The 243,793-nt window shown below is 42.8% G+C and overlaps 10 protein-coding genes, 3 long non-coding RNA genes and 1 other non-coding gene across 23 annotated transcripts; 8 read left to right on the forward strand and 6 right to left on the reverse strand.

The window, feature by feature from the left end:
- Nucleotides 1-5,208: 5,208 nt before the first annotated feature.
- MRPL52 (mitochondrial ribosomal protein L52) lies at nt 5,209-9,474 on the forward strand. The gene is made up of 5 exons (XM_007479799.3): nt 5,209-5,437; nt 5,605-5,662; nt 5,850-5,917; nt 8,155-8,219; nt 9,311-9,474. The coding sequence occupies exons 1-5, from the start codon at nt 5,281-5,283 to the stop codon at nt 9,449-9,451; spliced, it is 489 nt and encodes a 162-aa protein (XP_007479861.3). The 5' UTR covers nt 5,209-5,280; the 3' UTR covers nt 9,452-9,474.
- Nucleotides 9,475-11,669: 2,195 nt separating this feature from the next.
- Nucleotides 11,670-31,276, forward strand: MMP14 (matrix metallopeptidase 14). The gene is made up of 10 exons (XM_056810026.1): nt 11,670-12,163; nt 21,432-21,580; nt 22,337-22,459; nt 22,850-23,157; nt 24,482-24,643; nt 26,418-26,578; nt 26,783-26,921; nt 27,073-27,223; nt 28,346-28,461; nt 28,808-31,276. The coding sequence occupies exons 1-10, from the start codon at nt 12,059-12,061 to the stop codon at nt 29,134-29,136; spliced, it is 1,743 nt and encodes a 580-aa protein (XP_056666004.1). The 5' UTR covers nt 11,670-12,058; the 3' UTR covers nt 29,137-31,276.
- Nucleotides 31,277-65,226: 33,950 nt separating this feature from the next.
- Nucleotides 65,227-77,445, forward strand: LRP10 (LDL receptor related protein 10). Its single transcript, XM_001379879.4, has 7 exons — nt 65,227-65,907; nt 66,341-66,394; nt 69,358-69,493; nt 73,986-74,176; nt 74,508-75,516; nt 75,801-75,930; nt 76,311-77,445. Exons 1-7 carry the CDS (start codon nt 65,871-65,873, stop codon nt 76,884-76,886), a joined length of 2,133 nt encoding a protein of 710 aa, XP_001379916.2. The 5' UTR covers nt 65,227-65,870; the 3' UTR covers nt 76,887-77,445.
- Nucleotides 77,446-89,078: 11,633 nt separating this feature from the next.
- On the forward strand, nt 89,079-95,200 carry REM2 (RRAD and GEM like GTPase 2). The gene is made up of 5 exons (XM_007479801.3): nt 89,079-89,354; nt 90,991-91,326; nt 91,619-91,692; nt 92,299-92,506; nt 94,072-95,200. Exons 1-5 carry the CDS (start codon nt 89,255-89,257, stop codon nt 94,398-94,400), a joined length of 1,047 nt encoding a protein of 348 aa, XP_007479863.1. The 5' UTR covers nt 89,079-89,254; the 3' UTR covers nt 94,401-95,200.
- A 1,028-nt stretch (nt 95,201-96,228) lies between these two features.
- Nucleotides 96,229-97,215, reverse strand: LOC130456259 (uncharacterized). Its single transcript, XR_008914843.1, has 2 exons — nt 96,705-97,215; nt 96,229-96,543 (listed from the first exon to the last, which is right to left on the reverse strand). It is a non-coding gene; the product is annotated as an uncharacterized LOC130456259 (long non-coding RNA).
- A 10,566-nt stretch (nt 97,216-107,781) lies between these two features.
- Nucleotides 107,782-119,675, reverse strand: RBM23 (RNA binding motif protein 23). Of its 5 annotated transcripts, none has more exons than XM_007479803.3 (14): nt 119,476-119,675; nt 114,837-114,913; nt 114,140-114,273; nt 113,555-113,602; nt 113,260-113,433; nt 112,944-112,997; nt 112,702-112,819; nt 112,252-112,404; nt 112,015-112,152; nt 111,706-111,771; nt 109,382-109,577; nt 109,191-109,295; nt 109,024-109,108; nt 107,782-108,937 (listed from the first exon to the last, which is right to left on the reverse strand). In XM_007479803.3, the coding sequence occupies exons 2-14, from the start codon at nt 114,900-114,902 to the stop codon at nt 108,934-108,936; spliced, it is 1,341 nt and encodes a 446-aa protein (XP_007479865.1). In that variant the 5' UTR covers nt 114,903-114,913; nt 119,476-119,675; the 3' UTR covers nt 107,782-108,933. The 5 variants fall into 5 exon arrangements, with proteins under 5 accessions (XP_007479865.1, XP_016283558.1, XP_056666008.1 ...); XM_016428072.2 differs by having other exon boundaries at nt 114,140-114,282; XM_056810030.1 differs by lacking the exon at nt 119,476-119,675 and adding an exon at nt 119,049-119,159 and having other exon boundaries at nt 114,140-114,282.
- A 46-nt stretch (nt 119,676-119,721) lies between these two features.
- On the forward strand, nt 119,722-121,326 carry LOC103101188 (uncharacterized). Its single transcript, XR_460740.3, has 2 exons — nt 119,722-120,574; nt 121,150-121,326. It is a non-coding gene; the product is annotated as an uncharacterized LOC103101188 (long non-coding RNA).
- A 768-nt stretch (nt 121,327-122,094) lies between these two features.
- Nucleotides 122,095-132,121, reverse strand: PRMT5 (protein arginine methyltransferase 5). Of its 2 annotated transcripts, none has more exons than XM_056810028.1 (20): nt 131,675-132,121; nt 131,382-131,440; nt 130,839-130,994; nt 130,451-130,591; nt 129,860-129,978; nt 129,447-129,532; nt 129,092-129,226; nt 128,504-128,616; nt 128,315-128,364; nt 127,902-128,065; nt 127,092-127,253; nt 126,841-126,918; nt 126,670-126,728; nt 126,151-126,273; nt 125,872-126,047; nt 123,668-123,777; nt 123,341-123,434; nt 123,085-123,201; nt 122,838-122,902; nt 122,095-122,646 (listed from the first exon to the last, which is right to left on the reverse strand). In XM_056810028.1, exons 4-20 carry the CDS (start codon nt 130,558-130,560, stop codon nt 122,494-122,496), a joined length of 1,914 nt encoding a protein of 637 aa, XP_056666006.1. In that variant the 5' UTR covers nt 130,561-130,591; nt 130,839-130,994; nt 131,382-131,440; nt 131,675-132,121; the 3' UTR covers nt 122,095-122,493. The 2 variants fall into 2 exon arrangements, with proteins under 2 accessions (XP_056666006.1, XP_056666005.1); XM_056810027.1 differs by having other exon boundaries at nt 131,893-132,071.
- TRNAR-ACG (transfer RNA arginine (anticodon ACG)) lies at nt 130,930-131,002 on the forward strand. The gene has a single exon. It is a non-coding gene; the product is annotated as a tRNA-Arg (tRNA).
- A 9,389-nt stretch (nt 132,122-141,510) lies between the features above and the next one.
- On the forward strand, nt 141,511-142,432 carry LOC100619257 (vasculin-like; the record flags this gene model as incomplete). The annotated part of the gene is given in 2 exon segments (XM_056826091.1): nt 141,511-142,293; nt 142,295-142,432. Coding segments are annotated over 2 exon segments (921 nt in total), but the record flags the coding sequence as incomplete, so codon positions are not given.
- A 10,956-nt stretch (nt 142,433-153,388) lies between these two features.
- On the reverse strand, nt 153,389-198,611 carry HAUS4 (HAUS augmin like complex subunit 4). Of its 4 annotated transcripts, none has more exons than XM_056810033.1 (10): nt 198,402-198,611; nt 157,602-157,676; nt 156,406-156,548; nt 156,169-156,300; nt 155,698-155,832; nt 155,482-155,578; nt 154,711-154,856; nt 154,438-154,568; nt 153,992-154,060; nt 153,389-153,862 (listed from the first exon to the last, which is right to left on the reverse strand). In XM_056810033.1, exons 2-10 carry the CDS (start codon nt 157,654-157,656, stop codon nt 153,679-153,681), a joined length of 1,092 nt encoding a protein of 363 aa, XP_056666011.1. In that variant the 5' UTR covers nt 157,657-157,676; nt 198,402-198,611; the 3' UTR covers nt 153,389-153,678. The 4 variants fall into 4 exon arrangements, with proteins under 4 accessions (XP_056666011.1, XP_007479867.1, XP_056666012.1 ...); XM_007479805.3 differs by lacking the exon at nt 198,402-198,611 and adding an exon at nt 159,940-160,097; XM_056810034.1 differs by lacking the exon at nt 198,402-198,611 and adding an exon at nt 159,666-159,898 and having other exon boundaries at nt 157,602-157,672.
- AJUBA (ajuba LIM protein) lies at nt 197,118-210,496 on the reverse strand. Of its 2 annotated transcripts, XM_003340046.4 has the most exons (8): nt 209,078-210,496; nt 205,897-205,998; nt 203,515-203,582; nt 203,288-203,350; nt 201,779-201,909; nt 201,618-201,669; nt 200,453-200,521; nt 197,118-198,764 (listed from the first exon to the last, which is right to left on the reverse strand). In XM_003340046.4, the coding sequence occupies exons 1-8, from the start codon at nt 210,111-210,113 to the stop codon at nt 198,639-198,641; spliced, it is 1,647 nt and encodes a 548-aa protein (XP_003340094.2). In that variant the 5' UTR covers nt 210,114-210,496; the 3' UTR covers nt 197,118-198,638. The 2 variants fall into 2 exon arrangements, with proteins under 2 accessions (XP_003340094.2, XP_056666010.1); XM_056810032.1 differs by lacking the exon at nt 205,897-205,998 and having other exon boundaries at nt 209,078-210,476.
- On the forward strand, nt 210,495-219,790 carry LOC103102795 (uncharacterized). The gene is made up of 3 exons (XR_460741.3): nt 210,495-211,050; nt 215,588-215,728; nt 217,413-219,790. It is a non-coding gene; the product is annotated as an uncharacterized LOC103102795 (long non-coding RNA).
- Nucleotides 213,992-241,847, reverse strand: C1H14orf93 (chromosome 1 C14orf93 homolog). Its single transcript, XM_007479807.3, has 7 exons — nt 241,758-241,847; nt 222,146-223,222; nt 219,699-220,016; nt 216,560-216,621; nt 216,160-216,263; nt 215,335-215,447; nt 213,992-214,817 (listed from the first exon to the last, which is right to left on the reverse strand). The coding sequence occupies exons 2-7, from the start codon at nt 222,743-222,745 to the stop codon at nt 214,401-214,403; spliced, it is 1,614 nt and encodes a 537-aa protein (XP_007479869.1). The 5' UTR covers nt 222,746-223,222; nt 241,758-241,847; the 3' UTR covers nt 213,992-214,400.
- Between the last annotated feature and the right edge of the window lie 1,946 nt (nt 241,848-243,793).

Here is a 243,793-nt window from a genome sequence, read left to right on the forward strand (position 1 = left end):
TTTCCACTACTATGGAAATAGCTGTCTTTTTTCTACAAGTATGGTTCCACCCTTCCCTTCTTTCCCTGACCTTCCCAGAATTTACAAAAAATAATGAATGACTCCCAATGAGGCCATTAATATGCACTTCCCCTTTCCTCCCTCCCCCCATCCGTTCCCATTCTTCCACTGGCCTCTGGGGAATGAGTGTCTGTGGCAGCTATAGCCCAGGACCAGGTGCTATGGGGAATACAAAAGAAAGCAGGCCTGCTCTCAGCTGCAAAGTGAGGGGCTTAAACCAAATAGATTCCCTGTTCTTGAGGAGGTCATATTGAAGGTGTTTACAAAGAAAAGTAATCCTGTAAAGAACAGTAAACTTCAAAACCCATCCACAAAGGCTTGGAAGTCACTATCATTCACCAGTATTCCCCTTCCAAGATGAAGAATTCCATATCACTTTCAAAAATATTTTCCTTAAGAACTGTGATGTGGAATCTAGAAGGCCCCAAACTTGTAGCCTAGAAAGATGTAATGACCCCCCAGTTTACTTAGCTTAAAGGTGAAAGCCTCAGGTTTGACCTTGTCACTTGAGAATTCCTCTCTGAGGGAAAGTCCTACTTCCCAGGTCTCAGACTAACCTTAGACTTTAAGGTAGTTTAGGTGGGAATAGCTAATCACATCAGATTTTATAAGTATCTCTTTGGTTCCAATGGTTTCTCCCCTTAGGCCTAAATCCTTTACCAAGTTGGTCCACCCCTTGACTGGGTCTTTCCCTTTTGCTTGCTTTGTAAAGCAATATACATATATATATGTATGTATGTATATATATATATATATAGTCAACATGGAATTTAGGAATCCCAAACTTGTTACCTAGTGAGATATGATGAACCACAATTTTCAGGACTAGCTGGTATATTGGAGACCCCAAAGCTTGTACTTGTTCCCTGTTCCCATGGGAATCTACCCTGAAGGGAATCCCAAATTAGCAGTTTCAGACTGAGTGGGAGACCCTCTGGGAAATGACAATCCTGGTTGGGTAAAATAAGCACATGCTAAGGACCCTTTTGTTTTAGGTACTCTCCCCAATTTATTAGAACCTTTACCAAGAAGGTCCACACCTGGGCAGGAACCATCCTTTAGTATCTATTGTAAGCAGCCCCTTCTCTTACACCCTAGCCACTAGCTATGATTCCTTTCTGAAGCTTGATTGTATCCTGTCAGTGTAGTTTGAACTCTCCCATTTTCTTTGAAGCTATAGTAATGTTAATCATCTTTCCCTGCCCCTGGATTTCCCAAATGGTATATAAGTTCCCCTGGGGTGTATGGGGTGCTCTGGGAGGAGTAGTATCTCTGGTATAGAGGGCTTGTCCTGCCCTCCTAGGGCAGCTCTCCAGCCTCTGACCCCCACCTGACACCCAGCTCTCACTTGTGGCTCCCAGTAGCTGCTAGCATGTGGCAGTGGCCACACCCCGGGCAACGGCTTCGACAGGCGAGCTAAACCTTGTGAGGGTAGCCATCGGGTCGTCCTTGACCCCTGGTGAACCAGGGCTTTGCTCACCCAGCATGTGAAGACTGCTTCCGCGGAACAGATGGAAGAAACCAATAAGAAGGTTCAATGGCTGAGAGGACAACGCAGCAAAGCACTGTGGAGTTGAAGGAGCCCCAAGCAGAGAGCTGCTTGGTCAGTACAGCACATATCACTATAGAACATCTGACCAACAGACCCCTGTCAGGGAACCTAAATGTGCCGACGCCCAAAATGTAGATTCCAGGAGAAACTTGTGGGCCACGTATGGTGGTTAGTGATATGCTGTCAGGCATTGGGTATAAAAGACTCTGCAGTCACAACTGCAGGCAGAACTCCTGTGCTGAGCTTCCCCTGGTGTATACCAGAATAAAGGACCCTCCTGCTTGATTGCATTGTCTGGGGGTCTTCCATGGTGGTGGGTGACGAACTGGACCCTAACAGAGTGCTTAGGGCGTGTTGGAACACAAAAGACAACATGGTCGTCCAATGCAGCTGAGGATGTCTCCAGGTATAACGACTTTTCATGCCACTGGACCCAGGCTTCCAACACCGAGAGAGTGGGACTATCTGTGCATCAACTTTTCCACTTAAATCTCCTTCACACACAAGTGTCTTTGTGCACACTCATCTATCCCCACCCTCTTCAAGCCATATGAGGGTACATCACAGATGAAAGCGCACAAAGACAATTGTCATTCTCGGTTACTGAGAGACTACTACTATATAAGTTCCCCAAATTCTTTTGTTCCTCGGAGTTGTCATCTAGGATTGTGGCTAGGGATAACATCCCCAGAGTCCAGGTTTTGTACCCTGAAAAGGTTGTGGCGCTGAACTCTGAGTAAAGGGCCAAGTTGGATTTATCCCTATCCTGATTAAAGACTTGGTTTTCTGACTATTTAATAGTTCTATGTTATTTCCAAGTCAACTATATATTCTGCTAGGCTCCCATACATCATTTCTCTCATACTGAGATCTAGTTAAACTGGCCCTTTGTTTCTCACCCAGAACTCCAATCCTTTATCTTGTCCCATATGCCTAGAATCAACCTCCTTCTCACCTCAAGACCTAATAGAATCTTCCTTTTTCCAATCATCAGCTCAGTAAACATTTATTAAATTCTCACTGTGCCAAGAGCAAAAGACAGTCTCTTCTGAGCTCATGGTCTAAAGGAGACTCCATGCAAACTATTGGGTACAAACAAGTTAAGTACAGAGTAAACTGGAAACAATAAACAGGGAAGGCTTCCTATAGAAGGTGGAATTTTAGCTAGGACCTGAAGGAATTCAGGGAAACTAGGAGGCAGAGAAGAGGAGGAAAAGCATTCCAAGCTTGAGATATAGCCAGAAAAATATAACTGGAGTCAAGAGGTATAGTATCTTTTTTCAGTAACATAAAGTTGGCCAGTGTAAAGGGATAGAAGAATACAAAGGGTGTATGATGAGAGTAAGAATGTGGTTTGGGATGGGGCATGCCTGTTAGGGGTCAGAGTTATAAAGGGCCTTGAACTCCAAATATATGATTTTATGTTTAATGTTGGGAGTAATAGGAAGCTTCCAAGTTTATTGGGGTGTGGGGGTGAAATTGATAGTTTAATGGTTACACATCCGCTTTAGGAAGACTTCTTTGACAACCTGGAGTCCATAAACACACACATACATTGTATGATATAACCTGCCAGTGGCGGTTATAAAAAGGGATTTTTCCTTTGTGGGTTGGGACTCGAGAAGGAGTGAGGAGTCTGAGAATATGAGTGAAGAATGAGAGACACAGACAAGGCAAAGTAATTGATAGGGCAGGCGTGATCCCTATGACATTTTCCCTGGAAAAAGAATTGAAGGAAAATGTGAGAAGTTTGCAGACACATGGAAGTAAGGATTCCGAGATAGAAAGCATGTGGCCCAGAGAGGCTTTAGTAAAGGGAGAGACAGTAGTGAGAACTTGAAGATTGCAGCAACAAGAAGAAGGAATCACGCCTTTACCCCAGGCTTTATTGGGGATTGCCAGGATCAATGACCAGGTAACAAAGCATAGATAATTCAGATTGGATGGGAAGGTAATGGTGACACCTTTTGGGCATGTTGACTTCAACCTGCATTTTTACAAAGGAATTTGACTGAGCACCAAATGTTAATGAGTTTGCCTTGAACAAGGGCTGCATGGCTAGGTCAAGAGTCCACCCACAGATATCATGGTTCAAACCTTGTGTCTGAAGATACAATATCTATACATCAATTATATTTCTTAGATGTGAATATGCTTGGGATGCTACATATGAGAAATTTTATGCCAAAATAAGTGGTTTGCTTTATAATCCTATGTACTTTATTTCCATTTTAAAGCATTATTCTGAGAAGGGGTCTATAGGTTTCACCAGACTGTCAAAAGGGGTCCATGATAAAAAAAAAAAAGTTAGAAACCCCTGTTCTATGGGAATTTGAATCCAAAACCTAAGGAACTGCTAATGTCTTCCTCTAACTACCTTATATTTAAATACTTTGTATTCATTTTTAATTTAGCCTGTATATACTTGCATATTATTTCTCCTGATTGCATATGATGTAAGTTCCTTGAGATAGTACCTGTTTTCCCCAGCAGTTAGCACAGTACCTGGTAAATAATAAATAATAAATACTTCGAAGCTGGGTTTATTTTATTTTACTTCTTGCCTTTCTCTGTATACCAGATCCTTAGCACAGAATTCAAATCTAATCTCAGATAATTACTAGCTGTGAGATCCTAAACAAGTCACTTAACTTCTATCTCAGATCCTTCATCTGTAAAACAAAAACTAGGTAGTGTAGTGGATAAGAGTGAAGAGTGAATTTGAAGTAAAGGAAGATCTGAGTTCAAATACAGCTTCAGCCATTACTAGCTGTGACCTTAGGCAAGTCACTTAACCCTATAAGCCTCAGTTTTCTCATCTTTCAAATGAGTAAGAGAAGGAAATGGCAAAACACTTCAGTATCTTTGCCAAGAAAACCCAAAAAAGAATCCTGAATTGCAAGACAGGACTGAACCACAACAAAATCCCTCAGAGTTTTTTTTAAGGAAATGAGATAATAGTGAAGCTCCTGGAAACTTAAGAATGCCTTATAAATGACCAGAGGAGTGAGGAAGAAAGAAGGGGGCAGCTGGGTAGCTCAGTGGATTGAGAATCAGGCCTATAGATGGGAGGTCCTGGGTTCAAATGTGACCTCAGATATTTCCTAGTTGTGTGACCCTGGGCAAGTCATTTAATCCCCATTACCTAGCCCTTATCACTCTTATCCCTTACCACCCATACACAGTATTGATTCTCAGAAGGAAGGTAAGAGTTTTTAAAAAAAAAGGAGAAAGGAGAGAAGAGGAGGAAAAGAAAAAAGAGAGGAAGAAAGGGGGAGGAAAGAGAAGGGAAAGGAAGAGAAGAGGGAGGAGGGGAAGGGGAGGGAAAGGAGGAGAAAGTGCTTGTTGGCTGATTGTTTGCAATACCAATAGAAATATACTTTGTTTATATTTTTTATTTACTTTTTAACTATACATGCTACATGTTACTCTCTCCACCTCCACTGGAAAACTCCTCAAGGAAGGAACTGTTTCAGTTTTGACTTTGTATCCTCATCTCCAGTGTCTAGCATGCAGTAGGTTGTTTAATAAATGGGCTTGAATTAAAGGCAGGCAACGAGAATGAAAGCGCAGGCGCAGAAGGACTTCTTCCTTCAGCAACCAAAAATGTCTGTGGTGGATTCCTCTGATCAAGATGGCAACGCTTTCAGTCCGTACAAAAGCCGAAGATGGCAGGGTCTAGTTTGCATACTCAAGATGGCGGCACCCAGAGGTGTCTAGAGGACTGTACTGTACTTCCGCTCTTCCCCCTTCCTGTAGACTCGCCCTCTTCCGGTTTCCTCAGCCCTCCCCTTGGCATGGCTGGGTTGACTGTTAGATTGTTGGGTATGTGGGAGTCCGGGACTCGGACTGGGTTACAGGCAGGGCCAGGGCGGTGGTGGGGGGGTATACCTAGAAGTGGGGGCGGCGGGGTACAGACTGACCGGAATCCCGCGGCGCTCTGGGCGCTAACGATGCTCTTCTCTCCCTCCTGCCCCCTTCCCACTCTCTAGGTGTGCGGCGGCTACATTTGAGTGTAGCGGGCTGGGCTGGCGGCGCGTGGCGGACCCAGTGAGGCGCCGGGGCTGGGGGGTCGGGGCCCGGGGGTCGGGTGGGGGCCGTAGACCGAGTACCGGGAGGGGTCTCCTTGTGGCGGAAATGGGGTTAGTAGAAGGGTGGCTGAAGGGCAAGGCTAGGAAGAGCCCAGGTTTGGGGGCGGGACCTTACTAACATCTCTGGCTTTCCCTCCCCTCCTCAGGCTGGGCCTGGCCGCCAGCCCCTCTGGCTATGGGCCTCTCACCGAGCTGCCCGACTGGTCCTATGCAGGTGAGCCCTTCGGGTCAACCTAGAGACATCAACCTGAGACTGGAAGGGAAGGAAAGGCCAGGCCATTATATATGTCCCTTTAAATTTTGTAAAGGCCATTACATGAAGTAACTCATTTGATCCTCCCAAACCTTGTGAGGTAAATGCTGTCATTTTACAGGTGAGGAAAGAGACCGAGGTTAAGTAATGTAATGGAGGCAATGGGGCAGGCCAGTAATTACTAGCCTTAAGGCTTGCAGAGTGATTTGCAAATATTCCCATTTAACCACCCTAGTTAAGGAAACAAGTTAAATGACATTCCCAGTTCATAGAGTTAGCAAGTGTCTGAAACAAGATTTGAATTCAGGTCTTCCTAACTGCAGGTTCTAGCACTATTCACTGTACCATCTATCTGTCTACAGTCATTTATTAAAGGTCACTTCTGTGCAGGGTGCTGTTATTAGATCTACAGACAGGAATAGAGACTAGACCTGTAATTTCATTGATAATGGGAAACTCCCTTAGCTAATGCAGGTCAGCATTTTTTTTAAGTTTAGAGTGATGCCTAACTCCTTGAGAGATCAAGTGACTTATCCAAAGGTCACAGCCAATATGTATCAGAGGTAGGATTAGAATCCAGAGCTTCCTGATTCAGAAACCAGTCCTATCCACTACATTCTACTATCTCTGAGATAATGAAAACACTAAATTTCCTCAACATGATAAGCCAGTAGGCAAGGCACCATCCATGTCCTTTTCTTCAACAAATGTTGGTTCAAATAAAGTGCGTTGCTATAGATACTGAGGATTTAGAGGTAATCATAGGATTTAAAACTGGAAAGAAATAATGAGACCATCTAGCCCGATGCTGTATTGTAGATTAAAAAAAAAAATCGAGACTCAAAGGACCTCTGTTCTTTCAACTACACCACAGCTTATTCCAGAAAAAACAAGACATGGGCTTTTACCCTTCATGAGTGCCAGCCACTGCTGCCATGAAACCTTCCCAGATACTGCCCAGCTGAAAAATAATACATTTTCATAGAAAGTTTTGTCTGGATCTCTTCTTTGCTCTTTTCACACTACTTTGTGGTATGTTTTCTTATATACAGGTCCCTCCCCCGGCAGATTTTAAGAGCAGAGACTGTTACAGGATTTATTCATCCAAAGAGCCTAGCCCCAGACCTTGGACATAATAAGCATTCAACAAATGTTTACTAAATTGAATGCTATGATGTTACCCTAAGAGATACAAAGAAACACTATGAAATAATGGAAATAGTTGTGCAACTTTAAACCAATCAGGGCCTGGGCTCAAATGTGACCTCAGAAACTTCCTAACTGTGTGACCCTTGACACTTAACCCTCATTCCTAACACTTACTGCTCTATCTTGGAACCAATGTACAGTATTGATTGCAAGGTAGAAAGTAAGGATTTAAAAAAATAAATAGATGTGTCGAATTGAGTAATACATGTGCTTTGAAAACTACAGGATAAAGTGGTGGTTTTACTACTAATGTAGTCCCATGCCTTTTAAGACAACAAAACATACACTACTAGAATGAAAGCTCCTTGAAGATAAAAATTTATTTATTCTCCATTGTATCCTCAGCACTTTCTACTTAGTAGCTGAGTAAAAAATTGTTTAAGAATTGTGGTTATATAATTCAAGAACTATCACAAGTTAATATGTGGTAACTGCCAAAATGAATGACAGAAGCTGTAGTAGCTAGAAGTCCACATGTAGTGGTCACTGGGCTAAAGCAGTCATAAGTTGTGGTGAAAGAAAAATTGAACTGGACATAAGTGCATGTGGAGAAATAGGACATCTGTGGGAGCATAGAGCATTGTAAAAAGAGATTTATTGCTAGGGATATTGGGTAGATGGATCCAATTGGAATAGAGCTTTTTTATGTATGTGGGAGATTGGAAAAATGATTTAGACCCAGGTTATGCAAGGGGAAAAGAAGACCAGGGACAGATTGGAGAGCCTAGAATTATTAGTCTAAGGAGTATGGATTTTATCCAGTATGTAGTTTGGAGACAGTAAATGTTTTTGAATAGGGTATTTAACATAAAAAAAAAAGAAAAACTGGTGTTGGTATGCAAAATAGATTAGAGGAGAGCCTAAAAGGCAAGTATATCTGGTTATATCAAACAGGTATGAGCAAAGCTCTTTGATATGGCATTTTGTTCTTAATGTTGGTGACTGCCTTTCATAGAACATCCCTTTTCCTTCTTAACCTCTGTTTATAGATGGTAGATCTGCTCCCCCAATGAAAGGCCAGCTCAGAAGAAGGGAACAGAGGGAAAAGTTTGCGGTGAGTGACTATTCAGGATCTCTGTGAGGAACCTGAATGCCTGAACTGGCATTATCTGTCTTAGGATTTTTAATCATCTCTATGTGAAGGGAAATCACTTCCTTGATATTCCTTACCATGATGCTGCTCTCTCCTGGTTCCCTGATCTCTTCTCTGCCCTCCAAAAAAAGTTGACATTCCACAAGGCTCTGTCCATAATCCTCTTCCATTTTTCATTGGTAACTTTAATACCTCTCTGAGGTCCAAAATCCTGATCTGTCCCCTGACTTTTAGTTTAATATTTCTAATTGCCTGCTGGATATCTTCATTTGGTTGACCCATCACCACCTTAATTCAAGATGTCAAAAGCTTGGACTCACTCCTGTCTTCTAGTCTTCTCCCTAAATTTTGTGTGTGCATAGTCATGTCTGGGTGGTATGCTAGTAAAATACTTAACAATCAGTTGACTCAAAAAAAAACCTTTCCTGACACACTTGAAAACTTAACCATACAATAACATTTCTTCCATCCTTTCTCAAGTCAACAATCAACAAATCAAACCCTGATTTGCAGAATTTGCCAACTTCTCAGATAGAAATGTTCACACTAAAAATTTAACAATCAGCTGGTATGAACAGACTCCCACATACATATATCCCTTCTATTTGCAGTTTCTGTTGATGGACTATAGTGCTTTTCCCACCTCATATAACTGGCTGCATTTTCTTTTTAAAAGCTTTTATTACTGCTCTTAAAAATATTACTCTCCCAGTTACTCCCTCCTTACAACTCCTCTCATAATAAATAGATAAGTTCAGCTAAAATAAAATAAATCAACAGTTAGCCATTCTGAAAATGTATGGCACAACCATTCTTTCAACCAGTGGGGTTTGATGACCCATACCTCCCATATTCTTCTTTTCCAGTCAGAAACATTTGACTTTGATCTTGCAGTAGGGTAGAGGGCAGGACTGCTGTCCCTAGGAGAGCATTGTATTTAACCTCCCTAAGTATAAGTTTCCACTTCTATAAAACAAAGAGTTTAGATGAAATAAACTTTAAGGTCTCTTCCATCTCCAAATCTTAACCTGTTCTCACTGATTATTTTTCAGAGACGAGTCGTGTTGCTCTCCCAAGAAATAGATTCAGGAATGAAGACATGGGAGCTGAAGCAGCAAGAGAAAAGGCTGGAGAAGGAAAGGAAAAAGCAAAACCAGCTCAAGCCCAAAGGGGCTGCAATGAAGGTCTCATAACTCAATAAAACAAACCCCCTCAAGCTCTCCTAGTCCCCTGCTTTCCTTCCTGCCATCTTTGATGTTCTCAGCACCAGCTTCAGTAAAAGAAGCTTTTCACAGCTTCAGATTCCCCCCACTATTCAGAGGAACAAGAACATAAACATAGTGGGTGGGGAACCATGGGATCACCTCTCTAGAAGGATAGTTAATGCCCTCATCCTTGGGAAGCTACACATTGCATTGGAGAGAGTGCTGGAGAACTTGGGAGTCCAGGGACCCAAGTTTAGTCCTCTGCTCTGCAGCTGCCCATGGGACCTTGAACAAGTTATTTAACCTCATGGGTCTCAGGTTCTTCATTTATAAAATGAAATAGTGGTCCTAAATGACCTTTTAGGTCCCTTCCAGCTCTAGATATATATTTTCCTATTATCCCTGGTCCCACTCCAATTCAGCTGGACAAAAGAGAAGCTAATATCCTCCCACCTCAGGATACAGTGCTGGCCTGTATCCTGTGTTTTCAAAGGAACCATGCCATGTGAACACAAAGCAGAAGCAAAGACTGCCCTGAGTTTGGCTAGGAACCTTTGCCTTATAGAGTCGACACCTAATACATGCCACCAATTAAGCATCTAGTAAAAAAATGCAATTAATAATAAACTTTATAGCTGATATATATTGCCCAAGAAGCCATGGATATAATCTGCCTAGGGTTCTAGTAACCTTGGAGAATATCCTGTGTGAGGCCAAAATGAAGAGAAAAGAACCAAGATAACTCCATACATCTGGCTATTAGGAAACATGTCAGAAGTTTACTGGATAAAACTTTGAGGGAAAAAAGGGATGACTACCTGTGGTTGGATACAAGGTAAGTCTATGGGATCTCACTACCTGGACAATGGTCTACACTGCCTGAAGAAGATGCTTGATAAATCTTAAAAGTGTAGAAACTTAAAATGTTCAAGTAAAAGCTTTTACATGGTTGTAATAGTGTTTGGATATTAGAAAGAAGTCTTTACCCATGTGATTTTGTTTTAGAATTCTGGTAGGGAAACCCAGCCCAGGAAGTTACCCAGAATGAGTAGGACCCACCATTAATCAAAGTTCTCTCATATTTCCAAAAGACTGAGTATCTCACCCCCCAACAGCTATTAACCACAGTAGGAGAACTGGTTTTGGTTCCTTTCTGAGGGCCAAAGTCTTCTTTCCCTCCCCTGGAATCCCCTACCTGGCTAGCTAGCTGCTAACCCTCCTTTCTTCCCTTGATCCCTCCCTCTGCTCCCCTCCCTTCCTCCTTCCTCTCCCGCTGACCAAATGCAATTCTTGGCTCTTAGATTTCGCTGATTGTCAATTTTATCTCCCACTCCTTTCCTGCTTGCTTTTGTGCAGCCTTTCTACATCAGCTTCTTATCTGGTTGCCCCTCCTTTCTGCCCATTCTTTATGTCAGCTGGACCCTCTCCCAAATCCATTCACTTTCTTTAAAAGCCCAATGCTTGAAGAGAACTAAGGTTTAATCATCTTTCAATATAAAGACATACTTTCTGTTCCTTCACCATTTTACCAAGTCCCTTTGCTTCATGTTGCTACTAGAGCCATTAGATTGAACCCTTGGCTCATTTCTACTCTAAAAGGGCAGAAAAGGAGCTTAATACCAGCCTTCTTTCCCACTCCCCACCAAAGAAACTTCCAGATAAAATCCTTATAATTTATAGATACTCCAACCCTATGTACTTGATTTCCTAGAAAATGGTTATTTTTAAAGGGATACTTTTAACAAGAATTGACAAAGGGAATATATTCTGTCAGATTATATTCAGGTCCTGAGTATAGTCACCTTTATCTACTCTACCTGTGTAGGAAGGTCAAGTGGCAAGAAAGACTATGAGGGGACAAAGAATTAGCAATTCAAGGCTGGCTGGATCCATAGAAACAGGCTGAATTATTGCTGTGTTCTGTTCTTTTCTCTACCCAAGATCCTGAACTTCTGGACACTTAGCCCTATCTAACCCCCACCCCCAACCTGAGGCTCTCCAGACTTCCTGCTCCCTAGGGAAAGAAGCTAAATACCAGAGGAACAAAGCCACCCCAAATATGCTTAGGATGAGAAAAACTCCCACATCCAGCGTCTAGCCCCCCCCCCCCCAACTCCTGACTCCTGACTGTGGGCTCAGCCCCTGCAGATGGCAGCCTATACCACAAAAAGGCAACATTTTTTTTCCCTGCTCTTTGCTGTAATTGGATTCATACTAAAGCAACCACGTCCCCATCAGAAAAGAAGGAGGGGGCAAGGAAAGAGGCTGGGAAAGAAGGGAGGGACAAGAGTAGTAAGTAAGTGAGAGAGAGAGAGAGAAGAGGGCTCCAGATCGCCAAGTAAGCAGAAAAAGAACAAAAAAAAAACAAACCCCAGGAATTCGAGAGAAGAACCAGACAACCACTTCCACAGAACAAACCCCCCAACTCCAGCCTGCTCCTGCTCCTGAAACCTAAGGGGGAAACGAGGCAGAACAAAGGAGCCCAGAGAGAGAAGAGACAGAGACCCTAGGGGTGTGGGGGGATTTAAGGGGGGCACAAGACTCAGAGTACCAACAGAGAGATTCCCAAAAGTTGCCCAGAATTGGGAGTGAACCATGTTCTGTGGCCCTAGCCCCGACGGGAGCCTGCTTCTCTCTCTCCTCACTCTCAGCACAGCCCTCATCTCCCTCTGCTCCGCAGACAGCAACTTTAGCCCTGAAGTAAGTGTGATTCTCCCTCCTTCCCCTCTTCTTATCTGTCATGGGGGGATGACCCTCTTCGTTCCTCGAAAGAAGAGGGATTCAAATATGCATGGGGGATTGCTTCTTGGGCGCCCCGGCCCCTCTGGCCCCGACTCTCCTCCCTGGCTTCCCTCTCCCCCTTTCATCTCCTGCCTCCAAGTTGGTAAAACTTTTGTCTGCCTCCCAACTCCATGCTTAACTTTCCCATTCCTTTCTTTAAAGATAGCTGTACATCTGGGGCAAAACTTTCCCTTTGAATCCCCCTGGACTCTGAGCTCAGCTCTGGATCGGGTTGGGACTTTGATAATATTTGGAGCCGGCTCAAACCCCCGCCGCTGTCCCCATTTTTTGTCATGTGCCGAGTTTGTTGTTTTTCCAACTTTCCACATCTCCAGTTCTCACTCACACACCGCTCACACTAGAGCCAATCTCTCTCCTTCCTTCCCTCCCTCCATCCCTCCCTCCTCTCCAGCCTCATCTGCTCTGCTCATCCCAGGGCCGGGGGCAGGATGGGGGGGATGGGGTGGTGGCCAAAGAGTTAATAGTTTGGAAGTCTGGCGCTGAAGGGAGAGGGAGCTCTGTGCCTCTCATCTTCCTCCTCTAGTCTTCCCTTCTCTCATCCCCTCCCCTTCCCTCTTCTCCACTGGGTCCCTCTCCAGCCCTTCTCCCTCAGAGAACTGTTTCTGTGCCCTGGCGTCCAGGTCCACAGGGCGGTCACCCTGGCCTGGCCCGGCCCCACAGCTGAGCTGGGGTTTCTGTCCACACAAAGCTCTCCTTGTGAGCCAGGGGCTCTGATGGAGCTGGGCTTAGGGACTGGGGCACTTCTCTCTCCTGGACCCCAGTCTCCTGGATATGGGGGGAGGGGAGGCTTTTCTTTCTTTTTAATGTAAAAAAACTTAAGCAAGTGAAGGGTTCTGAGAGAAAGTAGGCCTGGGTCCAGTCTGGCAAGAGAAGCCACCTTCACCAGGCTCTTCTCACCCTAACTCCCAGAGGGGAAGACCCTTACCCCATGTGTTTTTCACCTTGGGGTTAGTCTAACCTGGTTCTTCACTGTCTGTGGTCTCCCCTCCCAGCCCCCCAGCCCAGCTGTCCCAGGTTGTGGGTCTCCAGGTCTCTCTCAAAGGAAACTGTGTGGGAGTCGTCTGTGGAGTTTTTTCCTCTTTTTGCTTTTTATTTTGGGGTGAAGGTGGGAGACATATTTAACCAGCTTCTTATTTTGGGCCATCCCAACCCACTCAGCTCAGCCGTGGCAAAGGCCTGGGTGCGGCAGGGAGGGGCTGGGTAGGGCAGTGGGGGAAAGGGAGGGGGAGAATCCAGAGTCAGCCCCATCAGGTCCGGGGTAGCTGGACAGAGAGGTGAACCATTGTCCCAGGCACTAGGGAGGCTTCTGGGGACCCTAAATGAAAAAGTGTCCTCCTGATAATTAGGAAGGTAGAGGCTGGGCCCTGGAGAGCTCAGAGGCAACCGGGAAGCATCTCTGCCCTGAGGCTAGAGTTAGAGCTCAGGCTAAGAGGAGGCGGTTATCGCTTATCTTCCTAGTTTGGCAGTGGAGTTCTAGCTTCTCTATAGCATAAAAAAGAGAATCTAGGAAAAAAAGTAGCTTGGGCATCTGTGGGACCTGCCCACTGCCAACTCCTGCTCCTCTCCCACCCAGCCTCCTCTCCTCTGGGGCCCTGGCCCAGGCCCTCTGAGGGGAGGGGCTGGGCAGCCCTGGCACCATGCTAAAGTGGGTCATAACTAGTCCCAGTGCCAGAGCCACCATCTGCTTCTGGGCCTCTGCCTGGGCCACTGAGGGGTGGAGAGAGAGAGAGAGAGAGAGAGAGAGAGAGGAAGGGAGGAGTAGGGCCTAGGGGGTCTGGGCTCAGGGCCTGCTCCCGGGTGGGAGATCCTCAGGCAATGTTTCCAGGCCCCCACCCATTCCTCAGCAGTGGGAATCCAAACTGGGCAGGAAGATGGGAAGGGGCCTGTTGACCTTGGCTGCCACAGAGGCTTGGCTCCAAGGCTCACCCCCACCCAGCCTCCCCTACTCCACAAGAAACTCTTTTAAGAGTAAGAGAATCCTAGAGACAGCGTTCTTAACCCCAGAACCCCCTGACCCTCTCTCTCTAAAGAGTACCAGGAGAGTACTGAGGAGCTTCAGGGAAATGGAGCAAATTTGCCCCTCCAAAAGCCCCATCCCCACCCCTCACCGTGTCAACATGGAAATCTAGAGGTCCCCAGTTTATTTAGTTTGAAGGTAGAAACCCCAGGTTTTGACCTTGTCACAGGAGAGGTTTCCCCCTGAGGGAAGGTCCCACTTCACCAGACAAATAGACATCCACTTCAGGTGGGAGGTAGACCCAAAAAAGTAGTTCTTTTGTCTCCAGAAGCCTTTCCCAGCATATCACACACCCTCCTTCCAAGAATCAAACTCAGGACCTTCAGCTTGCGAGACTGACTGATGGGCTACCTACTGTGCCAAAGCTGAAGTGGATGTCTATTTGTCTGGTGAAGTGGGACCTTCCCTCAGGGGGAAACCCCTCCTGTGACAAGGTCAAAACCTGGGGTTTCTACCTTCAAACTAAATAAACTGGGGATCTCTAGATTTCCATGTTGACACCCCAAATCTTGAACTTGTGCCTTTTTAGTTCTAACTCCATGGCTGACCTCTCTTCCCCTCAGCCTGTCTGGTACTTATCCTTTCCCCCACACTTACCACAGACACAAGAGTCTTCTGTGGTCTGTATTTCATTCTGTGGTTCTTATCCCACGGTGCATCCTGTCCCTATGAGAGAAGGGAGAGAGCCTGAAAAGCCTGGGAAGAGGGATCATAGGATCATATAAAAAAGGTCCTTCCAGATCATCTAACCTCCAACTTTACAGATAAGGAAACTGAGACTCGGAGTGGCAGCTTTCTAGCCTTCTGACTTCAGGACTAGTGTGAGTGTGTTTTTCACTGTCTACCTAATGGATGGAGATGCAGTTGAATCTAATTCAATCCAATTCAATAATAATGGAATAAAGGCCTATTGTATACTTCCTAATTGAGCTAAATTGGAGAGATGGCAAGGTTTAATTAATCAAGAATCTTAGCTTTTATGGAATTTTGTTTGCTTTGTTTCTCTAGCTCTAAGGCTCTCATGAAGTTTGACTCTGGAGAAGTCACTGTCTTACTGTTGGCTTCAGTTTTCCTGTTCAGAAAATAATCTGGAGACAAGTTGGGTTAGGCTTACAGGATCTGAATATTTATTGCCAGCTTCCCTAACAGATATGCTCAGAGACTCCTCAGAGTGGGGAATTCATGTTATGTGAAATATTTAAAGGTTGCTGCTTTTCTCTCTTCTCATCCCCCCCAGGAGCTCTCAGAGCCCCAAAAGTCAGGACAATGGCTTCTGCTTCTCTATTGACCCAGTGCTGGAGACATACCTTAATTCTAAAACCTTCCTCCTCACCCCCAGTCCTTCCCTCAGTCTGACTCAAAGCCAGGGCAAGAACCTCAGTGGCACTGCCCAAGTACCAAACCTCCTTCCCAGCAAGCCCTATCTCCTTGTTAGGGGTTAGATGCCCATGTCTTCCCCACAAATAAAGCCCAAAGATGAGCTAGGGATGATGGGAGTTCCCTACATACTTGAATACAGGCCCCTACAGGTCTTATGCATATATTGGCAGTGGGCAAACCTTGCCAGCCCAGCACAGGTTAGAACAAGCTTCCAGAAATCCAACGTGTGTGAAATGGTTTACTCCAGAACTTAGAAAGCTAAGCTCTTTCCCTTCCTTCTTCTCTCATCTCTAAAGAAGGGACTGAACAAAAAAAGGGAGATTCCAAAGTAGTTGAGTTGTTTACAGCTTGGGTCCTACCTCCTATCAGCCCTTGTAGAAGGGCTTCCCAGAATCAGTGTTGCAATGTCAATCCCTTTGGGCTCAGGTCCCCTGTCAGCTGCTCCTGAGTCACCCCTATCCAGCCCCACAGCAGAAGTCCCAACTCTACCACATAGAACATCACCCTTCTGCAAAGCTTGGAGTTACCTAATTGCCACATGCACACTGACGTCCCATCTGCAGCTAATAAATCTTTGTTCCTTTTAAGTCCAGATCCAAGTTTCTGACCACTCAAGCCCTTCTCCCTGTCCCTTAAAACTACAAATTTACCCCTTTGTCCTGTCTCCCATTCATCCTTCTGTGTCTTTCAACCTCCATAAAGTAATTCAGATTTATAAATCCTTTATACTTTACCCTTCCAATTTTAATTTTCAATCTCTGGGTACTGCCTCTTTGTTCCTATGATAAAGGCTGACTTTGTCAGAAATTGGGCTTTTGCAATATGTGTGTTTTTCATTCAAACACACATGCACACAAAAAAAGCCTCATTTCAGTATGTGTGTGGTTTTTTTTTTTTTCAAGGAAAAAACCAACCTCCCCAGTCTTTATCATATGAACAATTCATAAAACATACTTGGAGTCAAATATTGTCCTCATTCAAATTGATTTTCTTTTCCTTACCTCATTAGGATGCTAAAAACAATTCATAGGACTTTAGGAGAAACCATCAACCCAGGGACCTGACAGTGCTTGGAAAAAGGCTATTTTGACCGTTGGATGGGCATGTGACCTCAATAAGGCAGGTTCTTCTTGGGCAAGTCACTTCCCCTTCCCAAACCTCAGTTTCCTTATCTGTAAAATGAGACCGCTGGACTAGATGATCTCTAAAGTCTCTTTCAGTTCCAAATCCATCTGTACCTTCCTTATCTTACTTTCCCCTAGGTATTTTTATAAATGCATCTGCAGGGGTCAGAGTGAGGGGGCAATCCTTGTGGACCACATGTGCTGCCTCTACCCTTCAGTCTTGCTACTTGAGTGGCCTCCTTTTCCACTCATACATCTATCTTTGAAGACCTCTTTCTGCCACTTCTTGTGATAATTCTTCATTGTCAATGGGCTATAACCCTCTGTGTGTGTGTATATTGCCCTTTGAGTGACCCCAAATTTTGATTCTCTAGAGACAGTAGAATTCCATGATTCACAACCATAGGACTATATACCAGACTTAAAAAGATAGGTTTTTGTTTCAGGAAATCTAGGGTCATTACAAACAATGGATAATTTCCCAAATGCTACCTAGCTTCTTCCCTTCCTCCTATTCAATTCTGGGCATCGAATGGAGATAAATTTCAATGGACAAGAGATAGATGATACCTCCTCTAAGGTATCGCCTTCTCCAAGGCCACTGAGACCAGCTGTCTCATTTTAAATGACTTGGCCAGGTCATGCAGGTAATATGAGTTTGAGGCATAATTTTTCTTAAACCCTTACCTTCCATCTTAGAATTAATACTAGGTTTCAGTTCCAGGGCAGAGCACCAGGAAGGGCTAGGCAATGGTGGTTAAGTGACTTGCCCAGGGTCACCCAGCTGAGGTCAAATTTGAACCCAGGACCTCTCTCATCTCTACATCTGGCTCTCTCTCTCCACTGAGCCACCCAGCCGACCCTAATTGCATTGTGGATCTTCCTAACCTCAAGTCCTATGCTTTCTCTACTATTCCATGCAACCTTTCTTTATAGCTAACAAAGTTATATAACTGTAAGTAGGCATGAGGTTAGTTCCATATTCCCACTCTAAGCACTTGGTCTGTGTTTATGGATACACCAGCCATACCCACACCATGACCCTATTCTAATGATCTTCCAACTTTCATGCACCCCCATAATCTCAGTCCCTCCTCTCACCAACATGCCCCCTGTCTTATTTCCAAACCCTAATGAGTACCCAGTATGAAAGGGGCCGCCCAGCCCCAAGGGGGGCTTCATGCTAAGCTTTAAAAAGTCTCTTCTTTAGAAGCATTTTCTGAGTAGTTGTAAGGGAGTTCAGAGCAATCTCCCTCATTTGGATGGACCCCTTCTTTTATAGATGAAATTGAATTCAGGAAGGCCTGAGTTCGAAATCTGCCTCAGCTCCTTGCTAGCTATGGGATCCTGGGGAATTGATCTAACCTCTCTGCTTAAGTTCCCTCACCTGTAAAAAGGAGGAGGTAGAATAGTCTCAATGACCTCTGAGATCCCTTCTAGCTCTGAATCCATGACCCTATGATTATTCAAGAGCTCTCCCCAAACATCTCTTTTTTTTTAAAAACCCTTACCTTTCATCTTAGAATCAATGCAGTGTATCAGTTCTAAAACACAAGAGTAAAAGCTAGACAGTGGGGGTTAAATCACTTGCCCAGGGTCATATACCTAGAAAGTATCTGAGTCCAGATTTGAACCTAGGACCTAACAGCCACTCCAGATATCTCGATTTGCTAAAGACACTGATTGATAGAATGATGCTGGTGGCTGGTCCCAAGGAAGGATTCTGCTGTTTTTTTCAAATCAGCTGATTTTGTATGCCCACCTGAACCATAATAGCCCAGGACTACCAGCTCCTGTCCTGTTCTGAGTCCCTGGCCAGGCCAAGTGGTTATGTTATGCCATAGAATAAAATAAAACTTCTGATTCGTGTTTAGATCAAGGGATTTTGAACTGGAGAGGACCTTAGTGATCATCCAAGCAAAATCACTGAATCTGAGTTGGGAGGACCCTCAGAGGCCATCTATACCAAATGGTAGCTGACCTAGAATACCTTCTATGAACTGGTCATCCATCCTCAGCTTGAAGACCCCTAACAAGGGGAAATCCTCTTCCTTCCAACACTGTTCACAACTTTTATTTTTTAAACCCTTACTTCTGACTTAGTAATAACTTAAGACAGAAGGGCACGGGCTAGGCAAATGAGGTTAAATTTGAGGCATAATTTCTTTTTAAACCATTACCTTTTGTCTTAAAATTGATGTTATGTATAAGTACCAAGGCAGAATAATGGTAAGGACTAGACAATTGGAAGCATCTGAAACCAGATTTGAACTCAGGTCCTCCCAATTCCAAGTTTGATGCTCTATCCACCATACCACCTAGCTGCCTCCACTCTACTTTTAGACAGCTTTCATCTGTTTGTTTATATCTAACCAAAGTTTATCTTTGTTATTATATCCCACGGCTTCTAATTCTGCCCTCTGAGGCCAGGAAGAACAGGTATTAAACTTGTTTAATGGCTTTAACAGATTAACTGTTTTCTGCTAGACAATCTTTCAACTGCTTAAAGATGGAGCCATGACCCTTCTAAATCTTGTCTTCTCCAGGCTAAACACGCCTCCTCCTTCATTTCATCCCTTTGATCTCTAGTCTCCTCCCTATCCTGGTCACCTTATTCTAGAAGCATCCTAAAATGTCAATATCCTCCCAAAAATAAAGTATAGTGCCTTCCTTCTTCACAATATACTTTTCAGAGTAGTGTAGGATAGAACTGTTAGCTGCCCTTCACACACCGTTGATTAATATTGACCTTGAGGTTGATTAAAAATCTCCAGATCTTTTTCCCAGGACTTATTATCTTGTAATCACTTCTCAATCAATTTTTTTTCTAAAAAGGCTTTCTTGATGCCTTTTGTTTTCATATCACAGTTATTTCCTGTTATAAACCCATTTACCTCCCTTGGTTTGCTTTGGTTAAGCAAAACGAATGGATGCAGTGAGAATGCCTGGCAACTCATTCAACATTCTATACCCAAAGCCCCTTCTTCTCTACTGAAAGGAGAAGCCAGTCTGTATTTGGGAATTTCACTTTTAAAACTGAATTTAAGACTTTGAATCCACCCCCATTTCACCTTATTAAAACTACCTATTGTTCTAATATATTAAAATCTTTTCAAAGCGTCACTTTGTCATCCAATTTGTAACCGGTCCCTTCCAGCTTCATATTACCTTTTTTCTTTGTTTTTAAACCCTTATTGCCTTAGAATCCATATTATGTATTGGTTCCAAGTGTAAGAATTTAAAATTAGGTTGTTAAAATTAGAGTGGTAAAGGCTAGGCAATTCGAGTTAAGTGACTTGCCAGGGTCACACAGCTAGGAAGTGTCTGAGGCCAGATTTAAATTTAGGACCTTCCCATCTATAGGCCTGGCTCCCAATCCACTGAGCCACCCAGTTACCCCTAGCTTCATATTATCTTTGTTTTTATGCCTTAGTACATGGTTGATCTTTGTATGTGTACCATGTACTGCTGAAAAGAAGGTATTTTCTTTTTTATCCCTGTTCAGTTTCCTTCAGATATCTATTAGTTCTAATTTTTCTAACATTTCATTCACTTCTCTTCTTTCTTATTTATTTTTTGGTTCAATTATCTAGTTCTGATGGGGGAAGGCTGAGGTCTCCCACTAGTATGGTTTTACTATCTATTTCCTCCTTAAGCTCCTTTACTTTCTCCTTTAGAAATGTGGATGCTATATCATTTGGTGCATAAACATTTAGTATTGATATTACTCCATTGTTTATATTACTTTTTAACAAGATGTAATTTCCTTCCTTATCTCCTTTAATCAGCTTCATATTACCTTGACAAGTATGCCTACTTAAAAAAAAAAAAACCCTACCTTCCATCTTAGAATTTGAATAGACTTCCATCTTAGAACAAGATAGTGTATTGCTTCCAAGACAGAAAAGCCAGAAGGGCTAGGCAATGGAAGTTAAGTGATTTGCCCAGGGTCATACAGTTAGGAAGAGTTTGAGGCCAGATTTGAACCCAGGTGCTTCCATTCCTAGGCCTGTCTCTCTATCCACTGAACTACCTGGAGTAATTGGTAAAAAGCATTGAATGGCAAAGGATCAGAACAATCTCTGGAGCTTGTCACTTGTGACTTCTCTCCAAGGTGATCTCAACTCAACTCATTAATTACCACTCTGGTTCCTGTCATTCAACCAATCCCTGCATTCACCTGTCACCTAGCCCATATCACTCCTTCTTGTCCCCAAGGATATTATAAGTGACTTTATTGAATGCATTGCTTCTGAAATCTCAGTATTCTATGTCCAACTCCCTCATTTTAATGATGAGGAAACAGAGATTTGCCCAAGGCCACAGTAAGTAAAATAGCCTTAATCAGAGCCCAGGTCTTCATACTATGCTGTAACAGTATCAATCTTAGCCTCTCAGGTCAAGATTTAGACACAATATCAGAGGATTCTGTGTCTCTCTTCCCAGGGGTAAGAAAGCCTCCAAGACAGGCTAGCTTGCGCCTGATCATTTCTCTGCTTTTCAAGATTCAACCAGAGGAGGAGCCTAGTCTACTCCATTAAGGTCCTCTATTGGGTCCTCAAGGACCTAGGGTGGAGGGATGTGGGCTTCTTTGTTCCTTTCATTCCCCTTAGATAGCCTCCTACTGCTCCCTTCTCCCCTCCAGGCTTGGCTCCAGCAATATGGCTACCTACCACCTGGAGATCTGCGTACCCACACCCAGCGCTCTCCCCAGTCCCTCTCCACTGCTATTGCTGCCATGCAGAGGTTCTACGGGCTGCGTGTGACAGGCACTGCTGATGGAGACACCATGAAGTGAGTGCCAAATGCCAGCTTGGACCTGACACTGCCCCCTGACCTTTCTACTTTCCTTCTCCATCCTACCCCAAGACTTCATCAATGAATAAGAACTAGCATTTATATAATGCCAATGTAGATTTACTATGTGCCAGGACTGGCCTAATCACTTTATAATTATTAGCTTATTTGATCCTCATGACTGACAACCCTGGGAGGTAACTGCTATTATTATTGATATTTTACAGATGAGGAAACTGAGGCAGACAGCGATTAAGTACCTTGCTCAGGGTCACACAGCTAGTAAGCTAGACTTGACCTCAAGTCTTTCTGACTCCAAGCCCTATGTTCTATCCACTGTACCACCTGGCTGTGTCAATTAATAAATTAATCAATCAACAAGCATTTATTATAATGATCCAAGATATGCTAGGCAATTGAGATATAAGAGTTGACACAGTCCTCAAGGAGTTTATGGTCTTCTGATTTCCATCACCCATTACCCTCATAATGGATATTCAGAAACATCAACTCTCCCTCTCCCTTGAACTGCTCCTGCCCTCACCCATACACTGACCTTGGCCATCTCTACACATGGACCCAGCCTTTCAGTTCATCTATAAAATATTCATTAAATACTGACTACATGGCAGGCACTGTGGCACGCACTGGAGACACAGACAAAAAACTAAACAGTCCCTGCCCTCTTCCTTTCCCCAACACTCTTTGACCCTCTCCTACACTGACCCTGACATTCCCCTGCCCCATCCTCAGGGCCATGAAGCGCCCCAGATGTGGTGTTCCAGACAAGTTTGGAGCAGAAATCAAGGCCAACGTGCGGAGGAAGCGCTATGCCATCCAGGGTCTAAAATGGCAACACAATGAAATCACATTCTGGTGAGTCCCAGAAAAAGTCCTGAGGGCAGCCTGTTGCTAGGTTCATACTCAGCCTGCTGCATTTGAGAGGCACAGACTTCCCCTTCCCCAATCACAGAGAAAAGGAGTATTACCTCCATCCCTAGCTCAGGACCACACAGGGGAGAAGGTGAACCAGGCACTCCTGGATCTGGGGTCTTTGGAACTATAACTGAATGGATACCAGACCCTAGGAAGAAAGGACCCCTTGATCCCAGGGAGCCAGGGCAGAAGGTGCCACCCTGATTTGAGGGGATTGGTAGCATGGAGAACACAGTTCTAGGAAAGGGGAAGAGGAAGGGCTCCCCATGCCCACCATACTAATGACTATACCTCATGTCTTCTCCCCCATCCCCTCACCCTGGACTCCAGCATCCAGAATTACACACCCAAAGTAGGTGAACATGCCACATTCGAAGCTATCCGAAAAGCCTTCAAAGTGTGGGAGGGGGCCACACCTCTACGCTTCCGAGAGGTACCCTATTCCTACATACGAGAGGGCCACGAGAAGCAAGCCGACATCATGATCTTCTTTGCCGAGGGCTTTCACGGTGACAGCACACCCTTTGATGGGGAAGGTGGCTTCTTAGCCCACGCATACTTTCCTGGCCCTAACATTGGTGGGGACACTCACTTTGATTCAGCTGAGCCCTGGACTGTCCAAAATGAGGATCTCAATGGTGAGTAGGGTGGTCAGGGTGAGAGACAGACAGACAGACAGATAGACAGACAGAGACAAGAGTATGGGGGCCAAAGAGATGAAACTTCAAGGAGATGTCCTTGACTTAGACTGGAATTACTATCATTCTGATATGAGGGAAAGAGTAGGACCTGGGGATAATATACCCCAACCACTCCTTGGTATGTGAGAGTGGGGATTCTTTTCATATATGGTTTGGATTAGATGGCCTCTGAGGTTCCTTCCAACTCTCAGATTCCATTATTCTTGTTCAAATCCTATCTCTGACACTTACCTATGTGAACTATGTAACAGTCACCTAATCTCTGAGTCTCACTCATTTTTCTCATATATAAAATGAATAAATTAGCCTAGATGAGTCTCTTCCAGCTCTCCATCTATGATTTTTTTTCTTGTCCTAAATTTGAAACTTCTTTTTAATCAAATTCTGTCCAGGCAATGTGCCATGGTATAGCTGATAGAGGACTGGTCTTAATCAGGAAGGCTTGGGTTCAAATTCTGCTTGGGACACATACTAGCTCTGTGATCATATGAAGTCAAGTTACTTAATCTTGAAGGGCCAGAGGCACTTCTAAAACTATAAAATACAGATTTTTCAATTTGCTTCTGTGGAGGGAGTATCTCATGCCAATGAAGTCATAAGCTCCCATTACCCTCCCCTCATAAATACTTCCAGTTTGGGGGGGAAACTGGCACAAGGGATCAAAAAAGAGAGAAAACTCAGCCTTGATTGAGGCTTCTCCTAAATGCCTCCTAAATTGCTAAGGTAGGTAAGGTATTAGACTTGGGATTCCTGTCCCAGGCAAAGCTATGCCTTTTGATCATTGCATCATAGGATTGAGACCTAGAAAGGACCTTAGAGATCATCTAGGATAATTCCCTGTTTTTAGAGAAAAGAAAACTGAGGGCCAGAGAGATTAAGTAAGTTATCTAAGGTCACTCAGAATTAGTAGTAGAAATAGCCTTTGCTCCCCAATTCCATCACAGTGTAAACCAAAAGACTTTGTGGAAAAATAATCTCCATAATGGAAAGTATCTTACTGATACCAGGCAAGTAGAGAGCCCTCAGGTTGCATTCATTCCATTTCTTGTGCCCCTTTCCTGGGCACGTAGGGCAGGAATTGCTTAAGTTTACTTGTTACCTGCTACCCAGGTAACAAAGCTGCAGCAGCATATAGAACCCAGAGCTGGCCAGGCAAGTGAGAGGATGGTTAAGCAAAATATAAGCTGATTTGGATAGGCCTGGGGTTACTACAGGAGCAATAGAGGGGGGCTACTAATGTGACAGGACTTGTCCCTTTCAGGGAATGACATTTTCCTGGTAGCTGTACATGAACTGGGACATGCACTGGGTCTGGAGCACTCCAATGACCCTTCTGCCATCATGGCCCCCTTCTACCAGTGGATGGACACAGAGAATTTTGTACTTCCTGAGGATGACCGTCGTGGCATCCAGCAACTCTATGGTGAGCACCCAGACTCTCAGAGTCCCTAACAATCTCCCCTTTCTCATATCTTGTTTTGTCTCAGCTCTTCACAATATCATTTCCTTTGACAGCTGATGTTCATATGAAGTGATAATATGAGTACTAAATATGTCAAGAGTAAGGAGTCTTTTTGTAATTTTATTGCCTACCACACAGTAGGCACTTGGTAAATGCTTATTGAACTTAATTAGTTTAATACTTTACAGTTTAGAAGTCTTTCTTGGCATCTCTCCATTCCCTTGCTCTCTATCTTCCTCACACCTTGTCTTTCCCTCTTTGTACCCACTCTCTTCCCATCTCTACCAGCACCATCTTTGTCCATTTTCTCACATCCAATCTTTGTCCATCTCCCTACATTGCATCTCTCCTTTCTTCAAGGTTTCCTCACATATAATGCCTCCCTCACCCTATGCCTTTCTCCATCTCCTCATACCCAGTCTCTCTTCATTTGTTTATTTCTACCTGTTTTCATCCCCTCATCCCATCTCTCCCATCCTCAGGCCAGGTCACTTTTCATTTCTTCATACTTCACTCACCCCTCTTCATTTCCAGTCTTACTATTCCTCCTTCACATCCCCATCATTTTACTTCTGGGATAGAACTCCTCTTTTTTCCATTTAAAGCTCTATATGGCTTACCCTTCCTATTTTCCCAGTCTTCTACATTAGTCTCTACCAAACATTCTGTGGTCTAGCCATGCCAGGCTAAGTACAGTTCCTCACACATGATGCTCCATTTCCCAACCCTATCTTTGCAATGGCTGTTCTTCCTGTCTGGAATGCTCTCCCCTCCTCATGTCTACCTCTTGGGTCCCTGGTTTTCTTCAAGACTCAGATCAGGGGACAGCTGGGTGGCTCAGTGAATTGAGAGCCAGGCCTAGAGATGGGAGGTCTGGGATTCAAATCTGGCCTCAGATACTTCCTAGTTGTGTGACCCTGGGCAAGTCACTTGACCCCATTGCCCAGCCCTTACTGTTTTGTTTTTTTATGTTGATTCTAAGATGGAAGGCAAAGGGTTTTTTGTTGGGTTTTTTAAAGACTCAATTCATGTGTCACCTTCTACAAGAGACTTTTCCTGGTCTCCCTCCCAGCTATATTTGTCTCTCCCTCTAAAGTTTCTTTGTTTCTATCTAAATTCTATCTTAAATAGATTATTATATATTCTATTTGTATACTTTGTCTAAGATGGAAGGCAAAGGGTTTTTTGTTGGGTTTTTTAAAGACTCAATTCATGTGTCACCTTCTACAAGAGACTTTTCCTGGTCTCCCTCCCAGCTATATTTGTCTCTCCCTCTAAAGTTTCTTTGTTTCTATCTAAATTCTATCTTAAATAGATTATTATATATTCTATTTGTATACTTTGTCTCCTCCATTAGAATATAAGTTCATTATGGTCAGAAAATGTCTGCTTTTTGTCTTTGTATCCCTAGCATGTAGTAGACTACCTGGGTACCATGGACCCTTAATAAAGTACATGTTGATGAACTGATCTTCCTTCATCTTTCTCCATCTCATCCTTACCTTACACCCAAGCTGTCTTCATCTTTTCATGCCCGTATCTCTTCCTGATGTTTCTCTATTTCTGCATGCTCAGTCTCTCTCCACCTCCCCATACCTCATCTTTCCATTTTCTCCTACCTCACATCTGCCCATCTAGAATGTACTCTGTCTTTTCCCCAAGGAGGTCCCTGCCCTTCTGTACTATCCTTTCTCAACTGAGTCCGTGTCTGATGTGCATATATTCTTGGTCCCAGGGAGTAAGTCTGCACCCCCCACCAAGAATCCTTCACAGCCCAGGACCACCTCCAGGCCTTCTGTCCCAGGCAAGCCCAAAAACCCCACCTATGGGCCTAACATCTGTGATGGCAACTTTGACACAGTGGCTGTGCTTCGGGGGGAGATGTTTGTCTTCAAGGTAAGGGGAAGCAAGAATAAAGGTGATGGGGATGGAGAACTAGAGTTTGGGGAACTAAGGGATTCTGACCTGGAATTGGGAAGAGGCCTAAAAGAGAAATTTTAGCAAAACTCAATGACTAAAACTTGGTAAAAGAGGGACAGTGATAAGGTGGCATTAGGAGCTTCAGGTGTTCATCTCCTCTTCCTGCCTTCCCCCTTCCAGGAACGGTGGTTCTGGCGAGTTCGGAATAACCAGGTGATGGATGGGTACCCAATGCCCATCGGTCAGTTCTGGAGGGGCCTGCCTGCTTCTGTCAACACAGCTTATGAAAGAAAGGATGGCAAATTTGTCTTCTTCAAAGGTAACCAGGCGTTTGGCTTATGGGTCCTAGGAGGTCTAGGGGTCATGCGGTGGGGGAGGCATCTCCTTTGCAAGAATAGACTCATCAGTAAATCTGTGGGTCTCCAAGGTCTGAACTGATTAAAATCTCCTTCCTGCTTCCCTCTCCAAAGGAGACAAGCACTGGGTATTTGATGAGGCCTCCCTGGAACCCGGCTACCCCAAGCACATTAAAGAGCTGGGACGGGGCCTGCCAACTGACAAGATCGATGCAGCACTTTTCTGGATGCCCAGTGGAAAGACTTACTTCTTCCGAGGAAACAAGTGAGGACCCCACTCCCCATCCCCCAAAATCTTCTATTTCAGGCCCCCAGACCCTCTCCTAGAGAAGGAACTCTCCCAGTCTTAAAAGAGATCTTTCCCATAAAAAGTGACTGGCCATCTGCTGTTGCCTAGCAACCATGGCCAAAATCAGGTGCTGAATCAAATCAGTGGGCTGTGACCTGGTCATCATCTCAGACCCGGTCATTTGGTGCTTTCTGCCCACGGCATCGCTTCCTCCCTTTCTCCCTCCCTCCCTCCAGGCTGTCTGACCTCCTCTGGTCAAACTCTATGATTAAAGGCTGCTGGTGGTTCATCTGAGGGCTAATCATGGGTCCTGTAGGAGGCCCAGGCCTTCCCCTTCCCCCGGTGCAGCAGGCCCTCATTACCAGGCAGGCAGGCAGTCTCTGTACCCAACAGCCACAGCTCTAACTAAGGATAAGATGATTGGGACCCTGCCCCAAGGGCACTGAATTTTAGAGAGTACTGACCATATTTGTATTCCTTCAGCAGCATAGAAATAATGGAACTTATCACCTAGTTAGGAAAAATGATTAAAGTAGGAAGTGACCAAAGGTCCAATGCCCTCACTACGCACTGCAGCCACATCCCAAGTGAGTTTTTGGCCAGCTCTGCCCTGTAATCTGACCCTCCCACCCCTCTGAGACAAGCATTCCAGCACCAGCCTTGCAATGATCTTAGGTCTCTTTCTCCCCACCATAGGACATTTTCCTGAGATTCCCCCCAACCCAAGAATGTCCTGGGGATTCCCCATCTCAACTGAAGCTGGCTTTAAAAAGTCATATTTTTTTGGTCTCACTTGCCCAAAACATCAAAATCATTAGGCTTCAAGGCAGCATGCCTGGTAGAGTGTTAGACTTGGAATCAGGAAAATCTGAATTCAGATCCTGCCTCAAATACTTTTACTAGCTGTATGACCCCAGCAAAATCACTTCGTCTGTCTCTCAGCCTCAATTAACGGATATGAAAAGGAGAGATAATAGCACCTATCTCAGGATTGTAAGAGTCAAGGAAGACGCTGCAAATCTTAAAAGCATTATAGAAATATTAGCAAATGCTATTTGTTACCCCTTCTAACAGATCTTTTTCCCTGCTTTCCTTCAGGTACTACCGATTCAATGAGGAGTTCCGTTCAGTGGACAGCGAGTATCCCAAAGATATCAAAGTCTGGGAAGGAATCCCTGAGTCACCCAGGGGATCATTCATGGGCAGTGATGAAGGTGAGAGATTAGAGGAAGCAACCAAGGCAGCCAATGTCTCTAGACCTGTTTCCTTATTTGTAAATCTAGGGTTATGGAATAGATAATCCCTCTCTGAGGTTACTTTCAGCTCTTAGTCTCAGGATCCTATAAGGCAGGAAGGATGGGAGTGGAAGAAAGGAAAATGAAAGAGCCAAGAAGGACAGGAAGGAAGGGTACAGCAGTGTGTGGTTCTCATACTAATAATCTTTCTTTTCATCTCTTCCTCTCTTTGGGCCCTTTCCTGTCTTCCTTGACTCTCCAACCCTTCTCTTCCTTCTGCCTTCCTCCCCATGATCCAACACACTTTCTTTCTCTCTTCCCCCAGCTTTTACCTATTTCTATAAGGGAAATAAATACTGGAAATTCAATAACCAGAAGCTGAAAGTGGAGCCAGGCTACCCCAAATCAGCTCTTCAGGATTGGATGGGCTGCCCCTCTGGGGGCCGACCAGAGGAGACGGATGAAGAGACTGAAGTGATCATCATCGAGGTGGATGAGGAGGGCAGTGGGTCAGTGAATGCAGCTGCTGTAGTGCTCCCCATTCTCCTGCTCCTCTGTGTCATTGCTGTTGGCCTAGCTGTCTTCTTCTTAAAACGCCATGGAACCCCCAAAAAGCTGCTCTACTGCCAGCGTTCCCTGCTGGACAAGGTCTGACCCCCCTCCAACAGGCTGGGGGGCTGGCACCCCTCCCCTGCCCACCCCCACCACACAGACTTTGCCTCTGGGGGCCAGGGGCTACAGGTATAGGGGGAGGGATGTTCCCATATTTCCCCATGGTTTCCTTGATGTCCCACAACCCTCCTTTTGTCCCCTCCATTCCCTAATCCCTTTGTTTGTGCCTTTCCCCTCCCTCTGCTCCCCTCACTTCATTACTACACAGGTCCCTAGGGTACTGAACATCAGTAGCATCATAGAGGCCCCCTGCCTCCCTTTGGGGAGCTTTCCTCCTTGGTGCCACCCTTCCCTGCTGGTCATCCTGGGGGCTCTTCACTTGAAGGCTAGGACTCTCTGACCTCCCTGGTGAAGGTCAAAGTCTGGGTCATCTGCTCCTTTTCCTTTCCTAGACATACCTTGCACCTCTGAACTTTAACCTCAGGAGGCTCCAGCCCCACAGACCCCAGGTCTGCCTAGTTGGCAGCCTCTCATCATCTTTTCTGGCTAAAATGAATCTCAGTAAGGAAAGAGGAGAAGGCCCTGAGGGAATCTGTAAGGGTAGAGATGATGAAGTCAGGTGAGAAGAGACATCTTATTCCCAGGGCTGTCCATCCCAAACCCCTGGGACTGGAACACAAAGGAAAGCAGGGTGGCCATTTGGCTTTCAGTATTGCTAGGTCAATCCATCTCCCTCCCTAAGGGAATCATCTGTTTCTTTCCCACTCATCTGTTCACTCCAAGGAATTTCTTTGCAAGGCAAAAAGCTTGAACTTTTAAGAGATAAACTTGGGAGGGGAGGAATTCTCAGCTGCCCCACTTACCGTCTCCCCAGCTCTGTCCTTGCTCAGCCCCCTTCCAAACCTTAACCTTGGGTTTGGGAAACCAAGGTTGGAAGAGCCATAGGGTAGCTACTGAGGATAGGGATGGGACAAAGGAGAGAGGGCAGAGTCATGGAAACTCAGGGGTGTAGCTATATATAGAAAGAAGAGACTGGGAAAAGGATCAATGGCCCAGTAATGGACATGGAGAGACTGTTAACAATGGAAGCAAGAGCCACATAGTGGAGCTGGGGCTGGGACCCAGGGACGGACGGGGTAGGAGGAAAGGGGAACAGTAGATTCAGAGAAGATAAAGTGAAGAAATCAAACAAAGACCAAACTGGGAAATGTAGCTGGTGCCAAGGCTGGGGGCTAGCATTGTCTGACTAGAGAGGAGTTCTCTGATCAGTGTGGGCATTGAGGAAGGCTTGAGAAAGGGGCTGGTTTAGGGAGAAGAGATTCTTTTTTTTTTTTAATTGGTCCCCACAACTTCACATGTGAGCAGGACCCAGGGAAAGGTCCTCTAGGAAAGCCAGGGTAAGGGGAATGAAGAATAATAGAGCAAGGACAATGAGAGAGCTCCTAGAAATGGTAATAATGGCCTGAGCTCAGATGGAACACATTAGATACTGCCCAGTGAAAACCTCTTAGAGGTTTGGTCTTGATGCTGAGGGCCCAGGCTCTGACCCAAAATGGGTAGGACAAATCTTGGCCATGCTGAGAAGATCTGAGCAGTCTCAGTCTCCTGAGCAGTCAGGAGGAAGGACTGGGATCTAGCTCTCAGTCCTGGGTGTTTCTGGGATGCCAATAGTGCACCTTCACACCCATGATTCCTCTCACCCCTTAACCTTAGTATTACCCCCTCCTTGTCTTGGACTTCCCCTACCCTTTCCCCACCCAATTTGTCCATTTCCAATCTCCTTCAGCCACCAGAGGGTGGATATGGTACTGGGGGACTTGGGAGAGGGAGGAACCCCGTGGGGAAGGGGAAAAGGGAGAGAGGGTGGGGGGGAGAGGGAAAGGGTGGGAGGGCATCATGGGGATGGGGTAAACGGTGCTGGCAGTTCGGCTAAATTTCTGTTTCTTGTTTGTTTTTTTTTTGTTTTTTAATGTATATTTTTATTATAATTATTATATGATTCAATTAAAATAGTTCCTTTTTGTTAACAAAGGGCTTGGGAAGTGGAGGGGGGTTGGGGGAGGGAAAGAGGGAATTTTGACCCAGGAACCTGCAGGGCGGGTCTGGGTCAGTCCCCTCTGAGGAGAACATTTTTTAAATCCTTCAATGTTTCCATAAAAAAAAATAAAAATGTTTCACATTCTCCAAGTGATTACTGCTCTCTCCAGGGATAGCTGGATTTTGAATGTGCATTGTGGTGAGGCAAAAGGTATGGGGAGGGCAGATTAAGGGGAAAGTCATGGGAAAATCCATGGCATAGTTGAAAGAGCACTTGAGGGACAGTTAGACAGCCCAGTGGGATAGAGCTCCAGGCCTGGAGTCAGGAGGACCTGAATTCAAATATGACCATAGACACTCCTAGATGTGTGACCCCAGTCAAGTCACTTAATGCCTAGCCCTTGCTACTCTTCTGTCTTTGAACGGATACTAAAACAGAAGGGAAAGAAGGAAGGAAGGAAGCACACTGAATTGGAAACAAGCTCTGCCTCTGAGGGGTTGTATGACTTGACAAATCACTTCACCGTTGGATGTCTCAGCTTCTAACATCCCTTCATGACTTAGAAACAGAAAGACTTGGATTTGAATCCTGACTAGGATCCCTACTAGTTTGTATGTCCACAAATAAGTCACTTAACTCTCTGAACCTGTTTACTCATATGCACAATGGGGATAGCATTATCTATACAGTATGTACTTCACTGGATTATTGTGAGGTTCAAATGAGATAGTGTTTATAAAATGTATTGCAGATCTTAAAAGGGTTTTATAAATCCCAGCTATTATTATTGCAGCTTTGAATCCTATGGTGCTGTGGGAAAAGAGAGTGAGGGTATATGTGGTGGAGAATTTTACCTTCTGTTTCTGTGGGGTGGGGTGTAGGTATTCTTCATAAATGGATATGACAACTCCTAGAATCCTACTCTGTGGGAGTCAGAAGACAGACTCCTGGAGGTGGTGACAAGGCTGCTCTTCATTCCCCTAATGGGAGGGTACAGGGCAGGGGGATGAGCCATAATAAATGAGAGGCTGAGACTTATTGGAAGGTCCCTTGGAGACAGGAGGAAGTGGTCAAGCTAGTTGCATTTGGGAAAAACATGCTAACTTCTTTACTTGCCCATATGATCTAACCATCAATTCTCATTTCCTCTTTACCTTGAGCAAACTGGGTATTTCCAAGCTTCTCCTGCCTTATGGAGCACAGTTCTAAGTTAGCTAAGTTAGCTAACCCACAGTTCTAAGCATTGGTCACTTCTCAGGCTCAAGTGCCTAGAAAATTAGAAAGGAGAGAAATAGCCACATAGCTACCTTGGAACAGAAGGTTGACCCTTGAGGGGTATTTGGCACCAAGTGGAATGAATTGAATATGATTCTCATCCCAACTCCAGGGGAGGGTCACTCAATCAGAAAGCATTTTTTGTTGTTCAGCCATTTTTCAGAGGTATCCAATTCTCTATGATGCCAGTTTGGGGATTTTCTTGGCAGGGAAACTAGAATGGTTTGCCATTTCCTTCCCTAGTTCATTCTACAGATGAGGAAACTGAGGCCAGTAGATTTAAGTGAGTTACCATAAGTCTCAGGAAGCGTCTGAGGCCAGATTTGAACTCAATAAGATAATCGTCCTGACTTCAAGCCTGGCACTATCTACTGTGCTACTTAGCTGCCTCTAAAAAGCACTCATTAAGCATTTGTCTGCCAGACATTGTGTTAAGTACAGAGGGTACAAAGGCACAAAGTTTCTGCCCTCAGGGATCTCACAATTTTTTATTTTTAAAATTATTTTTAATTTTAATAACAAATTTCCATATAAGTTTCCCAAAGTTATAGGATCCAAATTGTCTCTCTCCCTCCTTTCCTCCCTGCTCTGGGAGCTGGCAAGCATTTCAAGCTGGGTTATACATGTATTATCATGCAAAACATTTCCATATTGTTCATTTTTGTAAGTGAATAATCTTATAAAACCAAAACTCCAAAGCATATACCCAAATAAACAAGTGATAAATCATATTTTTTTTTTTATCTGCATTCCTACTCCAATGGTTCTTTCTCTGGAGGTGGAGAGCATTCTTTGTCATAAGTCCCTCAGAATTGTTAAGGATCATTATATTTCTGTTAGTGGCTAAATCTATCACAGTTGATCATTCTACAATATTTCAGTTACTGTGTACAATATTCTCCTGGTTCTGCTTATTTCACTCTGCATTAGTCCAAGAAGGTCTTTCCAGCTCTTTCTGAAATCATCCTGTTAATCATTCCTTTTAGGACAATAGTATTCCATCCCCATTATTTACCATATTTTATTTATCCATTCCCCATTGGATGGAGGGGCATCCCTTTAGTTTCCAATTCTTTGCCACCACAAAAAGAGCCTCTATAAATATATTTGTACAAATAGATCCTTTCACAAAAGATCTCACATTCTAATGAGGAAGACAACATGAAAATAATTAGGTACAGTTACAACATGTATGTGCATATATATGTGTATGAAACACATATATATTAAAACACATGGATGGTACCATCCATGTGGATGGTAATCTCAGAGGGAAAACAATAGCAGGGGGGAATGAGAGGGGATGGGATCCAGAAAAGGTGTAATTTGTGCTAAGGTTTGAAGGAGGCCAAGGAAACCAGGAGGTAAAGGTGAGAAAGGAAAATATTCCAAACATGGGCAACAGCCAAAACTAGAAGGTTCGGATGGTTAGAGAATTATGCAAAACCAAAGGTGCTTAATAAAAATCTTCTCAGCTGACCATTCATTGCAAGGAAGAGAATCCCACAGGCAGGGTCCCTGAATTACAGTGCCATCCCTCCTCCCTTTCCTCCCTACCACAGGAAGAGGTGCTTCACTGTTCTGTGGGTCCACCCCACCAGGAAGATGAACATAGTCAGCTCACAGTTCATTTGGACAGGAAATTTGGACTCAGTGTTGAGTCAGCCCAGTTAGGGAAGGATAGCCTCTTCCCTTGATTTAGTGCAGTCTAACCCCTGGCCTCTAGGAGGGAATAAGGAAGAGAAAGACCCATGCATGCTGCCATATTGGTACTCCTGGCCCAGATCCTTTAAGTCAGTTCTATCCAATCTATCCAGGGTGCCCTGGGTTCCTCTGCTCCCCATCATCCTGCCTCTCTGGCCTCCCAGGCTCCACCTCTAGTCTACTCTATCCCAGACAGTTTATCCAGCTGCTCTACAGAGCTGGGTTGGTCTGATTGCTTTGGCAGGAGGGGTCTCCCACCTTCCTGCCAGCCAGGAACCCTGACCCTATGCCTGGCCCCCTGCCTTTCCCCTGCCAACAGCTGTTTGGATTGCTGCCCCTGTCTGGGCAGGGCCAGAATCTCCTGTCAGAGAAATTCTGCCTTTCTTCATGTAGGGAAGTTGGGGGGGGGGGGAGGGGATCCTGAGTGACCTGGTCTGAGCCTGGATGGGGGGCCTCCAAAGGTAGCAGGGTAGTTCAAGTGGCATGGAGCTCAAAGATGAGCTCATGGACCCTTTGTGTTTGTGGGATGCACATCTGGAGGCAATTACAGATGTTCTCCAGTGGGAGTTCTGCAAAACACAGCTGGAGCCAGTGAAGGAGAATGGTGGAGCCTAGAGGGAGGGGGGCAGCCAAGGGAAAAGAGGGGGAGAGCCCAGGGCTCCTGCTGCTGGAGTGCGGTTTCCCCATCACGAGGAAAATTATTTGGAGCTGATTCTGCAATCACAAGATGCTCTCTGCAGCCAAGTGGGAGAGACGGAGCAGGCGGAAAAAAAGAGGGGGAATGAGGTGAGGGTGGCGACAATACCAGCATAGCCACATCAGAGGGGACCCATGGATTCATTCCCCCCAGCCCCAGGCCACCTGCGCTGTATCACAGTGGAGTTTGGAAAAGCCCAATCCCAATCCTGCCTCTCTGAAGGAGCAGCAATGTGGAGTGGTGTCCCCCACCCCTCCTGTCTGATGCCCCTGGGTGTATTCCTTGGGTTAGGCCAGGGCAGGAGAGGGGAAGGAAAAGGGTAATGGATGGAAGAAGAGAAAGAGGAAAGAAAAAGCTATGGGACAAGAGAACGGCCATATGGCCGGGCTTGAATCTTTTCCTGACCCAACTAGCCCAGCCCGGCCTGACCCACTTTTTCCTATTCCAAGTTCCTTTATTCGAAAGCAGCACCACGTGAGAAAGGCGCTGGGCTCAAAATGGGAGAGGGATGGGAAGTGAGAACTGTGGGGGTGGGAGATATCCACAAGAGGGTAGGGCTCCATCTACCCTTCCTCCCCCCACTCCATAGTGAGGAGGGGGAGCTAGGGACTCCCCTGTCATGTCTTCTCTCCTCCAGAGGCTCCTGCGGCCAGCTAGGCTCCCCGCCGCCAGGGCTGCCAGCCAGGCGCTGGGTCAGCGGGATGGGGAGGGAATAGCTGAACCAAGCCCAATCATCGAAGGGAGGGAACCCTAGAGCTGACTTCCCCTCCTCCCCTTCGCCCAGCCACCTCTATCCCTCCTCCTCCCTTCCTCTCCCAAGGTCTCCCCTCTTCCTGCTCACTTCCTTCTCCCCATTCCCAGGCAGAAACTTTTCTGATTCTGGGCGAGCCTCTTTCCCTACATGTGCTTCTAACAATGCAGATCCCCACCTTTTCTGCAATTTCTAGTCCCCGAGAATTGCTCAGAGAACTGAGATGTTAAGTCATTTGTCCATGCACAGCCAGGATGTGTCAGAGGTGTTCTTCCTGGCTCCCAGCACAGCTCTCTGACCATTCTGCCATTTGACTTCTGATGTGCGGGGTCTTCTACCATCTCTGTGTAGGGTGCTTGGTAAGTGTCCACATGTGTCAAGCTGCACCCCAACTTTATCTGTGTACATTGATTTGCCTTAGAGAGAGAGGATTCTCTTCCCTTTGGGGTTCATCCCATCTTTCCACTCAAAAAAGAACTCCGGATCAGGAAGGGTCCTAAAGGATCAGCCATTGGCAAGGGGATCCGGGGGATTTGGGAACCAGAAGAGGACAGTGTACATTGTCTGGGGGCCCTCAAGGAAGTCCTTGTCAAGGTTACTCCATTGTTTTGGTTACTGGTGTGGAACCCTTGCCAGGCTCTGACTTGAGAGCTATTAGCCTGCTTGCCATCCTGGGGAGATCTTGCTGGACTGCTGCCTTTCTGTCCCCCAACAATCTCAGGAGCCACAGGGAAGCCCCAGAGCCCAGAAGGGGGAAGGGAAGCAGGCCTGCCTCTTTCCAAATGAGCTCACTCACACATACTTTCCACCCTGGCCCACAGCCGATGGCTGAGCTCTTCCCAGGCCAGGCTTTCCCTAAGCCAAGACCCAACCCCCTCGGACCTCCATTGCCACCTTCTCCTGGGCCCCCTGGAGATATCATAGCCCAGGGCTTTCCTCATTTGACCCCAGAGGGAATGGGCTCCCCTGCCCACCATCTTGAAGATCAATGGGACAATACATCCCCCCCACTTCCTCAGTCCTCCCACTTCACCAAAGGGCCTGTGACCCTACGAGCTCTGGGAGGAAGAAGCGCTTATGACAAGAGCTCCTAATTGGGGTGGCGGGAGCAGAACAGGAAGGGGCAGTGACCCAGGGGCAGAGGGATGAATAGGCTTCCTCTGTAAGCCCAAAGTAGCTCATGACTCACTGGGCAGGAGCATAAAGAATGAAACACTCACGCAGCCTCAGAAGACCAGTCACATCCTGCTGTCTTCCTGGTTCGCATGGAAAGGGGATTCCCCTTGTGTGGAACAGACCACAGGCTGAGACTGTTAGGGTCCAGTGCATCACCCACCACCAAGGAAGACCCACAGACCATGCAATCAAGCAGGAGGGTCCTTTATTCTGGTACGCACCAGGGGAAGCTCAGCACAAGAGTTCCGCCTGCAGTTGTGAGTGCAGAGTCTTTTATACCCAACGTCTGTCAGCTACCACTAACCAACATACGTGGCCTGCAAGTTCCTCCTGGAGTCTATGCTTTGGGTGTTGACACATACACGTTCCCTGACAGGGGTCTGTTGGCCAGATGTTCTACAGTGATATGTGCTGTACTGACCGAGTAGCTCCCTGCTTGGGGCTCCTTCAAGACCAGGTGAAGAAAGGAGGCAAGGACAGATGGGAAAATTAGAACTATCAAAAGAGCCGCTTCTCCAAAGGCCTGACACCTTCCCCATGTGATGCCAAGGCCATCAAACACTGAGCAGCCTCTGTTTTATACTAAAAGTCTGCCTTTGGCCCCAGCCTGAGAGTGAGCTAGGGCAAGAGGCAGTAAGAGCTTTTATTAAACGCCTACTATGTGCTAGATGCTGGAGATACAAAGAAAGAACTTCAGCAAACATTTATCAAGCACCTACCGCCTGCAAAGTCCCCAGGTGCTGGGAATGCAGAGAACCTGCCCTCACGAAGCTTGCATTCTTTATTTAATGTAAAAATCTATGTGTTAGGCATTTTGTTTTCTAATGTGATCAGGGTGGAAAAGAAAGGAACCTCTATGTTCTAAAAAATTCATAGCAGCTCTCTCTGTGGTGGCAAAGACCTGGAAATTGAGGGGATGTCCATTAGTTGGAGAATGGCTGAACAATTTGCAGCATATGATTGTGATGGAATACCACTGCACAGTAAGAAATGATGAGCAGATCCACCTCCAGTGAAGGAACTGTTGGGAGTCCGGAGGATGCAGATCAAAGCTTTCACATCAGCGCATTTACGGTTTTATTTTGAGCATTTGGTTTTGTATGAGTGTGTTCTTACTACAATAGCCAATATGGGAGTGTATTTTGCATGATACTACATGCACGATCCAGATCAAATTGATTAACAATTCCAAATTGGGGGAAGAAAGGAGGGGAAGGGGATGGTTCAGATCTTATAATTTTGGAAAATGTATATTGAAAATTATTCTCTTTTGTAATTGGGAAAAGAAAATATCTTTAAATCATAAAAAAGAAATGATAAGGAGATTATTTTTTTAAATGGGTCACTTTAGAATTTATGAAATTATTTTCTTCCCAAAATCCTGTGAAGTATCATGTCTCTTTTTTAACATATAGAAAAATTGCTTAGAGTGGGTAAACAACTCTGGTTTTTTCATTTTCATTTTGAACTTAACAAATACCAAATAAAATGGATATTTTTATAAAGAGTGGATCAGAAAAAAGATTGTGTACAAAATGGCATATCTCTTAAATATAGCTTTTCATTTTAAGCATATGAGTTCAACCTGTAGTTTTCAAAGCTGTCCTGTTTACCTTTTACCTTCCTTTACTTCCATGAATTAAAAAAAAAAAACACAACAACCCTACTTTCTATATTAGTAGCAACTCTTAAGATAGAAGGACTAGGGCTAGATGACTTGATCAAGGACATATAGCTAAGAAATGTCTAAGATCAAATTTGAACCCTGGACCTCCAAACTCCAGGCCTGGCTCTCTAGCCACTGTGCCACCTACCACTCTTCTATGCATTTTTTAAAAAGAGGCTTTGAAAAACAGCTAGATGTCTCAGTGGCTTGAGAGCCAGACCCAGATAAGAAGTCCTGGGTTCAAATGTAGACTCAGATACATCCTAGCTATGTGACCCTGGTCAAGTCATTTAGCTCCAATTGCCTATAGTTTATCATTCTTCTGCCTTGGAACTGATACTTAGTATTGATTCTAAGACAGAAGATAAAAGGTTGTTTGTTTGTTTTTTAAAGCTGTTTCAAACTCTCTTTTTTTTGTCTGCTTCTTTCTTTTTATTTTTTCTTTTAATCCTATATCTACCACCCCTTAACTTCCCTGTACCCCCTACTGGGGGGAAAAATAGCATATTCTGCAGATGAAGAAGAGGACACAAAACATACCCATGTAAATATACTACAATGCAGAGAGTGATGGGTAAAAGAGAAATCTAGACAATGGCTCTAGGAATATCTAAAGATAAAGAAAACATTCTTAAGAGTCTCAGGGCAGGCAGCCGGGTAGTACAATGGTTAGAGAGCCTGGAGTTGGGAGGAACTGACTTCAAATCTGGCCTCAGACACTTCCCAGTTGTGTGACCCTGGGCAAGTCACTTAACCCCCATTGCCCAGTTTTCTGCTCTTCTGCTTTGGAATCAAAGCACAAAATTGGCTCTAATTGGTAAGAGTTTAAAAAAGAGAAGGGGATGGAGAGAGAATCAGGGAAGACTTCACTATAGAGGTGCTATAAAAACTGAGCCCTGAAGGAAAACAAAGCTTTTGAAGAAAGAAAGGAGTGGATTCTAGGCAAGAGAGATAACTAATAATGCACAAAGGCAGGCAACGGGATGCTACCTTTCAGGTAAAGAATGGGCCAACTTGACTGGAAGAGAATCTAAGAGGGAAAATGCAGACTAACACTGGAAAGGTAGAGTAGAGTCAGAATCTGAAGGGCCTTAAAAAACTAAGCCAAACCCAGTAATAGAAAGCTTCTGAAGAGCTTTGAGCCAGCAAGTGGCATGATGAGGCTTGTGCCTTATTAAGCTGGAAAATTATGCTGGTAGTTAAGTGGAGGAAAGATTGAAGAGGGAAAGAGCTAGAGGCAGAAAAATAAGTTATAGTGGTATAGGGAAGAGGTTAGGAGGGGCTGGAACAAGGGCAGCACCTTTCACCTGAGCTGTTGCAAAAGTTTCTGAATTCATTTTCTTGACTCATATGTCTCCCACTCCAATCACTCCTCCCCGGAGCTCCCAAAAGATTTTCTTAATGCATAGATCTGACCATGTCACTTTACTCAATAAACTTTTTGGTATTGATCAATCATTTCAGTCACATCTAACTCTTCATGACCCCATTTGGGTTTTCTTTCTTTAATCATTTTTTTTAATTTTTAAAACTTTTAAATTCTTTTATATATATATCAATTAAATGTAATAACAAATTTCCACACAAGTTTTCCCAAGTTATATAATCTAACTTATCTCCCTCCCAACATTCCCTTCCCAGTACTGGCAGGCAATTCATCTGGGTTATACATGTATTAATCTATAGAAAATATTTCCATATTGTTCATTTTTGTGAGTAATCTTACAAAACCAAAACATAAACCCAAATAAACAAGTGAAAAATCATGTTTTCATCTGCATTCTGACTCCAGAAGTTCTTTCTCTGGAGGTGGAGAACATTCTTTGTCATAAATCCATCAAAATTGTCATTTGGGGTTTTCTTGGCAAAGATACTGGAATTGGTTTGCCATTTCCTTCTCCAGTTTACTTGACAGAAGAGAAAACTGAGGCTAACAGGGTTAAGTGACTTGCCCAAGGTCACATAGCTAGTAAGTTTCTGAGGCTAGACTTGAATTTAGGAAGAAGAGTCTTCTAGATTCCAGACCCAGCACTTTATCCACCATGATACCCCCAACTTTCCCCCCAAAACTCTAGGGCTCCCTATTGCCTCTAGGTTTAAGACTTAATGCATTATTACTCCTGTCTTCATACACTCCAGCCAGACTGGTCTTACTGTTACTCAAATAGGAAACTCCACCTCTTACCTCCTAGCCTTCATAAGCCTATTTCTCTTTCCTGAAGCATACTCCCTTTTTCTTCAAGAATCAATTCCAGCATCATTGTCTGCATGAAGGCTTTCCTGGCTCCTACAACTCCTAGTCCTTTCCTCCTCAAAATGTATTCATTATGCCTATATTATACATTTTTTTCATCTCAGTCAGTCAATCAATGGACATTTATTAAGCACCTACTATGTGCTAGCTTCGGTGCTATGTGCTGAAGATACAAAGAAAGGCACAAGGTGATTCCCCACCCTCAAGGGGCTTATATTCTAAAGGAGACAGCTTGCAAACAACAATGCATAAATAAGCTACATAGAATATGGATATTTTCTCCCTGTCCCTCCCCCCCATACTCTTCCTACTCAAAAATCTGACCACTGACCTCCTTGGTTTCCTTTAAATCTCATCTCATACCCCACCTACAGGAAACCTTCCCCAGTCCCTCTTAATTTCAGCCAATTCCCTTTGTTAATTATTTCTATTTATCCTGTGTTTTCTTTTTTCTAAAACCTTTACCTTCTGTTTTAGTTAAATGCTTTGAATATCTTGTTTTTATGTTGTCTCCCAATTTAGATTGTAAGCTCCTTGGGGGCAGTTGGGCAGCTCAGTGGATTGAGAATTGGGCCCAGAGATACAGGGTTCAAATTTGACCTCAGATACTTCCTCCTGTATAATCCTGGGTTAATTTAACACTTAACCTCCATTGCCTAGCCCTTATCACTCTTCTGCCTTGGAGCCAATACACAATATTGATTCTAAGATAAAAGGAAAGGGTTATAAAAATAAATAGGTAAATAAGAGATCATAAGGTCCTTGAGAGCAAGCACTGTCTTTTGCCTTTTTTGCATCACTATCACTCACCTCAGGGCCCAGCACACTGTCGGTGCTTAATGAATATTTACTGATTGAGAAATATTCAACAGAGAAAAGGCATTAGAATTAAGAGAGATTGGAAAAAAGCAGAATTTTAGCTGGAACTTGAAGCCAGGAGACAAAGGTGAGGAGGAAGAGCATTCCAGGAATGAAGAACAGAAAGTAAAACTTCCTGGGAATGTAGAACAGCCAGGAGAGCAGTGTCAAACCACATGGCTAGGAAGGGTGGGAGTCTGCATTTGAACTCAGATCTTCCTGACTATAGGTCTAGTGCTCTTAACCATGGAGCCACAGCTGCTTCCACACTGTGGGATGTGCAGGGAGGAGAGGGGTAGCAATTAGGAGTGCAGAAATGAGTTTATGATCATCTAGAAGGTAGTTACTGTTGTGGGGTGTAGAGGTGTGCCCCTGGGGTTTGGGAAGGATACCTTTTGCAAGAATGCAAGACTCTGAAACTTAGCTTAAAAGAAAAGAGAGATTTATTAGTAATGTTGAAATTTTGGCCAGCAAGACAGCATGAGTGGAACAACTTGGAAGGTTGCTCCCAGAAGCCTCCATACTGGGGTTATTATATTCTTCTACAGCAGTGGGGACATGACTCTGGAGCTAGGGGTTGGGGGGGGAGGTTAGCCTGAGGGCATGGAGGTGGTTCTCATGATTTGGAAGATGAATGAATGAGGTGTGTCTCTTTGTCCATCTCAGTTCAATGGGGTAATCGGAGGAGGGTAATCTCCAAGGTCTGGTGCTTTGGGTGGGAGTCTGGAGGGCCTAAGGAGCAGAGGAATGACCCTGATAACTGTTTGCCAGAGTTTCTTGGGGTACAATGCCCATGACAGTAACTGCTTGTCTACTACTATATGGCCAACACAGGGACAGGTATTGTGGACAGGAACAATATTCCTGCCCTCAGGGAACTCCTGACCTTTTTGTGCCCATGAGTCTCCATTTCAACTACTGAAAAAGCCATTTGTAAATTCACACCCCCTCCTCCTTTTCCATAACATCTCCCAGCTCCATTAGGTTGGGCTGCCCCAGCCAGGAAAAACTGATTGGGCTCTGCCTGTGTATTTCCAATCTCTCTGTAGGACTGACAGCCTGAGGATGGGGGAGGTGAGGAATGAGGGCAGGCAGGAGACAGAGGCAGCCCTACTCCATCCCTATACCCTCCTGGAAAGAGGGACTGTTCTTAGAAGGATTTGAGTGGAATTGGAGCCTAGGATCCAAGACTTTCTCATTTGAGTCTCAGTTTCCCCATCTGTAAAATGAAGATGACACTTCTTCTACTTATATCTCCTAGGTGTGAAAAATAGCTCTTGGCAAACACTGATATTCTAATGAACCTGTAAACTTCCAAGTGTTATGGGACCATGAATTGGGAGTCTGCCACAGCCATGGGTCCCCAGATTCTTCCCAGGATCCATCGGCATGCCCCAACAGTAATTATAATCAGTCCCATTTATGGAGCGCCCTAAAGACCTTCCATAGACACTATATCACTTAATTCTCCCAATTCCTTCCCCTTCCCTCCCACCCCATCCCCAGATTGAGAAGAGGAGAAGCGAGACTCCATAGAGAGGTCTCTGGATGGAGGACAGGAGCCAAGCCTGGAGGCCAGCCCTAGTCTTTGGTAGACCAGTTTGCTCAAAGTCTGTGAGATAGCAGCACCCCCTGGTGATGGGTGTGGGGAAAGGGAGGCCTGCCCAGTGGAGGTGAAGTGGCTAGGAGAGCAGCTCCCTCCCCTGAGGTCCCCACACCTCATTCCCACCCCTCTTCCCTCTCTCCTTTTGCCATATTTCCACTCTAGACACCTGTACTTAAAGGGGAGGGACTAAGGGTCGAGACAGGCTTTTCTTAGCCTCTCAGTGGCAGGAAGGGAAAGAGTCTGTTTCCTGCCTGCCCTGGATCATTGTGGACAGCCCTCTGGAGGTAGACTGGGGAGGGGGTGGAAACAGTGAGGAAGGGCACTAAGAAAAGGAGGATCTGGCCTGATTCTTCACTGCCCCCCACACACACACACAAGGGGGCACCAAACCCAGCCTGGGGGAAGGGAAGGTTCATCAGGTTCTAGAGTCCCTCCGGGTCCTCCTCCTCCCCAAGAAACTGGGACATTTTCTTCCAGTAGCCTGAGAGAATCCAATTCAATTTGACAAACATGTTTACATACTTACATGGCACCATCCTTGACAGGAAGTACAGGACATGGGGGGGGGGGAGTCCTTGCCTTCAAGGTACAAATAAATTTAAAAAGCTGTCACTTGGGTAGAAAAAGAACACTGCTAGCTGGAGGTATTTGGGGAGACTTCTTGAAAAACATGGCATCTGATAAAGATCCTGAGGGAAAGAAATGAAGGATCGTTAAAACCACTTTGCCATTCTTTCTCTCCCTAAATCAGCTTTATCTGAGGTCCAAGAGATAATAGCATTTATAAAAGATAAGAGGGCAAAGTATGGGCACAGGCTATAGAAGATAATTTTTTTTTAAATGTCCCAAAAGTTTCAATGCAGTTTTACTTGGGGCAAATTATATTTACAAAAAAACTCAAAACAACAACAACAAAAATCCACCTGCCTCTGTGCTTTTGCTCAGACAGTTCCAAATGCCTGGAGTGCCATCCCTCTTCATTTCTTTCTCTCAGGATCTTTATCACACTTTGCCCTCTTATCTTTTTTTTTTTAAACCCTTACCTTCTGTCTTAGAATCAGTTCCAAGGCAGAAGAGCAATAAGGGCTAGGCAATAGAGGTTAAATGATAACTTGCCCAGGATCACACAGCTAGGAAGTATCTGGGGCCAGATTTGAATCTAGGACCTCCCATCTCTAAGCCTGGCTGCCCCCCACCCCGCCCCCATCCTCACCCTTACCCTCTTATCTTTTGTAAATGTTATTATCCCCTGGAACCCAGCTAATGATGATTTAAGGAGAGAGAGAATGGCAAAGTGGTTTTTAATGATCCTGGCAAACATACAAAACCCCTGCTCCAATGCCAGCTGATTCTCTTTGTTAATACATAAAAGATGTCTACCCTTTCCTGATCACTGTGGGAGAGCTCATAAGGGAAGGGAACATGGGATAAAGCAGGTCATGGGTCTAGGTTTGACCACCTCTTTTTTTCCTTTCGCTGAATTTGAGAGCTGGATTTCCTGATTACATTTGGATGACAACTAAAAGTGACCACAGATCTAGATCTTGCTTGGTCTTCTGATCCTCCATGGATAGACCAAAACTGCCAGTAGTATGACTTCCAGGAGATTAGTACTGAACAGAAAGTCTAGGTCGGTGATCTATGGCACAGGTGCCAAAGATGGCACATGGAGCATTCTCTGTGGGTATTCAGCCATCCTCCCTCCCCCCACCCAGAGTTTGTTACTAGAAAGTCAGAGGGGCTGGGTGGAGCTCCTACTCTCCCTCTCCCCACATGCCTGATGACATTTTTTCACATCCCCCTCCCTTCTGCCCAGCAGTTCAATGGGGGCATTCAGGGGGTAAGATGGGTATCTCACAGGAAGCAGAGCATTTGGGCCACTCCTCTCCCCCTCTCTAAACTTGATGAGGATATTCCTCACTTCACCCATTTCTCTGCCCAGCAGCCCAATGGGAGCACTTTCTTCCTTCCCTGGATGGGGTAAGGGCAGGGTGGGGTATACCTAGCATGTAGGGGAGGGGCATAGCACTAGGTCTCAGAGTGGGGCAGCACATCATTGCTATCTCTAAAAGGTTCACCATCACTGGCCTAGGTAGTAAAGTAGAAACAGAGTGCTGAGCTCTGGTCATGACTTTAATGAGGTTTATTGGCTGGACAGGGAAAGTAATTTCTCTCATGTTCTTTTCTCTGCTTCCATAGAGTCCATGATCCTGAACCAGGCACTATCCAGGCATCCTTTTTCCTTATTTCCATAAACCTCAGCTGGGGGAGGGGGGAATTCCGTAACTTCCAAAGATTTGGAAGGGTAAGCAGAAGGAGTCTTAGAATATGGCCCAGGCAAAGCCAAATAATCAGCCCCAGGAACATAATATGCATAATGATTACAAAAATGTAAATGGAAAGAACAACAAACAACCCAACAGCAAAGAAATTGATAATAATGGCCAAGTTTGGTCCAGAAGAATTGAAAAAAATACTGCTCCTCTTCTTTGCACACTATAGGCATGGAACCCTGTTCTATAGACATACTCAACTGATATGTTGGTTAGTTTTACTGGACTATCCCCTCCTTCCTCTAGATAAGGAAGTGGGAAGTGATATATTTGGAAATAAAGGTAAAGGGGCAGTTATGTAGATGGAGAGCCTTGGAAATGGGAAGTCCTGGGTTCAAATGTGGCCTCAGACGCTTTCTAACTGGATGACCCCAACCAAGTCACTTAATCCCAATTGTCTAGCTTTTACCAATCTTCTGCCTTGGAACAGTTACTTAATATAAATTCTAAGACAGAAAGTAATGGTTTGCTTGTTTATTTTTTAAAGAAATGAAAGTGAAGTCAAAACAAAATATTAAGAAAATGTAAACAAGCAAAGGAAATGACTGTGGGTATGTAGTATCTATTTATACTTTCACTTTATTTAATAAACTATGTGATGACAGTATTTGAAGTCTCTGAGTCCACAGATGCAGGGGAGAGAGGAGAGTTGACACATTGGGTAGGGCTCAGAATCTGTGAAGAAGGCACAATAGATCTCATATTTTGCTACTTTGAGCAACATGCCCTAGGTTAATTCTGGGCAGGGGCACCATCACTACAGAAAGAGTCTAATGCTTGTTCCACATAATAACATGAAGTGGCTCCCTTTGTTTTCTCACTATTCATTTTCTTTTTAACCTTTCTGTAATCTGACTTCTTTTCCCACTGGAATACTGAAACTGCTTTCTTTCAAGGATTCCCTTCTTGCCAAACCCATGGCCTTTTCCTTAGTTATTCTTCTTAATCTTATGTCTTCAGACACTTCACTTCTTGGAGGTGGGAGGATCTGTCTAAACCTCTGTAGCCTGAGTATTCTCTGGCAATCAGGGTTAGGAAGGCTATTCCACTCATGAGCCAGAGACATTGGCACAAGAACATCAAGCTGATGGATCAAGAAGAATGCTACTTGGTAAGCAAATCAGATATTGGACCATTCATCTTTCCCAAGTGAGCTCAGCACCCAAGATGTCTTCCCCCATTTTCTTTCTGGATACAGGCAAAATGATATCCTACCTTTTTGTATGCCAAAAGAAAAGAAGTACTTAAATCAAATGACTGACTCTAAGAATCCCCAAAGAAGGGGGACTAGTATTTGTAATGTATTGTGCTAGATACTGAGGAAATCACTGTCTTCTAAATCCAAATGTTCTATTATCCTCCCCCCCTTTTTTAAACCCTTCCCTTCTATCTTAGAATCAATATAAAGTATTGGTTCCAAGGCAGAAGGGCAGGAAGGGCAAAGCAATGGTTAAGTGACTTGTCCCGGGTCATACAGCTAGGAAATATCAGAGGCCAGATTTGAAACCAGAATCTGGTTCTCAATATACTGAGCCAACAAGCTCTCTGTCAGCTTCCCTTTTGATCCCAGCCTCTTTGTCTAAGAAAGTAGTGTCTCTGTGTCCTAGGGTCATTTAGTCACTCTTTCTCCAGTCTAGCTTCACAAATATTTCCAGACTTCTCCATGATCCTGCAGTACTAAGCACCAATCCTATCTCCTCTTTTCTCTGACTCCCATTTTAGGACATCTCAACTTCTCTTTTCACCGAGAAAATTATATGATTTCTTTTTCAATTTTTGGCATGTTGGTTAGACTCTCCTCTCTCCCAGCACCTATGGAACTCAGTCTTTGAATACTGTCATCAAATAGTTTCTTCAACAAAGTGAAATTGGAAGTAGCAATTTATGCCTCTAGCCAGCTTCTTTGATTGTTTACATTCTCTTATTCTTCCTGAGGAGTTTATGTTATTGGGTCATGTCAGATCTTTCTTGGCAAAGATACTGGAGTGATTAATCATTTTCTTCTCCAGCTCACTTTGCAGATGAGGAAACGGAAGCATAGTTAAGTGACTTCCCCTAGGTCACATACCTATTAAGTACCCACGGCCAGATTTGAACTCATGAAGATGAGTTTTCCTGGCTCCACGTCCAGCACTCTATCCACAACACAACCTAGCTACTGTAAATGTAGAAATTTTAGGTTTCTGGGAGAGGTTATAATATTGTAATGGCTAAAATTGTGGCTACAGGATTTTTTTAATATTGAACAATGGCCGCCAAGGAATTTACTTATGAAATTCCTAAAATGAAACACTCAAGTCAGAATGGAGTTTATGGAGGTTTAATCACACTGGAATTAGAGAAAGGAGAGGGAGAGAAGGAGAGAAGAGAAAAGGGAAAGGGGCTACTCAACCTCTGACCAAGGCAGAGGGAGTTTTAGGCCCAAAGGCCCAGGTGGAAAGAATCAGTCCTTAACTCACGTGACCGATCTGAAGGAAAGCTGTCTGCGGGCGTCCTCCCTCTCCAAGCTCCTAACACCAACTCCTCCCCTCTAGCTCTCTCCCCAGGAAGTGAGCGAATTCCAGAGGCTGTTCCCTACCTCACTTCCTGTGTCTCACAAATCCAAGCCCAGGTGGGCAGTTAGTTATTTCTGATTTGTCATTGACTAGCACATGCCCGTGTAGTGTGGGTGTGCACAATTTTTGGGTGCTAGACCAAGATGGAGACTTTTAAAATTCACAATCCCCACTGATGATGATTGGGAGACTAGTCTCCCCAATTGATCACTAAACATAAGCATACTACACCCCAAAAATTTCTAACTATAAGTGTATACAAAAATTTTTTACCCACTAAGAGGAAAATTATAATAGTTGTAAATATGGGGAAACAGAGGAGAGAGAAAGACAGCAAACCAATGTTTTGCTGGGCGCATTGACAAAAGCCAATTAGGGGGCAGTCCCCTTTGGCATAAGAGTGTACATTCAAAAAAATGTTCAATCAACCACACCCCAAGATTCATTCTGGATCTTCCTGTAGTGAAAAGGTTTAGATATATTTCTGCAAACAGTTCATTCTCTGGATTCAGTTAGTTAGCAAGCTTCTTCTCTGAAGATTTATCTCGAACAAAATTTAAATCTTGGATTTGATGAAATACAATCCCCCCTGAAGAAAGTGTTGAAAAAACACTGAGTCCAGCTGAGGATTCAAGTTTTAGTTGTGGGAGTGTGTGAGTTAATTCAAAAGAAAAACAAAACTATGAAAATAAAATCAAAAATCAAAATCAAAGGAAGAAAAGGGAAAAATTAAGGGAAAAAATATAAACCTTTTATATATGCATATTTATATTAAAGAAGAATTCAAAATCAGTATCAAAATCAAAAAATCTATGTATACAAAATTTGAAAAAGCAAGAATAAAAAAAAAATTTTTTTCCCCCCCACAGGCCCCTGTATTAGGGTCCAGTTAAGTAATTTCTAATCCCACAAGTCTGTAGGACAGAATGTAGCATATTTTACTTCCCCATTTGCAGCCAAGGCTACAGGAAGTTGCCATACTATAGGAGAGAAAAAAGAGGACCAGATTTTTATTTTATATCTAGGGAAGTGTTATTCCCTCGTCTGATTTTACCTTCATTCTCAGGAATGGATGGAGCCAGGATGGTAGCCAACCTTAGGTACTTGTCTGTAGGTATTTTCACGAAGAGTGTGGATACAGGGAAGGCCTACATCTTAACGTCTGTCAAGTGTCGCAACCCCGAGTCTCACACTAGGTTCAAGTCCTTAGTATTGGCTTAGAAATGCATTAATCCTTCCTGGATTGGTCTTTGATTTTTAGACCTGTGAGCTCTTTTGGCATTATCCAGGTTATCTCTGTGCTCCTTGTTTGATCTCATGTCTAGAATCAGACACAAACATTAATCATAGTCCCACAACAATTATCAATAAATGGCAGGTTCCCATAGTCTAAAGCTATTTGGGTGCGTATTAATAATAACAACAAGTATATATATTTAAACTAATATTGTAGAATAAAATTTTAATATTGATCATATGTACCTTAAGTACATAGAAATGAGAAAAAGGGAAAAAAATAAAATAATGTAAAAATAATAATAATAAAATAAGGAAAAAAGAAAAAAAGGAAAAAAGGAAAAAAAATTAAATTTAGGAATTCAATGTGTCAAAAGCAGAATAAAACAGTTCCACTTGTCAATGGGTAGTTATCTCCAATGCATGTATAGGATACAGTCAATCAGTCTCAACAGAAGATGCTCTCTTTACATGAGAACAGTGAATCCAAGAGTCCTTTTCTCCAACCTTTATAGATGTTGGAGTAGTTAACAATATTTGGAATGGTCCTTCCCATGAAGGTTCAGTTGCTCCAGTATGCTTGAAATTCTTAATATACACGTTGTCTCCTGGGTTCAAGTCGTGAAGTGAAAAGTCTAGTGGTCCAGCTTGTACTGCAGCTCCGGATTCATGTAGCTCACGCAGTTTGTGCTGTAATTCCTGTATATAGGAAGCAATAGTAGTATCTCCCCCTAATAGCGATGTATAAGCCGGGGAGAAAGGCTTAGCCTGTATAGGCGGATGTCCAAAAAGCATCTCAAATGGTGAAATATGTAAGTCTCCTCTAGGCCTGCTTCTAAGATAAAATAGGGCCAAAGGGAGAATTTCAGGCCATTTTAAATGGGTCTCAGTGCATAATTTTCCAATCATAGTTTTAAGTTCTTTGTTCATCCTCTCAACTTGGCCTGAACTCTGGGGATGATATGGAACATGGAATTTTGAAGTTATCCCCAAGCAAGAATATATTTGATTTAGAACAGAATCAGTAAAATGACTCCCCCTATCGGAATCAATATGTGCTGGTAGGCCAAAGCGAGGAATAATTTCTTTTAAAAGCACCTTAGCAACAAAAGCTGCTGTGGCTCGGGCTGTAGGAAATGCTTCCGGCCATCTGGTCAGTTGGTCTACTATGACCAAACAAAATTTATATTGTCCAGCCTTTGGCATCGTTATAAAATCTATCTGCAGGTGCTCAAAAGGTGTGTAAGCCAGAGGACGCCCACCAAAGGCTTTGCCACGAAAGGCATGTTGGTTATATGCCTGGCAGGTAGGGCAGGATGAACACACTTTAGAGGCTATGGTAGTTATACCAGGGGCTATCCATACTCTCTTAACAGAGTCCACGATGCGCTGGGTACCAAAGTGGCCATTATTATGAACAGATTGGCAAATTTGGTGATAGAAACTTCTAGGAAGCAGGGGTTTTCCTTCAGATGACACCCAGACTCCATTGATCTGTTTTGCTTTGAATTTCTGTTTCCATTTTTCCACTTCCTTCTCATCATAGGAAAGTGATAAATTTGAGTCATCAGTAGTTGTTAATGTTAGAAGTAATTCAGGCCCTTCTATGGCTGCTAGCTTTGCAGCAGCATCTGCTCGGTCATTTCCCCTAGAGACAGGGTCGGTGCCACCTGTATGGGCTGAGCAATGAACTACAGCTAGGGCTTCAGGCAGCTGAAGAGCAGAAAGGACTTCATTAATAATTTCAGCATTAGCTATGGATTTTCCAGCTGAGGTTAAAAATCCTCTCTGGAGCCATAGCATCCCGACTGAGTGACAAATGCCAAAAGCATATCTAGAATCCGTATAAATTGTTGCCTTTTTACCCTTGGCAATTATACAGGCATGTTTCAGAGCTATGAGTTCTGCTCCTTGAGCGCTAATGTTAGAAGGTAGTGAGGCTGACCACTCAGTGGCAAATTCTGAGACTACGGCAGCTCCACTATAGCGTATGCCATCCCTCATGAAAGAAGAACCATCAGTAAATAAGATCAGGTCTGAGTTCTTTAAGGGAGTGTCCAAGAGATCATCTCGAGGCTTTTCTGCCATGGACACTAGTGTTTCACAACTGTGTAATGGTTCTCCTGAAGTTGGTAAGTCTGGAAGCAAGGTGGCAGGATTAAGGGTTGAACAGCGTTTCAAAGTAATGTTTTCATTATTTAGCAAGGTTATTTCATACCTTGTACAACAGTTAGGGGTCCCACACGTACCATGCGAGGAGAAAGTTTTGGGACCTTTAATGGTTTTCCTGAAACACCTACTACATTTAAGGAGCCAATAGAATCACATTTAACTATGGAGTGTCTCTTTATAACGTGATTGTTCACAGCCCTCAAATCCTGAATGCCCTCCATTGCCTCCTTGGACTGAGGAATGCAAGGAGGTGGGCTGGATTTAGTTTTTATTTGATTTAAGTAAGCCTACATCAGTAGAAGATGTGGCCCAAAGAGACTCTGGTATAGTATCATTTTCTGTATTTTGAGCACCGTCATTTTGATTGGCATTGTGGTTCCTATAGTTATTATTCCTAACGGTGTTATTATTTCTTGTTTCCCGTAGCCTGCTCCTACAGACTATCATTGCATGGCCTCTCTTCCCACAGAAGAGGCATATTAAGGGGTTTGTTAATGATCTATCTGTGGATTCCTGCAAAGGGGCCATGGTCTCTCCCTTACTTTTCAATTGTTCCTTTAAAATTTCAATTTCTTTTTTTAAGTCTGCCACTGATGTATTGTGTGTCTCAGGTTTTTTTGTACGATTCTTATAGGCATATGTTGCTACTTTCCTCAGTTCGTCAAGGTCCATAGACTCCCAGTTGGGACAGTTGGTTTCAAAGTAGTCTTTTACTGCTGAACAACAATTCCTAACGAATTGTCTGCGTATATGTTTAATGTCTTTTTCTCTGGACAAATCAAGGTCCATATATGTACTTCCTACGTCAATAAGTCTGTCCATAAAGTGGGAGGGCGTTTCTTTGTCCTTTTGCTTAATTTTTTCCAGTTCCATCCACTTATCTGTACTGTCTGCACATTCCTTCATGGCCGTGAGGATGGCCTCTCTACAATGGTATAGTTGTAGATAATCACCAGGATTGTTATAGTCCCATTCGGGATCCTGAGATGGCCAATGTGCTGCATTACGCCCCCGGGTTTTGTTGACATGAGCAATTATTTTATTTTTTTCACGTTCACTTAAAAAAGCCTGTAGTAAGCTCTCAATGTCCTTGTAAGACGGATTATACTGAAAAAATATGTCTCCCATCTTTTTTGTTACTAGAAAAGGATCTTGTTCATATGTGGGGATATTTCGTGTAAATTCATTTATTTCTTGGGGAGTAAATGGTATCCTATGTCTTAAAGTCACCACATCCCCATTTTGTCCTATTTCAGGTACTTCTCTTAGAGGAAACAGGCCTCTAGTTGAATTTTGCACCTGTGGGTCAGTTTGATAAGGACAGGTTTTTCTAGGAGGACAAAATCTCTCTTGCATTGGAATTTGGTTTTCTGTAGGAGAAGGAACATGAGAATCTGGGATTGCCGGGGAAGGGTTTTGGGGGTTAAATTCAGACAAGATTTGCACTACACGAGAGAAGCAGTCTGTTAACTTGGCTATAGGGAAGGTGTTTTCCATCTCTATTTCAGGGAAGGAAATTTCCTCATTCAAAGGTTCAGAAACAGGTCTGTTTCTGGTAGAGTGGTTGTTTGCCAATTGATCCTGTAAGAAACTTTTTAGATCTTCTAATTGGGCTTGCATTTTATCCTCAATTTTTCCTATTTTATCTTCCATATTTCCCATTTTATCCCCAATATTTCCTATTTTATTCTCAATATTTCCTATTTTATCCTCAAGTTTTTCTATTTTATTCTCAATATTTCCTATTTTATCCTCAATTTTTTCTATTTTATCCTCAATATTTTCTATTTTATCCTCATTTTTTTCTATTTTATCCTCAACATTTTCTATTTTATCCTCATTTTGTTTTATTTTCTCCTCATTTTGTTTTATTTTATCCTCAATTTTTTTATTTTTTCATCTCTAAATATAGTATTGAGGAGTACAAAAATGACAGTACCTATTAATATAAAAATTTGGAGGTATCCTTCATTCCTCAATGCCCCTACTTCTTCAGCTGCCATGTAATTGTCAAAGAATGTAGTACTCATTTTTATATGTATATTTTGTAATTTCACAAAACACGTGGGGAGCAGGGCAAAGCAACAAACTTTCCACAGGTTTTTTTTTTTTTTTACAGTAGGTGGCTCCCTAGTCTACAACCCTATACAGGCTAAGGGCCTATTGTATTGTAAATTCTCCTTCTTTACAAAGTGTGTATGGGTGGGTCCCAGCAATCTTCTTTAGCCCTTTGGCTAAAACCGCTAGGACCATGTGCTATCTTCCTTGAGCAAAGCCCACTTAAATTTTTAAGACTAGAAAGGCCAGGAAACAGAAAAAAATGGGTTTTAAGTTAGCTCCCTAGCTGTATTCAGCTGTTTTTTTTTTTTTTGCGGGCTTCTCCTGAGGTTCCTCGTTGCTAATCAGTTGATTAGGTAAGCCTGGCCTGCCTCTCAATCTACTGAGCCACCTCCTTAAAGTAAAAGGAGACGGAAAGGCAGGGCCAAGAGCCAGAGGGGGTAGCCGGGGTGGGACTTCTCCCAGGTGATTAGTAAGGAGATCAGAAGACTAATATAGTTCTTTTTCCCGTAGTTGTTCGCCAAAACTGTAATGGGGAAATTTAAGGCTTCTGGGAGAGGTTATAATATTGTAATGGCTAAAATTGTGGCTACAGGATTTTTTTAATATTGAACAATGGCCGCCAAGGAATTTACTTATGAAATTCCTAAAATGAAACACTCAAGTCAGAATGGAGTTTATGGAGGTTTAATCACACTGGAATTAGAGAAAGGAGAGGGAGAGAAGGAGAGAAGAGAAAAGGGAAAGGGGCTACTCAACCTCTGACCAAGGCAGAGGGAGTTTTAGGCCCAAAGGCCCAGGTGGAAAGAATCAGTCCTTAACTCACGTGACCGATCTGAAGGAAAGCTGTCTGCGGGCGTCCTCCCTCTCCAAGCTCCTAACACCAACTCCTCCCCTCTAGCTCTCTCCCCAGGAAGTGAGCGAATTCCAGAGGCTGTTCCCTACCTCACTTCCTGTGTCTCACAAATCCAATGGTTGGCTCTAGCTTGGCTTAGGACAGCCCAGGTGGGCAGTTAGTTATTTCTGATTTGTCATTGACTAGCACATGCCCGTGTAGTGTGGGTGTGCACAATTTTTGGGTGCTAGACCAAGATGGAGACTTTTAAAATTCACACTACCCAGAGTTTTGGGGGAAGAGATATCCTCCCTCCTCTCTGAAGCTACCCTCTCCTTCTACTAGTAGGCATATATCTCAGGGAAGTCAATGACAAAAGGGGAAAAAACGGCTCCACATGCACCAACATCTTTACAGCAGGACTTTCTGTGCTAGCAAAGAACTGGAAACCAAGGAGATAACCATCAGCTGGGATATGACTACCACTATGTGGCGCCACACTAGGCATTACTAAAATGGTATGTACCTGACTGCATCTTAAATTAATGTTGGTAAAGGAATGAGATGAAATATTGCTATGATGTAAGAAACAATACAATGACTATCAAGAAACACATTATTTCAGACTCCTCATGACCCCATTTGAGGTTTTCTTAGCAAAGATCCTAAAGCAGGGGTCCCCAAACTTTTTACACAGGGGGCCAGTTCACTGTCCCTCAGACTGCTGGAGTACCGGACTATAAAAACCTAACCTAACCCTAACTGGGCAGCAGGATACACAGTGTGGAATCCCCTCTCCCAGATCACTGCTCACCATGCTGATGTCTTCCATTGTGCAGCCACATAATCCTTTGCAAGGTGCCTCGTAGTACTGTACATGAGTGAGCAATGCCGCTCTGCTCTTTGTGGCACTGCCACATACAGTGCTCCTCTCACTGACCACCAATGAAAGAGGTGCCTCTTCTAGAAGTGCAGTGGGGGCCAGATACATGGCCTCAGGGAGCCACATGTGGCCTGAGGGCCATAGTTTGGGGACCCCTGTCCTAGCAATTGCCATTTCCTTTTCCAGTTTATTCTACAGATAAGGAAACTGAGGCAAATGGGGTTAAGTGACTTGCCCAGGGTCACACACCTATTAAATGTCCCAGCCTAGACTTGAATTCAGGTCTTCCTGACTACAGACCTGGCTCTCCATTGAAAAGCATGGAATAACTTTATATGAACTGATGCAAAATAAAGCAGAACCAGGAAAACAAGAAACGTGATGACTACAATAATGCAATGTAAAGAACAACAAAATAAAGTGAATGAGGATCTGGTTTTGTGTGAGTGTGCTCTTATACCAATGACCAATATGGAAGTCTATTTTGCATAATTATATAAATATATACATATATGTATATATATATGGCCTAGATTATATTGCTAACCCTCTCTGAGTCAGAGAAGGGAAGGGAGGGAGGGAGATAATTTGGAACTTATAATTTTGAAAAACACATATCGAAAATTATTATTACATATAATCGAGAAAATAAAATATCTTTAAATTTTTAAAAAGGTAAACTAATTTTTAATTTTAAAAAAAGGAAGTGAATGGTGAGGGGAGAGATATGTAGCTCAGTGGATAGAGAGCCAGTCCTAGAGATGGGAGGTCCTGGGTTCAAATCTGGTCTTAGATACTTCCTAGTTATATGACCCTGGACAAGTCACTTAACCCTAATTGTCTAGCCCTTACTATTCTTTTTCACTGAAACCAAGAAATAATATTAATTCTAAGATGGAAGGTAAGGGTTGTTGTTTTTTTTTTTAAAGAAAGTGAATGGTGAGGATTTATAATAACCATCTAAAAGAAGAGATATAAGATGATACCTCCCTTCCCACTCCTTTGCAGAAGTGGAGGGTAGTGGGCCATGGAGGCCAAGTATTGCATACAATGTCAGACATTTTTTGGTATGTTGGTTAATTTGGGGGATGTTTTTCCCTTTCTTCCTTTTAACATTTATTATAAGGGATATCTCTAGGGGAGGGAAACAGTGGGAAATGTGGATGATATAAAAATAAGAGATAATTAGTAAAAGTAGTTTCTAAAAAAAAATGATAGGGAGAAGTGGGGGCACTCTGTGGATTGAGGGCCAGGCCTAGAGATGGGGGGTCTTGGGTTCAAAGGTGGCCTTAGATACTTCCTAGCTATGTGACCCAGGGCAAGTCACTGAACTTCAATTGCCCAGCCTTTTATTCTTTCTTTCTCTCTCTCTCTCTCTCTTTTAAATATAAACCCTTACCTTCTGTCTTGGAATCAATACTGTGTATTGGCTCCAAGGCAGAAGAGTGGTAAGGGCTAGGCAATGGGGGTCAAGTGACTTGCCCAGGGTCACCCAGCTGGGAAATATCTGAGGTCAGATTTTAATCCAGGACCTCCCATCTCTGGGCCTGACTCAATCCACTGAGCCACCCAGCTGCCCCCTTTTATTCTCTTTTCTTCAGTGGAACCAATACATAGTATTAATTCTATGATGAAAGGTAAGGATTAAAAATAATAAAAATAATAAAATTACCCTTTCTCCTTGTGTTCCTGGTCCCATCCTTCCCGACTCGAAAGGAAATTTCGTCTCACAACTACCCTCTCCTCCCCAGCATCTTCAATCCCTCTCTCTTCCGTCAGACATAGTTTCTCTCATCTCCTGAATTGATCATCTTCCCTCCCCTCCCTCCACCCCCAAACCTGTTCTTCTTGGTTTTCCTACATCTGTTTATGGCATAGTCACCTAGGCTTGAAACCTGAGTCATAGCTGACTCCTCCTTCTTCTTCACCACCCCCAGAAGTTGCCAAGCCCTGCTGGTTTTGTGTCACACTCATCACTCACCTCTTTTCCATTCCCCATCACCACCTTTGTTTGGAACCTCATTAACTCTCCTGGATTATTGCAATACCCCCCACATCCCCAGGAGCTGGTCTCCTCACCTCCAGTCTCCCCTCCAGTTCATCCTGCATGAGGATGCAGAGTAATCTTCCTCAGGCACAACTACAGCTTGATCACTCCCATCCCCTGAAAGCAGCCCATTGTCTAAACTATAAGTTCTGACTCCTGTTTAAAGGGTTCTATATAAATGACCTTTTGATTCTAGAATTAATTTTTTTAGCCTTGTTTCATTTCTCTACTTTGAATACCCCTGTGTTCCAGCCAAACCTGATTAGTCACCATTCCTTAAACATGCTGGCTTATACTTTCCTGCATTATATTATATTATATTGTATTGTATTGTATTATATTGTAATGTATTGTATTGTATTGTATTGTATTATATTATATTGTGTTGTGTTGTGTTGTGTTACGCTACGCTACACTACACTACGTTACGCTACGTTACGTTACGTTACATTACGTTATATTATATTATATTACATTATATTACATCATATTATATATTGTATCTCATCATATTGCATCACATCATATTATATTATATTGTATTCTATTCTATTATGTTATGCTATGTTATGTTTTGTTATGTTATGTTGTTATGTTATGTTGTATGTCATGTTATATTATATTGTATTATATTATACTATACAATGTTATATTATGTTATGTTGTGTTGTGTTATGTCATATCATATCATATTATATCATCACATTATATTATATCATATATCATACTATATCATATTATATATATTATCTAAGAATGGCATGCTTATAAATGTTTAACAATCAGCTCTCTGGGGAGGAAATATATGTATAACCACTGGTGCAAATTTCATTTGCATTACCAATATTTTCTACATCTCTTTCTCAATTTTTGTTTGAACCGTTACTTTCTGTCTTGACAGAACTTGTCAAGGGCTTGACAAACAGGGTTAAATGTCGTCTAGGTAGGAGGGGTCTGAGGCCAGATTTTAACCCATCCAGGTCATCCCAACCCCAGGTTTGGTGCTCTATCCATTGGGTTACCTAGCTGTCCCACACTTTCTTAAAATTGTAGTAACAATCAACAAAACAATTAATTGAACTCTCATGTATAAGATTTATTGTTCTCTGAGGCATAAATGCTCATACTGGAAATGTTCATAATCATCTCAACAGCTGATTTGAATTGACTCTAGCATACCTTTGTAGAGAAACAACATGGGAAGCAAAGTAAAATAATGGATAGAGAACCAGACCTGGAGTCAGGAAGACCTGAGCTCAAATCCAGCCTTGGACACACAAACACTTTCTGTGTGACCCTGGGCAAGTCACTTAATCTTATTTGTCTCCATTCCTGATCTATAAAATGAGCTGAACAAAGAAATGGCAAATCACTCTAGCATCTTTGCCAAGAAAATCCCAATTGGGATCACAGAGAATCTGACACAGCTATAGATTAAACAATAGCAACAAGCATGGAATAATGGATAGTCTTGCCTGGAAATCAAAAAGACCAGAGTATTGTTTCCCCTCTGACACATATTAAGCTTTGTGCCTTGAGCATTGCCCCCCACAATTCACTTACGATTATGGACCAATTTTTGACTATATGTTGCAGAAGAGTTGCCTATATTTAAATGAAGGAATTTTTTACAGACAATTCCCCACATCGATGAGATGACAAATCCAAACCAAGATCCTCTACCAAAAAAAATAAAAAAATAAATAAAAATAAAAATAAAAAAAAACAGTCCACACTAATCTCTGTGCCAAAAACCCCCTTCCCATCCATCTCTTTCTGTTGAAACTTGTACAAGAGTACCTGACTGTCCATTATACAAAGTAATAGACAAAGGTGTCTTGGAGCCCGCCTGAATGAGCTGTCCAAAGCTGATTGTTAAATTTTTCAGTGTTAGCATTTATAGTTAAAAAATCAGCAAACCCTACAAATCAGGATATGATTTAATTTTTTGTTGATTGTTACTACAAAACTATGGTGGGGGGGAATTAGATCTCCTTCAAAACCCAATTTGAATATCTTCTCCTCTGTAAAGCTTTTCCTGTTTTCCTTCTTTTGGAAGCTGTCTAAGCCTCCTCTGAAGTTACATAATTTTTTGTTTGGAATTTCTCTTATGAATACATTATCATCTACTTTATTTTATTTTATTTTTTGAAATCATGACCTTCTGTCTTATAATCAGTACTATGTATCAGTTTCAAGGCAAAAGAGTGGTAAGGACTAGGAAACTGGGGTGAAGTGACTTGCTCAGGTTTACCTAGCTAGAAAGTATCTGGGATTAGATTTGAACTCAAGACCTCCTGTCCCCAGGTCTGGCTCTCTATCCACTGAGTCATTTTGCTATTCCTACCAGCTACTTTAAAATGTATTTATTTATATTCAATATTGTACATTTTCTAAAAGATCAAATGAAATTTTATATATATATATATATATATAGTGTTTTGCAAACATTTAAATACTCTATAAATGGGATATGAGAAATTATGATAAACTCCTTGAGGGCTGGGACATATCTTATTTGTTATTTTTTGTGTCTCCTTTCTTCTCTCTTCCCCAGTCATTTCCCATCTCTCCAGCATGGTGACTTTTACTCAGGAGGTTCTTAGTAAGTTTTTACTAAATAGATGAGAAGCATTCACTGAATTCTGCTGTCTTCTTTACTTTTGCCACTCTATTTCTCTTCGACCCACCCCAATCAAGATTCTCCTCTACATTACGTCTGCCAGGGGGCCAAACTTTTACTTGAAAACTAGAGGGGAGTGGAAAACTACTGTAAAAAGGACTCTAAGTGAACCCAAATCACCTACATGGAGGCATCCACATGGGAGACAAGACATTCTACATTCCTCTACCACTTCAGGTCACAGCCTCCTTCAATCAGCTATGTAGCCCAAACAGGTTTCATCTTTAAAACCATCGTGTTGTGTGTGTATGTGTGTGTGTGTGTGTGTGTGTGACTGTGTCCCTCTGCCTTTATCTCTGTCTATTCTGTCTCTCTTTCCTCTGTGTATGTATCTGTCTATCTTTGTCCCTCTCTTTGTCTGTCTATTCTCTGTCTCTGCCTGCTTGTCTGTCTCTTTCTATTCTCTCTGTCTCTGTCTCCATCTCTCTATTTTCTCTGTCTGTCTATCTCTCCTCTATGAGTGTCTGTCTGTCTCTATTTATCTCTGTCCCTCTCTCTGTCTCTGGCTGTCTATCTCTCTATTGTTTCTGTCTGTATGTGTGTGTATGTGTTTGTCTGTCTTTGCCTCTGTCTCACTGTTCTCTCTGTCTCTGTCCTCATCTCTCTATTCTGTCTGTCTGTCTTTGTCTCTGTCTCACTGTTCTCTCTGTCTCTGTCTTCATCTCTCTATTCTGTCTGTCTGTCTGTCTGTCTTTGTCTCTGTCTTTCTATTTTCTCTCTCTGTCTCTCTCTATCTCTCTATTCTCTGTCTCTGTCTCTGTCTCTTTCTCCCTCAGCTACACCCATACTATGAACTGAAAGTAACTGGCCCTGAAGTCTTAAAGCCCAGAGCAATGGGCTTGGGGTGTTGAACTCAGGTTTCACTTCTCCTTTTCAGTTCTAGCACAGGTGTTGAAGTCCTCAGACCTGGACTCAAGCCATGGCAACCTTGGAGATAAGATTCTTCCAGACTGGATATTGCTGCCTGCCCAGAAGGAAAGCCTTGACAACACAGAGTTCCCAGAACTGGAGTCCAAGGGAGGCTTTGGACTTGGGACTCTTGGAACTGTGCCCCGGAAGAACTGAGCTAAACTGTGAATCCTAAATCTTTCCTCTCTTCAGAGCCTGAAATGGGACAAGGGGGGGATCATTCCCCAGGATCCAAAGGAGAAATGTTTGTACGTTTGTTCTGACTCTACCTTTGAAGTCAATATTCCTTTGTAAGAGCCCGTTTAACTGTTAAATGGAACCCAGGGGCAGAGGATCCCTAAAATTGAAGGAGCCAATGGTAGAGAAATTAGACACCCCCATAAATCCACTTAAAGGTGTCACAGAATCCTAGGGTTGGTGGGAAGGGTAACCTACCTAGCTTTTACACAAAGGGGGCCAGGGTAATCACTGTTAGATTACCATCTCCCCATGGCTAGAAATATTCTCTTTCTATGAAGCCTTAACCTACCTCTCTCTCTTTCTCTCCACTGCTTCTAATTCTACCTTTGGGGACCAAGACAAACAAGCCTCATCCCTCTTCTCCAAGACAACCTGAAAAAGTGGTTGCCTTTACTTTCTCATCATTCATTTTCTCTTTTGCTCCCCCCCCCCCCAGCTGCCCCTCTGGAAATTGGCTTCTGTTCCTGTAACACCATTGAAACCACTTTCTCATTAGTCTCCAATGACTTCCTGTCTGCCAAATCCAAGAGCCTTTTCTCAGTTCTCATTCTTAGACCTTCAGCAACTTCAGACACTGTTGACCCACACAGTCTCCTTAAGACTTTCTCTTCTGGGGTAGGGCTTCTGTGATACTATGCTGGTCCATTGGCTATCCAATCTGGTCCCTTCTTTCTGTCTAAGATCTCCTTATTTTCCCAGTCTTTTTTTTTTAACCCTTACCTTTTGTATTAGAATCAATATTAAGTATTAGCAACAAGGCAGAAGAGCAGTAGTAAGGGCTAGACAGTTGAAATCAAGTGACTTGCCCAGGTCACATAGCTAGGAAGTGTCTGAGGTCAAATTGGGACTCAGGACCTCCAGTCTCTGGGCCTGGCTCTCTATCCACTGAGCCACCTAGCTGCCAGGTTTTTCCCACTGGCTCATATTACATGTATAAATCTTTGAATTAATATATCCTATCTCTCCAACTGGGCTGTGAACTTTTTGAGGGAAGGAATTCTGTCTCCCTGTCTCCAAAAGCGCTTATCTATCACCAGATACAGTGGTACTAAAGCTAACTCAGACAGGTTGAGCCAATTTTAATTTTCAGAGTGAGCATTTATACCTCAGAAATCTGCAAACAGGGCTTGGCTTTATTGTTTTATTGATAATCTAGGCTTAAGAAAGTGATGGAAAAATATTAATAATGTAGATTAAACTTAGAACCTACATATGCTTTTTTTTTAAAAACAGTGCTAGTTATTAAGCACTTTACCAGCATTCTATTAGGCATATGTTTAGTAATGCAACCAAACATTTGCTAACAAAGGAACAGACCCTGTCCTCCTGCTCTCAAGGAGTTCACATTCTACTCTTCCATTAACAAGTACAAAAGGGATAGAGTCCTGAGCCTGAAGTCAGGAAGACCTGAATTCAAATCCAAACTCAGGTACTTACAACTTGTGTGACCCTGGGTAAGTCCCTTAACCTTTATTTGTCTCAGTTTCTTCAACTGTAAAATGAGGATAATAATATCACTTAGCTTGCAGGGTTGTGGTAAAGATCAAACATGTTGATTTTAGAAAAAGCACTTAACACAGTTCCTGGCACATAGTAGGTGTCATTTAAAGACATTCCCTCCCTTTAAAGAGCTAAAGAAATTGCAAAAAACAAAGGAAAAAAGTTTGTGTGGAAAGGTAAACATCCATATCTTCATCCATCTGTGTTCTCATTGACATGTATTCCCTACAAACACACAGATTGCAATTCGTTCATCTTGTGCAACTCTTGTCTATGATCTCCCATAAATCTTCCATAATGGTTCCACCTAACTTGCTGAGGGGCCTTTATATAGATTTTCTTGTCCTTAGGTAAATACCAATAAAATTGGATTACCCCAAATCTCACATCCTCAATGCATATTCATACCATGTTCAGTCCCAACCTCACAATACTGGGGAAAAAAGGTGGGACTTTGCTTGCCGATAAAGAGTAAGGTTTAATATTCTTCAGAGGGGCAGGGAAGCAGTGAACCAACTAGACCACAACTATAAGTCAGCCGCAGAGCAGGTCCCTCCATAGAAGTGACAGTGAACCTTGTAGAGACCGTGTGCCCAAACTGCAACCCAGACAGGGGAGGGAGGAAGTGTTCCCATTGGACTGCCAGGCAGAGGGGTGAGGGATGGGAGAAATGTCCTTAGGCAAGGTGGAGAGGGGGAGGGCATGCATGCCAGCACAGCTCTATAGCAACCTATAGCTCTATAGCAACCACTACTACCACCTCCAACCCCAGAAGGTATTTATTGAGGCTTTAACTTACAATTTTTTCATTAGGAACTTTCTAGAAAGAGCCATATAGTATCCAACACACTCTTGCATCATATATTTTCTATGTCATCTGTGTGTGTGTGTGTGTGTGTGTGAGAGAGAGAGAGAGAGAGAGAGAGAGAGACTTTCACTGGAAATGGATCATAAACTCTTTGAGATCGGGGACCTGCTAGCCCTATCTTGGTGTCCTTCTCACTTAGCATAGCGCTTAATAAATGTTGAATGAATCAATTGACCTGCATCTGACTGCCCAGGTGCAGCAGATATGATGGGGTGGGGGGTGAGGGTGGGCAAAGGTGGGTGGCCATTAAATATTAAAAGTCAGTCTCTACTAGCAGCAATGCAATGACCCAAGACAATTCTGAGGGACTTAGGAGAAAGAACACTATCCAGGTCCAGAGAAAGAACTGTGGGAGTAGAAACTTAGAAGAAAACATATGATTGATCACATGGTTTGATGGGGATGTGATTGAGGATGTTGATGTTACACGGCCACTCTATTGCAAACATTAATAACATGGAAATGGATTTTGAACAATGTTACATGTAAAATCCAGTGAAATTGCTCATTGGCTACAGGAGGGGAGAGGGAGGAGGGAAGGGAAAGAATATGAATCATGTAACCATGGAAAAATATTCTAAATTAATTGATTAAATTAAAAAATTAAAAAAAAATTAAAAGTCAGGAAGCCATTGCTCCTAAAGGACTCAAACAGGGAGCTAGGAAAATCTTCCTAGGACTTTCCAGGCCAGGTTTCTTGGTACAGGAGAGACACTTAAGCAGTGAGACACTAAGTGCACTGAAAGGCATTAAGACACTAAAAGCATTTCAGTCTCTTCCCTTAAATGTTCAAGGTGTAGTAGAAAGAACATTCGACGGGGAGTCAGCCAATGTGGGTTCTAATCCTGACTGTTATTTAATAATAAGCATTAAAATCCTGCTTTAAGGTTTGCAAAGTGCTTTGTTTATCCTATAACTTGATCCTCACAAAACCTGTGATATGGATACCTCCAGTATCCCCATTTTTTTGTGATTCAGTTATTTTAGACTCTTCATGACCCCTTTGGGGTTTTCTTGACAAAGATACTAAAGTGAGTTTCTATTCCTTCTCCAGCTCATTTTATAGATGAGGAACTGGAAGCAAAGAGAGTAAAAATCTTGCCCAGGATCATACAGCTAATAAGTGCCTGATGCTGAATTTGAACTCGGGTCTTCCTCACTCCAGGTCTGACATTCTCCATTGTCACCTAGTCCCATTTTACTAATAGTAAAACTGAGGCTGAGAGGGATTAAGCGACTTTCCTCCTGTCAAATAGCTAATTACAAACCAGGGTCTCTCTGCAGGTCCAATACTCTTATCTACTGAGCCACCTAGCAGGGATGTCATTTGGCCTCAGTTTCCTCATCTATAAAATGAAGGGGATGGTTTAGGTGGCCATTTAAGGTCCTTTCTAACAATATAAATATGAGCTTAGCATAAACCTAGCGCTTAGCATAGTTCCTGGCACACAGTAGACACTTAATAAATGTTTATTGACTAACTAGCCCTCACCTCTAAGAATTCTAGGGGTAAAGGGGTGGATTGGGGAGTTAAATATCCAACAAGGAAAGAGTTAAAGCCTGTCCATAAAGGAATGGTTAAAGGTCCAGTGGAGAAGCAATTAAAGGGCCAGACTCAGGGGTGGTTGGGAGTCGGGTGGGGTGGGGAGGGGCGGGGTCCCCTCTTCGCTCCTGCTGTTGGGGAAGTCCTGGCAAAGCAGGGAAGAGGTTAATGAGGACAGAGGGGAGGAGCCCAGCGAGGTGATTGGCAGGAGATGGGGCCAAGTTGACGTCACTCCCCCCTCCTCTCCTCCCCCTCATTCCCGGACCCACAGCTGGGGGGACAGAGGGTGCGCAGGAGGGCTGGGAAAGTTGGGGGCAGTCACCTCTCCCGGCTCCCTTCCTCCCCTCCCCACTTCTTGCCCAGCAGGAAGTGGGAGCCAGGACAGCAAAGTTGAGAAAGCAGGAGGCCCCATCCGACTGACAGACAAAGTTTGACCACAAGAGGAAGTGGCCCTGAGCGAGCCCTGGGAGGGAGCCGGTCGGCCGGCCTGAGCAGGGGGGCACCCTCTGCCCACCTCTCTCCCCAGCCCAGCCCCTGGGGAGCAGAGAAGCCCCTGAGGTGCCCTCCCCCAGGAGAACGCCCCCACTCCACCCCCAGCTTCCCCAAGACTGCCAGCTTCCGGAGCCGGCCCCAGGAGGAAGCTCCCGGGGAAAACAACTCTGAAGTTGGCCAGAGGCACCGCCCCTGCTGCTGCTGTTGCTGCTGCTGCTGTTGCTGCGGGCACCACCTCCCCGCCCCCAGCCCTGGCATCCAGACCAAGGGCCACCCAAGGCAGGCCATGGGGCCCAGGCAGTGGGGTTGCCCCATGGGGCAGGACAGACCCTGAGGGCCACAGGCAGCACTGCCACCCTGAAGAGTAGGAGAACTGACCCCCTTCTGACGAGCCAGGATGTCCCCTGCCCTCTTCCTCTTCCTCTTCCTCCTAGGTAAGACTCTGACCCTCTACCCCTTCCCATCCCCCGCTGGGAGTCAGACACTGGCCCTGGGCCGGCCTCAAGTGTCTTCTTCTCCCTGTCCTCACCGAGCCCTCCAGGTTTCCAATTCTGTCATGGTCCTTCTTCCCCAGTGCTTCAAGTCCCCCAGCCATTTCCTTCTCCCTGCCCCTCACCCCATTTCTCATGATCAGATTGCAGATAACTCCCCAGGCCAGTCCTACCCTCCCTTTCTCTTCTGCCCACTTTTAGCCACCTGTTGCCTTGCTGCCTTTCACATCCCTGCAGCCCTAGTCCTGGCTCCCCCCTCCTCCCCCCATCCCTCTGGCTGCCCGGAAGTATCAGAAGGCTTCTTTTCTTCCTCCTCTAATTGGCTGTTCCCTGATGAGCTTTCGGGGGTGATTGACTCTCCTATCTTTTTTCTCAGTTCTCCCAGGAGGCACAGATGCCCACCTGGACCGGACTCCCTTTCCAAATCCTGGTGAGTAAGGGGAATCCTTGACGATCCCGCTGGGTCTAGGAGTTCACAGAAGGGATGACATTGGTGATGGAGACAGGATAGAAATTTTCCCCATTCCCAGCTAGAAGGGGACTATGAGGTCCTATACTACCTTTGACCCTAGAATCCCAGGACTTAGAATGGGAAGGGACCTTAAAGATCATCTAGTGAAACCTACTCATTTTATAGATGAGGAAATCGAGGTCCAGAGAGGCAGAGAAGTGGAGTACAAGGGGAAGAGCACCAAGGACTTGGGGCCGATGCTTTCCTTTGTGACCTTAGATAAACTGTTTCGTTTCCTTACCTGTAAAATGAGGAGACTGAACTAGATGATGTCTAAAGGTCTGAAGACTTTTTTTTTAATTAAACATTTACTTTCTGTCTTGTATTATTTCTAAGACAGAAGAACTGAAAGGACTAGGCAATTGGGGTTAAGTGATTTGTCCAGGGTCACCCAGCTAGGCTACAGCTTGTAAGTGTCTACAGTCAAATTTGAACCTGGGTCCTCCTGACTCCAGACCTGGTAACTCTATCCACTACCTAGATGCCCTCTCTGAAAGCCCTTCAAGCTCTCGTTTTCAATTCTGTGTCATGTGTGACATGACTTGCCTACGGTCACACAGATGTAATTGGCAGAGGAGGGATGCTTACCCAGATCCTCTGACTTCAGATTTAGAGCTCTTCCCACAAAGGACCTTAGAGATCATTGAATTCATTTCTTCATTTTCTATATTGGGAAGTCACCACCTTCCATGATGGAGCTCTGAGATCACACACTTAGTCTTATTTAATCAGTACTTGCCTGTCATCCACTCCCTCAAAATCCAGTAGTTTTTATTTTTCACTTGTGCATGTAGCCTGGTGGAAGAAGAGAGACGCTTCCATAAATGTCTGCTCTTGTCAGTATTATTCTCTCTCCACCTGGATTGTAAAGCCTTGATGACAGAGTCTGTGAGGGTGGCTGTAATGGAATGAATATAGAACCAGATGGAAAAGACTAGGGTTCAAATCTTGCCTTTGACATTTACTAGGGATGTGACTAGACTAATTACTTAGCTGTCTTCAGTTTTCTAGGATGTTAAATAGGGATATCAACATTTATTCCAGTTCACTTAGAGGCATCTAGTGGCATGGTAGTTAGAGTGCTGGACTTAGAGTCAGGAAGACCTGAGTTCAATTCTGACCTTAAGTACTTAGTAGCTATGTGACCCTGAGCAAGTCATTTAACTGCTGTCTGCCTCAGTTTCCTCACCTGTAAAATGAGACTGATAATAGCACCTACTTCCCAGCATTGTGAGAATCAAATGAGACACTAGATAAGTCATTTAACCTGTCTGCCTCAGTTTCCTCACCTGTAAAATGAGACTAATAATAGCACCTACTTCCCAGGGTTTTGAGAATCACAGGAGATCTTGGATAAGTCACTTAACCTTTCTATGCCTTAGTTTTCTCATCTGTAAAATGGAATAATAATGGTACCTACTTCCTAGGGCTGTTTCTAGGTTTAAATGAGATGATATTTATAATTCACCTGGCACACAGTAGATGCTATATAAATACTCATTCCCTTCTCCCTCATACTGTACCTCTTATTAGGAGAACACTTTGTAAACCATAAAGATTTGTAGAAATGCAACTTGTCTTTTAGGGAAAGAGGAGGGAATTTCAGACCTGTAATTTTTTTATTTTTAAACCTTTACTTTCTTCTTAGTATCAATTCTAAGACAGAAGATCAGCAAAGGCTAGACAATTAGGGTTAAGTGACTTGCCCAAGGTCACACAGCAAGGATAGATCTATAATTTCATTGGTGTAGACAATTCTGCTGAGCTAATTTTCTTTATTAATGCAGATTGGCTACTCATCTGAAACTTACAATCCTAGAGAGTTACTTGAGGCCCAGAGAGGTTAAGCATCCACAGTCACCCAGCTAGTATGCACCTGAAGCAGGATTTGAACCCTGGTCGTCCTGACCCTAAGACTGGACTTCAATCCACTTCTCTCCTTATCATTTTGGACCTTATTTCATTGGAATAGGAATCTATTAATGCAAATCAACACCTGCTCTTCTGTATGTAGTCTTAGAGATTGCCTGAGGCACTGAGAGGTTGGAGGATCTGTCATGGCCCCACAGCCAGGATGTGTCAGAGGCCTCCTCCTCCTCCTGATGATGAGGATTATTCATTTCTGTAACCCCCACCAGGTAGCTCCAGGCCTTGTGCCAAGAGCGTGCTCAGGAAATGTTTATGGATCATGATGTTATTTGGGGTGAAGCTTGAAAAGGGATGGGTGGGAGGGGAAGGAAGACTTGTCAACCCAAGTATGGGACTCCGAGGGCTTCTCTGGGTCCAGGATCATCCTCTTGTGTCTGGTCTCAGACCAGCACCTCTACTTTAGAATGTGGAGACCAAAAGTGGTTGTGGCAGGCAGCTAAATGGTCCAGTGGATCGAGTTCTGGGCCTGAAGTCAGGGAGATCTGGGTTCAAATCCAGCTTCAGAAACTTACTAGCGGTGTGTCTGTGGCAAGGCACTTAACCCTATTTACCTCAGTTTCCTCATTTGTAAAATGAGCTGGAAAAGAAATGGCAAAACATTCCAGTGTCTTTGCCAAGAAAACCCCAAATGGGATCCCAAAAAGCCTGAAGTGACTGAACAATAATGGCATTTGAGGGCTTCTAGGTGGCACAGTGGACAGAGCTCCAAACCTGGAGTCAAGAGGACCTGGATTCAAATTTGGCCTCAGACACTTACAAGCTATGTGCCCCTCGACAAGTCACTTAATCCCTTTTTCCAAGCCCTTGCCCTTCTGTCTTAGACTTGTTACTAAGACAAAGTAAGGATTTTTTTTTAAAGGGGGAGGGATGTGGGCTCCCAAAGATTCTAGGCCTGTTTGGGGGGCAAGGAGAGAAATTGCAGGGGCTCAGCCCCAATACCTTCCTCCTTATAGCCTGCAGGGACCCTCCTGCTGTGCTCTCCAGTGTCCAGGGGATCCTGCAATGGCCTCAAGGCCGGGAAAGCCGCCTCCTTCCTATCGCTTGCATCTGGGTCATCGTGGGAAGCAAGGAGCAGACAGTGACCATCAGGTAAGAGCCAGGGCCAAACTCCTCTGAAGTAGCCAATGAGAAACAGCCCTGGGGGTGGTGGAGGAGAGGCGGGCACTGGCGTAGCTTTTCCATCCATGTGCCCAGGGGCAACGATCACATCGTTCCATGTTGGTTTGACGTCCCATACCTCGAAGGCCAGTGTGTTTCAGGGTCTGGGCAGGGCTTGTTGCCTGTTCCCATGCCCATCCCTATCCCTAAACCTTTTGGAATTTCTGTATCTACCCCCAGCTACATTCCCTTAATCTTCTGACTTCCTCTCCTCTCTGGTCCTGGGTACCATTAACATTCGTGGTAACGGCAATAGATAGACTATTATCCCAGGGCTGTTCAAGAGTCCAAGCATGGGGGCAGCTTCGTGGCTCTGTGGATGGAAAGCCAGGCCTAGAGAAGGGAGCTGTGTGACCCTGGGCAAGTCACTTATCCCCCATTGCCTAGCCTTTACAGCTCTTCTGCCTTAGAACCAATACACAGTAGTGATTCTAAGACAGAAAGTAAGGGTTTAAAAAAAAGGGGGGGACAAAACCCTTGTAACAATTGAGACCTAGAGTAAGGAAGGGAAGCTGGAGGAAGGGGCCAGGGAGGGTGCTGAAAACAAGGATGCCCAGCAATGCCAGGCTTCTAAATTACAGACAGTGGAAGTCTGTCTAGTTTTTCTTTTTCATTGGAAGCCTGGATATTTCTGGTAGTTGGAGTCCCAGAAAAGGGGCATAGGATGTTCTAGTTAAGAAGAGGGAAGAAGATGAGCCAAATATAACTTATTTATTAAAAAAAAAAAACCAAAGACAAAGTAACAAAGTGTGAACCTTGCACCAGAACATTACCCCCTCCATTTAAAAATTGTATCCCCTTTTGTATTTCCTGTCTCTGGAGGTCCTGAACTTTTGCTGTAGCATATATCCCTTGACTTATTAAAAAAATAAATAACTGTATATCATCAAAAAACATAATTTTCTGGCATTAAAAATGTGTGCATTTTGGGGCAGCTACATTACACAGTAGATAGAGCACTAGGCCTGGAGAGAGGAGATTATGGGTTCAAATTTGACCTCACACACTTCCTAGCTGTGTGACCCTAGCCAAATCACTTAACCACAGTTGCCCAGCCCTAATCATGCTTCTGCCTTGGAACTGATACTTGGAATCCATTCTAAGACAGAAAGTAAAGGTTAAAAAAAATGTGTATTTCATTTCCATTCATTTAAGAGGTAGGGAACTATGAATGTTGAACCTTGACAACTGTCACACTTGGTTAGTTTTGAAGAACTGATTTCTCTCTCTATTTTTTTATTTCTTTTTAAATGAGTAGAGAAGGCCAGGAGGAATATATTTGAAGTAGATCACAATATAAAAACAAAGGATGTGTCAATAAAAACTTTTTTGGAAAAAGGGAATGATTTTCATCCATGATAAAGCAACACTGTAAAGTTTCTCTCATCATTCCCCTTTGATGTTGTATCTGGGGTCCCTTACCTAGCTTGCCTACACTTAGTTCTGGCTCTGTTTAACAGGCATAGTAAAAGGAATGGGGTGTTCTGATAATAGGCTAACCTGGGTAAACTGAGGTACCATCAGCACCAGGCTTAGATGCTTCTTAGCTGTGTGGCCATGGACAAGGACAAGACATACCTCTGACCTTCTGTGCCACATCTCTAAAGTGAAGATCACCACACTATCACAGGATTATTGTGAGAAAGATCTTTAACAAGGGATGGAAATGTGAGCTACTAACAGTATTTGAGGAGGAAACAATAGCACAGATCCTTCCTTTGCCTCTTGACACTGTTTTCTGTCATGTTTATCTTTGGATAAACTAGATTGTATACTCCTTGAGGGCAGAGATTATATCATTTTTTTCCAATATATTTTATTTGATCATTTCCAAGCATTATTCGTTAAAGACATAGATCATTTTCTTTTCCTCCCCCCCACCCCCCATAGCCAACGCGTAAGTCCACTGGGCATTAGATGTTTTCTTGATTTGAACCCATTACTTTGTTGATAGTATTTGCATTAGAGTGTTCGTTTAGAGTCTCTCCTCTGTCATGTCCCCTCAACCTCTGTATTCAGGCAGTTGCTTTTTCTCGGTGTTTCCACTCCCATAGTTTATCCTTTGCTTATGAATGGTGTTTTTTTCTCCTGGATCCCTGCAAGTTGTTCAGGGACATTACACCGCCACTAGTGGAGAAGTCCATTACGTTCGATTATACCACAGTGTATTAGTCTCTGTGTACAATGTTCTCCTGGTTCTGCTCCTCTCGCTCTGCATCACTTCCTGGAGGTTGTTCCAGTCTCCATGGAACTTCTCCACTTTATTATTCCTTTTAGCACAATAGTATTCTATCACCAACATATACCACAGTTTGTTCAGCCATTCCCCAATTCATGGGCATCCCCTCGTTTTCCAGTTTTGGGCCACCACAAAGAGCGCAGCTATGAATATTTTTGTACAAGTCTTTGTGTCCATTATCTCTTTGGGGTACAGACAATTATATCATTTTTTATCCTTGCCTCTCCAGAGCCTGAGATAGTACCTTGCACATAGTAGGCATTTCACTGATTTCTTTTTGAATTGAATTGAAAAGAATCATATCTTTGTTAGATAATCCAGAAAGCCATCTAAGATTGCCCTTGGCGTGAATGTCATAATAATGCCCATTGGCTACCCTTGTATGAGACATCTAAAACATTCTGGTTTTCCTGAGTCCTAGATAAATAGATATTTTCAGTTCTTGGGATCCTGGAGCAAGGAAAGTAGATACATTATCAACACATTTTTATTGTCTGACTGACTCTTTATGACCCAGTTGGGGATTTTGTGGCAAAGATCCTGGAGTGGTCTGCCATTTCCCTCTCAAGTTCAATTGAAAGATGAGGAAACTGAGGCCAACAGAGTTAAGTGACTTGCCCAGGGTCACATAGCTAAGTGTCTGAGGCCAGATTTTAACTCCGGAAGATGTTTTCCTGACTCCAGGCCAGATTCTCTTTCCGTTGTGCCACCTAGCTACCCCCATACCAATCCATAGTCCAAGCCAAATATCAGTTTCCCAGGCTATACAAAGCTTTTTAAAAGTGTATTGATACTCTTTTTTACCGTTTTCCTTTTAAACATCATTCTCACTTCTCAGTGAACACCCTCCCCTTCCTCCCCCCCCTAAATAAAATTTTCCCCTGGAAGAAAGAAATACAGCAAAGCAAAACAAGTATACATATTGACAGGGTCTGGAAATGTGTCTCATTCTGCACCACTTGCCCACCATCTTTTTTGCCAAGAAGTAGGGCATTGTTTCATCATGAGTCCTCTGAGTCATGATTCCATCTAAGGTTTCTTTTCTTTTTTTTTCTTTTTTTAATTTTTATTTGGTCATTTCCAAACACTATTCATTGGAAACAAAGATCATTTTCTTTTCTTCCCTCCCCCCTCCCACCACCTCTCCCATAGCCCACACGTGATTCCACTGGGTATCACATGTGTTCTTGATTTGAACCCATTTCCATGTTGTTGATATTTGCATTAGAGTGTTCATTTAGAGTCTCTCCTCAGTCATATCCCCTCCACCCCTGTAGTCAAGCAGTTGCTTTTCATCGGTGTTTTTACTCCCACAGTTTATCCTCTGCTTGTGGATAGTGTTTTTTAGATCCTTGCAGATTGTTCAGGGTCACTGCATTGCCACTAATGGAGAAGTCCATTACCTTCGATTGTACCACAATGTTTCAGTCTCTGTGTACAATGTTTTCCTGGTTCTGCTCCTTTCACTCTGCATCACTTCCTGGAGGTTGTTCCAGTCTCCATGGAATTCCTCCACTTTATTATTCCTTTTAGCACAATAGTATTCCATCACCAACATATACCACAATTTGTTCATCCATTTCCCAATTGAAGGGCATCCCCTCATTTTCCAATTTTTGGCCACCACAAAGAGTGAAGCTATGAATATTCTTGTGCAAGTCTTTTTCCTTATTATCTCTTTGGGGTACAAACCCAGCAGTGCTATGGCTGGATCAAAGGGCAGACAATCTTTTATCGCCCTTTGGGCATAGTTCCAAATTGCCCTCCAGAATGGTTGGATCAATTCACAACTCCACCAGCAATGAATTAGTGTCCCTACTTTGCCACATCCCCTCCAGCATTCATTACTTTCCTTTGCTGTCATGTTAGCCAATCTGCTAGGTGTGAGGTGATACCTCAGAGTTGTTTTGATTTGCATCTCTCTGATTATAAGAGATTTAGAACACTTTTTCATGTGCTTATTAATAGTTTTGATTCATCTAAGGTTTCTTAAGGGAAAGAAGTAATTCTATCTTCTTTGACCTTATGAGAGAGAAATAAAGGGCAAAGAGAAGGTCTAGTGGCTCCATTCACCCCTAACAATTCATTCCCCAGCCATGGGAGTTGAGGGTGGGAACCACTGGCAAGAAGATGGGGATTAGAGTTCATGGAATTGGCTCTTAATATGATTCCTGGTTCTTTCAGGTTCCAGAAGTTGCATCTGGCATGTGGCTCGGAGCGCCTGATGCTACAGTCCTCCTTCCAGCCACTTATTTCCTTGTGTGAAGCACCTTCCAACCCACTCCGATTCTCTGGGGGAAATGTCACCATCACCTACAGCTACGCTGGGAATGGCCGGCCACTTGGACAGGGCTTTCTGCTTTCCTATATGCTAGGTGGGGTAGATATGGGAAATCTAGAGAAAAGAAAGAGGAAGAAGCAGCTAGATACCTCAGTGGATAGAGTGCCAGGCCTGGAGATGGGAGATTCAAATCTGCCCCTGGACAAGTCACTTAACCCCCATTGCCTAGCCCTTACCACTCTTCTGCCTTGGAACCAATACTTAGTATTGATTCTAAGACTGAAGGTGAGGATTTAAAGAAAAAGAAAAGAGAGTGGAAGTTTTCATTGGCCCCCAAGGGTGGGAATTGTGGTAGATCATTGCAGAGCTGGAGTGGTCTTGTCCAGCAGCAGCCCCTACCTCACCATCTCTGGCCCTATTCACAGATCGATTCATATGCCTCCGAGAAGAGTTCCGATGCCTGAACCGCAGATGTGTGCCAAGGATCCAGCGCTGTGATGGGATAGATAACTGTGGCGACCAATCTGATGAGACTGACTGTAGCCCAAGCCTTTTCCATAGCTTGACTGCTGTCCCTACTCCTGCCTGCAACCGTACCTTGGAAGACTTCTACGGGGTCTTTTCTTCCCCAAGCTATTCCCTCTCTGCCCTATACCCAAGCCCTCACTCCTGCCTCTGGCTGCTGGATCCCCACGATGGGCGAAGGCTCATCGTGCGTTTCACCACCTTAGAGCTAGGCAAATGGGATTCAGTGCACGTGTATGACGGTCCTGGACCTCCAGATCCTTCTCGCCTGCTCCGAAGCCTCAACTATTTCAGCAATGGCAAAGCAATCATGGTGGAGACGCTCTCAGGCAAGGCTACTGTGACCTACCACATGGGGCCGTGGAGCAAGGGTGGGTTCAATGCCACCTACCATGTGAAAGGATACTGTCTGCCCTGGGACCGACCGTGTGGTGCTGGCTCTGGAGAGGGTCCTGGGGAGGGCCCAGGAGAGGGCTGCTATAGTGAAGCCCAGCGCTGTGATGGGATCTGGGACTGTGCCGATGGCACGGATGAAAAAGACTGCCCGGGATGCCTGCCTGGGCGCTATCCCTGTGGGGCTCCTGGAACCCCTGGTGCCACAGCCTGCTACCCGTCTGCCGATCGCTGCAACTACCAGACGTTCTGCGTGAATGGGGCAGATGAACAGCAGTGCCGTCACTGCCAGCCAGGCAACTTCCGGTGCAGGGATGATCGGTGTGTGTATGAAACTTGGGTGTGTGACGGGCAGCCCGACTGCTCTGATGGCAGCGACGAATGGGACTGTGCCTATGCCCTGCCCCGAAAAGTCATCACGGCTGCCGTCATCGGCAGCTTGATCTGCGGCCTGCTGCTTGTCATCGCCCTGGGATGTACCTGCAAACTCTATGCCATCCGCACGCAAGAATACAGGTCAGGGGGGCAGCACAAGATGCTCTGTGCCAGTGGGGAAGGCGAGGGCTGGTTGTTCAGGGTAGGAGGAAGAGAAAAAAGTCAAGGGGTAGGAAGGGACGCAGAACAAGGAGGGCTGACTGATTTGGGGAGCAAAAGAGGATGCCGGCGATTCCTGTTCGGAAAGATCAAAGCCATAGTCGTGAAATGCTTTTATCTCGATGTTCTAGAAGGAGCCAGATGGAGGGGTCCTGACTTAATAGTTATTGGGGGGACTGGACCCTAAATCTCATTCTCTCCTGCAGCATCTTTGCCCCCCTTTCAAGAGTGGAGGCCGAGATTGTACAGCAGCAAGCACCTCCATCCTATGGCCAGCTTATCGCTCAAGGTGCCATCCCGCCTGTAGATGACTTTCCAACTGAGAACCCCAACGATGTAAGTTACTCCTCTGAGACTTGCTTATTCGTGACATCCCCGTATAGTGGAAAGAACCTTGAACTTAGCCAGAAAACGAGATTAGAAGCAAACTCTTACTACCTGCATAGGTGTGGGAAAGTCACTTCTTGGGGCCTCACGTTCCCCATCTATGGAATGAGAAGATGAGAATAGATGAGCCTCAGCTCATTTCTTACTGATTTACTCCTTTGATTAAGGAATCTCAAACAAGCCAAAGCTCGGCAAGATCTTTATCCTGCTGACCATAGTCTCTGGATAGGCCTGTCTCCTCTGTCCATCCTCCTCTGGATAACATGGAAAGAAATTCTCTTCTCTTTATCTCTCCACATTCTGATGCTTCCTTATCTCTTGAACTATAGAATTCAGTGCTGGGGAACCTTCGATCTCTGCTACAAATCCTGCGCCAGGATGTGTCTTCGGGGGGTTCATCGAGTGCCCGCCGTCGCCAACGAGGCAGGTCTGCACGACGACTGGTCCGCCGCCTCCGTCGTTGGGGCTTGCTTCCCCGTGCAAATCCCCCTTCCAGGGCCCCGGACTCCAGCCTCCAGACTGCATCTACCCCATCTACCATTGACGCCCCAGAGGGCAGTCAGGGTACTCCTTTAGAAGGAGCAATAGGTGGGCGAGAGCCAGAGGAGGCCCCTCCACTGCCCGTGAAGGTGCCCCTTTCTTCTACCAACTCCCCCTGCATACCCCCTGAAGACCCTCCCCCTCCAATCACTCCCCCTCCACCCCCATCATCCCTGTTGTCTGGGGTGGTGCAGGCCCTTCGTGGCCGCCTCATGCCCAGTCTTCGGTCCCCTACTCCCCCCCAAGCTATACCAGACCCTCGAACAGTGCCCCCATCCCAAGAAGAGGAGGATGATGTGCTGCTGCTCCCTCTGGCAGAACCCGGGCCCTGGGTAGGGGAGGAGGATGAGCCACTGCTGACCTAAGTCTCCATGGCAATAGTCCTTTCCCTAGGCAGCCCAAGGGGGATGCTTCCAGGCTTCTCTACTTTGAATGCTTGGGAGCATCATCCCTACACCAGGTCTGAGGAGATGCCAAATGATACTCTCCCTTTCGCATCTTGCCCATAGCCTTGTAGCTACTGTCAAGTTGAGTGTCCCAGGTTAATGGGGCCCCTGACTCTGTTCCCTCACCCTACCACTCCCAGGGCAGTGCCCGCTATATCCTGAATAAGGGGCCTATACAGAGTTCCTAAATAAAGGCCAAAGAAGGGTGATGTTCCCTGGCCTATCTCAGTGTTTGGGGCTATTCAAAAATCAGTTAAAGTGAGAGAGCTTTCAAAGGGTCAGGTGGCAAGACAGTCCCCCTGGATGATTCCTTCCTATCCTAAGCAGGGCTCTTGGAGCAGAAAGACACCCCAATTTGCAAATGGCTCTACAGCCCTCAAGGGAAAGGGTTTGGATAGGACCTGGAACTCTACTGTCTAGGGGACGTGCACTTATTCACCAAGAAATGAAGAAAATAAATAAAATAACTTAAAAAAAATTTTTTTTTTTGTAGAACGATTGTGTCCTGTCTTTTACCACCCTTAGTTCCTCCTTCCAGGGCCAAGCTCAGGGAGTTCTGACCCATTGTCCTGTCAGCCTGTGTAGAGGGAGAAAAGAATCTAGCTAGATAGAAGACTGAAGCTAAATGAACGTGTCCTATCTTGTTAATCCAGGCTCCTTCCTACATCAGATGGTAGAGATGTTCTCACAACCCCCATAGTTGACATCCACCCTACTGGACAGCAGGGTACAACTTTGTTCCTTCACAGGCCAGGGGAACCCTACAGAATCCTTACTTTTTTGGTCTTCCAATCTCCATTTATGGAGTTATCAAAAGGTATATATGGCTCTCAGGACAAGATGTTATATAGCAAAGAATATAGAACACAGTGAAGATATCATTCCTGACCTCAGAGAACTTACAGTCTTTTTTCAGACAAGAGGGCTGAGCTTCTTGTCAAAATGGTTTTAAAAATACAATATTGGAGGGCAGGTAGGTAGCTGAGTGAATTGAGAGCCAAGCCTAGAGATGGGAGGTCTTGGGTTCAAATCTGGCCTCAGATACTTCCCAACTGTGTGACCCTGGGCAAGTCACTTAATCCCCATTGCCTAGCCCATCCTACTCTTCTGCCTTGGAACCAATACACAGTATTGATTTCAAGATGGAAGGTAAGGGTTTCAAAGAAAAAGATTAATAAGAAAAATTAAAAAGTACAATATTGAAAAGGCAGTCAAGTGGTTCAGTGGATAGAGAACCAGGGCTAGAGACAAGTAGTCCTAGATTCAAATCTGACCTCAGATTCTTCCTATCTTTATGACCTTGGGTAAGTCTCTTAACCCCAACTGCCTAGCCCTTACTACTTTTCTGCCTTGAACCAAAGCTTAATACCAATTCTAAGGTGGAAAGAAAGTTTTTTTTTTAAATACAATATTGACTATTGAGATAATTAAATACTTTTAAAGTGATTCTATTTTTAAATCCTTACCTTCCATCTTAGAATCAATACCGTGTATTGGTTCCAAGGCAGAAGAGTGGTAAGGGCTAGGCAATGGGGGTTAAGTGACTTGCCTAGGGTCACACAACTGGGAAGTATCTGAGGCCAGATTTGAACCCAGGACCTCCCATCTCTATACTTAGTTCTTTCCACTGAGCCACCCAGCTGTCCCTCAAACAGTGATTCTTAACCATTTTGTGTGTCATAGACATCTTTGGTAGACTTATAAAACCTATGGACTTTTTCTCAAAATAAAATGGAATTAAAAGGGAAATCAATTATATTAAAATACAGTTATCAAAATATTTTCAAAAGAAAAAGATGTCTGCTTTAAAAGATGCATGATTTCATCAAGGTAGCCACTCCCTCTATTGAAGCCAGGATACAACCAGGATTTGGTAAGTGGTTTCATGTGTTCTTATGACCAAAATAATCAAATGACTGGTCCCAACCTTCACACTTAGGTAAGACCTACTTGAAAACTGGACTTGATAGTGTCAGACCCAAACTTAAAGTTCTACTTCATCATTCCGTCCTTTTCCCATCATCCCACCTTTGTCACACTACCCTTCCTCTTTCCCTGTTGAGATATTCTATCTCTGGAGTCTCTCAAAGACAATGCTAGCAGATCCCAGCATGGTAATTCCTGCAAGTAGCTTAGACTCTGCTGATATAGGGAGCCCCTTAGAAACTAAGATAACCTCTACTGGAGGAATAGTGAGAAAAATGTAGGAAATGCTAATGTTGATTTGGCCTAGTTTGGGAAACCTTCCTGGAAGAGGTGTCTGCAAACCATGCTTTCAAAGATATTGATAGGAAGAGGTTATTCTATGTTCTGAGAGCATAAAGGCAAGCCAGGAAAAAATGACCAAAGACACAAGGTATCCCACAAGGGAATAGAGAAATAGCTAAACACAGATCATGACTAAGGAAGCATTTTAGAGCCCAGAGAAATCCAGTTTGGAAGATAATTGATGTGGAGATACTGGGTTTGAGAGGGAGGCAGATGGTCTCAGACACTTCCTCATCAACTCACTCCCATTGTCTAGCCTTTACTGCTCTTCTACCTTGGAATGAGTTTACAGTATTGAATCTAAGATGGAAGGTAGGAGAGAAAGAGAGAAAGAGAGAAAGAAAGAAAGAAAGAAAGAAAGAAAGAAAGAAAGAAAGAAAGAAAGAAAGAAAGAAAGAAAGAAAGAAAGAAAGAAAGAAAGAAAGAAAGAAAGAAAGAAAGAAAGAAAGAAAGAAAGAAAGGAAGGAAGGAAGGAAGGAAGGAAGGAAGGAAGGAAGGAAGGAAGGAAGGAAGGAAGGAAGGGGAAGAAAGAAAAAAGGAAGGAAGGAAGGAAGGAAGGAAGGAAGGAAGGAAGGAAGGAAGGAAGGAAGGAAGGAAGGAAGGAAGGAAGGAAGGAAGGAAGGAAGGAAGGAAGGAAGGAAGAAAGGAAGGAAGGAAGGAAGGAAGGAAGGAAGGAAGGAAGGAAGGAAGGAAGGAAGGAAGGGGAAGAAAGAAAAAAGGAAGGAAGGAAGGAAGGAAGGAAGGAAGGATGGAACGAAGAGAGAAAGGAAGAGAAAAAGGAGGGAGAGGAAGGAAGAGAGAAAGAAGGAAGAAGGAAAGAAGGGAGAGAGGAGGAGGAAGGAAGGAAGAAAAAAGGAAGTAAGGAAGGGAGAGATGAAGGGAAGGTGGCAGGATTAGGAATGCCAAGGCTGGAATGGATCTGAGAGATCTACTTCAAATGGGGAGATGATGAAACTGAGGCCCACAGAATGTAAGTCATTAACACAAGGTCATAACTAATTAGCAGCAGAATTAGGCCTGGAATCTAAGTCTCATAAAATAGTTGAAGGCCTAAGTAGGAAAAAAATCACTGAGGTGTCATACCCCTAGGAAGAGATAGTATAAGTAGGGAGAATGGTAGGATTCCCCATTAGGAACCCTTCCCTGATCTATCCCGCCCCAGCCCCAGTCTCCAGTGTGGCAGAGAGACAGCTATTGATTACATGCTGTGAGCATCTTTCCACCCAAAGCTAATTGCATAATGTTCCCTCCTCTCCTTAATCAGCAGGAGCAGAGGAAGTTCTGAGGAAGCCACAAGGAGGGGAATGGGGATTCACCCGAAGCTCTCCCAGTAGCACGGCTCTCATATTACTCAGCATAGGGCTGGCAGTGATTTCCTCTCTGGAGGCTGAGGAAAGGTTTTAGCTAGTTTCACTTAATGGTCCTGGCCTATCCCAGGTGAGAGAGAATAAGCCTGAAGAAGACTGTAACTATTAAAGGGCTGCTTGAGCTTTGTACCAGAAACCCAAGATGAGGAGGGGCATGATGCTCTTCTCCATGAGAATCCTCCACTACAAAAGCACTGGAGTAGAACTTATATCAGATTATTTACTGCCTGTGGTGGACCAGATGGAGGGAGGAAGAGAATCTGAATTGCCAAACATCAGAAAATAATTGTCAAAATTTGTTTTTTCGTGTAATTGAACCTCCTCCATTGGCCCCATCTCTCATATGTCCCTGGGCCACTAACCCCTCAGAGTCCTGCCTCTATGACCCTCCTATTAGGATCCACCTTCCCCTACTGCCCCAAAGACAAGAATGCACCTATCAGCACACCCTACACCAAGATAAATTCAGAATGGGTGAATGACTTGAACATAAAGAAGGAAACTATAAGTAAATTAGGTGAACACAGAATAGTATACATGTCAGACCTTTGGGAAGGGAAAGGTTTTAAAACCAAGCAAGACTTAGAAAGAGTCACAAAATGTAAAATAAATAATTTTGACTACATCAAATTAAAAAGTTTTTGTACAAACAAAACCAATGTAACTAAAATCAGAAGGGAAACAACAAATTGGGAAAAAATCTTCATAGAAACCTCTGACAAAGGTTTAATTACTCAAATTTACAAAGAGCTAAATCAATTGTACAAAAAATCAAGCCATTCTCCAATTGATAAATGGGCAAGGGACATGAACAGGCAGTTCTCAGCCAAAGAAATCAAAACTATTAATAAGCACATGAAAAAGTGCTCTAAATCTCTTATAATCAGAGAGATGCAAATCAAAACAACTCTGAGGTATCACCTCACACCTAGCAGACTGGCTAACATAACAGCTATGGAAAGTAGTGAAAGCTGGAGGGGATGTGGCAAAGTTGGGACACTAATTCATTGCTGGTGGAGTTGTGAATTGATCCAACCATTCTGGAGGGCAATTTGGAACTATGCCCAAAGGGTGATAAAAGACTGTCTGCCCTTTGATCCAGCCATAGCACTACTGGGCTTGTACCCCAAAGAGATAATAAGGAAAAAGACTTGTACAAGAATATTCATAGTTGCACTCTTTGTGGTGGCCAAAAATTGGAAAAAGAGGGGATGCCCTTCAATTGGGGAATGGCTGAACAAATTGTGGTATATGTTGGTGATGGAATACTATTGTGCAAAAAGGAATAATAAAGTGGAGGAATTCCATGGAGACTGGAACAACCTCCAGGAAGTGATGCAGAGCGAAAGGAGCAGAACCAGGAAAACATTGTACACAGAGACTGATACATTGTGGTACAATCGAAGGTGATGGACTTCTCCATTAGTGGCAATGCAATGTCCCTGAACAATCTGCAGGGATCTAAAAAACACTATCCACAAGCAGAAGATAAACGGTGGGAGTAAAAATACTGATGAAAAGCAACTGCTTGACTACAGGGGTGGAGGGGATATGACTGAGGAGAGACTCTGAACACTCTAATGCAAATACCAACAACAGGGAAATAGGTTTGAATCAAGAACACTTGTGATAACCAGTGGAATTGATCTTTGTTTCCAATGAATAATGTTTGGAAATGACCAAATAAAAATTAAAAAAAAAAAAAAGAATGCACCTATCAGGACAAACTGTCTATATTGGACTGCCAAGTCTGGGAATCTATGTGAATCTGAGCATGGGCATCCTTCAGCTTTCTGTTTCTTCCTGTCACCTCACTCAGTTCCCTACCTAAGTCAGAATTTTAGGTTGTGGCACTGGGCTTGCATATTTATCCTATAAAATTTTTGCAAAGGGCTCTTTAATGTGTGTGTGCCCAAGCCCAAGCCTGACTCTAAACAATGCCAGCTCTGGGCAATATGAAAAAGTAGGCAAATGTTTATCTGTACTGTCGCAGGCTCCCCTATTCACAAGGAAGGCTATACAGAGCTTTTCTTTCTAAAGCCACTGAAGCAACAGCCTCCCTTCTTTCATACTAAAGTACAAATGACTGATAACAGCACGGTAACTCTGACTCCTAGAGATATGGGTATTTTAAATGGTTAGCCTAGTCTTTAAAAGCAAAAAGAATGCCGTTTGTAGAGCTATTCAGACATCGGCAACCAGGGCTCAAATAGTCTGGTGTGGCTGTGCCTTTGTGGAAAACTTGGGCCTCATTTATTCCTCATTAGTTAGAAATTAATAGTTCCACATGACTGAATCTTTTTTTCTCCCAGATAACTGCTGATCACCTGTATGAAGCACCATTGTTTTAAAAATATCCTCGTTACTTTTATGGGAATTTTGTTTGGAGTTTCTTAGGGTTAATTTTATGGGAATAATTCTAAAATGTATTGCACACATTCCTGGTCTTCAACAACATAATTTAACTTTTTTCTGTGACTCAGTCATCATTATGAACAGGAATCATTGTACTGTGCCATATACAGAATACATAGTGGAAAGAGCACTCAGATGACTTGAAGTCAGAAGACCCAGACTAAAGTTCTGGCTTCCATATAATCCAGCCCAACAAGGTTCATTAAACAGCTGTAAAAATTAAATTAATCTCTAATAATAAACATATTATAGTTTATGAGGTTTATTAAAGGATTATTAGAAATCAAGGATACAAAATAAAAACCATGTGCCCCTGGCTGATTAGTCCATTCAAAATCCCTGCGCTTAGCTTCCTTACTACGTCATTGCAATGGAATGGAAGAGAAGAGACCATGGTAGGCATTACTGCCAGTTAAATACCAATTGTGATCTCACCTACATAGAGACTCAGGTGAGATTATAGGGAATTCTGGGAAATACCAAGGACTTCTGGTTGCCAGACTGTAAGGGGTAAATTTAGGGTTGAGACTGAATGTAAAAATTATTGGTTGCCAAGGATTTAATTTCTTAAATCCCAAATGAAACACTCAAGTCAGAATGGAACTTTATGGTGATTTAATTATAACAGGAGGAAGAAATTAAGAAAGAGAGAGAGAGGGAAAGAGTTAAATTAAACTGCTCCGGCTCAGGATGAGCCAGGCAGGAGTTCAAGGCCTTAGCCAAGGAGGCCTCCCCTGCAAGTCAAAGGAAAAGGGAGTCAGTCTTATCACTCACCATGTGACCATCTCAAGGAAACTGTCTGAGAGAGCTCCTCCAGGCTCAAGTTTCAGGATCCAACAGGCGCCCAGCCCTCTCCACAGGAAGTGACAAGAACTCCAAAGGCAGTTCTCTACATCACTTCCTGTATCTCATATGTGCCAATGGTGGCTCAAGCTCATCTTAGGATAGCCCAGGGGACAATCAGTTGTTTCTGATTTATTACTTCCTAGCACATGCCATTGTATTGTGGGTGTTTACATTCCTGAGTGCTAGACTAAACAAGATGGGGAAAATCTAAAAATCATACAGCTGCTATGTGTGAAGGTGGGCAGCTAGGTGGTACAGTGGATAGAGTGCTGGGCCTGGATTCAGGAAGACTCATCTTCCTGGGTTCAAATCTGGCCTCAGACATTTCTGAGCTGTGTGACCCTGGGCAAGTCACTTAAACATGTTTGCCTTAGTTTCTTCATGTGCAAAGTGAGATAGAAAAGGAAATGGCAAGTATCTTTGTCAAGAAAAATACCACTACTAGGTCTGTATCCCAAAGAGATAAAAAGAGGGGGGGGGTAGCTAGGTAGCTCAGTGGATTGAGAGCCAAGACTAGAGACAGGTTCAAATCTGGCCTCAGACACTTCCTAGCTGTGTGACCCTGGGCAAGTCACTTAACCCCCCATTACCTAACCCTTACCGCTCTTGGAACCAACACATAGAAGGTGAGAGTTATTTAAAAAAGGGGGGGGGACCTACTTGTACAAAAATATTTATAGCAATTCTTTTTGTGGTGCAAAGAATTAGAGATTGAGGGGATGTCTATTAACTGGGGAATGGCTGAACAAACTATGGTATATGACGGTGATGGAATATTATTGTACTCTAAGAAATGAGGAACAGGATGATTTCAGAAGAAACTGGAAAAACCTCCATGAACTGATGTGAGGTGAAATATAAGCAGAACCAGGACGATGTTGTACACAGTGACAGCAATACCGTGGAATGATCAGCTGTGATCAACTTAGCTACTCTCAGCAATATGATGATCCAGGACAATTCTGAGGGACTCATGAAAAAGAAAGCTCTCTACCTTCAGAGAAAGGACTGAGTCAGATGGAGGCAGACCAAAGCATACTATTTTTCACTTTAGTTAATTGGCTGTTTATTTGGGGGTTTTGGTTTTGTATAATTATTCTCTTACAACAGTGAACAGCGTGGAAATAAATTTTGCATGATAATGCATGTATAACCTAGACCAAATTGCTTACCATCTCCAGGAAAAGCGGGGAGGGAAGAAAGGAAGAGACACTATTTGGATCTTATAACTTCAGAAAACTTGTGTGGGAAATTGTTATTACATGTAATTTAGTAAAATAAAATCTCTTTAATAAAAATAATTTTTAAAAGAACAAAAAAAGAGTTGGACATCACTGGAAAAAAATGACTAAACCAAAATGTGTGAAGGCACTGTGATCTAGCATTAGAGATACAAAAACCAAAGGACAAATTGTGCCTGTTTTCAAAATGATTACAATCTACTGAAATGTCAAGTTATACTACTTATTAGAATGTCTAACCAAAAGTGGAATCCCTTAAGGGAAGGACACATGTCCAGGACCAGGGCTGGCCTATTTTATAAATTATTATATAACTTTAAAAATGGGGGGGGGGGGGTCAGTCCCTACATTCTTGGATCCCCATCAGGTCAGTTGTTTTTCAGTCTTGTCCAATTCTTCATGACCCCATTTGGAATTTTCTTGGCAAAGATACTGGAGTGGTTTGCCATTTCCTTGTCCAGCTCACTTTACAAATAGGGAAACTGAGGCAAACAGGATTGTGTGACTTGCACAGGGTCCCACAGCTAGTAAGTATCTGAAGGCAAATTTGAACTCAGTAAGATGAGTCTTCCTGGCTCAACCCCAGCACTCTATCCACTGCACTACCTGGCTGCCCATGTATCCCATACTACTATGTTTTTGAGTTGTTTTTTTTTTTTAGTTAGTTTTTTGTAGTTTTCCTATCTCCTTCCTCCACTCACAGGCTGTCAGTGATTACTTCTTGATAATACTAATTCTAGCAGCCCCTCCCCTGCTCCTAAACTGCTGCGGCCTATCTATCTCCACTACTAAAAGTATAATTCTGAGTGGGGCTCTCAGGGAGGATCTGAAAGGCCTAGGTCTGGAATTTCAGTGCATGGGCTTTGGGCCATTTCTTTTTGATCATTCACAAGTGTTTTTTTGCTTCACTTTGGACTCTATGGTATGTTCCAGATGGGATTTATGGGTTTCTGTGCAAGAGAATAACATGATTTAGTCCTGTTATAAATGCCCTCAGAGTGTTAGACTTTGAGGAAGAACTTGTGGTCAGATCCCACCTCTAAAACTTACTAGCTATCAAGTCTGGCCTCAGACAAGTCTTCCTAGCTGTGTGATCCTGAACAAGTCACATAACTCCTGGCCTAGCCTTTACCACTCTTCTGCCTTGGAACTGATACTTAGTATGAATTCCAAAACAGACCAGCTCACTAGCTATAGGACAATGGGCAAGTGATTGAACTTTTCAGAACCTCAGTTTCCACATCTGTAAAATGGGGACAATAATACTTGTAGTAACTACCTTACAACATTGTTTTAAGGTCCTGCTGAAACAATGTGTATTTCTCAAAGTGCTACATAAATGTCACCTACTGTTCACCTAAGTTAGGTAACACTGAATTTATTCTGGAGATTTTCATATTTCTTCCTTCCTTCTGGGACAACTCCAGGTGCCCTGTAGAACATAAAAACAAACACAGAGGGATGGAATTGGGCATGAGGAGAGAAGATGGGAAAGGGGACCAAAGTGTGAAGGGCCAAACTGAATAGTAAAGTAGAAATAACCTGTGCAACCAGGTGGGGCCCACATAATCCAAGCTTTTTTCAATCTAGAGGGCCATTAATGGAGCTCCCCTGATTCTGCAGGGGGAGGAATGTTGGCAGACCTTGAAATTTCTCCCTAGGGCTGGTGGAGGTCAGGGTCAGAGATAGGAGGTCATTTGTTCTACCATCACTTTGGGAGGAAGAAGAGTGGGAAAAGGAACAGGAGAGGAGGCAAGAAATGACCCACTGGTGGTTTTTACCAGCTAAAATTTTACCTCCACTAAGAGGAGAATTCCTGTGTTGTTATCTTTGTAAATCTTGCCCAATCATTCCTTTTATTTGTTGGGCTGCACTCTTTATTTTTCGAGTTTATAAGAATTTATTTTCTCTCCCTCTCCCCCTCTCTCAGCCCCATTTTTGGGGGTGGGGGATTTAAAAAACAAAATAAAAGGCCTTTGTAACAGATGAGAAATCAAACAAAAATTCCCAAACCACACATATCCAAAAATGTATGAACATCTCAGTTTACGTCACTTCTCCATCAGGAGACAAGTATCATGTTTCTTCATTAGATTTTTTATTTTTAAACCCTTACCTTCTGTCTTAGAATCGATACTAAGTATGGATTCCAAAGCAGAAGAGCAGGAAGGGCTAGGCAAGTAGGATTAAGTGACTTGCCCAGAGACATGCAACTAGGAAGTGTCTAAAGTCATATTTGAACCCAGGTCCTCCCAACACCAGTTGCCCCTGGCCATACCATCTTAATTCTGGGTCCATGTCTCCTCTACCCTTTTGGGTGCCTACTACCTCTAGGAATTCACATTTCCCTTTTCCTGAAGGGCAGGAAGACAATGATCTCACAGAAAAGGTGACCTCAAATTCCACCAATTTGGGGAGCCAAAAAAAGAACCACAAAGCACCTGGCTCTCTACCTTGAGTCCTGCTTCTTACTATGACCTTCTTCTGATATGCAAGATTTAGTATTTCACTTATTTGTTCTTTTTTTTTTTCATTCATTCATTCATTTACCAAACATTTACTGAACACCTATATAGTCAAAACATTATTGGGGTGGAGGGGGATTTGGGTGGCTCAGGAGATCAAGAGCAAGGACTAGAAACGAGAGATCGTGGGTTCCAATTTGGACTCTGACACTTCCTAGCTATATGACTCTGTGCAAGTCACTTAACACTCCCCCCCCCCCCCCTCCATACACCCTCATTGCCTAGCCCTTACTGATCTTTTGTCTTGGAACCAATACAAAGTATTGATTCTAAGATGGAAGACAAAGGACTTTTAAAAAAACACTAAAGGTGATAAAAAGAATATGGATGATTAGGGGGTGGAGAGTGATTGTTTAGTTCAACCTCCTTATTTTACAGATGAAGAAACTGGGTCCCCAGATGGAGGGAGGCACAGCCCTTCTTTTAATGGGGCTTGCAAGTGAGACATGTGTACCAAAAAACCATAGAATGCAAAACTGCAATAAAGGAGGTTAAAAGGGCCTTTAAATAGCAGAAGGGAGCAAATGAACACTGTCCTTCCCCAATTCTGCAGGACCAAATCATGTTGTTCAGAAACTTTTAATGGCTCACTATTACCTGCCAAATAAAGTCCAAACTACTTACATTAGCATTCAAGATTCTGCAAGCTCTTTCAGTCTTATCTTTTCAGAGTTACTGCTATTATTCTTTTTTTTTTTAACCTTTACCTTCTATCTTGGAATCAATACTGTGTATTGGTTCCAAAGGGAAGAGTGGTAAGGGTAAGGCAATGGGGGTTAAGTGACTTGCCCAGGGTCACACAGCTGGGAAGTATCTGAGGTCAAATTTGAACCCAGGACCTCCTGTCTCTAGGCCTGGCTCTCAATCCACTGAGCCACCTACCTGCCCTTTCTCATTATTTTTTAATACATACCTCATACTCCAATTAAAAGAGACTAAGCTAGCCACAAATAAATCTTACACTTTCCTACCTTCATGCCTTTGCCCATGCTATTCCCTCCTGAAATTCCCCTTCCTCCCACTCTTTACAGACTTCAAAGCCCAGCTCCAGTACCCTTCCTGCACCCCCACTCCCCAACTCCATAAGCCCTCTGAATTCCCAGAGTAGCTTTTCTCTGGAGACCCAGAAATAAGAAGGCTTTCCTTTGCTTGCTGGTACATCTTTCTATCCCTGATTCTCCATGCCCTTCACCCTCTTGATCAGTTTTTCTGCTCCTGTGTCTCTGTGTCCAGATCTCTTTCTCTGTTCTTACTCATCGGCCCTTCTACGGACTTGGGTCTGTCTTTCCCGTGTATTGGGCCAGAGAATGGGATGGGTGTGTAGATTCACGAGTGGGGTTGGGGGATTCCAGAGGAAAGCTTCACAAAGGAAGAGAGAGAAAAGGGATGATGGCGAGGGGAATCTGAAAGGAGGGAATCCCAATGACATCACTTCTAATTAGCATATGTGACTTCACGAGGAGGCGGGGCTATTCCCCCAGGTGTCTAGGGGGAGTGGAAAGTGCGTGTGTTGGGGGGGGGGGGGGGCGCAGCGGCTGGGGGTGTATTTAAAGGGAAAAGCTGAAAGAGCTGCTGAGTGAAAGATTCCAGAGAGCCTAGACTGGGGCACACGCACAGAGATAGAGATGCACATGGACACGGACACAGATATGGACACGGACACGGACACAGCAGCCCTCTGCCCTTCTGGCCCTGGGGCTTCCTCCCCAGTGATAGCAGCACCAGGTGAGAAGGGCTGATTCCTCCACCCTGGGACAGACTGACTGCAGCCCTGTGCGTGCATGAGGGGGAGTAGGTTTGAGGGGATTCTGGTGGTTTTTTTTTTTTTTTGGTAGGATGGAGAGGAGGGGCTGATCAGAAATGAAGGCAGAGGAAATTGAACCACAACATCCAAGAGGAAAATAGCCCCCTAGAATTGGGTGGGGATTCCCAGATGATCCAGGGTTGGGGGGCTAAGGTTGGAAGTGAGGGTGATGGCAGCCCCTCTCCATCTCGGATTTGGGAAATTGGTTGAAAAGCCCTACCATCTTAGATTATCCCGATTCCCCTTTGCCCCACCTGACTCCCCAAGGGTGAAGGTTAGGGGGTCAATCCATCAATCGATGAGAGAGAGACAGAGAGAGAGAGAGAGAGAGAGAGAGAGAGAGAGAGAGAGAGAGAGAGAGAGAGAGAGAGAGAGAGAGAGAGAGAGAGAGAGAGAGAGAGAGAGAGAGAGAGAGAGAGAGAGAGAGAGAGAGAAAGAGAGAGAGAAGGAGGCAGGCTGCTTGGTGAGGGGAAGAAGGGGGAAAAAGAAGCCAGAACATATCCTAGAGATACTGGGAGGGGGACAACTGCTCCCAAGACCTGTTGTGAAGGCTTTTTCTAGGCTCCTGGTGGCCCGGACTGCCTCTAGTTATCGATCCAGCTATTTCCAGCTTCTCCCCATCCGTCTTTGTTGTGTCTGAACCTCCTCTTGTTACATTGACCCATACCTTGTCACTCAGAGACACACAAAGGAGCAGGAAGACGCATACACAGACTCACTCACACAGGACACACACAGACTCACACTGAGCTGCCACCCCTACACAAACACTACATACTCTCCCTCTCACAGGGAGAGCCTGGGATACAGACAAATTCTCTTATCTACACCCGACTTGTTCCTGTGTTCTCCAGGGAGTCACAAAACAGGACAGTCCCTCTTACCCTGATATACCCATAGACAGACTGATATCTGGAAGAGAATATCTCACACTCACTTGGGAAACCGATTCCCTCTTCACAGTTCTCTGCTTACCCAATTTTTCAACCCAATAGCCCCTCAAGCTCTGAAAAAAACCTCTTGGGTATTCTTTCTCTTCTTACCTAGGAGCTGACTTGGGTTTTAACAATAAAAGAATGATGGATCATTGCCTGTACACCCACAAAGCAGAGCTGAATGAGCATGGATGATAAGGAATGGGGCTAGCTTATGGGACAGAGGCCAGACCTAGGGTTCATGCATGTGTCATGGAAGTGTGAGTGGGTGTGTGAAAGCCTGTGAGTGTGCGCATGTGCCACCCCATGCATATATATCTTTTGTAATGGACCATAGTGGGGGAAACCACATGAAGAAAATGAGCTCTCCTCAGATCATGCTGTTATGAGCATCTGATATCCTAGGTCTCAGTTTGGGATGAGGAGCATTAGCATCAACTTCCCAGCTGCCTCCAAGGCTGGTGCTAGTCTCCTCTGATCCTACCAGGAGAAATAGGAAGAATACAAAATGAAGATCCCTTCCTCAAATGGAATAAGAGATAGCCTGTTCAAAGTTGGCCTTCCTTCAAGGAGGAAGAAAGAGCCTGTACATAACTGACCTCTCTTTGTCCCCCTGCAACAGATGCCACAGTGCCCAACAAGCGAGATAAGCTACTAGCTGGATTGGAACGGGCTGGGCTATCCCCAGCTGGAGGAGCTCCTCGACGAAGAGGCAGCATGCCAGTGCCCTACAAACACCAATTGAGACGGGCCCAAGCAGTGGATGAGTTGGACTGGCCACCCCAAGCCTTATCCTCTGGCTCCTCTGACTCTCTGGGTTCAGGAGAAGGAGCACCAGCTGGGAGAGGTGGTGTCTTCAAGGTGATGCTTCTGGGTGAGAGTGGTGTGGGCAAAAGTGCCCTGGCAGGCACTTTTGGAGGACTTCAAGATGATACTGCCCACGAGCCTGAGAATACAGGTATTAGAATGGAGCTCATTATGTATGTACTCACATGTATGGACTATAATGACCTGGTGGTACATGAATGGGTCTTTGGAACCCTGAGAAGAAGGTATTTGAAGACCCAAGGTGGAAGGGAAAGCTTGAGGTCTTTAAGGGTTTGTTCTTTAGAAAAAGGAGTTCTTATGAGGATAGCCTTAGTGCCTAGGATGCATGAAGATAACTTCAGTGGCTGAGTTCCCTGGTTGGTTTTCCCAGGCCTGAGCTGCTTACTAAAAGGCCTCTGTTCCCTTTCTTTGTCCCCTGACAGAGGACACCTATGAAAGACACATCATAGTGGATAAAGAAGAGGTGACATTGGTGGTGTATGACATCTGGGAACAGGTGAGAATAGCCTTAAAGCTGGAAGAAAGTAGAAAGTAGGGGGAGGCCATCCCATCATGGGAGATACTGATGGTTCAGGAATTAGGTCCCTGACTCCTTAGAATTTCCCCAGGGTTTCGGCCTTCCATTCTCATCCCTTTGGCTAAACAAAGAATCCCAGACCACTACTGATCTTAAATGCCATAACTTATCCTTTCTCCTCTACCCTGACAAATCAGGATGCTAAAATAAGAATGAAGTTTGCACCAAGACTGCATCCAAGGTTAGGTTGGAAGAACACAGCCTGTTAGCAGAAACTTGGAACCCTGAGACAGTGAGGAGAGGGCATTTAGCAAAATGGTCCCAAAGTGATGGTCATATTTTTTAAACCAATAGTTTAGGAAGCTCCTTTTTTAAAAATAGGCTCCTGCATGCCTAGTTCTCTTCTGTGGAAGTTTAATGGGGATTACACTCTTCCACAAGCATACCAATTCTACCACTTAGTCAAATATTTTCCCCACTCTGGGCCTGCTTCATCTGTAATCAACTGTTGGGGTGGGAGAGATAATTTCCAATCTCTTTTCTGGCCCTAACATTCAGTAATTGATGCTATGTCCCTTCCTACAGGGAGAAGCAGGTAGCTGGCTCCGGGAACACTGCCTTCAGACTGGGGATGCCTTCCTCATCGTCTTCTCTGTCACGGACCGAAGAAGCTTCTCCAAAGTGCCTGAGACATTGCTTCGGCTTCGGGCTGGGCGTCCCCACCATGATCTACCCATCATCTTAGTGGGCAACAAGAGTGACCTTGCTCGTTCCAGGGAAGTCTCACTAGAAGGTAAATATTCTAAATTCACTCTCTTCTTCCAAGCCCAAAAGATCTTTTCTCCACTTCTCCTAAGATTCTTTCCCACCAGGGTATCAGGCCCCCTTTTGTCTGAACACAATTATACATAAGCCCTCACTTCCACCCAACTCTCAGATTTCTGTGTCACCCTCTCCCTAGGGCTTGGGACTCCTTTCCTTCTCAGCAGCCCTGTACCTGCTTGTCCCATCTTTTCTCTTTAGCCTCCTCTATGCTCCGTTCCATTCTCTTGGGCTTCTCCTTACTCCTTCATACATACTCCTTCATGTACTTCAGTCTCCTCCCTCTTCCCTGAAATCATAAACTCATAGATTTAGAGCTGAAAGGAATCTTAAAAGGCCAACCATTCCAATTCCCTTGCTTTACAGATGAGAAAACTGAGGCCCATAGTGGTTTGCTAAGGGTTACACAACTGTTAAATGAAGTGGGATTGGAACTCAATTCTTCCATATATCAAATTCAGTGCTCTACCCACTACATAAAGATGCTAGGTGATGCACTGGATAGAATGTTGTGCTTAGAGTTAGGAAGACCCTACTTCCATTCCAGCCTAGGACAGTTCCTAGATGACTTAACCTCTGTTTGCCTAACTTTCCTCAACTGTGAAATGGGGATAATAAATAGCATCTACTTTCCAGAGTTGTTATAAGGATCAAATGAGATACTTATAAAGTGCTTGAAACATAGTAGGTGTTATAAAAATGCTTGATGTAACTATTCTATTCTTTTATTATCAATAACTGTTAATCTAAGTCCCTCTTCTCCTTTTCCTCTTCCCAGTCTTTCCCTTCTTCCTAACTCCTCAAGAGTCCCCCATCTTTTTCCCCATTCCATAAGTACTGGGCCTTCTTGCACCATGCCTTTCAGGAAGGCACCCCTGACTTCTCCTCTCCTTTTGATATTGCATCCCAAGAATGTCCATCCCCTTTCTCCCTCTAAGGCATGGTGAATGTGCTAGATTTCTCACCTAAGGCATGGTGAATGTGCTAGATTTTATAGAATGGAGACACCTTGGTTCAAATCCTCCCAGCTTCACCAATTAGTAGCCTTTTGGTGGCAATGGTGAGATCCATGGAACCTATGGGAGATGGACAGGAGAGTCCAAAGCAGTGAGAATGATCATAAAGTCAGCCATCCTGTGTTGCCTGGGGGGGGGGGGGGATTTATTTAGTTTTTTTCTATGAACAAAAATCCTCCTCCTCTCCCTCCCCCCTGAACTTTACATTACTTGTATCCAACAAAAACTAAAAGGAGTCCGAGCTTGGGGTGGGCAAGTATTCTTGGGTTTTGACAGCGGCACTCCTGCTGCTTCTGTTCACCAGTAAAAGGGGTGGTAGGTGGGGCAGGATGGATTATCACTGCATTCCCCGCCCACACCACAAGGTGGCTACGGCAGATCAGAGGTTTAGGCCAAACTCTGGGCTCCAAGGACGGGCCAGGTTTTAGGGATCCTCGTTATTAACGAGGCTTTGGGGCCCCGCGGGCGCCCCTCCAAGGGCAGCTGCCTGAGCGGGCCTTGCCTCGTGTCCCCGTCGCAGAAGGCCGCCATCTGGCGGGGATGCTGAGCTGCAAGCACATTGAGACGTCGGCTGCGCTGCACCACAACACGCGGGAGCTGTTCGAGGGCGCCGTACGCCAGATCCGCCTGCGCAGGAGCCGGGCTCGGGCGGCTGCAGCAGCCGCAGCCGAGGGCAATCCGGAGGGCCCCGACGGCGCTGCGCAGCTGCAGTCACAGCCCCCGCCGCCACCCGCCCGCCGCGAGAGCCTCACCAAGAAGGCCAAACGCTTCCTGGCCAACCTGGTGCCCCGCCATGCCAAGTTCTTCAAGCAGCGTTCCAAGTCGTGCCACGACCTCTCAGTGCTCTAGAGGAGAGCCCAGTCTGTCGCCATGGTCACCACGGTTGCCATGGTCACCACCAACCACTCCACCCTACCCTGAGTCCCTCCCGTCGGTTTCCGTTGAGGAGACCCATCTAGGAAACCAAAAACTCCCAGGATTCCTCCGGCCTAACCGAAGCCGGGTACCTGGAGAGGTAGTCCTCGGCCGCCCGTGAGGCAGGGAGAGGGTGTGACGAATACGGACATCTCTGCCTCGGGCGCCTGCCCCTTTTAGGGCATCTTAAAGGCAAGGACATTGACACGTAGGCCCAGGGGAGGGAAGGAGAGCGATTTGTTCGCAATAATTATTCCTGTTATTATGTTTAATATTTGGGGCTGTGCTTGACCACGTTCTCCTTTAGAAGGCTCTTAGAAAGTGAAGCTTGGGAATACTCTGTTGAGACTCTTTGTAGGATTTGCCGCCTTTGTGCTCAGAACGACTAGGTCTTTGAGAGATTCTTAAAGGCAAAGTCCTGAAGACCCTTTTTGAGACTTAACTAGATACCTTTCAGCCTTGCCCCCTTCAGTTGCGCTTGATACACTTCTCCTTTAAGAGGTTCTTAAAGGCAAAGATCTGGACGTGCTATTTTGCGACTTCCTTTCAGGATTTTCAGATTTGCCTGCTGCACCTGAGCACCTCCCCTTTAAGATTCTTAAAGGTAAGAACTGGCAGCATTCGGCAGATTACTGGTGTTTCTTAAGCAGGGTGCTTTTCTCCTGGTCTTTGCGCCCCCGTGGCACTAGCCAGGTCGCCCCGCTCCCTTTGAAATAAAGAGTTTTTGTACAACACTTACCGCCCCATGTCTCTCTGGGCTTCCACAAAGCCGGGATGGTTGCTCTGGGGTCCCCAGTTGTCATTTACAGAGCCATTCTTTTAAATGGTCTATAAGATACTATCTAGCGTTAGAGTTAACGGCCTTGGATCATTATCCCCATATTACAGATGAGCAAGCTGGGACTCAGAAAGGCAAGTAACTTGCTCTCATAGTAAATGCATTAGTTGGTACAGAACACCACCACCACCACCCCACCACCCCACCCCCAGCAGCCTGGGCTTCTTTTGCCATACTTTAACCAGTAGGAAGGCAGGCGATGTGAGTCAGGGTCTTAAGGCATAGGATTTAGAGCTGCTGAGTCCCACACATACTTTTAAAATATTGACTAATTATCATTCTGGGATGAGGTACTGGGATGAGTATTTCAGCTGAGAGAGACACAGGTTAAGTGACAGTTAATAAGTATCTGAGGCCAGCTTTGAACTCTGGTCTTTCCACATCCAGGTGCAGAGTGATATAGAGAGGTATAGGGACTCTCCGCAGGGTGCCCAGCTAATAAACAGTGAAGCTGCTAGTAAGTTGCAGTGGAAATATTGATGGATTTGAAGGTTCAGATCTAAGCCCTGTTGGAAGTTCCTTCCTACAGGAAATCTAAGATCCTATGAACAAAAGCCTTTTGTGTTTCAGATAAAGAGTGCAGTTTGGAGACTGAGAGACTTAGGCTTGAATCCTTTGTCAGGCACTTCCCAGGTGTGGGGTCTTGGACAGGTTGCTGAGCCTCAGTCTCCTTATCTGTAAAGTGAGGGAAGTCTCTATGCTGGTCCCATGATACCTAGTCCAATCCTCTTTTCACTACATCACCAGTACTTTCAGACCTAGGATACAAAGCCAATAACAGACCTGGCTTTGGTCCATGCTGCAGACCTGTTCCCCTGAAGTCAGAGCAAATTCTCAGTCATCATGTAATTTCTAAGCATTCAGGTGACTTCCAGTTTCACCCCCAGGCACCAAGAGAAGAATATATATATATATATATATATATAAAATTTTTTAAATTCATTTAGTCCCTGACTAATGTTATCAGTGTTGGATGACACTTTGTGGGCAATCTGACACCCTTTCAGAAAGGGGTTGAAATCAGATAATAGATGGTCAAAGTCACAATACTGTTTAGGTATCAGATTCCACAGGAATATCTCTGGCCTCCATTCCTTCTCTTTTACAGCCTTGTGAAATTCTTGGAAGGGCTTCCCATAGCATGCTCCGCCTGGCTTCTTTAACACTCTATGGAGCAGTGGGGGGGGAGGAATAGAATAGGGCTTGTGTGCCCCCTCTACTGCAGTGCAGACCCATCACCTGCAGAGAAAGCAGAGCTGTCAGTGCCTACCCTGGGGACGCCCACGGCTGCTCCTACCTCTACCATGCACCTGAACAAAAGCAGCAGTTCCCCCTCATATTCCACCCCCACTCCTACTTCAACCCTCCACACACACACACACACACACATATATACATACACTTAGAGCTATCTAAGCTCCTGGTTCAGCTCCCCCAGGCAGGGCCTCCACCACTCACTCCCTCTGAGACACATGAGACACAGGAATGAAAGAGCTAAAGAGATGACCCAGTGGATTCCCATATGTCCCTGTGAATGAGGAGGACAATGAAGGGGGACCATGGGTGGTTAGAAAGGGCTGAGCAGTCTCTGCACTCTCCCAAAGCAGGTAAGGCTCCTCTCCCAGAAATGAGGCATTTAAAGGAGGCCAAGATTGAAAGAATGGCAGAAATGGCCAGAGATTAGTAAAGAGGTTGGAAATGATGAATAGTTGAGATGGGAGGTAAAGAGAGGCATCTCAGGGTAAGTTTTGCTGCCAAGCTGTAGTGCAGGATTCAAATGGCCTCCATCCAAGTAGTAGCCCCTGACATCATGCATAGGCAGTACTCTGCAGAAGCTTATGATTGTTCCTACTGATGATGATGATGATGATGATGATGATGACGACGATGATGACTATGATGATCTTTTGCAGTGGGAGCCACCCCCTCCCCCCAGGAAGACTCCCCACCCTTCCAGTCCCATCAGCCCAGCCCATCTGTGTGTTCCCTGTAGACGCCTACAGGGAACAGCTCAGAACAGACAGAGCTGATCCCAGACTCCCTACCAGACCTGGAGGGGAGTGCTGGAGGCTGGGGGGCTGGGGTCTGCTTCCCAGGCCAAATCCCCTCATCTCTTCAACCAGCCCACATATCAGACCAAAGGTAGTTTTTTTAGCCTGGACTAGAGTGCAAAGAACATTTAGGTGCTAGGTTTCTATATCCCAACATACCTTATCTTTTTCCACACTTGATATCTCTTCTGAGGCTGCTTTCTGGCCAGTCTCCTTCCCTCCTTTCCCCCAGGGAGGCACTTATCAGCTGCATCTCACTTTTCCTCCTGCTCTACTCTCTTCTTCCTAAGAGCTGAGCACAGAAAGGCTTCACTCTCTTCCCAGGGCTGGCTGGATAACTGCATGAAGTAAGGATCCATTTATCCCCCTTCTTTAGGGTTCTCATTTTGCCCCTTTATCTAAACCTTCCCTGGCCATCTCTCATCTAAACTCTTCCCTTTAGCCATTGCACTTAGCCCAGTTGGCAGTTGGAACAAGTGGGGTTCCAAGGCCCAGGCAATTGGGGATAAGTGAGCTGTCCAGGTTTACCTGGCTAGGAAGTCAGGCATAGTTTTTTTTGTTGTTGTTGTGCTTGTTTTTAAAAATTCAATTCAGTTAGAAGTTAATTATTAAGTGCCTGTTATACCAGCTACTGTATCAAGTCCTAAGGATACAAATATAAATATGATGCCAACATAGAGCTTACAAATCTAGTATGTAGGAATATAATATATATACACACATATATATTATATTCCTACATGTAGTAGTGGTAGTCTCTCGGTGACCGAGAATGACTATTGTCTTTGTGCATTATCATCTATTGATGTACCCTCATGTGGCTTTGGAGTCCAAAGGCTGAGGCGCACAGTTTGCGGCACATGGGGCCTGGGACGCCAGTTGTTATGGGACGTACATGTAGGGAGAAAACAAAATATCCATAGATAAGGATGATACACAAGGGAATGTGATAGAAGTCAACAAGAAATTCAGGCAAAGTGCTCTAGGAAATTTTGTGAGGAGGAGGGGAAGGACAAAGATTTCAGACTTCATGAAGAAGGTAGTAACTGAACTGTGACTTTTGACAGACATAGACCTAAAACATTACTTCTAGAATATGGGAGACAGCTGGTACAAGGACACTAGGACACAAAAATCAAATTAGTTACATTGTAGAATGAATGAAAGAGGATCATGAGAAGAAATAAGACTGAGTAGAAGGCTTTGAATTATGTTTTATTTTTTTTTATTTTAAACCCTTATTTTCTGTCTTTTTAAACAACCTAAAACAGAAGGGCAAAGGCTAGGCAAAAAGGGGTTAAGTGACTTGTCCCAGGTCACAGAGCTAGGAAATGTCCAGGGCCACATTTGAACCCAGGTCCTCCCAACTCCAGGCCTGACATTCTATCTGTGCCACCAAACTGCCCACAAAATATGTTTTAATTTATAGAGTTTTGAGCCAGACAGTGATAGGGTGCTATAATCAAAATAGGGAGACCAGTTAGAAGGCTGTTAAAAGAACCAGGCCAGTAGCTATGTGAGAATAGGGAGGAAGCAATGGATGGGAAAGATTGGGATGGAATGAGGGACTAGAAATAGTCATAGTTAGCATTTATGGAGTACTTTTAGATTTGGAAAGTGCTTTACAAATATTATTTAATTCTTACTGTGGGAGGTGAGTGCTGTTATTGTCCCCATTTTATGTATGAGGAAATTGCAAGATGTCTTGATTACTTTTTATCACTCTCCTCTTTTCCTGGTTAGGTTACCTCAATTTCTTCACCGTCCTTGGGGGATCAATCATTTGGATATTTATTGAGTATCTATTATGGGCCTGGGGCTATTCTGGTAAATATGGGGACACAGAAAAAGTGTACATCAGAGTCCTTGCCCTCGAGGAGCTTCTAATCTTATATGTTAGGAATTGGAGAGACAAAAAGATAAAACAAGTAAAAATGGAACACAGTATGTAATTAAGTGCTAAACTGTATCTTGTCAACTATCCATAACTGTTGTAGGATTTTGAGAAAAAGAGATCAGTGAAGACTAGAATAGTGTGAGAAGGCTTCATGGAAGAGGTGAGAATTGAGTTACGTGAAGGATATGGTAAATTGGAGGGGAGGGGAGGGCATACTAGAAATGACCCTAAAAATGTGAATGAAGACAGCAAGAATGAACATTGAGGAGCAGCTGGGAAACACAGTGGCTAGAGCACCAGACCTAGAGTCAGGAGAACCTGGGTTCAATTGTGGCCTCAGTCACTTCCTTACTCTGTGACCCTGGACAAGACACTTAGCCCGGATTGCCTAGCCTTTGCCACTCTCCTGTCTTACAACTAAGACAGAAGGTAAGGGTTTAAAAAAACAGAACACAAAAATGAACTTGGAGCACATGAACACGAAGGTACGGGCCACTTATTAAAACAGTCTAGGCAGGAGATGATGAGGGCCAGAACTAGGCCAGTAGATGTGTGAGAACAGAGAGAAAGCAATGAGTGGAAGAGATTATGGGGACAGAATCCATGTACACATGGAACATGGGAACTCTAGCCTGAATAAAGTGACCTAGACAAGAGAGGGGGTTGGAAGCCAGGAACAGGGGTCCTAATTTTAATCCTTTAGTGAGCCAGGTGGCTCCCTGTGAAATCTCCAAAGTTCTCATTTCATTTCCTTAGAGTTGCTGAGCCCAAACAGACCTTGCTGAGGTTCTGACAAATTTAACAAAAGATACCTTTAGTGTTTACAGATGACATGCTCCTACTTAAATAGCCCAGGACCCTGCTTACTCTCTTAGCAGCAGGTAGAGTTCCTGGAATGTGGATGGGGGATGTCAGGGGTCACCAAGAATCTTTCAGGGGATCAGAAAAAGCAGAATGGTGTTCATTATGATACCAAGACATTTTGATTTCTAATACCATTTTTATTGATAGATATCACACATATAAATAAAAGTTATTGGGGGGGAGGGTTGGCCTCAATGATATTTAAGAATGTAAAGATGTCCTCACACCAAAAAAGTCTGAGAACTACTGACCTAGCCCAACCTCTATGCAATGCATGAACCCCACCATTACCACTAATGACAAAATCCAATTCTTTCTACTTCACCAACAGATAAAGGCAGAGCTCCTTACTTGAAGGCCAGTGCCCTTTCCACTGAACCATATTTGGTTCCCTTTACGTCATCATATACCCTCAGGAGGGACCTGAGTGCATACTGCTGAGTAGAAAGCCTTTGGGAGTGACTTGGGGAGTGGTCCCAAGAGATGGATTAGTTCTGAGTTGTCTCCAACTTTGGGAACAGTAAGCAAATCAACAGGACCATTTGGGGAAAGGACAAGTCGGTCAATTACTCTATGACTCCACCCACTGAACATCCCACTGACTTTCCTGCTACAACACCCCTCCTTGGCCACCAACTCCCCCATCTGTGTTGTCTTCTCTTAGAATATAAGACCTTTAAAGGGTAAGGCTATCTTGCTTTTGGTATTTGTTACCCAGTATTTAGTATAGTGTATGGCACACAGTAAGTGCTTAGTAAATTCCACCACCCGACCCCACCCCCATTCATTTTATTCATTCAAGGAAGCAAAAAAACCAGAAAAGTGAGGCTAGGCAGAGCAGGGACAGACAAACCATTTCTGATGCAGGCAGGGATGAGGGGAAGATTGAATTTTGTGCAGTATGAGCAGAGCAGGGTACCCTGGTGAATACTAAAGATCACAAATGACTGTAGAAGGGAACAGCTGGGTAGCTCAGTGGATTGAGAGCCAGGCCCAGAGATGGAGAGTCCTGGGTTCAAATCTAGCCTCAGATACTTCCTAGCTTTATGACCCTGGCCAAGTTACTTAATACCCTCCCCCTCCCCCCCATCGTCTAACCCTTACCACTCTTTGCCTTGGAACCAATGCATAATATTGATTCTAAGGAGGAAGGTAAGGGTTAAAAAATAAACAAATGACTGTAGACCAGAGCTGGTTGGTACTGAGCATGGTTCTAATCCAAAATGGACCTACCAGCAGCTCCCACTAAAGGGATTAAGAGATTATGTGTAGAGAGTACTGCCCCCTGGAGTATTCCCCCTCAATCACTAGAGGAGTCTGGATGAGGGGTCCATCTGAACTCTCTACAAAGCCTTAGGTTTGGGGGGAGGGGAGAAAGAAGAGATCTGGGGGTCTGGGCCCATCATCAACACAAGAAGACCTTTTAAGGTACAAGAGCAAGTATTTCCAATCTCTTAGAATGGAAGGTGGAGTTGGGAAGACAACATTGACTGAAGAAACACAATGGTTGTTGAGGAAACCCCAGAGAGTTTGATCACTAGCACAGGCCCTGCTAATTTTGCCATCCCAGAATGACCTGCATCTAGTTCCTTGTCCTGTGACTTCACTCAACAAATGTTGTGTACAAAATAGCCACTGTCCCTCCAAGTTCAATGTTAACAGCAGGGAAGAGGAAAAGGGCTTCCAGCCTCATGATAATCTGTCACTTCATCCATCAGGAAGCCTCCCTTTTGGAGCTTGCTTTGTCAAAGGTGGAATTTGCCACATAGAGGCCCAAATCAGAAACTGTCTCCTACCTACACATTAGTACCAGGTCAGCACACTGGTGACTGCTGGCATTCACCTTGTACTGCATTCAGATCCCCAAATGATCTGGCCATACTGGCACGTGGGGAGTAAAAGGTCAAAGTGGCCATTTTTGTTCAAATTCATTTACCTGTGGGCCTGGGAGAGGGAGGCAGAGGCTGAGTCAGTGTGCAGATAGAACTGCAGATGGCAGTGGGGGGAGGGGGGGAAATGTGTTTTATGGACTGACAAGGGAGAGGAGAGTTTGGAGAAGAAGAAAAATAGGAACAATTTAGAGTTCCAAGACCTCAGTAGACAGAGGCAACTAAAAGAAAACCAGGCCTGGATGAAGCTGGATTATCCAACATCTATTGTCAGAGTAGGAATTCCACTGGCTTCAATTCTTCAAGAAGCTGGATGAGATGTTATAGAGGGGATATTTCTGTGGAAGCACAGGTTGGTCTAATTGACCTCTGAGGTCCCTTACCAGTCTGAGATTCTGGGATTTCCTAGTCGTAGCTTTGGGTGTAGGAGGAAGACTGGTCAGATGCAATTTGTTCTCCCAAAAATTAAGCTGGTTGTGTGTAACCTAGGGATTTACACTGGAGCAGGTCAAAAATACTTGGCATCACTTGCCCAATGCTCACTCACCGTTCCCACTTAACAGAAGTTAGGAAAATCAGGAGGGAAGTAAAGAAAGCCAGGAGACATTCAGAGGAAAAGGTGTCTGGAAGATGACATTAGGCCCCTGCATGGAGACAACATGCCTCTCCCCCAGGGGACTCCACTCCTCCTGAGCAAGCTGGCTTTTCCCATTCTAGTGCTTGCAGGTTTGATGGATGCTTTGTTTACAAAAGCTTCCCAGATATTGACTTAGGCTGACAGGTTTCTGATTTCCAAGGTCACCTTTTCCCTCTTTTAGACATAGGCACTCTCCTGGCCCTTTTCCAGTCTTTGGGCACCTCTTCCATTCATTTACCCAGTGTACTCAAAAATAACTGCTAATGGCCCTCCAGTAACTTCAGCCAATTCCTTAAGGACCCTTAAGAGCAGGTCATCAGGGCCAACTGACAGAACACATTCAGCTTTTAAAAATGATCCTTGACTAGCTCCCTCCATTCCTCCCTTCGCACAGGCTCAAAGGAAGCTAGATGGTCAGCCTTCCCCTTATCCTTCCAAAGCTCTGTCCCAATGGATGCTCTGTGAGAGCAGGTTAGCTGGCCCAGGAGCATCGGGAGTATCAGGCTCTCGGGAACAAGCATGACCCATAAGTCCCACTAAGCCTGTCAGCCCAGGATTCCTTTTCTGGGTTCAGCTCATCATTGTTGACTTCACCTGGTTGCTATGAGAACATCAATCTCCGGTGGCTGGTGAGCAGTATTTTGCAGACAGGAGCACTGCAGGGAACCATGGTAATACCAAAAAGAGCAGAGACTTATCCTTTCCCTCTGGAGGAGTGAGGGGGAACAGGGTGGAGGTGGCAGCTCAGGAGCCTTAGCTACCTGGGAGGTTTAGTTTAGGTTTTTAACACAGTCAGCAATCTTTGACAATTATAACAAAAACCATTAATAATAATCTGACCTGTATATAACATTTAAAGGTTTGCAAACTGCTTTAGAGGCATTATCTCATTTAAATCTTACAATGACCCTGTGAGGAAGATACCACAATATATATTATCCCCATTTTACATATGAGAAAACTGAGGTTCAAAGAAGTTAAATGACTTGCCCAGAGTCACATAGCTATTTAGTATCTAAGGTAGGATTTGAACACATATTTCATTTGCTATTTGACTCCAAATTCAGGGCTTTATCATTCTTCAAAAATTAGACAAAACTTCTGTTGCCTCAAAAAAGAACTCTTCCTTGTTTTGTTGCAAATCTTTAACTTTAATCTTAGTATTAATTCTAAGAAGAGCAGCAAGGGCTAGGCAATCAGGGTTAAGTGACTTACTAGGGTCACATAGCTAGGAAGTGTCTGAGGCCAATAGAACTCTTCCTTTCAACAAAATTCAGCCAGGCAAAACAAAATGACCCAATGACCAGGTCTAACAGCATATACTTTATCTGGCAACTGAGGTATGTTTTGTCAGTTATCTTGAAACAAAGTCTGGTCATTTCATTGGTCTGAGACCTGATATTTTTAGAATTGTTTTCCTTTATTGTGATCACTGGGTCTATTTTCTCTTGGTTCTGCATACTTTTCCCTTGGCATCAGTTCACATAAGCTTTCCTGAGCTTTTCTGATTCTTCAAATTTTTGTGGTTTCTTATAATTATCTCTCATTACATTCATAAACCACAAGTAAATTGGCCATGCTCCAAAACAATGGGCACCCATTCGATTTCTATTTTTTTGCTAGCATACAGTGTCCAATTGCTTTAGTTCTTGCTACTATATAATACATTGCTTCTTAAAAAGAGAAAAAGAACTGAATTTTTCCCCAACAACCCAAGGCAATTGCTGAATAGAAATACCTATTTGTCCAGTGTTCCTGGTTAAGCCAGTAGTCACTATACCTCCTTCTCACCATACCCTGACTTATCCTGGTGTTTGCCATTGTTCTTCAAACCCTACTAGATTTGCCCCCAAAGAGGCTCATTTTTGACCAAGTCTATCAATCATTTCCTGTTCTAGGACCAAGAGATTATAACCTAGGTTTCCACCTAGGCCCATAGGGCCGTCCCTAAATATACCATCTCCCTCTAAGCCTCTGCCACCCCTTTCCCTCCTCCCCACCACCCTGCCAACAACAACAAAAAAAATCAGCTAGGGAGAAACTGAACTTTTTTAAAGCCAAACATGAACTATACTAGCCAGAGCCTTTCATTGAATTTAAGGCTGCAAAGGACTTTAGAAGTCATATTTGCAACCCTCTCATTTTATAAAAAGAAACCAAAACTCTTTAAGTGAAATGATTTGCCCAAGGTCGCAACTAAGGCTCCATAGGCCTAGCAAATCACTTCAGAGCTAAAGCTAAGGACTTTTGGCTGCCTTAGGCAGATTCTAGAAGCCTGGGAACCCGTTTATGCTGAGCAAATCCTTTTATACACATTTCTGACTAACTTTGGTTTTCTGGAAATTTTCTTTTTTAGATTGTTGCTTCAATTTGAGAAGGCTCAGAGATGTTAAGGGATGGAAGCGAAGTACTGGGTTCTATAGGACTTTTAAGTGGCTACATTTTTAACAAGGTGATCCTAGATCCCTAGAAAACAAGTTTAGGGCCTTGAAAAAGGGTTCCTCATCCCCAGAATAGAAAGATTGAGGGAAACTTAGGATATGACCTTTCATATACTTGCAGCTATTGTGTGGAAGTAAGATAGGCCACAGCAGGAATTCAATGCCAGTGATTAGAAGGTGTCAAGGCAAATTTGGACACATCAGGAAAAGCCACTTAAATATTAAGAATTGTCCACAAGTGGAATGGGTAGTCCCAGTAGATAATGGACTCTCCCTTCTTTGAGGTGGTTGGGCAGATGCTGGTTGGTCACTTATGGGGAATGTGTACTAGAGATGACTTTTCTGGGGCAGTTTGGGCTGGAAGCATATGGGATCCCTTCTGACACTAAGATTCTGTACATTGGCTTTATATTTAGCACATGCATCACAAGTGCTCATTAAATATTTGTTGAGTAAAATTAATGTCTCCTCATTGGTCAGAGCCACAATAGTGCTAAGGGCATGGCAATGGGACCTGCAAGACAACAGCAACGTCCACTGAGGGGATCAAATCTCAGGGGAAAGGAGAGAAGCAAAAGCTCAAGGGAGTGAAGGGACATGTTCAAAAGGGCTTGACAGGGCAGGGAAAATCTACTGCAGTCTTCAGTCACCAAAGGAGGCAATCCAGTTGGACAAATGTCTACCCCTAGGTGATAGGTGAGCACCAAAAGGTGTGCTTTTAGTTCAATAGTATAAAAATATTACCAGACCTCAAAACTGAAAGCCTAGTCCAGCTTCCTGGTCCAACACCAACTGTAAGACTGCTATCCATTTTGAACTTTGCTTTCCTATCTGTAAACAAAAAAAAATGCCCAACCTAACCTAGCAATGTTATGTGGAAGGCACTTTGTAGAGTACTTGCAAGTGATTCCTTATCCTAGGAAGGTCCCATTTCCCTACCCCCAACCTAGGAGGAACCAGTAGAAGGCGATTTCTGCCTTCACCTTGAATGGGTCCAAAGCTAACTGCTATCCCCTCCCTACCCAATTCTCACCCCCAAGCATGAATGACAAGATGCTGAGTCAGAGACACTGGCCATTGCTACCAGACACCATGAATTCTGTGTAGAGGGAATCTTGTCTTATGGTTTTCTTCACTTCAGCCTGCAACATGAAGCAAGAGATGGGAATGCCCAGGTGGAAGGTAAAGGCCAAACGGGGTAAATCCCAAAAGCAATCACAGGATAGCCCTTAATATGTAAGGAGTTGTTTGTCCAGAAAATACCAATGGAACAAAGTGAAGACTATAATAAGGATAGAATGGGCAAGGGAGAAGCTGGGTCCATGGTCCCATGGTGACTGAGCTGGTTCCCAATAGTGGCTCCCTATAATGCATTAGAGGTCAAATACATAATGGATAAACCACAACCAGCAATAACTAACTAAAGCAGTATTCTGCCACCCCCAAAACCCTAGACCCAGACATCCTGCTGAGCTAGGGATAGACACAGTGGGTAAGAGAAGCCTGCCACTGTGAAAGCCTATAGTTGGTGCTGATCTCAAATCGTGTCACCTGAAACCAGGCACCAAGCAACTACCAATTCTAGCTAGAAAGCATTTAGCAAAATGGCCTCAGGGACAAATATTACTACTGGGATTCCAAGTCATAAACAGAGGAGCTAACAAAGAAATTAAGAGACAACAGCAATTATTTGTATTTTTAGATTGGTGACATGGGGAGTTTAAACACTGTTGCCATAGAGATTAGAACAAGAATGAATTAAGGGATTTCATAAGGCCTGGCCTTTTGGTTGTATCTTTATTAGAGCCCTCATACTTATGGGACTATCTGTTATACCTTTCTCAAAACCTTTAGAAAAACTAATTTCCTTCAAACTGTGTATGATTAGAGGCAGCAAGGCTGCAAATGTCCCTTAAGTCTGAGTTCAAATCCAGCCTTACTTTTTTTTTTAAAAACCCTTACCTTCTGTCTTAGAGCCAATACTGTGTACTGGCTCCAAGGCAGAAGAGTGGTAAGGGCTAGGCAATAGGGGTCAAGTGACTTGCCCAGGGTCACACAACTAGGAAGTGGCTGAGGCAGCCTTAGATACTTATTAGCTATGTAACCCTAAATTACTTAACCTCTATCTGCCTTAATTTATCTGTAAAATGAGAATAGCCCTTTTCAGTGTTATGAAGTAAAAATGGTAACATTTATAAAGCACCATTTTACAAACATTAAAGCACTATATAAATATTACCTTAAATTCAAAATCCCTAAACTATGCTTTGTTATATAGATAGCAGGCCTAGGAGCATCTAAAGTAATCTGGCTAAGAACATTAGCCATCAAGTTAAGTTGACCCTGTAAAATAAGGGCAAACTTCCATAACCCCTTGGATTAACAATTCACAGTGTAGACATTGACAAGGTGATGGGAAACATGAAATAAAGGGCTTTGAGAGGTCTAGGCAATCTAGAAACCAAGATCTCTTAGATAGAATGTATATACCTGCGGGGGTGTGGAGGGATGGGGTACATGATGAAACACTGCCACACTGCCACCTTATGGAAGGGAAGGATCTAGCCTAGAGTGCCTGGAAAGGGATCAAGGTTTAATTACAGACTAAAAACATTAAAGTTGGAATACAGGAACAGGAAAAGGTGTAACAGAGCCTTGGAGCTACAGCGCGGATACAGATGGGGAGCCCAGCCCGGGGAAGAGCCTTTTGTCCATTTTTATTTCTTTAGAGAAAGCCAAAGAAAAAAAAGAAAAAAGGAAAAGGAAAAAAAAAGAAAAACGCAATTGCGTTACAAACTTTTATCCCTAGAACCGTCCGTGGATTTGGCTCGTGAGAAGTTAAAATCAGAGACAGACAGACCAACCGACAGAAACAGCAGACGTGCGGGCAGCAGCTGCCGCTACTGAGGGGCTGCCCTTTGTACAAAGTTTATATATATTTATATACACAGACACAGGGGTATAAAATCCAGTGAAAAGGGCTCAAGTGAGCCAGGGTGGGAGTAGGAAGAAGTGGCATAGATGGGGGCAGTGCCAGCTGTGGAGGCACAGGAAAAGGGGAGGGGAATGGTTGTGCTCACTCCCCTCCCTCCTCCCTGCCTGGGCCAAAGAGATGAAGATGGACTAGAAGGAAGAGGAGCTGTACACAGGAAGATGGAGGGCATGGGAAAGGCACCCCATATTTCACTCAACTCTTGGGGGGGCCCCCAAGGCATCCAGAATGTCTAGATGGGTAGATGTCTCATGTACCACCCAGCAAGACGCTGAGCCTACAGCAGTCCCGGCCTCAGGTTGCACCAAGCTGAGGTTATAGGCTTCACAAGGTATATGTGTCCACCTCCATCTGTCAGGCCCATATGTTTGCATCCCAGCATCTAACAAGGTTTCCCCCAAAACTCAAAAGGTTTCTTCACCCAGAGGTCCTAAGGGCTTTTCCTGGTAGGCCAAGGGGGAGGGGAAGGGGAAAAGAGGAGAAGGGTGGCACCTTCATTTGTGGCCCCCACACCCCCCAGAATGGGGGACGAGCAGAGAAAAGAGGTTGATAGATAGGGAAAGGGCAATGAAGGGCACCCAGGGAGACGATACACAGAGAGACACTTGTATTCGATGTATGTACAGATTCTGCTCCCCCAGGCTGGGGGCTTTGCTCAGCACAGAGTCCGTCCCCAGTGGGGCCATGGAGCAGCTGCTCTTCCTGGTGTCCAGTATTGTCCCCAATCGCCCCAGAGCCAATGTCCGTGCCCGCAGGCTGTTGTGGTCCGTGGCAGTGGGGAGAAGGGGGCTGTGGAGGGGCAGACACGGAGAAAGGAGGTGGCGGAACCCAGAGGCACCGGGAAGCAGCACTGGGCTCTTACCTGTAGAAAGATGAGGAAGAGAGTTGAACTACTGACCAAAGATGAAGAGTAAGAAAGGTTTAAAAAAATAGAACTCTGGAACTTACATAGTCTGGGGGGTAAAGAGGCTGGAGAGCTGGAAACACTGTGAGGCAATGGCCTGGGAGGCGAGATTCAGGGCTGGACTAAGAGCTGGGGAGAGAAATAAGAGAGTCAAGTCAGCGCACTATCAGGCTCTCCATCCTGCTTCTCCCCCTACACAATCAATACTCACCAGTCAGGGCTGCAGGGTTCAGGGCTCCCAAGGGAACAGCTCCATTCAGTTGCAGGGCAGCAGCTTGAGCAGCAGCAGCTGTGGTCGGGAGCTGAATACCAGAGCCTAAAGGGGTTGAGAATGTAGCACCAAGTCCAAAACATTGGGTTAAAAGTTTAATCCCGTATTCTCCATCCCAGAGTAGTACTCACCCTCAGCCAACTTGGCCATGAGCTGCAGCCGCCCGCCAGCGGTACCCAGGTCCAGCTCCTCACCACCATCAGGGAAGGTAATATCTGTGCCACCATCCAGTCGCTCAGTCACATGACCCACCCTCATAGGTCGCCCTGCAAGCTCAAAGCCATTCAATTGTTCCAATGCCCGCCGAGCACACTCTGAGTCAGAAAACTGCAGGGACCACCAAGACAGTGTCAGTAAACTCCTGGTCATGAATCTGAACCCACAGACTAATCCTACCAGTGCAATCTCCACCATTCTAGAAGTACAGGTTCACTTAGGCCTCTATATATTTTCCTTTCCTAAGAGACTTGACACTTCAAAGACCCCTTTCCCATTCAAGAGGCCTTTATCCAAAAACTGGATGGCAGAGACCTGATCTTCTCAGCCACAAATACCATTCTTATGAAACTTGATCTGCCATTACTCTAGATCAGGCATTCCTAAACTTTTTTGTTTTGTTTTTTTATCTCCTGGGGCAGTCTGTGAAGTCTATGGAAACCTTTCTTAGAATACTATTTTTAAATACAGAAAACATATAGAATATTATAATTATGTTGAAATAAGAAAACCAACTGTATTGAAATAATTAAAATATTTTTAAAACAAGTTCATATAGCAGGGGTAGCTGGGTAGCTCAGTGTATTGAGAGCCAGGCCTAGAGACAGGAGATCCTAGGTTCAAATCTGGCCTCAGACAATTCCCAACTGTGTGACCCTGGGCAATTCCTTAACCCCCATTGCCTAGTCCTTTCCACTCTTCTGCCTTGGAACCAATACATAGTATTGGTTCCAAGACAGAAGGTAAGGACTAAAAAAACAACAACAACAACAACAACAACAACAACAAAACCCTCACATGCCCCTGTTTAAGAACCCCTGCTTTACATGGAAACAAGCAATAAAAAATGGAAGGCAAGCTAGTAAAGGACCCAAGATTTTAGGTCCTTATTCAGCTCTTTCTAAGAATGAAGTTTAGAGGCTCAAAGAAGGCTACCAAGCAGCTAAGTTCTGGAGTGATATACTCTATCAAGGACCACAATCTGGGAATAACAACAGGGCTGGAACTCCTGATCCTAGTTTTTATGACTCACTGTTATGTTGACTAAGGTGCCTCTCTTTCTTTTCCTCGATGGACAGAAGTAACTATAATAACAGGATTACAAACAAGCACTGCTTGTTTAAGCTGTTTAGAAGGCTATTGACCCAATAGGCAGTAATTTAAGGACAAAAGTCCCAAGGAAGTCACCCTACCTGAGTTATCTAGGAAACCGGTAAAGGCACCTGCTACTATAGTATTTTCACTGGAATCTCCAACACAAGAGCTGAAGTGTTGGTTTTGTTTTGTTTTTTAATGTCTGTATTACCTTAAGGCATGTGGGACTGCCAAGTCCTTACAAAGTGGGGACAGCAACTTGGCCTCTAATTTTGGCCTGTATCTTAAAACAAATAAATGATTCCCATAGCACAACAAAACTTCACCATCTATCTACCTTGGGGGTAGTTGCACAGCCTAGCCAAGAAAACCATCATTAAATGGTGGGCAACCAGTCAGTACTCTGAATCTATATAAGGGAATCAGAGACTAAAATTAGGAGCAGTTTGGCTGAAAGATAAGAAAGGACAACTTCCAGGTGGTCTTACTTCTGCTCCTGTGCTGCTTCTTTTCACAAACCCTTATTTCCCTTAGTCTGTAGCTTCCCTTGGAGGCACTAGTCCAGCCTCATTGTTCCCAACTCTGCCTTCCAATTACCCACCATACAACTTTCATAGTATTGGTCCATAAAAGCACTGCTCTCACCTGACTTCCAATTTTTACAAAGAAGCAGCCCAGAATCTCTGCTAACAGTGAACATTTATATGGTAAGGTTTGCAAAGCACTTTACATTTTTATTACCTCAGTTGGTCCTCACAAACAACCCTAGCAGGTAAGTGATATTATCTCCATCTTACAGATAAGGAAATTAAAGCAGACAACGCTTAAAAGACTTTTCCTTGGTCTACATGGCAAGTAAATGTCAGAGGAAGGTTTGAACTCAGGTATTCCTAATTCTAATACTCACTGCACTGTCTCACTATTAACTAGCAAGTTCAATAAAACAATGAAGCTAATCAGACTCCAGGATATCACATCAAGGCCACAGATACAGTCGAAACATAAACAGAATGCTAGAATTAAGCAACAGTATCAACAAACCATTTGCCATTTCTAAAACAGGAATATGATGAAGCTAAGCTATAAAAAACTGAGAAGGAAATGAACTCAGTTTAAGAGAAATGAGACAAATAGCATTACTCACGGTTAAGAATCCAAAGCCTTTAGAGCGGCCTGTATCTGGGTCCTTCATCAGGACAATGTTATCAATCTATGATGCAAAAATAAAAATTTTTTTAGAAAAGGTCCAGCCCATCTTTGCTATGCACTGGTCTCTCCCATCCAATCTGTTTTTACAACTTGAAAAAACTTCTTCCTCCTTCCTAACCATAATCCTCTGTCCTTTAAAATCAGAGATAAAGGTCTACTACTTCCCCCTCTATCTAATTGCTTCTGGAAAGCACTGGCTTCTTTCCCATCCTTTCCATCACTGTTTCCTCAAGATAGTACATACTTTGCCAAAAGGCTCAAAGATGCCTCGTAACATGTCCTCAGTGATATTGAAGTGTAGGGAGCCAACATAGAGCCGCATAGGACCACCACTCCCCTTCTGCAAGTTATTGGCCATGGCTGCCAAGCGGTTTTTCTCAGCCTGGAAAAGAAAAATGGTAAGAGGGTCACTCCGCAGAAAAGCGTGTTCCCTATATTATCCCAATTACCCCAATTTTTGATTACCCATAGTATGGCTCACCTGAGAGGCCTGCACAATGATGGGAACACCCAGCAGCCGCTGCCCTGTTAGCCCAATCGCTAGTGGCACTGACTGGATCTCACAGAACTCCACATAAGCAATGCCCTTAGAGCGACGCGAGTTCCGGTCTGAGATGATACGCACATCACGTACCTATATAAGACAAGGAAGGAACATAGAACCATAGATCCCAAGAGCCAGAAGGGCCATTTAATTTGACCCCCTCATTTTACAGAGGAGGAAACTGAAATTCAAACATGTTAAATAACCTTTCCAGAGTAATATAGCCAGTGTCGGTGTTGGGATTTAAACCAAGGTCTTCCTGATACCAAGTCCAACATTTTATCCATTATAATATTCTGAGTCTTAAGATAGATCCACAAGAAATAGAAAGTTGATCCTTTCCTTGGTGAGACTGATACCAAGAGAAGGAGACAATAAGTAGTTTACCTTGCCAACAGCAGAAAAAAAATCCTCTAGATCTCGGGGTCGAATGCGGGCAGCCAGCTGCATGCAGAAGACTGTGCGAGCATCACGCTCCTCTGGACTCAGATTATCAATAGGCTCCCTGTAGAAAAAACAGGGGTTAGGGAGATTCCTGTCTCCCAATCCCTGCTCCCCTTAAGGAGGTTCATTCACTACTGAAGGTATTATAGAAACAGCCTCTGGATTTCATGATTCCTTCAACTTACCGTACAGGACTCTTCTCTCTGTAATGGGGGCTCTTGCTGTGTCCATACCTGCGCCTAGAGTTGAGGTATTGAAAGAAACAAAAGCATAAGATAACTATTCCATAGAAACTCATGAGACTTCATATCTATGTTGGTCTGGAGATTAGTTTCCTAATTTATATGGAGCTTCCAGCTGTTTTTAACATTAAGTCTCCAATCGTATGTGGATCTACTAATCCTGGATTACCCACAAGAAGCAGTGGTACAGTAGACATCTTATCCACATCCCTAAATACTACAACTATTAAGTAATCAACTCCATAGCAAGAGCAGGTACCCAGTAGCAAGGGGTGGGCTCCTGTAGCGTACACGCTCCTCACGCCGGCGATCCCGGCTGCGTGACTTGCTACTGCGTCGGCGATCCCGACTGCGGCTTCGGTGACGTCTCTGACGATCCCGGCTCCGGCTCCGGCTATTTCTCCGCCTGTGTCGGTCCCGGTCTCGGCTGCGGCTACAGTGAAGATAACAACTAAATTACAACATCTTTCTACTAACCGTTTATGTATCAGCATGATCACCCTGTCCCAACAATCTCTCTTAAAAAAAAAAAAGCCAATATTGCCCTTATTTACCTGCGTTTCCGGTCCTTGCTTCTGCTATGGCTGCGGCTCCTCTTCTTCCTGTGAAAGACAGAGTCTTAAGGCCTTCCACAGAAATCAGGACCTTCACCCATCCCTTTCCTTTAAAGTGACAAGTTCCAAAGTAACACAATGGGGAAACAGAAAACATTAATAAGATGAAGATTCTGTGAAGAGATCTGGCAGAAGTGCACAGTATTTGTGCAACACCATGTTATATATCTAAATTGTAGTTTGGGGGACTGGATGAGGCATTTTTTCAAGACCAAAAAGCCTGTGGTCCCAAATGTGGAATCATCTTGCTGTTATATACAAATAAAATGTGCTCACACTAGGACTGACCTGTGAGTCCACATTGGGAAGTGAAGGCTTGAGCCAGGTCACCATTATTCCTATGACCCAACAGGACCATAACTGGAACCAAAAGAGTCAAGCAATCTTAACAGCAACTAGGGGTACCACCTCCCTGGTCTGGCTGTCTCCTCAACTTGAAATAGGCTATTTATTTCCTCCTCCCATACCCCTAAACCCACCCCCACCAAAAAACACGTAAGCCCTGTTTCTCCATCCCATACTCACTTGCTTGTCTCCCCACTGGTGCTGCTTCCACTAGTGCCACCTCCTCCGCTGTTGCTAGTGCTGCTGGTGCTGGTGCTGGTGCTAGTGCTGGTGCTGGTATTGCTTGGGCTATCCTTTTTCACCTCCTTCCTTTGCTGCTCATCCTGGGGGGTTCGCCAGAGGAATGTCCCAAGGGTGCAGGCACCAAACACACAAATTCCAACGGACAAAAGGATAAAGGCGAACAAGGAAGAAAACCCCATGAGATCAAGTTCTCTAATCATCTCTTTGGAAATAGTTTCATCAATTAATGAGGCACAAAATAGAGAAAAGGAACCACACTCAAGTCTCATAAAGAGCCAGGATTTGACTTTAGAAATTGGGAAGGCATCTTTCTACTTGGTTTTTCCAAAGCCGTTTGCTTCTTAGTAATCAGAAACAAGAGCTATAACTATTGGGGTCCATTGCCCTTTTTTGCATGGGTCCTATGGCTTGTGAGTAACACACCCATGGTCACAATTGTGTGTGTTGAAAGAGACAGCATCTACTTCTACCCTTTTCAAAAACAATCTGAGACCACAAGTCAGAAGGAATAAAGGGATGGTGTCAAGGAAGGACTTCACCTATGACTGGCTATTCTAATTCCTTAAGACCCAGCTTGTGCCCACTTGAAAGAGAGAGAGGCCTAAATGAAAAGTCTGGAGCTCAAGGACATTACCTCTTCCTTCTTGTAGGGGGCTTCCAGCATAGCTTCAATCACTATGTCAAAGTCATCTGATGCCATTGTGTCACAGTCTAAGGAGAAAAGAGAGGAAGATGAGGTTGATGTGGGCCAAACCCATCTAGCAGAACCATTCCAAGCCCCTCCCCTTGCCATCACAGAGATAGATCTTGATGTTACAGTTCTCTGTTTCTTAGAGAACTGTCTGTCACTTACCCTGGACCCAGTTCTAGAGTCTAAAAATCACAATTAATTCTGATCTGCTGCTTGGATAAGGAGTTAGCTGGATAATTAGTCTATGGTCTAGCAAGAAACTTAGAGCTTTGTTATGTGACAATTAAAGTAGTGGTTGCCTTAAACTGTGACCACGTAAATATGGTTTCAAATCAAAAATATAGTGGTCGCCAGGAAAAAATTCCCAAATATGAAATATACCCAAGTCAGCTGGGTTTTTATGGAGATTTTAATTAATACAAATAAGGAATTAATGAAAGAGAGAGTAAGAGGAAACAATGAGAAAAGGGCTAGGCCAGCCCAGGCCCAAGCCCTAAGAGAGAGATCAGTCAGTCTTTTATCCACTCACCACAAGATTTGTCCCAAGCAAGATTCTAGTGTTCAGAGAGACCTACCAGTTCAGCTTTGGCAAGCAAGCTGAACTAAGTTCAGTCACCAAGCCCTCCAAATAAGCTTTGGCAAGCTGATTTTCCTCAGAGAGAGTTCTCTGAGAGAGTGCCCTTCTCTTAGCTTCCGACCTCCTTTTAAAGAGAATTTTCTCCTATGTCACCTCCCCTAAGTTCTCACATCTACCAATCACAGTAGCCGTTTTCCAAAGGACAGACCATTCTTAATTCACACCTGAGTAGACTAAACTTTTGAGTAATTCACACCTGAGTAGACTAAAACCTCACACCTCTTTTGTTAAGCTTGTCCCTTGTAAGTTTTCGAGTTGCCTGACCTTCATAGCTACTTAGCACCTTTTTGCACTAAATCTAAAAAATACTTAGCTTAAGTGCTTGGCCTCACTGTAAGTATGGGTTAAGTACTTTTTCATTGTTCAGTAAAGAGTTTACAACTTTATCTTCCCCTAAAGTATGCTTAAGTATGGATGGAGTAGAGTTCTCACATTCCTGATCAAGTACCTTCATTGTTTAAAATGGGGAATGGTCTTAACCAAATCTTATGAAGTAGGGTCTGAGAATTTTTAAGATTCACAGTTATAAGACTAAAATCTTAATAAGCACAAGCTCAAAGAGATGTTACAGATACTGCCCCTGTAAACATAGTATATCTTTTGTCAAAACTTTCCTTTACAAAGGATTCTATGCCTTTTCCTTGCTGTTCAAAGTCTTGAATAACTGTCTAGTCCAAGTTGGAACATTTTGGTTAACATACCAAATTTTCTAAATTGGAAATAAAATTAAAAAATGCTAATATAGCCCAAAATATAGGAAATTTAAAAAAAGTAAAATAAGAAACATGGAGATTTCTTCATGTCCCTCCCACGTGTCTGGATTCATGATACCAGTTAATAGAGGTTTAACAATTAATAGTTTCTAACTATAATTAAAGGGAATTTAGATAACTTAACAAAGAGAGAAATAGGGGTGAGGCTTATGCTTTCATTGGTAAACTATCTACAAATGTAGGTCAATACTTTCTCTGCAACTTACAGTATTAGAGTTGCTCTGGAAACTGAGAAGTAAAGTATCTTGTCCAGGGACATATAGCTAACACACACATGCGCGTGCGCACACAAGCGCGCGCGCACACACACACACACACACACACAGAACTTGAACCAAAGCTGTCGAATCTGAGTCCATTTCTCTATCCAAGCTGCCATTATACATCAAAATGATAATAAAGAAAAAATTCTTTGGATAAAAAGTTAGTATACCACCCTCCCTCCCTTGCTTTGGAAATTAGATGGTAGGATAAAAATTTTCACTTCCCAACAAGCTTCCAAGTCTTAACAAAAGTCTTTTGCCTGGACATCCATATCAGGACTGCCAAATGAGAATAGAAAGGTATGTAACAAAACAAACAAACAAAAAGAGGCTAAAATTATGTCCTGATGACCAATTTGTATTAGTTATAAATATACAACAACCTGGTCTGTTTTTGACAAACGTGAGTACTTATCTAAATCTTTTAAAAGAAGTCACCTGAAAGGCTATATATATATTTATCTGATAATAACTTTAAGACAATCATTATTACTCAAAATATTTTTTAATTTCTCTTTTGGGACTGATTTCACAGTCTGTGACACAGTATTCTAACTATCATCAAGAGGTAGACTGTTGTCTTTTGAGTTTTACCAGTGACCAAGGCCTTGTCAATGAACATTTTCTACACACTATTATCTCTTATAACTCAACAAAAAATGAGGATAAGATAGGTGCGATTTGCTCCTAGCTTTAAGACTTTTAAAAACTATGGAGGAACTGGTTCTTAAAAATCAGTCAAAATTCATTTGGAGCCAAATTTGGTGATTGAGAGCTAATATAGTTTGATACCATTGAGTACAAAATAAGATATGGCTAAAAACTATAAACACATTCCTATTATACAAAAATCAACTCCTTGCATTTACATATGTTAAAAAATGTAAATATATTTACACAAATATGAAATGATCTTTACAAGCAACAATGGCTTGTCCCTATGTTACAAATGAAGAAACTAAAGCCCAGAGAAGTCAAAACTTGCTTAGCTCTAATAACTATTAAGTGGTGATCTAAATTCCAGTGGAATTTTACCATGAGGCTTACAAACTAGTCATTAAGAAAATTCCAAGAGTTCAAAAAATATTTTGAACAACGTGAGTGCGTTCTACATTTTATTATTCCCATAGACAGTTAAAAGATGTTTGTTTTATACACACACACATATATAAAACAAACATCTTTTAACTGTCTATGGGAATAATAAAATGTAGATAAAAATAACTACTCTAAAAGACAATCTGCATTCTGATAGTTTTCCTTTTTCTTTTTTCAAATATACATATACCTAAGCATTATTTTATGATGGGTCACATCTTTCACCTATGCTTTTTAGTTTATACATTACTTAGTTCACTGTTAAAACTCAAAAAATAAGTCTAAAAACTAGAAAAAGATTTTTGCTTGTGAAACATCATAAATTTCAGTTAACAGGCTCATGTTTCACAAAATTCCTTTGCTGCTTTACTAGTTATTTTTGCCCCCCCCACCCAATAATTCTGACTCTTGAGTGACTCTTTGTTCATACACAGTATAGGGTAGTGAAGTGAGAAACTTTACCTCCCCACCCAAATCCCTTAAAAGGACAACCCTGTGGATCTAAATCACTCAGCCAAGGCAAAGTTTTCACTTGCTCTCAGTCAAAAAGAGGAATGGATGAATGAGTCTGTGTGCAGTCTTATAAAATGAATACAACTTTTGTGAAATCTTCTAATCCAAATGATTAGGTTCCAGAGTTGTATCTGTCCTGAAAGCTGTTTTGCAATCTGCATACAACCTACAGTCAGGCTGGAAATGTTCCAAGTACTCATCCCCACCCCACCACACAGAGATCACCACAAGAGAAGCCTCATCCAAAGGCTGGCTTCCCCACACTCCTCTCGAGAAAAATAGGAGAAAGGAGGCTCCATAGCTACCAGGGTGCTGGATTATTGCCCAGATGGCCTGCTCACAGGCAGCACTCAAACATGCTGCCAAGCCCCAGTGTTGAAGAGGCAGATGAGAGAGTTGAGGATCACAGTCAGCCTAATTCACCCAGGATTCACCATAAACTGGAATCCCAGGGGTGACTGGGGGGGTGGGGGAGGGGAAGGAAACAATCTTTGGCTCTGTTCACTTGGTAGAACCCAAACATCCACACTTAAGGGAGCTTAACAACTTGAACAATAAGAATGACATAAAAAAATCAGTGGAAGGGCCTCCTTCCGCCATTGTAAATTCAAGTGCGGCCTGAGCAAAGCCATCAATCTCAGCGACTACACTTTTCCTCAGTGATCTCCACCACAGAGACAGCCCATCTATCTACTAATGGCCCTACTGTAGCCCTAGATTCCTCCGGATCTTTTGCCACGAAATTTTGGGTCAGAAAAGGAGATGAAAAAATCCAACACTAAATAAATTCCGGGTGGCTTTGGGGGGGGGGGGGGATGGGGCGTGAATCCTGGGTGGAGAAAAACAAAGGAGGGGCTCTTAATCCCCTAACCCTTCTGTCAGCGCCGTCGATGATGAATGTCCTGCTAGGCCATCGATTGTGGCCACCTCGCCGGAGAACGGCAACGAGGAGGAGCTAACAAAGTGTCATGGCTGCGGGGCTCTGTTATGGGAAGAGATCAAAGTCACAGGGCCCTGGGGGGAGGGGGAAGAAGGTGGCGCAACGCTACGGTCAAACCAAGGAGAAAGCCATGATGGGGCCGATACCTATAAATTATACTAATGTCCTATGCCTGTGTCGAGAACGCCATTTCCAAACCAAAATAGCAAACAAAAAATTAAAAGGTTAGCGTGGTTCTGCTTGCGACATCACTGTCTGCTTGTGACGTCAGGGGGAGGCGCCACGCGGCAACGTCACGGGCGGGTGACGTCTCGGTCTGGGGTGGGGGGGAGATTATTCAGCTTCGGGGGTCTCTCACCAGCTCCGGGTCCCCGCGGGGGGGTCCCGGGTTTCTCCGTTCCTTGAGGTGTGTAAAGGGCTCTGAGCCCAGCTCTTTCTCAGGGTCTCGGCAGAGAAAACGGCGCCGTGGCCGGAGCTGCTCTTCTTCCCGCAAGATGGCGGCAGCTCCGATGTCTTCCAGAACCTTCCCCCAATCTGCGCATGCGCTGAGCCCAAGCTAGGGTGGGGTCAACCCGAGCCGTCTCGCGGCAACTCTCAATACTGTACCTTTTCATTGGCTAAAATCAAAATTATGGGCGGAGCCAAGCTTAGCTGTCGCCTAGCAACCGTCAATTTTCCTATTGATTGGTTAACGCCTCTGTAGATCAAGGAAAAGGGCCTTACCTGCAACCTTTGTTGACGCCCATCGCTTTCTCATTGGCTACTGAGCCACTGGGGGAGGTGGGGGAAAAAAATCTGATATAGGGTATAGTATCAGAGCACGAAGGACCCACCTGACCCTGTTTCCAGCAAACTGATTGGCTAGCCCAATACGTTGGGGTGGAGACAATAAGAAAGGGCCATAGCTGCTTCCCTGGTACATTCCCTACTGATTGGCTAAGGGTGTCACGCTGGCCTTTAAATCCTTTCCCTGGCTAGGTTTGCTGTGAATAAAATTCGTCCCCTGACCTCACCTTTAATACTTGGTGCGCATGCGTGCTAGTTCAGGTCTTGCAGCCCCCACGGCTTTGAGGCACCCTACCTTATGCAGGAATGATATAGCAGCTGGAAAGGTTTAAGGATGCAGAGGGCTCCACTTCCCTTTCCAAAATATCATTCTCTCCTCCCCAACTACCTCAGATATCCAACTTCCTATCCTAATAGGACAGATATCCAACTTCCTATCCTAATAGGACACTGCTCCACATTGATGCTTTTGGGAGCACAGCAGAACAAGTCCCTTGAACTGAAGGAACTGATTCGACACCCACAGGCACGTTTTCAGGGCTCTTTAGTTCCTGCAGGTTTCATAGTTCCAAGGTACTTCCTGTACCCAGCAAAAAATCTGGACAAATGGCGGCTTCTGCAATGGACTAACAAGTCCAGTCTCTGCTACCAATAAAACCCCAAAATCCTGGGTAAGCAATTGGGGAGATCTTCAATGTGTGATCACTAGCGAGTCACAAATATTACCAATAACCCACAGTTACAGCCATCACCCAATTTTATGAGATTCGATCTTTCAAGATGAATGTAGAATAATTGGACCAAGTCTTAGGAAATTTTAGTATGCATACTTTCATCGCAAAGGCAGGGGTCCATAGATATGAAACACTGTATGTATGTAAACTCTCAAATGGTAGAACTGCATGTTGGTTTTATTGAATTGCTTTCTCTTTTAAAGTGTTTTAAGAATGGATGGAAAATATTCAGAAATGAATGTGATGTAAAAACAGGTATCAAAAATAAAATATTTTAAAAATTTAATAGGGACAATTGTAGGTCATAGTTGGATCCATAAAATCATTTTCACAAGTACAAAATGGGAGGGTGCATCAAAACAGTAATTCCTCTATAAAGGACTGAGGTTTTTCAAGTTAAATGAGTCAATAGACTAATATCGCAGCCAAAAAATTCAAATGCGTACAGACCTGGAAATGTGGAAACTACCCTTGAATCAGACTCTAACTGGAATATTTTTTTTTTGTTTTAGGTGCTACATTTTTGAGACTGCAAATGTCCAGGGAAAGACAACAAGAATTGTTAAGCCTTAAGATCACATGCAATATGACTGCGTAAAAGAACTTGGGATGTTTAAGACTGAGAAGAAAAAACAATAGCTTTTTTCAAGTAGAGTTGTTCAATGAAAGAGGGAATTGATATAGAATAATAGATGACATTGGCATAGCACTTTAAAGTTTGCAAAGCCATTTACAAACATCTCATGTTCATACATTATCTCCTTTGAGTTCTATTTGGCTCCAGAGAGGAATTATGAGCAAATGAGTGGAACAGCTGTAGAGAAGTACATTTAGGCTTAATATGAAGAAAAACCATCTAACACTTAAGAGCCATTCAAAAAAGGGGATCAGTCTACATGGGAAGTAATAGTTTTTTGTTTTTTTTTAAACCTTTACCTTCCATCTTAGAGTCAATACTGTGTATTGGCTCCAAGGCAGAAGAGTGGTAAGGGCTAGGCAATGGGGGTCAAGTGACTTGCCCAGGATCACACAGCTGGGAAGTGTCTAAGGCCAGATTTGAACCTAGGACCTCCCATCTCTAGGCCTGGCTCTCAATCCACTGAGCCACCCAGCTGCCCCCAGGGAGTTTTAAAAAAGGCTGGATGTCCACCTGTCTAATATTTTTATAGAGTGGAATTCTAATTCAAGCAGCAGGTTGGACTAAAGGGCCATCAGATCCCTTCCAACCCTGAAATTCTTTCCCTGTAGGGCAAAAATGTAACAACTTGTCCCAACTGACAAAGCTTAGCAAAATGCTGACTCCAAGGACCAAAAGGAAGCACAATCAACTTCTTGATTATTTGAACAAGAATGGCTCTCACTCAGGTGATTTCAGGATGTGGTTCCTGGCCTAGAAATGAATGTGAATTGAGTTTATCTATCAGGTCCTGAGAATCAGAGGCAGGGGCCAGGGTGAATGGGGGCAGGAAGGACTATAACTGCTTTATTTGTATTTCCTTTGACATAGAAGAACCAAGAGGAACACAGAGATGGGTAGGGTTGAAAATCACTCAGTCCAGTGTTTTCAGGGTTTGCTCCAGGAAGCCCTGGAAGCCGTGCCGTCCCTGTGGCTTCACATTCTGCAGAGTGTTCCCTAGCCCAGGATCTTTTACAACAGAATGGGATAGGAGGCACTCTAATTAACTCTGCCCTTTTACCCACCTTTATACAAGACAGGAAAAGCAGATGAGGATACCCTGATCTGATGAATGACAAGGGTGACCCCACCCTAGGGAATAATTATTGGTTCTTTCAATGCTATAGGGGAAGTGGGGACTGGTTCCTGGTTCCTAGGCTTTGGGCACTAGCAGGAAACACTAGAGGCCGATGGTATAGGAGCGACCGGTCGGATTATGAATAGCTGAGCAGATAGGTGCTGTCACTGCCCATTCATACCACACCTTCTTGGCACTGCTGCATCTCCAGAATCGAACACAGATAGTCTGCCCTTCATGCACAGTGATGGGCTGCTGTAAGAACAGAGACACAGGATGTTTGGGGGAGTTGGTCATATCATCGTTATAGCAATGAGGGCCTAATAGGCCACGAAAGCAATATCACCAGGGAAGGGAAGGGAAATAGGAAATAACTCAAGGTAAGCATGGTGGGTGAATACTGGGTTTGAGGAAATGACATTCTGTAAGCTCTTAAGGATGTTTACCTTGATAGGAAAGAGAATAGGAAACCAGGAAAACATCCCAGGAGAGTGGGTCTCTGGACGGATACCTACAGGGATATAAGAACCAAATTAACTCAAAACCATGCCCCCCATTGCCCTTAATTTGACTGCTGCCTCTGCCAGAGCTAAAGAGGACTTCTGTAAAAGGTAAAGAATGGTTGCCTTTTGAAGCAAACATATGCAGGGGAATATCCAGATACCACACATTTCCTAAAGCACAAGCACTCACTCAGAGTGATGTCCTGATAAAGCACGGTCTCAAAGTACCCGGCAAACCCATGCAGCACAGTGTTCACCTCTACAGGAAACTCCAATGTTCGGTAGCGGTTGTTGTCAATCATGGGATCTGTAAAAAGAAAGGAAATGAGGGGCAGGGAGTACACAGGCAATTTAGTGAGGGGCCAGGAAAGTAAATCTATCAGTCAAAGGATGATGGCATGCTTAGCTCTGAAGGGAGGTTCAGAAGCAGCAACAAAGGGACCTACCTCGGTTGGGATGGGTAAAGGTAAAGCAAGGCTGGGGTTCAGCCAGCTGGTGAAAGTTGTGCAGTCGAACTACATAAGGCATCTCAAACTGGGCCTGTCAAGAAGAGGAAAGCAGGTGCTGGAAGGGAGAACAGGGACAGTCTCCTCCTTCCCAGGAACCTGAGAGGAAAGTATCAAGAACCTAAGGGACACATAGAAATAAAAAGGAACTCAACCTAACTCCCCCCAATTTATCATATTTTCCAATGAAAGAAAAGAGATAGTTTAATGTCTGCTGACATAAATTAGTTAAAATGGGATATGTGGAAGGGTAAGAAGTCTTCTCACCTCAGGATCCCGGTCCTTTTCTCGACATGCCCGGACTTCATTATACAGCTTAGATGATGAGATAGGGGCTAGGAAAGAAGTATATTCCCCTGGGATGCTCACTCCATCATCTGCAGAAACAAGGGTAAATAAAAGTCCAGCAGAGAAAGAAATTATTGTCATATCCTAAACCAAGATTCACACAGAACTTTTTTTTCTGAAACCTGCTCCTCCCTCATTTCTCCATTTCTGTATACAGGTCATCTTCAACTCTCCCTCACACTCCAATGAGTTATACAATCAGCTGGCCAAAGTCAATGATTTTACTTCTAATCTCTCATCTGTTTCTTGCTACCCCACGGCCTAATTAAAATTTTTAACACCTTTTACCTATTACAATAGTTTCCCACAATTGTTCTCCTTGTCTCCCCCCCCCCCAAAAAAACCACTGCATCTAAATATATATTCCTTAAGCACATTACTAAATTTATCCTTAAAAAAAATAACCCTTACCTACTGTCTTAGTATCAACTCTAAGACAGAAGAGCAGCAAGGGCTAGGCAACTGGGATTAAGTGATGAAGTTAAGAGTCTGAGACCAGATTTGAACTCTGGGTTCTTCTGACTCCAGACCTGGCCCTTTATCCACTATGCAAACTTACCTAGATGTCCATAAATGATAATTCTTTTTGCTTTTATTCTCAATTCTACTACTTATTCAATCCCTAACCTCTCTGATGACCTCCAGTCACATTTCCAACTGTCTTTTAGACATTTCAAACTAGATATTCTGCAGATATTTTTAACTCAACATATCCAAAATGGACCTCTTTATCTTTCTCCAAAACCTTCCCCACTCCCAAACTTCCCAATAACCACCAAGGACACCACCATCTTCTGAGTCACTCAGAATGCCAACCCAGGTGCTTGACTACTCACCCCCTCATCTTCCTATATCTATTCTGTTGCTAAGATGTGTCAATTGTGCCTTCTTATCTACCTCTTGTGTGTCCCCTAGCCCTACCACCTCTGATAGCCAGGTACCAAAGAATCTCATCACCTCAAGCCCAGACTTTTGCAACAATTACTGGTTAGTCTCCCCAATATCACTATTTCTCCATTCTAGCCCATCCTTCACTCAGCTCCCAAAGTGATCTTCCTAAAGAGTAGGTCTATTACCCCCCAATTCAATAAACTCCAGTAGCTCCCTATCATATCCAGGATCAAATATAAAATTCTCTATTTGATTTGTATTAATGTCTGTTATAACTTATACCTAGTTCCAAACACTTTACATATATATTCTGTGATCTAGTGAAATTGAACTCCTTGCATTCCTTGAACAAAAATCTCAAAATTTTGGGCATTTTTACCTACTGTCCTCCATGCCTGGAAAGGTCACCATCTCCACTTCCTGGCTTACTTGGTTTTCTTTAAGCCCCAGCTAAAATCCTACCTTCAATAAGAAACTTTCTTAATCCCTCCCAATTCCAGTGCCTTCCTTCTCTTGATCATTTCTTATTTACCCTGTACATAGCATGTTTAGGGATAGTTATTTGTATGTTGTCTCTCCCATTACAATGACTTATTCTTTGAGAGATTATTTTTTGTCTTCATATTCTCTTAGCAGTGTCTGGCACATAGTAGGTGCTTAGAAAATATTTAATGACTGAGCTTTAAGAAGCTTCAGTGACTTCCTCTTGCCTCTTAGAATAAACTACAAACTACTCCAGTTGGCATTTAAAGACCCATCTTTCTAGTTTGGCTCGATTGTTTAGTGTTTAAGGGGAAGTAATATGAAACCAATCTGGTCTACTTACTGTTCCCATAACACAACATTCCATTTTCCGACTATAAGCCTTGGTACAAGTTGATCCCTATGCCTAAAAATGTTCTTGCTTTTGCCCCTTCCACTTCTTGGAATCCCCAGCTCCTTTCAAAGCTCATGTGACATCTCCCAAATTACTTTTTATTTACTTTGTATCTGTTTTGTCCCCACTGATGTGTCTACATGTTCCCATCTACCCCTGGTATAGCAGAGAATATAAACAAGATCCTTTAAAGGGAAGAAACTGTTTCATTGTATATCCCAAAGACCTAGACAAAGCGCCTGGCACAATGGAGATACTTAATACTTGTTTATGACTTCTAGATAGTTTCTACTGGTTCAGTTCTCCCACTCTATGATGAACTTCTACCCTTCCTCTATCTCCTATCAGAAGGTACCTTTTAGGAAGTGCTGGGCTCCATCCAGGCATTCAGGTGACAGTTCATTATCTGCAAAGGAGCCTAGGAGTTCACTAACGATGATGTCTGCCTTCTCAGGTGCCACCCATTCCCGCATGTCTGATGATACCACTGTCACCTGGCTGCCCCATTCTTCAAACTGCCAGTTCTCTAGCCTGTGAGTGGAGAAAATATATTAGGGTGGGTGCTGGCCCTGGAAAAGTCATGTGTAGAATAGGAGCATCACATTCTCAGTAGGCAGCACAAAGAGCCACTTACGTTACCACAGCATTGGGGTTCTTCTCTACAGCATACAGTTTCACTCTCCGATCAGCCTGCTTGGCAGCCCGGAGAGAAGCATTCACCAAGGGACCTCGGCCTGCACCTAAGACCATCAGCACCCTGAGGGGAAAAGACAGAGATGAGACAGAATTATATGGATACAAAATGGGAAAGACAGACAACATGGGCATAGAATGCTGTGTTGTAATAGTGGCAATAGTGGTAGTAGTGACAGTAGTAGTAGCAGCAACAGCAGCAACAAGCCTTTGTATAGCCTCTACCTGCCAGGTCCTCTGTGAAGCACAATTAATTTTCATAATAGCCCTGGAAGATAGATGCTCTGATTCCCATTTTATAATTGAGGAAACTGAAGCAGACAAAGGTCAGTAACTTGCCTAAGATCACATGACTAATAAATGTCTGAGGTCAAATTTGAACTCATATATTCCTCACTCTAGGACCACTACTAAGTCCACTGTGCCACCTGGCTGCACAAGGGGGGAAAAAAACACTCACTGCACATTGGTATCCTTTTCCTCTTCTGGTACACGATCCAAGAGACATTTGTAGATGGCCTAGGGAGAACAGAAGTTAGTAGTAACCTACTTCTGGTCTCACTCACTCTCCCACTCCCACATTCACCCAAGCCCCAACCCATGTTCCTGCCCCAACCCAGACCCTACAGACCTGCTGGTACTGGGAATATTTGATGGGATCCTTCTCAAACACTTCATAAGTTTGTGACTCCAGATTATCCATCAATGGCTCAAGAAGGGAAAGAGAAAGACCAAGTTAACCAGGGTCCAGAACTTGATGGTACTCCAAACCAGAAGAATGCTTTGTCTTCTGGGTCTGGCTGGTGGGGAGCGTAAAGTCCCTCCACATAAAATGCTTCCTTGCCTCCTATCATTTCTACAATTCCTAAGTTCATAGCTCACCTGGAGAGGGGACTGGAGATAGTCCTCATAGCCCTTGGCAAAGAGTTCATAGGCATTAGGTGGTGGACGGTTCTGGCTCAAGTATTCCAAATACTGCAGGTAGGTGCAAAATTCTTTTTCTGAGTGATGATTGGCACCAGTAATGATGAATTGTACCTCCAACTGTCAACAAGTCAAAATATCAATTCAACCTCTACAGACTTCCTGTCCTCTGCACAGAGTCCCAAGTGTCCTATAGCTTAGAAAATTCAAACCTAAACCAAACATCTAGATATAATCATTAGCAAAGGAGAAGTGCATCAACAAAGAGAATCCTAAGTCATTCCTGTTATGAATCCTTAAACAATCCCCTCAAGGCTAGAGTTATATCATCCCCAACAAGCAGCATATGGCTTAAATATACATTTAATGTCCACTAGGCATCTCGTGGCAGTTCAGAATGCCTCATATCCTTTTGCTATTTCTTTTTCAAATGTATTTCTAGGTCTCAGGATCCCAAAGCATTAAAACTAAGGGTTGAGGAAGGAGGGGGAGAACAATATGATTTCTAAGTTGGTGTTTTATGATTTGGTCCTATGGAATTATTTCCTTTGAAAGGTATTTCCCACAAAAAGTTATCAGGTTTCCTGTGCCATATTCTCCCTGTATCTCTGGACCCCAACTATGCCAAAATTGTTCTTTGGGGTCAAATATGAAAAGGGAATTGATCTGTAAGGAAACTTCAAAAATCCATTTAAGCAAGGTAGAGGATCATAGGGGCACGGCTGGATCAACATTACAACTTCCCACCCCAATATACCTCCCTTTTACCTTGAGGAGCCGGAAGATCAACCTCTGGTGCACCTTAGAAAGGACAGGAAATCCCTTCTTATTGGTCAGGAAGATGCTGGTGGGAAGGATGGCTGCTTTGATTGGCTCCCCAAGCCATCGGTCAATTATATGATTGGATGGAAGGTCAGCACCAATTTCAATAGCTAGAGTAGGGAAAGAAAGATCTATTAAAAGTCCAAGCAAGCTTTCTTTTATTACTAGGGATAGTATTTTACAGTCCTGTTACATAGCATTATAGTATTTTATAGTCCTGCTACATAGTATACAGAAAAAAGGAGTTACCCAAAAATCTGTGTTAGCAGCTAAACTAATCTGAAACTTCACACTTTGACTCCTATACACATTGGGAAAAGGGAGAAGGAACTCTAGTCAAGACAGACTGCCACACTCACCCACTGCAATCCTCTTGCTGTAGTCACACAGGGTGCGAAAGTTATGCCACCTAGACAGAAGAAAACAGAGAAGGCCTGCTAATCATTATATTCCTTCTGACTGTCAGTGACTTCCCCTAAACTCTTAGCCCATTCTTCTCTCAGTCCTACACTTTAACCTTTAGCAGTAGCAATGAGAGAATCACATACCACATCCATGTCTTCTCCTCCCCAGTACATGCTTCTGTCTGTGTAAGAGGTTCATTCGAAATGATGTCATCCCGAAGGTCTTCTGCTGCCACCAAGGGCACTCTCATCCAGAACTGAACAGAAAGAAGCTTGTTATCTTTGCCTCCAGAAAGTCTTCCTTGATTAAAATGAACTTGATCCTAACTCCATCTAACCTTATTGACCATTGAACATGCCTTTCTTGATTCCTACAGACTTAAATAATCCTATTTCATGTAAATAAAGGCTTATTTGTAAGTTTAGGTCATTATCTACTAATATATCCTATCTTCCAATTCAACTCTACATTTTCTGAAATAGAAATAGATCCTCTTTATTACAAGGATTTGACTTTCGGGCAATAGTATTTATTTGATCTATCCATTAACTGAGTAATTAGCAATCCTAGGCAAACTAATAAAGAACAGTACCATCCTTTCCAATCCATTTTATGTATAATGGATTAAGCAGCTTGGCTTGGGATAATAGAGTATTCACTACAATCCAACCAATGCACAATATTGCCTATTCATTTTCTGGATTTGGGGAAGGAAAGCACCGAGGTCATACCATAGAAGAATGATGGCCTGTGTGGATGTGATTGGTCAGGACTCTGGCCAGGTTAGTGTTATCCTCTTGAGTAAGAGGTAACAAGAAAGCTGGAAGGCCCAGGTATGCCCCAAAATTCAACTCTTGCAACATGGCCTAGAAAAGAGACCAACAAAAACAAATTAGTAAATGATTGTCCCAAATGGCTTCCACCTTTATGGTACTAAATATACCTGACATCAAGATATCCCAATGACCATTGAAATTTGGGCTACCAAAGTGGTACACAGGAGTCTGTGGTCCATATTAGAATAAAAGACTACCACCCTCCTGAGTTCTAGAGATGACCACCAGGCAGAAATAGAGGTGCCCTTACCGCCTCTGAATTCCTTCTTATCTTCTCCACTTTGGAATCGGGGCGGATCCATGGTGACAGCTTTCCCACAATCAATGTATTCCAATCTGTATTCCCCAGGAAAAGACAAAAACTGGATTAAGTATGGTCATTTTATTCTTGATTCTGTTTGACCTCCAGCTCTTCAGATGACTGGGCAATGGAGCACAGAGAATAGGACTTTTCTCATGATGGATTGGGAATACTGTTCTAGGGAAACAGCATTTATGGAGGGTTTTTTTTTAAACATATAAATAAGAAATGTACAAAGGGTGGATCTTGCTGTTCCAGAAGAGTCACTCCCCCTAATTTAAGGAAGGGGAGTAGACAGGGCTCTGAGAACAAGGGCTATTCACTGCTTGTAAAGGTGTGGGAGGAACTGAGGGGCTCCCTACCCCGTCCTGATAGCAGCAGGTCAGATCTTGTGTGGGGCCCAGGACGGGTCTTGGCAGGTTCTTGGGTGAATTCCCTCTTGAATCGGGGATGGAAGACGGGCATGCAGAGGAAATCAAAGCTGAGACAAAGACAGATGACCCACCACCATCACCAAGACACTATTAGCAAAATAACAACGCCCTTATGGACAGCCACTCTTGCCCACGTGGGCCAGAGCATGGCCGGCCCACGCGCCAAACTGCACAGGGTGACTCCATACCCCCAAAAGAGTTTATAAAGGGAAACCGGCAGGAGCTCCACATCCAGCGGCAAGGCCCGATTCCATTAGACTGTGCCCCTGGCATGAGTGCCACACGCCCATACTGTACCCAGATACCTTGCACGCTTTCCCATACCGCCTCCCCAAACCCAGGAACTGCCTGTGGTCGCCTCTCCATCATTCCCCCCCACCACCACAAGAGAAATGGACTCTCCCGCCTCGGTACCCTCCCTCTCTCCCCCGGGGTTGGGAATAGTTTCTCCCACTCCAGCTCCCAGTCAGCGCGCGTCCCACCCAAGACAGGGGAGGAAGAGGGATATGGGGCCCTCACCCTTGTTTCGCCACTGCCCCCAACGTATCAGCCACTTCTGGGACGCAATTGAGGTCCCGCCCGCTGGACACGCGGCACCCAGAGGCCGCCCCAACTGCCACCGCCGCCATTTTCCCCCTCACGTTGTCCGCGCCGGGACCCCTAGACAACAACAACCAATGGCAAAGCACGGGAAAAGCCGGGTTTCCCTAGTGGGCGGGAGGAGTCTCCTTAACAACCCGAGCGTCTTCTCCCACTTAGCGTTGGGAGGTGGGCGGGGCTATGTGTGGGTCTCCCTGCCAATCAGGCGGCAGCGCCGTGACGAAAGGCGTGAGAACTGGAGACCTACCAATCCGAAGGTCCCGCTTGTGAATAGAGTCTACTTCCCCAATCGTTTTATGTAAATTACCTGAAACGGATCCAAATAAAAAACTACATCCCCCATGAAGCCCCGCGGCATTCTCTTGAAGATGTGCTGCTGCAGGAGTTTTTTCGTCCTCGGGCCAGTGGCGCAATGGATAACGCGTCTGACTACGGATCAGAAGATTCCAGGTTCGACTCCTGGCTGGCTCGGTTGGAAGGGATATCAACTTTATTACTTGTTTTCCTTCTGGCCATTTTTATTTCAAATACTCCCATTGTTTTTCTGATGATTTTAATTATTCATTGATGCATTCATTATCTACTCCTTCCACATAATAAATCCCTATTGTGTGCAGAATAATTTGCTAGACTCTAAGGTAAATTCAGTTTATAGTAAACACAATACCTGCTGTCATGAAACTTACCGTGAGGTAGGAGGTAAGAGAATATTAAATTAATATCTAGTTGTCTTGAAGACTAGGTTTCACCAAGAAACACTGTCATGCAAATTTCTTTACGCAGAAGCCACCCCCCCAAAAAAAAAGATGTTGCTTTTTCAAGCAGTCAAAAGAATTGATCAAACACCTACCTGAACGTGATGTCCAGTCTTCCATCTCCGACAGCCTATTGGACATAGAACTGGATGTCCTGTAAACATCTTAAATTCAATGTCTCTAAAACAACACATTATCCATCCCCACCCCATCCCCCAAGCCCTCCCATCCCCCTTCCTAACTTCCCAATTGCTGTCGAAGATATCTCCATCGTCCAAACCATCCAGGCTCCTCCTGATATACGTGTCATTCTCAACTCCTTGCACTCGCCCTCGCCCTCCCCCACGCCCCCCATATTCCATCGATTGACAAGTTCTGTCGTTTCTACCTTCATTTCTCTCTTTTTCGCCCCATTGTCTTCCTCTGACACTGCCACCTACCCTGGTATAGGCCGTCATCACCTCACACTTGAACTACTACAATAGCCTGCTTCTTGGTCTCTACTTCCATTCATCCTCCACTCAGTTGTCAAATTTCTCTTCCTAAAAGCACAAATCTAACCATGTCACCCTCTTAACTCGGTAAACTCCAGTGGCTCCTTGTTACCTTCAGGATCAAATATGAAATCCTCTGGCTTTTAAGCCCTTCAAAATCTGCTCCATTCCCACATTTCCAGACTTCTTACATCTCACATTTCCCTCTTTTTGCTCTGTGATCCAGAAACCTTGCTGCTCCTTGTCCAAGACACCCCATCTCCCAACTGCATTTTCACTGGCTGTCTCCCAAGCCTAGAATTCTCTCCCTCCTCCCCTCTGCATCCTGGCTTCCTAGGTTTTCTTTAAATCTCAGCTAAAGTCTCACCTTCTGCAAGAAGTCTTTCTCTATCCTCCTTAACCTTGGTGTCTTCCCTCTGAGATTATCCCCAATTTGTCCTGCATGCTCACACACGCAAATCTATAGAATTTGTATGTAGTTGTTGGCATGTTGTCTCTCTCTGATTAGATTGTGAACTCCCTGAGTGTAAGGATTCCCTGTATCTCCATAACTTAGTATGATGCCTAGAACATAATAAATGCTAGTTGACTGATTGACTGACTAGGTCAATAATTTATCTTTCTATGTATATGTTGTTTAAAGGGTCATTTTTTATAGGTCCAGCTAGATGGCACAGTTTATTGATAGAGACCTGGAAGACTTGGATTCAAATCTTAGACACTTCCTGGAGGTGAAGGGGATTAGGGCTGAGGGGCTAATTAGGTGACTCAGTGGATTGAGAGTCAGACCCAGGGCCAGGAGAATCTGGCTTCAAATTTGACCCCAGATACTTCCTAACTGTGTGACCCTGGGCAAGTCACTTAACATCCATCACCTAACCCTAACCGCTCTTTGTCCTTGGAACCAATACTTAGTATTGATTCTAAGACAGAAGGTATGGGTTTTTATTAACAACAACCAAAAGAAAGGGGTCATTTATACTGGTGAAGTTTGTTAGGCAACCTTTAAACCTTTTCCTTATTTTCTTTACATCAGTTAGGTTATCTTGTGTGTTCCCTATACTTTTATGCTGCCCAGGTAACTCCCCTAGGAGTAAGATATCTGATAAAGTACAGATCAATAGGTATGAATAATAATAATTTTCTCTCCCATGTTAAAAGAGTACCAGAAAGAGGTAAATGAATGTCTCAGTAATAGCAGAATTTCTGGCATTTTTGGTATTTGAGTAGGAGGAAAATTTTTAGGCAGGAAAATCTTCCTGATACACTAGAAATCACACCAGTAAGCAACTTCCCATCCTGCTAGTCCTGCGTTACAGAGATTAATTCCCAAGGCAGGGAATCTGGAGATCTTAATTTGAGTATGTCACTAACTAGTATGTGACTTTGGTCAAGTCCTTTCGACTCTGAGGATCTGAGTTTCAATGAAATTCAGGGACCATTAAATGTTTACTGGGTGTGTGTGCAAATCACTGGGCTAGGCGCTATAGAAGATATAAAGTTTAAAAAAGACCCAAATGAGTCTTAGTGGCCCCCATAGTCTAACAAGATACTAAGATCCATATTCAGAAAATTGAAATGTACAAGAACACTTGATGAGTAAAGTTTGCTCCAGCAAGTGAGGGGGTGAGCAGACACCAGGTTATTTCTGACTCAGGGATGAGAGGAAACTTCAGAGAAGATGATAGCTGAGTTGGACTTTAAAAAATTGGCAAGGCATTCCCCAATTGACAAATGGTCAAGGGACATGAATAGGCATTTTTCAGATGAAGAAATCAAAACTATCAATAATCACATGAAAAAGTGTTCTATATCCCTCCTGATTAGAGAAATGCAAATCAAAACAACTCTGAGGTATCACCTCACACCTAGCAGATTGACAAATATGACAGCAAAGGAAAGTAATGAATGTTGGAGGGGATGTGGCAAAGTTGGGACATTAATGCATTGCTGGTGGAGTTGTGAATTGATCCAACCATTCTCAAAGGCAATTGGAATTATGCCCAAAGGGCTTTAAAAGATTGCATGACCTTTGATCCAGCAATACCACTACTGGGTTTGTACCACAAAGAGATAAAAAAAAATGTTTGTACAAAAATACTTATAGCTGTGCTCTTTGTGGTGGCAAAAAATTGGAAAATATGGGGATGCCCTTCAATTGGGGAATGGCTGAACAAATGGTGGTATATGTTGGTGATGGAATACTATGGTGCTATAAGGAATGATGAACTGCTTGATTTCTGTAAAAACTGGGAAGGTCTCCATGAACTGATGCAGAATAAAATGAACAGAACCAGGAGAACATTATACACAGTAACTGAAACATTGTGGGACAATCAAATGTAATAGACTTTGCTACTAGCAGCAATGCAATGATCCAGGACAATCCCAAGGAATTTATGAGAAAGAATGCTATCCACATTGAGAGAAAGAACTATGGGAGTAGAAATGCAGAAGAAAAACATGATTTATCACTTGTTTATATGAGTATAGGATTTAGGGTTTGATTTTAAAAGAATAATCTATAGCAAAAATGAATAATATAGAAATAGGCTCCGAGTGATAATACATGTATAACCGAGTGGAATTATCAGTTCTGGGAGGGGGATAGAGAAAAGGGAAGGGAAAGGACATGAATCATATAACCATGGAAAAATACTTTAAAATATATTTTTTTAATTGGCAAGGATCAGGTAGGTGGTTCAGTAGATACAAAGCTGGGAGGTCCTAGGTTCTGGCCTTAGATGCTTCCTAGCTTTGTGACCCTGGGCAAGTTACTTAATCCCAATGGCCTATCCCTTTCCTCTTTTCTGCCTTGGAACAGATAATTCTTTTTTTCCTTTTTTTAAAAATTAATTAAGAAAATTTTCCCATGGTTACATGATTCATGATATTTCCGTCCCCCTTTCCTCCCCCCTTCTGGATCTGACAAGCAGTTCCACTGGGTTATCCATGTATCATTGTTCAAAACCTATTTCCATATTATTCATATTTGCAATATAGAGATCTTTTAATGCCAAAACTCCAGTTACATCCCCATTGAACCACATGATCGATCATATGTTTTTCTTCTGCATTTCTGTTCCCACAGTTCTTTCTCTGGATGTGGATATTTCTCATAACTTCCACTGGATTGTCCTGGATCATTGCATTGCTGCTAGTAAGCCCATTACATTCGATTGTACCACAGTGTGTCTGTCTCTGTGTACAAGGTTCTCCTGGTTCTTCACATAAAAATTCATCAGGAACAGATAATTCTAAGCTGAATGAGAAAGAAAATGAGAGAGACAGACAGACAGAGAGAAAGACAGAGAGAGAGAGAGAGAGAGAGAGACAAAGAGAGAGAGAGAGAGAGAGAGAGAGAGAGAGAGAGAGAGAGAGAGAGAGAGAGAGAGAGAGAGAGAGAGAGAACAAGCAAGAATTCAATAGGTAAAGGAGGTGGCCTGGGCAGAGGCATGGAAATAAGATATTATGAGATATTTTTGGTCATGAAAAATGGGATAGAGAATAATACAGTTTAGCCAGAGTAATAGAATTAGATCAGATGACTTCTTAAAGTCCCCCAACTCTAAAATTCCAAGTATGACAAGAATTCCATTAGACTATTTGTTGAATATCCCATGGCAATGAATAGAGCTGGATATGGCATGGGGTCCCTTCTAAGAATCACCTGTGAATTGATTGATTGCATAAGATACTATACAAAGTTAAATTATTATCGACTGAGCCTAATAAACAATTTCTCTTTAGGAATGGGTGGCAAACCTGGATTCTTCATGTCCTTCATTAAACAAACTCATACAACTTCAGAATTAGAAGAAACCATAGTGAGCTTTTGACTTAGCCAACAAGTAGACATCCGGCTTTTTCTTGAAGAATTACAGCAAGGGGGAATCTACTACCTCCTGAGGCAGACCCCTCTACTTTCAGATAATAGACCCTAATTGTCTGAAAGTTTTTCTTTCTATTGTACCTAAATTTACCTTTTTGTATTTTTTATTAAACTCTTGCCTTCTGTCTTAGAATTGATCCTAAATATTGGTTCCAAGGCAAACGAGCAGTAAGGACTAGGTAACTGAGGTTAGGTGACTTACTCAGGGTCATACAGTTAAATTTACCTTCATACAACCTTCTGCTTAGGATCTCACCTACAATAAATCTTCCTTCTGGAGCTAAATCAAAGATATTCCTCTAAATTTTTCAAATGATGCCCCTTTAAATACTTGAGCATAGCAATCATGTCCCTATTAAATCTTCTCTTCTCCAAGCTAAGCAGTTCTAGTTCCTTTAGTTCTTACCTGCCATAAACTCAAGGTCTTCACCATCCTGGTTGCCCATTCTGGACAATCTCCCAAATAGAAATATCTTTTAAAAAACGTGGCATCCTTATCTGAACACAAATAGTCTATATGTTTGATGATGGCAAAATAAAAAGCTCCTTACACTTGAAAGTTAGACCTGTCTTAATAAAGCCTAAAATCACATTAATTTTCTTGGCTACCAGATCATATTGTTGATCCAGATTGTCCTTGCACTCCACCAAAACTTCTAGATCTCTTTCAGATGTCCAGCCCTGATATCCAACTCCCTGTACCATCTTGCATTCATAAAGATGAATCTTTTAATACAAATTTAAACTTAACTTGGAATGTGTTCCTATTACACTTCATCTTATATGGCTTGTTTCAATGTCGAGATCCTCTAATGGGTTCTCTATCTCTCCCAACATGGCATCACCTGCAAATCTGATAAGCATATCTTTTTTTGACCCCAAAACATAAATCACTGATAGGTAGCTCAATGGATAGAGCCAGGCCTAGAGACGAAAGGTCTTCTGTTCAAATCTGGCCTTAGACACTTCCTAGCTGTGTGACCCTGGGCAATTCACTTGACCCCAATGACTTAGCCCTTACCACTCTTCTGCCTTGGAACCAATACTTAGTATCAATTTTAAGACAGAATATAAGTGTTTAAAAAGGAGTGAGGAGTGAGAGAGAGTCAGATTACAGAGTGTCAAGCACAGATCCTTTTTTTGTTTCTTTTGATTATTAGTAATTTTATGAATTTTTAAATTAAATTGATCAATACATTATAGAAAATTGCTAGGAATCAAAGTCAGGTTTACTAGCCTATAATCTGTAAACTATTCGCTTCCCCTCTTTGAAAATGAGGACATTTGCCCTTCTCCAAGTCTGCATTTTTTCTCCCATTTTCCATGTTCTTTCTTTCAAAATTCTTACCTTCTGTCTTAGAATCAATACTAAGAATTAGTTCCAAGGCAGAAGATCACTAAAGGTTAGGCAATTGGGGTTAAGTGATTTGCCCAGGGTCACATAGCTAGGTCACATTTGAACCCAGGTTCTCCTGCCCCTAGGCCTGGCTCTCTATCCATCTAGCTGCCCCTTCTCCATGCTCTTTCAAATCTCCTTCAGTGGCTCATCAATCACAAATCTGTCAGTCCTCTCAGTACCAGAGGATCTGGGCCAGATATCTTAGATCAGTAAAGGTAGATAGAAATTTTATCTGTGTAGAGAACTCCCAGTGAGGAAATTCTCTCCAGGGACACAGTTCCACAACTCATCTATAACTCAAGCATAGAGAACTGTCTAAGGGAGTTGACCTATTATTAAGTGACTCCTATGGTCACAGTTAGTGTGAATGATCTAGAATTGATTTCAGATCTTTGTGACTCCAAATCTAGTCCTATAGCCACACTGCTTCTTATTCTTTTCCTTTTTTCCTTTGTTACCTTGAGCATCATTTTCCTATTGGCCATATTTGTTCCTCCCTGTCCAGCTCAAAGGTAATTATCCTTGGCAGATAAAACAGAAGCAATTTAAGAATTGAGCTCTGATAATAAGGAAAAATACTTGTACAAAAATATTCATAGCCACGTTCTTTGTAGTGGCAAAGAATTGGAAAATGAGGGGGTGTAATGGTTGAACAAATTGTAGTATATGATGGTGATGGTATACTATTGTGCTGTGTGATGAACTGGAGACTTTCTATATGAACTGGGAGAACCTCAATGAACTGATGCAGAGTGAAATGAGCAGAACCAGGAGAACATTGTACACAGAAAGTAAAACACTGGAAAAATCCAACGTAATAGACCTTGCTACTAGTAGTAGGACTTATGTAAAAGAATGCTAACCACATTGAGAGAAAGAACTATGGGAGTAGAAATGCAAAAGCAAAACATATGACATCACTTATCATATGTATATATGGGTATGTGATTTGGGGTTTAGGCCTTAAAAAAACTGTAGCAAAAATGAATATTATAAAAATAGGTATTAGTAACAACATTTGTACAACTCAGTAGAATTGTTTATCACCTCTGGGAGTGGGGAGAGAAGAGGAGAGGGAAAGAAAAGGAATCATGTAAATTTGGGAAAATCTAAAGAATAAATAAACTTTTTTTAAAAATTGAGCTTTCTCTGAATTCGTTCTATTCCCAATTATTATCATCTACTTGATACCAGAAGTCCTATCTCTTTTTTATCCTCTTCTTCTTCCCAACATAGCTAAAAAACAAATACCTTCTTTTGTTATTTTTAGCTTTCCTTCCCAGATAAAAACTGCATCATTAACTGGAATCATTCTAGTCTAGTGGTGGGGAAAATGATGGACCAATTCTCCTTTAGGCCTTTAGTTTCCCTCCATGAGAACTTACTCTTCTGTTTTAAGTCAAATTCCTTTCTTCATTTTTCTGTCCTTCTCAACATACTGATTTCTCCTTTATTCTCCTCCCCTCCACCTCTCCCCTCCAAGGTCTCTATCTGAGACAGCTTCTTCCTTGCCTTTTTTGAGTCTTAAAAATTCTCAGACCCTACTTCATAAGGTTCGGTTAAGACCATTCCCCATTTTAAACAATGAAGGGACTTAGTCAGGAATGTGAGAACTCTACTCCACCCATACTTAAGCATACTTTAGGGGAAGATAAAGTTGTAAACTCTTTACTAAACAATAAAAAGTACTTAACTCATACTTATAGTAAAGCAAAAGCCTTAAGCTAAGTCTATTTTTAGAAAGGTGCTAAGTACCCATGAAGGTCAGGCAACTTGTAAACTTGCAAGTGGCAAAGAGGTGAGAACTTACTCAGAGGTTTTTTCAGGTGTGAATTACTCAAAAGTTTAGTCTACTCAGGTGTGAATTAAAAATGATCTGTCCTTTGGAAAACGTCTACTGTGATTGGTAGATGTGAGAACTTAGGGGAGGTGACATAGGAGAAAATTCTCTTAAAAAGGAGCTTAGAAAGGGCTCTGATCATTCAGCTGGTAGATTCAGCTGAGATTCAGCTGGGAAAAGCTGAATTGCAGGAGGCAGCTGGCCAAAGCTGCCTTGAAGGGCTTGGTGGCTGAACTTGATTGAGCTAGCTGAAGCTGAACTGGTGTCTCTCTGAACACTAGAATCTTGCTTGGGACAAATCTTGTGGTGAGTTGATAAAAGACTGACTGATCTCTCTCTCTTAAGGCTGGCCTAAGCTGGCCTAGCCTTTTTTCTCATTATTTCCTTTTTTTCTCTCTCTCCTTTTCATTAATTCCTCATTTATATTAATTAAAATCTCTATAAAACCCAGCTGACTTGGATATATTTCATATTTGGGAATTTTTCCCTGGCAACCACTTTAATATAAAGTCAAGACACTGTCTTGAACCATATTTCTGCGTTCACAATTTCAGCCAACCACTCTTTTAACTGCCACAGTTTATGGCAGACAACTCTTTTAAATGTTATAGTTTATGGTTGACCACAAAGTTGGTAGAAAAAACCCTCAAAAATTGCTGTGTAATCTCTTTCCTTTCTCTCTTTATTACTTGCTCTATCAGTCAGTTTTTAAAAAACATTGCTAACTTGGCTTCAAAATACAGCTGCAAGAGCAGGTGAGTAAAAAACATTTTGATTTCTCCTTAAATTAAATAGAATACAGCTGTTTTAAATTTTAGCAACAGGGCCCTAAGGTCCTGGCTAGGAGAGCTGTTTCTAAATATCCTTTCCTTTAGGGAACAACTGCCTAAATTAGGATTAAGGGAAACCTGGGAAAGCTTTTGGCCTTGTCCTGCTCCCCACGTGTTTACTTTAGAAATATGTGGTTACAGCCAGTTCACAACATACTTAACAACTGGCTATTCAGCTCCATGACCAACCTTGTAAAATTCACATTCATTGTCTCTCTGAAATTTCTCATACCATGGGACTTATGGCAAAGTATAATCGACACGGTACTCCCCCTTGGGATTTTGATTGTTATAGCTATAATATTGTATTTCCTTACAAAACCCACTTCTCAGTCAAACCAACCGAGTGTTCCTTCTACTACTCAACAAAATGCAGAACTAAATACTCGGCTTGAGCTTATAGAGGAAAGTTTTGGGGAGATCATAGCTTTTATGAGGAACATTAAAAGAGTTCAGAACATTATCAGAACCTCTGGACATTAGCCCTCCTAGCTAACCCACTGCTCCTCCTGCCAACTCTGCCTTAGAACCCCCTGCTCTTAACCAATCCACCCTTCCCCCTGCCCCATCAGCCTCAGAAAACCCTAGTTCTAACCAACCCATTGAGTTCACAACCTGCCCATGCTTCCAATCCTACACCCTCAACTCTAAGTACACACCCCACCCATGCTTCCAACCCTACACAATCCACTCTAAGTTCACACACCACCCATGCTTCTGATCCTAATGCCTCCACTTCACACCTTATTGATTCCTCCAACCCTAACACTTCTATATCCTTTCACACTTCTTCCTTTGCTCCTCCTTCCCACCCTGCTCAATTCATTTCTCAGATCTTTCTTACCTCTGATCTTTCTGGCACTATGGGACAACAACAAACCCTCTCCCTTAGTGTGCCCAACTCTTCTCTTTCTCATACCTATCCCATTGAGAATGGAGCAAGAAGCCTAGTAACAGAAACAGGAGTACCAAATAATTCAGATAGGTTATTTCCTTTAAGGGAAGTACCCACTTTTAATAAAGATGGAAACTTGGTATCCTTAAGACATCATATACTTTTTAGCCCTGAGGATTTAAATAAATTTAAGGAAGATCTTCCATCATTTGAGGAAGAACCAATATTAATTATAAAAAAATTAGAGAATATATTCAGAACTTTTGACCCCACTTGGATGGATGTTGAGAATTTGTTAGACACATTTTTAACAAAAAGAGAAAAAAACATTATCGTCTCTCTGGCTAATCAAAAACGACATAGGAAAGGACATTATTGGCCAACTGAGGATCCACATTGGAACCCCAATGTTGAATTAGAAAACACAAAACTAAGCCAGGCCAGAGAAGCATTATTGATAGCCATGAGAGCTTGCTCTGATAGACCTGAAAAATGGTCAAAATTTGAACAGACCCGACAAGAAATTGATGAAACCCCCTCCCATTATATGGACAGACTTATTGACATAGGGAATACATATATGGACCTTGATTTATCCAGAGAAAGGGACATTAGGCAAATACGTAGGCAATTCATTGAGAAGTGTTGTTCAGTGGTAAAAGACTATTTTAAAACTAGCTGTCCTAATTGGGACTCTATGGACTTTGAAGAATTGAGGAAAGTAGCAACCTATGTTTATAAGGGTCATGTAAAAAGACCTGAGGAACACAATACATTAGTGGAAGACTTAAAGAAAGAAACTGAAATGTTAAAGAGACAATTGAAAAGTAAGGGAGAGACTATAGCCCCATTGTGGGAATTCACAAATAAATCTAGAGCTCCAAAAATACCAGACATTAAAAAAGGCAGTGCAAAAGATTTACAGATATCTGGATTCCCTGAAGTAGGAAATCTTCATTCTCAGCCAGTTAAAAATGGAACTGGTACTAGTGTTTATAAAGCATTAATCCCTAAACTTGCTGTTCTACCTAGAAAGCCTACACAATGGAAAAGCCAAACTAAAGAAAATAAAATTGGAACTCCCTTCCCTCATGAGCCCATATATGGCCTTGGCAAATTTAATGCCTTAAAATCAACTGCCAAGAATTTTAGTGTATCAACAAATTCAGTTAAGGAATGTAATTGCTCAAATTCCTCTTCTCTTCTGGACAAATTTAATCAGCCTCATCTAACCAAACTCACTTGGATGAGTACTGTTAAGAAGAGAGAATGCTTAATAGCATTGAAAAGGGACAGAGTGAATAAGGAACACAAAGTTGGAAGTCACATGGGGCCAGAGAAGGATGATGACTCACTTAATTTGCATAATAGCAACAACACTCACCATGAAAGTGACATAACCCGAAATTCTGATGACAATGAAATTTCACAGGAGAATGGCAAATTGACCTCCATGATTTCCCAACAGATCATTCAGCCTTCTACCTTTCCACTAGCTGCTGTCTTTTCAAGTTCAGTTGAGGCAGAGCATAGGTTATTAAAGGAGATGGATTGGCAGGAAGACAGTGAAAATGATGAAACATGCGCTTCCTTAACAGAAGATGAGATGAGGGAGTTCCGAGTTATTTGTGAACAGTTACAGAAGAATGGCCTTAGAAAAAAATGGTATTTTGAAAAATAGCCTCATCTGTGACTTCACATTTGGACCCTGGAAAAACAGCACTTTCAAATCCACTTTTGAGAATGATGACACAGAGGCAAGCAGCAGTGACACATCAGATGATGATTATGTGTGAAGGATTCTTTTAACAGCTTTAGAATTTTTAGTGTGATACATCTCATACAGTTTGGAGTTCATCCTGACTGTGGGTGCTCGTTAAATTTCTCCAAAACAAATTGAAAATATTCAAAATTTAAGCACTCCTACTACTAAGAAACAGTTAAGAGCAATTTTAGGAGCAACAGGGTTTTGCAGACAATGGATTCCTTGCTATGGGGAAATTACTAAACCCCTTATAGCACTAACAAAGGATTCGGTCCCTGAACCCCTCAAAACCCCTGAACACTTGTCAGCTCTATCAGAGCTAAAAAAGGCTATCATGTCTGCCCCTGCTCTAGGCATCCCAGATTACAACAAGCCATTTACTTTGTATGTACATGAGTGAAGAGGAATAGCTTCAGGTGTTTTAACTCAGACTTTGGGACTTTCTCAGCGCCCAATTGCTTATTATTCTGCCCAACTGGACCCAGTAGCATCAGGAGCACCACCATGTCTTAGAGGAGTAGCTGCTATAGCATTACTAATGACAAAAACTAGTATTGGGATGTCCATTAACAATTATGTGCCCACATGAGGTAGAAGCATTATTGCTAAAGCGTTCCGAGAATGCCCACAGGCATTCTCGGATCAGAGAATTACAAGGTATGAAATAATGTTGTTAAATAGCAAAAACATTACCTTGAAACACTGTACAACCCTTAACCCTGCCACCTTGCTTCCAGATTTACCTACTTCAGGAGAACCATTACACAATTGTGAAACAGTATCCATGGCAGAAAAGCCTTGAGATAATCTCTTGGACACTCCCTTAGACAATGCATATCTGATCTTATTTACCGATGGTTCCTCTTTTATGAGGGATGGCAGATGATACACTGGAGCTGCCGTAGTCTCAGAATTTGCCACTGAATGGTCAGCTTCATTACCCTCTAACATTAGTGCTCAAGGAGCAGAACTCATAGCTCTGAAGCACACTTGTATAATTGCCAAGGATAAAAAGGCAACAATTTACATGGATTCTAGATATGCTTTTGGCATTTGTCATTCAGTCGGAATGCTATGGCTCCAAAGAGGATTTTTAACCTCAGCTGGAAAATCTATAGCTAATGCAGAAATTATTAATGAAGTTCTTTCTGCTCTCCAGCTTCCTGAAGCCCTAGCTGTAGTTCATTGCTCTGCCCATACAGGTGGCACTGACCCTGTCTCTAGAGGAAATGATCGAGCAGATGCTGCTGCAAAGCTAGCAGCCATAGAAGGGCCTGAATTGATTTTAACATTAACAACCACTGATGATTTAAATTTATCACTTTCCTATAATGAAAAGGAAGTGGAAAAATGGAAACAAAAATTCAAAGCAAAACAGATTAATGGAGTATGGGTGTCATCAGAAGGAAAACCCCTGCTTCCTAGAAGTTTCTATCATCAAATTTGCCAATCTATTCATAAAAATGGTCACTTTGGCACCCAGGGCATCATGGACTCTGTCAAGAGAGTATGGATAGCCCCTGGTATAACTACTATAGCCTCTAAAGTGTGTTAAGCCTGCTCTACGTGTCAAGCATATAACCAACATGCATTTCATGGAAAAGCCTTTGGTGAACATCCTCTGGCTTACACACCTTTTGAGCATCTACAGACAGATTTCATAACAATGCCAAAGGCTGGACGTTATGAATTTTGTCTAGTCATTGTAGATCAACTAACCAGATGGCCAGAAGCATTTCCTGCAACCCGAGCCACAGCAGATTTTGTTGCTAAGATACTTTTAAAAGAAATTATTCCTCGCTTTGGACTGCCAGCACTTATTGATTCAGATAGAGGAAGTCATTTTACTGATTCTGTCCTAAATCAGATATATTCTTGCTTGGGGATAACTCCCAAATTCCATGTTCCATATCATTCCCAGAGCTCAGGCCAAGTGGAGAGAATGAACAAAGAACTTAAAACTATGATTGGAAAATTATGCACTGAGACACATTTAAAATGGCCTGAAATTCTCCCTCTGGCCCTATTTTATCTTAGAAGCAGGCCTAGAGGAGACCTAAACATCTCACCATTTGAGATGCTTTTTGGACATCTGCCTATACAGGCTAAACCTTTCTCCCCTGCATATACATCACTATTAGGGGGAGATACTATTATTGCCTCTTATATACAGGAATTACAGCACAAACTATGTGAACTTCGTGAATCCGGAGCTGCAGTACAAGCTGAACCAATAGACTTTTCTCTGCATGACCTGAATCCAGGAGACAAAGTGTATGTTAAGAATTTCAAGCGTACTGGAGGAACTCAGCCTTCGTGGGAAGGACCATTCCAAATATTGTTAACTACTCCAACATCTATAAAGGTTGGAGAGAAGGACTCTTGGATTCATTACTCACATGTGAAGAAGGCATCTTCTGTTGAGACTGATTGACTGTACCCTATCATATGAATTGGAGATAATAATCCATAGACAAATGGATGCTGTTTTTCAGGAATGCATTGAATTCTTGATTTTTTCCCTTAATTTTTATTATTGCTTTTCTTTTATTTTGATTAGAATATTTTATTTTTCTCATTTCTTGTACTAAAGGCACATACAATTAATATTATTTTTCTGCAGTAATAGAAGTTACATATATACTTGCTATAATATCAATGCATACCCAAAAGCTTTATTTAAACTATGGACTATGGGAACCTGCCATTTATTGATAAAATGTTATGGGACTGTGATTAATGTTAATGTTTGATTCCAGAAAATGGGATGAAAATAAGGAGCACAAACTTAACCTGAAAAGTGACAAAAAGAGCACACAGGAAATACTAATGTGAGACTCGAGGTTGCAACACTTGGCATATGTTAAGTCGTAGGACTTCTTTGTATGTACACTCTTTGTGAAGTACTCATATAAGTACAAAATTTGACTATTATGCTGGCTTCCTATAGCCCTGAGAATGACAAAAAAAAGTCAGACAAGGGAATGACGCTTCCCTATCAAAATAGAATTCTAATTCTTTTGCTTCTTATAATATGGCAACTTCCTGTAGTCTTGGCTGCAAATGGGTAAATGAAATATTATTGCATTCTGTCCTGTAGACTGGTGGGATAGAAATTACTTTAAACTGGACCTATACAATTTTGGGTCTATTTTGAATTTTTTTTCCTTATGTTTTTGGTTTTGTTTTTCTCTTCTTTTGATAATTGACTCATACACCCCCATGATTTTTTTTCCTTATGTTTTTGGTTTTGTTTTTCTCTTCTTTTGATAATTGACTCATACACCCCCATGACTCAACATTGCATCCTGGGCTGAACTGGATGTTTTTTTAACACCTACTTCAGGGGGGCTTATATTTTAATTTAAAATCCAAGATTTTGATTTTATTCAAAAAAAAATCTTCAAGGAAGAAGCTTGCTAACTCCTAAATCCAGAGAATGAATTGTTGCAGAAAGATGCTGGAAAATCCACACTACATCAAGATCAAGAATGAACTTTGGATATGGTTGATTGAACTGAAGTTTGATTTAACATTTATTGTAAATGTACACATTTATGCCAAAAGGGACTGCCCCTAATTTGGCTTTCTGTCAATGTGCCTAGCAAAACATTGGTTTTGCTTTCTTTCTTTTCTATTCCTCCCTCACTACTCTAATTTCCTCTTAGAAAATTGATTATTGTATGCATGTGTAATTAGAAGTGCGTTTAGGACTACAAGATGATTATGTAAAATGATCAATGGGGAGACTAGTCTCCCAATGATCATCAGGGGAGATTGTGAGTCTTAAAAATTCTCAGACCCTACACTTCATGAGGTTTGGGTAAGACCATTCCCCATTTTAAACAATGAAGGGACTTAGTCAGGAATGTGAGAACTCTACTCCACCCATACTTAAGCATACTTTAGGGGAAGATAAAGTTGTAAACTCTTTACTGAACAATAAAAAGAGTACTTAACTCATACTTATAGTAAAGCAAAAGCCTTAAGCTAAGTCTATTTTTAGGAAGGTGCTAAGTACCCATGAAGGTCAGGCAACTTGTAAACTTGCAAGTGGCAAAGAGGTGAGAACTTACTCAGAGGTTTTTGCAGGTGTGAATTACTCAAAAGTTTAGTCTACTCAGGTGTAAATTAAGAATGGTCTGTCCTTTGGAAAACATCTACTATGATTGGTAGATGTGAGTACTTAGGGGAGGTGACATAGGAGAAAATTCTCTTAAAAAGGAGATGGGAAGCTGAGAGCAAGGGACTCTCTCTCAGAGAACTCTCTCTGGAGATGGAGCTGACCAAAGCTGAACTGGTGGGTCTCTGAACACTAGAGTCTTGCTTGGACAAATCTTGTGGTGAGTTGACAAAAGATTGACTGATCTCTCTCTTAACGCTTAAGCCTTAAGGCTGGCCTAAGCTGGTCTAGCCCTTTTCCTACTATTCCCTTTTACTCTGTTTCTCTCCCTTTTCTTTAATTCCTTCATTTGTATTAATTAAAATCTCCATAAAACCCAGCTGATTTGGGTATATTTTATATTTGGGAATTTTTCCCTAGCGACCACTTTATTTTTAATATATATTAAAAAAAACACATATCTTTGCGGTCACAGTTTAAGGCAACCACTCTTTTATCTGTAACAGTTTATGGCAAATACTACTTTAAATGTTACACTTTGCAGGATATTTTCACCTCTAACTCTTCTTCTACCAAACACATTAGGCCCTCCTCTTATCTGTCACCACCTTATTTTTCCATCCTTATATCTCCTTAGCTACCCTCTGTAAACTCTGCTCCAGACAAATCAGACTGTCTTGCATTTCCTGAACACAGCCCACATTTCCCTTTTTGTTGCCTTTTCTTGGATCCTCACACTTATTGAATTCCTTGCACAAGAAATTCTTTAATTTCTTCCGGGTTTAACATATCAATCTTTACCTATCAAAACTTTTTATCTCTGATAATTTTCAGTCTAATCTGCATTGCCAAGTTATCAGTTCCTTATCATTAACAGAATAATACATACATAGTCAATCAATCAACTAATCTGTTCAGAAGGAATTAGGTATAGGTTATAGTTGAGTAGGTTCTTTCCTATAATTGAATAAAATCTCTCCTCTCATGTTAAAATTTATGGTAAACTTGAAATTGTCACACAACTTGTGGGAATATAGAAAGGGTCCTCTACCCTTGGCCTGAATATTTAGGTCCTACATGATAGAGATGTCACGAGCTTTAGTGAAAACACCCCAATATATAATTAAGAGCCCTTCTTCCACTTTGTAGCATTTCCTTTTTGTGGCCCATTCTAAGCAGACCCAGACAAGGAGTTAAACTAAGAAGAAGCAATCTCATTCTGGCTATATCAGCCCTGAGTCCACAGCTAGAGTCATGGCATGTGGATCAGAGAGAAAATGGCTCCTGCTATGTGTGCACCTGGTTGTTTCTTAGCAACATGACTTAGGAATGTACCAAGAGTTTAGAACCCACCAATGAAATTGCTTTCTTTGGACTAAAGCTGTCTGGACTATCCAAGCATATAAAGACTTGGCAGGTGGGGGCAGCTAGATGCCTCAGTGGATAAAGAGCCAGGCCTAGATATGGGAGGTCCTGGGTTCAAATGTGATACCTCAGAGACTTCCTAGCTATTTGACCCTAGGCAAGTCACTTAACCCCCTTTGTCTAGCCCTTATCACTCTTCTACTGTGAGGAAGGTCTGGGAACCTCTTTGTTGAAGGGGTCCCAGTCCCTTTATTAAATAGGTTCTGGCTCAGAGTTTTGCCTTAGTTGTTTTATTTGCAAGTTGGAGAATTTTATTCCTATCATTCATCTCGTTTCCAATCCTTTCTTAAAATCAAGGGAGTATTCTATTGGAAAATAGGAGCTGAACTTTTCGTGATAGCAATGAACTAGAAATAAAGTAGATGCCCATTGATTGAAGGAATGGCAAAGCAAATTGTGATACCTGAAAGAAATAGATTATTCACCCTCTGGGGAGGGGAGGAAGACGGAAGAAGAAAATCTAGAACACAAGTCAGAAAATTGTTAAACCTTGTTTCTATGTAATTGGAAAAAATAAAAAAAAATTGATTTAATGATTTTTAATCTGACTAAGAGTCAACTGTAAAAATCAATTCCACAAGCATCCACTAAACACTTGACTATATTTAAGATGCTGGGAGAAACCAAGACCCAGAAAGCAAAGTAGCTGGATTATAAAAAATAGTTAGGATATGCCAGAATCAGGTTTTGAATTTGGTTCCTTTAGCTTCGGGTCTCTCTTCACTATGTCTCCTGTGATCTGTATTATATTGTATTTGTTTGTCAAAATACATAGGAAAGTCCTGATCCTTGCTGAAGATTTTTCTTTCCTTAAAGCCTAACATCATCAGTCTTGGCTCCTCATCCAACAAGCCTTCCCCAATCACCCCAATCTTCCAGTGATGGCCATATCTGAATATATGTAATTCTTATTGCCTGCATGTAGCAGAGGCAGAACAAAAACTTCATCTAACATTTAGCCTATGCTGTCTTGTAATATGTCATATGTTTGCCCATATAATAAAATCCTTAGAAGATATCTTAATGTCTAATAGAGGCCTACTAAATGCTCAATAATACTTCATTGATTCAACAAACATTTATTAGACACTAAGTGCAAGCTACTATGGGAGATACAAAGGCATAAAAGTAATAGTCCCCTGCCTTCAAGGAGTCTCTAATATAGCAGGGAAAATAGCATATGCCCATAAATAACTATAATACAAGGCATTGTGTGCTATGAAAGTTTTATAAGATACTACCTTTTAAAAGTTCAGTTGAGGAAATGATTCTAGTTTGGGTGATCAAGGAAAATTTCCTGGAAGAGGCAGCCTAAGCTGAGCACTGAAGCATATGTAGAATTTGGGGAAGTAACATTTGGAGGAGGGAAAAGCATTCTTGGTGGAGGAAATAGCATGAGCAAAGACAAAATACATTAAAAGGCAAAAGATATTCACTGGCTGGGAGCAAATCATTTGGTCTGAGCCTTGGACCTGTTAGGGACTGGTATGGAAAAAGGCTGAAAAGGTAGGTTGGAACCAGATTATGGAGAGTCTTAATGGCAAGACTAAAGAATTGGAACTTTGAAGCTCTCTCAACCAGACCAGAGCACTTGTTCTTAAACCTAAAGTCAAGGATCAGTTCTTAGGAAACTGAGAGGTTAAGAGGCCAGACAGCCAGTAGGTGTCAGAGACAGAATTCTAACCTAAGTCAGCCTAACACAGAGGCTGGGTTTCTATCCACTACAGAATATTATGCCTCAAGTCCTAAACTTATTCAAAAGGCAAAGAGAAATTACAGAAACTTTTTAAGCATGAAAGTGACAGAGTTAATACTTTGGAAAGATTACTCTAGCATTAGAGTGTAGAATGAATTGGAAGTGTGAAGAGATTAGAGGCAGAAAGACTTTTGGAAGCTACTACAATATCAAAGGCAAGAGGTGATAAGAGCCTGCAAAAGGATGGTAAGAGCAGTGGGAATTAAAGGAAAAAGCAGATGTAAAATACAACTTGAAAGAAAATAGAAACACTTGGCAACTAACTGGATAGGAACAGAGAGCATGAAAGGAAAGAAAGGAGTGAAAAAGAAAACAAATCAAATGATTAGGTTACAAAGCTGGAAGGCTGGGAAAGTAGGATCATGCCCAGAAATGGGTAAGTCAGTGGAATTAGCTGTTTCATATTAGGAAAGGAACCTGGAGAGATGTTCACTTTTGAACATCTTGAATCCAATTTGAATATAAGTAGAAAGAAATACCCAGCAGTTAAAATTCAGAGTTAGAGTTCAAGAAAGAAGCTAGATAAATTTAAGTCACCTGTATACAGGTACTGACTGAAGTTGTAGGAATAAGATTTCCAAGGGAGAAAGAAAAGGGCTAAGGACAGATACCTACACTTAAGGGGCAGGGAAAAAGAAAAAGATCCAGAAAAGGCAGAATGGTTAGAATGATAAAAGATTCATGAGTTTAGAGCCACAGAAGCCAAGTGTAGAGTTTTAAGGATAGGTGGTCATAGGATTTATGGATGGTGAGACCTTAGAGATCATCTACTCCAGCCCCTTCCTTCATTTTACAGTCAGTGCTACAGACACTACTGTGTCTTCAGGAAATTGGGAGAGTGACCATCAGTGACTTTCTAGATAGCAGTTTCAGTAAAATTGTGGAGATGGATGGCAAACTGAAGAGAGTAAAGAAATGGAGAGTAAAATGGAGGAAGCAAGTATAGACTGTTTTGGGAAAAATGGTGGGGTAAAAAGAACAATTTTAATTGTACACTAATTGGATCTTTTGCTCTGCAATCCCTAATTTCTATGATCTTTCCTCATATGTCTCTAACCCATATTGTTTCTGTTAATTGTCAATGTTAGAGGAAGAATGATGGAGCCTTTAAAAAATAGATTGAAATATCTTGTTATGACACAGTAGATACTCAAACCCACTCTCAAGTTTATCGGTGGTTAACTCTTTCATTTTGACTGTGTAAAGATTGACTTGTATCTGACTAGGGTTTTGTTTCATCTCACTTTTAACTTTATTTGCATTGTTGTAACATTGTGTACACACATTGTTCTTTTGGCTCTGCTTTCTCCTCTAGACATTACTTTATACTAGCCTTCTCTTGCTTCACTGAATTCCTATTTGTCAATACTTAGTGCATGGTAACATTCCATAGCATTCATATATCCAACCATTCTCCAATTGTCAGGCATATATTTAATTTCTAGTTCTTTGTTCTCCCAAATCATGCTGCTTTTTTAAACACATGTTGGTCTCATAACCTTCTGGGAACATAATCCTTGTAGTAGACTCTCGGGAACCAACATATATGAACATTTTAATAATTTGGAGGGCATATAATTTGTTTTCCAGAATAATTAAACCAATTCAAAGCACCTTCCCCAACAGTGAATTAGCATAAGAATAAAGTACATGTTCTTAGCAAATGTTCCACATCTGGTCAATGGTGTGATTAAGACAAACCACTTCAATGATAGGGGCCTGGGGTGATGTCTCAGAGACCAATAGAAGGGAAGCTATTTCATCTTGCTTCCTAAGCCTTTTGGAAATATATACGTGACTTCCCTAAATCCCCAGCTTGCTAGACTGTCCTAGTCTGAAGCAAAAGGATTTAGAACAGAATTTCCATCTAAGTAAAGGTAACTGTTGATCAGGCTTTCTTTTATAAATGATTTGTTCATTTCTACTTGTCTTCAAATATACAACTACCCCACTCACCTAAGAATGCATGTTCTACTTTTCTACCAGTCATTACTGCTTGCCTCCTCCAAAACACTATTTAGAACTTACTTTCTCCATAAAGCCTTTCCTAAATCTACAAAACCCAGATCATTACAATAGTAGCTCATTCTCAGAATTTCTGTTTAAAATCTCACTATATACTTTTATATTGTTTCTTCCTATCACTGGATTTTTTTGAAGGTGTCTTTTCTGTCTCCCAATTATAAACTCCATGAAGATAGGAATTATTTGATTTTTAAAAATATCTCCACAGTATCTATATGTAATGATTACTTGACTGATAAATGTTGACTGTCATTGTACATAGATGAAACATGTATTTTTGAAATTTTCATCTCCAGATCCTAGTTTCTAACCTTCTAGGTAATATGGTGACATTTTCCCTTTAATTCCCAGCACATCATATCTGTAATCTTCATTAAAAACCTTCCAGCTTCATTTCCTTCTCACAGCTATTATAAAGAGCCAGTCAATACTTGACCTTATCTAGGTTGTAATTTGGGTAAGATATATTCTTTTGAATGGGAGTGCTCTTTACGGTTCCTATTCTGTTTTTCTGGCTCCCAGAGAAACAGGGCCCATTTCCCTGATAAGCACTCATACTTTACTATTCTGGCCTAATTTTTCAGGTTTGTCTTATCCCAGACCTACTGCTCTGGCTCTACAGACACCAATAAACCCCATTTATATCACATAGGGTTAAAGCTAGAAAAAGGCCAGCAGAGGGCAGTTAAGTGCTTCAGAGGATTGAGAGCCTGGCCCAGAGATGAGAGGTCCTGGGTTCAGATCTAGATCCAGCCCTTCCTAGCTGTGTGACCTGGGAAAGTCACTTAACCCCCATTGCCTTACCCTTACCACTTTTCTGCCTTGGAACCAATATATGTACTGACTCTAAGATGGAAGGTAAAGATTTTAAAAAAGGAAAAAGGTCAGCAGCAGCTTGTCCTTTTCCAGCAATTGGGTAGGGCCAGTCAACAGGATTTTTTTAAAAGCAATATTGTAATAACAATCGTAGGATGGTTCCCCTACAGTCCTTGGAGATAGGTAGGGAGCTCCACACTCATTTCAATTGTTGAATTTCCTGAAAGCAAACTTAATCTACTTTATTCTCAGTTATACATTCTTCAGAATAAAGTACTTTAAGATTTCATGTAGGAAGGCTAATTCTTCCTCCCATCCTTAAATCTTAAATCTCTCTACACCTGTCAGAAACAACTTCCTTATCAACACAGGATAAGTTGTGCCTTTTCCTAGCCTTTCAACTGATTTTTTTTGGTTCTAAACCTTCAATTTTATTGGCATAATAAGCTCTCCAGAAGGAATTTTAGTCTACCAATGTAGGTGGGTAAGCAACAATTTTTTTAAACCCTTACTTTCTGAATTAGAATTGATGCAAAGTATGGGTTCCAAGGCAAAAGAGTGGTAAGGACTAGGCAATGGGGTTAATTATGTGACTTGCCTAAAGAGGTCACAAAGGTAGGAAGTAGCTGAGGCTAGGTTTGAGTCAACAACTAATCTGCATTTTATGTTCTAAGAGCTGTCTGGGACACTGAGAGGTTAACTGACCTGGGCAATCATCTAAACAAGTATGTGTCAAAGTTGGGACTTGAACCCAGGTGGTACCACCACAAAGTCCAACTCTTGATTCAGTATGCTGCATGATTTTAACATCTCAGCCAAAAAGGAATTAACAGTACAGAAAACCATATCAACATTTTATTTAGGAAACAACTGGACAAAAGGAGGATTGGTTTCCTTCAGAGGCCACAAGATGTGCATATCTGCTCCTCAGGAAGAATGAAGGAGGCCAAGTTATTGTAAACACAGGACAGAAACTAGAATGCCTGAGTATAGCAGAATTCTTACTATAAGAATTTTATGTCCTCATTTCCCCTTTTGAGCAGGAAAAAGCAATATTTGTATGGGAGAAACAGGACAGGAAGAATGTGAGCTACTGAGGCAGAAGGATCCTGGTCCTTAGTTTCTACAAAACTCAATGGCAAGACTTATTAAACTCCTGAAGAGCCCATCGTTTGTTTTCAGTTGCCTGCTTCAAATGGGTGTACTCCTTCACCAGCTTGTCAAACTCCTCACCCAACACCTCATAAGTGTTCAAGACTTGGCGTGATTTCTCCATGTCTTGCTCTTGTAGGCGAATGGCCCCCTCCAGACTATCCCTAAGATAAGAAAGGAAAAATGGAGGTGATGTGACAACTGAAAAAAAAGACACTAAAGAGAAAAGGGAGATGAGTCTAGAACATAGTGGGTACTAAAGCTGAGTAGCACGCCAAAACTTTATCACTCACCTAATGAGGCGGTGAACTTCCACCTTCTCAGCTGGGTAAGTGTCTGACAAAACCTGTAGCTCCTCCATTCTGATGGAAAGAAAGTAATCAAGAAGATTAAAATCAATGATGGCAGTAAGCTAGGGACAGAACAGACAACTCAAAGAGCTCAACTGCCTCATGTCAGCATGTGACCTGAGCAGAGATGGCATATACAGCCTCACTCTGGATCCCTATGAAATTTGTCTCCTGCTAAAAGTACCCATTTTGGAAAAGATTCACAAGTAAAGACTCAAATAGGGTGGATGCTCTGGGCTGTGCAAAAGCTAATATAATAATGCTATCCACATTCACTGAATGCTTACCATATTGTGAGACACAGCAGTCGGCAAGGAGAGAAAGGAAAATGCCAATATGGCGTTAGAATTTTTTTGACGCTCCCTATCCCCTCCAATCTGAAAGTTTACCTTAGCTTCAGAATCATGGCACTACATTTGATCTCCAAGTACTGGGCATTAATCTGATCTAACTCTGATTGTGTTTTCAAACGGTGTTCCTGAAGAAGCCTTTGTAGCAGTGTAAGACAACGGAGAAGTACCTGAGGCACCAAGAAGATAAAATAGATGGTTGCTTAAGTTACTAAAAAACATAATGGAAGACAAAATCAGCAATGTTCTGTAGCTTCACCTAAAAGCCATGGTCAAGCTGGGGGTAGAAATAAGGAAGAGACTTCTCCCCACCTGGGAATAGGTGGAACTCTGCTTTTCAAGGAGCACTGTCTGTTCTTTCTGCTGTTTCTTAGCTTCCTGGTGTTCCTGTTTCTCACTTGTCAGCACTTCTGCCAGTTGCCATACCTTTGCTGCTTTCAATGTTTCACTATAAGAATCTGGAGAAAAGAGAAGGGAAGAGTATCAGAAAAAGAATCTAAGAATGAATTCTCCTATTTTTCATGTCTCTCCAAGGCCATTTTTGGGGCCAGGATGTTGAGCACCTTGTGATGGGACTTGTCCTCCTGTCCTTGAGATAACTCTACAAGCTCTTCCTTCCCCAGATTCTTTCCCTCCACAGATTACAAAGTCTCCTTTACCACTAACCCAAGAGTCAGTGTTTGTGGCCTTATCAGCAATAAAATGCTCTTGGAAACAAAGGCAAAAGGGACTCTTTTGACCCTAACCTTCCTTTCCATGTTACTTTAGTCCTCTGGGAAAATAACACCCATTCTGCAGAAGGAGAATGAATGCTTCTTCTGTACCTAGCCAAAAAAAAGAAAATCAGGAAGAATTCTATACTTATTATTCCAATGAAACAGGTAAAATAAGCACCTATCATTTCCATAAGTTTCTAACTCTTACTCCTGATTTCATTTTCCCAGGTATAATAATTAAAAATAATATTATTTCTTCTAGATAGGTAGAAATAGAAATATCATTTCTAATTATTACACAGGGATAATGATAGGAGGCTTACCAGGGAGGCCCATGATAACAGTAAGTTCAGAGGCAAGAGCTCACCAGAGCTGGGATCATGGTAGCAGAGCAGAGTGAAACACTTCTTCTTGAGTTGTTCCTCAATCTTCGGCTGGAGACATGCCCTCATTTTCACAAAATCCTATCAATTTAGAAACAAAGAGACATAAACATCTCAAAACTAAACAGATTCATACAAAATAAGACATAGGAGTAGACAGTCTGATGTGCTTCTCAGATTCAGCCTCACCCCCACCTGACCTCTGAAGGGGGCATCAATTCCAGCAAGTCTGACTTTTCCAGGCCCAGCAAAGGTGACATCTCTTTCTCTTGACTTGGATCCAAAAGTCGAGTCAGTTCAGTCACAAGTAACCTTTGTTCAAGGGATTCATGAAACTAAAAAGAAATAGCAGGAAATTACTAGGAAACTTCCTCTTCTAGTTTTCCTCAATCATCTTCACAAACCAGTTCTCCATATCTTCTCCAAGCCCAGGAACATGTTAACCTCCTTCAGATAACCCCCAAGTTTCCTCTTAAAACTTTCTTTTCCAGTTCTTTTGGAAACTCTCACCTTCCTCCAAAACTCCATATTTCACTTCATTTCTCTGATAACCTAATTACTTACCTTTCTCCTTCAGACCATCAGATAAAACTTGCCTTGGCCTGATCACACATCCCAGGCAAGTGACTCCTTAGAGCTAACTACATCATTTTTCTTAATTCCGACAATACCTTCTTATCCTCTGGGGTCAGATTTGTGTCCTGTGTCTTTACATAGTAGTCCACAAGCATTTCCTGTATAAGTCTCTGAAGAATCTCTGACCTCAACCATGCAGTCTTTTGCAGCCGGACCTCCTTCCATGCCTGGAAGAACAGATGTTGCTAGCATAGAACCTCTGACTATTGTGGCATTTCTTCCCCTCTCTTATGAAGATATCCCTTTTCCATTCCTTCTCCCTCAGCCCTTACCTCAGCTTGCTTTTCTGCAAGGGTGGTGCTTAAACCACTCTCATCCATGTACTGAGAGAGATTGAGTAGAAGTTTGCTAAAATGGGGGTTCTGCAAGAGGTCCTCTTCAGTCAGGTTACAGGGTGGCAGCTGTTTGCTGCATACTTAATGGTACATCCATCCCAGGGAAGAAAAGTAAAATAGGCATCATTGATTTAAGTTAGTCCAGCATCACACACTAATTTGATTTAACAGACAGATGTGTACCTCAGAAATCCTCACCCTTCTTTTTTAAGGTGGGTGGGGAGAGGAATGGGAAGAAGTTTTAAAATTCTATTGGAATGATATTAACTAATTCTTGAGGTAATACTCCTAGGATGGTGCCAAGGTACTAAAAGTGATTTATGTTAAAAGAGACTGAAAAGAAAGCTATAAAAAAGAATACTTAATAAGGGATTACAGGATGAATCATCAAAGGAAGAAAGTTAAAAGACCTTACAAAATGGAAATGAAATCAAGAGTTACAAAGATTGAAAATAAGGTAATATTCAGAAAGAATCATCACATGACCCAAAATTCCTCTTCACATAGAAATAAATAGTGTTCTTAGAGTATTTAAAATGCCAATTTTTATTGTACTTACAGCTAACGATGAAAGATACTTTTGTCAAACTTTTAATTAGCAATAACCAAAAAGTATTTAGTCACTAAATCCCCACTATGGTGAACATATAAAGTAATTCAGATTGATACAGATCTGTGGTTTTGCTATTATGTATTATTATTATATTATATGTGTTATGCAACTGTATAGAAGAAGATTCTGAGATTCTAATTCCCTGGGTGTTTGATACATAAAATGCCACCCACACACAAGGATTATATATTGTACTATGCTGGGCTCTCTTGTTTTACTCCTTTTCACAGTTAATTCCTCCACTAAGTTTTCCTGGATGGCAACATTTAGAGTTTCCTTGTGACAAAAGGAGTAGCTCAGAACAAGTTCTACTCCTAAGTCTTAGGTAGGCACCAAAAGAGAGTTGCACCCAATCCTCCTGGGAATATCCTTTAATCCTCATGAATTCTAGATTTCCCCAAATTATTATAGGAGAAATTTTTGTTATGTATACCATAGTGATAGATAATGGCATAGAAATCAAGAAGCTGGAAAAGTACACCCTGAATAATCACAACTCTTTGCAAATGATTAGTTTTACCTTGCTGGAGTAATTCCATACCCTCTCCAGGTAAGCAGAAATCTCCTGATGCCATCTCTTCTTTGGGATTTCTATCTGTTAAAGTGAAAGAAAACAAAGAGATCCAATGAGGAAGCACCCTAGCATTGAAGGTACCTTCATCCTGTAAGGTTAGTTTGAAGGCCTAGCATGGCTCTTGAAGAAAGGGAATGTTTCATGCATCAAAGGAGGAAGCTTTCCACATTCTCTATAGCAGGGGTCCCCAAACTATGGCCTGTGGGCCACATGTGGCTCCCCAAGGCCATTTATCTGGCCCCCACCATACTTCCGGAAAGGGAACCTCTTTCACTGGTGGTCAGTGAGAGGAGCACTGTATGTGGTGGTATCACTCACATATAGTACTACTTCTGGTGACATAATCCTTTCCCTGGTGCCTTGTCCTGGGAGTAACTAAATGAGAACGAGGTACTAAGCAAAGGATTATGTGGTTGCACATCAGCATGGTGAGCAGCAATCTGGGGGAGGGGATTCCGCACTGTGTATGACTGCTGCCCGGTATAGTGGTGGCGATGATGGGCCTGTGCAAGGTGAGAGGCCCATCACAGTCAGCGCTGCAACCTCCACTATCCCAGACAACGGCATACAGATTTGTTCATAGTTTTTTTTTTTATAGTTGGGCCCTCCAACTGTCTGAGAGCCAGTGAACTCATCCCCTGTGTAAAAAGTTTGGGAACCCCTGCTCTGTAAGGTCTGCATAACAGTTGTGGTTTTGTTTTTTCTCATTAGGTCTAAGTTAAAACTGAGTTGCCCCTTCCCAGTTATGAATGAAACAGGGAAAGAAAGAGGGAGGGGAAAAAGAATCACCAAAATCTGCTTCTTTTTCCAGTCAAATAACTCAGCTAGATTTCAAATTCCAAAAGAGTCTTTTTCTGCTTCTCTAGCCAATTCCTTTCATCCTGAGCTTCATAGGCACTTTCTGATCATTAACTCCAGAGTTGTCCTCTGGAGTGACAAATCATTCCATACTCAAAAATAACAACTGGTTTTCACATAACAGCATTAGTAAAGAGTATCTGGAGGAAAGACCAAGCAACAAGACTGGCAGTGGGGTCAGTGCACCCACAGTAACAAAAAGGTGTAGTTAATGCTGCTCAGACATGAGCTGTCAGCACTTTGACAGAACATCAAGTGCAAGGCTAACAATTACATCAACACCAGACACAGTTAAGATGGGCACAGCCTGGACTCAGGAGACTTGGGATTTTTTTTTCTTGCCAGTTATTTTCCATTCTTTTGATCTCTCCCTCTTTCTGTTAAAAAATTTAATGTATTTAGCATCTCACCAACACCCAGTGACAACTGAACCTTCCAAAAGTTATAATGATTTAGTACTTGATGCTCACAAAGAGTTTGGTTCACTTAGTATTTATTAGTTACATAAAAATAGCTATTCATTTGTTTTGTAATATAGCCTAAAAGACCTAGATGAAGAGCGGAGATATTAGGATTTAATTTGCAGCTTCACTGTTCACTCTGTATGTAAACCGAAGAGAAAACACTAATCTGTTTCATAATTTTTCTACCTAGGATAATTATTCTTGAAGTTAAATATTCATGAAACCCTTTGGATAAAAGCCACAATATTAATAACTGATTTGCAAACGGTAATTTTTCTTGTTAAATATAATGGTTAATAGTACATTACTTCAAGGACTAAGATTTTGCAAATTCTTTTTTAAAAAATCTTTCGGTGACTCAGTTTTTGCTTTTGATTGGATCCAAACTCAGCTAGACCTACACAGAAACATACAATCCACGATCAAGTCTAGTCTCTAAGCTTTTACAGCTTGACCAGGGAAGCCTACAAAAGCCCAGGGTCACCTGCAAGATAGACTTAGGGAGTACTTGAATGGAAGGCTTTTAATATGGATGACAAAGAGCCAGCATTTATCTGTGTGGGCTTTGCTGGTCAACGTCACCCTCCGAAATCAGGACTAAACTAAACTAAATGCTCCCTCTTACCCTGGTACAATTGACTCAACTCAAGCTCTTGGGGTCTGGGGTGGAAAGGGGACTTTTCTTTACCTGTCTTAGCTCTGTAAATGCTATGGAGAGTGGTTAATGGTGCCAGCGAAGCCAGCTAAAGACTGTGCACAGCAGAACCCAGACAGGTTAAACGCTGCCAGAGGAGCCGAGGCGTTTGTTTAAGCGTTCGGACTCCGGCGTCTTTCAAATTCTTAGCGCTGCCTTTGCACGCTGCACTGAACATCAAATGGATTTTACAGCTATTTTCACAAGAGATGACCCTTACAGGGCCCCCCGGTTAAATCAAAATGCGCAGAGGGCATCCAGACTCTACCTCGCTTCCGCTCAGACGGAAACACGAGTGATGTGCCTGGATTCACAGCAGCAGATACCGTGGGTGAAAGCTGCGGACAGGGGCGCGTGGAACTAGGGCGGGTGGTGGCGCAGCGCTCGCACAGCTCTCAAGAAGCCTGGGCGGGATGGGGGAGAGGGAGGTGCTGTGCACGCGCAGCTCGCAACTGGACTAGATTCCAAGGCTCGCGCCCTGCGTGTGGGAGATAAGGGAGCGCGCGGAAAGAAGCGCGCGGTCGACACTACGCCAGAAGGCGCGCAGAGAGCTGGGAAAACGGCCCCGTTCCGTGCCCGCGCAGCTTGTGCTCCTCACCCCCAACCACCATTCGCTTGGGAGGAAGGATGACCTGATTGACCTCTTGCTATATTTCAGTGACCACCCCAACCTCCCCAAGTGCTTCCAAACACACCTCAGAAACAAAATCCTGTGGCTGCGCCGCTGAGGCAACGAATGGGGTCGGTTCTGGTTGGTGACGGCTTCCCCGAGGCCCTACCAAACCCTCCCGTGGCCCCGTATGCCAGGCCGGAAATCTCCTCCTGGACCTCGCAGAGGGGCGGAAAAGTGGCACAATGGCCACGTCGCCGTCACCACGCGGGGCAAGAAAAGAGCCCACAGAGAGCGAGGAGAGGACGATCGGATCACCTCCATCCGAAGCGAGAAATCCCGCCGCCCCGACAGGCTCCGCCCCCTGTGGCCTTGGCTCCGCCCTCTCCCAATTGCGCTATAAAGAAGGGCTGACAGACATCCCCTAAGTAGTATGCTGCCAGGAAGTGTACTTCTCCTGTCTACTTTGGCTAGGGTGATGAATAAAATTTTAAACTAGACGACAGAACATTAATGGATCCTCTGGTTCATTTTACAGGAAAGGAAACTGAGGCTTGCGACTGGAGGGAAAGAGCTTTGAATTTAAGAGTAAGAAGGATGTGGCCTTAAACCAATTCTGATATTTGCAAAACCAGTGTAGGGTGTGGGAAAGTCAGTTTCCTCTCACTAAAAATCAAAATTTATTAAGCACCTACAACTAAGCGCCAGGCACTGTGCTAAGCGCTAAGGCTACAAAAAAGAGGTCAAAAGGCATTCCCTTTTCCTCTGTGAAGAAAAATGTGACTTCTCTACTCAATCAGTATTTACCCAGTTAATAGTGATTTCAAGTGATTGATGTTAGATTGAATAGCTACAATTAATAGGTATATTGTTAGACACTAAGAGTTATGTGGGTATTAGTGACAGCTATTACGTATTAATATTGTAGGTTATAAGATAAAATCATATGATTATGGAGAATCACATTGCATTACCCCTGGAGCTTGTTATATTGCTGTACCAGCTTCCTTTATCCCTGTGAATCTTTGGCATTGCTCTTTTTTTTTAAACTTTTACCTTCTGACTTGGAATCAATACTGCGTATTGGTTCTAATGCAAAAGAGAGGTAAGGGCTAGGCAATGAGAATTAAGTGACTTGTCCAGGGTCACAAAGCTAGAAAATGTCTGAGGTCAAATTTTAATCCAGGACCTTTGGTCTTTAAGTCTGGCTTTCACAATCCACTGAGCCACCACCTAGCTGCTCCCAGCACTGCTCCTTTTTGACCTTTTCTATCCCCCACAAATTCATAATCCCCTAGAATACTGCTGACAGGATGTTTGATTTCTCATGAAAACCCCTGCTGGATAGCAACTGGAAAGCCTCAGCTGAGGGGACCTGTGTTGGTTGATGACCTCAACCTGTGGAAAGTCTGATGACTGAATGTTAGTAATTGACCACTTGTGAAAAGACTGATTGTCAAAAAAGGGTTATGATGGGTGTTCATGTCTCTCAATCATAGGATCTCTCTCACTTCTGAAGATGACCAGTAATAGAATTATACCACCCAATTCTATTTTTGGTAACCCTCCCAAATGCTATACCCAACCTCACCCCCAGGAATGGTTTCTAGACTGGGAGAAAGGTCTTGTACCTAAATGATTAAGGACTAGGGGCAGGGGTGGGCATGGCAGCTGAGTGACTCAATGGATTGAGAAGTCAGGCCTAAAGATGGGAGGTCCTAGGTTCAAATTTGACCTAAGACACTGCCTAGCTGTGTGACCCTACACAAGTCACTTAACCCCCATTGCCTAGCCCTTACTGCTCTTTTGCCCTGAAACCAAGATGGAAGGTAAGGGTTAAAAAAAAAAAAGACTTCAGGAATCCCTAACATACCTGATTGATCCTGCTCAGAGTTCTGTCTTAGTGACTTTTGCAAATTGGATATTTTCAACACCTCAAGAAGTTTATAGTCTAAAAGAGGGAATTGGACTCAATGACATCCTTTATACTCTAAAATCTATGGTTCTATTCTAATTCCTTCACTTTTAACAAAGGGCAAACTGAAGCTTGGAAATTAAGTGATCTGACCAAGCAAAGTAATAAGTACCAAGGGTGTGGTAAAGTTGAATTTCTTTTTTTTTTTTTTAAACCCTTACTTTCAGTCTTGGAGTCAATATTGTGTATTGGCTCCAAGGCAGAAGAGCAGTAAGGGCTAGGCAATGGGGGTCAAGTGACTTGCCCAGGGTCACACAGCTGGGAAGTGTCTGAGGCCAGATTTGAACCTAGGACCTCCCGTCTCTAGGCCTGGCTCTCAATCCACTGAGCTACCCAGCTGCCCCCTAAACTTGAATTTCCATAGAAAAAAATCCAGGCTGTCTCACCCTGCCTCCTACTCCTTCCTACCCAGATTCACTTTTTCATTCTTTTTCTCTCCCCTTTTCATCTTTCCATTTTAATCCATTTTGTTTTTTTCTTCAAAGTGGGCTGTAGTCAAGAAGTTGAATTATTTTTGCAGTTGCCAGAAAACATTTGTGACTGCCCTAACAAAAATAATCAAATCTTTTTTGCATCTGAGAATAAGCTGATAGCCTGAGGTGGTCTAGAAAGAATCTTTATAAAGCAAAACATTGTAAAATGGGTTGGGGGTCGAGTCATCTTTGCTGAAGTTCTTTGAGGATTATGCTAGAGGCTACTGGTATCTACTACATAGATGTGTGAATTATATGGGACAAACAACAATTTTGATATAATTCCATCTTGTAAAGAAGCTCCTTAAGAATAGAGATTGTTTCATTCTTTATATTTGTATCCCAAGCACCTAGCACAGTGCCTGCCACACTTTAATAAATGAAATTAATAACACATTAATAAATGAAATGTTTTGAGATTGACAGCAACTGTCAAGGTAGTAGCAGATTCTGCGGATTCAGAATAGCTGAACCTGATCAGATGAAACTGGATTGATCAGGTTTCCCAAACTTTAATTAGTTCTGCCAACTCAAGTGCTAGATCTTGTGCCATACACACTTGTATCTGTGCTATAATTCCCAAGTATTTTAGTATGGATAAATAGCATGGACTACTGGCCAAGGAAACATGCAAAAGGTGTACCTCTTAAAGAGTATACTTCAATAACCCCTAGAAAAACTGCCGGGGGGTTGGGGGTGGGGGTGTGAGGGGGGCAGCTAAATGGCTCAGTGAATTGAGAGCCAGGCCTAGAGATAGAGATGGGAGGTCCTAGGTTCAAAAGTGACAGAAAAAACCCCAGACACTTTCTAGCTGTGTGACCCTGGGCAAATCACTTAACTCCATTTGCCTAGCCCTTACCATCATGTCTTAGAGTTGTTACTAAGACAGAAAGTAAGGGTTGAAAAAAAAAATCAGTTAATTCAATCAGCTCTTGGCAAGAGTATTTACTAAAGGTAGTATTTAAGGACCTCCGGTGTGTACCTGGAACTAGCTAAGTGGTAGGCATACAAAGAAAGTCAAAAGACAGTTCCTGCTCTCAAAGGACTCACAATCTAATGAGGGAGGCAGATCAGTCACACTAAATTCCAAAGGGTGGTAGAAACCCCAAAATAAAATAATTAACTATTGTTATGAAATAGGCTAATTTTCAGAAAATCTTTGGATAGACCTGGTAGTGACAAGGAGAGATGTTGCTATTGATTCCTTCACCATGAAAGAATCCCACTGGATAAAGTTTAGGGCCTAAAGTCAGGAAGACCTGAGTTCAAATCCAGTATCAGACACTTACTAGCTGTTTGCCTTAGTTTCCTCATCTGTAAAATGAGTTGGAGAAGGAAATGACAAATGGGGTCACGAAGGGTTGGATACCACTCAACAAAAGAGGAAAGTATACTTGAAGTCAGTTATTCACTTAATTCTTCTAGAAAGAACTAAGTAATTTTGATGGATTCTTCATTCTGCCCCACGGGCCCTACAAACCTTAAAGCATTATATAAATGTTAGCTATTATTTCTGAGAAGTTCTGGAATTATAGAAATCCTCAAATGTACATGGGATACTGAAACAAAGTCTTGTACTATGGCGTACTTCATGAAAGGTTAAAAAATTTATGCAAGAGACAGAGATAAACATACTTCTCTAGCCTGGGAGCTTGCCTTCTTTAAACCCCATTGAAAACACGTGGACAATAATGAAAGCTAGACTTGGAGGCTATCAAAGTTCTATTTTTATATACAGTGTGATAAAAGTATGATTTCATGATGAATAAAAGACTATGTCAAAATCTTCTGAACTCAATGCCAAATCACATAAAGTGACTACAGCAAATGTAGGCTATATTATATATTAAAACTTTTAAAGAAAATTTTAAAAGTTGTAAGGTTTGTATGTTCATGTATTTTATTCCCCCCCCCCAGTTATTTTACATAGTATTGTCTACCCTGTAGATTAGCAGTGTGATCAGAAACAAAAATCATATTCTCAGTTATTTTGTCATTGTTTTTAACCCTAATACTTTAGGGACTTTAGAAAAAGTACATATCCTTTTCAATATTATAACAACATTACTAAACTTGAGGCAAAAATTCCCCAGGAGAGAGCCCATCCCCAAATAGTCAGCATGCTTTGTTAACCAGTACAACAGTCAAGCTCAGGAACTTTTCATTGTTCCTTTTCATCTTCCCAGATCTTTCAGGTTTCATAAAATGAGCACTGGGACACCTTTTGTGATCCAGTCACAAAACCTGGACTATGTGTGAGCCAATGAGAAAACAGAGTAATCAGCTCACATACCAGATGAATCTAATGTTCTATAGGAGTCATGAGAAGGTTAAGAGAAGAAACCAGACCTTCCATTTTTTAAATTAAGCAATTATTTCTTGAACACCTGCGATATGCAAAGATAAATAAAACCAGAAGTTTATAATGTAGTAGTAAGAGATAAGATTGATCTACAAACAATTATCATATATGGAATGAAATAAGTGCGTGGAAGAGTTATAAACTTCTTGGTGAACCAATCCAACTCTTCAAGGTTCTTTTTTCGCCTGCCTATTTAAGCCTTATGCCCTTATCCTATCAAAGATCTTACCTGGGTAAGCCTCAGGCCTAGATTACACCCATCTCAACATATGGTGCCTTTGCTCCTACTTCCGTACAGTTTTTCCAAACCTTTTCAACACTCCCTTTAGTGACTCATCATTCCCTCACCTCCTTTTTTGTCTCATATTTTAATGAAAAACCAAGACTATTCACCTTCTCTCCCCTTCTTTTTTTCATTACCTAGATGCCTTCTGCAACTCTTTCCACCTTCACTCTTTTTACATGAAAGAGGTAGCCTCTCTAACATTTCAATTATCTTTCCCTGTTTCCCATCTACTTCCCTGTTGTTTACAAAAATGCCCAGATCACCTCCAACCTCAAAAAACCCTCAATTTGATTTGCCCATACAGGCAAGCTATAATCCAGTATCCTTACTTTCGTGACTAAACTCCTTGATAAGGCCATCTACAATTGATGTGCCACCCTGTCCTTCCCTCTTCCTCACTTCTCCCCCAGCCTCCTTTGCTGGGAGGTCCTGCCTTCCAGTGAAAGATGTCCCCCAGGCCTCTATCTTGAGCCCTCTTATTTGTTGTTTTACTTGGTAATTTCATTAATTTCCGCTGATTTAATTATCTTCTCTATCTGATGATTCTCAGATCTAGTTTTCCAGCCCTAATATTTCTCCTAACCTTCAGTCCCAAGTCACCTATTAAACATATCAAACTGGATATATTCTGAAACTCTAAAACTGGACTCAGCCTTTCCCCTAAAACTTTGCCCCTCCTTTCTAACTTCTCTATTACTGTTACCCAGATTCCCAATACTGGTGTCATCTTCAACTCATCATTCTCACCCTCTGTGGTATCTAATCTGCTGCCAAGCATTGTGGAATTTCCTTTCCTACCCTCCTTCATATTTGCCCCCTTCTCTCCTCTGACATTGCCACCACCCTGGGGCAGGCTCTTACCACTTCACATCTAGACTATTACAATAGGCTGCTGGATATCGCCCAGACTCGAGTCTATTCTACCCTCCATTCCACTGTCAAATTAATCTTCCTAAAGCTCATCTGATTTTGTCACCTCATTCTATAAATTCCATTGGCTCCCTATCCCCTACAGGATCAAATGCAAAATTCTCTCTTTGGTATTCAAAGCACTCCCACAACCTGGCCCCTCCTGCTCTCCAGGCTTGCACCCCTGCATAATCTACATCCAGGGACACTAGCTTTCCTGCTATTCTTCACACAAGATATTCCATCTCCTGACTCCTGAGGCATTTTTACCAGCTATACTCCTTGCCTGGAATTCTCTTCATCTCCACCTCCTGTCTTCCCGGGATTCCAAGCTTCCTTCAAGTTGCCCATAAAACCCCGCCTTCTTTCTTTCATTCCCTTCTCCTTAGTGCCTTTCCCTCTCTCCAGTTTACGCTGTGTAATTGTTTTCTTCTTGTCCCCCTCATTTGACTATGAACTCCTTAAGAACAGGGAATCTGTTTTGTCTTTTTTTGTATCCTCAGTGCCTAGTACATAATAGGTGCAGAATAAATACTTCTTTATTGACTTATACATATGTGTAACTATACACACGTATTTATGTGTACATACATGTACATATATACATGTGTATACATACACACATAAAATATGTGTGTATACATATATGCACACATATTTTATATATATACACATATTTTATATATATACATATATACACACATATTTTGTATATATACACATATACATATATACACACATATTATATATATATACACACATATTTTATATATGTGTGTATGTATATATATATACATATGTGTGTGTGTGTGTGTATATATATATATATAATTCCGAGTTGGGAGGACATCCCCAATAATTCCCAATCTACCTCTCCTCCAGGATTAAGGAAGTCTTCAAAGAGGAGGAAGTATTTGAGCTAAATCCTTCCTGAAGCACAGGCAGGAATTCAGAAGGCAGAGATGTGGAGGGAATGATATTCTGAGCAAAAACAGAGATTGGAGAATATAGTATCTGTTTGGGAATAATGAGTATAGCTGCTTAACCATATAGTTCATCAGTTAGGTGTTACATTGCCCTGTACTCTTCAATCTTCCCTCCACCCCCCTAGTGGCATCCTAAGCCAAACCCTAACCCAATTCCTGATTACTTCCACCTTCTGCTTCCTCAGTGCCTACTCATGTGAATAGTCAATGCTGAATGGCCCTGAAAGAAGCCATGCAACCATTCTGACTGGGTGCACTTCAAATTTTGGTATCTAATCTCAACTGGACCCTCACTGAATCTTGAACATTTCTTTTGCCACTGTCTAATTGCTTCTTCATTGCACTCCCCACAGGAATTGCTCCACATCTCTTTCTTCAGGCCTCCCTCGACCCATTCCCTTTGAGCTCCTCTCTCTTTACATCTTAAAAATCTCTGATATCATCCCCACTTCTCTTGTTCTTTACTCTAGTCTCTGATGAAGAGATGCCCCTTCTCATCTAGGCTGGGCTCTACTTATCCACTTGATTACATCCCCTTCTTTCTCTTCTAGAAAACTTTCCCCACCCCACCCCAAATCATTCTCTCCTTAAATCTTAAGTTCTATCTACTGGTCTTTATTACCTACAAACATGCTAAAGTTATCACTATTCTTTTTTTGTTTGTTTACCTTATGTTTTAGAATCAATATTGTGTAATAGTAGAATTCCAAGGCAGAAGAGTGATAAGAACTAGACAATGGGAAGTTAAGTGACTTGCCCAGGATCACACAGCTAGGAAAATTTTGAGATTAAATTTGAACCCAGTCTCTCAATCAATCCACTGAGACACCTAGTTGTTACACTTGGTTGCCACCATTCTTTTTTTTTTAAACCCTTACCTTCTGTCTTGGAGTCAATACTGGGTATTGGCTCCAAGGCAGAAGACTGGTAAGGGCTAGGCAATGGAGGTCAAGTGACTTGCCCAGGGTCACACAGCTAGGAAGTGTCTGAGGCCAGATTTGAACCTAGGACCTCCTGTCTCTAGGCCTGGCTCTCAATCCACTGAGCTACCCAGCTGCTCCTGGTTGCCACCATTCTTTTAAAAACAAAACAAAACAAAAAACCTTCTCTTGACCCTATTCTCTTAAACTGTGTCCTGTACCATTCTTCCCTTTCAGTTAAGCTCCTGAAAAAAAAAGCTAAGAATTATACTTTGTCAACCTTAAAAAATACACAACTACCCAAGTAGTTATAAGAGTGGGTCTTTACTGGGGCAAAATTCAAGAAAACCACACAGAGGTGTCACCCTGGGATTACAATCTGGGGAAACCACATGGTACCTAAATTTTGGTACTTCTCCCTGAACTAGAGAGAAAGGGAATGCTTATATAGATTTAAGGAAAAGGGGAGCAACATTCTGGTAATGTAGTTTATTACAGTTTGGGAAAGATGCAATAGCCAGGAAAGGTATTTAAGGTTTGATGGTCTTCTTGAAGTTAGGTTTGGGAAAACCAATTCATAGTTAATTCTATCTTTGACTTTTGAGTTCTTAGTTTTAACCCTGAAGGAAAGAGTCTGAGAAAGAGTCAATCTGGCAATTCCTTGAAGATAATATTATCAATTTATTTTCCCCACTTCCTCTCCTTTCACTCACTTCCCAACCCCTTTCAATATTATTCAATTAAAAAATACCTTCTGCAGTCACCAGGAATCATCTAACTGCAGAATTTCATGACCTTTTTTAAATCTTCATCTAGATGGTGCAATGGACAGAATATTGAGTCTTTGAGTTGAAAAGCTATGATTGCAAATTTGGTCTTAGACACTTACTGAGTGACATTGGGCAAGTCACTTAACCTTTGTCTCAGTTTCCTCAACTGTAAAAAAGAACTAATAATAGTACCTATCTCCCAGAGTTGTGAGAAGAAAATGAGTCGATATTTGTAAAGCATCTGGCTCATTGTACTATATAAAAGCTAGTTGTTATTATAATTGACCTCTACAGCTTTTGACCATCCTTTTCCCCCCCTAGATATCCTCTCTCTCTAAATTTCTGTGACTCTTCTCCCTTGGTTTTCCTTTAACTTGCTTCTTAGTCTCTTTCCCTAGATTATTAGCCTTATTTGGCCTCCTTACTATTGGTGTATCCCCATGATTCTACCCTAAACCCTCTTTTCTTTTATTCTACTCACTCTCTAAATACTCCAAGAAAGGGGGCAGCTGGGTAGCTCAGTGGATTGAGAGCCATGCCCAGAGATGGGAGGTCCTAGGTTCAAATCTGGCCTCAGACACTTCCCAGCTGGGCTACCCTGGGCAAGTCATTTGACTCCCCCATTGCCTAGCCCTTACCACTCTTCTGCCTTGGAACCAATACACAGTAAGGGTTTAAAATAAATACTCCAAGAAAACAACAATAGATGCAACCCAAACTTCCATGCAGAAGTGTATAGAGCTTGACTTTAACAATCAAGACCAAATTCAGGAAATAGGCTAGAATAATAAACAACAAAAAAAAAATACCCCATATAAAGAGCTACTATGATGGCGAGGAAGTTCAAGACCCAATCTCAGAAGAAGAATCCCAACAACCCTAATGTTATTAGAAGTAACAGGCAAATCCTACAAGAAGATCCTTTCCACTTCAAAAAAGGTATGAGTATTTTTCTTCTAATCAATACTCTTAATTTGTGTTTGTTTTGATTAGAACTAATTTCTCCCTTGATCTACTCTCTTAATTATTTCTTCCCTTTCCCCCCATTTACCTGTTGAGTAAACATGTATTTCCATACCCAATAATCACCCTTATTTTGACCAGTTGGGATTAGAGAGAGGTTCAAGTGTCATCAGTAAATCCTATCCCCTCTTCTTTTTGTATATAGAGACCCACAGCCTGATTATGTGAGATAATATTCCTTAACCTTGTAAAATGGAGATTTGAACCCTAGACTTCTGGGGATTGGCCTTGGTATTGTTCTATTCAGTTTTTTTATCAATGACTCATGATGCATGCTTATTAAAACTGTAGAGCACATAAAACTGGGAGGGATAGTTAATATATTGCATAATAGAATTTGGATCCCCCCAAAAAGCTCTTAATAGTCTAGAATGGTAGGCTGAAATAGATCAGATGAAACAAATGGAATTAATATTAAGTTCTCCAACTGGGTTCCAAAAAATCAGTTCATAAATTATCAAACCAAGGAGACATAGCTAGTATCGGAGGTAGACTTGATGGCAGTTTTCTTAATTCGAGTTTGATTTTTGGGATGATACGAGGCACTCATAAGTCATTGAACAGTTAAACAAAAAGACTTACATTCCAAGGATATTCAACAAAGAGACAGTAACATTTAGTTTCCTCTTTGGTTAAGGTGGCCTACTTTGCCCTTTAATGTAAACTCATTGTGTTTGGCTCCTCATGTGATCTCAGGCATCTACTAAGTCTGAGAGGCCCAGACTATACCCCACTGGGAAATTTTATGTCCTTAGGTGACCAGGAAGCTATATCAGGGAAGCTAGGGCCAATCATGTCCCAGGGATAGCTTTTGCTCCTTTTAGGGAAAACTAATCCCTGTGTAGTAGGGAGGGAGGGAGAATTTGTGGGGAGATGCTGGTATATGTTAGTCCTATAATAGCTAGAAAGTAATTTATATGGAAAAAAATAACCTGAAGGTTTTAATGTACTACAACAAGCACAATATTGGCCATCAATCTGATGCAGCAGTCAAAAAAAGCTAATGCATGATTAGCTTGCACTAATAGAAGTTTTCAGATTGAGGGAGGGGATCTTCCCATTTTACACTGGCCTCCCTAGTCAGAACACATCTGAAGTAATTGGTTTTATTCTAAAAATCATATATATCTGATAAGCTGGAGTACATGCAGCAGCAGGCCTAAATGGGGACTAAAAATCATGCCAGACTAGGCTCTGTTAAAGAACAGGGAAGCTGTAGCTTGTTTAGCCTAAAGAAGAGAGAACATAGGGGAGAAAGGGTAATATAGAAGTAGTCTTCATATATCTGAAGGGTAGATATGTGAAATAATACCTAGATTTGCAAAGCATTTTATATGTTTCATCCTTAGCATAGTCTTGGTTGGTAGATGCTATTATATTCCCAATTGCAAAATGAGGAAACTGAGGCTCAGAGATTAAATGACTTGTTCAGGGTAACAGCTAGTACGTAGATGAGGCAAGATTTAAACTCAGGTCTTCCTCACCCTAAATCCTAGGCTTTTTTCACTGTTTCACTTTTTTCACAACTAGCTGCCCAAGAAAGAGAAATTAACCTTATTCTACTTAATCACAGAGAGCAGAAGTAAGTGTAATAGATTAACAGGAAAACTCTTCCCGAATTCAAATCTAGCCTTGGACACATGTACTAGTTGTATGACCCTGGGCAAGTTACTTAACCCTGTTTGCCTCAGTTTCCTAATCTGTTTTAAAAAATGATCCGGAGAAGGAAATAGCAGACCGATCCACTATTTTTGTCAACAAAACCCCAAATGAGGTCATGAAGAGTAGGACATGACTGAAAAGGACTGAACAACTGAAAACTTCTCTGGGGGCAGCTAGCACAATGGATAAAGCTCCAGGACTAACGTCAGAAGGATCTGGGTTCAAATTTGACCTCGGACGCTTCCGACCTGTGTGAACCTGGGCCTTTGTCAATCTTCTCTCTTAGAATTGACACTAAGAAAGAAGGGAAGTGTTAAAAAAAAAAAAGCAGTGAGTAGAAAAAACCAAGAGGCTGATTTAGGTTTGAGATATGGGAAAACTTCATAAGAATTAGAGCTCTTTAAAAATGGCTTGTGCTGTTTTGGGGTATGATGAATATCTTTGTTGCTGAAGGTCTTCAAAAGTATGAAAAAAAAGGGATGACTCTTTGTCCAGATTGTTGTAAAGAAGATTAATTATTTGAGCATTGGCTGAGAGTTTATCCAGTCCATGTCATTGAACAGGATTCCCCTTTACAACATCCCTGACAAGCAGTCTGCCAGCCTAGGCTTGTAAATCATCAGCGATGGGTAAATCACTACCTCCTCAAGGTAGCCCATTGTACTTTTCCATAGCTCAAACCCTTAGAAAGTTTTTCTTTATATCAAGTTTAAGTTTAAACCTGTCTCTCTAAATTCTGTCCACTGCTACTAGTTTTACACTCTGGTCTAAGAACAACTAATCTCTCTTCCACATGGATCCTTTCAACTCCTTGACAGTTTTCATGTTGTGTCTCCCCATTCCCACTCCCAGAGTAAGATCATTATCATTATGTGCCCCTTGATGTTCCTGCCAAGGAACTGGACCTGTAATTTCATTGTTATGGGGAGATCTCAGATGAGGAAAGTCCCTCTTGTAGGGCACATCAGAAAGTGCTGTTCCACATTTTAGAGTTCTTGAGAGTTGCATGGAGGTACAGTAGACTGTTAAGTGTTTTGCCCAGAACTATATAGGTAGCATGTTTCAGAGACAGGATTTGAATTCAGATCTTTCTGACTTTAAGTATAGTTGTTAATCCACAATACTGTACTGACTTCCAGAATATCTACCAACTTGATTCTAATTTAGTATATACAGAGCTCACATCTATGCATTACTCCATTATATCTTCTATTTTTCCCCTTCCAACCCTTACTTTCTGTCTTGGTAATAATTCGAGGACAGAAGTAACATGTACAACTAGGAAGTATCTAACTCCAGATAAGAAGCCAGATCCTCCTGATTCCATGCCTGGCACTCTAGCCACTGAGCTACCTGCCTGTTCCCCATACATCTTTATAAAGACCTATAGTGTAAGGATCATTATTCCAATTTTACTGATAAAGAAACTGAAATACAAAGAACACACAACTAATACATGGCCAAAAACTCAGGGTACAAATCCAGGACTCCTGACTCCAAGTCCTATGTTTAAGGTAAAGTAGCGTGATCTAAGGACAGATAGAGGAATGGAGCTTTGGTATAGAGAGCCAGGTTAAGAAGTGGAAATTTTTGTGGAGGAGAGTGAGGTATAGGAGAGCTATGTGAAGGAAGAAGATTAAGAAAACCTTTTATTGTTGCTGTCTGTGTTATGAATAAAAATTAATATTGGAGACTTTATACCAAATTTATAAGGATTTATTAGTAAAGAGAAAGAAATAGACAAAGAAGAAAATTATAGCAGCCTAACTTCCCAATGTCTCCAGTGTGAACTTGGAAATTACTCCACCCTAATTAGATATACTTTAGGGGAAGATAAAAGTTGTAAACTCCTGACTGAACAATGAAAGTACTTAACTCATACCTTAGAGTGAAACTAAAACTTAAGCTGTCTACTTTTAGATCTAATACAAAAGAGTGTTAAGTACCTATAAAGGTTAAATTAATCACAAAAAGGTCAAGTAACTCACAAAAGGTAAGCTTAACAAAGAAGCGTGAAGTACCTCAGAAGATATAATCTAACCAGAGAAGGTGAGAACTAAAGAGTGGACAGTCCTGGAGAAAATCTAATCAAAGAAGGTGAGAACTAAAGAATAGACAGTTCTGGGAAAAGTGTCTACTGTGATTGGTAGACATGAAAATTTAGGGGAGGTGACATAAGAGAAAATTTCTTTAAAAGGAGACTAAAAAGTCAGTTCAGGAAATTGAATTCAGTTCGGAGTGCAATTAGACTCGGAGTTCAGTTCAGTTCAGTGAGGACTGGAACTCAGCTTGGAGGACCCCTCTCAGACAGCTTCCTTGGAGATGGTCTTGTGGTGAGTGATAAGACTGACTCCCTTTCCCTTAGGTTCAGGGAGGCCACTTTGGCCAAGGCCTTTAACTACTGCCTGGCTCAGCCCGAGCCCGAGCAGTTTAAATTAATTCTTCTCTCTCTCTCTCTCTCTCTCTCTCTCTCTCTCTCTCTCTCTCTCTCTCTCTCTCTCTCTCTCTCTCTCTCCTCCTCCTCCTCCTCCTTAATTCCTTCTCTCTATATTAATTAAAATCACCATAATTCCCAGCTGACTTGGGTATTTTATTATTTGGGAAATTTCCCTGGCGACCAAATTAATTTAGATTTTTTTAAAGTCAAAACACTAAAATTATCCTTTACACCAGCTACATGCTCCATCAGGTCCTAGATTCCCCATGGGTCCTGGTCCATTTCATAATCTCAGGCCAGGGAGTCCAACTACCCACATGGTTAGGACAAACAAATTAAGATCAGCCAAGGAGAGGTTTGAGCTCAGGAAGGGACCTAAGCCCAAGAGATCTAGTTCCAGGATTCCCAGTCTATTGTGATCCCAACCAGGACTGCTTTGGGAGAGCTCCTTTCACAAGCCCCCAAAATGGCAGAGAGTTTGAGCTACTTCATGCACTGGCTTTTCAAGTTCAGTCTAAATCCTGCCCCCCACCAAGATCCTCCAATTGGCAAGGGTTTCACCTCCACACATCATATCCCTTGAGACTTCTGGTCCGAAATCCCACCTGCCACAATGGCAAATTAAGACACATGACTCCATGGCTCCTATAATGTAAGACTTCTGGGATCTGATGGTCTCCTAGATATTTAATTCTCACATCTGAAAATATTTTAGTATAGAATCATTCAAGCAAAGTAGAAAAAATTAGGAGAAATAAATTTTGAAACTTCCTAAGGCACATAAATTCTTACTAAAGGCTATTTTAGGGCCCAGTTGCTTGAGAGCTTCAAATGTCAAGGTTTGTACCCTTATAACATAGACAGTAAGGAACCAACCACTGAGTATCATGAACAGGTGTCTTAGCAACAGTGTACAAGATAGAATGAGGAACTAACAAAGATGAGGAGAAGGAGAAGGAGAAGGAGGAGGAGGAGAAGGAGAATGAGGAGAAGGAGAATGAGGAGGAGGAAGAGGAGGAGGAAAAAGAGGAAGAGGAAGAGGAGGAAGAGGAGGAGGAGGAAGAGAAGGTAAAGGAGGAGGTGAAGGAGGAGAAGGAGGAGAAAGAAGAAGGAGAAGGAAAAGGAAAAGAAGAAGAAATCAGTTTGTGTTGGAGAGAATAGGAAAATATAGGCATATATTGTTAGTAACAAATATGCTTTGTGTTCCATAGATAAATTTGCTTTCATCTTAAATCTTTCTTTCCCACATCTACCATTTTCTGGCTCTTACTCAAATTGCCAACCTCCAGGACACTTCTTTTTCTCAGAGTTGTGTCTGGCTAAATTATTCTTGCTTTCACAACTCCTGCCCATTATCCTAGGTGCACTTCAACATATATTGACAATTCCCTTGAACATTCTTACCTCACAGTTCCTTAACTTACTTATTGCTATGACCTACAATTTCAACCTCACCTTGGCCACACACAAAGATGGTCATACCCTTGATCTTGCCATGATCCACAATTTTACAACTTCCAAGTTAATGAACTCTGAAATTATCTTATCTGATCACAGTCTATTGTCATTTCTTCTCCCTATGTCTTACAACCCCAAACTTTTTCATCTTCACTGTAACCTACTAATCTAGTTTTGGTCTCTCAGCTCTCTCCCTAGTTATACTCTCTTCTCTTTCTCATCTTGACTTCTTGGTGAACCAATTTCAATCTACATTATCTTCTTCATTTGAGTCTTTTGCCCCTTATTGTATTGCTGATCTCTTCCTCCCAAACTTCAGGTTTAGATTACTCCCACCATCTGCTGACTTTACTCCTATATATATGCTACTGAAAAAAAAAAGATGGAGAAAATCATGAAACCATGTTGACTGAGTCCACTACAAATTTATGTTCTGGTCCCTCATTGCTGCAAAGCAATCCTTTAACATCTCCCTGATTGTCCCACTCACCACAGCAGTTCTTCCAAACCTTTTCATCCCTCCTCTCCCATCCTCTCAGTTGAGTATCTTACCTCATATTTCACTGAAAAAATTGAGGCCATTCACCATGAACTCTCTTATCTCATTTTATGACACTATCTTCTTCTCCACTTCAGTTCTCATATAAAGTGTCTGTCTCATATGTCTCCTTACCCAGGCATACGACATACCCCTCTACATGCACATTCCATCTGGTTTTCTCAAGCAGATTGCTTTCAAGATCCTCATCTTCTCACTCATCTTCAATTTCTTCTTATTTACTGTCTTCTTCCTTCCTGCCTTCAAACATGCCCATGCCTCCTTGGTCCTCAAAAAACCTTCATTTGATCCCCTTCCATCCCCACTATCATCCCTTATCTTTAAGTTATCTATAATTAATGCTCAATTTCCTTTCCTCTCACTGTATTTTTAACTCTACAATTTAGAATCAGACTCCATCATTCAACCAAAATTTCTCTCTCTAAAGTTAAAAATGATCTCTTTAAAAAAGCAAAACTTTAGAATCAATACAAAATATCAGTTCCAAGGCAGAGAAAATTGGTAAGAACTAGATAATTGTGGTTAAGTCACTTGCCCAAGTTGACATAGCTAGGAAGGGTCTGAGGTCACATTTGAACCCAGGACCTCCTGTCTCCAGGCCTGATTCTCCATTCACTGAACCATCTAGTGCTCCCCAATGATTTCTTAGTTGCCAGATCTAAATTATCTTTTCTTAATTGTCATCATTCTTGACTTCTACATAACCTTTGAGTGCAAATACCTTGTTTTCCTTATAAGGAAATATATATAGTGTCTCCTCTTGTCTCTAGGTTTTTGTGACAATAATCTATCCTGATTCTCTTCCTACCTGTCTGATCACTGCTTCTCTGTATCCTTTGCTGGATTTTCGGTCTAGGTCATGCCCATTAAAACTGAGAGTCCTCTAGTGCTCTGCCCTTAGCCAACTTCTCTTCTCCTTTCATACTATTTCATTTGGTTATCTCAATAGCTCCCATTTATTCAGTTATCATGTCTATGCTACTGATTCTCAGATCCACTAATCTAGCCTTAACCTCCAGAATCACATCTCCAACTACCTATATTAAGCTTCTTGAACCAGATACTCCATAGTCATCCTAAATTCAATATATGTAAAACAGAACTCATTATCTTTCCTCCTAACCCTTTTTCCCTTCCTAACTTTACTATGAGTGTCATGATTATAACCATCCTTCCAATCACCCAGGTGCCCAATCTAGGTGTCATCTCTGACTCCTAATACTCACTCCCCACATCCAATTTATTACCAAATCCTGTAGATTTTACCTTTATAACATCTCTCATATACGTCTTTTCTTCTTTGATGCTGCTATCATCTTGGTGCAGGTCCTCATCACCTCATACCTATTACTGTTACAATAGCTTGCAGGTTAGCCTCCCTGACTCAAGTCTCTCCTCACACCAAATCATCATTCATTCAGCTATCAAATTAGTCTTCCTAAAGCTCAAATCTGACTGTCACTCCCCTAGTCAATAAACTCCATTGACTCTCTATCCCTTCTAGGATCAAACATAAAAATCTTCTGTTTTGCATTCAAAGTACTTTATAACTTAACCTCCTCCTACTTTTCAGTCTTATACTTTACTTCCTGTCCTCATGCTTTCTGGAATCCAATATCACTGTGACATGCCCTCTCCTGACTGTGCAAAGTCACTTGGATGATCCCCATACCTGGAATACTCTTACTCTTTATCTACATCTCTTGGCTTCCCTGAATTCCTCCAAGTTCCAGTTAAAATCCCATTTTCTACAAGAAGTATCTTAATGCTAGTGCCTTCTCTCTGTTGATTATCTACATTTTAACCTATCACTTATTTGTACATAGTTGTTTTCATGCTGTTTCCCCCATTTTATGGATAAAAACCATTAAATTTCATAAATCTTGATCTAGTGATCCACTAACAAGCACATCCCAAGGAGGCCAAAAACAGAAAGTAGGATGTCATGTATAAATGAAAACATTTACAACTGCATTTTTGTGATAACAAAAAATAGATGAACAATTTGCTCATGAATGTAAAAGAAATAATGAATATGAGGATATTCAGAGAAGCATGAAAAGATATGTATGAATTGACACAGAGTAAAGAAAGCAGAATCAGGAAAATATATGTAATGAACACAATTATGTATTTGTCAACATACTAAAAGGCAGTTGAACTAAACTTAATTGCGATGAATAGTTTTGCCAACTTGTGAAAGGAAATTCTTGGTTCTCTTTGTTTATTCTGAGTTTGCACTTATGAAAAGGGAATCCTTTGTTCTTTCTGCCTAGTTGGAGTTAACACTTTGGAATAACAATAATTTAAGTACCCTTCCTTAGAATCTCTCTAGACTGGAGACAGGATTAACTCTCCTTTGTCTACTTTTGAATTAATCAACAACAAAAAAAAAACAACCCTGAAATAACCCATACTTAACCCTAAAGTAAGGGAAGTCCACAAACTCTTACTCCTAGGAGGAGAGTTAACTCCTTTAGAGGTAAGAAGCCAGCAAAATACTTGGAAGAGCTCCACCCTTTTTTCTAACTCAAACAGACAGAAACTTTTGAATTCTTTTAAGGGTTCACACACTCAAAAAAATGTGTGAATCCAAAGGTAAGAACTCAGAAGTATAACAGGATTGGCTCCTGTGAAGAGGGGTGGGAATAGGAAATCACCACAAAAACCACAAAAATCTTTCGGCTGGGAGTCTGGTGAAGTTGAGTCTTAAGGAGAGTATATCCTGTAGATAAGTCTTTGAGGAAACATCATTGGAATCTGCAGGGTGGATCCTGACTTCAACTTAGACTCTGACTCCTGGACTACTTGGTTGAGTGAGTGAAAAGGCTGACTCCCTTCCTAGTTTCTTAAGAGTTTCTTAAGAGACTAGCTTCCATTCTTGGAAGCGACATGATTACTCACTACCAGCCCTCCTGACTGAAGTCTAGTATAGGTATTTTCTCTAACCTCTTTCACATTTCTCTGCTTTATTGTTTCCCCTCTATTTTGGTAAATAAACTGCATCCAGCCATTAAATTTAATCTTTATACAACCAATAGTGAACTAAAGGGACTACAGATGTAGAATGTTCCATGCAAAGTGAGTCAAGGTTCTCTTTGTCGGTCAGTCTTGATTAACTTTTTCTAGAATGCAAGGTAAAGCTTGAAGGAAAATATGAAATGGGAATTGAATAAAGTGTCAAGCTTCCCTGCTTGCTTCTGACCAACTACTGCCAACTCTTCTTATTGACTACTGAGCAGTAAGAGCCAATGAATTAATCAACTTTTTAAAAAGGCACCTCTGGGTCTTTCTTCCTTCTCTCCTATTGTTAGCATCATGTAACTCTGGGACTTCCTTTGAAGGCAGAGGTTATTTGTTCTCAAGACCCATCTTTTATAAGAAACCTTCACTTTTTTCTCATATGTAATTTCTTCTTTTTCTGTTATATGTTGAAAAAAAATTTGGCAATTGATTTTGACATTTTAGAATTTAACTTTTCTCCTTTTCTCCTCTCCCTCCCCACCAGAGGTGATGAATAGTCTGATATAGATTATAGATTTTATCTAAACTTTCATATAATACATGTTTCCATGTTGTTCACATGATAGAAGTCACATATCACAATATAATGGAAATCTCATGAAGGAAACATAGTGGAAGATGACATGCTTTGATCTGTAGTCAGTGTCCAACAGTTCTTTGGCTGTGCATAACATTTTCCTTGTGGTTATCTGGAGACTTGCTTTGCTGATAATGGTTTAGTCCTTAATTGTTGATCACCATGTACTATTTATATTACCTTTTACATTGTTCTCCTGGTTCTGCTCACTTCACTTTGCATCAGTTCATGTAAGTCTTTCCAGGTTTTTCTGAATTCATCCTGTTCATCATTCCTTATGGTACAATAGTATTCTATTACAGCCATATACTATAACTTGTTCATCCTTTCCCCAAGTGATGGATGACCCTTATGTTTCCAATTCTTTGCCACTACAAAAAAAGCTGCTAAAAATCTTTTGGTACAGGTAGTTCCTTTTCCCCCTATTTCTGGAATACGGACCTAATAGTTGTATTGCTGGGTCAAAAGATATGCATAGTTTTGTGGTTCTTTAAGCCTGTTCCATATTGCTCTATAGAATGTTTGTATCAGTATACAGTTCTACTAACAGTGTATTAGTGTCCCAATTTTCCCACATCCCCTCCAAGTTTTGTCATTTTCCTTTTCTGTCATAGTAGCCAATCTGATAGGTATGAAGTGGTATTGCAAAGATGTTTTAATTTTAATTTATCTGAGAATTAATAGTGATTTGGAACATTTTTTCATATGACTATGGATAGTTTTAATTTCTTCTTCTGAAACTGCCTATTCACATCTTTTGGCCATTTTTTGATTGGGGAATGTTTTGTATTCCTATAAATTTGACACAATTCTCTACATATTTGAGAGATGAATGTTTTGTCAGAGATTTATGCTATAAGATTTTCCTCCAAATTTATTGTTTCCCTTCTCTTCTTGCTTACTTGGCTTTATTTATATGAAATCCTCACTGTTAATTCTAGTCCCTTCCCTCTGTGAATTATTTACTATCTATTCTATAAGTAGCTTGTTTGTATATTTGTGTGCATGTTGTCTCTTCCATTAGATTGTGAGCTCCTTGAGGACTTTTGCCTCTTTTTATATCCTCAAGTTCTTAGCACAGTACTTGGAAAATAGTTGGAGCTTATATATGCTTTTGATTGATAGATTGATTGCAGAGCTAGAATTGTAGAACTTAGGTAGAGAAACTTGATCCTGGGCCTCTGACTGTCTCCTATCCTTTGTATTTCTTTGCTTGATCGTAGGTGACCAAACACTGATCTTGAGATATCCAGGTTTGAAGATAACATTGTAAATTTAAGAGATCCTGAGTCTTTATGCTGGTTGCACTTCAGAAGGATTTTAGGATTTTTTAACTGCCAGATTTTAGGACAGTGACAAACCTGTTTTGCCAAAAGATATATTTTTCAACAGTATAGTACAGAACCTAAGTAGAAATGTAAAATACTTAGTGAATAAGTCTGGCAAAAGCTTTATGTTGTAAGTAAAATAATTTTGTTACTACTGTTTGTTTAGTAAGTTTTTCTGTAAATTCAAACTTGTGAGAACCTTTTATGTTAAGCATTTCTTTAGTGTTTAGGAAATAAATACCTGTCCCATATCCCGGATTTGCATTTTGAACTGAAGACTAGATATTAGCCAGAACCTAAACTCTAAGTAAGCCCTCACTCTCATCCACTCCATATATGCAATCAGTTGCCAAATGTTGCTTCCACTAGTGTATCATTTCCTATATATCCCTTTCTCTCCACTCACATAGTAACAATCTAGTTCAGACCCTGGAAGGCCTCAACTTTTCCAAATAGCATCCTTGGTCCCAGCAGGGGTTATAATTGTTAGATTGCTTTTTAAGTATTTTTAAAAGTATTTTTACGTATTGATAAAACTTTTTAAAAGACAGAATGAGGGGACAGGAGAACACAGGGAAATGATGATTATGACAATAGTGATAATTACCTGTGCCTAGATTTGGGTATTTCTGATCTACTGTCTCTCAGAACAACAAAGCATTCTCACACATTTAAACAGAGAATGAGGCACTAAACTCTAGGATAACCGAACTTCAGGAGCCAGGGTCCTCTGAAACAGGGCAAAAATAGCCAGGAAATCCATGGGATCTTTTCTGTTCTTTAAAACCTGAAAGATTGCAACTAAGAAGGCACCTCCTTAAAGCTTTTCCTAACTTATTAGGAGTGAGGCAATGAGCTCTTCCAAGCTAGTCTTGTCTAGGCTTGCGACTCTCATGATGGCTCCGACACTTACCACCTGGAGGTATGCACTTCGCCCTTTCCTAGTATATGATGTTGCTACCTTATTTAATTGATGTTCAGTGATATGGGTTTTTTTTTTCAGTTGGCTGCTTGATCTTTACATGCCCTGTCTATGCTGTCTGCCAGTATCTATGTGCCTTACCTTGCACAATGCTGCAAACAAAATACAAGCACTTAGAAAATTGTTTGAGGGTGAATGATAAAGGCTAAGGCCATATTCAGGATTTCCTTATGATCTTATACTTGCCCTAACTCCCTTCCCCCACCAATATTTTTTTTAAACCCTTACCTTCTATCTTAGAATCAATATTGTATATTGGTCCTAAGGCAGAAGAAGAGTGGTAAGGGCTAGGTAATGGGGGTTAAGTGACTTGCCCAGGGTCACACAGTGTCTGAGGTCAGATTTGAACTCAGGACCTCCAGCCTTTGGGTCTGGCTTTCAATCCACTGAGCTACCCAGCTACCCAGCTACCCCACTACCACCACCACCACCAGCAGCCAATATTGAACACCTTCTCTTCTCCCTTCCTAGGCAATATCTAGCTTCCCATATCACCTCCCTCATTTTTCCTGTCCCCATCCCAGTGAATAACAATTGAAGGCTCATCATAGGTTCTTGCTTGTGTAGTTGTTAGAGCCTCTCAGCAAATAGGCAATGTCAGAGAGTAGAAAGTAAACTGGTTCTGGAATCAGAGAAGCTGTGTTCAAATCCCACCTCTCAGGACTACTTATAACTCTGAACAAGCCAATTAGACACCTTGGTCTTCCATCTCCTTACTTGTAAAATCAGAGTTAAACTAAATGGCTCTAAATTCCTTTCCAGCTCTAGGGCTGTGATCTTCTATGATCCTATAATCCTCTTTTCCCAGATGGCTCCTGAAAACACTTTTAGGTTTAGGTTATAGCTAGGACTTACACAGGCTACAACCTTAGCAAAGACCTGTGGAAAGCACAGCACTGAAAGTCTTCTGAAAAGACTTGATTCTAGTTTTGAGTTTGATGATAAATATAATGAATTGCCAGAAGATCCTGCTTAACTGTTTAGACTGTTACATTCCTACACTGCATTTTTCTGAAGATTTCCCCCTTCCACCTCCACCCCCCCAAAAGCCTTAAGACCTGATGTGAATGCTTTGGGAATGGATATTTTCTCAATGAAGATCACACTCCAAAGAGTAGTTTGGTTTTGTTTTTATTGAAAACCCTTACCTACTGTCTTAGTATTGATTCTAAGACAGAAGAGCAGCAAGGTCTAGGACAAGGTCTAGAGTCTAGAACTTTTAGAGGTCAAGTGCCCAAACTGTAACCCTCACACTGCATGTGAGCACCCCCCCCCCCAAGCTTTATCCCAGACAGGGGAGGAAGCACTCCTATTGGGCTGCTGGACAGAGGGGAAGATGATTGAGAAATGTCCTCAGGCAAGCATAGAAAGGGGGAAGGAAGTAGTCCTCTCCCATACCCTCCGGCACATGTGCCATAGGTTTGCCAACACAGGTCTAGGCAATGAAGGTTAAATGATTTGCCCAAGGTCACATAGCTAGAAAATAATTGAGGCCATATTTGAATCCAGATCCTCCAAACCTGGTTCTCTATCCACTGTGTTACCTAGCTGCCCTTCAAAAAGTGTTTTAAGGCAAGTATTTGGTTGCTTTTATTTATTAATTTATTTTTTTAAGACCATTACCTTCTGTCCTAAAATCTAAAGCAGAAGAGTTGGCTGCTTTTAAGAAGCCATCTTGTTCATTATTTCAGATAATAATGAAAACTTTGAAGAGATAAGTTCCTACCATGAAAACCTGGGTTTAGATAATTGTGTACAAAAATAGGTCATTAGAGATTGAAGATTTGACATTATACTTGTTACTAGTTTCAGAAAATGTTTAAATCTAACACAACACTTTCAAAATATCTACAGAGAAGTGGCAAACTCCATTATAGTTCAACAGATTGGTTTCAAGAAAAATAATAACATTATAGGCAAAGTCTAGGAATTCTAGAATTATTTGAGAGTGAGCTTATGAAAAAGTAAGTAATTTAGTTATCCAAAAGTCCTACAATTCATTCTTCAAGAAAAGTTTCCTGCCCAAGGTAAGTATAGAACTTAAAAAAAACAAACCAGAATAGTTGGAGAAAATGTTTAATGAACCTATGATTTCAAATGCCAAATTCAGAACAAATGATCATGATGTGATGTTGGATATGGTTATTCAACACCTCCCAGAGAGATTTAAAAATACACCTTGGTTGCTTCAAATGTTATCTATTCATAGACACTTTCTTCATCACAGAAACTGGAATGAACTGGATTTCATGTTGATAAAATATAGTTAAGGAAACAAACAAGGTCTGGGAAGAAATTTGGCATCACAAAAACTAGTCTAGAGAGATAGCTTAGCAGTGGAACAGATTGAAATAGTTTTGGTAAAAGAAAATTAACAATGAAAAGGAAATTGTTTCAGAAGAAAGACTAATATTATCTTGTAGAGCCAGAGATGAACAGAGATTGTTATAATTGGAACTAATGAGTGTGCTGCTATAAAGTTAAAACATCATAAATTCTATATCTGTGGCTCAGGATCTTATTTTTTTTTAAATGACTTTTAAAAATCTGCTTTCTTTTTCTCCTACTTCCCCATTCTTATCCCCACCTTGAGAAAAACAGAGAAAAAACTGCACTGTTACAAACATGTAGAGTCAAGCAAAACAAAATCCTCTACTGGCTATGTCAAAAAAAAAAAAAAAAACCCCAACCCCAACCAAACAAACATGTCTCAATCTGCACTGAGTCCATTGCTTCTCCATCACGAGGTGGGTAGCATGTTTCATCATGAGTCTTCTGAAATCATTGTTGGCCATTATATTGATCACAATTCCCTAGTCAAAGTTGTTTGTCTGGATAATACTGTTATTTTTAAAATTATTTTCCTTGTTCAGTTTAATTTACACTGTGCATCAGTTCATATAAGTTATCCCAAGTTCCTCTGAAATGATCCCCTTTATCATTTCCTTTAGCACGATTCCATTATGTTTACATACAAGAATTTGTTCGGCCATTTATTGGACATCCCCTCAGCTTACAACTCTGCCATTGCAAAATAGCTTTTTATGTTTCTCTCAACTCCTGTGTTTGCACATCAAAGTTTCTATGCAGCTTTGGTCTTTTCATGAGAAATACTAGGAACTCTATCTCATATTAAAATTCCAATTTTTCTCTTGTAGGCTTATACTCAGTTTTTCTGGTAAGTTATTTTTGGTTAAAAGTGTACATCTTGGGTGCAGCTAGGAACAGAGTGAATAGAATACCAGGCTTGGAATCAGGATGACCTATGTTCAAATCTGGCCTCTGATACTTCCTAGCAGTGTGACCCTGGGCAAACCACTTAACTCTTTGCTGCTCTTCTCTCTTAGAATTTATACTAAAGCAAAAGTTAAAGGTTTTAAAAAAATGTCTAAGTCCTTTGTCTTCTAGAGTATTGTATTCTATTCTAGGCTTTCTACTCCTTTATAATAGTTGCAACTAATTGTGTGATACTGACTGTAGCTCTTTGGTACTTGAATTCTTTCTTTCTGGCTTGCTGTATTTCCAGTCTTGTTTTGAAAGCCCTAGATTTTGGCTACAATGTTCCTGGGAGCTTTCCTTTTGTGGTTTTTGTTTTGTTTTCCAAAAGGTGATAGATCGTTTCTTTCTATTTCCATTTTGCCTTTTGGATCTAAGAGATATGGGCAGTTTTCTTTTAAGATTTCTTGAAATAAGGAAGTAGATTTTTTTTCTCCTCCTTCCTCTCTCAGCTTTCAGGTAAGTCCAATAATTCTTAAATGATCTCTCTGATCTATTGTTCAGTTCAATTGTTTTTACTATGAAACAGCTTACATTTTCTTCTCTCTTTTAAAATTTTCTTTTGGCTTTGTTTTAATGTTTTTTGTCCTGTCATGAAGTCATTAACTTCTATTTGGTCTATTAATGATTTTCAGGAAGTTTGCTGCTTGAGTAAGGTTTTAAAAACTCTTGTGCCAAGTAGTCAATTTCCTTTTCTAATTTCTTCTTCCATAGTGCTTATTTCTTTTCCAAAAATTTCCCCCTCTAACTCCCTTGCTTAATTTATACTAAAATTTTAAAACTCATATTATGTCTCTTCTAGGAATTCTAGTTGAAATTGTGCCCAATCTATGTTTTTATTTGAGGCTTTGCTTATGGATGTTTATGGATCTTCTGGGTTTATGTCTTGAGCAACCCTGTTACCAATAATAAAACTTTATGGTGGGACCCTTTTTTTCGTTTGCTTAATTTTTCAGCCTACTTCCTGACTTTGGACTTTGTTAGGGTGAGACTTTGAGTACTTCTGAAAGAAATATCTGGGTTGGGCTTGTTTTCTCTAGGATTCTGTTCCCAATTTCTTGGGGGTATTGAATATTGTATTATTCCGAAGTCTCAGGGGCAGTTCAGGATGGGAATCTACAAACTTTCAGTGTTCACAAAGTGCTCTGATTCAGGAAAAAATCTGGTCGCTATCCTCTTGGTGTGAGCTCTGCAAATTCCTGACCTGGATATGGACCTCAACAACATACCTGTGGGTTTGCCTGGTTTCCAGTAGACTGCTACTGGACTAAATCACTATCAGCCAGCTGGAAAACTACTGCTTCAGGGTGAAGGCTCACCATTGGTCTGGGGTTCTGAATTGGCTCTTGCTCAGGAGCAAAATGTACTTGCTTAGAACATAATCTAGGGCTTGTTATGGTTCCTCACCTTGGAATACAACCTGGAGGAGGTGCAGATCAACTCTGGATCCATAACTCAGTGACAACTGCCAACTATTCCCTGGTTTCTGTAACCCTACACAAGGGCAAGCCCCTTTGTGCGGTGTCTTCAATCTCTTTTTGGCCCAGGGAACAGACTCACTCTGCACTAGAATACCTTGCATTGCTATTCCTTTTTTTTTAACCCTTACCTTCCATCTTAGAATTAATACTCTGTATTGGTTTCCAAGGCAGAAGAGTGGCAATGACTAGGGCAATGGGGGTTAAGTGACTTCCCTGGGGGCACACAGCTAGGGAGTGTTTGAGGTCAGATTTGAACCTGGGACTTCCGGTCTCTAAGCCTGGCTCTGTACTGCATCAACCCAGTCCTTGTATTAACAGACTTCTCTATTTGTCTCCCTATGCTGACATAAACCAGAAAAGAGAATCACTGATTTTTTTTTCCCCTTGGATTAAAGAATTGTAGAATAGAGCACAGCTGTGCTTCTTCTGGCTACCTTTGGAACTGATTTTGATTTCTACCCAGGTTAATATGAAAGATGTTTTTCTCCGATTACACGAGCACATTTACATTACATTTTACGCTCTTCAAAGTGGTTTTCTCACGATTATGTGAGGTAGATAGTACAAATATTCATAGAATCTCGGTTAATAGGAACATTCTTTAAATGTCACCAAGTTCAACCCAACCCTTTACTAAGCAGAATCCTTTTTACAGGGACAAGTGGACCTCCAGCCTCCACTTGAAAATCTCCAGTGAATGGGAAACTTACCATCTGCTGCTTAGACAAGCCAGTGTAATCTACATTGGGGACATGGCTGATTTTTGCCTTTCCTTAGATTGGGTGAAAACCTGCCTCTCTATACCTTATACCCATTACTACTCAGTTAGCTTCATAAGGCCAAACAAAACAAATTTGTTTTTCTAACACGTGGCAGAACCCTTCATACATCTGACTAAAGCGTGGGGACATATTTAAATTTTGCTTTTTAGCCCAATAGAAAATTCTAAGGTAAACTATTTTCTCTAGCCTAAAACCCTTCCCAGACCTTTCCTTTTAGAAAAGTAGAAAGTCAAGACCTTTCTTCAAGAAATGAATTAAGGATAATGACCAAACTTCACTCTTGTCTAAATAATGTCATTGCCCTCCACTTAACAAGAGAAGGAATTGGCTCCACGATCCACCTAAATTTAGTGCCCCCTTTTGCATTCAAAGTTAAGATACTGAGCATATAAAGGAAGTCCTTTTCAATCCTAGAGAAAAGCAATCTAGGAAAGAACTGAAAAGTGACTTTTTTGGAATGTTAATCCCCAGTGGATTTTGTCCTTGTTCAAAATGTCTCTAAATATTATCTGAAGTCTTCTTGGGGTAGTGAGACATGTTGGAGAACATAAGGGACCTTTGCTATTTTAGCCATCTCTCCCTCTAAGCCAGGAAGGGATTGGATATTAGATTAATTTTAAATTAAATAAAATTGTTTCTGGAACACATAAGTTTAAAATGTAGAATACTCAATTAGTATCTTTTTTCTTCAGTATTTCTCCCTGTGCTTGATCCTACAATTGTGCGTTGATTTTTTTGGGAACCTATATGTAGAAATATACATTTATTTCTATTATATTTATTATTAGTCAACAAAATAATAGCTCATATATACTAGCACTTTATGGTTGACAAGATGCTTTGATGTCAGATTCAAACCACTGTTTTAGCCCATCAGGATTGTTTTAGATCCCAATTTTCAGATCTGTGTTAGTTGTTCCCACGAATTTAATAATCATTTATTACATATACCTTTACCCTAGTCATGCGTTAAAAAATGTTGATAGAACAGGGTCATAGATAGAGCCAGGTGGCCATCACTGATGACAATCCTCCAGAATGTCCCAGTCTTTGAAACTAATTATTGAACTGGATCCAAATCAAATAACTGAATTAGTATTTGGGCAACACCTCTCCATCTTATCCACAAAACTATCATGAGAGACCTTGATCAACCCAATACACATTTATATTAAGTGCCTACTATGTACAAAGCATTGATAAAAAGACAAAAAGATTAAAAGCATTTGTGTTCTACTTGAAGACATAATATATACACAAAGTAAATATAAGGTAATCTTAAAGAGAAAGAACACTAGTAATTGCAGAATCTCTGAAGACTGCATGGAGAGGTGGCATTTGAGTTCAGTCTTAAAGGAAGAAAAGGATTCTAAATAGAGAAGAGTAAATCCCAGACACAAGTGCCTACCACAAAAGTAAGAAATAGAACATTGATTCTGGTGGCCAGTTAGTAATCTAGTTTGTCTGGAATATAAAAGGCAAAGGGAGAATAATAATGAGATGGTGAGCACCACTTTAGATAGGCTGAGTTTGAGATACCAGTAGTATATCCATATCCAGCAGCTAATAAATAGAGAATAATCCTGATGAGAGATTTAAGGCTGGAAATATATAGATTTGGAAGTCATGTGCAAAGAGATAACTGAATTCATGGGAACTGATGAGATTGCAAAGGAATAAGTATGGAAAGAGAAGAGGACAGGGCCCAGGTAAGAGCATTGGGGGAAACCTATACTAAAGGGGAAAGGTGATATGTCACCATGATTCAGCAAATAAGCCTACAAAAGATTGATCAGACAGAAAGGAGAAATAAGAATCAAAAGAGCAATGCTACCAAAGCTAAGGGAGGAGATAAGAGGATAAGGTGATCAACAATATTAAAAACTGAAGAGGGACTAGGAGGATAAGCACGGTGAAAAGGCCATTGGATTTAGCAAGTAAGAAGTACTTAGAAATCTCAGAGAGAAATTTCAAGTAGAGCTCCGCAGTAAGAAATTAGATTGCAAAAGGTTGAGAAATGAATGGGTGTTGAGCAAGTAGAAGCTACAAGAATAGAATTTTAGGACTTTGGCCATGAAATAGAGGATAATAGGACAGTAATTTGAGGGGATTACAGAGTCAAAAAAAATTAAGGATGAAGGAAAACGGAATTTGTTTAAAGGCAGCAGGAAAGATCCAATAGGAAGGAATTGAAGATGATGGTGGTGGGAATAATGAAAGGTATAAGAGCTCCTGAAGATGTAATTAAAGGGATTAGCCTTAACTGGGGAAGGGTCACCCCTTCCACAAAAGCTGGAGCAAAAGAAAGGACTAATGAAGATGTATAGCGAATGGAATTCATGAAGAATGTCCTTGATTTATCTCAGTCAGTAAAGAAGGAGGCAAAATGCTTTTCTGAGTTCAGTAGGAGTGCTGCTTGGGGATAGAGGAGACATAATTTGGAGCAGCTGCTACACAGAGAATGATAGAAAGTCAATCAGAGAAGAATAAAAGAATTGTCATGCAGTAGTCAGGATCTGAATGAGATCAGACAACATGAATTTGTAGTGGACCTAGTCAGCACAATAGCTGGACTTCCCATAGGAGCTTTTAGCAGCTGGGGAGTAGGATCAAGGAAGATGGGAGTGATTGAGGACTGGTAAGAGATGTAAGGGACTAAAGGTGAGTTGAATTGAGTTAATCACAACATGAAGAGTGTGAAAGGACAAACATGAGACCAGAATATGGGTGATGGACTGGGAGAAAATTAAGGGTAGAACTATGTGATCTGGGGCTAGTTACTTAACCTCTGCTTTCCTCAGTTTCCTCAACTGTAAATTAGGATAATAACAGCACCTACCTCCCAGGGTTGTTGTGAGGATCAAATGAGATAATATTTGTAAAAATTTGCCTGGCACCTAGTAGACATTGTATAAATGTTTATATTCTTCCCTCCCTTGCTCGTAGGATATGCTTAACAATTGCTTGTTATATTGGTTTGGATTTGACATAAGCTTCAGCTGCTTCTGGCCTTTAGCATTCCTGACATTTTCCTTATAGCCCCATGCTACTCTTTTGTATTCATTCTCAGTTACCTGTCCATGCTTTCATCTTCTGTACACATCTTTTAAAAATTGGAGTTGTTTGATGAGTTCCCCATGTAGTCACATTAGTCTCTTCAGACAGCTCCCCCTTTTCTTCCTCAGTGGAATAATTTATATTTGTGTCATCAGAATTTAGTTCTTGAGAGCTTTCCATCCTTCTTGGTCTGATTTCTCCTGTAGGATTTTAGGCTATGGAATTCAATCTGTTTTTTTACCTGAACTCTGAAATCTATTTTCCTAGGGTTTGCTAGAAAATCCCTCGAATTTCCTTCTTTATCCATCATGAACTCTATTTCACCCTAGAAGATCCTTTTGCCCTTGTGACCTGCTCCCCCACCTGATGAGTTTCTCCTAGAATGTCCATTTTAATGAAATGGCCAGAACAGCCATATCCTCTTCTTAGTTAAAAAAAAAAAAAATCCTTATTTCTGTCTTAGAATCAATACTTTTTCTTGGTTTCAAGGCAGAAGAGCAGTAAGAGATGGGCAATTGGTATTAAGTAACTTGAACAGGGTGCCATAGTTTTTTTGGGTGTTTTAATCCTTTCCTTTCATTTTAGAATCAATACTGTGTGTTGGTTGTTGTTTTTGTTTTGTTTTGTTTTTTTAATTTTATTTAATTCGATGATTTAGAATATTTTTCCATGGTTACAAGACTCCAATTCTTTCCCTCCCCTCCCCCTCCCCCCTCCCATATCTGACACACAATTCCACTGGGTTTAACATGTGTCATTGATCAAGCCCTATTTCCATATTATTAATGTTTGCACCAGGGTGATCGTTTAGAGTCTACATCCCTATCGACCCATGTGATCAAGCAGTTGTTTTTCTTCTGTGTTTCTTTTCCCAGAGTTCTTCCTCTGGATGTGGATAGTGTTCTTTCTCATAAGCCCCTCCGAGTCCATTACATTTGATTGTACCACAGTGTATCAGTCTCTGTGTACAATGTCCTCTGGTTCTGCTCCTCTCACTCTGCATCACTTCCTGGAGGTTGTTCCAGTTCACATGGAATTCCTCCAGTTTATTATTCCTTTCAGCACAATAATCACCAACATATACCACAATTTGTTCAGCCATTCCTCAATTGAAGAGCACCCCCTCATTTTAGCATCCCCTCATTTTCCAATTTTTTGCCACCACAAAGAGCACAGCTATGAATATTCGTGTACAGGTGTTTTTCTTTATTATCTCTTTGGGGTACAAACCTAGCTGTGTATTGGTTTTAAGGCAGAAGACTAGTAAGGGCTAGGCAATGGTAGTCAAGTGACTTGCCCAGGATCACATAGCTAGGAAGTACCTGAGACCAGATTTGAACCCAGGACCTCCCATCTCTGGACCTGGCTCTCAATCCACTGAGCCACCCAGTTGTCCCCCCATAAACACCATAGTTTTAAAGTATCTGTGGCAAGATTTGAACCCAGAACCTCTTGTCTACAGACTTGGCTCTCTATCCACTAGGCCACCTAGTTGCACTCCTCTTCTTTATTCCTTTTCCACTCCTGGTTCTCTGGACTTCTGCCTCATTTTCAGCTCCCTTTTATGTGTTGTCTTCCCCTGTCAGAATGTAAGCTCCTTGAGGGCAGAGACTGTCCTTTTTGCTGAGCTTTTAACACAATGCCTGCCGCATATTAAGTGCCTTGTATAGGCTTTTATCTCTATTTTGATCCATTTCTCCCAAGGTTCCCAGTATTTAGGGCTTAATAAATATTGTATCTGATTGATTCACATTTCTGTTTCAGCCACCAACTTCTCTTATGGGTCAGAATTTAAACTCAGAATAATAGTTCCTTTTCCTCTGTCTTCAGAAGGCAATTACTAGCAATCAGAAATTAACCAGCTGTTCTTTTCCCAGTGAAAAAGAGTTCCTATAGCTGCCAGATAGTTGAAATTCCCAGCCCCTATTTTATCTTGCCTCTGTGTCAGCATTATGATCTACTCATTATTCCCATTTTACAGATGAGAAAGTTGAGACTCAGAGAGGTTAGGTAACTTGCTGAAGGCTATTCAGATAACAAATGTCAGAGCCCAGGCTCAAATCCAGGTCTTACCAGACCAAATCAATGGCTCTTTCCATATATCCTGATGCTTCCCTAAAGAAGATAATCAGGACCAAACGGAGGAATACATAAACTGAGGAACAATTCGCATTTCACCCAAGTGACCAACATATGTGTGTTGATTTTTGAAAAGCTTATGATAACGAAGGCATCATAGAAGGAAGCAAGAGCCTGGGGAAGTTATTAGCAATTTAGCATATCCCCGAGATCCCACTTGTCAAAAAGGATTTTCGCTAAATATATCTATTAAAAACCAAGCTACGGCAGCAGAGTGAGTTAGACATCTCCCCTGGGTTTCCCTTAGCCCCATTACCTTGCAAAGTTGAACACAGACAGGCCATTTTGAAGCACCGGATGTTTTTCTAAGGGGGGGCATCGTCTATCTGTTTGTTTTTGTTCTGTTTTGTTTCCAGCTTTGATTGCTCAGAATCAATGGACCAACAGTGGAGGTGTTTAGGGAGCCAACCAAAACTAATGCTCAGGGATATGGAAAAGGACAAATTCAAAATCATTCCCAACACTGCCTGCCAGGCACTGGATCTTGCCCTCCCTCCCCCCTTTCATTTGTAGGATGGGCCATTATTTCACACTTGTGGGCATGCTGCTTATGGTTGTTCTCAAGTCCTTGTCTATATTTGTATCCCTGACTAAACTGCAAGCTACTCACTGGTCGGTCCCATGTTTTCTACTTCTCTTGCTTTCCAAGGTGGGGATTGCTAAGCATAAATTAAGCCAGAGAACACTAGAGGACATACCAGTTCTTGCTGCTGACTTTTGGGTGTCTCATCTTCCAATCGTCCCAACTCATTTTTCAATATGAAAAAAGGATTTAATTCTTTTCATTTCTATCTGCCCTTTCTTGTCTCCATGAATTCATGAATTCCATATGCCCAGAAGACAGTTCCTCCATGGGTTCTTTGAAAGCTCTCACTATTTTTGCACCCAAGGCAAGAAAGGATAAGGCCGCCTGGGGTGTCACCAGATTACCAAATAAGGAATGGGTCCTAGAAAGAGGCTACTACTCCATTTGCTATTCAGGGGCCAAGACAGTCAACAAGGGAGAAGTTTGGGTGGCAGAAATCTGAGTGTGGGTGGCAGGAAACATGCCTTGAGATTCCCACTGTAGAGAGGGAAGAAGGGCCACCTGAACAGGGTGGTGGATGTTGCTATATGTGCTCTCTAAATATCCATGCATAAGGGGAAGAAAGCATTCTCAAGTTAGAGCTATTTTTGGATGGGTGGTAAGGATGAGAAAGGGAAGAAAAGGAAAATAAGCCCTCAGACCATATTTGTTGGTGTCCTTTCAGAGCCCTCTTGGCTTTACTCTAGTTTGGCTCTGTCTCCACCTTGAAACTCCAGGTTCCCCAGCTGAAAGTGATCTCTTCCTTCTCAAATATTTTAGAGTTGCATCTGTATTTATCCTTTGTATTTAAGATATTCTGGTTTCATATCCAACTGGTGGTATTCTCTCTATTAGATTGTAAACTCCTTTAGAGCAGGGTCAATATCTTTGTATGTTTGCCTAGCATAATACTTCATATGTATTTTGTGTTTCCACATTTGTCAACCTGAATTGAATTAGGTTGAATAACATAACTATAAAAAATAATTTAGTCCCTTTGATAGGAATAAGTTCTTCAACAATTTCTTTGATAATTGTCATTAATTTTACCCCTCCAGAACCTTCAGATGTAACATTCCATGATCCTAACATCAAGGCCTAACCAGATCCCTTAGAGCCCTGTTGGTAAACCTATGGCACACATGCCAGAGGGGGGCTGCTTCCCACCCCCTCTCTATCACACCTGAGGACATTTCCCTCATCAGCCACCCCTCTGCCCAACAGCCTAGAGGGAGTACTTCCTTCCTCCCCTGTCTGGGGTTAAGTGGCTGCTCATATGCAGCATGAGGGTTGTAGTTTGGGCACTTGGTCTCTAAAAGGTTTGCCATCACTGCCCTAGAGTATTACTCCTCACCTCTCTCTGCCCAGATAGGTACTAGGCTGGCCTTCTTGGATGAAAGAACTCTAATTATCATATAGATTTTTCTTCCCGACTTTCCAAAAATCTGATTTTATCACAGTCCCTTAGGGAAATCCACACATGCTTTTCCCCCAGAATCAAACCTTAATATCTTTATCAAATGCTACCCAGAGTTAAACAAGGGGGTAGCAAGAGACCACAAGTAAGCTAACAGACCAAATCAAGATCATTCTTCCATTTTCTCTTTCTTATTTGAAAGGAGAAGAGGAAGGGGACTGGGTTGGGTAGGCTTTAGCTTTAACACCTGGATCAGTGATTTATCTCATATGGATTATCAGTTTTATGGCTGTCTATGTATTGTCACCTTCTTTTAATAATAATTTGTTCATGTCTGAATCTTCCTGACCCTATATGGGGTTTTCTTGGCAAAGATACTGGAGTAGTTTGCCATTTTATTCTCCAGTAGATTAAGGCTAATAGAGATTAAATGACCTGTCCAGGATTCACACAGTATCTGAGGCTGGATTTGAACTTAGGTCTTACTGACTTCAGGATCTGCCTTCCATATAATAAGCCATCTAAACACCTCTTTTTACTAATAGCTAGCTGCATTTGTATATCACCTTAAGCTAAAAGTACAAAGCACTTTACAATGTTCATCTCACCTAATCTTCACCTGGGAGTTAGGTGCTATTATTGTGTACATTTTATAGATGGGGAAACAGAGACAGAAAGAGGCTAAGTGACTTACCTAAGGTCATGTAGCCAGTACCTGGTCTAATACAAATTTGTCTCTCTAATTCTAGATTCAGTGCTATATCCACTGTGCCACCTAGCTACCTTTTCATTTTGCTCAATCCTATTGATTTTCTGTACTCTACCTCCATTTTGCACTTCCCTCTCTGACATCACAATTCATCTGTGTGCTCGTGCACCCATTCAAGGGTGTCATGGCAGCCAAAACATGCTGTGATCTTGAGTCATAATAAGAGACATGGCTTATGTGGGAGCTGATGGCACTCCGCCTTGATCATATAGCTCATATGGGTGTTCATAAGAATTTTATATTTGGTTTGGGGTACCTGACTTTAGGAAAGAAGCTAGCAAGTTGGGGAACAGGGAGGGCAATCACTATGGTAAAGATCCCTGAGTTCATGCCATACAAGACTCAAGTTGTAATAACTGGGGATGTTTAGTTTGGATAAGAGCCTTTGGGTGAGGACGTAGTATAGCTGATTTCAAGTCTTTAAAGGGATTTCACTAGAAGAGGATTAGACATGCTCTGCTTTGGCCCAGAAAGCAGAACTGTGAGCCACGACTGGCAGAAGTTGCAGAGGAAATTTTAAGTCTTGATGTCAGGAAAAACTTCCTAGCAGTGAGAACTATTGTAAAAATGGAGCAAGGTAATGAGTCAGGTATCCTTCTTTGGCAGTTTTCAAGTAAGAGCTGGACGAACAAATTAGATAGGTTGTAGATGGGATTATTTCAGGAATGGGTTGGCCTAGATGGTCAACTCTGAAATTCTTTGAGTCTTTTGCCAAGTGGTTCTGCATGCCTAGAATAGTCTCATCTTGTTTTTTTGCCCTAGGACAAAACCCTCAGCCTTTTTATAGGTTACTTGTTCATTTCCTTGATGATGTCACTGGGTGGTGGAAGAGATTAATTAGTTGCCAACATATTAAAGTTCTTGATCGCTCTCCACTAAGTTCTCTTCTCTGATGAGAATCAAGGAAATGGAGGTGAGAGAGCACAGGAGTACCATAGCTCTGTTATGTTGGGACTGCTCTCTGAAATAACTAATCATATTCCTCTGCTTTCCACATTTCAGTTGTCTGGTTATGTTTATTTGGCAAGTTGACCAGGCAGGGACTATTTTGTATTCTGGTCAAGCCCCGCCCCCACTTCCATCCCACTCCCACCCCCACCTTCCATGTATTTTTCAATAATAGAACAGAGCTAATAAAGACAAGAGGCATCTTAGCAACTAAGGGAAAGGATGGCTATCCAACTGCAGAGAAAGCCTGGAAGCTCATCAGCAGTGACGTGTTTGTGACTGGTTCTCTGCCCTAGGCTGCCCTTCATTTGGCTCTCTCTGGCCCAGATGTGCCAACCTGTCTTTGCTCAAGAAGAGATAGAGAACCAAGGCAGACGCAGGGATGTGGAACCAGAGAATGGTCAGACTGGGAAGCGGGAGGCATGCAGGTCAGCCCAGGGCCCTGAAAGGCCAAACTCTTTATTGTCAGAGAATGAATTGCTTAAGAGCCAGAGAAGACATAATAAAAGATGAGACATAAGAGGGAAATGGGAAACCACAAAGAAAAGAGATAAGGAAGTGAAGACATGAGATATTCAGAGAAATGAAGAGAAAAAGATAGAGTGAGAAACTGTGAATATTGTTTTTAGCCTCATGTCAAAAACTGTTCAGTGTTTCTCAATCATTGAGCCTTTTTTCTTTTGGTTTGTTTTTATTTTTTTCAGTAACAAATGACAGATCTTAATTTCACGCATTTCCAAAAAGTGCATTTTGCCCATCTTGCCACTTCTTGGAGCATGGAATTATGGGGCAAGAGGATGAGAAAATGAAATTGAAAGAATCATCTAAAAATATAAACAGACTCTTTGAAAGAAAGATAGTAGTGAAATTTTAGGGTCCCAGTTACCTAGGGGAGGGACAGGGTCTCTTTACTTCCGAGTACAGAAGTTATTCTCCAAGTCTAGAGGTCCCTGGCACTCGTGACTATAGCCAAGCTTGTCTCCTCATTCCCAGTCACTTGAAAAAATCCTCACCAACGTCCCCCAAACCGTTCAGCTGGCCACATTGTCTTGAACATCCCTAACACGTGGGATTTTTAGTTCAAGGAATCATCATTTGAAGAATGAATCATAATTAAGGAGAAGGCAAGTCTCAAAGTGCTTACTTCCCTCCTGCTCCCCAGAGCCCAGGCCAGGATCTGGGGGAGGGGAGGGGGGACCAGTGTATGTAATCCTGGGTTTCCTGAATGGAGCAGTAGGGTGACAGGATTCTCTGATGCTCACAGGTGCTGAGAGACCAGGAGATGGAGGCGGGATACAGGTGTGCAAGGGGTAGGTACATTTGGCTGGTGTGAGGTTTCTGGGACAGCAGTCTATAGGGCGTAACGACCACCCACTCTGGGATGGTTTTCATTGGGCAGCTTCCTTACGTCCTCTGGCCTTAGGATGGGGAAGCAAAGAGCACAGCTAGATTCAGTCCAAGTGCTCTCTCCCAGCTCCCTAGAGCCTGCATCACGGAGTCCCTGAGAAACAGGCTGCAGGATAATAGGGAGCTGGCTGGCACCACATCCTACCTTAGAGTGGGCAGCACTAGTTAACAGAAAGTCCCATGCAGTCTGGAGAACTTTCTTCTCTTCCATTGGCTAAGAGCTTTACTGTGTCCCTAGGCTGGCCCTGAAGCTTTGGTGGTAGGAACACAGGTCCATTCCCCTCTCCCCCAGGGGCAGTGACACCTCTCTGGCTGGAGGCTCGAGTCTAAGCCCTCAGGAGGTGCTCGCTTTCTCCTAGTTTTTCCAAACAGGAATTCTGCTTGGGTTTTGCAAATATATTCACGAGGGAGACTGGGGAGCCCTGAAGGAAGCAGCATAGGCCAGGAGGTGAGTGTGTGTGTACTTGTCAATTTGTCCTGCCGCTGTTCTCAGGCCCAGAAGGGGGATTAGTTCTTGGCTCTGAGAGGTTCTGTGGTTTGTTACTCACTGCGTGAGAATTCTTCTGGTGGTGAGAAAGATCCCTCTCCAACCCCAAGAGGACCTCTTCCTCTCAGGGTCCTTAGACTTCCAGCTTCTCCTCTATCTGTCCTGCGGTACACCCATCTGCCCTGCCTTCTTCCCTGGACCCTCACCTCCACCCCGATGGGCTCGCCACTGCTCACTGCCTGGGAGGGCTTTGCCTGCTGGGGTTTGGGAGCCAGAAGGAACTGATGGAGGCGGCGGCTCAAACGTAGTTGGCAGTGCCCTGGTGAGCGCTGATCCTCTGCATGTGGCAGGAATGACAGAGCAGGTGTCCATCCAGGGGGAAGCAGCAGCAGCCTTCTTCGTCGCTCAGCTGCATTCGGCAGTCCTGTGGAACAAGGGCACAGGCCGCCTCCGTGAGGGGATGCTCCAGCTATTCCAGACCTGTCCAGAGCCTCCAGCCTCTCCTCCAGTGAGGGGTTAGAGGCTCCCTCTGACACAACTTGAGGCAATGCTCCAGCAGGACACCAGGTGTCGCTGCTGTAGTGGAAATGCTGAGATGGGCTCTCTTCCCTGGAGCTGGAGGACCCATTGCCCCAGAAGGGATGGGAGTCAGAAAAATAGGGAAGAAAGGGACAGCTAAGCTAGGTGGCTCAGTGGATGGAAGGCCATGCTTAAAGACAAGAGGTCCTGGGTTCAAATCTGACTTTAGACACTTCCTTAGCTGTTGTGAGAAGGGAATTTGTGTTTTGATTTGCTCAAGAGAGTTTAGACTTCCCTTCCATTTATTCTGAATTTGGGTCAGTCATCAACCAGGGAATTGATCCCATAGGCACTGACCCCCCTGGTGGTGCCAGGCTAATTGAGGAACTGTGATTGGTTCCTGGGGATGGTGGTGATGTAGGAGAGCTAATGGGTGAAGGGAACGGCATATAAGGTGAGACCCAGCAGGAAGCAAGATTTTTTTTTTTTCCTGAGGCTGGGATTCAGAGCCAGACTCTGGGTTGTTAGGCTTTAGGTTGATGGGCTAGGTAATTCTTTACCTCCTTTCTATATTTCCCTCTCTTATTATCTTTATCTTACTAAAATAAAGCTAGTGGAGCTACTAACAGTCTTGTGACTTAAGGGTTAATTTCTATAAATGGCGACCACAACATTGTTTTTTACTCTTATAATTTAGTCAAATCCATTCTAAATGCTACACTGTGTGACCCTGGGCAAGTCACTTAACCCCATTGCCTAGCCCTTACCACTCTTCTGCTTGGGACCAATACACAATACTGATTCTAAGTCGGAAAGTAAGGGTTTATTTATTTTCATTTTTTAAAATGATCATGTGAAACACACTTCCATATTGGTCATTGTTGGGAGAGCAAACTCATACATAACCTAAATCCCAAAATAAAACCAAAAATACACTGATGTATATAGATGACTCCAACAGTTCTTTCTCTGGAGGTGGATAGCATTCCCTATTATAAGTCTTTTTTTTTTAAACCCTTACCTTCCATCTTAGAGTCAATACTGTGTATTGGTTCCATGGCAGAAGAGTGGTAAGGGCTAGGCAATGGGGTTAAGTGACTTGCCCAGGGTCGGTCACACAGCTGGGAAGTGTCTGAGGCCAGATTTGAACCTAGGACCTCCCATCTCCAGGCCTGGCTCTCAATCCACTGAGCTACCCAGCTGCCCCCCTCCCCCCCATCATAAATCTTGAAAGGTAAGGGTTTAGAAAAAGAAGGAAGAAACCAGAGCAGTCAGGGTCAAACAAGATTGGAAAAAATGAGCTCCCCCAGCTTCCTGAGCTCAAGTTGTAGCTCTGCCACAAACTGGCTATTTGGGATCTTGGAAAGTTGTTTTACCTGTTCAAGGCTCAGTTTTCTCATGTGTAAAATGGGACGAATTAATTGTACTTATGCTACGTGTCCCATTGAGGTTTGTGGTGAGAGAAATATTTTTAGGCTTATAAAGTTACTCTGTAAATGTTCTTATTATATCTCCCATAAGTGCAAGTTTCTTTTAGAGATTTCACCCCAAGTCAACCTTGCTGTACCCACACACACACACACACACACTTACCTCACAGTGATAGCACTCAAAATGGTAATCTCGGTCCATGGAAATCACCCTCACAATCTCTTCACAGCCCTGAAATAAAAGGCACCCCCACCAGGTGGGCAGGAATGAGGGCACTGCCTATAACCCACAAATACATACCTCACACAGACAATGAGGTCACATAAGTGCCCCCACTGCCATTGTGAGGTGAACACACCTTCAGTGGACACCACAAACCCTCCTCCTCTCCCACAGCTAGGCTCCAAGTGGCATGCTCCTGTGGCCACATCTGGCACCATGAGGGGTTGTCCCTCTATAAGTTAAGGGGTCACAGAGGGAGGGAGGGGGGAAATTTGAGACTCAAAATTTTTTTTCTAATGTTAAAAATTGTTTTTGCACATATTTGGAAGACAAAAATAAAATATCAACAAAATAAAAAGCTTCCCCCCCAAATTGGAATTCCAAATTCTCTCCCTTCCTCCCAACCATCCCCCTGAGAATGCAAGCAAAATGATATCAATTATATTTGTGAAGTCATGCAAAACATATGTCCACATTAACCATATCACAAAAAAAAAAACCCAACAATCTATGTCTATATTTCATATAGTTATTTTTTTCATTATAGCTGAGTGTTTGACTTCATCAAGTGTTTGGGGGGGGGGCTTATATTCTTAAGCATATATTCTTGTTTGCTTTTAATGCAATTAATCATATTGGTTATTTGAATAAAAGGAAGAAGGAAGGTGCCTCGCACAGAGTGAATAGGAGGGAGCAGAGGAAGAGAAAGGAAGAAGGGAGTTTGAGTATTTTCAGAGAAGGTGGCCTTAGGCTGAAGGGGAAGGAGAGGAGAGAACCCCTGCCTAGGAAACAGTACATCAGCTTTGTTTCTCTAGAATGTTCCATCTAAGAGGTGAGGTGAAGGATGCCTTCCTCCCAACTCTTTTTCCTGAACCTACTAAAATGTGGTCAGATCAAGGCACTGTGACATTCCCGGATAAAGTGAAGAGAAGGTGAGTTGAAACAATGACGGGTGAATGTTTTGTGCTTTTGAATGTGAGATTGCGCCCAGGAATCAGCATGAAATATTTCTGATTCAACATGAATGCTTGCAGAAGAGGTGGTGGAAGGGGATGGCTTAAGCAGCAGTTCTTTCTTAAACACTGGCAAACCCAGACGTACTGACCTCTGACGGGAGGATGGGCTGGCCACAAGCAGCACATTTCGGGGCATAATTTCTGGAACAGAGAAAGCCAGAGGCAAGGTCAGATACAGAACATATTTCAGGCCTCAGAGAACCAGGCGTAACTCAGGGCTGTCTCCCCTAACCTCCCAGGAAAAACTCACTTGTGGTAGTCAGTGACACAGTACACTTGGTTGGAGAAGTCCACGGTGAAAGGTACGCCATCCAAACATTTGTTGCAGACAATACAGCGGAAGCAGCCAGGGTGATAAGACTTCCCCATTGCCTGCAGGATCTGACTCAGTTGTAGGAGGAGGGGAAATGAGTACATTAATGTGGATGTGAGCCCAGAATTTTCTACCAGTCCACCCTCCGGGGTGGAACTTCCATCAGGAAGCAGTCTTCAACCTTCTTCCCCTCTGCCCTTCGGTTTGTTCCAATAAACATTTGTTCAGGGTCATCAGTCTTGAACCCACATACTGTAAGGCACAGTAGAGGATCCAAGAGAAGAATCATAGAATATGAAGCTTGAATGAGACCCTTATATACCACTAGATTCAATGCCACCTTCCTTTTACAAAAGAAGAAACTAAGGCTTAGAAAGATTCATTCAGTGACTTGTCTGAGGTCCCAGAAATCTCTTGTTTCCCACCTTTGTGTTCTTTTCACCCTACGTAGGCAAAGAAATGGTTCTTAAGCTTTTCCCATAAACCTTCCATAAACAAATAACTGCGTGTTATCTGTATTTGATTCTTTTACTACTACAAGATTTTTAATGTCAAGGAACAAAGGGCAAAGAACTTTCTCCGGGCACATGGCATAGCATTTCTGCATATAGAAGGTGCTCAATAAAAGTCTACTGAGTGAATGACCTCAAAAAAGTTATCATTAAAGTCTTCACATATCTATGGGAAACCTTACAGAACATTTAGGAAATCAAATCGATCTGATCATGTTGCTAAGATTCTAAAGCCACGCAGTTTAGTGAAGAAAAATATTGGTTAGTCAGAGAAGGCTTCGTGGAGGAAGGGCCTCGATTTGCACCTGGAAAAATGAAGCTGAACCTAACACAAAGGATGGGAGAGGGAGGAAAGAGAAAGGGGAAGATATTGCAAATAGGAAAAAATAAGACCATCGAAGAGGAAGAAGTTGGAAAGAACATAGTGTGCATGCAGAGTAACAGAAGAAGAAGACAAGTCAAACTAGGGCAGATGGGCATGCTGAAGGGTATGGGGAAGGTAAGATTAGATGGGCAAAATGAGGTCATCTTATGGAAGTGTTTTGAGTGGCTCATAATAGGAAGCTAGGAGAGGTTTTGGAGAACTGGAGTGACATGAGAATTAAGTGTTCTAGAGCTACAAAGGGCCTTAGAAGCCATCTTGCCCAACCCTTACATTTTACAGACAAGAAAATTGAGAAGCAGAAGGGTTAAAGCTTGCCCCAGGTCACACAGACAATAAGTGATAGAGCAGGGGTTTGAACCTAGGTCCTCTGATTCCCAATCCAACATTCTTTCCATTATACCACACTGAATTACAGGAAGGTTTGTACTGGCTGCCCCAACCCTTTCCATGTCATCCCTGACTCATCACCCTCCCAGTTGCCCTTGGCTCTATCTTCCCTGCTCCTAAAACATTCCACCAGTAACAGCTCTCTAGTTCCATTTTCCTTACCTTCTCCAAGATCAAGTGACCACAGACACAACATTTTTCTGCTGCTTCCTGGAACCCTGAAAACTAGAAGGACAGAAAGAGAGAAGCTGGCATGGAACTGATAGTCCTGTGACTACAAGATGAAAGTGACTTACGAAGGAGACTTCTTACATGGGGAGAGTGGAAGGCATGCCAAAGCGGGCCAAAACTAAGTATGATGAACAACAAAAAAATTAGTCCTGACTCACCAAGTAATCCTCCTCACAGTAAACAGAGCCATTGACACTGTAGAAGGCTTTGCATCGAAGTGTCCTACCTAGAACCCAATGAGAACAGAGGTGAGGGGAACTGGGAACCTACTGTACAATCCCAACTTCCCTCAGGACCAAGAGGCATCTAAGAAGGCCTCTTCAGGATAGAAGTCCCCCCCCCCAAAAAAAAAAACAGATTAGACCTTTCAGGCTTTTATTCCTTCCCCCATAGCACATATATTTCATGATCTAGTTTTCAGTCACCCTATGAGGCTCAAGCTAAGCCACCCTACTACCCAACTCCTAAAGCAATAAAACATCTTAATCCCCTCCCCTTCCATGAAATCCCACCCTACTCTTTCCACCTGACCCCACCAATGCTCCCTAGAAGCAGCCTGGTGGCACAGCAAAATACAGCAAAAAGCCTGGAGACAGAAAATCCTGAGTTCAAATCCAGCCCCAGACACTTACTAGCTATGTGCTCCTTGCTAAATCACTTAACCTGTCTGCCTCAGTGTCTTCACTGTAAAATAGGGATGATCACAGCATCTACTTTTCAAGGTTGTTTTGAGGATCAACTGAGATAATATTTGTAAGGTGCTTAACACAATGCCCAGCACTTAATAAATGCCTTCCCCCCTTTCTTCCCTTGATCAAGTTCCAGACTCTTCTCCAAACTCTTTCTAAAATCTCTCCCAATCCTCATCTCAAGAAAGAGTTTCCTTCATCTGCATCATCATAAGATATTTTAAAAAAAAAAAAAACCTTTACCTTCTGTTTTAGAATCAGTACTAAGTATTGGTTCCAAGGCAGAAGAGAGAGAAAGGTTGGGAAATGGAGGTGAAATGACTTGCCCAGGGCCACACAGCTAGGATGTGTCTAAGGCCAGATTTGAATCTGGAACTTCCCATCTCCAGACCTGGCCCTCCATTCATTGATCCACCCAGTCTTCTCCAGTCATTAGATACTTTTAAAAGTATTTTGCTATTATGTTGTGCATAAAATTTTTTTTCTTTACAAGAGCGCTCTCATTTTCTGCCTCTGTGACCATCCCCTTAGCTAACTCCCTCCTGGAGCTCAATGAACTCTGTTGGAGGATCCAGGGACCCTGGAACCAGGACAAAATGCTTTGGCGGCCAAGCTGGCTGTGCTTCCTGACATCCTGGGTTGAGCCTTTGATGTCAGCAACCCCAACTTCCCTAAAGATCAGGGAGGGCCCCAGGATGTACCCTGAATGCTCTAATGATTTCCTTCGGCTTTATTGGTGTCCCACAAGTTAGTGAAAAGAGTCTCAGGGATCCTGGGAGTGGGGAATGGGGGGGCAACTGAGAGGCCCCAAAGCAAAAATGGGCAGATTTCCCACCTTTGCTATCTTCCCATTCAAGCTTTCATTCAGAACTCAGTTTGGGCAGTTTATAAAAGCCGACCTGGAAACCAAAGGGAAAAACAATGGGGGGGAGGGTTTGAAGGCAAGGGTAGAAGCTGAAAGTAAGATAGTCTGAAAAAGACAACAACTGAGAGTCAAATGGGGGAGGGAAGGGAGAAGAAGAAAGAGAAAAAAAGAGAGGGAGTCAGAGCATCAGACAGAGATAGGAGATTAAAGGTTTAGCAAAGGAATCAGAATAGGAGAGCGGCAGTGGAGGGGGCAGTGAGGGAGGGACAGGGGGAGTCAGTGTCGACAGGGAGCCCCTGCACAGCCTCCTGAGCTAACAGTGGGCATTCCTGTAGCGTGATGTCATCAGCTTGGCATGGCCCAGTGGCCTGCGCTCCAGAGAGGTGGCTGAACTCTGACCAGCCAAGAGAAAACCCCTCTCCCAGCTCCCCATTCCCTAAGCCCACCCCCCCTCCCCTTTCACATTCCTGTCTTTCACCGTCGCCCCAGGCAACTTGGCTGCCCAAGACTAAACCCCACCAAGCACAGGGCTGCAGGCCCGGACCCAAAGCTCAGAGCCCAGAGTCCAGAGCCTAGGCTATATGCAGGCAGGGAACACAACAGAGAAAGCGGGAGGGAGGGAGGGAGGGAGGGAAGGAAGAAGAAAAGAGAAGACAGACATGAGAAAGGAGGGAAATGTAGAAAAGGAAGGCTGACGGAAGAAGGAGGAAAACTGATCCATAGAGGAAGCAAGGAAGGGGGAATAAACTACCTGATGCAGTGAGAGAAGAGAGAAAAAGAGAGGGAAATAAAGAAGACAAGCAGGGAGAAAAGAAGGATGGGAAAGAAGTAGGTGCCACACACTTGGTAGAAGCTCTCCCCTGAGAAAATGAACCATCAAGAGGTTTCCCGTTGCTCCCATCCTCATCCCACCCCGGATGCTGCCATTTCTTCTGACTCTTGTACCTGCCCCCATCCCTCCTGGCTTGGAGGAGGGCTTCACTCACCGCAAGAGCAGCAGACAAAGCACTGGGTGTGGTACAGGCTGTCCAGGGCCTGGCAGGCATTGCTTTGCCCATAGATGCCCTTGTTACACTTTATACATGTGCCTGTGAGAAGGGAAAAGAGAAGAGGTCACCACACCGGGATCCTTCCTCCTCTCACCCTCTCATGTCCTCTTCCCTCTCCCCTGCTGGGTACAGATACAGGCTTGGGAAGAGGGTAGAAATTGGTTTTATAGGCTCTTCCTTTTGGGGAAAGAGGGTAGAAAATCCTGGCTATGCTGAGAGAAAGCAGAGCTAGCAGTCCTCAGACTGCTCACTCATTAGAGCCATCCCTTGGGTTTCGACTGTGCCCAGCCCTGGTTAAGCACTGTGAGAAGAATGGGAAATCTTCAGGAAGGTTAGTCTACTTGGGGAGAAAAGACCACTCCGCAAAACAACCCTAAACAGCGTGACACCATATTCAGCATATTATTAAGTCCTAACCCCAACGGCATAGACAAGATGGAGAATTCAGAGGGGAGAGAGCAGAAGTAAGCAATGAAAGCTTCGAGGAAGGTTGGGGGCATGAACTGTCTCCTAAAGCTTATCTCGTAGGACCTCAGTTTCCTCATTTGTAAAATAACAAATTTGGAACCACGTCGAAGGTCCTTTCCAGGTCTAATATCCTATGATTCTTGAAGGCAGGTAGGCTTATTTGGATAAGGGAGGAGGGCAGGAAGTAATGAAGAATCATGGTGGCTACTGAGGTAGACAGCGAGGAATCCATATGGAGAAGAAGGCAGTAGATAAGGAGGAGGGGAAAATGTGGTGGGATGGGATGACTGGGGCTAAGTTTGGGAAGAGATGTCCCCGTCCTTTCCATTTTCTTTCTTTGTCATTTCTTTGGAGAGGAAGGGGTGGAATGGCTGCAAGTGTCCCAGGCACAGAGGAATCTTCTTCCTCTGGTCACTTCTCAGCCATGCCTAGGTCCCCCCAGGTTGGGCCAGCACCAAGCAGAGAGCAGATCTGAATGGGACCCGGGCCTGCCCCTCCCCCTGTGGTGTGGCGCGCTCCTGCCCAAGCACAGCCTTGCGACCTACAAGTTGGGGCCCATCCCAGCCCGCGCCCAGGGGCTTGGGAGCCTCGTGCTGCAGCTGCAGCAACTGATGGGCCTGGACCTGTTTTGCCTCCACCCTACAGCAGCTGGGCAAGGCTACAGCTAGGGAGAAATGGGCCAGGACTAGTTAGCGGGGAGAGGGGGGCAATTACATAGGGGTGGTCATACAAGGGAGATGGGGGCTGAGAGGGGAAAGATTTTTAGGGGGTCCTCAGTAGGGAAAGGAGATCTAGTGGCCAGGGTAGGGGGTAGGAGTCTCAGCCTCGGGGTTCTGAACACAACCTGCCCGGTAGGGAAGATCCATAACCAGGGGAGCAATGCCTCAAGGGGCATGTCAGAGCCACCTTACCAGGAAGCCTCAGAAATTATGGGGAAACAAGGAGAGCGATCAGCCATGTTCACCTTTCCACTTCTATGGCATCCTCCCCCTAATGCCCCTTCCTATTGATCACATCCTTCCTGGATTCCTCCAGAATGTTCTAGGCATTAAAGCTTGAAAGGAAGAGATGGCTTCTACTAACAGCCACCTTCCCTGGGCCCCAAAAGCAAAGTTCCAAGAGGCCCTGCCAGGTGATTGTCTGCCTGCTGTATCTGCTCTCTCTGGATCAGATCCTCTGCTTTCTTTCCTCTCAGTCTGTGGCTGGGAGTGGGGGCTGGGGTTGAACTCTGTAAGGCCCTCTAAGCCAGCCTGGAACCCTTCCCCCCAATATCCCTTCCCGGTCTTCCCATTGCTCACAGATCCCAGGGGTCCTGGGAGGGGGGGCTTTGGATCGATGACAATAGGGCAGGTGAGAAGGAGAAAATGACTGTATTTACAGGACCAAGAATAAAACCTTTAACTAGAAAAATTGCTAGGGGGACAAACCACCAGCAGATCAGAATGCAGGCAAATCATATGCAAATTCAAGGATTCAACATCTCAATGTGATCTCTCCCAGGGCTTCCCAAGTCTAGGCTTTTGATTGTATGGTCCAACATTTTCTAATCCTATTTCCAGAGCAAGTAGTTTTCTTCTCAGTCTGTGAGATCCTGGAAGGCAGGTTCCACACAACTGTGGTACCCCTCGACCAGGCAAAAGTTGGGTCTTCAATCAAACCATGTATGCCGAATTAAACTGGAGAGGGAAAATCCTAATGAAAACTGGTGGGGGACCCTAAAGCCTTTAGGAAGTCTAGTGAGCCCGGCAGTCCTAGGTATGGGGGTGGGAAGTCGGTATGGGGATGATGGGCCTTTGGGGTCCCAACTGCAAACAGACCAGTCCCAGGGTTACTGCCAAGCTGCTGGCTGCTGGCAGTGACTCCAGGTCACTCTCAATGATAATAGTATAAATATCCTAGGCATCAGTCCCTGTGGTTCCCTGCTCCTGCCCTGACCTCTGGAAGGTGGGGACAGGCTGGGGGAAGGGGAGGGGGGGTATGAAGCTGGCACTACCAGGTCTACTTACTAGTAAATGCTTGAAGTCTGAGAGCAGGCTAGGCTGGGGTGGGGCAGGCACCTGGGTCCCCGTTCCCGCCCCAAGGCACTCCCTCCTGCTTCACTGGCTCCATTTCCCCGACGGGCCGCAAGGCGTGTGCGGAGGAAGGCACCCCCCTCCCAATCCGCCCCGCCTTGCGGGCACCTGGAGCGGGCCGGGCAGGAGCCAGCACGCAGCCTGCCCTCCCCACCCCCATCACCCCTGCATTCCCCGCATTCCTGCGGGCGGAGACAGGGGATGGGGTGGGGGCAAGGCGGGCAGGCGCCTGCTCGGGCACGGCGGGGAAAAGGGGAACCAGGCTGAAGGGGGGGGTGCTCTGTCTATCCCACTCCTGCCCTGTTCCCCCGAAGCACCTTCAGGGGCAAAAAAAAAAAAAATCAGAGCCGTAACCGTTTGGGGGTGGGGATGTGAAGAGGAACCCGCTGGATATCTTGGGGACGTGGGGATGTAAAGAATCGGATACTCTGGTCCATCAGAAACTGGACTAAGCAGATGGAGGCCTCTGGTGTCTACTGCCTGTCTCTCTCTGCAACTTAAATCCGTGGAGAGACTGCCACACTCCTGAGGCACCTTATCCCTCCAACCCCAGTCCACCCATCTCTGCCCTCACTCACCGAAGTAGTCCTCCTTAGACTCATGTTCTCGGGCCCGACCCCGGCCTGCCTCTTGTGGGAAGGGGCCAGGCGGGTCTTCAGGCCCCGAGGATTCTGTACCGGGGGGTTCCCCGTGGGCGCCTGGTTCCCGCCCTCCGGTTCCCACAGCTAGTCGCAGCAACGCTGCCAGTTCCTCTGGGTAGCGGGCGCCTGCTGCGCAGTCCCCGTAGCCGGTCACAGAATGTCGTCCAGGCTGCGCCCCTCGCCTTTCTAAGGGCCCAGTCGCTCCCAGACCAGTCCCAGCCAGGGCCCCGGGACTGCCCAGGGCCGGTGGGTATGAGTGACGGCTCTCCTGAAAGCCGAAACCCGTGGGCCGGTGAGAGCAAAGCCGGTTTATGGCAGCATGGAGGTCGGGGTAGGCAGGGGGGACCCCGCCCGGAGGAAAGCCTGTAGGAGCCCCAGCGAAGGGAGGGCCGAAGGGACATGCCCCAGTGGGCAGGGGGCTCCCGTGGCGTTGGTCGTAGCCCATACTGATGCCACTGGTTCGGTTGCTGCAGGGCCGACTGCCACCAGCTCCGCAGCTCCCCGCCCCGTCCAGGAGCAGACTGCCCCGGGGGCTAGACGGCTTGCTGGCATCACTGGCGGAGCTGCTGGCGAAGCTAGAACGCGGGCTTAAGGCGGGGGCCAGTGTCTCCAGACGCATGTCGGGGAGCAGCGATTGGGGTAGAGGCAAGGCCCGGGGCTGGGGCGCCCCGCCGGGGAAAGGAACTTCGTAGCGCGGCGCCTCAAAGGAGCTGCGTCGGATTCGCTCAGCCTCCAGGGGGCCCTGCTCACGGGCTGCTTCCAGTGGTTCATCCCCAGATTCTCCAAGAGTCCCCCGGGTCCCAGGCTTCCTGGGACCCCCGGACCCGCTCAAACGCCCCTTCCCAGAAGCAGGGGTCCCTTCAGACCCTGACCGGCTCGACTCCCCCTTTCTGCGGCCAAACTTAGCACTGCCGGAGTCGGAGAGCTTCAGCTTTTCCAGCAGGCGGCTGGCTTTCTCTCCCAGACGCTCCATGCCCTCGGGTCCGGGGCCTCCAGCCCCCTACCCGCCCCGGCCCCCGGCGGTATTCGGGCTGCTCCCCCTCTCCCTGGCCGCAATAATCTAGATTCCCGGGGGTACCTGGACGGACACGAGGGCTCAGCTGGCGGCCCGGGTGCCCGGCGCCCAGGAGCCCACAGCATCCCCTAGGGAGAGGGGTACAGTCCCCCCACCCATCGGGGAGTATACGAGGTTGGGGGGACCTACGCCTGAAGCTGTTCTATCCACCAGTCTATCTATTCATCAGTCTGCGGGCTGGCCCTGCCTCCCCCAGCTCCCGGATCCCTTTGGCCCCCGCCCCCCTAGCCACCCCCCCTTAGCTTCCACACTTAAGCACAGACTCGAACTTCTCTCCTAAACTTTTGTCTGCCCAGCCGGACCTACTTTCATAGAAGGGCGGAGCGCGGTGTGCCTGTAGGAAGGGAAAGAGGTGGGGGTATCAGCGCAGGAATCTTTAGTTCACCCTTCCCAAGGAAGAGAGAAGGGTTAACACTCTCTTCTGGTCATACTGCAATCTTTGATAGTGGAGTCGGGAGAAGAATTGGGGACCATTAATGAGTCATTATTACACCTCCTTAGATACAGTTAAAGAAAGAGTGTACGGAACCAGTGGGAGGACTCTTTGCAGTTGGAATGTGCGGAGGGGCACAGTGGAAGGCAAGGATAAGGAATGAAAGCGACTAGAGAGAGGCATGTCCTGCGCAAACATGGTCACTTTGTTCCCAGCGTGGAGACGGAGGGAGAGATGGAAAAACAGAGTGAACCGAAAAGCTAGAGACAGAAATAGAATGAAAAGAGAAAAATAGAAACAAGAGCTCTCAAGAGAAAAAGAAAGGGAGGAGTAAGAATCACAAGCAAGATGGACATATGTGAAAGGGAAATGGAGTCTGCTGTAGAGGAAGAAAAAGGCCAGGTGAGGCAGAGTTAGACACCCCAAAACGGGAATAAAGGTCTGCAAGGATAGAGAGAATGAGGCAGTGTGGATAGAACGTCCCCAGCTCTAGTCTGAGGATCTGGGTTCGAATTTTGGCTCTGCCACATACTACCTGTGTGTCACTGGGCAAAACACTTAACCTCTCTCCAGGTCTGTTTCTTCGTTTGTAAAATGATGAGTCTGTACTAGATCATGCGGAAGGAGTTCCATTTCTGCTCTAAATCTAGGATCCAGTGATGACAAGGAAAGAGGGGGAAGGGAAGGGAAACTTTGACCTAGAGATACAGCCACAAGGACCCAGAGGGCCGTATATGAATATATACATATATATTTATATATCACATACTCACACACATATGTCAGAAAAAGACCTAAATGGGGAGAGGGACTTAGGAGCAAAGAGAGTAGGGAGAACCTGGAGGCAGAGATGAAGAGACACCGAGACATACACCACCTGGTGTTTAGGAATGGAATTTCTCAAGAGGGTTTCAGGTGTTTGGTGTATTAGGCAGGGGCAGGTACTGGTTTAGGTAGCCCATAGCAGATTGGCAATAAAGAATGGGGGGAGGGGGGAGAGAATATGACCCAGAAACAGAGGAAAAATGCAAATAAGTAAAAAGGGATCAGAATGGACATAAAAGAGGAGAGACCAGATTAGCAGGCTCCAAAAGGGGGGGGGGGGAGGGGGAAGAAGAATCAGTGGCCAAGGATGAATATATACCTAACTGGATATTAGTCAGTACTTTCTTCCAGATTAATTTTTGTTTAAATTAGCATACTAAGAGCTGGAGTAAGGGAGATCTAGAGGAATGATTTATTTGCAGTAGGCAGTAAATGACTATGCAAATTATACAAAGGTAACTAGATGCTATTTCTGTGTCAACATTTTGGACATTTTTTATTACAGTACAGTGGTAGCTCCAGGGAATGGGGAAGGAAAGTTGTCTGATAATTTCCTTTTTAGGAAATTAATTCATCATAATTTCATCATATCTAGTGATGTCCCCTTCCTCTCGTAATCTCTTATTAGGCTGCCCTCCTGTTTCCTTGGTCAGGCTTTGGGATTTGTCCCTGAGCTTGATAATGTTCTAATATCAGAAAGTAGTAGTCAAGAATGATTTGAAATGGGGGCAACTAGGTGGCTCAATGGATTGAGAACTAGGCCTACAGATGGGAAGTCCTGGATTCAAAACTAGCTGTAGATATTTTCTAACTGGGTAACCTTGGGCAAGTCAATTAACCTCCATTGCCCAGCCCTTACGCTTTTCTACCCCTCATCTGCCTTGGAACCAATACACAGTATTGATTCTAAGACAAAAGGGGGAAAAAAAAGAATGGTTTGAGGTATCAGGATCAAGAAAGAGAATTGGAAGGGTTAGCTGACAAAGTATTCTGGCCCGCCTACTCAATTTAACAAATGTGAGCAGTTTGATGTATAGCATAAAGAATCAAGTGCTAATTTTGAAATCAGGAAAATATGAATTTTAATTCTGCTTCTGACCAAGTGGGATGGGGGAGGGCACTCCTGTAATCTGTTTGGGGAGGTTGAGTCTGTTGGATCATTGGAGCTCAGGAGTTAGTTTCAAGATGCAGTGAGCTAAGACAGTGGGGAGATGTGCACTAACTCCAGCACCAATGTAGTGAGACCCCAGGAACAAGGGAGCCATCAGGCTACTTATGGAAAGGCAAACTGGCCCAAGCTGGAAACAGAACAAGTCAAAGCTCTTACAGGGATCAGTGATGGGATCAACCTGTAAGTAGTCACTGCTCTCTGGCCTGATCAAGTCAGGGAGACTGGCCTCAAAAAATAATAAATTCTGCCTCTGACACACAGCATGTTTCCACAGGCAAGGGACTCAAATTCTCTTCTTCTGTAAAATGGAGATACCTGTAGAAGCTCTCCTACAAAGTTGTTGAGTTTCTGGTGAACTAATGTATATAAAGTGCTTTGCAAAGTGTAAGTGAATGTCAGTGATTGTCCACTGAAAATACTTCTGTCCCTTAAATTGCTTTTCTCGGGAAAGATAGCCAGGATACTATAGTCTTTCAACATCCCCTTCCAGTCTAGCATCTGGTGGGTCTGAGCAAAGAGGGAGACTAATAGGTTCATCTACTATGGAGAAAAGGAGAGCTGGAGCATTGCTTTGGTCAACTGGGGTTTCCATTCCATTGCACCTCTAACTGAGATGTGCATGAAGATCAGTGGTAGGTAATCAGAGAAAGAAGTATTAGTAGGAACACTCTTTTAGTGGTTACTACCAAATGGTTCCCACAACAATGACTCCTCAGTCTGGTCTGGAACTGAGAAGTAGCAGGGTCTTTCTGATCTGGGCCATTCACATTTTTCTGTCTGGGGAGGCAGCAAAGTGTCCCAGAAAGAGCACTGGATCTTGAATCAAAAGAGCTGGATTCTAATCTGAGCCCTCCTTTTCATTAGCTTTCTAAACTTGGTCTTGAACAGTTCCTAACTCTCTAAGCTTGTTTCTTCATCTTTGAAACAGAGATGACAGTATACTATGTACCTCAAAGTGTTATGTTTTGAGGTCCAAATGAGATAATGTATGTGAATGTGCTTTGTTGCTGTGAGCTGCTATATTAGTCAAATTGGACTGAACTGGTTCAGGTGTTTTATGAAACTGAGACATCCCACTCCAAGAAAGCTTGAAGGACAGATCATGGGACACTCTTCTGGAAACTCTGAGGAGGAGGAGAAACCACCCATGCAGTATGGGACATCCTTGTTGCCCTATATGAATCGACCATATGGTCAGATTCACAGTAGTGATTTCACCCAGCAGGTGGCGGCATTAGCCTGGGCTGGTCCTGTGTTGTTTCCACCGCAGAGCAAGATCTGGGGAGCCAGTGCTGCTCCCCATCACTAGGGGTAAAATCAGAAAAAAGAAACTCAGAGAAGCTTAGATAAGTAACAAAAAGGCCTCTTGTTTTGTGGACCCATCACATTCCTGTTTGGAAACCTCCCTCCCTTCCTTTCCCTCCCAATGCTTCACTCTTCTCTCTGACTTATTATTTGGGTACAGTATCCAAAAAATTGGCATTTTCCTGCTTGTCCCTTCCAGCTATTACTTTTTTCCCTTTGATATAAATTTTCCTCATCACCCCGTTCCCTATTTATGCCCCCTCCCCCATGTACTGTTCTCTTTATCCAATGAGCAGCTCCTACTTTCATTAGAGATGAAGGATGGAGAGAGATGCAAAATCCCTTTCTCAAAAAGGAAGGAATATCCAGTTAATCTAGGAATCCCAGTCACCCCAATCCTAGGGCATAAGGAATGGCAGGAACCAAAGCTTCTTCTCTTGGTCATAATAATTCACTCATCCTTTTCTACTTTGATTTCAATGAATGAGTTCAAGTCAGGGCAAAAGGTTTTGTGGGATTGGTCAAAAGGTGAGGAGACAGGTGCATCTTCGTCACCACCTTCTTCTTCTTCCTGGAAGTTGGGGTTATAGAGATCTGGGGGCAGGAGCTGGGCCTCAGCAGAAGGCAGTCGCTCTGAGGGAGGTCCATATACCCGATTGGCTTTGGTGCCATGCTTAGAATTGGCATCCAGATGGTAACAAAGTTGAGTGAGGCGTTGAGCCCTGAATCGAGGTGGGCGGGCTACCCAGACTCCTGGCTCATTAAGACTATCTTCCTCATCGGACATTAATTCCTCTGTCACATCCTTCCACAGGCGCTGCTCCTCAGCTCCAAAGTGCCTCATGATACTGGATCGGTTAGCAAAGAGCTACAGTCATCACAGGACAGAAGTTAGGATGAGAGATGAATACAGATCAAATTTTAGGGAATGTCTGGGGGAACAAGAATATCTGGGAAAGAAGGCATGAGATCTGTGCTTGAGAGTCAGAACTCTAGAATAAGGCACTTAAAGTAAGTTTTGGAAATTAATACCCCCTGTTTTGACTATCCACCAGAGGCTTTGAGCCTTTTCTACAATATAGAGGGCTTTACTTGGTACAAAAAATAATACAAAAGGAAAGGACTTTCTAAGGTTAAAAATGTACCTTGTATATTCCCCTTCATCTTGTACCTCTGTCTTTTGCTTTGCCCCTATTTGAGGCTCTGGCCAGTAGGATCCCAATCCTCAGATCAACTTTAGATGGGGCAGCTTTATCCTCCTCTCCTGGTCCCTATTTTTTCCTGGGTTTCAGCCAATTACAAGTTCTTTTTTCCTCTACCTAACTCTACAGTGTGGTGATATCGGGGGTTTGGTAGTATGAATGGAGAACGTGGAGACCTCTTACCCGATATCGACGACTCCTCAATTTCTTCTCCTCTTTCTCCTTTAGGCCCTTAAAGGGGTTCAGGGAGTTTCGGTACTCACGTCTTTTGGTGAGGAAGTAGGCTACACAAGCCCCTATCGTGGGGGAAGAGAAGAGGTTCCTGAAGGCCTCTGAGGCAGAATAGATGCAAGATCCTTTAGAGATTATGGCCAGAGCTAGCAGGCACTTATTCCTTTTCTGTTTGGCCTTCTTTTTCCATCTCAACATATACCAGTATCCCTGAGCTAAAAACCTGCTACATGCTGCAAGTTGGAAGCCCTGAGAAGAAAGATTTACAAGCCACCCTTCAGCAGAATTTTCCAATTCATAAGCCTGGAGTATTAGCTGTGGGTGAAGAAGAGAAGGAAAGAAAGAGGTAAAGCCTAGACTTACTATCTAGGACCTGTAAAATGAGGGGCTTGGACTCTACAATCCTTCCCAGCTCTTTGTCTTTGATCCTCTAATCCTGTGACAAAGGGTCAGACCTCTGCCAGAGGGTTTTCTGCTTATTTCCTCTCTGCTACTCTCACCCTGAGATTTATACCCTACACAAAATCACAATGCTTGTCGATCTTCTAGCTCTCGACTCTAAACTTCACCTTAAACTCTGAGGAAGGGAATGATAAACAGGCACTTGGGGGAGCTAATTGTGTGGACAGAGGTAGGAAGAGGAGAAAAATAACCTTAATCCCTGGCTTCAATCTAATACCAAAGCCACCCAACTCATCCCCTAGTCAGGTTCCTTTGCTGACTCCAGGAGGGGCAAACAGAGAAATTAGAGATGGAGGTTTCCCCAGGCTTTCTTACCTTTCAATTCCTTATCAGTGTAATTGTGGGGACTGGTCACCAGCTCCTGTTTAAGTTTCTCCAGGAGGAATTTCACCACTGAAATGTTCCAAGAGGACTTGATACTGCCACATTAAAGAGAGTAAGCTGTTGTTTTTTTTCTGGATTCTGAGTAGAGCAAACCACCCAGTACTCAGTGGATATCAGAATAATTTCCTTCAAGTTTCCAGAGGCTCCATGGCCTCTTCGTGGACAAAGTCCTATCTACATTTCTACACTAGACCTCTACTAGAGTCACCCTCTATTAAGGAGTGGTAGTCACAATACTTCAACTTCTTTCTGCCCTCCTTCCCTACCCTAGCAACCCCCCCTTCCTTTAGAAGAGTCACTCCTTGATGCTATCCATTTAGAAGGAACTCACCTTTCTGACCCATTGAATCTCTTGTCATTTGTGATGTGGTTATGCACATTGTGAACCAATTTCTAGAAATGAGAGAAAAAATAGAATCATAGCAAGCATGGTACATTTTAACACAGGTGAAGTGCTATACAAATGCTGTTATTATAATTGCTATTTATATTTATTATATATTGTTTTATAGTTACTTGCTATATATATTTACTATTATAATTGTTATTATAAACAATTCTTTTGTTACTATCCCCTCAGGGAAGGCCACTTTTGGACTGACCTTCCTCTGGGGTCCTCTGCATAAACCTTTCTACAGCTTGGCACTATTTATTATATGTGTCCTTTCTTGGCAAGAGAACCTTTCTGGTCCAGAATTTCCAATGGAGACTTTTTCCCTCCTAATTGGGGAGAGAATAGGGAAGGATATAAGACATCAGCTAGAGCTCCCAAATCACCTCATGGGTGTCTTTACTACTAGCCTATGCCCTAGAACCTCAAGTTGGAAGGGACCTCCGAGGTAGCCCAATTCAAACTCTTCGCTTCCTTCTCTACCCTCATTTCAAGAATCTCTTCTATAACATTCTTTTTTTTTTTAACCCTTTGCTTTTGGTCTCAGTAACAACTCTTAAGACAGAAGGACAGGCCAAAGGGCACTAAAAGACTGTCTGCCCTTTGATCCAGCCATAGCACTGCTGGGTTTGTACCCCAAAGAGATAATAAGGGAAAAGACTTGTACAAGAATATTCATAGCTGTGCTCTATGTGTTGGTAAAAAACTAGAAAATTAGGGGATGTCCTTCATTTGGGGAATGGCTATACAAATTGTGGTATCTGTTGGTGATGGAATACTATTGTGCTCAAAGGAATAATGAACTGGAGGAATTCCATGGAGACTGGAACGACCTCCAGGAAGTGATGCAGAGCGAGAGGAGCAGAACCAGGAGAACACTGTACACAGAGACTGATACACTGTGGTATAATCGAAGGTAATGGACTTCTCCATTAGTGGCAATGCAGTGATCCTGAACAACCCGGAGGGATCTATGAGAAAGAATACTATCCACATCCAGAGGAAAAACTGTGCAAGTGAAAAAACCGAAGAAAAACAACTGCTTGATTACATGGGTCGAAGGGATATGATCGGAAATGTAGACTCTAAATGAACATCCTAATGCAAATACCAACATGGAAATAGGTTCTGATAAAGGACACATGTAATACCCAGTGGAATTGTACATTGGCTATTGGGGGGGGGGGAGAATATGATTCTTATAACCAAGGAATAATGTTCTAAATTGACTAAATTAAAAAAAAAAAGACAGAAGGGCAGGGACTAGACAAACAGGATGAAGAGACTTGCCCAGGGTGACCTAGCTAGGAAGTATCGGAGGTCACATTAGAACAGAAGCCATCCTGACTCTAGGCCTGGCTCTCTATGCACTGTGTGGCCCAGCTGCCCTGATAACATTCTTAACATCCAGCTTCTGCCTGAAAACTTACAGTGAGGGATCTCACTCCTTTTTGGGGTTAAGAAAAATAATAGCTAGCATTTATTAAGTACCTCCTATGTGCCACAAACTGTGCTAAGCACTTTACAGGTATTACCTCATTGGATCCTTACAACAAACCTGAGAGGTAGATGCTGTTATCCCCATTTTGCAGTTGAGGAAACTGAGACAAACCAAAGATAAGCGACTTGCCCAAAAGTACACAGCTAGGACCAGCTATGAATTCAGGTCTTCCTGTATCTAGGTCCAGTATCTACTATACTGCTTAGCTTCCTGGTCATTCTAGTGACCAGGAGGTTCTGAACTTGGGGGATGCAAACATTTTAAAAATATATATTTTGGCAACTACTTTAATGTAGTTTATTTCCTTTATAATCTTTTGTATTTTCTTTTATGAATTTAAAAACATTCTGAAAGGAAGGCTCTAGACCTCACCAGACTGCCAACAGGGTCTATGACACAGTTCTTCTAGCCACTATATTATATCGCTCTTCTGCATTTCTGAGGCCCTTGTTCCATTTTTAATACAGTCAGAAATAAGAGTTGTATTGGGCCAGAAACTCACATGAGAGAGACTAAACACATCTGTTCTTGGCAGGAAAGACCTTTTAGAGTACTGCTGAAGGTGAGAAGGAGAGAAGACCCTGAAAGGGCACTGACTTTGTTCCCACCAAATGTAGAGCTGGGGTTCCAAAGGAATAGCAGACCTAAGTGACTTCATCTGACATTCAAGGCCCATGATTGGATACCCCAACTTGAGAGAAGTGGTAAGAGTTGAAAAAGAGATTTTTCTGAGGAAAGGTAAATGTCACTAAAATTAAGCCAAAAGTATTTTTCTGGGGGCTTTAGAGGGATAGGGCTGGGAGGCTAAAATACCATGTAAGGTCTTTAGTGAGATTTTATAATGAGGAAATGGATTTATATCATAACAAGTAGAATTTAAGTTAGATGTAGGGAAAAAAGTGCATCCCAGGATTAACAAAGACACTGTAATGACCAGTAGGTGGGTTTAGAATCCACCAGTCCCCACTGCTAGGTCTGGGATCTCTTGCCAACCCCACCTTCCCCTCACTTCAGCCTCCCCACAGGATAGAAGGATAATAGTTGAACCAGAAACTGCAGTGATTCTAAGAGGTCTTCTCTAGCCTGAAAGCAGCTGCTGTTCTGGAGGACGTCCAACTGGAAAGGATGATCCTAACATCTTGCCTTTGGGATCTGAGACCATTTTCAGGAGGAATCTCTGGAAGACCTGGTTCAGACCAAATTCCTCAGGAGTCTTGAGCTAACTAGCATCTCTGTTTGAAGATGAGGCTCTAGAATTTTACCTGTGTAGGTCTGGAGCTCCTCTCCACCTTTGGAGTCACCTCAAGTCTAAAGCCTACGTAGGTCCTTCCTGGTCAACACCTATAACGGTAGAGGCCCTGGTACCCACTCAGAGCTACTGGATACATTTGCAAACTGGTTCCAGTGACTCTTGGGAGTGCCAACTTGCCGTAATCCCATAAGGAAGATTTTCCTGACTGTCAGGGTTATTGTAAAATCCCTGGAAAAGGTTGTGGACTTTGCTGTCCTTTCACATCAATCCACCCACCACTTGGCCCTTTGGGTTTAAAAAGAACTGTAGAAATTCAGCACACTCACAGAGAGCACCAGATCCCGTTTGCGCCTGGAATTCTTCTGCCCACCCCCTCTGGCCCTGCCAGGAGAAGCTGCGAACCCCAAAGATAGTCTTAGCTCCCCAGTCCCACCAGGGACCGAATCCTCCAAGGCACTGTCCAAGGCGGCTGCAGCACTGAGTACATCCTCTGGGCGGGGCGGGGGCAGCTTGGCCCCATTCTCCAGGCTTGTCTCTGAAGATGCCCGCTGGATGGCCAGTTGTGTTGCTGGAGAGAGCTGCTTGGCATAAGCAGGGACTAGCACCCGCTGCACTGCCCCCTCAGAGGCCACATAGTCATCCAGCTAAGAACAGAAAAACACAGCATGTTAGACATTCCAGCCCCAGAGGAATGTATGGGGGAAAGGGAGGGAGGAGAATGGTGAGGGAGGGAAGGGCAGGGAACTGTTCATCACTTCTTATTCCCAGATCAAAGATGCTGACCATCAAGTTGTAAGGAAGGGGTGGCCTTGGCACCGAGTGACCCCTTGGGGGTCTCATCTGACCACTAGCTTGCTTCTCCTGGGCCTTCGGTAGAATCAGGGTGGCAAATGCCTTTGGTGTGATTAGGATCTCTCCTGTTCTGTGGCTGTCACACAGCAGATTGTAAGGATGGGGCATATTTGAGAACATTTACTTATACTTACTCATTTGTGGATGGTTGCTCTTGGGTATAAGAATGCATCTAGGTTAATGTTTTGTCTAAGAGAGGGTGGGGTGGTGGGAGAAGGAGACTAAGCAGGAGAGGGAGCAAGAGAAGACAGAAACAGACAGAGGGAGAAATAAGATAAACGAGACAGAAAAAGGGAGGGCTGGAGACGGAAATCTCTAGAGGAGACACACTGAAGAGTGCTGAAGCTCCTGGAACGTTCTACTCTGGTCCCCTCGCTAAGGCAGGGCTGTGTTCTCACCTGAATCCTGACCTGGCCCATCTGAAGGTCACTGCCCTGACATCCACTTGACTCGCCTGTGCCCTCACCCAAGGACAGACAGAGCAGGGAGGGAGGAAGAGGGAAGGAGGAAGGAGGGGGATTCTCTGCAGCCAAGAAAACAAAACAGTGAAAGTGAGGGGGGGAAGCACAGAAAGAAGCGGGGGAGGAGGCTGAGATTTATAGACCTGTGAGCTGCTTTCTGCGCTGTGAAATCTAATTCCATCCTGTCGGCTTGGAAGCCTTCCCTGCCTGAAAGAAAACACACAGCTTGGGGCACTGCCTGGTCTGGCCCCCTCCCACCTCCCCACCTCCCCACCCCCCTGATTCTCCCAGCTTGGGCCCTCACTACCTTCCCGCTTTATTGAGGTCATGACCAGGCTCAGGTAGCTGGTCATTACCCACAATTCCATCCTTAGGACAAAGCTGTGAGCAGGGAGTTGGCCGTGGCAGTGTCATATGGGAGGGGGACAAAGGGAGTTGCTATAGTCATTTCTCAGAGCCAGCAGATGGTCTGGGAGTTTCATTCTTCCCGCCTAGCCTGTATATTTTGTTCCTTCACCCTCACTCATTGCCGAATGTGTAAGCTGAAGGTGGGGTGGAGATAGGGCAGATTTATACATCTACAATCAGGTGGCATATCTTCACAGGTCAGTATGCTTGTTGTCTCTAGCTAGCCCGCTTTTACCTATATATAACCGGGAGGAGTGGAAAGGAAGGAAGACGGCCCCCTTGCCCCCTTTCATGTTTATTTCTCTAGCTCATCAAATCTATCCTTTCTTCTTCCCTTTTCTCTCCCTACATCTGTTGATGATTCCCACTTTACCCTCATCTCTTTTCCTCAACATTTCTTCTTTTCCAACTCTACCACTTTTGCCTGTCTTCCCTCCGTCCCTCTCTTCTTCCCATCTCAGTGAGCTTTTCCTCTCCACTTTTCTTCTTCTCACGGTTTCCCTCCACTCACCATTTCCTGCTTTCACCTTTCCCCCCTTCCTCCTGCTCTCTTAGCATGTCAGGAGTTCTCCTTTCTCTCCTCTACCTCCCCTCCCGTCTCCCTCTCCTCTTCTTTACATCCCCCTCTCTCTACTGAACTCCTCTTGGCAAGCAGAGGGCCCGTGATAAAATATGAATGAGCCGTCTGTGCATGGTAGGCACTCTCGCCAGGAAAGGCAGAGTCTATGGAGCAGCAGAGACAGCTGCTGAGGAGAATGTGCCATGTGGAGCTATTGAGAGGGAGGGAAGGACACCCCCGTCACCATGCACACACCAAAAATGTCTCCTGCCAGAGAGATGGTGGTTCAGGAAGAAAGTAAGAGCTCTAGGGATGACTTTCCCTGGGAGTAAAAGAAACTTGACACTACTCTTAGTTCTAGCACAGTCACAACCAGAAGAAAAGGTTTCAGGGGAGAAAAGAGAGAAAGGGAGAAAGAAAAAGAGAAAATAGGGCATGGAAAATGAGCAGGGGAATTATGGAATTTTATCCCTTCCCTTGTTGCCATACATACAGGATTGAGCAGTGGGGCGACCTCACTGGAAGTCAAGGCACACCCAGGTAGCCGAATATCCCTCTGAGTTGATGGGAAGCCCAAGTGTCCAGTCCCAATAGCGGAGGCTGCTCCCAGTTGCCTTAGCTCCTCAATCACCACCTGCACACCACTGCCCACACTGTCACATTCCTCTTCCACTGCAGACAGTGCTTTGCAGGCTTCTCCAGGACTCCCCTTGAGAGATCCTGGTTCCTCAGGTGGGGTACAGTGTGCCCCATCTTCCCCACCCTCCTCAGTGGAAGGGCCTTTCTCCTGCCTCAGTTCACCCACTTCCTCCTGGAGACGCTTTAACAACTCATTATTGGCTTTTGCAAGACCCAGGGCAGCTTCAGCCAATCCCACTGCCTTATCTACCCTCTGATATATGATGTGTAGGAGCTGCTCTGAGCTCTGCACGGCTAGGCCATGTCCTGTCACAGTGATTGGGGTACAAGGCTGAGGCTCACCCCCTGGAGGCCCTGAGCTGCTTCCATTTGGCTCGCTCTTACAGGCACAACAACAGCACTTGGCTTCATTGCCATTAGGTGGGGAAAACAAGATGGTGGCACTGAAGGACATGTCTGACTGGCAATGTTCTTTGTGCTTATACCAGTGGGGCTTTCCAAAAATTGTCCAGGGTCAAACCTGGCTTCACAAGACTGAGAACAAGCATTGGGCTCTCTGGAAATGCTTCCCCTTCTCATTCAAGGGCAGCCAGAAGAATTTAGGCACCCTGCAATGGATCCTGTGAAGAGAGAGCTGGCAAATAGGTCCATGGTGGGAGACTGTTTTCCTTAGCCCCTCTGTCCACTATGCTTGGCCAGGATTGTGAAAGATGTCTTCATCTTCTCTTTGCAGCCCCTGTACTTGGGGCACTTCACAGTCCCAGAACACACTGCAGTGTGTCACAAACACTGATTACATATGAGGATAAGGCCTGTGGGAACTTTCTGATGAATTCACTTTTCAGAGAATGAGAGGGATTCTTGCTGGACCCAGGCATGGAACCCAGCCAGAAAACCTGACTATAGAATAGAAAAGAGGATCCACCATTATCTGAAAAAATTGGAAGATTAAGGAAGAAAATGTAGGACTGTCTCCATACTATCATCACTATAATAACAGCAGTAATGCCTCTTATAGCTATGGTATCATTCTTTAAAGAGTTCAAAATGCCTCACAAAAGTTATTTCATCCTCACAGTCTTGGCTGTATGACACATTTAAGCCAAATCCAGCAAAAAGAGGCAAAAAGTAAGTGTCTCTCAAAGGTCATTGCCCAGCCAACAGAATTCCGTTTTTCTTACTTTTGATCCAGAACATATTTTTCCAACCTTAAACCTTAAAGTAATTAATAAATGTTAATTATTCTTATTAATTCTTATTCTTGTTACTGTTACTACTTCTTCCTATTAACATGGGGAGCAAGAAACACTACTGATTTTATAATTTAACAGTGTATTCACATATTGAAGGCATATTCAGACTTTAGGAATTCCACAAACAAATGTTTTTTTTATGTCATACAGAGTATATCACCCCATCAGCAATTATTTTGTGGGGAATGGGATGGGAAGATAATAAAGGAATGAAATGAGCTGGGCCAGGCAATGTCTGATATAACTTGGGAACACTGACCACATAGCTTTTTTAGTTTTACCTGCCCCTCCAACCCCTTTCAAGTGATAGGATGAGACAACAGGCCAGAGAACCAAAGCAGCATTTGTGTATCCTAAGCAAGGATGTGCAGCACTGTGCTGGGAAAGTGCCCTTCTTGTCTCCACTGCTTGGAATCCCTCAATTCAGCATAAACTCTCCCTCCTACAAAGACTTTTCCTGATTCTTCCAATTGTTAGCATCACTACCACCAAAATTACTTTGTATGCATTTGTATTTATTTATCTGTATACATGTGCTTTCCACCCCTAACCCCACTGGGTAGAATATAAGTTCCTTGAAGGCAGGGACTTTTTTCATTTTTTGTGTTTGTATCCCTAGTGCCTAGCCAGACAAGGAGCTTAGTAAATCTTGGTGAATTGAACTGAATTTCAATCTACCAGAGGCTTGGATTCTTCCCTGTAGCACATGCAGCATGATTTATCACAAAACAAAGAATTTTTAGGCATTAAGAATGTATGCGGAGGCAGCTGGGTGGCTCAGTGGATTGAGAACCAGCCCTGGAGATGGGACGTCCTAGGTTCAAATCTGGCCTCAGACACTTCCCAGCTGTGTGACCCTGGGCAAGTCCCTTGACCCCCATTGCCTAGCCCTTACCACTCTTCTGCCTTGGAGCCAATACACAGTATTGACTCCAAGACGGAAGGTAAGGGTTTAAAATTAAAAAAAAAAAGAATGTATGCATTTCAAGTGAAGTAAGCAGAACCAAGGAAACAATATATACAGGATCTACAACAATGTAAATGGAAAGAAAAACCATAGACAAAAAGAAAAAAAGAAAGGAAACATAAAATTTAAAAGATCAAATGGGGTGCAGCTAAGTGGTTTAGTAGATAGAGAGTCATGTCTGGATATGGGAAGTTCTGAGTTCAAATCTGGATGCAGACACTTCCTAGCTATGTGACTCTGGGCAAGTCACTTAACTCACAGATCCTAGCCCTTACTGTTCTTCTGCCTTACAACTGTAAGGGCCAGAATGTAAGGGGTTAATATAAAAAGTTGGACTGGATATTTAAGAATAGGGTCGCCAGGAATTTAATCAATTCCAAAATGATTCTTTTAGCAATTTATTTATAAACTATAGAAAGAGTGAATGTAAGAAAAACAGAGAGAGAATAGGGTAAGATATCTAGCCTAACACACTAAGCATTTTGCTCCAATGCTTGGCTCAACCCAGGCAGGTCTAATTAGTCCTTATCTGGAGGGGCCTCAGCCTTGAGCTGAGGACCTGGGGATACACTAAGCCTCTCTCAAGAGGGGAGGCCTCTCCTGAGGCTAGTCCCTTCAGAAAAATTCAGGAAAAGTCAGCCTTTTCACTCTCTCCACATGGTAGTCTAAGGGAAAAATCTAAGAGTAGTTTGAGGGCTCAAGTAGGAGCTCCTTCAAGATCAAGTTCAAGGCATAAGACCCCTTCACAGGAAGTTCTTGGCATTTTTAAAGACCATTCCTTTTCGTCACTTCCTGTGACTTCCTTCCATTTTACATGTACCAATTACAGCTAAAGCTTTGCTTACGACTGCCCAAGGGGCAGCCAGTTGATTCTGATTCATTACCCACTATTGCACATGTGGGTCACAGGCCTCCCCCATTTAAGTGTAAGTGGGGTATATATGCTTCTGGTGATTAAATCTAAAAATGGGCTGGGAAGTGTTAATCCCATCTTCACAGAACCAATACTTAGTTTCACTTGAGACAGAAAATAAAAGATTTTTTAAAAAGATCATGTGGGGCTTAAGATAAGGACATAAGAGATATGAGAAGATACCCTATCCTACTCTTTGATGAGGTGGGAGGCACACAGATATAGAACACATTTTCAGGCTTTTTAAGTATATGAATTAGAAAAAATCAATAAGTGAATTGGTTGTGCTAACTTCTTTATCTCTAAAAAATACTATTTGTCATATGGGATGGGGACAGGGAAACATACATGGGATACTATGGTGATATAAGAAACAAAATAGTAATAAAAGCTTATTTTAAAAAAATAAGAATGAAAGGCAGATACATGGATAAGTGGATAGAGTGCCAGGCCTGGAGTCAGAAGGACCTGGTCCAAATCTGGCCTCAGATGCTTCCTAGCCTGTGTGACCCTGGGCAAGTCACTTAACCCCCATTGCCTAGCCCTTACCACACTTCTGCCTTGGAACCAATACAAGTATCGATCCTAAGACAGAAGGTAAAAGTTAAAAAAAAAAAGTAGGCATTTATAGAAAATAATATATTAAAATGTCTACTGGCTCCCCCTTCCTCTGTATGTTGTATCCATGTAGCTGTCAACTTTTCCTTCCATTAATTCTTGTTCATGAATTCCTCAGTCCCAATATCAGTGCTGGGAAGGGCCTGTATACCCAAAAGTAACAATCAGTTCCCTCCTCGCACCTGATCCTTTGCCCCTTATAAGAAAAAAGGACTAATATATTATTGAAAAATCATATCATTATAGTCTTTTAATTATGGTAATTAAGAAGCTAACCCTATATCCCTACCCTAAAAGTCCCAGTTCTTATAACTGGGAAAACTTTAAGGAACATCATAAATATCATTGCTTTCTATATGGTACTGGGTTGTAGTGAGGAGAAATCCTACCTGAATTCAATAAGTGACAAAAATTTAAGTAGGTTTAGAGCTTCCTCGAGAGATATATTTTTATCTTAGTCAGTTAATTTTATCATAAAATCACAATTAAAAGGACAAGACAATTTGGATATTTTGTAGATCTAGTTTTCTAGAATCCACAAACTCATCTCTGAAACAGCCAACATGTCTGTGCCTCTGAGGTACTGAAACTTAATTTGATGACTCCTTTTAATTACATTTGGTTATTAAAGAATAGCTTTTAATTTGCTCTTTTCTACCTCGGCATCAAAGAAACAGCCTCAGCAAGTTGGAAAGAACTTATCCCAAATCCATTTACTGTTTCCTTTGTCATTAAAGTCACTAAAAGGCATGACTAAACCTAAAACTAAATATTAAAACTGACCGTTATAAGGGCAACTAGATGGCTCAGTGGATAAAGAGCCAGGCCTAGAGATGGAAGGACTTGGGTTCAAAGTGACCTCAGACACTTCCTATATGTGTGACCCTGGGCAAGTCACTTAATCTCAGTTGCCTAGCCCTTACTGCTCTTCAGCCTTGGAACCAACAGAAGGTAAGGATTCAATCAAAACAACCCTCCTACCCGCCCCCCCCAGCATTATATGATTTGGTAGGGGGGATTGTTTTCTATAGTGATCCTTTATTTGTATCCTTTTCCTCCTAAATAACTTCCTTCTATTATTTCTCAGGATTTTTATAAAGCATAGTATGAGGGGGGGAGACCCTTGAACACAAATACTATGAGAAAAAGCTGGATTCTGCATTTTGAGAAAGTAGAAGACTTCAAAATGCTGTGCTGGCTGTACACAGAATTGGTAGAACCAGAAATTAAAATTCAATCAGCTCAGGCTACCACGTGGCTCCTGGTTTCCAGCTGGCTTCATGGGCTGTCAAACCCCTTTGTGGTCCCAACCTGACAGTAGTAACATCTGGTGATTTTGCTCCTCACCCCAGAGCACTTCCAGCTCTTCCAGTGTTGTCTCTTCCTCTGGCTCTTGCCCTCAGCTATCAATGGCCTTCCCAGGCACTCTATTCTCCTACAGAATGCACTTCTCCCACTCCTGATCCCTCCTGGCTCTGCCACTTGAGCTAGTGTTCCTGCCCTTTGAATTCCTAATGCTCATTTTAACTTGCTCTCTACCCTATTGTAGTTTGGCATATATATATATATGCCTGTGTTGTATCCAACTCGCCTTGAACTCTTTTGAGTTTTTTTTTCTTGGCAAAGATACTGGAGTGGTTTGCCATTTCCTTCTCCAGATCATTTTATAGATGAGGAAACTGAGGCAAAAGGGTTAAGTGACTTGCCCAGGGGCACACAGCTACTAAGTGTCTGAGGCCACAGTTGAACTCAAGAAGAGTCTTCCTGACTCCAGACCTGTCCCTCTATCCCCATATACAAAGGCTTATATTCATGCTGATATGTGTATACCCATAATGATGTGTATACTATATTCTATGATTATCTGTGTTAGCAAACTGTTAAATTAAATAATACATGCCTTGATCAACGTTTAGACCTCACTTATAAGGCTGTTACAGGCTAGGCTTCAACTCTGATGCTTCATTACAATTGCTTCATAGAAGCTGGTCCTGGGTTCCCACAGGCTATGCCAGAAATGCAAGTTCTAGCATGTCCTGCTGCCCTGAAAAGGGTTCGAGTACAAGCCCAGCAATAGGGTCTTCAATCTAGAGAGGCTCAAAAGATGGGCCACTAGTAACTCAAAAAGCCATATGTCAAAGTATGGATTATAGGGTAGGGTATAAGGGATGAGGAATTTATATTGGTGGAATACCCCATTAAATAATGGATCTGTTGAGGATTGAGGAAATAAAAGGAGTGTAGACATGGTGACACTCTGGGTCTTTCAACAAACACTTATGAAGTACCATGAAGAATTAAAGGAAATAGAGAACAAAATTTCTACACTCGAGGCTATCTTTTATTATTGTGGAAATTTTATATAGATAGTACATAACATGTAGATAGACAGACAGACGGACGGATGGTAGATGAGTTGACTGGTAGACAGACCAAGAAGACTTTGCTGGGTAGTTGTGAAAGAATGAAATGGGTAGATAAGGAAGGAAGGATAAGTAGTTAGAATACCTTGAACTGGATCTGACCTAATAAATCAACAGGCTGCCACTGTAGGTTTCTGAACTGGGAGATATAATGAAAACTATTTTAGAAAGATTAATCTAGTAGCAATTCATAGAATGAATCCAAACAGAGAAAGAGACTGGAGGCTAGAAAAATAGCTGGGAAATGATTGCAAGTATTTCAGAGGGGAGCAGCAAGGGACTGGATTTGGGCATGTATAAAGGCTTTAGATTAATGAAACAAGGGTCAGCAGAGACATTATGGAGGCAGAAATGGTGTGACTTGGTGATTGCTGGACGTTTGGGAGGGGAATAAGGGAACGAAGAAGTAAAAAAGTAGAGGAAACCACTGATAATTCCCAAGGTTGAGAGCCTGAATGGGAGAAAAGTGGTGCCACTGAAAAAAAAAGAAGTGAAATAAAGGTGCTAGTATTCTAGAGAGGATCATACATTCCATCTTTATATATTGTTTTAAGTTATGACAAGATGTTCAAGGGGAGATGTGCCATAGCCAGCTATAGATAAAAGTCTGAATAACAAGTAAAAGTTCAGAATTAGAGATGTAGATTTGAAATCTCCCAAATCTTTAAGGGACTTATAATTTAAATCAATTCAATAAACATTTACAAAGCACCTGCTGTATAAAAAGTTCACTGTGCTTACGGTAGATAGAGCACCAGGCCAATGTTCAAATCTGCCTTTAGACACTTCCTAGGTGTGTGACCCTGGGCAAGTCATTTAACCCTATTTGCCTAAACCTTGCCCCTTCTATCTTAGAATTAGAATTGTTACTAAGAAAGTAAGGGCTTAAAAAAAAAGTTCACTGTACTAAATGCTAGGGGATAGAAAAATGAGTGACATATACTTCATTCAAAGAATTTATAATCTAATGGGGAGACAAGGCATGTATACAGGTAACTATAATACAAAAGATAAAATCAAGTGTTTAAGAGAGGATTAAGAGCTGTGGGTTTGTTTTTAATTTTTGTAGAATAAAGTTTTATTAAAAGCCAGAAAACAAGATGGAAATTTTAGAATGAACAAACCATTAGTCAACTAATCAATCAACATATTTAATAAGTACCTATTATGTGCCAGGCACTATGCTAGGTGTTGAGGTACATTTATAAGAGTGAGTGATTTCCAACCTTCGAGGAACAACTTTGCCCAGCTGCCCCTTGAAAGTATTATTGATGTATTAATACTATAACCTATGTGCTATGTGCTCAGAGAACCAGGAGTGGAAAAGGAGTAAAGAAGAGAAGATGAGTGCAACTAGGTGGCTCAGTGGATAGAGAGCCAGGCCCAGAGATGGGAGGTCCTGGGTTCAAATCTGATCTCAGGTACTTCTAGCTGTGTGACCCTGGCAAGTCACTTGACCCCCATTGCATAACCCTAACTAGTCTTCTGCCTTAAAACCAATACACAGCTAGGTTTATACCCCAAAGAGATAATAAGGAAAGACACCTGTACAAGAATATTCATAGCTACGTGCTTTGTGGTGGCAAAAAACTGGAAAATGAGGGGATGCCCTTCAATTAGGGAATGGCTGTACAAGTTGTGGTATATGTTGGTGATGGAATACTATTGTGCTCAAAGGAATAATGAATTGGAGGAATTCCATGTGAAGTGGAACAACCTCCAGGAAGTGATGCAGAATGAAAGGAGAAGAACCAGGAGAACATTGTACACGTTGAATGTAATGGACTTCTCTACTAGCAGCAATGCAATGATCCAGAACTATTCAGAGGGACTTATGAGAAAGAACGCTATCCATATCCAGAGGAAGAACTGTGGGAGTAGAAACACAGAAGAAAAACAACTGCTTGATCACATGGGTCGATGGGGATATATATCTGGGGATGTAGACTCTAAACGATCACCCTGGTGCAAACATTAATATGGAAATAGGTCTTGATCAATGACACATGTTAAACCCAGTGGAATTGTATGTCAGATACAGGAAGGGGGTGGGGGGAGGAGAGGGAAAGAACTGGAGTCTTGTAACCATGGAAAAATATCCTAAATCATCTAATTAAATAAAATTTAAAAAAGAAAAAAAATAAGTCTTACCTTCCATCTTGGAGGGTACAACATAATACTGTATATTGGTTCCAAGGCAGAAGAGTGGTAAGGGTTAGGAAATGGGGGTTAAGTGACTTGCCCAGGGTCACACAGCTGGGAAGTGTCTGAGGCCACATTTGAACCTAGGACGTCCTGTCTCCAGGCCTGGCTCTCAACCCACTGAGCCACCCAGTTGCCCCTTGAAAGCATTACTGATGTAGTAATATTGAACCTAAGTGCTCATGTACCAGACTCATGCTCACATTATTTCTTGATCATTGTATTTAATTAGTACTCTATTCATTCTGACCATTATTCAAACCTACAGTCCAAAGGTCAGGAGAATTCCTGGGCAGGATGTTAGCTGCCACAGGGTCCTACCTCCTACCTTGACAGACCAGATTCCCTATCAGGTCACATGTTGATTAACCTCCTTCTCCTTGATCTTGTGGTTGTCAATTGAGCCAATGTTAAATCTTATGCCATGTCACATGTTCATTAGCTACCTCCCATTCCCCATTCCTTAATCCTCCAATAAAAGATTGGGGACACGTGTAGCTCACTCTGCTTTCCACCATCAGAGGAGCACACATGATGGAGCCTATGTTGTTGAACTCTTGGTCTCTGAGTCTTTCTTCCTTCACTATGTTCTCTCTCTCTGTCTCTCTCTCTTTCTCTCTCTCTCTTTCCTTTTCAGGTGTCCACCCACAAAGATATTAATTTGTGGCTGCAGACAGTTACAAGGCAAGACATGATGATGTCTTTGCAAAGAAGACATACTTTGGGAGAACCAAGACAGAGCAATGCCACAAAAAACGCAGGGAGGAGGAAACCAACAAATGCTGAAGAAAGGTCAAGAAGGATGAGGAGTGGGAAAAGTCCATTAGATTTGACCAAAAAAAAAAAAGAGAGATCATTGGTAACCCTAAAGAGAGTGATGGAAGCCAGACTGAATTGCACTCTATTAGCTATTATCTATAATAGCAGAAGAGAAAGTGGAGACAAGGACTACATACAACAACAAAAGAAGAGAGAGAACAGTGGGGTCAAGTGGAGATTTTTTTTTTTTAAGAATGGGAGAGATCTGGGCATGATCAAAGGTAGCAATAAAAGAGTCAGTAGATAAGAAAAGATTGAAATTGGGAGATGTTCAAAGGGACAAACTTTGAGAGATGGGAGTGGATGGGATCAAAGGTATAAGTAGCAGGATTGGCATTGGCAAAGGCTACCATATGTGTTCAGAACAGAGTAAAAGAGGAAAGGATAGGGGATCATGTTGAGGTTTTCATGGAATTGGGGATGAACAGATATCAATGAATGGCCTGGATTTTTTCACTGAAATTTGAGGTGAGGTCTTCTGCTAAGAAAAAGTGGGAAGTAGATGATTAGTAAAAAGAAGAAAAGGTTTAAAATACTTTGTGGGGAGGGAAGAAAAGAGAATAAGCATTGGTATAATGCTCAATGTACTTAAAAAACAAACAAGCAAGTTATTCTCTCATTTGATTCTCACAATAACCCTGCAAGGCTATTATTACCCATATTTTACAGTTTAGGAAACTGAAGCAAAGAGAGGTTAAGTGACTTGGTCAGGGTCACATGGCTAGCAAGTGCCTGAGAACACATTAAATTTTTGTTATAAAAATGTTTTGTTATAAACAGAATTTATTATGTGTTTTAAAAGAAAGTCAAGCTATATATAATAGATCCAGGTTCATGTATTTTGTTTTGTTATTCTATTACATCCTGAAAATGCACAATTTATTTGGTATTCACTAGATTTGGAAAAAAAATTGTTTTAAAGATTCATATGTAGATAGCAAAAGTCACTTGATGAATTAATCACCTCACCCCAAAGCACTTCTTAGAAGAGTAGTTTCAAAGATGTATCTAAACTTTCCAGGGTCACATAGAGTCCCTGTATGTGAGATTCTTTGCTGGACCTCCACAAATCTATTATTAACTTCTTGCTTTGCTACTTAAGACTGGTGGGAAAGGTTGGTCATCCTTATGAGAGATTCAGCAACAAAGAGAGAACTTTGGGGCTGGGTAATCAGGCAAAGCTTCAGAGAGGAGGATGTGTTTTAGCTAAACATTGAAAGATGAGTAGGATTTCAATAAGTCAAGATGCCTTTGAGGTGAGGATAAAGGGAGGAAGTGAGTACATTCCAAACATAGCGGATGTCATGAACAAAAATACAGGAAGGTAAGAAAGGGCAGGATGAAATCAGGGAATGAGGAGGAGTCCAATTTGGTAGGGTTGTAGAGTATGTGAAGGAACTAAGTGTGAGCTGAAAGCTGGAGAAGTGGATTGGAACCAGATTGTGGAGTGCATTAAATGCTAGACTTGAAGGTGTGAATTGAAACTGTGAGAATGGATGTGGTCTCCAAAGGAAAACAGCAAAGGAAGAATTGTTCTCTGAGTGACATGAGGGTGAGGCATAATAATAATTATAATAGCTAAGATTTATATGGTGCCTACTGTGTGCCACACACTGTGCTAAGCACCTTACAAATGTTATTTCATTTGATTCTCAGGACAAATATTATTTCATTTGATTCACAGGCACTATTATGACCCCCATTTTACAGTTAAGGAAACAGAGACAAATAGGTTAAATGACTTGCACAGGCTAGTAAGCGTTAGAAGCTAAATTTGAATTCTGTGTTTTTCCTGACTACAAATTCAGTTCTCTGTGTGGCATGCAGGAAGAGGGAGGCAAAAGAACACTGCAATGATGGGAGCCAATGGAGAAAACGCTTCAGAATGAAGGGCTAATGAATTATGACAAACACAATAGAGATTCTAAAGTGGATTAAAATGGCTAAGGATATGGTCTTGGAGATTTTACAAAGAAGTTTCTTTGGCATTAAAGTGCATTCCAGTGCATTAAAAAAGGAGTGAGTGGTGAAGAAACTGGGGCAGGAGGTATAGATGATTTATTCAACAAGTTTAACTATGAAAGGAAGGGAGGGCAGAAATTGAAAGTATTTGAAAGGGGCAGCATAATTAAAATTAAAGAGTTGGAATTTTAGAGCTGAAAAGTGACCCTGGAGCTAATTTAATCTAGCTTCTTTATTTTACAGTTGAATAACCCAATCTCAGAAAAGTTTGCTCTGAATCACGCAGTAAGTTAGTGATGGAGCCAGGAATAGAACCCAGGTCCTTTAATTCCAGTCCAGAGCTCTTTACACTTAACAATGTTAATTTGAACATGTTTAAAAGAAGAAAAGGAGCTCGTGAGGAGAGGCTGAATAAAAACATTAGAAAGAAAATAAGTATAGAATCAAGATTCCTTCAAATGAAGGGAGAGACAGGACATAATGCAAAGCTAGAGAAGTTAACTTGTAAGAGGAAGATCTTCAGCTCTTCCTCAAATACTGAAGGGAAGTTGGAGAGGATGGATTTGGAGCAAAGACATAGGCTGAGTTGGAAAGAGGAAGAAAAAGTGATATTACATGTAATCTCCTAAAAGAGGCAAGGATGAAGATGCCCTTCCTTGATATATGTATTTTTGTTTTAACACTACATCACTGCACATTACCTTTACAAAAAAACAAAAAACCTTTACCTTCTGTCTTAGTATCAGTTTTAAGATAAAAGATGGGCAAGAGCTAAATAATCAGAGGAAGTGATTTGCCCAGGATCATATAGCTAGGAAGTATCTAAGGCCCATTTGAACTCAAGTCCTCCTGACTTCAAGACCGGTGCTTTATCCACTGTGCTACCTAACAGCCCTGCATATTACTTTTTTGTCTTTATAGGCAGGGACACTCCTAATACTAAGAGTTCCTCACACTGACAAAATTACCAGCCTCGTGTGTGTGTGTGTGTGTGTGTGTGTGTGTGTGTGTGTGTGTGTGTGTGTGTGTGCACGTGTGCGTGCGCACATGTCAGCTATTGCTCCTTTTATATAGGGACCTTTTGGCTACTCAAAGGGGGAAGAACATTTGTGAAAAGAAAACTGATCGATTCAACTTGATTGATAAGAAACTGATGAAACATGAATACCAGATAAAGAGCTGCTTCTCAGAGGAATGTGCTGAGGGGACCTATTTGATGATGGAGCAATGGCTGAGTCAATAATGGTGGCAGGGACATCAGTTCATTTACATGTAACTGCTTTTAGACTTTTGAAATTTATAACCGAGAAACAGTAAATCAAATAATTTGTTTGGGGGCTACGGGAAGATGGTGGGGTTTGCATCTGACAACCAGGTGGATTTCCTGATTTACCTCTTAAGGGAAAGATGAATTATGAAGCAATGGAAGAGGGTGGGAAGCCAGAGGCTTCCTCTATCTAGATAGGCTGAAGCAGGAGAATAAGCCCCAAACAAGGGGAGTCACAAGAAGCCAAATACAGAAAGACATAAAAGACTACTAGAGAAACTGCTTCCAACTGAGAAAGCTGACTCCAGCTGTTTTGGAGGGAGTCTGCTGAAATAAAGAGAGGAATGACTACTACTGCCCTAGTGATCTGAGGACTAAATCCAACGCCTATGTAGAGATGTCCTGCTTGTTACTCTCTAGTACCATCTAGAGCCAGAGTGAGGAAAACCTCTAAAGGGTACCTGGTTGCTCTCGGTGGCTGTTTTGTAGGAGGGAGAAACATTAAAGGGAAAGACAGGTTTTGCATCTGTTTTGCTGTGAGCTGTCCTTATTAGAAGAGGGTTGGCTTTGCTAGAGGTTAATTGGAAAAAGCAGAATCTTGTGGAACAAAGAACTAGTTGGGTTTATCTGCATTGCCCAGAGAGTCAACCTGAGTAACTTTGCAGATGTCTAACTCAAGGGGACTGCTTGTTACTGAACAAATTCAATACTTTTTGTTTAAAAAGTGTAACACTTTCTCAGCACCCTACAAAGAGAGGCTGTGAGCTAAAAACTGAACTTGTCAATTGCTTTGTCAGCTTGAGAGCAGAAGAGTTTCTTTGCCTAGAAATTAGTAAAGACCAGAAGGGTAGCAACTTGCATCGAAGTGGCTTTGGGTGGCACCAACGGTTCCTGAAGAGATCAAGGAGAGCAAACTCTAAAGTCCAGAGTTACCAGTTATCTCAGGCACGAGTTTCCCTCTTCATGTGCCCCCCTCCTAGATTTCTAAGTGTATGTCCACTTCCCCTACAGAACCTGCATGCATTGGTGGGACAGTTTAACCCAAGTTTATGAGTGGGTTGTGATATTTTGATTATTCCTGTGTTTGTTTGTTCTTTTCCTTCAGTGTACCCATGATGTCTACTCTTGCTTTTGTCTTCCATTGAATATTATTATTGTTGATTCTGCCTTATAGTTTAATAAATGTTTTATGTTTGAACCAATGGAGTCACTGTTATTGATACTAGATAAATGGAAATTACACTGTTTGGTCAGGAGCAGTCTGTCAAGTATAGGAATGAATTCCCCACCCTCAATACACTCCCTTGGTCACAGCCATATTGATAGTCATCCACCCCCCTCTACATTCTGTAAAAATACCATAAACCTACTGATATCATACTCATATGATATGAGCTAGCAGTTAGAGAGAGAGAAGAAGAAGAAGAAGAAGAAGGAGAAGAAGAAGAAGCAAAGAAGCTATGAATGCCACATATGACATGGATGTTGCCTGCAAAAGCAGGTTAATGGATATGCCTATAACATATATGTGTGTATAACATATATACTGTATATACATTATATATAAGGAGCTAGGTAGTGTAGGGTATAAAACACTGGACCTAGAGTCAAAAAGATCAGAGTTTAAAGTTGGCCTCAGATACTAGCTGGGAAAATCTTGTTAGGTTACTTAACCTCTCTCTCAAATTTCTCATCTGTAAAATGGAAATAATAACACTTAGCTCACAGGTTGTTGTAAAGATAAAATGAGATATGTATATAAAATGCCTTGTAAATCTTGGAATATTATATTAGAAAAACTAGTTATAGTTATTATATAATATATGTACACATATGTATGGATGTGTGTATAATATGTATAATGATATATGGCTTCTATGTAGGTATATAGCTTTCGTAATATAGTCAAGCCACCCACACTATAGAACCCATGGAGTATTTGGCAAAATAATGGTAAGGCTAGGTATTGAGACAAACACTGGGTCCCTTGCTTAATATTAATAATATTAATAACATTAATTTCTGTACTTAGAGATTTTATAAATAACCTAAGGCCAATAGTTCTAAGACATATTTTATATATATATTTGTTTTAAACCCTTACCTTCTGTCTTACAACCAATATTGGTTGTAAGACAGAATGATAAAGGCTAGGCAATGGAGGTTAAGTGATTTGTCCAGGGTCACTCAGCTGGGAAGTATCTAAAGTCACATTTGAACCTAGGACCTCCAGTTTCTGGGCCTGGCTCTCAATCCACTGAGCTACCAAACTATCCCTAGACATAATGATTTAAGAAAAAAGAGAGAATTAAGACAATTGATTGCCCTGAAGATCATATATTTGTCTTTATCTACTTATACTCTAATAATATATTTGCATAATACCATTTTACAACTTTCAAGATATACTTCCACATAGGTTATCCCACTACATACTAAAAACAACCCTGTTAGGTAACTGAGGCAGATATTGTTACTCTCCTTTTATAGATGAGTAAACTGAGGTTAATCAAGTTAATAAAACTAGGAAATGGCAGTCAGAACTACAACCCAAGCGTTCTGACTCCTAGTCCAATTCTCTTTCCAATCTATAAACTTCACATAGCTCCAGCTCTGAAACAGGGATAATCTTTTTTCTTTTAAAAAAATCTGGACTTGTAATTTCATCAATATAGGGAACTCCCAAGGTAGAAAATCCCTTCCCTAATGTAGGTAAGCATTAGAAATTCAATATATTTTTCAATGTTTTGTTTTGATATTTTCTCATAAATACCATTTTAGATAAAAAGTAAAACAAAATTCATCCTTTTTAAGGTGGTTCTGGGTGTGCCTGCCCATAACCTTAACTATCCTTTTCCACCATTCACATGTTTAGTATTAGGACTAAATATATCACACTCTTGGCAGCTCCCTCACTTTTTTCCCCATTTTGAGTCTGCATTTTCTGCACGAATTATTTCACCTCCAAACTATGAAAAATAAAAGTTTTCAAGCCATTATGATATATCTTGGGTCCTTTAGTCATTCAGGGTCAAGCTGGCAATGGACTTTCTTAAATGTACTGAGAACATTTACCTCAAACCTTATTAAAATAAGCAAATAGGCAGTTGAGTCTACAGATTGTGCATTTGAGCTCCTGCTGCTGCTCCATTTACAGGTGCAAAATGACTCAATAGATTACATTAAGACAGCTCAAAGGGCATTTTCTATCAGAAGGGCGATGCTAACACCCAAGTAGATGACCAAATATTACTGTAAAATACTTATACAGATTACTGATGCTTAAAAAATAACTTCAAAATGATTTTTCGTCTGCCTCTTTTTGTGTCTCCAGTCCTTAGCCTAGTGCCTAGCGAGTAGTAAGCGCTTAACAAATGTTTATGGCATTGAAATTATTGAATTTTATAATTCAATTTAGAAAACTTAAAATTTAGGAAAAAATTAGAAATTAGAAATTTAGAATTAGGAAAAAGACAAAAAAACCCCCTGGGAAACTGAGAACAAAGGGGCAGATTGGGAGGCAGAATGAGCTGTGGGGCAGAGGAAGGGTTGCATTATGACTTGAGAAATCAGCATTTTTTTTTTAGCACACGATACAATATCGAGTTCCATGAAGCACAAAACTACCTTCTCCCTCTCGCCAATGTGTACCCACCGACCCCGAGCATTTTCCCAAAATACAGTAATTTCAGATTCACCTAAATTTTGGGTTGAGGTTTTTCTACCGATATGCCTTTTGGTACAATGAGTAGAGGAGCGGAAACCCTAGCTCCTAGCACATCGCGCCTAGTACTCTCGTCCCGGAGGGAGACACTGTAAATGTTAGATGATTAAATATTAGTCAAGGTTGACAACGTCGTGCCCGGAGGCGCAGCTGGCTAAGAGCCGAACTGCCTGAAGGGTGCAGGGATAGACTTAGCCGGCCTAAGGCCCCAGAAGAAGGTCGGGCCATGAGAGGGAGGGTCCAGGAACCCTACCACTGCCAGGCTGACCCAGGGACGGCGGGCGGGACTTCAGCACGGGGGCGGGAAAGAGGAGCGGGGTTGGCGAGATGATAGTGTGGTTCAAGACTCTGCTAAAGGGCTCATTCCTAGCGCCAGCCTCGAGGAACTCTCTCCCGCTCTCGCAGTGTTCCACGGCGTGTGCCTGGGAAAGCTGCGTGCGCGAGCACGCTAACCCAGGAGCGCGCTGGGTCCGAGAGCTAAAGGGTTGCCCGGCGCGCGCCATTCGCCGCCGCCGCTGCCGCCGGCTCGTGTACCTAGGCGCGCACGCGGGAAGGCCCCTCCCTTCGTTTCCCGCTGGTTGGCAGTTAGGTTACTGGGGACGCGGGGGAGGGAAAGGAAGGAGGCCGGAAGGGACGCAGTTGGCTGAGGTTCACAGTCACTCAACCGGCCAGGGAGGGGAGGGGCCTCTTCAGGGAGGGTTGCGACAGGGATGGCTTTTTCAAGGCCGCTCGGCGCCATCTTGGATCATAGTATTTGTTTACTTGCTCGTGTTCCCTATGGCTCCCCGCACAAAGGAGGGAGGGGGATGGCAGTTGGTGAGCACCATTAGATAACTTGGGTCCCTGTACGGATGCGATCGCCCAGCTCCTGGATATTCCCTAACAAAGAGAGCATCCCTCAGCACAAAGAAGAGCTCTCCGGGCACTGTTGGCATCTCTAGACAATCAGCTCGACTTCGGGCTAAGGAGCCTTATGGGGAGGCCCTGCTGGAAGACTTCGGTTGTCTGGAATGAATCAAGGGGCAAGTGCCCAGCTGTGCAGAGCCCTCCTTTCTTCTATCCCCCTTATGCAAAGCCAAGACAAAGCTAATGTTAATCCTGGGTTTAATTTGGTGACCCAATATGCCAAGGTGAAGGAAGGCAAATAAGGAATTAAGACTCTTGTAACCAGGCCCTTTAGTTCCCACTACAAACGGGATCCCAAGAGCCATGGCAGTAATGAGTAGAGCTACAGGCATTGTGGCTCCCTAAGACACTTAGGCCCAAGCTAGTGCACTGATCTGCTTTTCAAATAGTATTCTGGCATCCATGTGACAGGGGCAGTGTCAAGATGCCATTAAAATAAATGCTGATATGCCCCCAGGAGGATATGGGAAAATGAAGTTTGGCAAAGTCATATGGGTCAAATTCCATCATAAATTTCAGGGGCTCGTCCAGATTCTCAAGGGTTCTCCTGGAATTTAGCTGTATTAAATATTAATGAGGCCATTAGTTGGAGCTTGGATATCTTTTTTCCTTGTGATGAGATCTACTCTGTATATCTGCATTTGCCTACTGGCTTCCCACTGCAATTGTGACATTTCAATTTCCTCATCACCCAGAGGATACATAGTATCTCCTCTCAGGCATGTGAATTCTCTGACTCAGGAGGTATCCTTACTGCTTAACTAGGAGCAATGGCAGTTTTTTGCTTATTCCCTCTTTTCTAACACAGAGTGATGTGGATAGGGTTCTTGTGATACCTAGGAGGCCTGTGTAGCATTTTTCTCCCATACTAATATAATTCTGCAATTTACCAGTCCCTCCCTCCCAAATCCACTTACTTCTCATTGGGAATATTCAACAAAGGAAGAATTTTCATTCCAAAAATGTGACACCATAACTAAAATACATTTCTCGCCCCTCCCATTATGTTGCCTTTGGTTCCTCCTCCTTCCATCCATATAAGAATTTTTTCAGAATTGGACTTGCCTGGATTCTTTTCCTGAAACTTTGCCAACTGCAGAGCTTTTCAAACAAATTCCAATCTATAAACAATCATTTCATCAAATCATCCAGAGAGTACTTCCGTTCATAACACACCAGGCAACCACACATAAAGGCCAAAATATGCACAGCTGTACATTTAAAAACAAGAAATGATAAAAGGAAAAAACTTCTCTTAAGGCAGAACAGTTCCTTAAAGAAGGTTTTGAACCAGATTCGATTGCTTGCTTACTACCATTGAATCACTGGTTACCTTCTCTTTGCCCCAATATTTACTCACTAATCAGACCCCTTAGAAAATGGATAGAAAAGACATAATATCATAACATCCACATGAAAACAACTTATGATGCTCCAGCTCACAGAAGGGTCTGTGTATACTGAACATATAATTTCTTAGCTAACGTGCCTACTGAAATCCTGTTATGGTTACACTTGGGACCACAACACAGACAACTGTATTCTCCCTAAGGCCAATCTGTACACATAAAACCAAAAGATGGCCATTGCTGAAAATAAAATATTCTCCATATAGCACACATACAAAGACTGAACATATATACACAAGAACACAGAACCTCAAAATATTCTTGCTCTAAGAAAACACAGAGAAACAAATGTTTTAAAGAAAACACATATACAGCACTCCCATTCTGAGAAGCAGTCACCTCATCATTTCCCAAGAGATAAAGGAAGGGTACCTCAATAATGATAGAAAAATATCCCAGTAATTTTTAATGTTGGCCTGGGACAGCTGCCACTTAATTTTGCTGTTAAGGGACAGGGGAGTGTGTAAGATGCACACCAAGCAGCTTTGGAAGTTAGGGAATCTCATATTTCTGCATTTGACTTCACCTGGGATGGAAATTGAGATAATTTTCGGTAGTTTACATATTCAGTAGTTTACATATTACACATTACAATATGTAATTACATATATGTAAACTACTGAAAATATACATTACACATGTACATATATATATATATATACTTCAGCTGAATTTTTTTTCTTCCTTTCAACCAAGAAAAAAAAAATCCTCAACCCTAAGGTGTGATAGTTTAAGAGGAGAAAATGCCTCCAAATTTGACTGCAAACAGTTGTACATGGTAGTCCAGCTTCTCTCAATTTACTGGTATATTTAAAACCTTCACCAGGAAAAAGAAAGAATAAGAAAGAGGAAAAGAGAGAAAGAAAGAGAAATGGGGAAAAGAGCAAATTCCCCCTAACAACAATTTCCTCACCCCAGCATTGCCAAAACTTTCTATTTTTTTCTTTTAATTTTGGATACACACACACAAGATTAAGGAGGGAAAAAAATGGAAAAAGGATACCCGAAGGTCGTATGGCTCTTTGTATTCGTGTGTGTGCAAAAAGGAGGACTCGCGGAGCCCAGAGCCAGCAAGCCCCGCCTCCCTCCACCCCCTCTGCAGAGCCCCGATTGGATGGCGGGGTGGTGAGCTGGGGAGCTCAGCCAGCGAGCACACGCACCAGCCGGGAGGTGCATTCCTGAAGAGGGCTCCTTTAGGGGCCGCCCTGTCACGTCCAGCACCATGCGCCTCTTGCCGGGGTCCCTGATAATCCACTCCCCAACTCCATGCCTTTCCTCTCCTTACATCTCTCTCCTTTAAAAAAATGTTTTTTCTTACTTTTCCTCATCAGTAGTAACTAGGCCTCAGTCACCACCTGGTCAACTTGGTGCATCTCCACTCTCAAAACTTGGGAAAGTTGGGTAACAAGGCAAAGATCCCCAAGCAGGAATTGTGGGAGAAGATCCGGCGGGAGATGTGCCAGTCCATTACAGATTTGGTTGCAGGACCTGGAGTCCCCTTTCTGTCCTATCATTTTAAATGACAAAGGAGATAATCCACTGGATCCTATTTCTTGTCAGTAGGCAGGCAGTGTTGCAAAATGTGCAACTAAGGGACGCAGGAACAGAAAACTTTTCTCACAATCTTTGCTGGGCCTGTTCTTATCCCTCTATTCGTGTCTTTACTACTTTCTAGAAAACCTGTAATGATTGTTTTGCCTACTGTATTAAATCCAAATGTAAGTTCATCTATGATTTGACCTAACCCTACCTATCTTGTCTAATTTCCTAACATAGGCATACCATGGAGATATTGTGGGTTCAGTTCCAGATTGTGAAATAAAGCAAATTGTCAACTGTGCTTTTGGAACATCCAAGTTTGACCCAGGCCTTTAAGAATAGACCTTGGGGAATGTCCCAGATGGACCCTATCCCCAGACTGAACAATAGACCTTATGGTATGTCATGATCCCAGTGTGGATAACATTAGTAGCCAATCAAGACTCAGGTACCATTTTTGTCTTGGAAGTTTATGGGGGGAGGGGGGACAGCTGGGTGGCTCAGTGGATTGAGAGTCAGACTCAGAGATGGGAGGTCCTGGGTTCAAATTTGACCTCAGACACATTCTAGCTCTGTAACTCTGGGTAAATCACTTAACTCCCGTTGCCTAGCCCTTACCACTCTTGTGCCTTAGAACCAATACCCAGTATTGATTCTAAGATGGAAGGTAAGGGTTTAATATATATAAAAAAAGTTTAAACCCACGAATCAGAGCCCCCCTTCCAGGCAGTCCTGGGCTAGAAACAGAAACATCTTTTTCTATCCAGTACAAAACATCAGCTTCTTCTTGTTAAGTCCTGGGCTCCTCATTTCCCAGTATCCATTGTAGAACTAATTAATCATACTTCCCTGCCCTTTGTTCCCCCAAAAGATATATAAGACTCCAAGTTCTGTTACTCTTCGGGGAATCATCTTTGGAGGTGCATTCTCCCAGAGATACTGGTCCCAGAGTCCCAGAGTCCCAGAGCTTTGGCTCTGCATGGTATTAAGTGTGATGCTGTGTGGAATTCGGTGGAATATTGAGCACTGTCTCTTATAATAATTAAAGGTTTGGTCTTTGTGACTACTTTAGTTTTTAGTTTCTGCATTTTTTCCAAGTTGACAAAATGTTGTAATAAAGAGAGCCTCACAAAGTTTTTGGTTTCCCAGTACATATAAAAAGTAGGATCCAACTGGAATTAAGAAGGGTTGGAGCAGGCTTTCTGAAGAAGATGAGATTTTAGCTGAGACTTGTAAGAAGCCAGAGACATCAATATTCCGAACAGAGGAGGGAAGAACATTTGAGAGATTTCCGGGTAATCATGGCTGCAATCTAGACGCCACATGCTTCCTCTCCCTGGCACCGAACGAAATAGACTACATCAAAGGAGCATAAAAATCACCTTTGGAGGAACAGAAGGACACCCCAGTACTCCCCAGTACCCCACAGAGGCGAAGGTACGTGGGGTTTGAACATTTCCACACTATAATAAGAAGGAGGAAAAGCTTGCACAGAAACAT

Source organism: Monodelphis domestica, chromosome 1, assembly GCF_027887165.1.
Source record: "Monodelphis domestica isolate mMonDom1 chromosome 1, mMonDom1.pri, whole genome shotgun sequence".
NCBI lineage: Eukaryota > Metazoa > Chordata > Mammalia > Didelphimorphia > Didelphidae > Monodelphis > Monodelphis domestica.

Excerpts from the sequence above, each read along its gene's own strand:
- AJUBA (XM_003340046.4), bottom strand. The coding sequence starts at position 210,113 with ATGGAGCGTCTGGGAGAGAAAGCCAGCCGCCTGCTGGAAAAGCTGAAG. Across the intron at positions 201,670-201,778 it reads TGTGTCACTGACTACCACAA|AAATTATGCCCCGAAATGTG; the intron begins GTGAGTTTTTCC and ends TCTCTGTTCCAG. Across the intron at positions 198,765-200,452 it reads TTGAGTGCTATCACTGTGAG|GACTGCCGAATGCAGCTGAG; the intron begins GTAAGTGTGTGT and ends CTTGTTCCACAG.
- HAUS4 (XM_056810033.1), bottom strand. The coding sequence starts at position 157,656 with ATGGCATCAGGAGATTTCTGCTTACCTGGAGAGGGTATGGAATTACTC. Across the intron at positions 156,301-156,405 it reads TTGCAGAAAAGCAAGCTGAG|GCATGGAAGGAGGTCCGGCT; the intron begins GTAAGGGCTGAG and ends CTGTTCTTCCAG. Across the intron at positions 154,569-154,710 it reads AGAGTTCCACCTATTCCCAG|GTACTTCTCCGTTGTCTTAC; the intron begins GTGGGGAGAAGT and ends TTGGTGCCTCAG.
- PRMT5 (XM_056810028.1), bottom strand. The coding sequence starts at position 130,560 with ATGGCGGCGGTGGCAGTTGGGGCGGCCTCTGGGTGCCGCGTGTCCAGC. Across the intron at positions 128,066-128,314 it reads CAGCAAGAGGATTGCAGTGG|CTATTGAAATTGGTGCTGAC; the intron begins GTGAGTGTGGCA and ends TCCCTACTCTAG. Across the intron at positions 126,729-126,840 it reads AATATTCCCAGTACCAGCAG|GCCATCTACAAATGTCTCTT; the intron begins GTCTGTAGGGTC and ends TGTTCTCCCTAG.
- MRPL52 (XM_007479799.3), top strand. The coding sequence starts at position 5,281 with ATGGCAGGGTCTAGTTTGCATACTCAAGATGGCGGCACCCAGAGGTGT. Across the intron at positions 5,918-8,154 it reads GCCCGACTGGTCCTATGCAG|ATGGTAGATCTGCTCCCCCA; the intron begins GTGAGCCCTTCG and ends CTCTGTTTATAG. Across the intron at positions 8,220-9,310 it reads AACAGAGGGAAAAGTTTGCG|AGACGAGTCGTGTTGCTCTC; the intron begins GTGAGTGACTAT and ends ATTATTTTTCAG.
- LRP10 (XM_001379879.4), top strand. The coding sequence starts at position 65,871 with ATGTCCCCTGCCCTCTTCCTCTTCCTCTTCCTCCTAG. Across the intron at positions 66,395-69,357 it reads GACTCCCTTTCCAAATCCTG|CCTGCAGGGACCCTCCTGCT; the intron begins GTGAGTAAGGGG and ends TCCTCCTTATAG. Across the intron at positions 69,494-73,985 it reads GAGCAGACAGTGACCATCAG|GTTCCAGAAGTTGCATCTGG; the intron begins GTAAGAGCCAGG and ends TGGTTCTTTCAG.
- REM2 (XM_007479801.3), top strand. The coding sequence starts at position 89,255 with ATGCACATGGACACGGACACAGATATGGACACGGACACGGACACAGCA. Across the intron at positions 91,327-91,618 it reads CCACGAGCCTGAGAATACAG|AGGACACCTATGAAAGACAC; the intron begins GTATTAGAATGG and ends GTCCCCTGACAG. Across the intron at positions 91,693-92,298 it reads TGTATGACATCTGGGAACAG|GGAGAAGCAGGTAGCTGGCT; the intron begins GTGAGAATAGCC and ends CCCTTCCTACAG.
- RBM23 (XM_016428072.2), bottom strand. The coding sequence starts at position 114,902 with ATGGCATCAGATGACTTTGACATAGTGATTGAAGCTATGCTGGAAGCC. Across the intron at positions 111,772-112,014 it reads TCTTTGAGCCTTTTGGCAAA|ATTGATAACATTGTCCTGAT; the intron begins GTATGTACTATC and ends TTTGCATCATAG. Across the intron at positions 109,296-109,381 it reads CATGGCCAAGTTGGCTGAGG|GCTCTGGTATTCAGCTCCCG; the intron begins GTGAGTACTACT and ends CAACCCCTTTAG.
- C1H14orf93 (XM_007479807.3), bottom strand. The coding sequence starts at position 222,745 with ATGTCCTTCAGTGCCACCATCTTGTTTTCCCCACCTAATGGCAATGAA. Across the intron at positions 216,622-219,698 it reads AACGGGATCTGGTGCTCTCT|AAATTGGTTCACAATGTGCA; the intron begins GTGAGTGTGCTG and ends TCTCATTTCTAG. Across the intron at positions 215,448-216,159 it reads CACTGATAAGGAATTGAAAG|GGGCTTGTGTAGCCTACTTC; the intron begins GTAAGAAAGCCT and ends CCCCCACGATAG.
- MMP14 (XM_056810026.1), top strand. The coding sequence starts at position 12,059 with ATGTTCTGTGGCCCTAGCCCCGACGGGAGCCTGCTTCTCTCTCTCCTC. Across the intron at positions 22,460-22,849 it reads CACAATGAAATCACATTCTG|CATCCAGAATTACACACCCA; the intron begins GTGAGTCCCAGA and ends CCTGGACTCCAG. Across the intron at positions 23,158-24,481 it reads CCAAAATGAGGATCTCAATG|GGAATGACATTTTCCTGGTA; the intron begins GTGAGTAGGGTG and ends TGTCCCTTTCAG.